The sequence below is a fragment of the Epinephelus fuscoguttatus genome, linkage group LG5 (genome assembly GCF_011397635.1).
Source record: "Epinephelus fuscoguttatus linkage group LG5, E.fuscoguttatus.final_Chr_v1".
Taxonomy (NCBI): domain Eukaryota; kingdom Metazoa; phylum Chordata; class Actinopteri; order Perciformes; family Serranidae; genus Epinephelus; species Epinephelus fuscoguttatus.
Genome location: NC_064756.1, coordinates 26,187,420 through 26,466,934, shown reverse-complemented (window position 1 = coordinate 26,466,934; position 279,515 = coordinate 26,187,420). Strand labels below are relative to the sequence as shown.

Genomic DNA, 279,515 nt, shown 5'->3' with positions numbered 1-279,515 from the left:
GTTACATTTTTATTACTCTCACTCACTTAAATTCTATTAAGGATTAAAGTTACATATCATTAAAGACATGGCCTCTTTGAGAGACAGGCTGTCTGCGAGGTGTCACCACAGTCTAAGTCAAATAAATCCAATCATCCGTCCTTCACTGCTCCACTTTTTTGTCCAAAATGCTTAATTCGAGGCTTCAAAAGGTGATTATATTGATATGTATATATGGATGTATATTGAGTTGTAGAAGTAAAGTAGAGTGTAAAGTTGATAGACTGTTTCACCTTTCAGTAAAACATCTACTTGCCATGTTGGCATATGTAAAGTGAAACACGTTTTCTTTGGAATAACTTTGCAGTTTAATACAAATGTGTATCAGAAGAGCTACTTTATAATGTATGTAACCCAAAATTTCTGTGACAAATATACCAAACTGAACTCACCAAAAGCTCAAATCAGGCCTGAGTATATCCACTAGATGGTAGCATCATACCAACACATTTGGTAAAGCAATACATACCCCCTTCTACATTGTCTGTTTGATGCAGGTTTATTGTTTCTGGTTGGTCTCCATAGTAACTTGGCAGGTATTAGGAATTTAACATTTTTTCTTGAACTGAAGGATATATATATATGTCTTTACTTTTAAAAGTTTCTGTTCTGGGGCTGGCAGCAGAGAGTGCCCAGAGATGGACCGCTAATGGGAATCAAGTGAAAGAAGAGCAGCCCCCCACCGCACCAACGGATGGAGTATTTGGGGGTTGTACTCAATGCACGCAGTCTGCAGGCCACTCTGTTTGAACACAGATGGAAGGATCGGCGGCAAGCAGTTTCTAAACTGCAGCTTAATTAGATGGCGGCGGTGTAGACACTACGGTTCATGGCAGAGGCCACCCCTGGTGGTATCATTTGAGCCTTTGCACATGTAGTACCTGCAGAGGTGGTTTGTCAGCTTTTGCTTAGATGACAAGAAGCACAAGCGACGCTCAATTACCATTGCACCCTCAGTACAGGACAACACAACACACAACAACTGCTGCAGAGATGTGGCTGGGAGGAGTGACCTCCTATGTTACACTGTTCATGGTCACGTCCCTGATGGGTTGTGGAGGGATCTGCCTGGGGAGGGTGGTAGGTGATATGTTAGCTCTGACAGAGGTCCAACACCTAAGCCTCCTCAAACTACAGACAATGTTTCTGGTCCTCCAACATGTCAGGCCCCTGACACAGGGAAAGCATGTGTTGCTGAGGACTGACAACCAAACCCCAGTGGCTTACATCAACAGGCAGGGTGGATTTTAGTCTGCTGCCCTGTTGAGAAATGGCGGAGCCTGTGGCTGTGTGGCTGACCCTTTTACACTGCCAGATTTTCCACGAATATTGGGCTGTTTTATCAGCAAGCTGCGAGTGTTTAGACACACAGAGCCGGACTGGTGAGTTGATCCAAGGTTTTCCGCGAATTTTCCGCCTCGTTGGGTAGTCATATTGGCAGAACCCTTTTAGCTTAAGAAGACCAAGGCGACCTTCCGCAACGGGAGGGGCTGTTGAAGACTTGTGGGAGGAGCTGTTGATGACACTGCACGTGTGACCCACTGGCGGTGGATAAACAGGAAACAGCTGATAGCAGGAATTAGCGAGCAGCTAGTAGCAAGAGGGAAACAAAAAAACCTGACAGACACTGTAAAGATGAGTAACTGTGGAGACAAGGAATTGTGCACCCTCCTTGCCCTCGCAAACGAAGAGGCCATTAACCGTCAGATGACAGGAACAGTGAAGAACGGGCTGACTTATGAGAGAATTGCCGAAGGACTGACTAGCTGGGGCTTCCCTCCACTCCATCACTGTTTACGTCACACGCTGAGCTACACGTTTTGTTACTTGCTCACGCCCCCCATTGCCCCGAAAAAGGCACATTCTGTATAAACAAAAGTAGGCAGCAGTGGCGTATCCAGGACATTTTTACTGGGGTGGCCAAGATGGAACACAAAGCTAGTGTGGGGTGGCCATGGCATTGCGAAGTATAATGCCACGTACGCAGCAACCCCAGTTCAAATCCTGGCCAGAGGACCTTTGCTGCATGTCACATCCCCTCTCTCTCCCATGATTTCCTGTCTTGTAACTGTCAAACAAAGGTGTCTATGCAGGTAAAAAAATATTTGAAAAAAAAAAGTCATTTTTTTTATTCCATTTCCACCTGTATCTGGTTATTTTAACATGTCGATTTTTAATCAGTAATTATGTTCCCCCGCCCCCCCATGAGGGGGAGAGGGAGGCAAAATTGCATCTGCTCTGCCCAGTTCATGTGTTGGCATGTTAATGTTGAATGCACAGCCCCTATCACATGTGTTCAACAGCTGTTTGTGTGCTTTGGTGATGGAATGGCTGTTAAGGCCCTATTGAAGAAACTCCTTGCAAGATGACTTTGTGAGTGCATCTCTCAAGCCTACAGGCAGGTGGGCGGAGACCCTTCCACTGTGGTCCGTGCACACATGTGGAGTGGCAGTGTTGGCAGTCCTGTTCAGTTGGATGAGTGTCGAGAACATATATATGTCAACAGTGTGTTCTACACCCTGCCCATCAATATGGTTCTATCTCTCGGACACGCTGAGTTCCTTTTCGAGGACTGTGCTCACTGGAACAACACAGGACTGGTAAAAGGGATGAGTGTATGCCGGCTATGTTGCACCTGACTCTCTTCTGTGTGTAATACACCAACATGTTTCTGTGCTCCTTGATGACCCAGGAAATGTGGTGTGCTTGTATTTAGACCCCTGCAAGGTTAGGCTAACACTCTACCCAGTTAGGTTGCTTACCACCTGTGTTGGCTGGGCAGTGCTACCTCTCAGAAGAAAAGTAGGCATCTGTCAATGTCAGCTCATGACATTCATTGATTGGGTTCCTCCCACAGTATGCAAAGAGTCCAGTAAAGGGCTCCACCTATACTAAGAGAACTAGGGTTACAATATTGTAACCTTCATTCTATGGCATGGATAATAATCCTAATAACTGTTATCAAGCATTATATTGCTTAAATTAAAAAGACAAAATGACTCTATCCTTTTTATACTTGTAGTGACAGCAAAGCTAGTGATCAATAAAGCAAAAATTCCAAATAGTAGCTCTAGTTCTATGGTGCAGAGCTCACCCCTCTATCTGCTGAAATCACATGAGACACGGACACGACACATCATGTAGGCAGAGCGAGTACCTGCTGTGTGTTTTCAGTTTTGCCATGTGATATTGCATTTGGTCATGGAGGTTTAGAAAAATATGCAATATAAACTGGTACTAAAATTGATTAACTGGTTTGCATTGATTTGATTAATTTGTTTTAATGTGAAATGTAAAAACAAGGTTGCTCTGTCGCTTCACATTGCCTCTTGTAAAAAACTGAATGGCTTCTTGAATTTGGGGGAAACATAAAAACTTGAATAAACTAAATGCATATAATTTAAACGGATGAACCAACAAAGTCTGTGTCATTTATTCAGAGAAAGCAAATCAAGCATATAATAAAGTTTATTGATATTTTATATTAACTTACACCATGAAAAGTGCAATTTCTTTGTATAATTAACTGCATCCTAGGGAATAAATGGAATAATGTGGTATGTTGAAGTATTCTCGCTCGTATTCATTTTTTTGTCATTAGCTATTCTTTCTCAAGAACTGACCATTGATATGACTATAAACTTATTTTCTGCCTGTATTTTTGTACTGTACAGAGACGATTCATTCTGTCTTATGAAACTAACTGCTGGTTTTATGACTCAATGCCACGACCCATGATTGCTTTCTTTGTGTTCCTCTCTGGTCTCAACAGGATAATGTAACATTTGGGTCCAAACAGTGACACCAAGAGGCCAAAACTTGAGGCTAGGATGGCAAATACCTCAACTACATCTGCATATTTGCCTGGTGAACTGACATAAGCAGGGACAAAGGCCACCCACACTGCACAGAAGATCAGCATGCTGAAAGTGATGAGTTTGGCCTCATTGAAAGTATCTGGAAGATTCCTTGCCAGGAATGCTAACAGGAAGCTGAGGATGGCCAGAAAGCCGATATAGCCCAGTAACACTCCAAAACCAATTGTGGACCCAACTACACACTCATAAACTATCTTGTCATTGTGGTATTGAGTGTTTTTATGAGGAACTGGTGAGGCAGAGACAATCCAAGCAGTGCAGATTGCTGCCTGAATAGAAGTAAGAACCAGAACTGTTCCTCTCTGCTGTAAAGGACCAAACCACTTCAGATGGGCTTCACCTCCTGGCTTGGAGGCCTTGAACACAGCCAGAACCACCATGGTTTTCACCAGGATGCATGATACACAAAGCACAAAGCTGATTCCAAATGTTGCATGTCTCAGTTGGCATGTCCACAGCCTGGGACGTCCAATAAAGAGCAGTGAGCAAAGGAAACATAATTTAAGAGACAGCAATAGCTGGAAACTCAGTTCTGAATTGTTTGCACGTACTATAGGGGTGCTACGATGACAGATAAAGATTCCCAACACAACAACACATATAAATGTGCCCAACAATGAGGCAGTTGTCAAACAGATACCCAGAGGCTCATTATAGGAGAGGAACTCTGTTTTCTTAGGAACACAGTGGTCACGCTGAGGGCTGGACCAGAAATCCTCTGGACAACTGGTGCACTCCATGGAGTCTGTGAAAAAAAAAAAAAAAGGGAAAGTGTTGAAATACATAATTTTGTTACCTCTTTAATTTGCAATTTGTAAACTAAATACCAACCAGTTGAATTGCTGATCTTTCCCTCAGAACAAGGGATGCAGTCAAAACAGCACTCAGGTTCTCCCTTCTTTCTGGCCATGTGGGTACCTGGAGGACAGCTGTCACTGCACACTGACCGGGGTGGCTGTAGAAGGAAAAATAAATATGTGTCATTCCACTGTACTTTACACTGCTAGAAGGAGTTATCTATGGGACACCAAATAGGTGACTAAAAATCAGAAGTAACCTGTTTGGATTCAAAGTTCCAGAAGATTTTGTCTTCATCAAGTGTGAGTTCTTCACCTTTGGCTGACTCTTTAACCTCACCTACATTCTGAACTTTAGTTTGTCCATCAGGGAGCCACAACCAGTTCATGATATCATATATTGGTAAGGCATCACCATTCTCATCAAATGACACTTGATCACCAAACGATGTAGTGAAGTTGACCTTTTCCAAGTAATACACAAGCTATGGATATCAGAGTAAGAGACAGGGGAAGACTGAAAATGTAAACATTATTATGACCACTGTGAACACAGTGGAATCCAGTACTCACAAATTAAACTGCATACTACACTTATGAACATATGAAGACATTAACAATTCATGTAAAGCATTTCTTTCATAATGAAATAACATCACTAACAACATTGTGCTTCCAGTACCAAGACACTTTTGTCTCAGACCTTATCATACTATGAAATGCTGTCACCCAGCGGTGACACCCACTGCTATGCAGTTTATGATTAGTAATCTCAAAGCTTTGTATTCAGTCATACACCCTAATGTTATTCTGCAGTAATTACCAAAGCATTGCATTTAGCCAAATGAATGGTGGGGTGGTGGTGGTGATGATGGGGGTGTAAAATGATATCACACCTGCCATGGCTCCAGTCTTTGCAAACTGCCGCAGCTGTGCCCACTGAAAGGTCCTCTCCCTGGCTCACACTGCAGCATGTCATCAAGAGCATATGCCAGGGCATATACAGCCTTGTACACGTTATACTCTGGCCTGAGGTCTGAAATGTCCAACAATTCAGTGTCCACATTCTCTAGATCTTCCTGTCCAGTGCACAGTGATCCCCCAGCTTCCACCCAACCTGCTTGAGGTGGTGCAAATTTACACTGAAATGTGTGTTCCCAAAACTGATTTACCTGAAATATATTCAAAATAGGATTATAATGTTAAACAAAAGTCACATTCATACCCTGCCATGGTTTGATGTAAGTTTGGTAGGTTGAGAATTAAACCCAAATGCATAAGGATTTTTTTCCCCGAACAGGTACATTTTGAATGAGCACTGCACTACTGAAATTGAAAATTGTAAAATAGATTAAAACATATTAAAACGTGTGCATTAGAAAGACATCAACATTACACACAACTCTCTCTCTCTGTCGCTGCTGTCAGGGAACTCTCAGGCTGGTCTTCAATTTCCAGCATTTCATTTGTGCTCAATCTTACAAATACCATATTAAATAGCAAGGATAAACTCTCACCAGGTAATTTTCATAGCTGGTGTTGTGTTGTGGGTCAGGATGTATTTGTAGCACAAAGTCCCTGAACCCTGGTATGTGCCCTCGACGGATAGCAATGCCCAGAGTGCCACCTAGATATGTCATGAGCTGAGGAGTCTGAAGCACAGTAGCTGCAGTCCAGGCTTCACTGGCCATCCACTGCAGGCCTGTCACATTCTGCCTCACCACCTGTGAATTGTATTACATAAATTTATAATGTCATGACACAGTTGGTATCTTGTCGTACTCCCTTTGATAACAGGTGTAATCCTGTGTTTTACACAGTATTATGTATAAAATGATGCATGTCATCAAAACTGGAAGTCAAAGTAATTTGTCTGAGTAGGTGATTTCACTTAAAAACCCTGCAGTGCCTTTAACAAATAAGAGGTGTGATTTATTAAAATAAATCTAATTGTAATGGGACAATGATTCATTGGAACTTAAATCCTTTGGTCAAACTATTAAAACATAAATTTGGAAAATCAATTAAAGTTACAGTTGAGTTGTATTTCAAACCCAACCTCTTTAATGAGGTTGATCATGTGGCTTTCATGTGCAAACACAATGACCACACGAGCTGTGGATTTCTTCATCACTTCAACAATCCTCTTCACTTCAGCTGGGTTGTCACCCCAAGGCAAAACCTCTAAGTAGGCCAGACAGCCTCCACCAGACTGAGCCAGGTCAGATTGGAAGGATCGGGCAGCATGGAGTCCATAATCATCATCACTGATCAGCAGACCTGCCCAAGTCCAACCAAAGCGCCTGAGAATCTGAATCATAGCACGCACCTGAGTAAATACAGAGTGGAGGGATTAGTGCACAGGCTGGAATAATCTTTTAGTGGAGAAGCTGCTTGTTACCTGAAACCAATAGCTCAGGTGGCACAAAGAATGTGAGAGGTTTTACATAAATTGTACACAGATGTAATAAATTGTTCATTGCAGTACAGGGAATTTGACAATTGTTTAACTGCACATGCTGTTTCAAATGCATTTGTATTTTGCTGATAGATGGTCACCTGGAAAGCATCGCTTGGTATCGTCCTAAAAAAGGATGGAAACTTCTGCCGGTCACTCAGGCACGAACATGTGGCAAAATAACTCACCTGTGAAAGACAGACTGTATATCTTAAAACCATTCAAATTCTTTATCAACTCCTTCAACTTTTTAAGCCTGATTAGTTTATGTTTATAAATGACATTAAGTTTGAAATTAAATCAGACTGATGAAAAAAAATTACTGTGGAAAACTTACCATAGGTACTCTGTACAAACCTAAGACAGAGGAGATGGCAATAGAACGTGTAGAGGAAGAATCACCCACAATTCCTAGGACTGGAGGGTTTCCTGCACAGGTTTTGTCTAACATAAACTGCTCCTCTCGACCACTGGCTAACGACAGCGCTGCACGAAATCCAATTCCTACTTTGGCACAGTTGTCATAAAGACTGTATCCCAGAGTCACATTAGGCAGCAGGTCGGAGTTTCTGTTGATCTCATCAATAGCAAAGGCCATGGTCTGGACCCGCCTAAATCCTAAAACATCAAAACTAACATAAAAATACCACTGTTGGAAAATACAACAACTGTTCTGACATGTACATGAACAAATACAGATTTTGTAAACAATTCAGCAGTTGAACAGCAACAATTATTACAATATTTGAATATGAAATGAATAAAGGAGACGATATGAAGTGATAGGTCCAAAATGGCATAAAAACACAATGTAAGGCTGTCAGAGTAATATCTTATTATCAAAAATACATTCATCTAATGGGACTGATTTCGCCCAGTTTCTCCTTTTTGCTGTTTCCCTGACAAACTGACCTGTGGCAGGTAGGATGTTGTGGCTCTGAGGTAAAAGACAAGTCAGGAAAGACAGAAAAGAAGTGGACCTGAAACAGCCCACCCAGAACCACATCTCCAGCCTTGTGCATCCCATTTAGATGAAATTGTCCCAGTAACTGGCAGAAGGTGGAAACAAGAGGAGTGGGCATGACAGAGAAAATGTAGGAATAAAACAATATGAAATACAGGAGGAAGAACAAGTTGATATCTAATAATACAGACATGACTTTCCTCCTGTTTACCCCTCTCTGACCTGGTGTCAACTCCTTTTATTGACTTGTTTAATGTTGCACACCACCCATCAGGGCATAAGCAAAAGTAGGGGCAGGGCTTAATATATTTTCAAATTTGACATTAATTTTGTTTTGAGGCAGAATCAATTTAAACACTTTTAATAACATCACATCAAGGTAATTTTGGCTACTTTTCCAACCCAAATTTAAGTTGTGGATGACCCAACCTATCGCCAAAATAAATGTTAACATTGAATGTTTCATCTTCCACCCTCTCTTCCAACATCCGTCAGTTGTGGCTCCAAAAATCCAAGATCGTGACTGCCAAAATACTGAAATCAAGGCTTCAAAAGGTGAATCCACAAACCAATAGGTGATGTCATGGTGGCTATGTCTATTATTTTTGTACAATCTAGGGTTTTGGCTTAACATACCTGGTTTTGGTGCCAAAATCACCTTTGTAAATGTAGCAATGACTTCCCAAAAAAAATACCTGCTTTTGGTGTCTCAATCCCTGTTGGAAACACAGCTATGCATTGCTTTAAGATATCCACTTTTACTGGCACAATTGATACAGGAAACTTGAGGCTGACCAGTATTGGATCTTTAAAGGCCAATATGGAAATGATAGTTTGCCACAAGAAAAGCCAACAGCCGAATAACTGCTGGTATGATTAATTGGCTGTCGGTAAACAATTACTAGAGATGGGCCACATTTCTGTTACTTGTATTTTAAATATGCATTCTGTTTACTTTTAAGTAATTTGTACAAAGTTCAAATGTAATTCAAATAAAATACTACTGAATGGAGTAGTTTTGTATTTTTGAAATACTTAAAACACTTTCACTGTGACTCATAAAGCATAAAAAAAACCAGACTAAGTCAAAATCTAGTATATGGCTGGACTGTTAGGTAACGCTAAGAGTGCTCTATCACTGGACCAGCTGTTGTGGTTCAGGCAAAACATTAATGTAATTCCATGTAAAATTAGTACAAAACACTTAGATATGGTCACACACCAGGAGGGACCTTCTTTCTGTGGAGCTGTACACACTCTTTTTGCCCGATTTAACACAAGCGTCCCAACTTCAGCTCCAGTCAGACATGTACGTCCTCGCATGACTGGTGCAGGCTGTGCAGCCATTATCAGAGGCAAATTCTGCTGATAACAATCATTTGTAAAGGGTTCTATGAGCACCGATTAATCAGCCAAACCAATAAACTGGTCAACATCTTCTAGAAACGCAATGAAGTCTTACCAAAGTACAACTGGTGTTGTTGTTTGCTGGTCTTGAACAGTTGGCTGCAGAAGTCTGCAGCTTGGAGGCTGTCTCACCTAGGTGTCACATCTCCATCTCCTCTACCTTCCAATGAGATTGTTAGCTCGTACACACGTAGAACTACGTCACCTTAGAAATGTTGATATGATATGTATGATATAGGAAGTGGGGTGTAGGGGATTCATAGCAAGATCAGCTGTCTCGCTCCTGGGGGAACTCGGAGTGCGGGGACAGAGTTTGAGGAAGACAGTGAAGGAAATGTCAGATGAAGCAGCCAGAGCTAGTCAGTGGATTTGGATGAGGAGGAATAATGTCAGTTGGGGGCCAGCAGGGGGAACTACTAAGAAGGGTACATAACTCCTTGAGGTCAGGTGGAGAGATCCACTTCCTTTCAGGAGGAAATCCAGGAAGAGGAAGGTTATTTAAGTGTGGGAGTGGCCTATTTGAATCCCTTTTGTTTGAGACCATGCTGCAAGGTGAGTGTGTTTGCTGATCCTGTGAGTTTATCTTCTCTATCTACTTTAACTTTAGCTTATATTGCAGTTATGCTATGTAACATATGACACAGAGTATGGTGAATGTGCTAGGATAGGTAGTATCGGCACTGTCACTACCTGAAGCTCGCATAAAAAGAGCCTGGGTTTGTTGAAGGTGGCGGTGCTGTTTGGGCTGAGAAAGCCATGTATAAGTAAGGTAAAGGAGGTTGTTGGGTTGGTGTGGGGAGCAGTGAGACCTGGCATTAGGGGAGTGTCTCTGGGATGCCAGAGATCACTGTCTAGCCTCCTGGAGGTGTTGTGGGACCAACTAGATGAAACACTGGTGAAAGGAGGTTCCCACCTGATGACCCCAAAGACATGTTAGTTATCACTGCTCACTGGTCTGTATAGTTAAGCCTTGCCATAATAGCTTATCATAGGGCTTAGGAGGTTATTCACTGAGTGCTGATCCTTTCTCTAGAGCACAAACTTATTGTGTTTATTTGAATGTATGAAATGTACAAATGTACCGTATCTGTGGTTTGCAGACACGTACAACCAATTTCTTCTGGTACCTGGGCTGGGATGACCAATTTGATTGATGTCCTACTGAGATTTGCACAACAGTCATATCATATCATGTGTTCATCATTGGTTTTGTTTGACCCAAGCCCCAGAAAGCATCTTATTCAGGAGCCATGAACACACAAGAACATGTTCACTCCCTTTTACTGAATTACTAGCAAAACCCAAATTTGTAAATATAGTTATTTATACATGAAACCAGAAAAGAGGCTAACTCTTAATATGAATTTGATAATCTCTTGAATAAAATTACTGATGAAAATTACATGGACAGCATTTTAAATAACAACAAACAGATCATACCAGTCTAAATACTGACCTCAATTTCCATGCAGGCTTATCCACATGGGCATAGACTATTACCTTTTTTGTCTTGCCCAGTGATTCTTGTGGGTGTTCAGGGAACATCACCTGGTGATGGTTGCCTCTTCCCTGCAATAGGAAGTGCCATTGGTGAAGGATCCATTCAAGCCCTCAGAGCACACCTCTCTGAAGGTGTTTTCATTTAATACAGCTTTGCTGCTGCTGGTAAGGTTCTGTCCAAGAAATCCTATGAGGGATGCTTTGTGAGTGTATTTCCCCAGCCCACAGACTGTGGTTCCAGTACACTCTACACTTTGTGACAACTTTATTCAGCTGGTTGAGTGCCTAGAACATAAGCACAGTGGTGTTGTGCTCTATGCCCTGCCCATTCATACCTGTCTTATTCCTGGATTTGTCATGCCCTTTCAGGTTCTTTCTTTTCAGCATCTGTGCTCACTGGCAAGAAACAGGACTGGTGAAAAAGGGTTGGGTGTGTGTCTGCTGTGTTGCCCCTGACTCCGTCATGGGCATGATACGCCTCCATGTTCCCTTACTGGCAAGTAAGGGCCCCCCCTTACTTTTCTGCTGCAGTGGTCTAGGTTAAAAAGAAGTAGGGAGGCTGCAATGACTAACCTTTAGCTGGTCAGGATCAGTGTAGCTGGGTCAATGCTATGTTGTTACTGGATGTTCATTCATCAGGCTCCTACCACTGTACTGTATTGTAACCCCTGTTCTATTAGCACAGATGGAGCCCTCTACCTAGGGGCCCTATCACTCCTATGCTGTACGTATTTGGGTAGGCATGTCTCTACTGACCGACTAAATATATACAAATATCAGTTAATAAAATCCCAGTAGTGGGCTCTGCATGTGCCTATACTACTAAGGATACAATATTGTAACCTCCATTAACAGTTATAAAGCTAGTAAGTTATTAATTAATTAAAAGCTAATTCATTGTTAGCTAGGTAACAGTTACAAGTAAATTAATTGCTGTTTAGGTTAGTTAGGTTATAGTTAATAGTAAATAGAATAGAATAGAATAGAATAGTATAGAATAGAATAGAAGAGAATAGAAGAGAAGAGAATAGAATAAAAGATTTTCATAAGGCTAAGGATGACCTTTTAATACCATTCCCACCTACAGAGAGGATGTGATGATGATGGAGCTCATTAAAAGCAGCAGAATGAAAACAAAAAAAGATTCATGTTTTGTTGTTTGTTAGTTTGCTTCAATTCTGAAGGATTTGTAAAAAATAAATAAATTAATTAATACATAAGAGATCAGACATAAACAGAAATAATAATAGTTTTTAAATTAACGTTTTATCTATTGCTTCTTGTTTTATTTGATGAATACAATAATAATACACTTTGATGATAACTATACTTCAAGAGCTGATTTTATGACTTCATGGCTCCCCGACCAATGATAGCTTTCTTTGTGTTTCTCTCTGGTGTGAGCAGGATTGTGTAACATTTGGGTCCAAACAGTGACACCAAGAGACCAAAACTGGAGGCCAGGATGGCAAATACCTCCACTGCATCTGCATATTTTCCTGGAGAGTTGACATAAGCAGGGACAAAGGCCACCCACACTGCACAGAAGATCAACATGCTGAAAGTAATGAGTTTGGCTTCATTAAAGTTATCTGGAAGATTCCTTGCCAGAAAAGCTAGCAGGAAACTGAGGATAGCCAGTAAGCCAATATAGCCCAGTAATACTGCAAAACCAACTGTGGACCCAACTACACACTCATAAACTATCTTGTCATTGTGGTATTGAATGTTTTTATGAGGAGCTGGTGAGGAAGAGACAAGCCAAGCAGTGCAGATTGCTGCCTGAATAGAAGTAAGAACCAGAACTGTTCCTCTCTGCTGCAATGGTCCAAACCACTTCAGATGGGCTCCACCTCCTGGCTTGGAGGCCTTGAACACAGCCAGAACCACCATGGTTTTCACCAGGATGCATGACACACAAAGCACAAAGCTGATTCCAAATGTTGCATGTCTAAGCTGGCATGTCCACAGCCTGGGACGTCCAATAAACAGCAGAGAACACAGGAAACATAGTTTGAGTGACACCAAGAGCAGGAAACTCAGTTCTGAATTGTTGGCGCGTACCAGGGGTGTGCTGCGATGATAGATGAAAATGGCCAGGACGACAGCACAGACAAATGTGCCCAGCAATGAGGCGGTTGTCAAAAAGATACCTAGAGGTTCATGATAGGACAGGAACTCAGTTTTCTTAGGAACACAGTGGTCACGATGGGTGCTGGACCAGAAATCCTCTGGACAACTGCTGCACTCCATGGAGTCTGACAAAAAGAGAAAGATGATGAGGTACTTGTTTGTGTTAAATCTTAAAACTGCAATATTTAAAACAAAATACCAACCAGTCTTATTACTGATCTTTCCTTCAGAACAAGGGATGCAGTCAAAACAGCACTCAGGTTCCCCCTTCTTTCTGGCCATGCGGGTACCTGGAGGACAGCTGTCACTGCACACTGACCGGGGTGGCTGCAGAGAGAAAGATTATTTTGTCTTTCTATGTTATATACACTGCAAAGATCTATAGTACAAAGGACAGTTTAAAAAACAAACAAACAAACAAACAGAAATAACCTCTTTGAATTCAAAGTTCCAGAAAATTTTGTCTTCATTGATTGTGAGTTCTTCACCCTTGAAGGCCAACCTCTTAACCTCACCAACATTCTGAACTTTAGTTCGTCCATCAGGGAGCCACAACCAGTTCATGATATCATATATTGGTAAGGCATCACCATTCTCATCAAATGACACTTGATCACCATATGATGTGGTGAAGTTGACCTTTTGCAAATAATGAACAAGCTGCAAAAAGTAAATGAACAAACAAACAAACAAATAAAAGGAAAAAGTAAAGAAAAATGCTGTGTCAGACTGCATCAAGTTTATCTTACTATTCAAATCATTTTCAACAAAAGCACACATTGTTTTATGTTTTAAAACTGTATCTCTGAAATTCAGGCTTTTGTTTGTTTTTAACTGGTTTTATAGCATTAGTCAAACACCACTGTAACAAAACAAAACTGAAATGTATTTTCTCCTGTGTCTTGTGTTAATTAAATGAATGTCAAATTTATCAATGTAATTATTACAAAAATGTATATTAAATAATATTCTGTATGGAGAAAACGTAATTAAGTCAGTACCTCAAGGTGTAGCAGTTGTTTTCAAAACATAAAGAGGTGAAGTGTAAGCTGATATCACACCTGCCATGGCTCCAGTGTTTGCAAAGTAGCACAGCTGTGCCCACTGAAGGGCCCTCTCCCAGGCACACAGTGCAGCATGTCATTAAGAGCATATGCCAGGGCATACACAGCCTTGTAAACATTGTACTCAGGCCTGAGGTTAGAAACATCCAAAAACTCAGTCTCCACATTTGTAAGATCTTCCTGTCCAGTGCATGGTGCTCCCCCAGCTTCAACCCAACCTGGAAGTGGTGCAAATCTACACTTAAATGTGTGTTCCCAAAATTGCCGCACCTGAAATATATTCATATATTTATATATATACATATATATAAATATAAACTCATTGTTAAATAAAATGACTTCTTGCATTTTTAGATCAATTTCTAAGATTAAACTCCTACCATACTATTTCCAAATGTGTCACTGTCATTCTGGTCAGGGCGTATTTTTAAAAGGAATTCCCTGAGTCCTGGTATTTCTCCCCGACGGATGGCAATTCCAAGTGTGCCATTCAGGTATGGCATGAAGTCAGGTGTCTGAAGCACAGTAGCCGTTGTCAAGGCTTCACTTGCTATCCACTGTTGGCCTGTCACATTCTGCCTCACCACCTATGCATTGCATTATATATATTGAAAAAAATAAATAAATAAAAGAAATACACATATGTGTGTGTGTGTGTGTGTGTGTATTTTTTTTAAAAAAAATTAATGTATAGATACAAATAAACTATATCTTCAGACATCTATTAAAAAATACAGTGTGTTTTGTAGCAAATATCTACTTGTTTTCAGCATTATATGAACATATAAGCAAAAGCACATGACCACATACTTCTTTATATAAGAAATAAAAAAAACTGATATGAACCTCTTCCATCAGTTGAATCATGTGAATCTCATGTGCAAACACCATGACCACACGAGCCGCTGATGTCTTTATCAAATGTACAATCCTCCTGAGTTCACTTTCGTCACTGTCCCAGGGCAAAACCTCTAAGTAGGCCAAACAACCTCCACCAGACTGAGCCAGGTTAGATTGAAAAGATCGGGCAACATGGAGTCCATAATCATCATCACTGACCAGAAGGCCAACCCAAGTCCAGCCGAAGTGTTTCAGAATCTGAATCATAGCACGCACCTGAGTGGATATATTTGTGCAAACGGATTATTGCCAAGGCAAGTTTAATATTTTAAAACAAGATATAAAACTACAGTTATTGCAAATTTAATACATTTTATATACATTTCACAGTGGAATAACATCTCATTTATCACTTTAAGTCATTTGGGACATTTTTCACAAGCTTCCTGCACTGTCTGTGACACATATTCTTGAAGTTTTTTATTTTGCTTATGGAGATTCACCTGGAAAGCATCACTTGGGATTGTTCTAAAGAAGGATGGAAACCGTTGCTGATCACTCAGGCAGGAGCATGTGGCAAAATAACTCACCTGTAAAGAAACATTCAATATAAACTCAAATTACATATCTCATGCAAGTCAGACCCAGCCAATTATTTTTATATTTCAACAATGTATTACGTTAAAAATTACATTGAATCAAATATGGTACACAAACATACAACAGTTCAAAAGACAGAGGACAGGAAACTTACGATGGGCATGGTGTATAAACCCAGCACATTGGAAATGGCAATAGAAAATGTTGAATAGTGGTCACCCACAATGCCCAGGACTGGAGGGGCTCCTAAACAGTTCTCTTTAAGCAGAAACTGTTCCTCTCGACCACTTGCCAGTGACAATGCACCACTGAATCCAACGACAAGTGCACCACAGTTATCATAAAGACTGTATCCCAGAGTCACATTTGGAAGCAGATTAGAGTTCTTATTGATCTCATCAATAGCAAAGGCCATGGTCATGGCATGCCTGAACCCTAGAGTGTCAAAGCTAACACACAAAATGACACTATTAGCCACCAAAAACTAATATGTCACTTTAAGATCTGTAGATATTTACAAAAAATCTAAACCTATTGTTCTGTTGTAATAATAGACTTCATGTATTAAAAGTATCACCCAAAATCTGTAATGAAAAGTCATATTGTTCACCACTTACCATAGATACACACATCTGAACATCTACAGATCCACACAGTCACCTGCACACCTGTGTAACTTACCCTTTGCAGCTGGGCTGCCGCGGCTCTGAAGTAAATGTTCGCTCAGGGAAGACAGAGGTGTAATGGACCTCAAACAGCCCACCCAGAACCACATCCCCAGGCTTGTGCATTTCATTGAGATGAAACTTTCTCCGTATTTTACAAGATGATGGAGGAGAGGAAGACACAGAGCATAAAGAGGAGGAAGAGAAAAAGAACAAGGTAAGGCACAAACACATGAGCAAATACATGTCAAGTGAAGCCCCCATACTGAAACCACCCTCCTCCTTTCACGTCTTTCTATTCTGTGCATGAGGTTACTTAATTTTATATGCGGGATTATGTCATCCCATTGCAGGCTCTCTGTCATTGTTTAGTCTTAAATAACACCCATCAGGGCCATGGAGGCAGGACATAACACACATATTACTTTAATTATGTTGATACCACATATTACACATACTGATAAGCCATATCAGCAAGTACTTCAGTAAATATAAGCCAAAAAAAAAAAAAATAATTTTATGTATTTTACAATCACTTTAATGGGGACATATTATGCAAAACTCACTTTTTTGTTGCTTTAGTATGTATATTTGCATATCCGGAGTGCCTCCCCACCCCTTAAGAGTGATTTCGACCACTAAGTCAATGTTTTGTAAACTTGCTGAGTCAGGAAATGTGTCTCTAGAAGAGCCATTTGGATTTCACCCGGACTGTTACGTAACAGTCCGGGTGTAATCTGAGTGATATGAATACTCCCACCCTCACGCTGGGTATCTCCTCCCATATTACGCCGGCTACCTGAACGAGGATCCGCCATGACAGCCTGACCGCTACCATGTACAACCCGAAAGCCAAGCACTCCTGCTCTGTCGTCGGATGCACGGGTACTCATGTTTCCCTACATTGCCTCCCTGCCAAAGAGGACATCAGAGCGAAGTGGCTAAATTTTATTTTTCATGGAAACGTCCCAGCTTCAGTGAGCAAAAGCGTTTTTGTCTGTGCCAATCACTTCACGCCGGACTGTTTCAGCAACGAGGGTCAGTAAGGCTGGACTGGCAACGAGATTGGATGGATCCATACCCACCGTCCGTGGCAACGCCACAGATGAAGGAACTGTAAAGCTGTGCTCACACCGGGCGCGAGTGAAGCGAATTACACGCGCGTGACGCTAGTAACGCGCCGCCCGTAACGCCCAAGTTTGGACGCCTGACCATTTTGTTCATTTGTGTCATCGCGTCATTCGCGCGAGTAGCAGGGAAGCCGGCTGTGCTAACCGGAGCTAAGCTAGTGCTAACGTTCATAGTACAACCATTCTGCAAACTAATGAAACACACATATTTACAGAACTTACCAAGTAGACCAGTCTCCTCGGCAACTTTCACCCAAGCCTGCTCCTTTTTGTTGTGGTCTCTGCAGAGTACACACGTAGTATCATATAGCTCCGGGTAGCCACACACCGCAATGATAAGTTTCTCCGTCATCTCGGCATCAACAACTGGACGTCGGGGCGTCAAGACGTCACTGACGACCATGGCAAGATAACCACCATCACTGCTTTGTTGTTTACCTCCTCTGGAAGTCTCAGATGCGTCGGAGGGCCAAACGCCGTCGTTTTTGGGTTCACCCTATCCTGCAGAAGCGCATCCAGCTCGGCGAGTTTCACCACCTCCTCCAGGAACTCTGTCTGGATGATAGCCGCTTTCAGCAGTACTTCAGGCTGACTGGGGCCCAGTTTGAGGACCTGTTGGCGAGGGTTGGCGCCAGGATCTCCCGGCAGGACACCAACTACAGCCGCTCCATTTCAGCTGCAGAGTGCCTGTCCATCTGTCTCCGGTGAGTAGCAGTTTATTGTTGTTGACACACACCAGTGACGTCGGGAGAATCTCAACACTGATTGGCTTTCGCAGCACAGCGTCACGCGAATTCGCCTCAAAAGTTCAATATTTTCAACTCGAGCGATGAGGTGTTGGACGCGAATTTCGCGTCTATCACGCTGGACGCCTCTATCGCGTCCATCGTGTCGCGCTAGACGCGTCCATCGCGCCGCCCAGCGCAAATTCGCGTCTAATCGCGTCTTTGCATTGACTTTGTATGTAATCTTGACGCGCGAATTTGCGAATTCGTGTTTGGTGTGAACGCAGCTTAAGTATTAAAAAACAGTGTAGTTTGTGTTACTTTGGCCATTTAGCACATGAGCTAACGCTAACCGTCGATGTAAATATGAGGCTGAACTAACGTTACAACGTTAGGCTTACTGGCCATAGGATTCACGGCAATGTTAATGCTGCCAAACGTTAACTTGTCATATCAGCACTCTTAAAATGAATTAGGATATTGAGATTTGATCGCTTCTAACCGGCTGGTGAACCACTGCTTGACCGTGAACATGCTAGCTAGCGCTAGCTGCTAGCGCTAGCTAGCTCACCGTCCGCGAACAACTTCTCAGTTGTTACTGCTGCTGTTCCGACGTGATCACGCATGGGAGACCGTCTCCTCCACATGCTCACGGCCGAGCAGACTGTATGAAATGGTCTCAGTTGTTCACGGACGGTGAGCTATTGTTCCGCCGTGAACACGCAGACCAAACGTCCTCTTTTGCCCGGACATGTCCACTTTTCACGGCGCGTTCGGGGCGTCCGGGGGGGTTTTTATAAACTGATGATAATGTCCAGTTTTCCGTGTGTTTGTGTGTGTGTGTTAGAGCGCTGCACGGGCAGCATATTTCTGTCCGAACCCGAACCGAGCCCGACATTATTTAATGACCAAAGCAGAGTTTGTGTCACACAGTGGTTACAGGCTATTTAACAGGCTGGGCGTGCGCCGTGGGTGCTCAGCTGCGGAGAGGGAGACCTCCGTGTTTGAGATGGGAGCGGGAGGCGGGAGGCGGGAGGTCCGACGCTTCTAGCGAGAAGAGAGGGAGACATAAAACAAAATAAGATAAAATAGGAAAAACCTGTCTCCCTCTTTTATTTGGAGGTCCGAGACTTCCAGCGAGGAGAGAGGTAGAAACAAACAGCCAATGTGTGCCTGTGTGTGTTATGTTCAGGTGTTGTCACGTAAATAACAGTGCCCACGCAATAAACAGGACAGACAACAGGATTTTATTTATTTTTACACTACATTTTCACTGAAAGCTGACCGAATCCAACCCGAGCCCGAACACAATTTATAGCTACATTTCTGACCAAACCCGGCCGACCCGTCAGGTACCGTCGGGCTCGGATCGCCACACTCTAGTGTGTGTATGTGTCCCCTATTGGGGCCTATCTGAATTTCTGTCTTTGAGAGATATTGTAATATAACTGAATTTTCTATCCATACATATAAATTTTAAATATATTACAATGATAAGGCATCTGTGAGTAAACTGCGAGTATCATTTAAGTAGGCTATGTCGTGGCCGGCCGAGTGTCCTCTTTTTTGGAAATCAAAATATGGTCACCCTACGCAGAGAGGACGGCATGAAATGGTCTGTTATTCACAGCCAGTGAGCTACGTTAATTAATTAGCATGTTGTGCTAAAGGACAGTGTGTTAGATGCCCAGGAGCACCTTGGCAGTTGAACAACTTCCTTTGTGTTGGTATACATGTAACTACGTGTGTAGTGTTAGCTGCTGGCATGAGAGACCCGATCTGAGAGTACCAAAACGTTATCTGCAGTAAAGCAATCACTACTTTGTTTTGGAGCCGGAGACAGGGGTTACCTGCCATATGTCTGCTGTGCTGTGCTACGATTAACGTTAGTTATATGCAGGCATGGACACAAAAAAGTTGCTTCGCAAATGTGTATTGCTCGCTTACTAAATCTAATGTGAAATGAGGGATTTGCATGGGTTTGCTCAGATTATGATTTGCCAGATTTTGCCTTATCAAATTGATTTTTTAATCATCATTTCTGTCTACATAGCTTTGTTTCATGTAACATGAGAAAACAGACACATAACATATTACTTCCTTTTGTGTTTAGCCAAGCACATCTGGGCGGTGCATCATGTCGCCTGCCAGACAGACCAACCAGTGACATGCACAGTTGGCACACAGCTTTCCATGAGAACTCTCCAGCCTCACTTCAGAAGCACAGGTTTGTTTAACAAAAGCATATGATGTAATGTTAGTCACTATGTTACTCTAATATGTAATTTTTGTTTTACTCTGTTATGAATATGGATTGGCTAATGAAAATTCTGTTTTCATCTATCAAAGGCACACAGAAATCAGTGTCCTGTGCTGATGTTGGAGTTGGCACCTCAACCATTGCCTTCTCAACTTCTCAACCATTCTTATCATCAACCCCACTAGACTGGAGCCTTCCTGCCCTGTTCATAAGACACCAACATAGATTGTCTATGAAAAGTGTCTGATGGAGCTGTTTGAGGTGTGCCCTGTCTGTCAGCGTGTTTCAGACGTGCAGACAAGAAGGATAGGCACGTTCCTCTCTGTAGAACAGACATGCCCACATTGTCAGTTCTTCAGAAAATGGAACAGCCAGCCAATTCTGGGAAGCACACCTGCAGGAAACCTCCAGCTTTCAGCTGCAGTATACACCACAGGTGCATCTTTCTTCAAACTTGAAAAGGTAATGGATTAAGACTTCACTATGTAATTTTATTAGTTTTGCATATCATATTGCTAAATGTTGTATAGAGCAGTACTTATGACACATCTTGTCTGTCTGTCCTCAGATCTTCCAGGCAGTGCAGCTGAAGATGTTTCAGTATGACACTTTTCGCCGTCATGCACGGACCTACATAGAGCCTGCCATCATACACACGTGGAAGACTGTGCAGGATGCCATGATGGAGCAGCTTAGTCAGTAGGAGAGTGTTATCCTAGGTGGCGACCTAAGGGCTGACTCACCATGTATACAAGATTCTCTGATACATTTTACTCTAATTTTTTTGTTTAGAAAAGTGGTTACTATGAAGTACAACAAAGTGATATGTAAAATGTATTTTTTGTGAAATGATGCATTTATTTTTGAAGGCCACTCTGCCAAGTTTGGCAGTTACTCAATGATGGACCTGAGGAGCAACACTATTATTGACATACAGCTGGTTCAGGTGAGTTCAAAGGTGTGATCTGTATTCAAGTTAACTAATCTGTTTAACGAGTGCTTTTAAAAATCATTTTGTTTAATAGACTTTTATGTTCTGTTTTTGTGTTTTTCTGATCAGACCAATGAAGTTGGTAGAAGTTATCACATGGAGAAAGAAGGTCTGAGGCATGTGGTGTTGCATTGGACAGCATTGTCACAGACCGTCACCCTCAGATCCAGAAGTTCCTGAGGGAGGCCAAAGTGACACAGTACTACGATGTCTGGCACATGGAAAAAGGTATTCGTTACTGTGTTTGTGTGTTAGAGGGTGAAAATCAGGATAAAATGTCCTTGCTCACAGGTCCACACACTATATTTTCCTAGTATCATAATTACTAATGTGTTACATGGGTTAGGGTTAGGTTTTTGTTTTCAACATATACTGTTTATCTGAACGTGACTGAAATATTGTTTTATTAGGACTGTCCAAGAAACTGGTCAAGATAGCCCAGAACAAAGATTGCGCAAAGCTGAAGAAGTGGCTTCGCAGCATAAAGAACCATGTGTACTGGACAGCAGCCTCCTCTACGTCAGGGCCAGAGAGAGTGGCTAAGTGGACCTCCATTCTTAACCATGTCCAAGACATCCACACACATCAAGATCCTGCTTTCCCCCAGTGCTTGCATCTGCAGCGCACCTCAAGAGACAAGAGCAAATGGTTGACAGCAAGTAGATACACACACAAAATTGTGTGTAAAATGTGTTTTTTTTATATATCTAAAAGATGTTTAAAACATTTGAATTCATGTGTTTTTTTTTTTTTTTCAGGAACACCAGCTTTCTGCAGGCTAGAAAAGGCGTTGACTAATAAGAGAATTCTGAAAGAATTCTATCAGACCTCATCGCTGGAGGCATTTCACAGCGTCATTCTGCGGTTTGCACCCAAGAATGTTGTCTTCCCCTACCTTGGAATGTTATGCAGGTGAATAAAACATCACTATCTGTTTAGTTCATTATAGTTTAGTGTGCTTGCTATGATTTTTAAAGTACTATTTTTCCACCCAAGACTCTACCTGGCTGCCCTGCATTACAATGAAAATACTGGCCGACCACAGGCAACATCTACAAGTGGAGAGCTGCTGTACAGATTCAACTTCCCCAAATCTAAACATGGAGAATGCACCGCAAAGCCTGTGAAAGCAGAGCCAACATTCCGTAAGTTTTAAAATCTTTTATTTGAACCCAACAAATTAAAATAAACATGGACACACAGGCATAACACAAAAGGTTGAAAATAAACACAAACAAATAAAATCTGAATTCTTTTTAGATGGTTTTCAAAATAAATAATAAATAAGGAGAATGTATAAATTAGGAGAAATAAGAAGAGACACTTTACAACACTGCAGCACAAGGCTTTTTGGTTCTAGTGCAATTTTCTTGTAAACATTAATTTTTGTTTATTGCACTGCAGACTACGTTGATGCACTGTTGGACCTGATCTTCGAGAAGGTTTTCCAGGACCCTGCCCCATATGTGAACGAGGTGCTGAAAATTACAATCCCTGAAGACCTCTCTACTCAGTATGAAAGACCTGACAAGCTGGACGTTATAGCCAGTTACGTGTCAAGGTTCAACCAAGGACAGGTCTGAACCCAACATACTGTCCTTCTGCGTTAGGGAACTCTGCACGAATCCTCAGCACCACGCAGGCAGGCAGCACAACTCTCACTCTCTGCCCCAGAAAGCCCCAGCACCAGCTTACAAAGCTTCTGTAGGCTAGGTATCTATATTGGCTGGACACAATTCAATAGAAAGTCAGCACTGAATGTGGCATGGCAACTGGCAAGTTCAACTGTTCCACTTCAGATATTTATTTTGTATGTCTACAAATGTTTCTTGCAATAAAACATCTTTACTAACTGTTCTGTGTGTTTTCATTGTTTGATATGTAGTTGTGTTACCGTGTTACCAAGTAAAAAATAGTAAAGATAAACTATAAGCAATGTAAGATAGGGAAAGCAGTTATGTACTTTTCATCATAACACTTTTGCAATAAATAGTATTTATAGGACTAAAAGCTTACTGCACTATTCCCCTCAGACGTAAAGGTCCATAGTCTGCCCGATAAATATTCAGTGCATTCTGCAGTGAAAATACATTTCAGGCAGACAGGTTCTAGGCCAGGATGATCCACCATGCATGATGGTGGCTCAGGAAGCTGCTGTAGTCTTCATGTAACCTAGAAATTATGAAAGGTAAGTGAGTGACAATGGATAACAGAAAAGAGAGACTGTAAAATGACAACATGTTTGCCCAGTGTTCACACTTACTTGTGGTATCTCTATACAGCAGATATTCCCAGGCTGTGTAGGCATTTGTTCACAATTGCCACAGGGACACCTGTTTTTAAACAGAATTTGAGTTATTCATTGGAAACTACATAGCTAATCAATCACGTCGCGTTGTTTCTTTTGTAATATTTATTTAAAGTTTATAAACTGTTGGAACCGGTTCAAAAACAATACTACTGGTAGAGAGGTGATGGGAGGCAACTGGCTCATTGAAAACTACAGTTGTTGAAAATTGTGGCAATAGGTATTTACAGGCCGTCACTGCAAATAAGAGCAGGTTCTCAACAGACTTACCTGGCTACATAAAGGTAAATTAAAATAAATAAATAATATGGGCTTATGCTTTTCTCTAGTATGGGCGAGTGCTCAATTGCATCCGCGTTACTGCAACTGAACAGCAGTAAACGCCAGCTGAGGTTTGGCGAAGCTTTATGACGTAAACACTCGAGACAGGAGAAGGGGGTTGTGATCTGTAACAACATGGGAAGATGGCCAATAAGCCAGTAAAAATTTCGTTAGTCTATACAGTAACATAAAAGTAATGTTGAGGTAACAAACTTAACTACTAACCACTGAGAAACATCCATGTTCATTCTTGGCTGCTGACTTATTTCTGGAGCGTCTTGTTGTTCGGGGTTGGACTCCGGTTCGAACATGTACGGTCGCACCGCAGTCTGTTGTCCGGCAGCCATTTCTTCCACAAACTCAGCCGTTGCCATGGTCACACGGTGCCGGCCTCATGTCTTCCACAGGCAGGAAAAGGTGGGCGGCACAAATACCGTCTCTGGGCGGCGCACGCAGTAGCACATTAGCATTTAAAGGGAAAGGCACTGAAACCGGCCATCTGGAGCAGGGCTGTGAAACTGGTGTTTCAAGAACCCTGCTGTGCTCAATCCTTCAGCTTTTTCGACCAAAGCACGTTACTAACATACCATTTAGACATCAGGGAACCTTGTCAGGAAGCAGAAATGAGTATAATACGTCACCTTTAATGGAAAATTAAGGCCTATCTTGTAAATATCTGATAATTGTAATTGACAGCATAGCATTAATTTGGAGTCTCTCTTTTTGGTACCCTTTTTTCAGGTGGGAAAGATTTTTTCTTGTCTTTTTTATTGTCTTAGTATAAGTTTGCCAATACAACATAATGTATGTGCCACGTGTTTGTGAGGTGGCGGACCAAGGATTATACTTTACTAAACTGTGTTACAGACATTAAAGGTGTTCTAATAACACTATGGTTATTCCTGTAGCGATGGTATGGTGTAGCAATGGCATTAACATGTGCTCAATCAAAATTGCTTTTATTAATGTTTCAAGTTTCAATCACAAAGTGTAAAACTTAACTTACTTGTCTAAAGAGATAGGATACCCAAATTTAGAGAAATTTAGTGCGTTAGACATGTGTACTCTGCACTAAGGGTGAGGGCTGTTGTGAACAGGAATAAAGATAATATAATAAACCTTTAATTCATTTATTTATTTTTTCCTATGGAGAGAGAACCCATCAAGGTTGTCCCTTTTCTCTATTACTGTTAGCTCCTGCAAATGAGCCACTTGCATGAGCTAGAACTCATGAGGTTATTCAGAGGATACTTCTGGAAACAAAAACACACAAAATCACATTGTATGCAGATGATATTTTATTATTTGTCATATATCCAAAAAAAACTATGCACGATATTGGACAACTGTGCAATGTTTTAGTTGTTTTTGTCTGTCTTCAGGTGGTAATGTAAGAATGTAGAGCAACATTAAAAAAGGTCATGCTACTTCGCTTATACAATGGTGCCTCCTAACATAATTTCTCAATATAGTGTCTTATTTGTATATATAAAGGTTTTCCCCAACTTTGTCAGAGTTGTTTGAATTAAATATAAACACATTCTTAAAAGCATAAACTGCTTTTGTTTGACATCTGCTGTTTTACTTACTTTCAGGAAAGCAGCTTCCACAATATTTAAATAACCCTTTATGACTTGCCTACTAGAACAGCTGCAACAGTCACATTAATAGCTGATTAATCTTTGAGTCTTAGGTGGACACTGAGGAAAAGATTATTTAAGTTTCTCTATACTAGGAAACAGGATGAAGCAAAAATGGCAGTAACAAATAATCTGCTCACATACACTTAATTAATTATAAATGTATTCTTCACAGTAAAAATAGCTTACTTAGTTGTTATATATTTGCCATTTCAAGGTCCACTTACTGTTGAATGAAAGCAAAATACATACTTGGTCAGACTAGCTGATCATTTTACTGTGCCTGCTACTTCTATGACTAAGCAGTTCCTCGGCCCATGATTGCTTTTTTCGTGTTCCTCTCTGGTCTCAGCAGGATTATGTAACATTTGGGTCCAAACAGTGACACCAAGAGGCCAAAACTTGAGGCCAGGATGGCAAATACCTCCACTGCATCTGCATATTTGCCTGGAGAGTTGACATAAGCAGGGACAAAGGCCACCCACACTGCACAGAAGATCAACATGCTGAAAGTGATGAGTTTGGCCTCATTAAAGTTATCTGGAAGATTTCTTGCCAAGAAGGCTAACAGGAAGCTGAGGATGGCCAGTAAGCCAATGTAGCCCAGTAACACTGCAAAACCAACTGTGGAGCCAACTAGACACTCATAAACTATCTTGTCATTGTGGTATTGAGTGTTTTTATGAGGAACTGGTGAGGAAGAGACAAGCCAAGCAGTGCAGATTGCTGCCTGAATGCAGGTCAGAGCCAGAACTGTTCCTCTCTGCTGCACAGCACCAAACCACTTGAGATAGGCTCCACCTCCTGGCTTGGAGGCCTTAAACACAGCCAGAACCACCATGGTTTTCACCAGGATACATGATACACAAAGCACAAAGCTGATCCCAAATGCTACATGTCTCAGCTGGCATGTCCACAGCCTGGGACGTCCGATAAACAGCAGTGAACACAGGAAACATAGTTTGAGTGACACCAAGAGCAGGAAACTCAGTTCTGAGTTGTTGGCGCGTACCATGGGTGTACGCCGATGATAGGTGAAGATTCCCAGGACAACAGCACATATAAATGTACCCAACAATGAGGCAGTTGTCAAACAGACACCCAGAGGCTCATGGTAGGACAGGAACTCAGTTTTCTTAGGAACACAGTGGTCACGCTGGGGACTGGACCAGAAATCCTCTGGACAGCTGGTGCACTCCATGGAGTCTGTAAAAAAGGGGAAGATTCAAATTTTATTTCTGCTCACACAGTATGAATGGATGTCCACATCTGATCAAACTTGCATTAACAGAATTCAATATTTATCATTCATCATCACAGTTGCCATTCAATTCAAATAAACACAAGAAGTTTGTGCTCTAGAGAAAGGATCAGCACTCAGTGAATAACCTCCTAAGCCCTATGATAAACTATTATGGCAAGGCTTAACTATACAGACCAGTGAGCAGTGATAACTAACATGTCTTTGGGGTCATCGGGTGGGAACCTCCTTTCACTGGTGTTCTGTCTAGTTGGTCCCACATCACCTCCAGGAGGCTAGACAATGATCTCTGGTGTCCCAGAGACACTCCCCTAATGCCAGGTCTCACTGCTCCCCACACCAACCCAATAACCTCCTATACCTTACTTACACATGGCTTTCTCAGCCCAAACAGCACTGCCACCTTCAACCAAACCCAGGCTCCATACATGCGAGCTCCAGGTAGAAGCAATGCTGTTACTACCTTACCTAGCACATACCATACTGTATTTCACACGCTACATAGCATAACTACAATATAAGCTAAAGTTAAAGGAGATAAATAAACTTGCAGGATCAGCAAACACACTCACCTTGCAGCATGGTCTCAAACAAAAGGGATTCAAATAGGCCACTACCACACTTAAATAACCTTCCTCTTCCTGGATTTCCTCCTTACTTACACATGGCTTTCTCAGCCCAAACAGCGCTGCCACCTTCAACCAAACCCAGTTTCCATACATGCAAGCTCCAGGTAGAAGTAGTGCTGATACTACCTTTCCTAGCACGTTCACCATACTCTATTTCACATGCTACATAGCATAACTACAATATAAGCTAAAGTTAAAGGAGATAAATAAACTCACAGGATCAGCAAACACACTCACCTTGCCGCATAGTCTCAAACAAAAGGGATTCAAATAGGCCACTCCCACACTTAAATAACCTTCCTCTTCCTAGATTTCCTCCTGAGAGGAAGTGGATCTCTCCATCTGATCTCAAGGAGTTATGTACCCTGCTTAGTAGTTCCCCTTGCTGGCCCCCAGCTGACATTATTCCTCCACATCCAAATCCACTGACTACCTCTGGCTGCTTCATCTGACATTTCCTTCACTGTCTTCCTCAAACTCTGTCCCCGCACTCGGAGTTCACCCAGGAGTGAGACAGCTGATCTTGATATGAATCCCCTACACCCCACTTCCACTGGACAAATCCTAATTTTCCATCCTCGCTGCTCAGCTTCTGCTCCTAAGTCTGCATATCTAAGCTTTTTTTCTTTCATAGGCTTCTTCCACTGAGTCTTCTCAAGGAACTGTCAGCTCAATGAAATAAACTATCCGTTGACTCACTGACCACAACACTATGTCAGGCCTCTGCTTGGTACAAACTATTTCCTGGGGAACAACAAGCTTTCCCCCTAAATCTACTTGCATTTCCCAATCACAAGCACCTTCTAGTCGGCCACACCCTTGCCTCCTTACTAACTTATCCCTTCTGTATTTCTCTCCCTCACGGACAAACTGAATTGCTAAACTCCTATCCTTAACACCTTCTGAATTCACCTGTCTTCGTTTCCCTTCGATTCCTGCAGCTAAACATTTCAACACCTGGTTATGTCGCCATGTATATCGGCCTTGTGACAAGCTAACTTTGCAGCCTGACAAAATATGCTTTAAGGTTGCGGTACATGAACACAGTGGGCATGAGGGATCCTCATTTACCCACAGTTTTAGGTTCTGGGGGGTTGGTAACACATCCTATGTAGCCCCTACCAGGAATCTAATCTGATTCTCCTCAATACTCCACAGGTCCCTCCAACTTCCCTTCAACCACTGTCCCTGTTTAGCCTGGACCACTACCTTTGCACCCCTTACTATCTCCTCCTGTCTATGTATCTGTTCCACAACCAGCTTTCTTTTATCTTTGAGACCTGTTGTATTCCATACCGGTTTACCTGAGCCAAGCCCCAGGCCTCCCCAGCCAAACTGAACATTACCTACAATCTCTGCATGCCTAAGAGCTGCCTCTGCCTCCTGAACTGCTGATCGTGAGTTCCACTTCCTCCCCTTGGTTGGATTTGGAACCACACTCCTAACTACCACGTCCTTACTCCCAGATAACAAGAGCTCTGTCCTGACCTTGGTACATTTAAATTCCTCTGTTAAACTAGATACTGGCAGCTGAAGTATCCCTTTGCCATACAATGCAACACTACTTAGACACCTAGGAGCGCCCAACCATTTCCTAATATAGGAGCTAACTGACCTTTCAATTCTCTCCACAATGGATACTGGAATTTCATAAATTGACAATGGCCACATTAACCTAGGATATAGCCCAAATTGCAAACACCACAACTTCAACTTTCCTGGAAGTTCTGATTTATCTATTTTATCCAATCCTTCAGCCACATCTTTTCTAAATTTCACCACCTGTTCCTTATCATTCAACTCTACATTGTACCACCTACCTAAGCTCTTTACTGACTTTTCCCTAATTGTTGGGATGTCCTCATCATCTATGACAAACTTCCTATCACTTAACTTCTCTCTACATATCGAGATACTTCTAGATTTACTAGGTTTGATCTTCATGCTGGCCCACTTGAGGTTCTTATTTACCTTCTCTAGTAGCCTCTTTGTACATGGCATTGTTGTGGTCACCAGTGTTATGTTGTGGTCACCAGTGTCATGTCATCCATGTAAGCCCTAACTGGTGGAAGATGCAACCCGTTCTGCCGTCTCTCCCCACCTACCACCCACTTAGAATCCCTGATGATTACTTCCATCGCCACAGTAAATGCTAATGGAGAAATTGTACACCCTGTCATGATGCCTATTTCTAGCCTCTGCCAACCTGTTGTGAAGCCTGCCGTACTTAGACACAACCTAATATCCTCAAAGTATGCTTTCACTAAGTTGACAACTACCTGTGGCACTCTGAAATAGTCAAACACACTCCAAATGAGGCTGTGGGGTACTGAACCAAACGCATTTGCAAGATCTAAAAATATTACATGTAGGTCCCTTTTGTTAATCTTCGCTGCCTGAATCTGGTGCCAGATCATGCTAGTATGCTCTAAACACCCTGGTATTCCTGCCTTCTGCACCATAGTATCTATTAAGCTATTCCTTTCTAAGTAGCTAGCTAATCTCTGCGCAACTACACTAAAGAAAATCTTCCCCTCCACATTCGAGAGAGAAATCATCCGGAACTGGCTAAGGTCCACAGACTCCTTCTCCTTAGGAATGAGGACACCCCCTGCCCTACGCCAAAGAAGCTTTTGCACGCCTGACCACCTCCTGAACTTCCTTCCACCTCGGTGGCCTGACATCCATCTCATGCTCTATCCCTCCTAATGGAGGGATATCGGGTGGGAAACCTACTATCCTATTCTTCTCTAAATCTGAATATGTGTTTCTCAAATATTCTTCAGCCTCTGCCCTTTCTGCTTTAAGCTGCCCTCCCTTTTCCTGGCTGAACAATCCTTTAACAAACTTAAAAGGGTCCCTGAAAAAACCTGTCCTAGCATATTCCTTCTTTCTCCTCTTTTTCCTGAGATGCTCTGCCCTTCTAAGAACTGCTAGCCTGCTTCTCAACTCCTCTTGCAACACATTAATTCCCTCCCTTTCTTCTTCTGTAGCCTTTTTCCACTGCTTTCGTAACTGTCTCCTTTCCTTGACTAACTTCTCTATTTCTTTTTGCCGCCTAGACTTACCTGACTGTACCCTCTCACTCCTCTTCCTCTCATGCACCCCAAACCTCTCTACACCATATGAATACATTATATTTCCCATCTTTTCTAATCTTTCTATTGCATTTCCTCTAAGCCTACTCAAGATTACTGGCAAATCTCTATTAACTATCTCCCATTCTTTACTGTCATTTGCCCTAGGCCATCTAACTCTAACCTTTTGTTCCATGGTTCTCTCTCTGACTGGCATACTGGCCTCAGTGTCACCTGCATCCTCTCTTACTACCCCCTCCTCCTCCTCCTCCTCCTCCTCCTCCTCAGTGGCAGTGTTACTGATATCCTGCGAACTGTGGTTTTCTACCTGCCGCTGGACTTCATCCGACTGACTCGACTGACTTCTTAGGAAGTACTGATCAATCCGGCTACTCTGCCCTTTCTTTGCCACACACTTCTTTCCCTGATGAGTTCTGAGGCCAAATGCCAAATGTTATCACAGACAAATTTTATAGTAAGTGCATATTTTCCAACATATAAGAGAGGTAACAATTGCATTGCTATGGAGTTAAATGCTTCATCTGATTCCATAACAAAGAGAAACCTCTACTAACCTATTAGAAGTTTATCCCATGGGCCTTGTGCTCAACAAAGTCATTAACTGGGTCATGCTCATGTCTAAATTTCTGGTTCTGCTCATCTCTATTGAGAGCATAGCCAAGAAATTGACCTCTGTGAAAGGTGGCTGATAATGATGTCCAGGCTGGTGTTGAAAACAATAATTCTGAAATGGTTCTCCCTGTTACGTAGCCTTCAGGGTAACATTACAATGCTCTGAGAGATCAAATGAAATGAATGGATGATGGAATGAAGTCACCATCTCTCAGTACTTTGGCTGAAAAAAGTGTAAAGAGTCCCAACCATATTATTGGCACTTCTGCCAATTTTTTTTATGGAGTAATTTTGTGTCAGATTGAGGTTGTGTGCTACACAGTGTTCTTATGGCAAGCCGTTTTAACATTTAATCACTAAGTTTGTCTATCCGGAATTACCATTATAGATATCTATAATGTCATTTTGACTAGTAGTAATGTCATTGTGACTAGTATGAATTTTAATTTAAGATATCTGTAACGTCATTCTGACTAGTCAAAACTGAATTACAGATATCTGTAACGTCATTTTGACTAGTCAAAACTTAATTACAGATATCTGTAACGTCATTTTGACTAGTCAAAACTGAATGACAGATATCTATAACGTCATTCTGAATAGTCAAAACTGAATTACAGATATCTGTAACGTCATTTTGACTAGTCAAAACTGAATTACAGATATCTATGACGTCATTCTGACTAGTCAAAACTGAATTACAGATATCTATAATGTCATTCTGACTAGTCAAAACTACAGTTACAGATATCTGTAATTCAGTTTTGACTAGTAAGATTCAAACTATTTTTACCATTAATGTGTATGGGGTTTGTCATTATAGATATCTACAATTACATTATGACTATAATTCCAATTTGAGATATCTACAACATCATTTTGACTAGTCATAATTCAGTTGTAGATATCTACAACATCATTTTGACTAGTCATAATTCAGTTGCCGATATCTACAATGTCATTTTCACTAGTCATAATTCAGTTACAGATATCTACAACGTCATTTTGACTAGTCATAATTCAGTTGCGGATATATATAACATCATTTTGACTAGTCATAATTCAGTTACAGATATCTACAACGTCATTTTGACTAGTCATAATTCAGTTGTAGATATCTACAACATCATTTTGACTAGTCATAATTCAGTTGCCGATATCTACAATGTCATTTTCACTAGTCATAATTCAGTTACAGATATCTACAACGTCATTTTGACTAGTCATAATTCAGTTGCGGATATATATAACATCATTTTGACTAGTCATAATTCAGTTACAGATATCTACAACGTCATTTTGACTAGTCATAATTCGAATTCAAGATATCTACAATGTCATTCTGACTATCTGAAACTCAATTCAAGATATCTAGAAAGGACCATGTAGATATCTTCAACTGATGATAATTAAAGATATCTTGAACTTGAATTATGACTAGTCAAAATTAAATTGTAGATATCTCAAACTGGAATTGCAGATATCCGCAACTACATTGGAGATATCTATAATGACAAACCCCATACACATGAATGGCAAAAATAGTTTGAATCTTACTAGTCAAAACTGAATTACAGATATCTGTAATTAGAGTTTTGACTAGGCAAAATCTAATTAGGGATATCTTGAATAAGAGTTTTGACTAGGCAAAATTATGTTGCAGATATCAGTAATGAATATCCAGTCTAGCGATTAAATGTTAAAACGGCTTGCCATAGTGTTCTATGTCCATGATCCTGGCCTGCACACCAATAGAGCCCATTAGCCTTGCAATTTTATGCCTGCCCTGGATACAATGGCATGGCTTAACACCTTCTCCCTTCCCTTTTTTCTCTGGAGAGAGGCCCAGAAGGCCTACATGAACCATCGCTATAATATAGCTCTTGATTTTGACGTTAGGGGGCACAGTACCATTGTAGGACAACAATGTGGATACCTGACCATAGCCCAATGCGACCCAATGGGACCTGATGGGCCAAGCAGTTTCAGACAAATATTACTAAATGACGTTTAGGTTTGGGTCAGGTTCATTCTATTTGACATAATCCTTCAGGCTTTGCTTTTCAGTTAATATCCACTTCCTTGCATTTCGGTTGGTTGTCAAAGTGGCTCAAGAAAACAGAGAAACCATGAAAAGGGATTCACCTGCGTGTTTCAGTAGCAGCACCTGAGCGGAGTCTTTTTCCTAAATTATCTGCATCTGACATGGGTCGGGTGCAGACATGAAAAAAGACAGACCTGTCTGATTAGGATCGGGCTCAGTTACTACTCTCGAGAAAGTAGTCAGGTATGGACAGAAATATGTGGTCTGAGCCACTCTCCGTAGAGTTCCCATCTTTGGGAGCAATCCTTGTAGGACCACCACCAGAAATAGACAAGTTTGACCTCTGAGGCTGTGGTGGCAAGGAAAGCTACTTCTGGCTGGCTGGAGAAGGAGGTTGTGGTTGGGCTGTGGAGCTACATGACATTGGTCAGCAAACATTAACCTCCTGCTGCATTTACATTGCTAGCATTCAATGACACATGAGTGTGAATAAAAAAAATCTAAAGACTAGTTTAGCAGTTCACTCATCCTGTTGTTTTTTGTCATTCCTCTCTTTTGAGTGCCACTTTTTTGTTTTGGCCTCCTGAACATTATGCTGCTGACTTATTGTCCATTTGCTGAAGAATGATTCTTGCTCAAGGGTTGACAAAAAATTGATATCCACACAAGTTATGAAATGACAGAGAGCAAGGTCATTTGATTTTCCAGCATTTGCTTAAAAACTTTCTTCTTATCAAATTTGGGAAGAAAGCAACCACATTTTTAAAAAAGTGTTTGGAAGAAAATATATTTATTTTGAATAAAACATGCAGTTTGTAATATTTCAATAGGGCAAATTAAAATACATAAAAATAAGCAAAACTCTACGTGTTAAACACAAGGTGGGAAGGCTTTATATATAACTAGTTCCAATTCTCAATTTTCAATTATTGTTGAATGGTTTCTTTCGAGAACAGTCATGAGCATGTGTTTTTCCCTCAGCACCAGTGGAGGACCCACAGGGTCATGCATTACTGAGTACAAAGTAATACTACACACCAAATCATAAAATTTTAAATGGTTACCAACCAGTTTCATTGCTGATCTTTCCCTCAGAGCAAGGGATGCAGTCAAAACAGCAAACAGGCATTCTCCTTTTCCTGGCCATGCGGGTACCTGGAGGGCAGCTCTCACTGCAAACTGACCTGGGTGGCTACAGGCAAAGAATAGTGAAATAACTTATTCTATACCATGCGATTCTGTTACTGCATGTAATACTAAAGGAAACACAACAATAAGGAGATTTTACCTTTTTGGATTCAAAGTTCCAGAAGATTTTGTCTTCATCAAGTGTGAGTTCTTCACCTTTGGAGGCCAACTTCTTAACAACCCCCACACTCTGAACTTTAGTTCTTCCATCAGGGAGCCACAGCCAGTTCATGATATCATATATTGGTAGGGCATCACCATTCTCATCAAATGACACTAGTTCACCAAATGGTGTGGTGAAGTTTACCTTTTCCAAGTAATACACAAGCTAAAAATCAGAGAGATAAATTCAATGACACACTCATAATGACGAGTGTTCTTGGCTGGATCCAATGTTCTTGATTGGACTCTGTGTGGAGGGCTTGCTGAATTTCATCCTTGTGTACAAATTAAGGTTATCTGTACTCTTCATTTTATCTTCAGTAACTAGTAAGGCACCCTGAATTTTAGTCCAGTAGTTGCTTAGTTTTTTTCTTTTTATCAAAATATTTCCACAGGTTAATTAGAATTGTCAAAACAAATAATATATTTCTGAGATTCAGTATGTCCTTTTATACTCAAGTGTTAAAATCATTAAGGTAATAGCTGGCATACTGATATCAGTTTCACACAATGTCTTTTTCCATAATAACCTGCTTTCACAAAATTGTATTAGTTACATTTCTCAAGGTGTAGCAGTTGTTTTCAAACATTAAAGGTGGAGTGTAAACTGATATCTCACCTGCCATGGCTCTAGTGTTTGCAAAGTAGCACAGCTGTGCCCACTGAAAGGCCCTCTCCCTGGCACACAGCGCAGCATGTCATCAAGGGCATACGCCAGAGCATACACAGCTTTGTAAATATTGTACTCAGGCCTGAGGTTAGAAACATCCAACATCTCAGTCTCCACATTCTTAAGATCTTCCTGTCCAGTGCACAGTGCTCCCCCAGCCTCCACCCAACCAGCTGGAAGAGGAGCAAATCTACACTGAAATATGTATTCCCAAAACTGCTTCACCTACAACACATAAAAAAACAAACAAAGAAACAAACAAACAAAAAAAAAAACACATGTTCACAGACACAATAAATATTAGGTTTGCAATTTGTCATCAGACTGCAAGGTTAAACTCTCACCATGCTATTTTCATAGCTGTTGTTTTGGTTTAGGTCAGGATTAATTCTTAATAGGAAGTCCTGCAGTCCTGGTATTTTTCCTCGACGGATAGCCATGCCGAGTGTGCCACGCAGGTATGGCATGAAGGAAGGAGTATGGAGCCCGTCAACTAATGTCCAGGCTTCACTGGCAATCCACTGAAGGTCTGTTACGTTCTGTCTCACCACCTGTGCATTGCATTACCTTTTTCAGATTTCTGTGAAACAATTATAGTCTATTTTGTGATATTTAATAAATTAAAACAAAACTACACTATAATTCTCTGGTAAAGTTGTTTCATTTGTTATAAAAGCTTAGATGTTATTACATTGTTCCAGCCAAGTAGATTAAAGTAAACCACTTTTGCTTTTTTGATTTATGTGCAAAAACTGCTGAGAAAAGGAAGTAAAGCATAAATAGCATATAAGATCATGAATATAGAACTCAAGTTTATAGGGGAACATAAATATGTGTATAGATGTTGCAATATTTAATAATGGGCAAGAATACCATACCAATATTTTGACCACTCTTAAGTTTTTAAATCCCAATTCCAAACGAGTCATGTAAGTACTGTTTTCTAATAGAAACTGGGTCAATTCAAAATAAACAAATGATAATTCACAGAATCTGGTGTGAACAGATGAAATTACATTACCAGGAAAATGAAAAGATTTTATGCTCATGCTTTGGATTCATACATATCAATGTTCATCCCCTAACCTCTTCCATTAGTTGAATCATGTGTATTTGATGTGCAAACACAATGACTACATGAGCTGTGGATTTCTTCATCACTTCCACAATCCTCTTGACTTCAGCGGGGTTGTCACCCCAGGGCAAAACCTCTAAGTAGGCCAGACAACCTCCACCAGACTGAGCCAGGTCTGATTGTAAGGATTGGGCAGCATGGAGTCCATAATCATCATCACTGACCAGCAGACCTGCCCAAGTCCAGCCAAAGTGTTTTAGAATCTGAATCATGGCATGCACCTGAGTGAATAGAGAGTGGATGGATTAGTGCATAGGTAGAATATTCCTTTTGCCTCTGCATGTCTCATAATGGAATCATTTTTAATTCATTCCATTAAGCTTTTCACCTAAATACAAACAGTTTCATCAATGGTGCACAGAGGAATTATATTTTGTGAGCACACTATTTGTTTATTGGCAACATTAATTTCAAGTTTTCTAGTCATTACATGAGACATATGTGCAGTTCTTATTTTGCTTATAGTGTTTTACCTGGAAAGCATCACTTGGGATCATTCTAAAGAAGGATGGAAACCTTCTCCGGTCACTCAGGCAGGAACATGTGGCAAAATAACTCACCTATAACAAAACACACATAACGCAAACAGGTTGTGCATCTCCTGCAAGCTCATATAGACATTCAAAATATATTTTACGTATTGGAACAATGTTTAATTCATTTACATATGTCAAAAGCACATAAGAAATTAGAGACAGGAAACTTACAATTGGCAGTTTGAATAAACCTAGAACATTGGAGATAGCAATAGTAAATGTTGAAAAGGGATCGCCCACAATCCCCAGGACTGGAGGGGTCCCTAAACAGTTCTCCTGAAGCAGAAACTGGTCCTCTTGACCGCTGGCCAGTGACAACGCAGCACAGAACCCAATAGCAAGTGTAGCACAGTTATCATAAAGACTGTATCCCAGAGTCACATTTGGTAGCAGGTTGGAGTTTTTGTTGATCTCATCAATAGCAAAGGCCATGGTCATGGCATGCCTGAACCCTGGAGGATCAAAGCTAACAACATAACATCATTATTTACCACTACAAAGTAATAAAGTCTTTGTATTCTTCTGTGAATATTGTGTGAGACTTACCCTTGGCAGCTGGGCTCTTGTGGCTCTGAGGTGAATGTTCGCTCAGGGAAGACAGAGGTGTAGTGGACCTCAAACAGCCCACCCAGAATCACATCACCAGGCTTGTGAATTGCATTAAGATGAAACCTTCTCCGTAATTTACAAGATGATGGAAGAGAAGAAGACAGAGAGCATAAAGAGGAGGAAGAGAAAAAAAACATGATATGATAGATATACAAGATCAAATATATGTCAAGTAAAGCCCCCATAATGGCCCTCCTCCTTTCACACATTTCTATTTTTCAGGGTTACTCAGTTTTATATGAAGTGCTATGTAATCCCAATTGCATGTTTTACATCACTGTTTAATCTTTAAGAACGCCCATCAGGCCTGTGGGGGCAGGGCATAATGCACATGTCAGCTTAATTATGTTAATATGACATTTTAGTCAGAATGTAAATCCTGTGCCACTGGAATAATGTTTCAGCATATGTGATTTGTGTGTGATTTGTGGGTGTTATATATTAATAACATCATGATTATCAATCAATTTTTATCTTTTTTTTTTTTTTTGGGTTTTGTTTTCTTTGCTAATTAAAGCCCATGTTGTTTATCATGTAAATACATTCTGGAATTTTTGGCAATTGTAATGGACTAGCACTGATCTTGAGTCTATTGTTTTAGACCCTTTATCTCAGGTGAGAAAGATTTCTCAATTTTTTCACTTTTGTTTTTAATTATATCTGTATTACACATCCCATAGTTTAATTTTGTCAATACCACTTACCACACTTGTGTGGTAAGTTAACAGTGTTTTTTTGTAATGCATAAGGTCAAGGATCACCATATACTTAACCATGTTAATGGCAGGAATGATGGTCTTTTGACTTTTTAGTAATTCTTGTTGTGATGGTAGGTTGTAGCTCTATGACATTGTCATAAACTCAAATTAAAAAAAAAAATAATGAAATTACTTAATTTATTAATGTTTAAATGTAAAAATCTTCTTAGCTGACTATAGAGGACAGCTGAATTAAGGGGGTTTCATGAATTGCTTCAGGCTTTTGAATTCTGCACCAATAGTGAGCCTCTTGCAGAAGCTAGAAAACACCATGATGGTCAGGAAGTCAATACAGGAACAAATCACATTGTATGCAGATGATATTTTGAATTCTCCCTGAAATGCTGAAGGCTCTGGACATTGTTGGGCAGTCTTGGCTGACACGCATTTTCAGTGTCACATGGAGGTTGGGAACAGTGCCTGTGGAGTGGCAGACCAAGGTGGTGGTCCCCATTTAAAAAAAGAAAACAAAAGGGGAACAGAGGGTGTGCTCCAATTATTGGGGTATCACTCTGCTCAGTCTCCCAGGAAAAGTTCACTCCAGGGTGTTGGAAAGGAGGCTCCATCCGATTGTCGAACCTCTGATTCCGGAGTAGCAATCTGGATTCTGTCCTGGCTGTGGAACAGTGGACCAGGTCTTTACCCTTGCAAGGCTGCTGGAGGGGTTGTAAGAGTTTGCCCATCCAGTCCACATGTGTATAGTGGACTTGGAGAAGGCTTACAACCACATCCCTTGGGGGAGGGGGGGTCTTGTGGGGGATACTACAGGTTTATGGGGTACGGCAGTCGCTGCTACGAGCCATCCAGTCCCTGTTGGACTAAAGTGAAAGCTGCATCTGCATACTCAGTGTCAAGTCAAACGACTTGGGGACGTTGGGGACCTCAGAATTGCATCTCTTGCAGATGATGTGATTCCTTTGGCTTCATCACACGGAGACCTCCAGCATGCACTGGGGCAGTTTGCAGCAGAGTGTGAAGTGGTCGGGATGAGAGTAAATCTGAGTCCATGATTCTCTTCCAGAAACCGGTGGATTGCTCCCTGTGGGTTGGGAGAGAGTTACTGTCTCAAGCGAGGGAGTTCAAGTGTCTCAGGGTCTTGTTCACAAGTGAGGGTAGAATAGAACATGAGTTGGATCAGTGGTTTTGTGCGGTTTCTGCAGTGATGAGGTCACTGTGCTGGACCATTGTGGTAAAGAGGGATCTAAGCCGAAAGGCAAAGGTTGCGATTTATTGGTACATCTATGTCCCAACCCTCACCTTTGGTCATGAACTCTGGGTAGTGACCGAAAGAATGAGATTATGGACACAAGTGGGTGAAATGAGTGTCCTCAGAAGGGTGACTGGGCTCAGCCTTAGAGATAGGGTAGGGAGCTTGGAAATCGGAACTCGGAGTAGAGCTGCTGCTCCTTCACGTTGAAACATTCGGGCATCTGATCAGGATGCCTCCTGGGCACCTCCCATTAGAGGTGTTTAGGGCACATCTCACTGGTAGGAGGCCTTGGGGCAGACCTCGAAGATGCTGGAGGGATTAAATATCTCATCCGGCCTTGGAACGCCTTGGGGTACCCCAGGAGGAGCTGGAAAGCGTTGCAGGGGAGAGGGATGTCTGAGGTGCTTTGCTTGGCCTGCTGCCCTCATGACCCGGCCCTGAATAAGCGGATGAAAATGGGTGGATGGATATTTTGAAGTTTATCTCAAATTCAAACACTATACATGGTATAGGAGGATTGTGCATATTTTAGCTGCTTTTCAGTTGATAATGTTAGAATTTATGAGCAACCTGATAAGGTTGTGCTTCCTTGCTTATACATTGGTGCCTCTGGTCAAATTTTCTCAAATTTGTTTGTTTTATTTGTATAGCCGAACATTTTTCCTGAATGTGTGCAGCATAATGGAATAAGTTCTTACTTTACGAGAAAAGTATAACATTAAACACAAATAAAAAATGTTTAATAAAGCAATAAATTCAGCACATAGTGCCATAATAATAATGATAAATGAAATGAGTACCCTCCTTATGTTCTTGAAGCATAAGAACCCTTCTGGTTGCAAGCCACAAGTTGAGTCCTTCATTTAAGGCAACTAAACTTCATATATTATTTAATATTCTGGTATATCCTTCGATTGGGAAGTGATTATTCCAATCATAGTAATTACAATTACTTAAATGTTAAATCTATGACAATATATAAAGCTATGTCTCTCACTTTTGTCATGAGATGGCTCTTCTCATTGTAGATACATTTCATATTGCACATGATTTTATATCATATGTATACAGATTTTGTACATGAAAATTCACTATATATGCATATATTACATTTCCTTATGGGTAGGGAACAGGATGAAACAAAAAAAAAAGAAAAAAAGAAAGGGCACAACAAAGAATGTGTTTTTTAAAAACATTATTTATTGCTTCCAGTTTTATTTATATGTATTCTTTACAAATAAATACATAATCATAATCATAATCATAATAATAACTTACTAATTTGTTGCATACTGGTTATTTCACATACAAAACACATAGTGGTTCAGACTAGTTAATAATTTTATTGTAACTGCTACTTCTATGACTAAGTGGTTCCACGACCCATGATTGCTTTCTTTGTATTTCTCTCTGGTCTGAGCATGATTATGTAACATTTGGGTCCAAACAGCGTCATCAAGAGGCCAAAACTGGAGGCCAGGATGGCAAATACCTCCACTGCATCTGCATATTTTCCTGGAGAGTTGACATAAGCAGGGACAAAGGCCACCCACACTGCACAGAAGATCAGCATGCTGAAAGTGATGAGTTTGGCCTCATTAAAGTTATCTGGAAGATTCCTTGCCAAGAAAGCTAATAGGAAGCTGAGGATGGCCAGTAAGCCAATATAGCCCAGTAACACTGCAAAACCAACTGTGGAGCCAACTAGACACTCATAAACAATCTTGTCATTGTGATATTGAGCATTTTTATGAGGTACTGGTGACGCAGAGACAAGCCAAGCAGTGCAGATTGCTGCCTGAATGCAGGTCAGAGCCAGAACTGTTCCTCTCTGCTGCACAGCACCAAACCACTTGAGATAGGCTCCACCTCCTGGCTTGGAGGCCTTAAACACAGCCAGAACCACCATGGTTTTCACCAGGATACATGATACACAAAGCACAAAGCTGATCCCAAATGCTGCATGTCTCAGTTGGCATGTCCACAGCCTGGGACGTCCAATAAACAGCAGAGAACACAGGAAACATAGTTTGAGTGACACCAAAAGCAGGAAACTCAGTTCTGAATTGTTGGCGCGTACCATGGGTGTACTGCGGTGATAGGTGAAGACTACCAGGACAACAGTACATATGAATGTGCCCAGCAATGAGGTGGTCGTCAAGCAGATACCAAGAGGCTCATGGTAGGAGAGGAACTCTGTTTCCTTAGGAACACAGTGGTCACGTTGAGGGCTGGACCAGAAATCCTCTGGACAACTGGTGCACTCCATGGAGTCTGTGAAAATAGGTAAAGTGTTGAGGCACATGTTAATATTATATCTATAAACTGCAATGCTTAAAACAGAAAACCAACCAGTCATATTGCTGATTTTTCCCTCAGAACAAGGGATGCAGTCAAAACAGCACTCAGGCTCCCCCTTCTTTCTGGCCATGCGGGTACCTGGAGGACAGCTGTCACTGCACACTGACCGGGGTGGCTGCAAAGAGAAAAATGAATCTATCAATCTGTATTTTGATACACGGTCAAGATTTATCTGCAGAATGGAGAGGTGTCTGAAAATAGCAGAAATAACCTCTCTAGATTCAAAGTTCCAGAAAATTTTGTCTTCATTGATTGTGAGTTCTTCACCCTTGAAGGCCAATCTCTTAACCTCACCAACATTCTGAACTTTCGTTCGTCCATCAGGGAGCCACAACCAGTTCATGATATCATATATTGGTAAAGCATCACCATTCTCATCAAATGACACTTCATCACCAAATGCTGTGGTGAAGTTGACCTTTTGCAAATAATGTACAAGCTGCAAAAAGATGAAACAAAAACTGAAAAGGAGTGACTCCATGCAAACATTTTTTACTTAATTTAGTCTAAGGATTGAGACACCCTGAAACTCAGGCTGTTGTTTTGTCCAACCGGGTTAAATAGCATTAATCAGTCATTACTGTCACAAAACTAAATGAGAACGTGTTTTTTCCTGATATGTCTGTATTAAATATGACAATAATAGTCACTGTACCCAACTCATAATTTACATTGTGTGTTTTTTTTTCCATCGTGTTTTATAAGCCTACTCACAAAACTACATTCAGAAAGTACCTCAAAGTTTAGCAGGTGTTCTCAAAACATAAAGAGGTGAACTGTAAGCTGATATCCCACCTGCCATGGCTCCAGTGTTTGCAAAGTAGCACAGCTGTGCCCACTGAAAGGCCCTCTCCCAGGCACACAGCGCAGCATATCATCAACAGCATATGCCAGGGCATACACAGCTTTGTAAATATTGTACTCAGGCCTGAGGTTAGAAAGATCTAAGATCTCAGACTCCACATTCTCTAGATCTTCTTGTCCAGTGCATGGTGTCCCCCCAGCTTCAGCTGCTGGATCAAATTTACACTGAAAAGTGTATTCCCAAAACTGTCTCACCTTAAAGATAATAAAAAGACAGTATTTATAGAAATAACAATCCATGTTATCAATTAATGAATTAATTTGAAATGAATTCATGAGAATCAACTCTCACTATCTTATTTTCATAGATATCATCATTTTGGTCAGGACGTATTTGCAAGAGGAATTCCCTGAGCCCAGGTATGTCTCCTCGACGGATTGCAATGCCCAGTGTGCCACTCAAGTATGGCATGAAGCGGGGCGTCTGTAGTGCAGCAGATGCTGTCCAGGCTTCACTTGCTATCCACTGCTGGCCTGTCACGTTCTGCCTAGCCACCTGTGTATCACATTATGTAAAACATATGTTCAGACTTCTGTTGAAAAAAATACACTATGCCTTTGTCTGGCTTTATTTGTCATTTGATGATCAAAAGTTATTAATTGCCCACTTTAACATTGAGTCTGCAAATATCAATAAAAGGTACAGTATCTATAAAGCAAGTTAAATAAACAGTTTTTCCATTTTTTAATGCATAATGGGTGGTTTAGGCTTTCTCAAAATGCATTACTGAAGTTAAAAACTACCATTCTAGTTTCCCTTTGTAACCTAAGCCATTATATCTAATTATTCGAATAATTTAGTAATTCATTTCACTGTTAGGTAGTGGTTCTTCCACAGCTGGTGCTTTTTTTTTTGAGCGGAGCTGAATCTTCCACTAGTTGGATTCTTTGACACAGAAAGATGTAACATTATTAAATGTTATGACAGAGTTTGACCTGGTTGTTAGCGTAAACTGATAATAATTGACACAACAGGATTAGTCAGTGAATTTCAAATGAACCATGGAAATATTTCATCATGTTACATTAAAAAAAAAAATGGATTTTAACATTAAATGATATTTTAATTCTAACCTCTTCCATTAGATGAAGCATGTTAAACTCATGTCCAAACACCATGACCACACGAGCCGTTGATGTCTTTATCAAATGTACAATCCTCCTGAGTTCACTCATATCACCATCCCAGGGCAAAACATCTAAGTAGGCCAGACAACCTCCACCAGACTGAGCAAGATCAGATTGAAAGGATCGGGCAACATGGAGTCCATAATCATCATCACTGACCAGAAGGCCAACCCAAGTCCAGCTGAAGTGTTTTAGAATCTGAATCATAGCACGCACCTGAGTGGATATAATTGTGTATAGGGATTAGTGCACAGACTAAAATGAAATTAACAGCTGACTTAATGTATTATACTGTATGTTTACATATGTTTCACACTGAAGTTCCCAACTTGGTTATAATGTTTCACCTGGAAAGCATCACTTGGGATTGTTCTAAAAAAGGATGGAAACTGTTGCCTATCGCTCAGGCAGGAGCATGTGGAAAAATAACTGACCTGTACAAGCAAAACAAAAAGCAAAACAAAATAAAATCTCAACAAAACCTTCTCATGCAAATCAGTCCCTGTCAAAATTATTTCGTATTTCAACAATGTATGAATTTTACAGGTGACATTAATTCAAATACAATGTATTAAAATACAGCTATATGAATGCTAATAGGAAACTTACAATGGGCATTCTGTATAAACCTAATACATTGGAGATGGCAATAGAAGATGTTGAGAAGGAATCACCCACAATCCCCAGGACTGGAGGGGCTCCTAAACATTTATTTTCAAACAGAAACTGCTCCTCTCGACCACTTGCCAGTGACAATGCACCACTGAATCCAATAACGAGTGCACCACAGTTATCATAAAGACTATATCCCAGAGTCACATTTGGAAGCAGATTGGAGTTGTTGTTGATCTCATGAATAGCAAAGGCCATGGTCATGGCTTGCCGGAACCCTAGAGTGTCAAAGCTAACACACAAAATGATACTATTAACCACTTGTTAAACGTAATACAGCTTTGTGAAAACTAAACTCTAAACCTATATTGATAACATTATGCAGGTGTGATAAATTGTTGTTTTACAGCTGTGTCTTGAAAATTCTAAAGTATCACTGAAACTGTGCTGAAAAGTTATATTAATCACCATTTAACATTATTATGAACAGACATTTTAACTTGTACAGATCTTACATGTCTGTGTAACTTACCCTTTGCAGCTGGGCTGCTGCGGCTCTGAGGTAAATGTTTGCTTAGGGAAGACAGAGGTGAAGTGGACCTCAAACAGCCCACCCAGAATCACATCACCAGGCTTGTGCATTTCATTAAGATGAAAAGTTCTACGTAATTCACAAGATGAGGGAGGAGAGGAAGGCAGAGAGCCTAAAGAGGAGGAAGAGAAAAAGAACAAGGTAAGACACAAACACATGAACAAATATGTGTCAAGGTAAAACCCCATAACTACCCTCCTCCCTTCACATCTGTTTTTGGTCTTCATTCAGTGTTACTTATTTTTTATATACACCGCTATGTAATCCCCACTGCAGGCTTTCTGTCAATGTTTATTCTTTAACATCATCCACTAGGGTGACAGGGGCAGGGCACAACACACGTCAGCTTAATTATGTTAATATAATGTAAATGCCATGCCATATTAAAAATGTTTCAGCAAGTATGATTCATGGATATTACATATCTATCACATCATAATTATCTAACAAATTTTAATGTCTTGTTTTGTTTTTTTGACACCTAAAGCCCATTTTGGTTATTATGTAAATACATTTTGGAATTTCTAGCAATTTTAAAGGACTAGCACTGATCTCGAGTCTATTGTTTTGGACCCTTTATCTCAGGTGAGAAAGATTTCTCAATTTTTTCTTTTTTCTTTTTAATTATCTCTGTATTACACATCCCATAGTGTTTGTTTAATTTTGTCAATACAAGTTACACTCTCACTTGTGTGGTAGTCTAACAATCTGTTTTTGTAATGCATTAAGGCAGATCAAGAATCATAGTGTGCTTAACCATGTTAGTCACAGGAAAGGTGGTCTTTCGACACTTCAGGAATTCTGGTAGTGATGGTAGGGTCTAACTCTATGGCATTATCATAGGCTCAATTAAAATGACTCAGTTAATTTTCTCAACTTAATGTCGTTAATTATTAATGTTTAAATGTAAAAATGTACTTAGCTGATGATACCGGAAACCTACAGGATTTCATGAATTGCTTCAGACTTTTGTGTTCTGCACCAATAGTGAGCCTCTTGCAGAAGCTAGGAAACACCATGATAGTCAGGAAATCAATCTGGGAACAAATCACATTGTATGCAGATGATATTTTGCATTCTCCCTGAGATGCTAAAGGACTCTGGACATTGTTGGACTGTCTTGGCTGGCACACTGTAGGGGAAATACCTTTTAGAGAATGTTTGCACTCGTAATAAAATTTTGGGGCACCACCCTCCTAATGAGGGAATGGACTAATCAAATTAATAGCTCCGTAAACCAATTATTAATTCGTCAGCACGCTTTTCAATAAAGAATCAATCTCAATATCTGGGTTATGAATTCTCTTTACAGTGATCTCAGCTCCTGTCCAAAAGATATACACAGACAACGACTTGGCAATAAATAAAGATTTATTTAGCTAAATATGTAACAACTGAATAAATGAATAGCAAATGATAATTATATGACACAACACAAAATCAACAGTATATAAATGGAATGAAATGAGAGGTAACATGTGTGAGTTATTTAATCTGGCGATAGTGAGAGAGTAAGTTACGATAAATTGGGAACGCAGGGATGCGCAAAACCATTCACCTAATGAAACCTCAATTAAAATCAGGATAATTAACTAAGCCTCCTGCTCAACCTCACTCTTCATTGCACAGTGGCTTACTCAAGTTGTGGAAGTTCTTTGCCTACATTTTAGCAGCGGGGATCAATGGCGAAGTGCTGCTGGCAGCCGCTGGTTCTGATGAATATGGAGCAAAGAAGCTGGTTGGCAGTTGCTGGTCTACTTCGTTATGATTACTCGCTTATAATAATGGTGAAAACAATATCGTTGGCCGTTTGATATTGTTGTCAAAGTTATTATTAATGCACAAAAATGTTGAAAACACTGGAGATAAAAGAAAACTGGATAAGCAAAATTTAAAATTTTAAAATAACTTTGATCGTGAGCACAAAAGAGTTATGCAGGAATCAAACGTAACTGGTTAAAAACATAAGATACACAAAAGCAAGTAGATAAACTAAAAAATGAAAGAGCATACTCAAAACATAAAAGCAAGAGGCTAAAATGAAGAAAAGCACAACAAGAGAGTAACAATAAAGGAGAGAGCAAAAGAATACAAAGTGGAGTTCCGTCTAAACTAGGCTACTTCAAATACACACACTCTAGACTAAGCTACAGTTGCAATATATAATGAAAAACAAAATGAAGAAGCACACGTTCATGAAAACAAGTTGATTAATAAACCCCAATTATATCTTAATTCTAACTATGTGGACTTCCTTACGGGAACTCTTCTTAACTCCACCACAAGATGGCAGTATGGCTCCGTATTAGATGAGGGGTTAACAGTTGAAATTGAAATTGAATTTTGCAACTTATCAATCTTTTTTTTTTACAGGGTTAAAGCAAAGTATCATTCAGAGAGAAAACATGGATCATACCCATGTACAAGTTTAGAACATAGGAAAGCAACCAACAAAAAGGAAACAAATGTATAATTTCACCTTCAACAGACATTTCAATTTTGTCACACAGAAACATTTGGTAAGAGAGGGGAGGGCGTGATCCCCCAGGGTGACAGGAAGGGGCAAGATGTGGTTGAGAAAAGAAGCATTGTCTTAAGGTCCTAGCAGGGTTGTTAATCAAGGCGCATTGTCCCAGGGCGGGGAACCCTTTTACAAGTTAATGACTTAAAAAGCATTTGAAGTACCTCAAATGAACCCCTTTCGCCCCCTTTTGGTGCCCGGATGTCTGGAGGACGCATCCCTCCTGACTGGAGTAAAATCAGGGGCAGGGTAATAAACATTTGACCCTCGCTTGTGGCCTTCTCATTGTCTATTTACTTGTAGTCCAGAATCTGGAGAGTTTAGGAAGGCTGTATGCTACTACAACACCTTTTCAGTGTCGCGTGGAGGTTGGATGGTGCCTGCAGAGTGGTAGACAAGGGTGGTGGTCCCCATTTCCAAAAAAGAGGACCAGAGAGTGTGAGAAGGTGTGCTCCAGTTATCAGGTTATCACACTGCTCAGCCTCCCGGGAAAAGTTTACTCCAGAGTGCTGGAAAGGAGGCTCTGACCAATTGTTGAACCTTGGATTCAGGATGAGAAATGCGGATTCTGTCTTGGCCGTGGAACAGTGGACCAGCTCTTAACCCCTGCGAGGCTGCTGTAGAGGTCGTGGGAGATTGCCCATCTGGCCTACATGTGTATTGTGGACTTGGAGAAGTCTTATGGGATTATGAGGAACCGGGGTTGCTGCTATGAGCCATCCGGTCCCTGTATGACCAAAATGAGAGCTGCATCCACATACTCAGCATGAAGTCAAACACATTCTCCGTGGGTGTTGACCTCCACCAGTGTTGTCCCTTGTCACCGATCCTGTTTGTGATATTCATGGACAGGATCTTGATGTGCAGCTGGGAGGAGGAAGGGGTATGGTTTGGGGACCACAGAATTGCATCTCTGCTTTTTGCAGATGATGTGGTTCTGTTGGCTTCATCACACCGTGACCTCCAGCATGCATTAGGGTGGTTTGCAGCCGAGTATGAAGCTGTCGGGATGAGAGTCAGCACCTCCAAATCTGAGGCCATGGTTCTCTCTCAGAAACCAGTGGATTGCTCCCTGGGGGTTGGGAGAGAGTTACTGTCTCAAGCGAGGGAGTTCAATTATCTCTGGGTTTTGTTCATGAGTAAGATTAGAATGGAGTGTGAGATAGATTGGTGGTTTGGTGTGGCTTCTTTGGTCATGGTGAAGAGGGAGCTGAGCTGGAAGGCAAAGCTTTCGATTTACTGGTCCACCTATATCTCAACTCTCACCTGAGGGCCAAAATGAGTTTCCTCCATGGGGTGACCAGGCTCATCCTTTGAAACAGGGTAAGGAGCTCGGACATCCAGAGGGAACTCGGAATACAGCCACTGCTCCTTTGATGTGGTTTTGGGCATCTGATCAGGATGCCTCCTGTTAGGGGTGTTCTGGGTACATCCCACTGGTAGGAGGCCCCGAGGCAGACCCAGAAGATGCTGGAGGGATTATGGCTGTCATCTGGCCTGGGGACACCTACGGGTCCCCAGGAGGAGCTGGAAATTGTTGCTGCTTGATCTGCTGCTCCCACGACTTGTCCCTGGTTAAATGGATGAAAATGGATGGATGGATGGATGGATACTTTGCATTTTATCTCAAATTCAAACTTTTTGCATGATAAAGGAGGATTGTGCATGTTTTAGGTGATTTTCAGGTGACAATGTCAGAACTTATGAGCAACCTGATGAGGTTGTGCTTTTTTGTCGAAATCTTTTGTTTTCTTTGTATAGCCAAACATTGTTCCTTACTGTGTGCAGCATAATGTAATAACTTATATGAAATCAAAGCTCATAATGTAATGTCAGAGCATAATGCAAGAAAACCATGATCCCATAATGTAGTAACAGTTTTGTGCATAATGTAATAAGTTATTACATTACAAGAAAATTATTAAATTATAGACAAATAAAAAATGTTTAATAATGTAATACATTCAAAACATAGTATAATAAGAATAATAATGGTAAATTAAATGAGTACCCTCCTTATGTAAATATAAGAACCCTTCTAGTTTTACAGGTCACAAGTTGAGTCCTTAATTTAACGTAGCTGAACTTGACTGTTTTAAGGACATTTTCATCCATTAGTTCCAAACTAATTAAGCCCCTCAACAGCTTTACAGAGATAATGTTGAAATTAATATTGTGGGTGATTCTTAGCTTCTGACATAATTATTCAATACATGTTTATCCCAGATACTTAAGCGTTAAATGGATAACAAGAGACAAAGCTGTGTCTCTCACTTTGGCCACTACTACTCCATATGTACACAGATTTCGTATACGGAAATGCAATATGTGTACATATGTTACATTTCCTTATGGGTAGGGAACAGGATTAAGCCAACAAAAGGCAATAACAGAGCATGTGTTCTACAAAGACATTTTTTATTGCTTCCAGTGTCTTGTGAATGTAATTGTTACAAATTCATTACTTAATTAATTAATATAAAAAATCTTACTCGTTTGTTACATACTGGTTATTTCACAGGCAGATCACGACTGAACGAACACAAAACACATAGTGGTTCAGACTAGTTAATAATTTTATTGTAACTGCTACTTCAATGACTAAGTGGTTCCACGACCCATGATTGCTTTCTTTGTGTTTCTCTCTGGTCTGAGCAGGATTATGTAACATTTGGGTCCAAACAGTGCCACCAAGAGACCAAAACTGGAGGCCAGGATGGCAAATACCTCCACTGCATCTGCATATTTTCCTGGAGAGTTAACATAAGCAGGGACAAAGGCCACCCACACTGCACAGAAGATCAGCATGCTGAAAGTGATGAGTTTGGCCTCATTGAAGTTATCTGGAAGATTCCTTGCCAAGAAGGCTAACAGGAAGCTGAGGATAGCCAGTAAGCCAATATAGCCCAGTAACACTGCAAAACCAACTGTGGAGCCAACTAGACACTCATAAACTATCTTGTCATTGTGGTACTGAGTGTTTTTATGAGGCATGGGGGAGGCAAAGACAATCCAAGCAGTGCAGATTGCTGCCTGAATGCAGGTCAGAGCTAAAACTGTTCCTCTCTGCTGCACAACACCAAACCACTTGAGATAGGCTCCACCTCCTGGCTTGGAGGCCTTGAACACAGCCAGAACCACCATGGTTTTCATCAGGATACATGATACACAAAGCACAAAGCTGATCCCAAATGCTGCATGTCTCAGCTGGCATGTCCACAGCCTGGGACGTCCAATAAACAGCAGAGAACACAGGAAACATAGTTTGAGTGACACCAAAAGCAGGAAACTCAGTTCTGAATTGTTGGCGCGTACCATGGGTGTACTGTGATTACAGGTGAAGATTCCCAGCACAACAACACATATAAATGTGCCCAGCAATGAGGCAGTTGTCAAACAGATACCCAGAGGCTCGTAGTAGGACAGGAACTCAGTTTCCTTGGGAATACAGTGGTCACCCTGGGGGCTGGACCAGAAATCCTCTGGACAACTGGTGCACTCCATGGAGTCTGAGAATACAGGGAAAATCTTGAGATACATGTTTATATTATTTTTCCAAACTGTGATGTATAAAACTGAATACCAACCAGTCATATTGCTGACCTTCCCCTCAGAACAAGGGATGCAGTCAAAACAGCACTCAGGCTCCCCCTTCTTTCTGGCCATGCGGGTACCTGGAGGACAGCTGTCACTGCACACTGAGCGGGGTGGCTGTAAGGAGACATATTTATCCATCATTGTGTATTTTGATACACTGTCAAGGTTTACCTGCAAAATGTAGAGGTGTCTGAAGATAGCAGAAATAACCTCTCTAGATTCAAAGTTCCAGAAAATTTTGTCTTCATTGATTGTGAGTTCTTCACCCTTGAAGGCCAACCTCTTAACCTCACCAACATTCTGAACTTTAGTTCGTCCATCAGGGAGCCACAGCCAGTTCATGATATCATATATTGGTAAAGCATCACCATTCTCATCAAATGACACTTCATCACCAAATGCTGTGGTGAAGTTGACCTTTTGCAAATAATGTACAAGCTGCAAAAAGACGAAACAAATACTGAAAAGGAGTAATTCCATCCAAACAAAGGTTTATCATACTTTCAAATAATTTGCAACAAAGCCACTTCAACGACAATTTTAAATTTTCAAACATTTTTAACTTTTTTTAATTTAGTCTAAGGATTGAGACACCAGGCTGTTGTTTTGCATTACTTGGTTAAATAACATTAATGACTCATTACTGTCACAAAACTACATGGGAATTTGTTTTTCCTGCTATGTCTAGCATTGAATATATTGAAAGAAAGATTATAACAATCGTAGCCACTGTACCAAACTCATCATTTACATTTTTTGGGGGGGGGGGGGTTCAACATGTTTTATGGGCCTACTCACAAAACTACATTCAGAAAGTACCTCAAGGTTTAGCAGGTGTTCTCAAAACATAAAGAGGTAGAGTGTAAGCTGATATCCCACCTGCCATGGCTCCATTGTTTGCACATTAGCACAGCTGTGCCCACTGAAAGGCCCTCTCCCAGGCACACAGCGCAGCATATCATCAAGAGCATATGCCAGGGCATACACAGCTTTGTAAATATTGTACTCAGGCCTGAGGTTAGAAAGATCTAAGATCTCAGTCTGCACATTCTCTAGATCTTCTTGTCCAGTGCATGGTGTCTCCCTAGCTTCAGCTGCTGGATCAAATTTACACTGAAAAGTGTATTCCCAAAACTGTCTCACCTTAAAGATAATAAAAAGACAGTATTTATAGAAATAATAATCCATGTTATCAATTAATGAATTAATTTGAAATGAATTCACAAGAATCAACTCTCACCATTTTATTTTCATAGTTGTTGTCATTTTGGTCAGGACGTATTTGCAAGAGGAATTCCCTGAGCCCAGGTATGTCTCCTCGACGGATTGCAATGCCCAGTGTGCCACTCAAGTATGGCATGAAGCGGGGCGTCTGGAGCACAGAAACTGCTGTCCAGGCTTCACTTGCTATCCACTGCTGGCCTGTCACATTCTGCTTCACCACCTGTGTATCATATCATATTAAACATATATTTCAGACTTCTGTTGAAAAAAAATACACTATGTTTTGTAGCAAATATAGATTTACCAACAACAGAGCCTCTGTCTGGCTTTGTTTGTCAGACAGAAAATGGAAAATGCCCACTTTAACACTGAGTCTGCAAATTGCAATGAAAGGTAACTATAAAGTTAAATAAACTGTTTTTTCAATGCATAATGGGTGGTTTTCATTGTAATTTTTTCATTCTAACCTCTTCCATTAGATGAATCATGTGAAACTCATGTGCAAACACAATGACTACACGAGACGTTGATGTCTTTATCAAATGTACAATCCTCCTGAGTTCACTTGATTCACTGTCCCAGGGCAAAACCTCTAAGTAGGCCAAACAACCTCCACCAGACTGAGCCAGGTCAGATTGAAAGGATCGGGCAACATGGAGTCCATAATCATCATCACTGACCAGAAGGCCAACCCAAGTCCAGCCAAAGTGTTTCAGAATCTGAATCATGGCACGCACCTGAGTGGATATATTAGTGTTAAGGGAGTGGTGCACAGACTAAAATATCATACATAGCTAACTTTTAAATTTCTTTTAACTTTTATGTGTTATACGGTATGTTTACATATGTTTCACAATCTTAATTAATCCCATAAAGAGAGAAGAAAATGATTTGTTTCATTTAAGGACAATTTCTATGAGCATTCTGTGTAGCCTGAAAGAGAGATTATTTGGAGATCTCATCTTGTAATAGTCTTTCACCTGGAAAGCATCACTTGGGATTGTTCTAAAAAAGGATGGAAACTGTTGCCGATCACTCAGGCAGGTACATGTGGAAAAATAACTCACCTGTAAAATTAAAGAAAACATGCACGTCAGACCCTGTCTGAATATTTCAACAATGTATGAATTTTACAGGTGACATTAATTCAAATACAATGTATTAAAATACAATACAAATGCTAATAGGAAACTTACAGTGGGCATTCTGTATAAACCTAATACATTGGAAGTGGCAATAGAAAATGTTGAGTAGGAATCACCCACAATGCCCAGGACTGGAGGGGCTCCTAAACAGTTCTCTTTAAGCAGAAACTGTTCCTCTTGACCACTTGCCAATGACAATGCACCACTGAATCCAACGACAAGTGCACCACAGTTATCATAAAGACTGTATCCCAGAGTCACATTTGGAAGCAGATTGGAGTTGTTGTTGATCTCATCAATAGCAAAGGCCATGGTCATGGCATGCCTGAACCCTAGAGTGTCAAAGCTAACACACAAAATGACACTTTTAACCACTTAACAGCAATGCAGCTCTGTAAAAACTAAACTCTTAACCTGTATTGATAACATTATGCAGGTGTAATAAATTACTTTTTAGGGCTTTATCCTAAAGAAACTGAAACTCTCATGAAAGTTACATTAATCACCATTTACTATTATTTTGAGCAGACATTTTAACTTGTACAGATCTATACTGTCTCTTACATGTCTTTGTAACTTACCCTTTGCAGCTGGGCTCTTGTGGCTCTGAGGTGAAAGTTCGCTCAGGGAAGACAGAGGTGAAGTGGACCTCAAACAGCCCACCCAGAATCACATCACCAGGCTTTTGCATTTCATTAAGACGAAACTTTCTCCGTATTTTACAAGATGAGGGAGGAGAGGAAGACACAGAGCATAAAGAGGAGGAAGAGAAAAAGAACAAGGTAAGACACAAACACAAGAGGAAATATCTGTCAAGAAAAGGCCCCATAACTGCCCTCCTCCCCTCACATCTGTTTTTGGTCTTTATACAGGGTTACTTAATTTTATATACACCGCTATGTAATCCCCACTGCAGGCTTTCTGTCAATGTTTATTCTTTAACATCATTCACTAGGGTGACAGGGGCAGGGCACAACACACGTCAGCTTAATTATGTTAATATAACATCTTAAACGTAATGTAAATGCTATGCCATATCAGCAAGTGTTTCAGCAAGCATTAGCCATCTACCATCTTAAAGATTTTTTTCAAATTTATTGTTTACCTTTTCTTTTTTTATGTAGAAAATTGAGGCTCATCTTATTTATTTTTTAAATACACTCTGTAAATGTGTCTTGGATTTGTAATCGGCTACACAGTATTGATTAGGTGTCTCTTGTTTGAATCGATTTTTTTGGGAATGATTTTTTTTTCTTTTTCACTGTTTTTTTTTTAACTTTTATTTTTATCCATTTGGTATTACATATCCCATAATTGGATTTTGTTAGTACAACTTAATGTGTACCATATGTTTGGGTGGTACTTTGATGCCTTTTTGTAATGCTTTAAGGCAAAACAATGATATACCTTTTTCATTCATGTTGTGGACAGGAATTATGGTCTTTTGACACTATATTTATTGTTGTAGTGATGATATGGTGTAGCTATATGGTATTATGAGCGCAACTACACTCACTTCAGTTGATATCCAAAGTTTCAGTCACAAAGTGTGAAAATTTATTGACTTGGGTGGAGAGGCAGGATGCCTAAACTTAGAGGATTTGATTAAGTGCTTCACATGTTTGTATTCTGCACCAGTGGGTTGTTGTATAGGGGACTAAATTAAATGTAATAACATTTCTTTTTTCTCCACAGAGACAAGAACCCATTAAGGTTGTTCCATCTGTCTGTTACTGTTCATTTATGCAAATGAATCACTTGCAGAAGCGAGCACTAACAATGGTATTCAGTGAATCAATTCATCAGTTCACACTGTATGGAGATGGACAGTAGCTTCCTCAAAGTTTCAATAATCCTTTGTGGGGGTACTAGAACAAATACAACTGTCACATAAAAGTGGTTTGATTTAATCTTTGAGTCTTACTCTGGTGAAAACTGAAGCAAAGTCTATCAAAGTTATCAGCGTTTCTCAAATAGTAGGGAACATGATGAAGCAAAACGGGCAAAAATAAAGAACTTAAGAAAGAGTTTCACACAAACATCTTTATTGCTTTCAGTTTCTTCACAAGGTTGCTTCAAGGACTTTTATGTGTGGTGGTTCCATGACTCACTGTGTGTGTTCATTTCTGGTGTTGGCAGGATTATGTAACATTTGGGTCAAAACAGTGCCACCAAGAGACCAAAACTGAAGGCCAGAATGGCAAATACCTCCACTTTTTAGTATGGACCCGATGCATTGTTTTATAAGTGAGACCCCGGCAGTGTTCCTTTCTGCTGCACAGCACCAAACCACTTCAGACTGGCTTCACCTTCTGGCTTGAAGGCCTTGAACACAGCCAGAACCAACAGGAGTTTTTATCATACAAAATACGTATATTGGGTGGAATCATCTGATTAACATATGGAAAGACAGAAACAGTATGATTGGTTTGGGAGACACTGTGGCAGAATCTGGTTGGATTAATATAGAGTGACACCTACAGCTGATGGAGTAGAAGCCTGAGAATGCAGCAGAGAGATTTGTGAATGAAATGAGGTGGTGTTGGAACCAGAAGTGTGTTTTAACTGTGCCTGACATGGTGAAAAGTAGGTCCTGTGGAGATGCATGGTAAACTTATCTACAATTTATGTTGTTTTGGATAGATTTGAAAGGACTCAAATACAAATTGAGGCCAAAGAAAAATGTATGGAGTGAAATAAGCCACTCTGGACATTTTTGCTTCATTTAAAGTTGGAAACCTGGGTTCCTGGGATGTGGAAGGACATGTCAAAGGTCTTGATAAGATGGTCATAGGTGGAAGGAGTGGCTGGGAATTTGGAGCATCCCAAGGAATGTTAAAATTAATGAACATGCCAAAATTTAAATAATAATAACAATGAAAGACTCATTTTTATTAGCATTTTTTTATTGCTTCTAATTTCATCGTTTGAATACAAAATACAGAGCGGGTCAGATGACTTGATGAATTTACTTTAAGTGCTGATTTTATGACTTAGTTCCTCGACCCATGATTGCTTTCTTTGTGTTCCTCTCTGGTCTCAACAGGATAATGTAACATTTGGGTCCAAACAGTGACACCAAGAGGCCAAAACTGGAGGCCAGGATGGCAAATACCTCCACTGCATCTGCATATTTTCCTGGAGAGTTAACGTAAGCAGGGACAAAGGCCACCCACACTGCACAGAAGATCAGCATGCTGAAAGTGATGAGTTTGGCCTCATTGAAGTTATCTGGAAGATTCCTTGCCAGGAATGCTAACAGGAAGCTGAGGATAGCCAGTAAGCCAATGTAACCTAGCAACACTGCAAAACCAATTGTGGACCCAACTACACACTCATAAACTATCTTGTCATTGTGGTATTGAGTGTTTTTATGAGGAGCTGGTGAGGAAGAGACAATCCAAGCAGTGCAGATTGCTGCCTGAATGCAGGTCAGAGCCAGAACTGTTCCTCTCTGCTGCACAGCACCAAACCACTTGAGATAGGCTCCACCTCCTGGCTTGGAGGCCTTGAACACAGCCAGAACCACCATGGTTTTCATCAGGATACATGATACACAAAGCACAAAGCTGATTCCAAATGCTGCATGTCTCAGCTGGCATGTCCACAGCCTGGGACGTCCAATAAACAGCAGAGAACACAGGAAACATAGTTTGAGTGACACCAAAAGCAGGAAACTCAGTTCTGAATTGTTGGCACGTACCATGGGTGTACTGTGATTACAGGTGAAGATTCCCAGCACAACAACACATATAAATGTGCCCAGCAATGAGGCAGTTGTCAAACAGATACCCAGAGGCTCATGGTAGGACAGGAACTCAGTTTCCTTGGGAATACAGTGGTCACCCTGGGGGCTGGACCAGAAATCCTCTGGACAGCTGGTGCACTCCACAGAGTCTGAGAATACAGGGAAAATCTTGAGATACATGTTTATATTATTTTTCCAAACTGTGATGTATAAAACTGAATACCAACCAGTCATATTGCTGATCTTCCCCTCAGAACAAGGGATGCAGTCAAAACAGCACTCAGGCTCCCCCTTCTTTCTGGCCATGCGGGTACCTGGAGGACAGCTGTCACTGCACACTGAGCGGGGTGGCTGTAAGGAGACATATGTATCCATCATTGTGTATTTTAATACACGGTCAAGATTTATCTGCAAAATGTAGAGGTGTCTGAAGATAGCAGAAATAACCTCCTTGAATTCAAAGTTCCAGAAAATTTTGTCTTCATTGATTGTGAGTTCTTCACCCTTGAAGGCCAACCTCTTAACCTCACCAACATTCTGAACTTTAGTTCGTCCATCAGGGAGCCACAGCCAGTTCATGATATCATATATTGGTAAAGCATCACCATTCTCATCAAATGACACTTCATCACCAAATGCTGTGGTGAAGTTGACCTTTTGCAAATAATGTACAAGCTGCAAAAAGACGAAACAAATACTGAAAAGGAGTAATTCCATCCAAACAAAGGTTTATCATACTTTCAAATAATTTGCAACAAAGCCACTTCAACGACAATTTTAAATTTTGAAACATTTTTAACTTTGTTAATTTAGTCTAAGGATTGAGACACCCTGAAATTCAGGCTGTTGTTTTATGGGCCTACTCACAAAACTACATTCAGAAAGTACCTCAAGGTTTAGCAGGTGTTCTCAAAACATAAAGAGGTAGAGTGTAAGCTGATATCCCACCTGCCATGGCTCCAGTGTTTGCACATTAGCACAGCTGTGCCCACTGAAAGGCCCTCTCCCAGGCACACAGCGCAGCATATCATCAACAGCATATGCCAGGGCATACACAGCTTTGTAAATATTGTACTCAGGCCTGAGGTTAGAAAGATCTAAAATCTCAGTCTGCACATTCTCTAGATCTTCTTGTCCAGTGCATGGTGCCCCCCCAGCTTCAGCTGCTGGATCAAATTTACACTGAAAAGTGTATTCCCAAAACTGTCTCACCTTAAAGATAATAAAAAGACAGTATTTATAGAAATAACAATCCATGTTATCAATTAATGAATTAATTTGAAATGAATTCACAAGAATCAACTCTCACCATTTTATTTTCATAGTTGTTGTCATTTTGGTCAGGACGTATTTGCAAGAGGAATTCCCTGAGCCCAGGTATGTCTCCTCGACGGATTGCAATGCCCAGTGTGCCACTCAAGTATGGCATGAAGCGGGGCGTCTGTAGTGCAGCAGATGCTGTCCAGGCTTCACTTGCTATCCACTGCTGACCTGTCACATTCTGCTTCACCACCTGTGTGTCATGTTATTAAACATATATTTCAGACTTCTGTTGAAAAAAAATACACTATGTTTTGTAGCAAATATAGATTTGCCAACAACAGAGCCTCTGTCTGGCTTTGTTTGTCATATGAGCACAGATGATCAAAAGTTACTAAGTGGAAAATGCCCACTTTAACACTGAGTCCGCAAATTGCAATGAAAGGTACAGTAACTATAAAGGGAGTTAAATAAACTGTTTTTTCAATGCATAATGGGTGGTTTTCATTGTAATTTTTTAATTCTAACCTCTTCCATCAGTTGAATCATGTGAAACTCATGTGCAAACACAATGACTACACGAGACGTTGATGTCTTTATCAAATGTACAATCCTCCTGAGTTCACTTGATTCGCTGTCCCAGGGCAAAACCTCTAAGTAGGCCAAACAACCTCCACCAGACTGAGCCAGGTCAGACTGAAAGGATCGGGCAACATGGAGTCCATAATCGTCATCACTGACCAGAAGGCCAACCCAAGTCCAGCCGAAGTGTTTCAGAATCTGAATCATGGCACGCACCTGAGTGGATATATTAGTGTTAAGGGAGTGGTGCACAGACTAAAATATCATAAATAGCTAACTTTAAAAAAAAACAACCAAAAAAAATATGTGTTATACGGTATGTTTACATATATTTCACAATCTTAATTAATCCCATAAAGAGAGAAGAAAATGAATTGTTTCATTTAAGGACAATTTCTATGAGCATTCTGTGTAGCCTGAAAGAGACATTATTTGGAGTTCTCAACTTGTAATAGTCTTTCACCTGGAAAGCATCACTTGGGATTGTTCTAAAAAAGGATGGAAACTGTTGCCGATCACTCAGGCAGGTACATGTGGCAAAATAACTCACCTGTAAAATAAAAGAAAACATGCAAGTCAGACCCTGTCTGAATATTTCAACAATGTATGAATTTTACAGGTGACATTAATTCAAATACAGTATATTAAAATACAATACAAATGCTAATAGGAAACTTACAATGGGCATTCTGTATAAACCTAATACATTGGAGGTGGCAATAGAAAATGTTGAGTAGGAATCACCCACAATGCCCAGGACTGGAGGGGCTCCTAAACAGTTCTCTTTTAGCAGAAACTGTTCCTCTCGACCACTTGCCAATGACAATGCACCACTGAATCCAACGACAAGTGCCGCACAGTTATCATAAAGACTGTATCCCAGAGTCACATTTGGAAGCAGATTGGAGTTGTTGTTGATCTCATCAATAGCAAAGGCCATGGTCATGGCATGCCTGAACCCTAGAGTGTCAAAGCTAACACACAAAATGACACTATTAACCACTTAACAGCAATGCAGCTCTGTAAAAACTAAACTCTTAACCTGTATTGATAACATTATGCAGGTGTAATAAATTACTTTTTAGGGCTTTATCCTAAAGAAACTGAAACTCTCATGAAAGTTACATTAATCACCATTTACTATTATTTTGAGCAGACATTTTAACTTGTACAGATCTATACTGTCTCTTACATGTCTTTGTAACTTACCCTTTGCAGCTGGGCTCTTGTGGCTCTGAGGTGAAAGTTCGCTCAGGGAAGACAGAGGTGAAGTGGACCTCAAACAGCTCACCCAGAATCACATCACCAGGCTTTTGCATTTCATTAAGACGAAACTTTCTCCGTATTTTACAAGATGAGGGAGGAGAGGAAGACACAGAGCATAAAGAGGAGGAAGAGAAAAAGAACAAGGTAAGACACAAACACAAGAGGAAATATCTGTCAAGAAAAGGCCCCATAACTGCCCTCCTCCCTTCACATCTGTTTTTGGTCTTTATACAGGGTTACTTAATTTTATATACACCGCTATGTAATCCCCACTGCAGGCTTTCTGTCAATGTTTATTCTTTAACATCATCCACTAGGGTGACAGGGGCAGGGCACAACACACGTCAGCTTAATTATGTTAATATAACATCTTAAACGTAATGTAAATGCTATGCCATATCAGCAAGTGTTTCAGCAAGCATTAGCCATCTACCATCTGAAACATTTTTTTCAAATTTATTGTTTACCTTTTCTTTTTTTATGTAGAAAATTGAGGCTCATCTTATTTATTTTTTAAATACACTCTGTAAATGTGTCTTGGATTTGTAATCGGCTACACAGTATTGATTAGGTGTCTCTTGCTTGAATCGATTTTTTTGGGAATGATTTTTTTTCTTTTTCACTGTTTTTTTTAACTTTTATTTTTATTCATTTGGTATTACATATCCCATAATTAGATTTTGTTAGTACAACTTAATGTGTACCATATGTTTGGGTGGTACTTTGATGCCTTTTTGTAATGCTTTAAGGCAAAACAATGATATACCTTTTTCATTCATGTTGTGGACAGGAATTATGGTCTTTTGACACTATATTTATTGTTGTAGTGATGGTATGGTATAGCTATATGGTATTATGAGCACAACTACACTCACTTCAGTTGATATCCAAAGTTTCAGTCACAAAGTGTGAAAATTTATTGACTTGGGTGGAGAGGCAGGATGCCTAAACTTAGAGGATTTGATTAAGTGCTTCACATGTTTGTATTCTGCACCAGTGGGTTGTTGTATAGGGGACTAAATTAAATGTAATAACATTTCTTTTTTCTCCACAGAGACAAGAACCCATTTAGGTTGTTCCATCTGTCTGTTACTGTTCATTTATGCAAATGAATCACTTGCAGAAGTGAGCACTAACAATGGTATTCAGTGAATCAATTCATCAGTTCACACTGTATGGAGATGGACAGTAGCTTCCTCAAAGTTTCAATAATCCTTTGTGGGGGTACTAGAACAAATACAACTGTCACATAAAAGTGGTTTGATTTAATCTTTGATTTAATCTTTGAGTCTTACTCTGGTGAAAACTGAAGCAAAGTCTATCAAAGTTATCAGCGTTTCTCAAATAAGCAAAACGGGCAAAAATAAAGAACTTAAGAAAGAGTTTCACACAAACATCTTTATTGCTTTCAGTTTCTTCACAAGGTTGCTTCACGGACTTTTATGTGTGGTGGTTCCATGACTCACTGTGTGTGTTCATTTCTGGTGTTGGCAGGATTATGTAACATTTGGGTCAAAACAGTGCCACCAAGAGACCAAAACTGAAGGCCAGAATGGCAAATACCTCCACTTTTTAGTATGGACCCTATGCATTGTTTTATAAGTGAGACCCCGGCAGTGTTCCTTTCTGCTGCACAGCAACAAACCACTTCAGACTGGCTCCACCTTCTGGCTTGAAGGCCTTGAACACAGCCAGAACCAACAGGAGTTTTACTATCATACACAATACGTATATTGGGTGGAATCATCTGATTAACATATGGAAAGACAGAAACAATATGATTGGTTTGGGAGACACTGTGGCAGAATCTGGTTGGATTAATACAGAGTGAAACCTGGGGTCAGTAGTCCTGTACCTGCTATGTCGTCCTGTGCGGAATTTGTGGTTGACATGATTTCTCACTTGGAATAAGTCAAGGGGTCCCTAGACATGAAAAATCACGGAGGTGCTTGTCCGCCACAGTGGGCAAATGGCCGCCGTGGCCAAAACAAAAATGGCTGCCATGGTGAATAGGGTAAAAAAATTAATAAACAGATATCACTATGAAATTTGATAACTCACATTCAGACAAACAAAAAATGTTTTGGAAGTTTTTTGAAATTGTTTGTGTACAAGAGCAAATGGTGCATAATCTAATTAAGTATGTGCTAATTAGCATAAATTCCACAGACCTAAACACTGGATAGAGACAGGTGAAAATGTATTTTCTATCTTGACATATTAGAGTCAAGACTTTTACAATGTGGACCTCCCTCTGCCCACCATACCAACCTCCCTCTGCTATACCAACCTCCCTCTAACCTCATAGATGGCAGCCCTATTTTTGAACAAGATAAAAATGACATACTCACATCACATGCCCATGCCTATGTCATTTGTCAATAAATCAATCAAGATTTTGTTCTGTACTTTCACTTTTATTCACATTTTTCATAACAATTTCTCAGAGACATGAACATGGGAATTATAGGGGCGGCAGTCGCTCAGTCCATAGGGACTTGGGTTGGGAACCGGAGGGTCGCCTGTTCAAGTCCCCATCCGGACCAAAATACGGAGCGTGGACTGGTAGCTGGAGAGGTGCCAGTTCACCTTCTGGGTACTGCCGAGGTGCCCCTGAGCAAGGCACCGAACCCCCCAACCGCTCGGAGAGCCTGTCATGGGCAGCCCACTCTGACATCTCTCCACTTATTGCATGTATAGGTCCAGTTTGTGCATGTGTGTGTAACTGACAACAGAGTGAAAAATTGTCATATTATAATGAGGTGTTGAACTTTGCAAAGAGCATCTCGAGAAAAATGTGATATAAAATTAAATTATGACACAAAATCAAACAAAAGTGTCAATTAAGTGCACTATATTGTAATTGTGTACAAGTTAGTGTGATACATTTTTACAAGATGGACTGTCTATTTTTCTGTGGAAGAATATAGTGCAGCAAACTCCTGCAGCACGGCAGCCACAGTGCCAGGTGTCACACTTGCCTGCACATTTGCATGTTGTGAGTAGACTCGGTGGTAAGGGCTTCATACATTTTGATGGCAGGAGTGTGCCAAAGTCCTCCTCCCATCCATGTTCCAGAGGTTCTTCTTTTTCTCCGTGTTCTTTGGCTGTTGTAAGCAGTTTGCATGCCCTGCACACCAGAAAGACACCTCGTTGGATATGGCCTCCGATAACACTAGTTGTAGGAGGGAGAGCGTCAATCCCAGCAGTGGCACTAGTATAGATCTCTACGCTGAGGTCATCAAACGTCTCAGCAGCCGTACTTGACCTGGCCCCTGCCCAAACTTGTACTAAGTACTTCTCGGCTAGTTCTGTATCCTGCTCTGACAAGGTGTCCGCCTCCCCAAACTTGGTCAGATACTGCACTGGGTCAGAGGCCAATGCTGCATGTTTGGTCCCCACCTTGCTCATGCAGTCATCTCCGGTCAGTATATGTGCCATGATCATGGTCTTGGCCAGTGGTACTCCTAGTCTGGAAACTGCTTGATGCAGCGGAAGCATCCGTCATTTGTCATGTAGGGGAAATACCTCTTTGAGAATATTTGCACTCGTAGTAAATTTTGGGGCACCACCCTCCTAATGAGGGAAGCGACTAATCAAATTAATAACTCTGTAAATCACTTATTAATTTGTCAGCACGCTTATCAATAATGAATCAATCTCAATATCTGGGTTATGAATTCTCTGTGCAGTGATCTCAGCTCCTGTCCAATAGATATATACACAGACGACTTGGTGATAAATAAAGATTTATTTACTAAATAAGTAACAACTGAATAAATGAATAGCAAATGATGATTATATGACACAACACAAAATCAACAGTATATAAATGGAATGAAATGAGAAGTAACACTCGTGTGATTTACTTAGTTTGACGATAGTGGGAGAGTATATTAAAATAGCCTATATTATAAAACGCAGGAATGCACAAAACCATTCACTTAGACCTAATGAAACCTAAATTAAAATCAGGATAATTAACTAAGCCTCCTGCTCAACCTCACTCTTCACAGCAAATGCCCCACACACACACACACACACACACACTTTTTTCAACTCTTTTTAAGTCAAAACGTTGTTGCATAATATTTAATTGAATATTTTCAATATAAAATGTAATTAAAAATTAAATAAATTAATTTTATTTACATCTAAATAATCGTATTTGAATTAATCTGCACCCCATTTTCAATCCAAGTGGCATATTCCAGGCAGTACGAAGCAAGTGCACCATGGTTGCCATGTCCGCTTATTAGGAGGAGTTTGGATTGTTTGTATTTCTGTAAATTTGCTTTCAAATACTGGTAGTTAGCTTGCCTGTCTTAGTTGTGGATGCATTTCACGTTTTCGCCATTGTAGTTTGAGACACATTAATGACAAAAACGGGAAAGACGTGGAGAAGCAGCTTGTCTGATTGCGTGTTTCACTCCGGACATCTGGCGCTGCTCTCTGCACGCGCATACTGCAGCAGAAGCTGTACAGTGTGCCACAGACTGTAGGGTAGGCCTACATGAAAAACCAACCATGAAACGCCAGCTAACTGTCCATAACTTATGGAACAATAAGAAACGTGAGGTGACTGCACAGCATTTCTGTCTCTTTTCACGCGTCACGCAAATTGAGACCATGTCCCGCATGATTGGTTGTCACCCACGCTTGCATTCATGCCAGCCCACGTAGGCTCTCTGTTTATTGTCATAGTAACACCGCATGTGTGTTTAAGCCCTATAGGGCTCGCCTCTCCCGCCCCATATAGCAACTATTTCAACCTCCTTGATCGGTGACACTCGCTAGTGTCAATAGGCTCGTTGGAGATCAACTGCGCGTCGCCTGCAAAGTAGACGAGAGCAGGCAGCCGCAGCGGAGGGGGGTGACAAAAAGCTGCGGTGAAGTCGAACAGTTTCCCGACAGTTTCCAGCAGCCTTCAGTCCGTACAGGAAGTCACAGAAACACTCACATCCTGTCTGGAATGATGTCAATTCATTAAAAAAGTGATCAGACCCATATATCAGTTTGTTTTCAGTCTCCAGTTGTTTTAATTATGATAGATTAGTTTATTAAAATGCTTTACAGGTGATCTGTAGTTTATGTTTATGGTTTATCCTCCATTTGACATGAACTCTCCTGTAAATCAGTATCATATCAGTTTGACCTGTCCCCTCAGCTATACCGGCTAAATAAACTGTGTTTGACTGTAAGGTTCATATTTTCAGGAAAAAAAAAATAGAAGACAACAGCTTTCATTAAGGCTCAGTCAGATACAGTCAGAGCTTCACATCTGTAGGCTACAGATATTATTAAAAGAATCCTCAAATCCCAGTGACCACAAGTCTCTGTGTTGCTAAATATTTCAATAAACAAAACAGTCCAGTGTTAATATACAGCAGACTACGTATAGTTTATGATGAATGTCTTTAGTCTCTGATGACTAAACTTCGCGCTGGGGGCGAGTGTCCCACATTGTCCCTCACAAACCTACTCCTTGTCCCACATTTGGTTTACTGGGACCTAGTCACCCTACCTACAGTTGTGACCAATGCAGCGTTAATGCAGAGCCCTCCAGCGTTATGTTGCTCTGGACAGTTGAAAAAAAATGTGTAACCTCTGCCTTTGTAATGAAATTTGTAAATTGTTACAATGGTATTTGAATGTCTCATTTCTTTAAATTAATTGGTCCTGCGACATAGCATTGAGACTCATAATCAATAAATTTATTGGAATATGTTTTGTTTCTGGTTTTTCGCACATCCTTACTCAGGTCATATTTGGCCCCCCCACTTTTACACATAGTTAGGTGCCCATGAAGTGGCTGGCAGCTGGTTCCGATGAATCTGGAGCGAAGAGGTGGGTCAGCAGGTGCTGGTCTACTTCGTTCTGGTTACTCGCTTATAATAATGATGACAACAACATCGCTGGCTGTTCGATATCGCTGTCAAAGTTATTATTACATGCAAAAATGTTAAAAGTGTAATAAAGGAAATTACGCATGACAAAAAAGTAAAATGCAAATAAACACGGCAGAACTCACAGTACGAATAATAGGGAATAAGTAACAAAAGACATAGGGCAAAAAGAGAAGAGCAGATAACTAAAACGGAAAAAGACACTGCTAGAATGAACTGAAAAGAACAAGGGACGCAAAGAACAAGAGAGGAACAAAACAAGAGAGTGAGCCGCGCTGAGCGCACGGGTATTTGACTGGCCAAAAAGTGGGCGGCCTTGATCAGGGAGGCTTCCCTCGTGATAAAAAATATATCACCATGAGATATATTCAGAGGAAACTTGAATACTTTCCTGATATGAGGTTGTATACTTTGATATGTTACGCACGAGGGACACATACTCTTCCCACTATGGTCAACATTGACTCTTAAAATCCAATTAAACATACAGATTAACATTAAATCAAAATACACTTATTATGCCGTGATATCAGCTAGCCTACGTCAAATACACACACTCTAGATTAACTCAATGACAATATATAATGAAAACAAAATGAAGGAGCACATATTCATGCAACAAGTTGATTAATAAATCCCATAATTATATCTTCATTCAAAATATATAAAGTTGACTTTCTTGCGGTAACTCTTCTTAACTCCACCACAAGCTGGCAGTATGGCTACATGTTAGAGAGTTGAAACTAATATTGCATTCTGCAACTTATCAATCTTTTGTTTTAACAGGGTTGAAGCAAAGTATCATTCAGATAAAAACATGATCGTGTGTGTAAAAGTCAAGACATGTCAAACGGCCAACAAAGAGGAACAAGAAGAATAATCTCACTTGCAACATACATTTCAATTTTATCACACAGAAGCATTTGTTCAGCGAGGGGTAGCGTGCATAAACATAAACATCTGGCCTTGCTGAGGATGGCCTTATCAATATGCCCCTACATTCCCCCACTCGATTCCAATGTTGACCGTCCCAGGAACCTTGGATCGCCCAGGTGGTGCGTATTGAGGGTTAACGCATGTGAGCTGATGCTCAAGTCCTATACAGGGTTCACTACTTAGAAAGCAGGATGGCCGGGGCCATGGGAGTACCAGCTCCACTGTAGTCCCTGTCTTCCTCAACCTCCTGCAGTTCAATTGAGTGATTGTCTTTTCATGACTTTCTGGATTTGGCTAAGGTTTCTAGACCTCTGTGACATTTTTCCAGGTTGCACTGTAGAGCTTGGGAGCATTTAATATAGAAGAAAGCTATCCCGAAGGTCAGGAAGTATCCTAGGGCTATTGTGACGGCAAGTATGGTGTCGGGGGTTGACCATGCATGGTTGATGGGTGGACTAGGGACCTGGCTAGATGAGACAATCTCCTTGAGCACGTCATCAACCGGAGTTACATCAATGCCTTTATAGTGAGTGCCTTTATATTTTACCTGAGTTACTGTGTCTGGATCTAACTCCAAGGTGTGCTGGCTGAAGAACTCGGATACCTCTATCTCACTCTCGTACTGATCAGGGTTCAGATGGTAAAGAGCTAAGTCCTCTATATGCAAAATGGCATTCTCTGGTACAGTGATCCACAGCGTCTGGCTGGGCAGTGTGATGCAGGTAGCGGTGTCATATTGGTCATATGTTAGAACAGCAGTGCTAGCTGGAGTGTTGACTAGCCACCACAATCTCAGCCTGAGTGTCAGTGACCTGAGATTGGGATGTTACCGTTGTTGGGCATCGGGCATCTGGTGCCATAGACTTGAGGCCACATATCCCATCCGTGCTAATGGATTACTGGGACATAGGTAATGGATATCTTTGGTCAGGGTGCACATGCGCAAATTTGGGGCTAGGTACAGGTCCGGGCTGTTATCATGGTAAGCAATAACGGGAGGGGTCTGCACTTTAACGTGCATGTCACCCTGCCAGAATCCGACATTTACTACATCCTTTAGTCGACAGATGTTTTTGGAGGCCACGACTGGCAGATTGATAATAAAAGCCAATTCTCTGCCTTCAGGATTGACGTAGATTGGGACTGCATTACCTAAATTGTAGACCAAATGGGCTTGAAGGAGAGTGTCCAAACCTCGAGTAGCTGCAGTCAGGAGCCTCTGTACCAGAGAAAGAGGGACGAGATATGGAGGGATCCTACCTATAGCTAAGCTGTCCACGGAGGATCCAATATCTCGCAGCATGTCTGACATCAATGCACTAACGTGCTGCGTATGAGCATAATCAACTTGCAAAACAAAAAGGAGAGAGTTAACCTCATGCAGTGTTTCGTTTAATGTCTCACTGTGGGTGTTTACCACTAGGACGGTGCCTTGCACTGTCTGTCCTGTGGTTTGAAGTTGGCTTTGTTGTTGGTTAATTTGTGCTCTGATGTCTGGAATTTCAGCCTGGAGTTCGCCTATGTGGCGCTTAATGGTAGACAGGCTTACTGCATTGACTGAGGAGAGTCCAATGCTGAAAAGAGAACCGACGGCAGCAGCTGCGGTTAGCAGCCCACCAATAAACCATTTGGATCTCTTATTGTGTCCACCTAGTTCTGACTGGGTGATTGTGAACTTCTGTAGCTGCTGCAACATGTGGGTCATGTCTGCCTTAGCGTGGCGTATTATCTCCCTGTTCTGGCTCATGCCAGCCCAACTGGTTAGCTCAGCTGTGACAGGGACGTTCTTTTAACATACCTCCAGGGGGTTCAACCTACCAAACACCATTTGTGTGTGTAGGCGACAGTCAGTGATCAGCAGCCTAAGTTGTTCCTTCAGAACAATCCCAGAGTCAGGTCCTGGTTCTATGATCTCGGGGAGCACCGGTGTGATCCTCAGCCTGATCACCACACCGGTGATCTCGGGGAGCACCGGTGTGGTGATCAGGCTGAGGATCAAGAAGGTGAGCAGCCAAATCATCCTAACGAGGAAAATGTTCATGGTTAGGCAGAAATTTGGACTGTGCTATGTGGGTTGGATTAAAGAATCAGTAGCGGGTGAAATATAGTGTCACCCCCACTTATAACAAAATGATAAGATTGGGTTGGAGAGAGAGAGATAATAACTCATGGGTGAAGCTGTTGGTGGCAGCAAGTATGAGACACCTAACGTTAAGGTAGTTTTGATACCAGTGTTACACAATACTGACACTTTGTTTTATTGTTTAGTAATTCACGATTTGTTTTCCACTAGTAATTGTCACCCCCAAGTGTTTGACTACTCCTTTCAAAAACTAAACAGAGACGTTGGCGTTTTGTGAGGCTTGATCTGGTTACGATGAACCCATTTGAGAGTTGGTTCTTTCTGACCTCTTTTGATTCGGATCTGGTACACGACAGGTGAGAGCTTCTCTGTGATCACGTAAGGACCTTCCCAGCGGGGAAGAAACTTACGAGTGAGTTTTCCTGGGCCCTGGTTGCTTGCTCCAGTCGGTTGGGCAAAGATATAGTACCAGACCTTGTCCCCCACTTGGAGTTCTTCATAGGATGCTTTTTGGTCATAGTAGGCCTTGCGTCCTTCCATGCTGTTTTCTAGATTTTTCTGGGCAAAGGCAAATGTGGTCTTTAGGTGTTTGTTCAAGTCTGGGTCATTTGTCGACCCGTGATCATTTGGAAGAGAGAAACTCCTGTTGTTTGGTGGGGAGTGGCTCTGATAGCCATCAAGACCAAAGGCAGTTTTACATCCCAATCTTTGTGGTTGAATGCCACATACTTCTTTAGTATGTGGACTATCGTTAGGTTTGCTCGCTCTACCTGTCCCGAAGCCTGAGGGTGATGACTGACGTGGAAGTTGGCCTTCACGCCCAACATCTCCCAGAGATGTTGCATGGTTTCAGCGGTGAAGTGTGTGCCCCTGTCTGAGTTGACACGACTGGGCAGACCAAACCAAACCAAGAGAAGATGTGGTTCATCAGTAAGTATGCGGTGGTTTGGGCTGTGTCATTTAGGGCTGGCAGGCCCTCCACCCATTTGGTGAAAGCGCAAGTGACTGTGAGGAATTATTTGTTTTCTCGGGTTGATTTGGTTAGAGGCCCCACCCAGTCAATCTGCAAGTCTGACCATGGGAAAGCCATGCCTCTTCGCTGTAAGGGAGCTCTGTGGAGCGGTCTTGATGGTTGAAACTGGCAGCAGACCAGGCAGCCTCTGATGTAATCTGCCACATCTTTCTGCATGTGTGGCCAATATGCCACCTGCTGGAGAACATTATATGTTGCTTAAGTTCCTCTGTGTCCTGCGCATGGGGAGTCACGGGTATGCATTAGCATCACCCCCCTGTGGCTCTGAGGCACTACAAATGCAGGTGAAGCGAGTGTATTAGAGACATGCACCAGAAGGCTGTTGACAACATGTAGCGCGGGATGCGCATTGTGCAGGTGTTGCAGGCTGGGAATGGATTCGAGATCATTGCTGGAGATGGTATGGACAGCAGGATCCGTCAAGGAAAGTAGCATTTTATTGATGGCAGGATCAAGAGACAGGAGTGAAACCAGATCACAGTCAGAGAAGGCGGGGGTGACTGCGACAGTGCGCACAGGTGTGGCAGTCGGAGTGGGGGCTGCTGCTTGAGCATGAGTAACCACATAAACAGATGGGGTGGGTGGGTTGGGGAAAGCTTCTGGGCAGAGTTGCCAGGGCAACCCATTAATGGCACCTTGTTTAGCCAGAGAGTCAGCTTGGTCATTGAGCTCTTTGTCTTGGCCAGGCTCACAGGAATGGCCTTTGACTTTTTTCCAGTAGATCTGCATTGTCGTGTGGTTCGACCAGGTGATCGCAGGCCATGAAGAGCTCTCTGTGTCTAACCGGTTTCCTGTTTGACGTAATGAAGCCATTGTGTTTCCATGACGGCAAATGGCAGGAAAAACTGACATGCGTGTAGCTGGAGTCAGTACAGATTAAAAGGTTTTGACGTTTTGCACCATGAGAATGCCCGCAATTTCGGCATACTGGGAGGTTTGCTGACCCAATTGGAATTTCTTTGGGCCATACGGTATGTTGTTGACCCATATCACACCAACACCAGTAAGGACCTGAGCCTCGTGATGAAAGGAGCACCCGTCCACGTATGCCGTGATCACGTCTTTGCAGACGTTCTGATCGAAGTAGTGGTGATGTGAGGGTTCAGACGGAGGAGGCTCACAAGTCAGAATGGAAGTTGAAGGCACGTCATCAGCACACCGTTGACAGGCAGTGAGTTTGGTGCCTAAAGAGTTCTTTTGGTTTTTGTTGTAATGCACTTCCATGTCAAAGCTCTGTAAAGCCATCAGCCATGGCGTTGGTCACCACACATTCTCTAATTTGTTGACTGTTAAGGAAAGTTGCAGGTTGGTGGTTGGTCTCAACAATCACTTTCTGGCCACCAAGATAGTTTGAGAAATGCTTAACAGCCCACACTGTGGCAAGCAGTGCTTTTTCGCAGTCTGTGTACTTGAGCTCAAGGGCCATTTTTCCAACACTCATCTATGATTTCCTGTACAGGTTTATAGGATGCCAAAGGAATTTTGTATTGTCGAACATATGTCGGGGGTGCGTTCAGAGGTGTGGGGATCTGCACCGAGTGAATAGCAGTCAGGCCACAGTCAAGAGAGTCTTTGGCAAAGGAAGTTAGATAATTAAGGGGGACATCGCGGAGCTTTTTGCTCTCCTCATCACTGTTGAGAACATCGGCGTCGGCTAAAACTCATTCGACTTGTGATGCAAAGTCCGGTTTGGGCTTGATCGTCGAATTGGAGAAAGGTGACACAGGGCAGGAGTCTGGTGCGGAGTTGACAGACATAACAGTGACAGCTATAACTGTCACTGTTATAGCCATTTCTTTGTCAACCTTGCAGATGACAAAGAGCAAAAGCAAGTAGATAAAGTAAAAATGAAAGAGCATATGCAGAACATAAAAGCAAAAGGCTAAAATGAAGACGAGCGCAACAAGAGAGTAACAGAAAATGAGAGAGCAAGAGAATACAAACGGACTGAAAATACAAGAAGCAAGAGAGCGAGCTGAGTAGAGCGCACTCGTATTTATCTAGCCAAAGTGGGCAGATTTGATAAGGCGGCCTCTCCAGTTGTAGAATAGTCTCATTATGTTATTTTGGAGGAAACTTAATGCTTTTCTTATACGAGGTCGTATACTTTGATATATTACAAACATATTCTTCCCATTATGGTCAAAATTGATTCTTAATATCCAATTAAAAATACAAATTAACATTAAATCAAAATACAATTATTATGCCGTGTATGTAAGTGGAGTACCGTGTAAACTAAGCTACATGTCCATGAAAACAAGTTGATTAATGAACCCCAATTATATCTTAATTCTAACTATGTGGACTTCCTTACGGGAACTCTTCTTAAAGCCTCAGTGTGTAAAAATGGTGAGTAACAGTGACATCAGCGGTCAAATTCCAGATTGCAGCCCGTCCCGTCGGGTAAGTGACAATGGCCTCGTAGGACAGAAAGCCTGACAGAGATGGCATCATCCACAAGTTTTTCAAGTTTTTCAGGAGTAGGCCTATCTAGCGATGAGGTGAATATTTTTTTAGGAATCTAAACCATGTTACAATATTGTAGCGACCCTGCACTAAATGTCCTGTTGTAATGTCAATGTTCTGTGAGTTAATGGCATGTTTGGAATTGAATGAGTATAGGTAGGGGGGGTGGGGTGCGAGTGTGACAGGGATGAGAGCTGTGTGAGTGCGTGTGCTGGTGTGTGTGTATGAGCGAGCTGGAGGAGAGCAGGAGTACACAGTTGGAGTTAAAGCTAAGTTCTTGTTTGTTGGTTGTTTTGGCGTGGTTATGGCCAACAGTAACCTGTACTGTTCAGTAATAAACGGTGGTTTGCCGAATTACTGCGTCATCCTTTCCACACGTCCTAGTGGATGCTACAATATGTTATAGCTTACCAGTGAGATATAGGTTATCTGTGAGATATAACATTATGTTAGGAGTGTTTTATCTCTAATTGTTTTGGTAACACGAGTAAACATTAGCACAGTAATGCTAAAATAACACATTGTTAATCAAAGCGCATTGTCCCAGGGCGGGGAACCCTTTTACAAGTTAATGATATAAAAAGCATTTGAAGTACCTCAAATGAACCCTTTTCGCCCCCTTTTGGTGCCCAGATGTCTGGAGGATGCATCTCTCCTGACTGGAGTAAAATCAGGGGCAGGGTAATAAACATTTGACCCTCGCTTGTGGCCTTCTCATTGTCTATTTACTTTGGTCCCCATTTCCGAAAAAGAACCAGAGAGTGTGAGAAGGTGTGCTCCAGTTATCAGGTTATCACACTTCTCAGCCTCCCGGGAAAAGTTTACTCCAGAGTGCTGGAAAGGAGGCTCTGACCAATTGTCAAACCTTGGATTCAGGATGAGAAATGCGGATTCCGTCCTGGCCGGGGAACAGTGGACCAGCTCTTGACCCTTGCGAGGCTGTTGTAGGGGTTGTGGGAGTTTGCCCATCTGGCCTACATGTGTATTGTGGACTTGGAGAAGTCCTATGGGATTATGGGGTACCAGGGTTGCTGCTATGAGCCATCCGGGCCCTGTATGACCAAAATGAGAGCTGCATCCACATACTCAGCATGAAGTCAAACACATTCTCCGTGGGTGCTGACCTCCGCCAGTGTTGTCCCTTGTCGTCACCGATCCTGTTTGTGATATTCATGGACAGGATCTTGATGTGCAGCTGGGAGGAGGAAGGGGTATGGTTTGGGGACCACAGAATTGCATCTCTCCTTTTTGCAGATGATGTGGTTCTGTTGGCTTCATCACACCGTGACCTCCAGCATGCATTAGGGTGGTTTGCAGCCGAGTATGAAGCTGTTGGGATGAGAGTCAGCACCTCCAAATCTGAGGCCATGGTTCTCTCTCAGAAACCAGTGGATTGCTCCCTGGGGGTTGGGAGAGAGTTACTGTCTCAAGCGAGGGAGTTCAATTATCTCTGGGTTTTGTTCATGAGTGAGATTAGAATGGAGTGTGAGATAGATTTGTGGTTTGGTGTGGCTTCTTTGGTCATGGTGAAGAGGGAGCTGAGCTGGAAGGCAAAGCTTTCGATTTACTGGTCCACCTATATCTCAACCCTCACCTGAGGGCCAAAATGAGTTTCCTCCATGGGGTGACCAGGCTCATCCTTTGAGACAGGGTAAGGAGCTTGGACATCCAGAGGGAACTCGGAATAGAGCCACTGCTCCTTTGCATTGAAAGAAGTCAGTTGATGTGATTTCGGGCATCTGATCAGGATGCCTCCCGTAAGGGGTGTTCTGGGCACATCCCACTGGTAGGAGGCCCCAGGGCAGACCCAGAAGATGCTGGAGGGATTATGGATCTCATCTGGCCTGGGGACACGTACGGGTCCCCCAGGAGGAGCTGGAAATCGTTGCTGGGGAGAGGGATGTATGGGGTGTTTTGCTTGGTCTGCTGCTCCCACGACTTGTCCCTGGTTAAGCTGATGAAAATGGATGGATGGATGGATGGATGGATACTTTGCATTTTATCTCAAATTCAGACTGTTTGCATGATAAAGGAGGATTGTGCATGTTTTAGGTGATTTTCAGTTGACAATGTCAGAATTTATGAGCAACCTGATAAGGTTGTGCTTTTTTGTCGAAATCTTTTATTTGTATAGCCAAACATTGTTCCTTACTGTGTGCAGCATAATGTAATAACTTATATGAAATCAAAGCTCACAATGTAAAGTCAGGGCATAATGCAAGAAAACCATGATCCCATAATGTAGTAATAGTTTTGTGCATAATGTAATAAGTTATTACATTACAAGAAAATTATTAAATTATAGACAAATAAAAAATGTTTAATAATGTAATACATTCAAAACAGTGTAATAATAATAATGGTAAATTAAATGAGTACCCTCCTTATGTTCTTAAAGCATAAGAACCCTTCTAGTTTTACAGGTCACAAGTCCTTAATTTAACGTAACTGAACTTGACTGTTTTAAGGACATTTTCATCAATTAGTTTCAAACTGATTAAGCCTCTCAACACTAAAATATATCCAGTGACCTGGACAAATGAAACCTTGACAGAGATAATGTTGTATTTAATATTGTGGGTGATTCTTAGCTTCTGACATAATTATTCGATACATGTTTATCCCAGATACTTAAGTGTTAAATGGATAACAAGAGACAAAGCTGTGTCTCTCACTTTGGCCACTGGATGGCTTTTATCAGTGGAGATGCATTTCGTCTTGCATTTGGTTTTACTCCATATGTAAACAGATTTTGTATACGGAAATGCGATATGTGTATGTGTAGTAGTTCATTATGGGTAGGGAACAGGATTAAGACATTACAAAGACATTTTTTATTGCTTCCAGTGTCTTGTGAATGTAATTGTTACAAATTCATTACTTAATTAATTAATATAAAAAACCTTACTCGTTTGTTACATACTGGTTATTTCACAGGCAGATCACGACTGAATGAATACAAAACACATTGTGGTTCAGACTAGTTAATTTTATTGTAACTGCTACTTCTATCATTAAGTTGTTCCGCGACCCATGATTGCTTTCTTTGTGTTCCTCTCTGGTCTGAGCAGGATTATGTAACATTTGGGTCCAAACAGTGGCACCAAGAGACCAAAACTGGAGGCCAGGATGGCAAATACCTCCACTGCATCTGCATATTTTCCTGGAGAGTTAACATAAGCAGGGACAAAGGCCACCCACACTGCACAGAAGATCAGCATGCTGAAAGTGATGAGTTTGGCCTCATTAAAGTTATCTGGAAGATTCCTTGCCAAGAAGGCTAACAGGAAGCTGAGGATAGCCAGTAAGCCAATATAGCCCAGTAACACTGCAAAACCAACTGTGGAGCCAACTAGACACTCGTAAACGATTTTGTCATTGTGGTATTGAGTGTTTTTATGAGGCATGGGGGAGGCAAAGACAATCCAAGCAGTGCATATTGCTGCCTGAATGCAGGTCAGAACTAAAACTGTTCCTCTCTGCTGCACAGCACCAAACCACTTGAGATAGGCTCCACCTCCTGGCTTGGAGGCCTTGAACACAGCCAGAACCACCATGGTTTTCATCAGGATACATGATACACAAAGCACAAAGCTGATCCCAAATGCTGCATGTCTCAGTTGGCATGTCCACAGCCTGGGACGTCCGATAAACAACAAAGAACACAGGAAACATAATTTTAGTGACACCAAGAGTAAGAAACTCAGTTCTGAATTGTTGGCGCGTACCATGGGTGTACTTTGATGACAGGTGAAGACTACCAGGACAACAGTACATATAAATGTGCCCAGCAATGAGGCAGTTGTCAAACAGATACCCAGAGGCTCATGGTAGGACAGGAACTCAGTTTCCTTGGGAATACAGTGGTCACCCTGGGGGCTGGACCAGAAATCCTCTGGACAACTGGTGCACTCCATGGAGTCTGAGAATACAGGGAAAATCTTGAGATACATGTTTATATTATTTTTCCAAACTGTGATGTATAAAACTGAATACCAACCAGTCATATTGCTGACCTTCCCCTCAGAACAAGGGATGCAGTCAAAACAGCACTCAGGCTCCCCCTTCTTTCTGGCCATGCGGGTACCTGGAGGACAGCTGTCACTGCACACTGACCGGGGTGGCTGTAAGGAGACATATTTATCCATCATTGTGTATTTTGATACACTGTCAAGATTTACCTGCAAAATGTAGAGGTGTCTGAAGATAGCAGAAATAACCTCCTTGAATTCAAAGTTCCAGAAAATTTTGTCTTCATTGATTGTGAGTTCTTCACCCTTGAAGGCCAACCTCTTAACCTCACCAACATTCTGAACTTTAGTTCGTCCATCAGGGAGCCACAGCCAGTTCATGATATCATATATTGGTAAAGCATCACCATTCTCATCAAATGACACTTCATCACCAAATGCTGTGGTGAAGTTGACCTTTTGCAAATAATGTACAAGCTGTAAAAAGACGAAACAAATACTGAAAATGAGTAATTCCATCCAAACAAAGATTTATCATACTTTCAAATAGTTTGAACAAAGTCACTTCAACGACAATTTTAAATTTTGAAACATTTTTAACTTTTTTAATTTAGTCTAAGGATTGAGACACCAGGCTGTTTTGTCTTCCTGGGTTAAATAGCATTAATCAGTCATTACTGTCACAAAACTACATGGGAATTTATTTCTCCTGCTATGTCTAGTACTGAACACATGTGGGGGGGGGGGGGTACTCACAAAACTACATTCAGAAAGTACCTCAAGGTTTAGCAGGTGTTCTCAAAACATAAAGAGGTAGAGTGTAAGCTGATATCCCACCTGCCATGGCTCCAGTGTTTGCACATTAGCACAGCTGTGCCCACTGAAAGGCCCTCTCCCAGGCACACAGCGCAGCATATCATCAAGAGCATAGGCCAGAGCATACACAGCTTTGTAAATATTGTACTCAGGCCTGAGGTTAGAAAGATCTAAAATCTCAGTCTGCACATTCTCTAGATCTTCTTGTCCAGTGCATGGTGCCCCTTCAGCTTCAGCTGCTGGATCAAATTTACACTGAAAAGTGTATTCCCAAAACTGTCTCACCTTAAAGATAATAAAAAGACAGTATTTATAGAAATAACAATCCATGTTATCAATTAATGAATTAATTTGAAATGAATTCACAAGAATCAACTCTCACCATTTTATTTTCATAGTTGTTGTCATTTTGGTCAGGACGTATTTGCAAGAGGAATTCCCTGAGCCCAGGTATGTCTCCTCGACGGATTGCAATGCCCAGTGTGCCACTCAAGTATGGCATGAAGCGGGGCGTCTGGAGCACAGAAACTGCTGTCCAGGCTTCACTTGCTATCCACTGCTGGCCTGTCACATTCTGCTTCACCACCTGTGTGTCATGTCATTAAACATATATTTCAGACTTCTGTTGAAAAAAAATACACTATGTTTTGTAGCAAATATAGATTTGCCAACAACAGAGCCTCTGTCTGGCTTTGTTTGTCATATGAGCACAGATGATCAAAAGTTACTAAGTGGAAAATGCCCACTTTAACACTGAGTCCGCAAATTGCAATGAAAGGTACAGTAACTATAAAGGGAGTTAAATAAACTGTTTTTTCAATGCATAATGGGTGGTTTTCATTGTAATTTTTTCATTCTAACCTCTTCCATTAGATGAATCATGTGAACCTCATGTGCAAACACAATGACTACACGAGATGTTGATGTCTTTATCAAATGTACAATCCTCCTGAGTTCACTTGATTCACTGTCCCAGGGCAAAACCTCTAAGTAGGCCAAACAACCTCCACCAGACTGAGCCAGGTCAGACTGAAAGGATCGGGCAACATGGAGTCCATAATCATCATCACTGACCAGAAGGCCAACCCAAGTCCAGCCGAAGTGTTTCAGAATCTGAATCATGGCACGCACCTGAGTGGATATATTAGTGTTAAGGGAGTGGTGCACAGACTAAAATATCATACATAGCTAACTTTTAAATTTCTTTTAACTTTTGTGTGTTATACGGTATGTTTACATATGTTTCACAATCTTAATTAATCCCATAAAGAGAGAAGAAAATGATTTGTTTCATTTAAGGACAATTTCTATGAGCATTCTGTGTAGCCTGAAAGAGACATTATTTGGAGTTCTCAACTTGTAATAGTCTTTCACCTGGAAAGCATCACTTGGGATTGTTCTAAAAAAGGATGGAAACTGTTGCCGATCACTCAGGCAGGTACATGTGGCAAAATGACTCACCTGTAAAATTAAAGAAAACATGCAAGTCAGACCCTGTCTGAATATTTCAACAATGTATGAATTTTACAGGTGACATTAATTGAAATACAGTATATTAAAATACAATACAAATGCTAATAGGAAACTTACAATGGGCATTCTGTATAAACCTAATACATTGGAGATGGCAATAGAAAATGTTGAGTAGGAATCACCCACAATGCCCAGGACTGGAGGGGCTCCTAAACAGTTCTCTTTTAGCAGAAACTGTTCCTCTCGACCACTTGCCAGTGACAATGCACCACTGAATCCAATGACAAGTGCCGCACAGTTGTCATAAAGACTGTATCCCAGAGTCACATTTGGAAGCAGATTGGAGTTGTTGTTGATCTCATCAATAGCAAAGGCCATGGTCATGGCATGCCTGAACCCTAGAGTGTCAAAGCTAACACACAAAATGACACTATTAACCACTTAACAGCAATGCAGCTCTGTAAAAACTAAACTCTTAACCTGTATTGATAACATTATGCAGGTGTAATAAATTACTTTTTAGGGCTTTATCCTAAAGAAAATCAAAGTATCACTGAAACTCTCATGAAAGTTACATTAATCACCATTTACTATTATTATGAGCAGACATTTTAACTTGTACAGATCTATACTGTCTCTTACATGTCTTTGTAACTTACCCTTTGCAGCTGGGCTCTTGTGGCTCTGAGGTGAATGTTCGCTCAGGGAAGACAGAGGTGAAGTGGACCTCAAACAGCCCACCCAGAATCACATCACCAGGCTTTTGCATTTCATTAAGACGAAACTTTCTCCGTATTTTACAAGATGAGGGAGGAGAGGAAGACACAGAGCATAAAGAGGAGGAAGAGAAAAAGAACAAGGTAAGACACAAACACAAGAGGAAATATCTGTCAAGAAAAGGCCCCATAACTGCCCTCCTCCCTTCACATCTGTTTTTGGTCTTTATACAGGGTTACTTAATTTTATATACACCGCTATGTAATCCCCACTGCAGGCTTTCTGTCAATGTTTATTCTTTAACATCATCCACTAGGGTGACAGGGGCAGGGCACAACACACGTCAGCTTAATTATGTTAATATAACATCTTAAAGGGAAAATTCGGTTTATTTCAACCTGTCTCCTATCGTCCTAAATTTGTTTCAAGTGACAAGTGACATAAAAATAATAGCATGTTAGCTGTTAGCCTAGATACAGCCGGGGCACATCGTAGCTTCAGACCTGTTAAAACGCAAGTGAACGGGCATACTTCAAGTGCAAAGTTAGTCCACTAAACAAGCTTTTTCTCCACAAATACCGCCTCATATCGTTAGGATAAATGTCAGAGAATATATAGAAAATGACATGTAGATGTGTTGTCTTACCTTACTGGTGTGGTGCCATTTAGCTCTGCTTTCCAAAGCGTGGCCGAAATATCGCGAGAACAAGCAGCAATCTCATACCGTGCCTGAAATCTCGCGAGAACAAGCACCAACAGCTGGAAGGCAGAACCGGACAGTAGCCTGATAAGTTCATTAATTTATTTGATGAAAGATTTATAGAATAATGGCTGACTTTTTGCCAGTCTTCGACTTTGTGGAGGAGGAATTTGATTTTGCAGAGTTTGATGGCTGCCCTTATTCATTTGAGCCAGAATACACTGACAAAGAGCTTCGTGAAATTGAAGAACGGAGGAGGATAGAGAGAGAGGCGCAACAGGTAGAGGACGAGAGAGGAGGAATGGCTGCTGCAAGGCTGCGTAGCTCTGGAGATTGGTGGTGTACCTGTGAATGCTGTGCCCCAGTGCCCACAGAAGAGGAAGGCCTCTGTTGCAAGGAATGGGACCGGTTGCAGCCTTATTTTCAAGGTCTGGATGTGACAGAGGACGAGACACCTCCACCTGGAGTAGTATCCAGCTGGGCTTTATCTAGAGCTCGCGAGATTTCAGGCACTGTATGAGATCGCCGCTTGTTCTCGCGATATTTTGGCTGCGCTTTGGAAAGCAGAGCTAAATGGTAAACAAACATGGCACCGCACCGGTATGAGGCGGTCTTTGTGGACAAAAAGCTTGTTTAGCGGACTAACTTTGCACTTGAAGTATGCCCTTTCACTTATGTTTTAACAGGTCTGACGCTACTATGCACCCCGGCTGTATCTAGGCTAACGGCTAACATGCTAACTATTATTTTTATGTCACTAGTCACTTGAAACAAATTTAGGACGAAAGGAGACAAGTTGAAATCAACCGAAATTTCCCTTTAAACTTAATGTAAATGCTACGCCATATCAGCAAGTTTTTCAGCAAGTATTAGCCATCAACCATCTTAAAGATTTAAATTTATTGTTTACCTTTTCTTTTTTTATGTAGAAAATGAAGGCTCAATCCTATTTATTTTTTAAATACACTCTGTAAATGTCTCTTGGATTTGTAATCAGCTACATAGTATTGATTAGGTGTCTCTTGTTTGAGTCCATTTTTGTTTTATGTTTGTTTTTTGTTTTTTTTTTACTTTTATTTTTATCCATTTGGTATTACATATCCCATAATTGGATTTTGTTAGTACAACTTAATGTGTACCATATGTTTGGGTGGTACTTTGATGCCTTTTTGTAATGCTTTAAGGCAAAACAATGATATACCTTTTTCATTCATGTTGTGGACAGGAATTATGGTCTTTTGACACTATATTAATTCTTGTAGTGATGGTATGGTGTAGCTATATGGTATTATGAGCACAACTACATTCACTGCAGTTGATATCCAAAGTTTCAGTCACAAAGTGTGAAAATTTATTGACTTGGGTGGAGAGGCAGGATGCCTAAACTTAGAGGATTTGATTAAGTGCTTCACATGTTTGTATTCTGCACCAGTGGGTTGTTGTATAGGGGACTAAATTAAATGTAATAACATTTCTTTTTTTTCCACAGAGACAAGAACCCATTAAGGTTGTTCCATCTGTCTGTTACTGTTCATTTATGCAAATGAATCACTTGCAGAAGCGAGCACTAACAGTGGTATTCAGTGAATCAATTCATCAGTTCACACTGTATGGAGATGGACAGTAGCTTCCTCAAAGTTTCAATAATCCTTTGTGGGGGTACTAGAACAAATACAACTGTCACATAAAAGTGGTTTGATTTAATCTTTGATTTAATCTTTGAGTCTTACTCTGGTGAAAACTGAAGCAAAGTCTATCAAAGTTATCAGCGTTTCTCAAATAGTAGGGAACATGATGGAGCAAAACGGGCAAAAATAAAGAACGTAAGAAAGAGTTTCACACAAACATCTTTATTGCTTTCAGTTTCTTCACAAGGTTGCTTCAAGGACTTTTATGTGTGGTGGTTCCATGACTCACTGTGTGTTTATTTCTGGTGTTGGCAGGATTATGTAACATTTGGGTCAAAACAGTGCCACCAAGAGACCAAAACTGAAGGCCAGAATGGCAAATACCTCCACTGCATCTGCAAATTTGCCACCCACACAGCACTGAAAATCAGCATGTTAAAAGTGATAAAGTTAGTCTCACTGAAGGAACAGGAACAGGAAGCTGAGGATAGCCAGTAAGCCAATATAGCCCAGTAACACTGCAAAGCCAACTGTGGATCCAATGACATACTCACCAACAAAAACGTCATCGTAATATTGACTGTTTTTATTTGGAGTTTGTGAGGCAAAGTCCCAAGCAGTGCCGGTTGGTCCCTGAAGAAAAGTAAGAACCAGGGGTCCCATTTATAAACACTGCGTATGCACAAAATGAGGCCTGTATAGGCATATGCCACTTCCCATGCAAAGTTGTGATGTATAAAAAACAGTCTTGATGATAGAAACTTTGACCAATGCTTACAAACATTTTGGAGATGGGAAATTCACAACGTAGATGGTGAAATGGAAGCCTGATAGTACAAACTGTCGAATACTTTTTGGCACACACCGTTTTTGGCTTTTGTTTGTACATACATTTTTAGTATGGACCCTATGCATTGTTTTATAAGTGAGACCCCGGCAGTGTTCCTTTCTGTTGCACAGCACCAAACCACTTCAGACTGGCTTCACCTTCTGGCTTGAAGGCCTTGAACACAGCCAGAACCAACAGGAGTTTTACGATCATACAAAATACGTATATTGGGTGGAATCATCTGATTAACATATAGAAAGACAGAAACAGTATGATTGGTTTGGGAGACATTGTGGCAGAATCTGGTTGGATTAATATAGAGTGACACCTACAGCTGATGGAGTAGAAGCCTGAGAATGCAGCAGAGAGATTTGTGAATGAAATGAGGTGGTGTTGGAACCAGAAGTGTGTTTTAACTGTGCCTGACATGGTGAAAAGTAGGTCCTGTGGAGATGCATGGTAAACTTATCTACAATTTATGTTGTTTTGGATAGATTTGAAAGGACTCAAATACAAATTGAGGCCGAAGAAAAATATATGGGGTGAAATAAGCCACTCTGGACATTTTTGCTTCATTTGAAATTGGAAACCTGGGTTCCTGGGATGTGGAAGGACATGTCAAAGGTCTTGATAAGATGGTCATAGGTGGAAGGAGTGGCTGGGAATTTGGAGCATCCCAAGGAATGTTAAAATTAACGAACATGCCAAAATTTAAATAGTAATACTGTAAGACTCATTTTTATTAGCATTTTTTATTGCTTTTAATTTCATCTTTTGAATACAAAATACAGAGCGGGTCAGATGACTTGATGAATTTACTTTAATTGCTGATTTTATGACTTAGTTCCTCGACCCATGATTGCTTTCTTTGTGTTCCTCTCTGGTCTCAACAGGATAATATAACATTTGGGTCCAAACAGTGACACCAAGAGGCCAAAACTGGAGGCCAGGATGGCAAATACCTCCACTGCATCTGCATATTTTCCTGGAGAGTTAACGTAAGCAGGGACAAAGGCCACCCACACTGCACAGAAGATCAGCATGCTGAATGTGATGAGCTTGGCCTCATTGAAACAATCTGGAAGATTCCTGGCCAGGAATGCTAACAGGAAGCTGAGGATAGCCAGTAAGCCAATGTAACCTAGCAACACTGCAAAACCAATTGTGGACCCAACTACACACTCATAAACTATCTTGTCATTGTGGTATTGAGTGTTTTTATGAGGAGCTGGTGAGGAAGAGACAAGCCAAGCAGTGCAGATTGCTGCCTGAATAGAAGTAAGAACCAGAACTGTTCCTCTCTGCTGCACAGCACCAAACCACTTGAGATAGGCTCCACCTCCTGGCTTGGAGGCCTTGAACACAGCCAGAACCACCATGGTTTTTACCAAAATACAAGAAACAGAAAGCACAAAGCTGATCCCAAATGCTGCATGTCTTAGTTGACATGTCCACAGCCTGGGACGTCCAATAAACAGGAGTGAACACAGGAAACATAGCTTCAGTGACACCAAGAGCAGAAAACTCAGTTCTGAATTGTTGGCGCGTACCATAGGTGTACTGCGATGATAGATGAAGATTACAAGGACAACAGCACAGATAAATGTGCCCAGCAGTGAGGCGGCTGTCAAGCAGATACCCAGAGGCTCATGATAGGACAGGAACTCTGTTTTCTTAGGAACACAGTGGTCTCGCTGGGCACTGGACCAGAAGTCCTCTGGACAACTGGTGCACTCCATGGAGTCTGTGAAAACAGGGGAACAGAGCATTTAAAATAATGCCACTCCCTCCTGTAAATACTGACAGTTATGTTGGATGGGCCATCTATGCCAGAAATTGGAACTGTGATGTCTGCAGTGGTGGGAAGCTGCACCTTTGTCTCCATTGCCTGGGCACCAAAAAGATTCCCAAATATAATTTCATATTCCACGTTATAACATAATTTTATAATGATACCAACCTGTTTCATTACTGATCTTTCCCTCAGAACAAGGGACACAGTCGAAACAGCAGACAGGCTGCCCCTTTTTCCTGGCCATGCGAGTTCCTGGAGGACAGCTCTCACTGCACACTGACTGGGGTGGCTGTAGGGATTGTCAGAGTCATACCACAATTATTCCACACTGTTAAATTCTATTCTTGTGTGTCGTGCAAGGTCAAATAATCAATTTAAATAAGAAACCTGTTTGAATTCAAAGTTCCAGAAGATTTTGTCTTCATCAAGTGTGAGCTCTTCACCTTTGGAGGCCAACTTCTTAACAACACCCACACTCTGAACTTTAGTTTGTCCATCAGGGAGCCACAGCCAGTTCATGATATCATATATTGGTAAGGCATCACCATTCTCATCAAATGACACTTCATCACCAAATGGTGTAGTGAAGTTGACCTTTTGCAAGTAATATGTGAGCTACAAAGGGTTACAATATAGATAAGTATTGTGACAAGGAGACTTGAAAAAAAAAATACTGTTCCTGACTGTGCATATGGTTTCAGATTATCTTTGTGATTGACTGGTGAATTAGTCATTATTCTAAAAACATGAAAATGCGAGCTCTCTAAATGTCATTAACCACTGTTGCCATTAAGTAATCATGTTTTTCACACACAAAATAAAAGGAACTTTATTTTGTCTTGCAACTTAAAGATTCTGCCCTCTACTCAAAGACAAAATATTAAAACTGACCTACTAATGCCATAGTTGAAATTGTCTTCATTTCCCCAAATGAATATATATGTCAGTAAGTACCTTAGGATGTAGCAGCTGTTTTCAAAAACTAAACAGGTGGAGTGTAAACTGATATCACACCTGCCACGGCTCCAATGTTTGCAGAGTGGCACAGCTGTGCCTGCTGAAAGGCCCTCTCCCTGGCTCACACCGCAGCATGTCATCAAGAGCATACGCCAGGGCATACACAGCCTTGTATATATTGTACTCAGGCCTGAGATTAGAAACATCCAGAAACTCAGTCTCCACACTCTCTAGGTCTTCATCACCAGTGCATGGTTCTTCCCCAGCCTCCATCCAACCTGCTGGAGGGGGAGCAAATCTGCACTGGAACGTCTGCTCCCAAAACTGCCTCACCTGAAATGTGTTTAAAACAAAGTCTTAACAAAAATAACAATATTAATTACTCTGATTACAGATGTGATCGTAAGGGTACAATTTTACCATGCTATGGCCAAAATTATTACTGTCATGTAGGTCAGGACGTATTCTTAACAGAAAATCCCTGAGCCCTGGTATTTCTCCTCTGCGGATGGCAATGCCCAGAGTGCCACCCAGGTACGGCATGAGACGGGGAGTCTGGAGAACAGCAGCTGCAGTCCAGGCTTCACTGGCCATCCACTGAAGGCCTGTCACATTCTGCCTCACCACCTGTAAAGTGTATAATTTTAATATAACTAGTCCATACCCATTGAGTGCACAGCTGCCAGCGTACAGTTTCACATGGTGTGTATTTGGGATACAGGTCATAGGAAATTGCAGATTAAATAGTCAACTGAACCCATTAAGAAGAGCAATGTATTCAGACAGAGTTTTTGTGAATTTGATACGATTGCTTTGTTGAAAGTACAGTAGTGCCATTGCCAATAGTGGGATAGTTAGTGGGCTAAAACTGTATATTAGTAGTTGAGGTAGCACGTTGAAAGGCAGATAGTTAAAGTGTTTATGTGTTGTATTGACTTAAAAGTGGGGCACGCTGACAGAATGACACACTGACAGTTTCTGTGATTATGTACAGCATACCATATCATGACTTAGTCATAGCAAAAATGAGAAAAAAAACTCCAACATTCGGCCACAGGGGGAGCCACAGCGATTGGTCGTATTTTAGTGATTTTTAAGCATTTTTCTGTTGTTATAGCGCCACCCAGTTGTCAATTAGAGTTAAATTTCTCCAGTCACCTTGAGGCGTCCTGTTCTACATATCTACCAAGTTCAGTAAAAATGGATATTGCGGTTAGGCCTAGATAAGAAATTAGCTCTCTAGCGCCTCCATTTTGTTTGATCAGGTCAATAATGGAGGGGTCCCCTCAGATTATGTGTGGTCATATGTCTACAAAGTTGCGTGGTGACCGGTGAAACCCTTGAGATGTTATACACCTTTATGTGATGAGCCACGCCCTCCACAATATTCATTGCCTTATAGAAGCTCAGTTTTAGTAAGTTTTCCAACTTTTGCCAAGAGGGAACTTTAGATATTGGTCCCTAGATTGTGTTCACCCAGTTTCATGCAGATCGGTCAAACTTCCTAGGAAGAGATTGATTTTAAGCTTTTTTCAAAAAATTCAAAATGGTGGAAAATCTGTATAACCTCAAGTTATGGGTTCTTGAGGCAAATTTGTTCCTCATGAGGAGAGGCATCTCTGTGCAAAGTGTCATGTCTCTACGACATACGGGGCATGAGATATGCCCTTTCAAAGTTTGCAATTTCAATCGGTTGCTATAGCGCCCCCCTTTGGCCAATTGATGTAATATTGCTTCATTTGCATCCTCCCATGACCCTCTACCACTGTGCCAAATTTCACATGGATTGACCAAGTCAGTGAGGAGAAAAACGTGAAACAGACACACCCACACACACACCCACAGACAGACAGACAGAGTTTTCGTCATTATATAGTAAGATAATAATAATGAAAAAAAATGAAAAACATTCAGACCAATGTGAAACATATAGATTCTACTTTGTAGGGCTGAATCACTACAACATAGATAAATGGATGGATGGATACCTCTTCCATAAGTTGAATCATGTGGATTTGATGTGCAAACACAATGACCACACGAGCTGTGGATGTCTTCATCACTGTAACAATCCTCTTTAGTTCAGCTGGGTTGTCACCCCAGGGTAAAATCTCTGAGTAGGCTAGACAACCTCCACCAGACTGAGCCAGGTCTGATTGAAAGGATCGCGCAACATGGAGTCCATAATCATCATCACTGACCAGCAGACCTGCCCATGTCCAGCCAAAGTGTTTCAGAATCTGAATCATGGCACGCACCTGATTTTATAGAGAGCAGGGGGATTAGTGCACAATTTAGGATAGCCTTTCAGTGAAAACCTAGCCATTTGTGCCACACCATAAAATTACAATTACTGATCCCACTACACTCCTTTTTCTAAATCAGCGATTATACAGAAAGTAAATGCAGCACTTTTCCAGACAAGAAAAACTATTCAGTTTTCACTCACTCTCACTCAAAATCTCTGCAAAACATATTTTGCATTTGTTTTTGTTAGAAGAGAGTTTCACCTGAAAAGCATCACTGGGGATTGTTCTAAAGAAAGATGGAAACCTTTGCCGATCACTCAAGCAGGAACATGTGGCAAAATAACTCACCTATAACACAGTATGCACACAGGTTTTACTTGCAAGTCAGCAGAAACATTTAAAATGTTTCACCAATTTAACATTTCATCATTATGAAATCTTAAACAAAACTATCACCTCAAATCAAATAAATGCTTGTTGGAGAAGCTGTAGCTGAGATTTAATGTATAATGTTCTATCATTTTAACATGTGAAATTTATTCAAATATGGCACATCAAAAACACTGCTGAGACTGGAGGGAGTAAACTTACAATGGGCAGTTTGAATAAACCTATCACATCAGAGGTGGCAATAGAAAATGTTGAGAAGGAATCACCCACAATCCCCAGGACTGGAGGGGTTCCCAAACAAGTCTCCTCGAGCAGAAACTGCTCTTCTCGACCACTGGCCAATGATAATGCACCACTGAATCCAATTACAAGTGTAGCACAGTTGTCATAAAGACTGTATCCCAGAGTCACATTAGGCAGCAGGTTGGAGTTGTTGTTGATCTCATCAATAGCAAAGGCCATGGTCATGGCATGCCTGAACCCTGGAGGGTCAAAGCTAGCACAAAGAATGTTGCTATCAACCACAAAATATTATGCAAAAAGTACATTATCAATTATCCATTATGCACATTGTGTGCTTTGTGTGTGAAGTATAATGTCACAATCAAATACTAAAGAGTAAAACATTATCTATCCACTATCTTTTGTCTGCTGTGTGTGTGTGTGTGTGTGTGTGTGTGTGTGTGTGTGTGTGTGTGTGTGTGTGTGTGTGTGTGTGTGTCTGTGTGAAACTTACCCTTGGCAGATGAGCTGATGTGGTTCTGAGGTGAACGTCAGCTCAGGTAAGACTGAGGTATAGTGGACCTCAAACAGCCCACCCAGGATCACATCACCTGGCTTGTGCATCCCATTAAAATAAAACTGTCTCCTTAATTTACAAGATGAGAAAAGAGAGGAAGCCTCTGTCAAGAAAATGGAAGAAGAGGACAAAATCAAGATCAGGTCGACATATAATAACAAAAATGTGTTGAGAACTGCCCCCATAACCGCCCTCATCTCTACACCCCTGTTACTGAGCTTCAAATATGGTTGCTTAATTTTATAGCCTATGTCATCTCCTTTGGTGCTTTTTGTCATAATTTAACACCACCCATCAGGGCTCATGTAGAGGCAGGGCATATACATCTTAAATTAGCTCAACAGACACTGAATACCATAATTACATCATTATGTTTTGTATTTTCTATTAATTAATTTGAGGTCTTAAATCATTTTTTATTGGCAAAGCTGGAGCTCACCTTGAGTTTCTGTCTGTGAAATGTAAAGAATTATGCTGAGCAGAGTGACAGATAAATTCTGTTTTTACCAAAAATTCACATATAAATGGGAAAATTCTGAAAGTACAGTTGAGATAAACAAGAACAAAGAAATACAGCAAAGACAATGATTATGTTCACACTATGATTATCATTTCTAAAAGGACACAATAACATTAGTTTTAAATGTTTATATTATTGTGTGTGCAGTGTTGTGTGGAATTTTTTTTATTTACAATTATAAATCTAATTTGAGAGTGGGGAATAGAATCTAAAGGTCTAAATCCTTTAAATCATAATGGCCATCTTTTATTTTCTTGTGTAAACTTCAGAACAGGTGAAGCTGCATATATTGTGCCTAATTATAGGCTGTCACCTCTGTCATGATAGATCACAGAAGCCAAAGTACCACCATGGTTTTCCTTTGAGTTTCAAGGGCAGGGCTGGACCCTTTATAAAAGTCTGTGAAGTATCAGTATGGTTGCTGCAAACATATTAATGCTGATGTGACATTTGGCTATTGCCAGTAAAGTAAGAACCATTGATCAGGAGGTTCATCAACATTTATGAGGTGCTTTGCATTGACCATTTATGAAAATGTTGATTGCTCCAATCTCGAGCTAGTGTTTGGTTTGTCTATTCTGGACTACTATAGAAACATGGTCGTTTCAAAATCGTGGACTATGTAGATATAAAGGGCTCATTCTAAGGTTACAAAAACACAACAATTGTTATATTCAGGACATTATACATTAAGGAAAACATATTCCATTTTTGCAAATATATACCTGTAAATCCCACACACTGGACTTTTAACTGGAACAATGAAAATATGCTTTTGTCCTTTGTCCATTTGACTTGGTGACTATGAATTAAACTCATCAAACTTCTTGACTATCTTAAGAATACAGCCTGTCCTCCCCCAAAATATGACCTCACAGACTGGTTGTATAAGCAGCCACAGTTAAACTACTTGGACAGATACCGGTTACTATACATTAAATGACACTTTACTACGCTGACCCTACCCACTAGAGAAGCTAAGCTACAGCATGGCAAAAGCTTTTTTTTAGTTTTGTTTTACAGACCTTCATGTATAACCTCATTATCATGGCCAGGTCAAGGAACAGGAACTGGCTATGTTCCACACAGTGCAGTAGCACTAACCAAGTTTTTGTTCCCAATCAACTGGAAGAAGAGCAGCCCCCTAACACACTAACGAGTGGAGTGTCTGTGCAGGTTGTGCAGACCATCCAGGCAGCAAGAGTGGGGTCCACCACTGCTTGTTACAAGGCAAAGTGGTTGGGGTTTAAATGCTGGTACGAGGAAAGAAAGCTAGATCCCCTGTCATGTGCAGTTGTCTCTGTTCTTTCCATTTTGTAGTGTTTGATGGATAGAGGGCTGTCACTTGCCACTATTACTGCATGGTTAACCTCAGCTAGAGAATGTATGAACTAACAGCCCTTTCGGTGCACCAGAATGTCTTTCTGCTTTGTGGTGACTGCAATGGGGCTTCTCTCAGTCCCTCCATTGTTCCTATAAGATGTTCTCAAGAACATAAGGAGTTCGTTCAGGTCAAGAGCAATACAGTTAGATGCTTTTTGTCCTCCACCCCATGAGGGGGACAGGGAGGCAAAATTGCATCTGTTCTGCCAAGTTCTTGTGTTGGCATGTAATGTTGAACACACGGCCCCTTTCAGACACACTGAAGAGCTGTTTGTGTGCTTTGGTGATGGTATGGCCAGTCACGACCTATTCAAGAAATGTCTTGGAAGATGGCTTTGTGAGTGCATCTCCCAAGCCTACAGGTGGGTGGGCCCTCCCACTATGGTCACTCTGTGACTCTGTGGACATTGTTGGGAGCCTTGTTCAGCAGGGTGAGTGTTGAGGACATAGATAAGATAAGATCAGAGAAGATAAGATAAGATACACCTTTATTGATCCCACAATTGAGAAATTCCAGGGTTACAGCTGTCAAGGAGAAAAAACTAGGCATTCAATGAAATTATGAAAATACAAGAAACTGCAATTAATAATCATAATAATAATAATAATAATAATAATGAGCAGTGGATAAAAATTAGCGATGGATTAAAGAGAGCATATTTAGTGCAAAATATATATGGCAACATCATGGTCTATGCCCTATCCACGTGTACGATTCTACTTCTTGGACATGTTAGGCTCCTTTTCAGGGTCTGTGTTCACTGGAACTTGCACCTGACTCCCTTCTGGGCACAATACCATCATGTTTCCATGCACTTTAATGACCTGGTAAATGTGGAGTGCAGGGTGTCTTTTGCCTTACTTTAAAGTCTTGCAAGGTTAGGCCAAAGCTCCAGCCACTGCTTACCACTTGGGTTGGCTGGGGTCCCCTACTTGTACTTACTACTAAAACAACTAGTCTTTAGCCGGTCAGGATCTGTGTGGCTGGGTCGATGTTATGTTGTAACAGGGCGTTTGTTCATCAAGCTCCCACTATACCCAGAAAATCCAGTAGAGAGTGGACACTGTGTGAGATAGGACAAGGGTTCCGATATTGTAACCCTACTTCTATTAGCACAGGTAGAGCCCTCTAATTAGGGGCCCTGTCGCTATATATACTGTGGGGTCTGCACATAGTCGGGTAAGCACATCCTGATTGGTGGGCTACCTTAATGCTTTTCTCAGTGTGCAAATGCTTGCTTGTGATTGGAGGAGTGAGTGAATAGTAGTGAAAAATACATGAAATTGTGTCAAATTTAAATGTTCCCTCCATAAAATTGAAAAGGAAAATGATCCTGAAAAACACTGAATATTTATGAAAGCTTGAAAAATATGATAAAAGTATTAGCAATAGTGTTCTAATTGAGATTAACATTTTGAATGAAGACTGAAGAAAAATATGGAAGGATTTAAGTTGAATAAAAGTAAAAATAAAGCAGCAATAATAATAGGTTTTTAAGAAGATCCTAGGTTGTGAATGCTTCTAGAATTCACACCCACTAAAAAGGTGAGTGAGATAGTGGTGCCAAGCCTCTGTCATTTGGAATAAAAGTATGTGATGTTTTGAGTTAACAGAAAGTAATACAACTACCTCACAGCTAGATATTGACAGATATTTTGTACTTTTCTCAAACACCAGGAAACAGTACATAACACGATAAAGAAAGGCAGAATTGGTGGATTCAGTTATTTATTTATAGCTTTATTTATTTCCATTTTGTTTTGATTTTTTATTCCTATAAAGAAACTTTAAAGGTCAAAAGAAAGCTATTGTTTTAGGCTTGTAAAGGACTGTAAAATACAGACAGCATCACAATTCATCATTATGTCTTGGGGGTTCCACGACCCATGATTGCTTTCTTTGTGTTCCTCTCTGGTCTCACCAGGATTATGTAACATTTGGGTCCAAACAGAGCAACCAGCAGGCCAAAACTGGAGGCCAGGATGGCAAATACCTCAACTGCATCTGCATATTTGCCTGGTGAACTGACATAAGCAGGGACAAAGGCCACCCACACTGCACAGAAGATCAGCATGCTGAAAGTAATGAGCTTGGCCTCATTGAAGTTATCTGGAAGATTCCTTGCCAGGAATGCTAACAGGAAGCTGAGGATAGCCAATAAGCCAATATAGCCCAGTAACACTACAAACCCAACGGTGGACCCAACTACACACTCATAAACAATCTTGTCATTGTGGTATTGAGTGTTTTTATGAGGAGCTGGTGAGGAAGAGACAAGCCAAGCAGTACAGATTGCTGCCTGAATAGATGTAAGAACCAGAACTGTTCCTCTCTGCTGCAAAGGACCAAACCATTTCAGGCTGGCCCCACCTCCTGGCTTGGAGGCCTTGAACACAGCCAGAACCACCACAGTTTTTACCAAAATACAAGAAACAGAAGATGATCCCAAATCCTGCATGTCTCAGTTGGCATGTCCACAGCCTGGGACGGCCAATAAAGAGCAGTGAGCAAAGGAAACATAATTTAAGTGACACCAAGAGCAGAAAACTCAGTTCTGAATTGTTGGCATGTACCATAGGTGTACTGCGATGATAGATGAAGATGGCCAAGACAACAACACAGATAAATGTGCCCAGCAACGAGGCGGCTGTCAGGCAGATACCCAGAGGCTCATGATAGGAGAGGAACTCTGTTTCCTTAGGAACACAGTGGTCTCGCTGGGGGCTGGACCAGAAATCATCTGGACAGCTGGTACACTCCATGGAGTCTAAGAAGAGAAGAACAAGAAGAGATTCTCTTTGTTTCTGCAATATTTTACAATGGTTACCTCCTGTCACAACTTAGCATGACCAATTTTATACATTTGTTGTGGTCCCTGTCACTACACATCTATCATTGGCCTGTGTAGAATGTAGATGGAAATATACACACAAAGGTTTTATCTCACACAGGCTCCACCCTCTAATGGACTCTATGGGTAATACTTTCCTCCAAGTTTTTGCACAATATGATAAAAAAAAAAAAAAAAAAATTCCTGTGACTGTTTATCCTGTTAGGGGTCACAGGGGGCTCGAGCCTATCTCAGTTGACACTGGACGAGAGGCAGGGTACACCCTGGACAGGTCACCAGACTTACCACACTTACACCTATGGCCAATCTCGAGTCACCAGTTCACCTAGCCTTCATGTCTTTGGGGCCAGAGTACTCGGAGAAAACCCACGCTGACAGGGGGAGAATGATGAGATGAATTGTGTCTTCTGACATCATAATGCCAGATGGTCATACAGTGTTCATGAATGGACTTAATTTTGTCTCGTCACCTGTATGGATTGTAGGGGAAAATAGACATCATGCCTGGGGAGTAGATGTGTATGTGATAAGGTGAGCCCCTCACCAACTTATCCTTTGCTATGCCCTGGGCAGGTATGAATCTTCCTTGCCACCCATGCTGACACAGGGACAACATGCAACTTCTGCACAGAAGGGTTCGAATCCTCACCCCAGGTTCCTTTGCTGTGAGGTGATAAGGCTAACCACTGGACCACAGTAATGTTCAGATGCATTGACAGTCTATATTATAACTTCTTTTTTCACTGTAAAATTTTATATGATATGATTTTTGCTTGGGTCTCTACCAAACAAGCATATTCCCATACATTTGAAATATGGCTCCCATCAGACGAACTGAACAGCTGTTTGCGTGCTTTGGTGATGGTGTTGCCGGCAAGATCATGTCCAAGAAATGCCTTGCGAGATGGCTTTATGAGTGCATTTCCCAAGTCTACAGGCAGCCAGGGACTCTTCCACTGTGGTCTGCGCGTGCTCCACATGTGGTATGGCAGTGTCTGCATTCTTTTTCAACAGGGTGACGGCCTATTTCCACCAGATGCGTGTTGGTTGCGTCTCTGCTCCGGCACGGCAGCGGAGCCGATAGGATTCAATACTAGTCAATGTGTGTGTTTCCACCGGCTGCGGCTGTGCTGCGTTCCGGCTCCGTCACAGCTCCGGCAGTCCGGAGCCTTCCGCAACAGATACGCAGGACTTCTATTTTTGCCGGACGCTGGAGCACAACGCAACAAATAGCAGAGAGCAGGTTGTGCGGGGCAGGAAGTCATGCACAGAAACACAATAAAACATCCAGTTAATTTTCAGAACAAAATACTCAGTGTTCACGCGGATCACATTTCCCTGCACTACACCTTGAAAACTGAATAATGGGCAGAGGCAGGCCTGAAGTCAACAGGTCAGAGGTTTTCAGACGTCATTTCACCCCGTTAACACCATGGAAGAGGAGATATTAATCACGACAGTGCACCGAGATGTCTTCCAACGGAGCTGCACCTCTCCGCACAGCAAACGCAGCCAGTGGGTATTGACGGATGGCGGAGCACGCAGCGGATAACCAGTGCTGCCATTCTGCAACAGACATGCATCCAGTAGAAATCCGGCGTAAGTGTCGAGGATATATGTACGGCAGTGTTATGGTCAGGATGTTTACTGCCTGTCTTTTGAACCCTGTAAAGCTAAGCTGAGGCCCCACCCACTTTTCTTACTTACTTACCACTTCTCTATTGTGGCAGCCTAGGTTATAAAGAAGTAGGCGGGCTATGGGGAGTTTCCCTTAGCTGGCCAGGTTTTAGCGTGGCTCGTTCGATGCTATGTTGCGACAGAGCATTCGATATTGTAACCCTAGTTCTATTAGCCAGGTGGAGCCCTGTATCTTTGGACCCTGTGGCTCCTAAGCCGCTGGTTAAATATGGTGTAGGATGTTTGACAGCGGGAATCTGCCTCCTTATATACTGTGGGTTCTAGACATATTTGGATAAGTATGTCCTGATTGGCGGGCTACTTTTAGGCTTGTCAGTTTGTGAATGTGTGCTTGTGATTAGACTCATAGAGACTCGTGGAGGGGTCTGCCTGAGTTAACAGAACGAGAGTTACAATATCATAACCTTCATTATGTCAGATGGACCACCAATGCCAGGAGGTAAACTGTGATTCTGCAGTGCAGTAGGAATGTGTTTTTTTGGTCTACATTACCAAGGCACCAAGAAGAGGAGTATGTCTGAATTGGATTCAATTTCCACTTCATAACATGTAGATTTCTAATATTATACATTACATTTTATAATATACCAACCTCTTTCATTGCTGAACTTTCCCTCAGAACAAGGGACACAGTCAAAACAACACACAGGCTGCCCCTTCTTTCTGGCCATGCGGGTACCTGGAGGACAGCTCTCACTGCACACTGACTGGGGTGGCTGTAGGGATTGTAAATGTTAAGTCACAGTTATTCTACACAGTTTGTTTCTCTTTTTTTGTGACATGAACTAATAACGCAAAATAAACAATAAAATATTTTTTAAATAGTAACCTGTTTGGATTCAAAGTTCCAGAAGATTTTGTCTTCATCAAGTGTGAGTCCTTCACCTTTGGAGGCCAACTTCTTAACAACCCCCACACTCTGAACTTTAGTTCGTCCATCAGGGAGCCACAGCCAGTTCATGATATCATATATTGGTAAGGCATCACCATTCTCATCAAATGACACTTGATCACCAAATGGTGTGGTGAAGTTGACCTTTTCCAAGTAATACACAAGCTAAAGGGATGAAATATAGATAATGTGAGACAAGGGGACGCAATAAAAAACAAAACAAAGCAAATAAACAACAACAAAGAATTTATATATATTGTTGACTGTGAATATGCTTTCAGATGTTCTGTGTGATAGATTGAGGATTGAATCATACTAGTTTTCAAATGTTCTGCACTTCACACATGCAAATGTGACCTTTCTAAATTTCGTTAACCATTGTTGCAATAAAGTAATTAAATCTGTCACAAAAAATAAGGGAAATTTTAATTTGTTTTGATTTTATCCTCAAGACAGTCAGGGGATTCAAATTGACCAAACACAGCCATAGTCATTTATTTTCTATTTTTCCACAATCTACTTCAGTATTACCTCTGGATGCAACAGCTTTTTTTTTTTTAACTGAACAGGTGGAGTGATACTGATATCACACCTGCCACGGCTCCAATGTTTGCTGTGCCTGCTGAAAGGCCCTCTCCCTGGCTCACACTGCAGCATGTCATCAAGAGCATACGCCAGGGCATACACAGCTTTGTAAATATTGTACTCAGGCCTGAGATTAGAAACATCTAAAACCTCAGCCACACTCTCTAGGTCTTCATCACCAGTGCATAGGTCTCCCCCAGCCTCTACCCAATCTGCTGGCTGCAGAGCAAATTTACACTGGAATGTCTGCTCCCAAAACTGCCTCACCGGAAATGTATTTAAAACAAAGTCTTAACAGAAATAACAATATTAATTATTCTGATTACAGATGCGATTTTAAGGCTACAACTTTACCAAAATTATTACTGTCATGTAGGTCAGGATGTATTCTTAACAGAACATTGCATAATTATATATACATATATATATATATATATATATATATACATATATATGTATATATATATATATATATATATATATATATACATACAGTACAGGCCAAAAGTTTGGACACACCTTCTCATTCAATGCGTTTTCTTTATTTTCATGACTATTTACATTGTAGATTCTCACTGAAGGCATCAAAACTATGAATGAACACATGTGGAGTTACGTACTTAACAAAAAAAGGTGAAATAACTGAAAACATGTTTTATATTCTAGTTTCTTCAAAATAGCCACCCTTTGCTCTGATTACTGCTTTGCACACTCTTGGCATTCTCTCCATGAGCTTCAAGAGGTAGTCACCTGAAATGGTTTCCACTTCACAGGTGTGCCTCATCAGGGTTAATTAGTGGAATTTCTTGCTTTATCAATGGGGTTGGGACCATCAGTTGTGTTGTGCAGAAGTCAGGTTAATACACAGCCGAAGGCCCTATTGGACAACTGTTAAAATTCATATTATGGCAAGAACCAATCAGCTAACTAAAGAAAAACGAGTGGCCATCATTACTTTAAGAAATGAAGGTCAGTCAGTCCGGAAAATTGCAAAAACTTTAAATGTGTCCCCAAGTGGAGTCGCAAAAACCATCAAGCGCTACAACGAAACTGGCACACATGAGGACCGACCAGGAAAGGAAGACCAAGAGTCACCTCTGCTTCTGAGGATAAGTTCATCCGAGTCACCAGCCTCAGAAATCGCAAGTTAACAGCAGCTCAGATCAGAGACCAGATGAATGCCACACAGAGTTCTAGCAGCAGACCCATCTCTAGAACAACTGTTAAGAGGAGACTGCGCGAATCAGTCCTTCATGGTCAAATAGCTGCTAGGAAACCACTGCTAAGGAGAGGCAACAAGCAGAAGAGATTTGTTTGGGCCAAGAAACACAAGGAATGGACATTAGACCAGTGGAAATCTGTGCTTTGGTCTGATGAGTCCAAATTTGAGATCTTTGGTTCCAACCGCTGTGTCTTTGTGAGACGCAGAAAAGGTGAATGGATGGATTCCACATGCCTGGTTCCCACTGTGAAGCATGGAGGAGGAGGTGTGATGGTGTGGGGGTGTTTTGCTGTTGACACTGTTGGGGATTTATTCAAAATTGAAGGCACACTGAACCAGCATGGCTACCACAGCATCCTGCAGCAACATGCCATCCCATCCGGTTTGCGTTTAGTTGGACGATCATTTATTTTTCAACAGGACAATGACCCCAAACACACCTCCAGGCTGTGTAAGGGCTATTTGACCAAGAAGGAGAGTGATGGAGTGCTGCGGCAGATGACCTGGCCTCCACAGTCACCGGACCTGAACCCAATCGAGATGGTTTGGGGTGAGCTGGACCGCAGAGTGAAGGCAAAGGGGCCAACAAGTGCTAAACACCTCTGGGAACTCCTTCAAGACTGTTGGAAAACCATTTCAGGTGACTACCTCTTGAAGCTCATGGAGAGAATGCCAAGAGTGTGCAAAGCAGTAATCAGAGCAAAGGCTATTTGGCTATTTTGGTGGCTATTTTGAAGAAACTAGAATATAAAACATGTTTTCAGTTATTTCACCTTTTTTTGTTAAGTACATAACTCCACATGTGTTCATTCATAGTTTTGATGCCTTCAGTGAGAATCTACAATGTAAATAGTCATGAAAATAAAGAAAACGCATTGAATGAGAAGGTGTGTCCAAACTTTTGGCCTGTACTGTATATATGTATATATATCTACTTTGTAGGACTGAATCACAAAACATAGAACAAAATATGTAAATATTACAAAAACATGAAATAGAAAGACACCTCTTCTATAAGTTGAATCATGTGGATCCGATGTGCAAACACAATGACCACACGAGCTGTGGATGTCTTCATCACTTCCACAATCCTTTTTATTTCAGCTGGGTTGTCACCCCAGGGTAAAATCTCTGAGTAGGCTAGACAACCTCCATCAGACTGAGCCAGGTCTGACTGAAAGGATTGGGCAACATGGAGTCCATAATCATCATCACTGACCAGCAGACCTGCCCAAGTCCAGCCAAAGTGTTTCAGAATCTGAATCATGGCACGCACCTGATTTAATAGAGAGCAGAGGGATCAGTGGATAGTTTAGAATAATTTTTCACTTGAAACCAACATATTCATATCTCACAGTACAATTAAACCATTCCACAAAACTCCTTCTCCTAAATGCATGTAGTTTCATCAATTGTTCACAAAGAAAATACAGAAAGCTACTTTACAGGCAAAGTATTTCTTTCTGTGTAAAATATTTTGTTTCTTCAGAGTTTCACCTGGAAAGCATCGTCTCAAGAACGATGGAAACCTTCCCCTATCACTTAGACAGGAGCATGTGGCAAAGTAACTCACCTGAAACATACAGTATACAGTATGAGGTTTTACTTCTCATGCACATCAGTACAAACATTCAAATGATCTCACCAATGCAAACATTTCAATCATCTAAAATAAAAACTCAACTTGAAAACAAATTAAAGCTTGATGGAGAAACAGGACGAAAGATTTTATGTGTATGTTCTATCCTGTTATTTTAAAATTTGAACTAGCCTACATTCAAATACGGCACATCAAAAACAAAGCTAAGACCGATGAAAGCAAACTTACAATGGGCAGTTTGAATAAACCTATCACATCAGAGCTGGCAATAGAAGATGTTGAGATGGAATCACCCACAATCCCCAGGACTGGAGGGGCTCCTAAACAGTTCTCTTTAAGCAGAAACTGTTCCTCTCGACCACTTGCCAATGACAATGCACCACTGAATCCAACGACAAGTGCACCACAGTTATCATAAAGACTGTATCTCAGAGTCACATTTGGAAGCAGATTGGAGTTGTTGTTGATCTCATCAATAGCAAAGGCCATGGTCATGGCATGCCTGAACCCTAGAGTGTCAAAACTAACACACAAAATGACACTTTTAACCACTTAACAGCAATGCAGCTCTGTAAAAACTAAACTCTCAACCTGTATTGATAACATTATCCAGGTGTAATAAATTAGTTTTTACGGCTTTATCCTAAAGAAATCAAAGTATCACTGAAACTCTCATGAAAGTTATATTAATCACCATTTACTATTATTATGAGCAGACATTTTAACTTGTACAGATCTATACTGTCTCTTACATGTCTTTGTAACTTATCCTTTGCAGCTGGGCTCTTGTGGCTCTGAGGTGAATGTTCGCTCAGGGAAGACATAGGTGAAGTGGACCTCAAACAGCTCACCCAGAATCACATCACCAGGCTTTTGCATTTCATTAAGACGAAACTTTCTCCGTATTTTACAAGATGAGGAAGGAGAGGAAGACACAGAGCATAAAGAGGAGGAAGAGAAAAAGAACAAGGTAAGACACAAACACAAGAGGAATTAAAGCTGCAAGCAGCTGTGATCGGGCCCTCGCTCCCCCATGCAACTGCGGGGGCCTGAGGCATGCGGGGGCTGTGGCACAGAGCGGGTAGGGAGAAAAACCTTGGCAGGAGAGAAAAACGCAATGTTTCGTTCATCCACCAGGTGGTGCTGCGAGCATAACCAGATGCGGGCAGGTGCATTCAGGGGTGGACCGTCATCACCCATGTGAAGTTTCAAGCACATTGGACAATGTCAATGTATAATAGGGCATATCCTGTTTCCACAAGGGGGCAGCATGAGCAAGATTGCCTCCGAGCATATAGAGGTGTTGAGGGCGGGGCTCTTATCATGTGCAGAAATTTTTAAGCAGTTTGGATGAAGTATGTGGGAGAGAGAGGTGCTTCAATATGCATGGCGATGCATCAAATATGGTGGTGCCATGGAGACCACGCCCCTTTGCATAGAGAAAATCTTTTAATAACTTTTGATGATCTGTAAGAAATTTGAAGTTGATTGGTTGAAATCCCTAGGACTAGTTCGTTAAAATACAACATGTGAAAATCACGCCAAAATGACAAGTCAAAATAAAAATGGCCGACTTCCTGTTTGGAGTAGACCATTGGTGCCAGAGACTTTTATGTGTGTCTGGACAACATACACATGTGTACCAATTTTCATGTTCCAACTCCAAAAAAAACCCTGTGGGGAGGGGTTTTTGAAAATTTCAAGGGGGCGCTACAGAGGCATTTTGTCCCCCCCATGGGCGACGCCCCTATCAGATGTAAGAGCTTGCTATTCTTGACCTGTGTCTCAATTTTCATGAGGATATGAGGTCGCTGAAGCCATCAAAAAGCCAAACGTATTTGTTGGCGAGGGAGGCGCCATCGCGGCCATGCCCCTTGACATAGAGAAAAGCTTTTAATAACTTTTGATCAGCATGGTCTCTGGATGATCTGCAAAAAATTTGAAGTCGATTGGATGAAATCCCTAGGACTAGTTCGTTAAAATACAACATTTGGAAATCACGCCAAAATGACAAGTCAAAATCAAAATGGCCGACTTCCTGTTTGGAGTAGACCATTGGTGCCAAAGACTTTTATGTGCGTCTGGAAAACATACACATGTGTTCCAATTTTCATGTTCCAACTCCAAAAAAAACCCTATGGGGAGGGGTTTTTGAAAATTTCAAGGGGGCGCTACAGAGGCATTTTGTCCCCCCCATGGGCGACGCCCCTATCAGATGTAAGAGCTCGCTATTCTTGACCTGTGTATCAATTTTTGTGAGGAGATGAGGTCGTTGAAGCCATCAAAATGCCAAAGGTATTTAGTGGCGAGGGATCGATAGTCGCCACGCCGCCACATGGACACCATTAGACATAGCTTCACAGCGTTCATAAAGTCGCTTCACCAACTTGTTCTGCATACATTAGAAGTGGAATGAAGTTGATGCGGTCAAGTTTGTGGCATCAGTACATGTTAAAGTAAAAACTGGTCACTTCCTGTTACCACTGGAAGTGCTATGAGTAAGGTGGGATATTAACATATTGGGGCATTTGGGGCAGAGCCATCATCATGTCCAGCAAGTTTGAAACTGCTGAGATCAAGTATGTGGGCGGGAGAGCTGTTTGAAATTCGATGGCAAGAAAACAAAAAGTTGCCAAAAGTTGTCACGTCCTAGCGGCCACGACCCTTGACATAGAGAAAAGCTTTTAATAACTTTTGATCAGCATGTTCTCAGGATGATCTGTACCAACTTTGAAGTCGATAGGACAAAATCCCTAGGACAAGTTCGTTCAAATGTAAGTTGTGGAAATCGCCATAACAAAAAAATTCGAAACAAAATGGCTGACTTCCTGTTGGGATTTCACCATGACGTTAAGAGACTTTTTTGTGCGTCTCGGTATGATACATGTGTGTACCAAATTTCCTTTACCTACGACAAACTAACCCCAACGGGGAGGGTATTTTGAAAATTTGTAGGGGGCGCTATTTCGGCATTTCGCACCGACCATGTGCAACCACCCAAAAATATCAAATTTCGGATGTGGCTGGATGAATGTGGAGAGTTAGAAGCATTTTCAAATTTGGGAAAGGGCCGAAAGTGGGACATGAAATGTCGCAAGAATAAGAATAATAATAAACAGTGCGATTTCAATAGGGTCCTCACGGACAACTTCGTCGACGCTCGGGCCCTAATAATAATAATCGGCGCAATTACAATAGGGTCCTACGTGGATGACTTTGTCATCGCTCGGGCCCTAAATATCTGTCAAGAAAAGGCCCCATAACTGCCCTCCTCCCTTCACATCTGTTTTTGGTCTTTATACAGGGTTACTCAATTTTATATACACCGCTATGTAATCCCCACTGCAGGCTTTCTGTCAGTGTTTATTAACATCATCCACTAGGGTGACAGGGGCAGGGCACAACACACGTCAGCTTAATTATTTTAATATAACATCTTAAAAGGAAATTTCAGTTGATTTCAACTTGTCTCCTATCGTCCTAAATTTGTTTCAAGTGACTAGTGACATAAAAATAATAGTTAGCATGTTAGCTGTTAGCCTAGATACAGCCGGGGCGCATAGTAGCTTCAGACCTGTTAAAACATAAGTGAACGGGCAACCTTCAAGTGCAAAGTTAGTCCACTGAACAAGCTTTTTTTCCACAAAGACCACCTCATATCTTTAGGATAAATGTCAGAGAACATATAGAAAACAACATGTAAACGTGTTGTCTTACCTTACCGGTGTGGTGCCATGTTTGTTTACCATTTAGCTCTGCTTTCCAAAGTGTGGTTGAAATATCGCGAGAACAAGCAACGATCTCATACCGTGCCCGAAATCTCGCGAGAACAAACATCAACAGCTGGAAGGCAGAACCGGACAGTAGCCTGAAAACTTCATTCATTTATTTTATGAAAGATTTATAGAATAATGGCTGACTTTTTGCCACACTTTTCTTTTTTTGTGTAGAAAATGAAGGCTCATCTTATTTATTATTTAAATACACTCTGTAAATGTCTCTTGGATTTGTAATCGGCTACACAGTATTGATTAGGTGTTTCTTGTTTGAGAAAGATTTTTTTTTCTTTTTCACTGTTTTTTTTTCAACCTGATCTCACAGAAATATGTGAAATGACCACGACCTCTTAACACCGCATTCCGTGGTGGCAGCACGTAATGGGTTGAAATTACGTGCTGCCACCACGAAAACAATGCCAATGTAAAGTCGATTAGGATTCTCTCCTACAATCTGGACAGGAGACTTGTGTTAAAGGCAGGTGTAAAAAGGGGCAAAAATTCTGTCTCGTAATACTTGCACAACACGAAGCATTCCATTCATCTGCCCTTGCCAAAACCTTGCAAGCATTTATACAAAATGTCTCAATCCAACATACAAATTATCGTCAACTGTGTATGTGTCAAGTGATGTGTGGTCCAACTCATCTCCAGGTTTGAGCAAAATCCAATCACTGTCTACTTTTACACGATATGCATGAAAATGTGAGTCAAAGAACAATGGAAGCAACATTTTACTGCAAAGCACCCACATGGTATCAATGTTAATAATGTATTTGATCTGCCCAAACACAGGAATTTTTCAACATGTAAAAGGTCCAATGTCAACACATCTCTAACAGCATACTTGATATTGTCTACAGTCATTTCAGAGACACGCTGAATTATTTTTCCTCTAATTCTACATCTCTGAAGTTGACACTTGCTTTTAGAGCAGTCTGAAGGTCAATGGGTAGAGACAATAATGGTGTGCTGACACTTCTACCAGGCACCTTTTCAAAATCACCCAAGATATTCATAGGGGAAAATTCCCAACATTGTTTGAGCTGGTGACGATTACTAAGGGTCACTGTTATGTTTATAAAATTTCGACAGTTATTAGTCAGATTCTTAAAATACTGATGCTTTCCTTCGAATCTCATACACCAAAGAGAACGAAGAGGACCATACAATGACATAAGTCTTGGATAATGTATAAGATAATGACATTTAGGTGTTAAACGGTTCCAAATACCTCTGTCATCTCAGAGAGGAATGCAGTTACAAGTAATCCTAGACATGCCAATTCATCTTTCCTCACTTTAGCTGCCATGACAATATCTGCAATATCTCTACATAATAATAACACGTGCCAGTATCTGCTGCCAGGAGGAATACGGTGCCCCATTATAAAAGGCAACAATCTAAAAAGACACCATTTTTGAGTAGCTGTTCCTGCAATCCCTGAAGTTTGGAGAAGTCGTTCAGACAACAGCACAGGCTTATTGGCCTTGTCATTCTGACCTATGCAGAATTTTTGAAGCTCTTCATTTAGCTCAGTTATAGTTATATGCTTTTGTCTGTGTGCTTCGCAAATAACATGCTTCATTGTCAGTGGAACAACTCCCTCCAACATATCGTGCATGATGTCTGGAGGCAAAGACTTGGTCACATCAAAATAACCTAAAGCATCAAATGAATTAGGCCATGTACACCATACAAAGCAGCATTTTCCTTGTTATGCTGGACACACTGGAGATGATATTCGTGGACTTCAGTGGTTCTCAGAACAAAATTATCTTCCAGGAATTTGTGTTTAACTTCTAAATGAGTTGCCATACAGTAACGACAAATTCGACCCGAGTTAAAACACTGGCGGAAGCCACCGATCATATGAGCTGACAGATTGTCAGCTGAAAAGTTGCTAAAGCAGCATAAACTTTGTGCTCTGTTCCACAGACACTTATAATTAAGCCTTCAGTAGAAAGCCATTTCAAGTCATCTATCATTGGTTTCAATATGACGTCCATACCAAATTGTTTCACATGTGAATAACGAACCAGCAGAGCTAAGTGAATGTGCTTAAGTTGAGATCGATACTTTCCACTCAAATTTCCAATAGTGTAGTAAAATGCACACAACTTATATTTAGTTCTCTTGGAGCCTAAAGGGTTAACTATTTCAAATTCATCTTCATATAAATGAAGCCTTAAAGCATCTGGATGCTCTCTGAAAAACAAATGTTCCTTAAAATAAATACCATCTCTGTAATCCGTCAGAAGCTCTTCATCTTTGACCTCGTTATTTTCAGATATTATTTGATCCCAGACATCTTCATGAGAACAGTATTTCTTTAGAACTTCAGAGATGGGAACATAGGAATAGGTTCCTATTTTTTGCCCTGAAGAGCCTCTCAGTGTGTAGTGTAGAGGTTCTGTATAGTCCATCTTGGTCTTACAGTGTTCTTTAATCATGTGTGAGAACGAACCACCTCATAAGCTTTATCAAAGAAATCAGATGAGTGCAAAACTTGCTGAAGTTCAGGGCACTTTGAAATATCAAAACCACTTTTTTCAAGATGGTGAGAAATAAATGAATCATAGTTTTCTTTGAAGAAACCAAAGAGAAATTTCACATCATCAGTAATGTCTTGTTGGACTGACAAATGTAGAAGGTTTTTCTCTCTGCATTTAAGAATGAATCCAAACAGATTATCTCTGAAATCTTCTAATAGTTTATCTAAATTTGGCTCAACTGTTTGGGGATCAGAAGCACTTGGATCAGTCTCAGAATTTTGCTGATCCAGGTTCAAGCTATGTTGCTGTACTGTGGACTCAATGGGACAATCATTTCTATTATCAGAAGGCCTAAACACAAAGCATCTGTGCTTCCTGTACACATGTTTTCTAAAAGAATGGAAGCGGAAAAAGTTGACAGGCAATCACCTACCCCACAGGTGATACTAAAATTTGGTTCATGTGCATGAACAAGTCCAACATGTTGGAGCAGCTTCCCTAGAGTAAATGTCCTTCGAGTGCACTTTGGGCACTGGTGCAGTTGAGGCATGATCTAACACAGAAGGTTAATCAGTCGGAGTACAGTTACTGGCAGGGGCTTGTCTCCCTCTTCCACAATACTGACAATGCGCCTGAAGGAAGGTCAGTGTGTTTTCAGGTGCAGTGGGTAGGTAATGTTGAAAGCAAAATACATACTGAAGGCTGTTATGAAGGCTTCATCAAGGCCTGTGCACTGGCACACATCTACTCCATCTACTTTCACCACACTAAGCCCTCTTCCTGTGATCGCCATTTTCCAGTCATTGTCCATCAGTTGTATGGTTGGATAGGGTGTAGCAGGGTCCCCCTAGGTAAGAAAAACATGTACAATATATCAACAATTATGTTAAATAATCTGACATGGGTTTAATCGGTACATAACCCATTTAAGTCTATGCCAGACTTTTCACATAATATATAATGTATTTCTATTCACATATTAAATAATTCTACAACTGAATCAACAAAATTTCAAATGCAATTAATCTTTCAGTTTAGCCATATTTTTTTCTGTATAAATGCAGCAAATTTACGTTGAAAATTTCCTGTAAACAGAGAGGTGGGCTTAAGGGCTTTACACTAACCTTATATTTTTCATACTACAAACAAACACAATATTAATACAGATGAAGACTGTGTTAGTTTTAAAAGTTAATGTTTAAATCAAGCATATCTACATGAGGCAGTTAATTCCTGTATTCAAGCAATCTTTTCCTGAGCATGTATTTGCATGAGGTCTACCAGTACAGTAGGACAATCCAGATGCCTACCTCTCCCATTGTGATGTAGTGTTCAGTCTTTTCTCTGAAGATGGATGGCAAGAGGATAAGCCCGGCCCTTAAGTCGATTTCTGCAATGCAGAAAATATCCTACATTCACGATCACACATTTTCAAGTGTGCAATGTGGTAATTACAGCAGATCTACTGTCAGGTTCATTAACAAGGTGACTGTCACTACCTGGTAGATCCTCAGCTAATGCATCCCGTCTGCATCAGTGTACTGTTTTGCGAGGAGATTTTCCTCGGCAAGTTTCAGCACATTTGGCAAAACTCGAGCAAAGCCCTCTTTGAAGCGATGACAGAAGCTACTTGTTGAAGGATGGATTCGATCAACCTCGTCAAAAACTGTAGAATATACATGAAGACATTATTATTAACATTAAGTACATCATTTAAAGTAATTGTAAGTCATACAATTGCTGTTAAGCCTCAATACTATGGCTTTTACAGACTGTAACTGACTGTAACAGACTTTTAATTTATTTATTTTCAGTGACTGCAAATGTTACAATATTCTAAATTATTACACATATTGATAATGGTCCCCTGTAACATGCAAGTTTTTTCACTGTACATACTCCAGCAGGCGTCCTTAAGTATGGGTATTTGTTGAGTACATCCCCCACAGACATCCCTTCCATGATTTCGCGACGTCGCCAGGAAAATGTTCGCGCCATGCGGTCTTTGACAGTTGAGATGTCTGGATGCGTCTTCCGATACTCACTTTGTAGCACGTTCACATGGGCCTCAACAGATGCGGAATCCTCCCAACACAAATGTCCTTTGGAAAAAGGACAGAGACAGATAATGCTCAGATAGCGACAGATAATGACAGAGATATATCCTAAAAGTCTGCACACTCATTCTACATTAAGGAGCTTTGGATAAAAAATATCCACTGAACTGCATGAAATATTTGAGACATACAGTAGTGTCCAGTCAGAGGAAGGATGGGAGTAGAGTATATACAAAAAATATTTAAATGTCTATAATATCAGCCTCATATTGTCTTGCACTAAGTGTTAAAGTAAAAGTGATTAAAAATGTGAGTATAAGTTATGCATATGGCAATGGACTTACAAATGTTACATTAGCTGGCTTTCGCACAAACTCATTGATGCACTGGTGGCTTTGGACTGTCTTGTGTGGCCAAACTTCTCTTTCAGCTTTCTGACTTCACTGTCGCTGAGAAGTGGTGCACGTTCTGCTTTAAATTTCCGCTTTAGGGACATGTGCCAGGTGTGCTAGTAAAAATAAAACACATTTGATTATTTGCCATAATTCAGCAGGTAAGGATTAAGTAACAATACCTTATGCAAATATATACATACAGATAAGTCAATGATTTAAAAACAAAACAAGAATGCAACTTACATAGCCATTCCCCTCCATATCTCTCAGGAAAGGGTATTTCATAATCAGTGCTTTGGCAACTTGAATATATTCTGCGTTGGTTGGATACCTAGTTCAAAGGTAGCCATAAACTTTAAAACAACCTCTTAGTTTTGTCTAAAGATAATTTCACAATCTATGAGGATCACAAGTAGTTAAGTTGTAGTAGCAGAGGTTACAGTTATACTTACAGGGTGTATTCTGCCATCATTTCATACAGCACTCTGATTATTTTGTTGCGTAGTTTTGGTACTTTGTGACATGGTTCCTTGGCATCAAGCCTCATCTGGACATCTCTGGGAAAGGTTGGAAGGACAATCACAATGGGTAGTCTCTGTAGCTGGTCCACCACTGCAATGCAACAAGATTACAGTGTTTCCCAATTATGGACCATTGACCAGCAGACAGCCACAATATGTGCAAGTCTGTGACAAACTATAAGCTGAACCAAATTCAAGAAGACTGAGAAAACACCATATAATAGAAATTCTTCACCCAGAAAGCTCTTGCTCAGACCTGTTCTCGCTGCTCACATGGAAACTTAGAGTTTGGCATTATTGACAAAATCAAACCTCTTTCTTAAATACCAAAACTTCTAGCATTGACAAAGCTCTTCAAGCTCATTTTCCTGTTCACATTTGTATGGACAACTCCAGAAAAATATGATAGGTGGGTCTTATTAGCTCCCATTTTTCTACAATAGATACAAGCCTTCTTTCAGGCTTTGATTTGGATTTATTTGGGTTAAACAATAGAACATACATGATAAAACATGTGGATTTGAACCCAGAGGATAGCATAATGAAGTACTAAAGCAGTTCCATTGTGGTCCTTGCTGGAAAACAGATAAAACATTCAGCTGTTTTTTTTTTTTGTTTTTTTTTTTAAGAAAGCCTAGGAATGAGGTTTAAAAAACATGCGGCAAAGATGTGACATTATTTTGGGATGACTACTCTATTAGTGGTTTTATAAAAGTATTTTCACACAAGAAAATGTTTTTAAAGAATCACTAGTAATGTGGATATAATGAATAAACAGGTAAAGCCATTCAATATTCATTTCACTCAAGATACAACTGTCTAATAAGTTGATGAAATTTAAACATTTTACTGTAAAGCTGCCTTTTAAGACCAGGAAAAGCCAGGATTAAGCTTAAAAAAAAATAAAATAATCCCACAATTTCTAGTTTCATTTCACAATGTCTCACTATATACCGTTATCAAAAAACAGAACCACACACCATGCAAATGAGCAGACAACAACCATCATTAAAAATATTGATTAATTTTTACGTTAGGCATATTAACCCCTTGAACACTTATTTTCCTAAAATCCCCTTAGGTAGCTTCAGTTAGAGAAACACAAAATGTGTTTCCATATTGTAAGACAGTGGCACATCTATATTGTGTTGAAGAAATTAACCACAACTGCCTTTTAAAAGTTTCATGTACTTACTTTGGATCAGCTGAAGGCTGAGGCTGGAGCTCTGCTGTAGACTGAACTGGTACTGGCTCCAATGTAATGATGGTCTCACCCTCCTTGTATTGGTGCACAAACTGTTGAAATTTTATTTGCTTTTTGAAGGAACCATCAAACAGGTATCCAACCATGGCTTCAGTGAGTCCACAATCCACCGTTTCTCCATCCACGTCATTTTCTGAGACAGACATAGACACGCGCGCGCACACAAACACACACACACACACACACACACACACACTCGCAAAATTACAACACAGTTATGGGCCAATAAGTGTTGAACACATGTATACACTTAGGTGCAACCAAATGTATGGGAGAGATGAGGAGAGCCATCGGCAAATGGCATTTTAACGTTAGCTTAACTGTATGAATGCTTGCTAGTTAAACCATGAGCTAACGTTAACGTTAGCGCACGATTCGCCGTGTTGCATCCAAATCCCAAGCGAAGCTTAAACACACCAAGCTCGTTTCAACTCGTGGACATTTCAAGGCAATTTGGCATTAACGTTACATAAAAACTACAAGCTACACGCCAAAATGTAATTTAAAACTTACATGACAGAAGCACAGGCCGGATCGAGCGCACGGTAAAGTCACTGTCGGAGGACGAGAGCAGAACGTTACTATGTCACGAGCACATGCCACAGCAAACTGCGGGAGGCAAACGGGTTGCCACACCAAGTCTGCAGGGCCTCCATAAGGGAGTGACAATGAATAACTTACAGGAAAAACAAGTCCCTACCTTATTTATACAGTCTATGGTCCCTACAGAGCTCAACGAAACCGTGTAAATACTTGTAATAACGTTACTTATAAAAAATAAAAAATATATTAAAATAGGGAGTAATAGTGATGGCAAGTGGAAGCATTTCAATCTGCTATACTGACAGTTTATTAACTAAATGAACAAAATTGCTCAAAAAAGTATCCTGTCACAAAGTTAAACAGTTTACATTCTGAAATAGCTAATAAGAATGGAACTTAGCTGATCTGGAAACAAACCTATAATGTGGTTAATCTAGTAGTTAGGCTTGTTAAGTTAGCTAACGTTAACGTTAGCTCAGCATAAGTAGCATGAACAGAAATGAAAGGTCCAGTTAACTTACTTACCCTGAATTTCCTTGCTTCTTCTTCATTAATTTGTATTCCAGCTTCAATTATTCTTTTGATTAAATCATCAGTGGACAAGCTCGACAAAGCAGGAAAGCTAATGGACATTTTGGTCTCAGCAGCCTTGTCTCAGGTTTTAGGAGCTTTTTCATGCCCGGGAAGGGATGCAGTGGAGCAGGGGTGGGGGCGGGGCGGTTGGTGAACCCAGATCACTGACCCCTGGTGGTCTTTCAAAGTAATGACATGAGGGTGATAGCCTCTTGGAATACACAACCATCATGGTACACTTTTACAGTCAATGATCCTACAACATTATATTCTAAAACTATTAAATTATCATTTGCATATCCACAATGCAATGTAAAGATTAGCTGAACTCACTAAAATACACACCCAGCTATTAATAATATATTAATGAAGCTCATAAAATTATCCCCAAGCCACACAGACCAAGAATTTGATGGAGTAGTAGTCTGTTTTATTTCAATAAACCCAACCCTCTGTTTAAATCAAGATTTTGTGATTGAGTTGCTGCATAATTGTCTGTACCTTACAAGTACAATTATGTACCCTTTGCTGTCAGCAATGATTTTGTACCTTTAAAATTAAACAAAGGTCCACAATTATCAACTTAGGGACCTTTTCTGTACCTTACAGGGTACTTTTCTGACAAATGTACCTTTAGGTACAGAACTGATACCCCTATTTCTCTGTGTGTACATATCTACCAAGTGTAGTAAAAATGGATTTTGCGATTGGGCCTAGATAAGAAATTAGCTCTCTAGGGCCTCCATTTTGTCATCAGGTCAATAATGGAGGGGTCCCCTCAGATTATGTGTGGTCATATGTCGACAAAGTTGCGTGGTGATCAGTGAAACCCTTGAGATGTTAAACACCTTTATGTGATGAGCCACGCCCTCCACAATATTCATTGCCTTATAGAAGCTCAGTTTTAGTAAGTTTTCCAACTTTTGCCAAGAGGGAACTTTAGATATTGGTCCCTAGATTATGTTCACCGAGTTTCATGCAGATCGGTCAAACTTCCTAGGAAGAGATTGATTTTAAGCTTTTTTCAAAAAATTCAAAATGGCGGAAAATGTATATAACCGGAAGTTATGAATTTGTTCCTTATGAGGAGAGGCATCTCTGTGCAAAGTGTCATGTCTCTATGACATACGGGGCATGAGATATGCCCGTTCAAAGTTTGCAATTTCAATCGGTTGCTATAGCACCCTCCTTTGGCCAATTGATGTAATATTGCTTCATTCGCATCCTCCCATGACCCTCTACCACTGTACCAAATTTCACATGGATTGACAGAGTCAGTGAGGGGAAAAACGTGAAACAGACACACCCACACACACACCCACAGACAGACAGACAGAGTTTTCGTCATTATATAGTAAGATAATAATAAAAAAAAATTAAAAACGTTCAGACCAATGTGAAACATATAGAGTCTACTTTGTAGGGCTGCATCACTACAACATAGATAAATGGATGGATGGATACCTCTTCCATAAGTTGAATCATGTGGATTTGATGTGCAAACACAATGACCACACGAGCTGTGGATGTCTTCATCACTGTAACAATCCTCTTTAGTTCAGCTGAGTTGTCACCCCAGGGTAAAATCTCTGAGTAGGCTAGACAACCTCCACCAGACTGAGCCAGGTCTGATTGGAAGGATCGCGCAACATGGAGTCCATAATCATCATCACTGACCAGCAGACCTGCCCATGTCCAGCCAAAGTGTTTCAGAATCTGAATCATGGCACGCACCTGATTTTATAGAGAGCAGGGGGATTAGTGCACAATTTAGAATAGCCTTTCAGTGAAAACCTAGCCATTTGTGTCACACCATAAAATTACAATTACTGATCCCACTACACTCCTTTTTCTAAATCAGCGATTATACAGAAAGTAAATACAGCACTTTTCCAGACAAGAAAAACTATTCAGTTTTCACTCACTCTCACTCAAAATCTCTGCAAAACATATTTTGCATTTGTTTTTGTGAGAAGAGAGTTTCACCTGAAAAGCATCACTGGGGATTGTTCTAAAGAAAGATGGAAACCTTTGCCGATCACTCAAGCAGGAACATGTGGCAAAATAACTCACCTATAACACAGTATGCACACAGGTTTTACTTGCAAGTCAGCAGAAACATTTAAAATGTCTCACCAATTTAACATTTCATCATTATGAAATCTTAAACCAAAGTATCACCTCAAATCAAATAAATGCTTGTTGGAGAAGCTGTAGCTGAGATTTAATGTATAATGTTCTATCATTTTAACATGTGAAATTCATTCAAATATGGCACATCAAAAACACTGCTGAGACTGGAGGGAGTAAACTTACAATGGGCAGTTTGAATAAACCTATCACATCAGAGGTGGCAATAGAAAATGTTGAGAAGGAATCACCCACAATCCCCAGGACTGGAGGGGTTCCCAAACAAGTCTCCTCGAGCAGAAACTGCTCTTCTCGACCACTGGCCAATGATAATGCACCACTGAATCCAATTACAAGTGTAGCACAGTTGTCATAAAGACTGTATCCCAGAGTCACATTAGGCAGCAGGTTGGAGTTGTTGTTGATCTCATCAATAGCAAAGGCCATGGTCATGGCATGCCTGAACCCTGGAGGGTCAAAGCTAACACAAAGAATGTTGCTATCAACCACAAAATATTATACAAAAAGTACATTATCAATTATCCATTATGCACATTGTGTGCTTTGTGTGTGAAGTATAATGTCACAATCAAATACTAAAGAGTAAAACATTATCTATCCACTATCTTTTGTCTGCTGTGTGTGTGTGTGTGTGTGTGTGTGTGTGTGTGTGTGTGTGTGTGTGTGTGTGTGTGAAACTTACCCTTGGCAGATGAGCTGATGTGGTTCTGAGATGAACGTCAGCTCAGGTAAGACTGAGGTATAGTGGACCTGAAACAGCCCACCCAGGATCACATCACCTGGCTTGTGCACCCCATTAAAATAAAACTGTCTCCTTAATTTACAAGATGAGAAACGAGAGGAAGCCTTTGTTGAGAAAATGGAAGAAGAGGACAAAATCAAGATCAGGTCGACATATAATAACAAAAATGTGTTGAGAACTGCCCCCATAACCGCCCTCATCTCTACACCCCTGTTACTGAGCTTCAAATATGGTTGCTTAATTTTATAGCCTATGTCATCTCCTTTGGTGCTTTTTGTCATAATTTAACACCACCCATCAGGGCTCATGTAGAGGCAGGGCATATACATCTTAAATTAGCTCAACAGACACTGAATACCATAATTACATCATTATGTTTTGTATTTTCTATTAATTAATTTGAGGTCTTAAATAATTTTTTATTGGCAAAGCTGGAGCTCACCTTGAGTTTCTGTCTGTGAAATGTAAAGAATTATGCTGAACAGAGTGACAGATAAATTCTGTTTTTACCAAAAATTCACATATAAATGGGAAAATTCTGAAAGTACAGTTGAGATAAACAAGAACAAAGAAATACAGCAAAGACAATGATTATGTTCACACTATGATTATCATTTCTAAAAGGACACAATAACATTAGTTTTAAATGTTTATATTATTGTGTGTGCAGTGTTGTGTGGAATTTTTTTTATTTACAATTATAAATCTAATTTGAGAGTGGGGAATAGAATCTAAAGGTCTAAATCCTTTAAATCATAATGGCCATCTTTTATTTTCTTGTGTGAACTTCAGAACAGGTGAAGCTGCATATATTGTGCCTAATTATAGGCTGTCACCTCTGTCATGATAGATCACAGAAGCCAAAGTACCACCATGGTTTTCCTTTGAGTTTCAAGGGCAGGTCTGGACCCTTTATAAAAGTCTGTGAAGTATCAGTATGGTTGCTGCAAACATATTAATGCTGATGTGACATTTGGCTATTGCCAGTAAAGTAAGAACCATTGATCAGGAGGTTCATCAACATTTATGAGGTGCTTTGCATTGACCATTTATGAAAATGTGATTGCTCCAATCTCGAGCCAGTGTTTGGTTTGTCTATTCTGGACTACTATAGAAACATGGTCGTTTCAAAATCGTGGACTATGTAGATATAAAGGGCTCATTCTAAGGTTACAAAAACACAACAATTGTTATATTCAGGACATTATACATTAAGGAAAACATATTCCATTTTTGCAAATATATACCTGTAAATCCCACACTGGACTTTTAACTGGAACAATGAAAATATGCTTTTGTCCTTTGTCCATTTGACTTGGTGACTATGAATTAAACTCATCAAACTTCTTGACTATCTTAAGAATACAGCCTGTCCTCCCCCAAAATATGACCTCACAGACTGGTTGTATAAGCAGCCACAGTTAAACTACTTGGACAGATACCGGTTACTATACATTAAATGACACTTTACTACGCTGACCCTACCCACTAGAGAAGCTAAGCTACAGCATGGCAAAAGCTTTTTTTTAGTTTTGTTTTTACAGACCTTCATGTATAACCTCATTATCATGGCCAGGTCCAAGGAACAGGAACTGGCTATGTTCCACACAGTGCAGTAGCACTAACCAAGTTTTTGTTCCCAATCAACTGGAAGAAGAGCAGCCCCCTAACACACTAACGAGTGGAGTGTCTGTGCAGGTTGTGCAGACCATCCAGGCAGCAAGAGTCCACCACTGCTTGTTACAAGGCAAAGTGGTTGGGGTTTAAATGCTGGTACGAGGAAAGAAAGCTAGATCCCCTGTCATGTGCAGTTGTCTCTGTTCTTTCCATTTTGTAATGTTTGATGGATAGAGGGCTGTCACTTGCCACTATTACTGCATGGTTAACCTCAGCTAGAGAATGTGTGAACTAACAGCCCTTTCGGTGCACCAGAATGTCTTTCTGCTTTGTGGTGACTGCAATGGGGCTTCTCTCAGTCCCTCCATTGTTCCTATAAGATGTTCTCAAGAACATAAGGAGTTCGTTCAGGTCAAGAGCAATACAGTTAGATGCTTTTTGTCCTCCACCCCATGAGGGGGACAGGGAGGCAAAATTGCATCTGTTCTGCCAAGTTCTTGTGTTGGCATGTAATGTTGAATACACGGCCCCTTTCAGACACACTGAAGAGCTGTTTGTGTGTTTTGGTGATGGTATGGCCAGTCACGACCTATTCAAGAAATGTCTTGGAAGATGGCTTTGTGAGTGCATCTCCCAAGCCTACAGGTGGGTGGGCCCTCCCACTATGGTCACTCTGTGAATCTGTGGACATTGTTGGGAGCCTTGTTCAGCAGGGTGAGTGTTGAGGACATAGATAAGATAAGATCAGAGAAGATAAGATAAGATACACCTTTATTGATCCCACAATTGAGAAATTCCAGGGTTACAGCTGTCAAGGAGAAAAAACTAGGCATTCAATGAAATTATGAAAATACAAGAAACTGCAATTAATAATCATAATAATAATAATAATAATAATAATAATAATAATGAGCAGTGGATAAAAATGAGCGATGGATTAAAGAGAGCATATTTAGTGCAAAATATATATGGCAACATCATGGTCTATGCCCTATCCACGTGTACGATTCTACTTCTTGGACATGTTAGGCTCCTTTTCAGGGTCTGTGTTCACTGGAACTTGCACCTGACTCCCTTCTGGGCACAATACCATCATGTTTCCATGCACTTTAATGACCTGGTAAATGTGGAGTGCAGGGTGTCTTTTGCCTTACTTTAAAGTCTTGCAAGGTTAGGCCAAAGCTCCAGCCACTACTTACCACTTGGGTTGGCTGGGGTCCCCTATTTGTACTTACTACTAAAACAACTAGTCTTTAGCCGGTCAGGATCTGTGTGGCTGGGTCGATGTTATGTTGTAACAGGGCGTTTGTTCATCGAGCTCCCACTATACCCAGAAAATCCAGTAGAGAGTGGACACTGTGTGAGATAGGACAAGGGTTCCGATATTGTAACCCTACTTCTATTAGCACAGGTAGAGCCCTCTAATTAGGGGCCCTGTTGCTATATATACTGTGGGGTCTGCACATAGTTGGGTAAGCACATCCTGATTGGTGGGCTACCTTAATGCTTTTCTCAGTGTGCAAATGCTTGCTTGTGATTGGAGGAGTGAGTGAATAGTAGTGAAAAATACATGAAATTGTGTCAAATTTAAATGTTCCCTCCATAAAATTGAAAAGGAAAATGATCCTGAAAAACACTGAATATTTATGAAAGCTTGAAAAATATGATAAAAGTATTAGCAATAATGTTCTAATTGAGATTAACATTTTGAATGAAGACTCTGTTGAAAAATATGGAAGGATTTAAGTTGGAAAAAAGGAAAAAGTAAAGCAGCAATAATAATAATAATAATAATAATAATAATAATAATAAAGGTTTTTAAGAAGATCCTAGGTTGTGAATGCTCCTAGAATTCACACCCACTAAAAAGGTGAGTGAGATAGTGATGCCAAGCCTCTGTCATTTGGAATAAAAGTATGATGTTTTGAGTCAACAGAAAGTAATACAACTACCTCACAGCTAGACATTGACAGATATTTTGTACTTTTCTCAAACACCAGGAAACAGTACATGACACGATAAAGAAAGGCAGAACTGGTGGACTCACTTATTTATTTATAGCTTTATTTATTTCCATTTTGTTTTGATTTTTTATTCATATAAAGAAACTTTAAAGGTCAAAAGAAAGCTATTGTTTTAGGCTTGTAAAGGACTGTAAAATACAGACAGCATCACAATTCATCATTATGTCTTGGGGGTTCCTCGACCCATGATTGCTTTCTTTGTGTTCCTCTCTGGTCTCACCAGGATTATGTAACATTTGGGTCCAAACAGAGCAACCAGCAGGCCAAAACTTGAGGCCAAGATGGCAAATACCTCCACTGCATCTGCATATTTGCCCGGGGTGTTGATATAAGCAGGGACAAAGGCCACCCACACTGCACAGAAGATCAGCATGCTGAAAGTAATGAGCTTGGCCTCATTGAAGTTATCTGGAAGATTCCTTGCCAGGAATGCTAACAGGAAGCTGAGGATAGCCAATAAGCCAATATAGCCCAGTAACACTACAAACCCAACGGTGGACCCAACTACACACTCATAAACTATCTTGTCATTGTGGTATTGAGTGTTTTTATGAGGAGCTGGTGAGGAAGAGACAAGCCAAGCAGTACAGATTGCACCCTGAATAGATGTAAGAACCAGAACTGTTCCTCTCTGCTGCAAAGGACCAAACCATTTCAGGCTGGCCCCACCTCCTGGCTTGGAGGCCTTGAACACAGCCAGAACCACCACAGTTTTTACCAAAATACAAGAAACAGAAAGCACAAAGCTGATCCCAAATGCTGCATGTCTCAGTTGGCATGTCCACAGCCTGGGACGTCCAATAAACAGGAGTGAACACAGGAAACATAGCTTCAGTGACACCAAGAGCAGAAAACTCAGTTCTGAATTGTTGGCGCGTACCATAGGTGTACTGCGATGATAGATGAAGATTACAAGGACAACAGCACAGATAAATGTGCCCAGCAGTGAGGCTGCTGTCAAGCAGATACCCAGAGGCTCATGATAGGACAGGAACTCTGTTTTCTTAGGAACACAGTGGTCTCGCTGGGCACTGGACCAGAAGTCCTCTGGACAACTGGTACACTCCATGGAGTCTAAGAAGAGAAGAACAAGAAGAGATTCTCTTTGTTTCTGCAATATTTTACAATTGTTACCTTCTGTCACAATTTAGCATGACCAATTTTATACATTTGTTGTGGTCCCTGTCACTACACATCTATCATTAGCCTGTGTAGATGGAAGGTTTTATCTCACACAGGCTCCACACTATACTGGACTCTATGGGTAATACTTTCCTCCAATTTTTTTGCACAATATGAAAGAAAAAAAAAATTCCTGTGACCGCTTATCCTGTTAGGGGTCGCAGGGGGCTCGAGCCTATCTCAGCTAACACTGGGTGAGAGGCAGGGTACACCCTGGACATGTCGCCAGACTTTCATAGGGCTATCACATAGAGACATTCATGCTCACACTTAAACCTACAGCCAATCTCGAGTCACCAGTTCACCTAGCCTTCATGTCTTTGGAGCCGGAGTACTCGGAGAAAACCCACGCTGACAGGGGGAGAATGATGAGATGAATTGTGTCTTCTGACATCATAATGCCAGATGGTCATACAGTGTTCATGAATGGACTTAATTTTGTCTAGTCACCTGTATGGATTGTAGGGGAAAATAGACATCATGCCTGGGGAGTAGATGTGTATGTGATAAGGTGAGCCCCTCACCAACTTATCCTTTGCTATGCCCTGGGCAGGTATGAATCTTCCTTGCCACCCATGCTGACAAGGGGACAACATGCAACTTCTGTATAGAAGGGTTCGAATCCTCACCCCAGGTTCCTTTGCTGTGAGGTGATAAGGCTAACCACTGGACCACAGTAAAGTTCAGATGCATTGACAGTCTATATTATAACTTCTTTTTTCACTGTAAAATTTTATATGATATGATTTTTGCTTGGGTCTCTACCAAACAAGCATATTCCCATACATTTGAAATATGGCTCCCATCAGACGAACTGAACAGCTGTTTGCGTGCTTTGGTGATGGTGTTGCCGGCAAGATCATGTCCAAGAAATGCCTTGCGAGATGGCTTTATGAGTGCATTTCCCAAGTCTACAGGCAGCCAGGGACTCTTCCACTGTGGTCTGCGCGTGCTCCACATGTGGTATGGCAGTGTCTGTGTTGTTTTTCAACAGGGTGAGTGTCGAGGATATATGTACGACAGTGTTATGGTCAGGATGTCTACTGCCTGTCTTTTGACCCCTGTAAAGCTAAGCTGAGGCCCCACCCACTTTCGTTACTTACTTACCACTTCTCTATTGTGGCAGCCTAGGTTATAAAGAAGTAGGCGGGCTATGGGGAGTTTCCCTTAGCTGGCCAGGTTTAAGTGTGGCTCGTTCGATGCTATGTTGCGACAGAGCATTTGATATTGTAACCCTAGTTCTATTAGCCAGATGGAGCCCTGTATCTTTGGACCCTGTGGCTCCTAAGCCGCTGGTTAAATATGGTGTCGGATGTTTGACAGTGGGAATCTGCCTCCTTATATACTGTGGGTTCTGGACATATTTGGATAAGTATGTCCTGATTGGCGGGCTACTTTTAGGCTTGTCAGTTTGTGAATGTGTGCTCGTGATTAGACTCATAGAGACTCGTGGAGGGGTCTGCCTGAATTAACAGAACGAGAGTTACAATATCATAACCTTCATTATGTCAGATGGACCACCAATGCCAGGAGGTAAACTGTGATTCTGCAGTGCAGTAGGAATATGTTTTTTTGGTCTACATTACCAAGGCACCAAGAAGAGGAGTATGTCTGAATTGGATTCAATTTCCACTTCATAACATGTAGATTTCTAATATTATACATTACATTTTATAATATACCAACCTCTTTCATTGCTGAACTTTCCCTCAGAACAAGGGACACAGTCGAAACAACACACAGGCTGCCCCTTCTTTCTGGCCATGCGGGTACCTGGAGGACAGCTCTCACTGCACACTGACTGGGGTGGCTGTAGGGGTTGTAAGCGTTAAGTCACAGTTATTCTGCACAGTTTGTTTCTCTTTTTTTGTGACATAAACTAATAACGCAAAATAAAAAATAAAATATTTTTTAAATAGTAACCTGTTTGGATTCAAAGTTCCAGAAGATTTTGTCTTCATCAAGTGTGAGTCCTTCACCTTTGGAGGCCAACTTCTTAACAACCCCCACACTCTGAACTTTAGTTCGTCCATCAGGGAGCCACAGCCAGTTCATGATATCATATATTGGTAAGGCATCACCATTCTCATCAAATGACACTTGATCACCAAATGGTGTGGTGAAGTTGACCTTTTCCAAGTAATACACAAGCTAAAGGGATGAAATATAGATAATGTGAGACAAGGGGATGCAATAAAAAACAAAACAAAACAAATGAACAACAAAGAATTTATATATATTGTTGACTGTGAATATGCTTTCAGATGTTCTGTGTGATAGATTGAGGATTGAATCATACTAGTTTTCAAATGTTCTGCACTTCAAACATGCAAATGTGACCTTTCTAAATTTCGTTAACCATTGTTGCAATAAAGTAATTAAATCTGTCACAAAAAATAAGGGAAATTTTAATTTGTTTTGATTTTATCCTCAAGACAGTCAGGGGATTCAAATTGACCAAACACAGCCATAGTCATTTATTTTCTATTTTTCCACAATCTACTTCAGTATTACCTCTGGATGCAACAGCTTTTTTTTTTTTTTTTTCAAAAACTAAACAGGTGGAGAGTAAACTGATATCACACCTGCCACGGCTCCAATGTTTGCAAAGTGGCACAGCTGTGCCTGCTGAAAGGCCCTCTCCCTGGCTCACACCGCAGCATGTCATCAAGAGCATACGCCAGGGCATACACAGCCTTGTAAATATTGTACTCAGGCCTGAGATTAGAAACATCCAGAAACTCAGTCTCCACACTCTCTAGGTCTTCATCACCAGTGCATGGTTCTTCCCCAGCCTCCATCCAACCTGCTGGAGGGGGAGCAAATTTACACTGGAATGTGTATTCCCAAAACTGCCTCACCTGAAATGTGTTTAAAACAAAGTCTTAACAGAAATAACAATACTAATTATTCTGATTACAGATGTGATTTTAAGGCTACAACTTTACCATGCTATGGCCAAAATCGTTATTGCCATGTAGGTCAGGACGTATTCTTAACAGAAAATCCCTGAGCCCTGGTATTTCTCCTCTGCGGATGGCAATGCCCAGAGTGCCACCCAGGTACGGCATGAGACGGGGAGTCTGGAGAACAGGAGATGCAGTCCAGGCTTCACTGGCCATCCACTGAAGGCCTGTCACATTCTGCCTCACCACCTGTGCATTGCATAATTATATATATATATATATATATATATTGTTCAGACTGATAGAAAGACACCTCTTCCATAAGTTGAATCATGTGGATCCGATGTGCAAACACAATGACCACACGAGCTGTGGATGTCTTCATCACTTCCACAATCCTTTTTAGTTCAGCTGGGTTGTCACCCCAGGGTAAAATCTCTGAGTAGGCTAGACAACCTCCACCAGACTGAGCCAGGTCTGATTGGAAGGATCGGGCAACATGGAGTCCATAATCATCATCACTGACCAGCAGACCTGCCCAAGTCCAGCCAAAGTGTTTCAGAATCTGAATCATGGCACGCACCTGATTTTATAGAGAGCAGAGAGATCAGTGGATAGTTTAGAATAGTTGTTCACTTGAAACCAACATATTCATATCTCACAGTACAATTAAACCATTCCACAAAACTCCTTCTCCTAAATGCATGTAGTTTCATCAATTGTTCACAAAGAAAATACAGAAAGCTACTTTACAGGCAAAGTATTTCTTTCTGTGTAAAATATTTTGTTTCTTCAGAGTTTCACCTGGAAAGCATCACTTGGGATTGTTCTAAAGAACGATGGAAACCTTCCCCTATCACTTAGGCAGGAGCATGTGGCAAAGTAACTCACCTGAAACATACAGTATGCACAGAGGTTTTACTTCTCATGCAAATCAGTACAAACATTCAAATGATCTCACCAATGAAAACATTTAAATCATCTAAAATAAAAACTCAACTTGAAAACAAATCAAAGCTGGATGGAGAAACAGGATGAAAGATTTTATGTGTATGTTCTATGCTGTTATTTTAAAATTTGAACTAGCCTAAATTCAAATACGGCACATCAAAAACAAAGCTAAGACCGATGAAAGCAAACTTACAATGGGCAGTTTGAATAAACCTATCACATCAGAGCTGGCAATAGAAGATGTTGAGATGGAATCACCCACAATCCCCAGGACTGGAGGGGTTCCCAAACAAGTCTCCTCGAGCAGTAACTGCTCTTCTCGACCACTGGCCAATGATAACGCAGCATTGAATCCAATTACAAGTGTAGCACAGTTGTCATAAAGACTGTATCCCAGAGTCACATTAGGCAGCAGGTTGGAGTTGTTGTTGATCTCATCAATAGCAAAGGCCATGGTCATGGCATGCCTGAACCCTGGAGGGTCAAAGCTAACACAAAAAATGTTGCTATCAACCACAAAATATTATGAAAAAAGTACATTATCAATTATCCATTGTGCACATTGTGTGCTTTGTGTGTGAAACTTACCCTTGGCAGATGAGCTGATGTGGTTCTGAGGTGAACGTCAGCTCAGGTAAGACTGAGGTATAGTGGACCTCAAACAGCCCACCTAGAATCACATCACCTGGCTTGTGCACCCCATTAAAATAAAACTGTCTCCTTAATTTACAAGATGAGAAAAGAGAGGAAGCCTTTGTTGAGAAAATGGAGGAAGAGGACAAAATCAAGATCAGGTCGACATATAATAACAAAAATGTGTTGAGAACTGCCCCCATAACTGCCCTCATCTCTACACCCCTGTTACTGAGCTTCAAACATGGTTGCTTAATTTTATAGCCTATGTCATCTCCTTTGGTGCTTTCCGTCATAATTTAACACCACCCATCAGGGCTCATGTAGAGGCAGGGCATATACATCTTAAATTAGCTTGACAGACAGGGAATGTCATAATTACATTTATTTTCTATTAATTACTCATATGTTTGAGGTCTTAAATCATTTTTTATTGGCGAAGCTGGAGCTCACCTTGAGTTTCTGTCTGTCAAATGTAAAGAATTATGCTGAGCAGAGTGACAGATAAATCATGTTTTTACCTCAAATATGCAAAGTAAAGGGAAAACTCTGTAAACACAGTTGAGATAATAGACGAACAAGAGCAAAGCAATACAGCAATGGCAACAATTATGTTCACACTATGAGTACCATTTCTAAATTTATGACAAAATAACATTCGTTTTTAGTATACATTTTGTTGAGTGTGTGCATTGTTGTGTGGGAAATATTTTTATCTAGCATTATAAATATGATTTATTTTCTTGTGTAAACTTAAGAGAAGGTGGCTAGTGGAAGGCTAGTGGTTAGCACTTTCGCCTCAAAGCAAAGGGGTTCCTGGTTCAAATCCAGGGTGGGGGAGCCCCTCTTTGTGGAGTTTGTATGTTCTTCCTGTGTCAGTGTGGGGGTTTTTCTGGGTACTCTGGCTTCCTTCCACAGTCCAAAGACATGCAGGTTAGGTTAACTGGTGACTCTAAATTGCCCGTAGATGTGGATGTGAGTGTGAGTGGTTTTCTGTCTCTATGTGTCAGCCCCCCCACAACCCCCAAGATGAAAGAATGAACTTCAGAGAAGGCAAAGCTGCATTTATGTTGCCTTACTATACAATGTCTGGTCTGGCATGAGAGATCACAGCAGCCCAACTACCACCACGTTTTTCATGGGACAGGTCAATCACATGAGACGCAAGGGCAAGGCTGGCCCCTTTATGAAAGTCTGCATTCCTAAACACAACATTGTTGCTTTCTTTATGCATATCACTAGCAAGAACTGCAGTATGCTAATAAGGACATGCGCCAAACTCTCCAAGTCCAACTGACTGGCATTCAGATAAAATTATTTGGTTTTACAGCTGGTGACATTACCTTCCCTAATGCATTTAGTCCTCAGTGTGAGTTCTTCACAAGCATGTCGCTATAAGTCCATGACTAGGGTTCATGGTGTTGGTCCTCTCAGTTTTGATGCATTATTGGCTTCAGAAATATGCAATTTAGGATTGGGTCATATCTCCCATTGTGAAGTACTGAGGGAGGTTTCAAAGAGAACATTTGCTCACCAGGGTAGCCGTAGTTCTCTGAGTCAGGTATCTCACCACACTGAACTTTTTGCCATGTTTAGGGTTGTTAGAGACTGGCCTGCTTGCGCAATTCAAGTGATTGGTCTGTCACCTGACAGATGTGGAAGTAGTGGAGCTTCCGGGATTGGTCATGCCAGAGGGCACTTGCCTTACAGAGATACATCATCCAAACCTCAGAGAACTGGGATTTATCTGGTAACCTAAAAAATGTCAGTACCCCAAAAGATTTGATTGTAGTGTAATCTAATTATTAGCAGGTGCTAGGCCACTGGCCACTGGTCTCTTTCTTTCCAGACAAACGGACCAGGAGTCTCATTTATAACAATTGTGTATGCACATAACAAGGCCTGTAGGAGGCGTACGCTACTTCCCATGCAAAAGTTATGATCTATAAAAACAAACTGGACAGGAGAATGTTTAGCTGGTCAGGATCAGTGTGGCTGGGATTATGTTATTCATCAGGCTCCCACTGTACCCAAAAAGTCCTGTAGAGGGCTGAGACTGTGTGAGATAGAACAAAGTTTATGATATTGTGACATTAGTTGCATTAGCACAGGTGGAGCCCTGTACCTATGGGCCCTGTTGCTCCTACGCCACTCATTGAAGAGGATGTAGGATGTCTGGTGCAGGAAATCCACTTCCATATATACTGTGGGATCTGCATGTTGTTAGGTAAGCACATCCTGATTGGCGGGCTACTTTTATGCTTTCTTCAGTGTGTGACTGCATGCTCATGATTGGAGGACTAATATTACCCACAGAGTCCAGTCGAGGGCTTTGCCCGTGCTAACAGAACTAGGGTTACAATATTGTAACCTTCATTTTCTAGTGTACAGTATATTGTAGTTTTATCTAAAACTAGGTGACACTATAGGTAATGCTTTCCACAAATCACAAGCACGCATTCACCCCCTGAGATTTGCACAAGGTCAATCAAGGTATGCATACCTGAATATATGTGGACCCCACACAATATAAGGTAGTGCACATGACTGTCACTTTCAGATTCACAGTGCCAAGTGTAGGTGTGTTTGAGTCCATAATTACACATTTGTGACCAGCAAAAATTTTCAACATCTTGACCGAAATGATGTATGAATACTGAAAATTGTGGGAACAAGAGCAAGTTTAACATTTCTTTTTTCACAAGATTTTAAAACTTCAAAGTCTGTCACATACACACTGTACAAAATACAATGAATCAAACAAAAATCTGAGGTTGTTTTTACTAAGCTTCAAAGAGGGTTGAATATTTAAAATGTTTTAATGGGATTTGACAGTTGAATAACACCCCGAATGTATAAAAGATGTGGAACAGTTTAATAACTGAATAGAGTTTCTTTGTACATGTATGAGTGTGTGGATAGTGGAAAAAATGCAAATTTGTGTGTAATTTGGAAATCCCCTCTATTAATTAGAATAGGAAAAAAAATCCTGAAAAATGCTGAATATTTCTGAAAGCTTGAATGGTATGATAAATGCAACAGCAATAATGTTCTAATTGAAATCAACATTTTGATGTTTGAATGAGGACTCTAGGTTGAAAAATATAGAGGGAGTTAAGTTGAAAAAAAAAGAAAAAAAAAAGGAAAATGTAAAGCAGTACAGAATAATAATAATGAAAGTTTAGAAAGAAAATCCTAGTTTCTGAATGCATCCAGAATTCACACCCAATAAAAGGGTGAGTGAGATAGTGATGCCAAGCCTCTGTCATTTGCAATAAAAGTATGTGATGTTTTGAGTCAACAGAAAGTAATACAACTACCTCACAGCTAGACATTGACAGATATTTTGTACTTCTCTCAAATACCAGGAAACAGTTACGATAAAGAAAGGCAGAATTGGTGGATTCAGTTATTTATTTATAGCTTTATTTATTTCCATTTTGTTTTGATTTTTTATTCATATAAAGAAACTTTAAAGGTCAAAAGAAAGCTATTGTTTTAGGCTTGTAAAGGACTGTAAAATACAGACAGCATCACAATTCATCATTATGTCTTGGGGGTTCCTCGACCCATGATTGCTTTCTTTGTGTTCCTCTCTGGTCTCACCAGGATTATGTAACATTTGGGTCCAAACAGAGCAACCAGCAGGCCAAAACTGGAGGCCAGGATGGCAAATACCTCAACTGCATCTGCATATTTGCCCGGGGTGTTGATATAAGCAGGGACAAAGGCCACCCACACTGCACAGAAGATCAGCATGCTGAAAGTAATGAGCTTGGCCTCATTAAAGTTATCTGGAAGATTCCTTGCCAAAAAGGCTAACAGGAAGCTGAGGGTAGCCAGTAAGCCAATATAGCCCAGTAACACTGCAAAACCAATTGTGGACCCAACTACACACTCATAAACTATCTTGTCATTGTGGTATTGAGTGTTTTTATGAGGAGCTGGTGAGGAAGAGACAAGCCAAGCAGTGCAGATTGCGGCCTGAAGAGATGTAAGAACCAGAACTGTTCCTCTCTGCTGCAAAGGACCAAACCATTTCAGGCTGGCTCCACCTCCTGGCTTGGAGGCCTTGAACACAGCCAGAACCACCACAGTTTTTACCAAAATACAAGAAACAGAAAGCACAAAGCTGATCCCAAATCCTGCATGTCTCAGTTGGCATGTCCAAAGCCTGGGACGGCCAATAAACAGCAGTGAGCAAAGGAAACATAATTTAAGTGACACCAAGAGCAGGAAACTTAGTTCTGAATTGTTGGCACGTACTATAGGTGTACTGCGATGATAGATGAAGATGGCCAGGACAACAGCACAGACAAATGTGCCCAGCAACGAGGCGGTTGTCAGGCAGATACCCAGAGGCTCATGATAGGAGAGGAACTGTGTTTCCTTAGGAACACAGTGGTCACCCTGTGGGCTGGACCAGAAATCCTCTGGACAACTGGTGCACTCCATGGAGTCTAAGAAGAGAAGAACAAGAAGAGATTCTCTTTGTTTCTGCAATATTTTACAGTTGTTACCTTCTTTTGCAACGTAGCATGACTGATTTTACACATTTGTGTCCCTGTCACTACACATCTATCATTAGCCTGTGTAGAATGTAAATTGGAATACACACACAAAGGTTTTATCTCACACAGGCTTCACCCTTTAATACTTTCCTCCAATTCATCATTTTTTGTATGGGGTAACAGGGAAGGCCAGGGTCTGTCCCAGCTGACACTGGGCGAGAGGCGGGGTACACCCTGGACAGATCGCCAGACTATCACAGGACTAACACATAGAGACAGACACCCATTCATGCTCATATTCATCCTACGGCCAGTTGAAAGTCACTAATTGACCTAGCCTGCATGTCTTTGGACTGTGGGAGGAAGCCAGAGTACCTAGACAAAACCCTTGCTGACACAGGGAGAACATGCAATCAAGGATGCTATGTGTCAGATAATGTTTGTCTTCTGACATTATCATGTCTTAATTTCCTATTTTCTCCTGTATGGAGATTGTAGGGGGAAATAGACACCATGCCTAGAGAGTAGATATATGCACTGAGATTTGGTGGCCACAATGGGCATTAAATATGTTAACCAAAACGGCCATAGCAGGTGATGCACGCTTTTTTGACATCATCACACCAATTATTGTGTTCATGAATGGAGACAGTGCTGTGTGCCACTGGCTAAGACCACTTTCTCTAAGGTGAGGCCCTCACCCACTTCTCCTTTACTGGTGATTTGTAGGGGTTGATAGGTGTGTGTGTGCTATGCACTAGGCAGGTATGAAACTTCCTTGCCAAGCTTGGCAAGATGGATCATAACAAAGACGAGTTACTCACTTCAGAAAAGCTTGAGATAGGGGTAGTTTTATAGTATTATATACATTACATTTTATAATATAATGATACCAACCTGTTTCATTGCTGATCTTTCCCTCAGAACAAGGGACACAGTCGAAGCAACACACAGGCTGCCCCTTTTTTCTAGCCATGCGGGTACCTGGAGGACAGCTCTCACTGCACACTGACTGGGGTGGCTGTAGGGGTTGTAAACGTTAAGTCATAGTTATGCTGCATTGTTTGTTTCTGTTTTTATGTGTCACAGTAAAAAGGCAAAAAATAGTAACCTGTTTGGATTCAAAGTTCCAGAAGATTTTGTCTTCATCAAGTGTGAGTTCTTCACCTTTGGAGGCCAACTTCTTAACAACCCCCACACTCTGAACTTTAGTTCGTCCATCAGGGAGCCACAGCCAGTTCATGATGTCATATATTGGTAAGGCATCACCATTCTCATCAAATGACACTTGATCACCAAATGGTGTGGTGAAGTTGACCTTTTCCAAGTAATACTTAAGCTACAAAGGGGTAAAATACAGATACATACTGTGACAAGGGGACGCAATTTAAAAACAAACAAACAAACAAACAATGAATAAACAACAATTATATATGTGATAGCAAACAGGAAAAGAATCCAGGCACTCCAAAACAAAAATGAGAACGAGGAAGGAAAGATTAGATTAAAAAGCCTTTATTATAATGGCCAACTCATTAAAAAGCCGACATGTTTTGATCACTGCTGGTCTTCATCAGGGCTTTTTTTTTTCTCCAGCCCTGATGAAGACCAACAGTGACCGAAACATGTCGGCTTTTTAATGAGTTGGCCATTATAATAAAGGCTTTTTAATCTAATCTTTCCTTCCTCATTCTCATTTTTGTTTTGGAGTGCCTGGATTCTTTTCCTGTTTGCAGTATTTTGGATTTCCCTCCTTTTTTTCCAAGAGCACCCGATACATTTTTTAATCTACACTCTACAACACAGAGCAACCAGTTATCTGTTTTTCTATATATGTGATAGATTGAAGGTTGAGTCATACTAGTGTTCAGATGTTCTGCACTTCAAACATGTAAATGTAAACTTTCCAAATTTCTTTAAAGTAAGTAAAGTAATTAAATTTGTCACAAGAAATGGGAATTTTACTTTGACTTGATTTTAACCTCAAGACAATCAGGGACTCAAATCCACCAACTACTGCCATCAAAAACTAAACAGGTGGAGTGTAAACTGATATCACACCTGCCACGGCTCCAATGTTTGCAGAGTGGCACAGCTGTGCCTGCTGAAAGGCCCTCTCCCTGGCTCACACCGCAGCATGTCATCAAGGGCATATGCCAGAGCATACACAGCCTTGTAAATATTGTACTCAGGCCTGAGATTAGAAACATCCAGAAACTCAGTCTCCACACTCTCTAGGTCTTCATCACCAGTGCACGGTTCTTCCCCAGCCTCCATCCAACCTGCTGGAGGGGGAGCAAATCTGCACTGGAACGTCTGCTCCCAAAACTGCCTCACCTGAAATGTGTTTAAAACAAAGTCTTAACAGAAATAACAATATTAATTACTCTGATTACAGATGTGATTTTAAGGCTACAACTTTACCATGCTACGGCCAAAATTATTACTGTCATGTAGGTCAGGACGTATTCTTAACAGAAAATCCCTGAGCCCTGGTATTTCTCCTCTGCGGATGGCAATGCCCAGAGTGCCACCCAGGTACGGCATGAGACGGGGAGTCTGGAGAACAGTAGTTGCAGTCCAGGCTTCACTGGCCATCCACTGAAGGCCTGTCACATTCTGCCTCACCACCTGTAAAGTGTATAATTTTATATATATATATATGTATGTATGTATGTATGTATCTATGTATATATATATATATATATATATATATACACTTTGTAGGACTGAATCACAAAACATAGAACAAAATATGTAAATATTACAAAAACATGACACAGATAGATACCTCTTCCATAAGTTGAATCATGTGGATCCGATGTGCAAACACAATGACCACACGAGCTGTGGATGTCTTCATCACTTCCACAATCCTTTTTAGTTCAGCTGGGTTGTCACCCCAGGGTAAAATCTCTGAGTAGGCTAGACAACCTCCACCAGACTGAGCCAGGTCTGATTGGAAGGATCGGGCAACATGGAGTCCATAATCATCATCACTGACCAGCAGACCTGCCCAAGTCCAGCCAAAGTGTTTCAGAATCTGAATCATGGCACGCACCTGATTTAATAGAGAGCAGAGGGATCAGTGGATAGTTTAGAATAATTTTTCACTTGAAACCAACATATTCATATCTCACAGTACAATTAAACCATTCCACAAAACTCCTTCTCCTAAATGCATGTAGTTTCATCAATTGTTCACAAAGAAAATACAGAAAGCTACTTTACAGGCAAAGTATTTCTTTCTGTGTAAAATATTTTGTTTCTTCAGAGTTTCACCTGGAAAGCATCACTTGGGATTGTTCTAAAGAACGATGGAAACCTTCCCCTATCACTTAGGCAGGAGCATGTGGCAAAGTAACTCACCTGAAACATACAGTATGCACAGAGGTTTTACTTCTCATGCAAATCATTACAAACATTCAAATGATTTAACCATTTTCAAAAAATAACAATTGGAAGAAGGGTTTATGCAAATGTTCTATCCTATCATTTTAGAATTCATTATAGCCTACATTAAAATACAGTGCATCAAAAACACAGCTAAGACTGAAGAAGGCATACTTACAATGGGCAATCTAAATAAACCTATCACATCAGAGGTGGCAATAGAAAATGTTGACATGGAATCACCCACAATCCCCAGGACTGGAGGGGTTCCCAAACAGGTCTCTTGAGACAGAAACTGCTCTTCTCGACCACTGGCCAATGATAATGCAGCACTGAATCCAATTACAAGTGTGGCACAGTTGTCATAAAGACTGTATCCCAGAGTCACATTAGGCAGCAGGTTGGAGTTTTTGTTGATCTCATCAATAGCAAAGGCCATGGTCATGGCATGCCTGAACCCTGGAGTGTCAAAGCTGGCACATAAAATGTCTCAATCAATCAATAAAAAGTAATACACTACTAAAAATCATCCGTGCATGTTGTCTGCTACATGTGAATGAAACTTACCCTTGGCAGCTGAGCTGATGTGGTTCTGAGGTGAACGTCTCTTCAGGGAAGACCGATGTGTAGTGGACCTCAAACAGCCCACCTAGAATCACATCACCTGGCTTGTGCACCCCATTAAAATAAAACTGCCTCCGCAATTTACAGGATGGGAAAGGAGAGGAAGCCTCTGAAAAGAAAAAGAAGGAAGGGAACAAAATCAAGATCAGGTCAACATACAGGAACAAAACTGTGTCCAGAAATTCCCCCATAACTGCTGTACTCCCTATACCCCTGAAACAATTCAAACACAGTTACTTAGTTTTATAGTTTATAGTTTTTACACACAGGGATATGTCAACTCCTTGGTGGTTTTCATCATAGTTTCGCACCACCCATCGGGCACAGACAGTCATGTAGGGGCAAGGCATACACATACCAAATTAGCTCCATAGACTCAAAATGTCAAGAGTAAATTAATGTTCATCACTTTTATTTTTGAGTTCCTAATTATTTTGTTACTGGAGCTCATCTTGAGTTTTTCTCTTAACCTCAAATACACATCAAGGGGAAAACATAACTGTGAAACTCTAAAAGTCTAAATATAAAGTTTTTAAAACTGCAATATGAATAACAGTACAGCTCAGTACAGTTCAGTACAGTTCCACTGTATATAGAATTAGTAAAAGAAGGTCGATGAACAATGCAGTGCGTTGGCTAATTCCAACAAGGCCTTTTTAGAACAAACCAATGTGATGATGAAATGTAAATAGATTCTGTTACTGTGTTGCCTATTTCTTCACTAAGATGTTTTCAGAAACTTTTTAGCGTACTGTTGAACTGTAATACAAGATTGTTACCAGCTGCCACCATACTGTTTTCAGATGGGCAGCTTGCATTATGTCATCCATCAGCGGGAGTGTTTATTGGTCTGGTGCTGTGCAGTGCATTCTGGTAGTTGTAGGTTTCCCAGCTCTTGAGCAAAAGCAAATGCCACAGCCTTTAACTTCTGTTTTCTCTGGTTATGTGCAACAGTAGAAGGCAGCCTATTACTGCATAGACAGCTCAGGTTTATGAAAAGGCCATCTCTCCAGCAGTGAAACACTTCTTCATGTAGTCTTTGCAGGTTTCCCTAAATTGTCCAGTTTTAAATGTAACCTAGCCTAAAAGGATTGGGCAATATGAAGACCATGGGGCTCATCACTGACCAGAGGGTCAAATCAAGTCTGGATGAAACATTTTAGAATTTGAATTGTAGCATGTACCTAATTAGATATTCAGCATTGTTATCTCAATGTTTTTTCATTAATTATGCCCAAAGCATGCACTTCCTCATGCCCCAAACAGGAGTTTTCATTGAGGAGACTTATTTTTAAGTTTGCTATTCTTCCTGTAAAACTGTTTTTTCGCCAATAGTTTCACCTGGAAAAAGACAGATGGAAACTGTTGCTGGTCACTTTGACAGGAATGTTTGGCCAAATGACTGTAAGGTAGTGAGATACGGGGGAGAGTGGGGACAGGACCGACAATGCCATCTGGGGAATTACACCCCAGGAAACACTTTCTCAGGAACCTTAAATCGTGTTGAAAATTGAGGATAGGCCACACAGACTCATTACTGAAACAAGGAGAGAGATGTGATTTCAAAATAAACCAAATTTTTATTGAATTTTTTTAATTAATCAAAATAAGCAAATAGGCAAGGACTTGAGCTGCTGGGAGAAAATAAAATATATAATAGTCAAATCAACACAGATACCAGTAAGTGGAATTGAAATTGTATTTTATTACAGTTAGTTTAAAAAGGCCATAATGCAAAATATTTTTAATTTAATTTTAATTTTATTTAATTAATTTTAATTTTTAATTTATATACTTTATTAATTTTATATACTTGGCAAAATCACTATAGTATAAAAAGAAAAGCACAAATAAATATTCAGTCCAACATAAACATAGGTCTTTTTCAGGTCTATCCCCAGGGTCCACACATGACTTCTCTGTGCTCATAGAACTAACGTAGTTTGTGAAATGTGTAAATGTGCCTTCATTTTCCATTTCCTTTTAAATCATTTGATTCTGTTATGATTTATGTGACCATATGCTTTGTTGATTTTAGAATATTGTTATGAAGAGTTTTACACATTATATCAGTCACATCCATTTAAACTAACCACAGAGCTGTGTATAATCTCTGATTGATTCAACGTGCTGTCATATATTTTCTGAGTTTGACTAAAATGTCCACTAGGTGGTAGCAGAGTAAGCCATTAAGTGGGTATCTGTATTTACCTGGGTGGCACTTTGCATCGGTGAATTCGACAGATAGCAAATATGCTCAAAAGCATGAATGAAAGACAGTTAACTTCATCAATCTTTTTGTTGCTCAGTTAATCCCTTACCCAAAACCAAAATCAATGCAAACAAAATACATTTTACTGACATGAAATCGAAGACAACAGAAAGAAGAAAATAAAAGTTGGGTCACTATAACCACAAAATATTCAGTGGATATATTGACCATTTCAGGATACCTTAGTTTGTCAGAGGCAGTTCTGCTTGGTGGCTTTAGATTAGGGTTTATTGTTATTCTTAACCAAATGACTTTGTTATAAATTTGTGTATCCCATATCAGAGTATGTTACTGTACTTAGAACTGAAATTCAGATACATACAAAAAATGTGGTGCTTCCTCCAAAGTTTGGAGTACTAAATCTAACCTTTCAGATGATAACCTCTGATTATTTGCAGCTAAATCAGATTATAGATGTTGTTTTCAAATATACCAAGTAAACCTTGTGACCAACAGGTAAGAGCATCCTCTTTCTGGTGTACAATAAGCTGACACACATTAGGAGGAGGGAAGCTTTTGTCTGAAAATCTATATAAACCGGTATAAACACATACAGTATCCCCACATGCAGACAGTCAAGAGATGGAGATCTCACTTCTTGTGATTGGCCTGATCCTGTCTCTGCGTTTGCATGAGCTGAGCTCAGCTCTTGCTTTAAATGGTTCTGGGGATGAAATCAAACAAAGGGCTGGGTTTACAGAGGATAACACTGGTACTAAAGTCAAAACTGAGGCTTCATCTTTGAAATGTAAGCTCCAGGGTACAACTCGTCTACCTGTCTTTTCAGTGGGTGGTGACTATGTTATTGGTGGTGTTTTCTCCATACACTACTACATGCACACAGTGAAGCATAACTACACCACCATGCCTGAGCCACTAAGGTGCACAGGGAGGTGAGTAAGAGGGGGGAGCGAAGGATAAGCGGATGTTAGACTGTGCTGTATAATGTGCTTAAAAGAGTAGGAAAATTTTTGTTTAGCATTGCAAAAATAAAAACAAGTTTGTATTCTGCCATATAATTTGCAGGAACGAATAATTTTCTTTTTAAGTGATAATTTTGATGTACTCAACAACTGTAATATGCATATTTAAGACTACAGATTTAATTTAAATATATATTTGGTTCAAAGATGCAGTGAAGCTATCGGTGATGGTCAATAACTATGAGCTGCAGTTCTCTTGTAATTGATACCAGTTTTTGAAACCCATATCGCTTTGAGATGGTATAAAGTCCCCCAGATATCCTAACTCAGATACGGTAGATAGTTTCTTTGGTAAATTAAAGAATACTTGTATAGTTTTCCAAATTTTTAATGTCATTTTTGTCCACACACCCATCTGGATACTCTTCAAGGGTAGATCTAAAAAGAGAACAGTCTTTATTGGTACTGAGCATAAGCTCTTTTCGATATTAATCCACCTGGTATGTACCTGATCCTCCAACCAAGAGATCACTGGTCTCACTTGGGCAGCCCAGTAATAATATTGTAAATTTGGGAGTCCCAGTCCCCCCCTGGATTTAGATAATTGTATAATTTTAAATCGGATTCTAGGACGTTTCCCCTGCCATATGAATTTTGATATTAATTTATTTAATCTATCAAACGCTAATTTTGGGACCTCTACAGGCAGCATTTGGAACAGGTAAAGTAGTCTAGGTAAGACGTTCATACGTACTGATTCGATGCGACCAAGCATAGTCAGTGGTAATGTTGTCCATCGTTCCAGGTCCTCGCTTATACTTTTAATAATTTTGGGGTAATTTGCCTCATATAATAGTTCTAGGGAATGGGGTAGAGTGATGCCTAAATACACCATACTTTTATTCCATTTAAACCCGCTTTTATTTTTAATATGATCTGGTATTTGACCATTAAGGTCGATAGCTTCGGTTTTTTCAATATTAACTTTATATCCTGAGATGAAGCCATAATGCGAGATCAATTTTTTAAGGTGTGGAATTGTTGTTTCTGGTTCTGCCAAAAGAGCAACACGTCATCAGCATATAGTGACAATTTATGTTCTTCCTTATTGATTTTAATGCCTTTAACTAATAAGTCGTCCCTAATGAGCTGAGCCAGTGGTTCGATACTTAACGCGAACAATAATGGAGATAACGAACATCCTTGTCGACACCCTCGTTCCAATGCGAAATTTTGTGATCTAAATCCATTGACTTTAATGGCGGCGAGTGGAGTTGAATATAATGTTCGAACCCACTTTATGAACTCAGGACCAAATTTAAACCGTTCCAATGTCTGAAATAAGTATTGCCAAGAGACACGATCAAATGCTTTATATGCATCCAGTGATAATAACATAGCTTTCTCCCTATTAAGGTTTACATGACTCATTATATTTACTGCCCTTCGGAGGTTGTCCCCATAGAACCTCCCTGCTATAAAACCGGTTTGATCTGGGTGGATTACGTGATTAATGATTTTATTTACTCTTTTAGAAAGTATGGTGGTAAGTATACGAAGGTCACTGTTCAGTAGGGACACTGGACGATAAGACTGACATTTTACTGGGTCTTTACCTTCCTTATGCAATACCACTATGGTCGCTTCTCTCCATGATGGTGCCATCTCCCCAGATTCTAATGCGTGATGATAAGCTCTTAAAAGGAGTGGTGATATAATTTCATTTAGTTTTTTATAGAATTCATTGATGTAGCCATCAGGGCCGGGACTTTTATTATTCTTCAACATTTTAATTGCTTCCATTATCTCCTGCTGCCTAATTGGTTCATCCAATTCCTTTCTCATTGAATCTGTTAGTTCAGTCAATTTTATATTTCTCAAAAAGGCAGATATGACTGTATCATTTACACAGGTATCTGAATTTTTGTAAAGAGATTTATAAAATTCTGCAAAAGCCTCTGCAATTTCATCAGGTTTAGTTAGTACTCGAGGAATTCTCAGGTATTATTTTCAATATAGTATTTGAGGCTCGCTGTTTTCTTAACCTAATTGCCAAAAGTCGACTTGCCCTGTCCCCATACTCATAATATTTCTGTCTAAGAAATCTCATATTATATTCAATCTTATCATTGATTAGGCTATTATATTCTCTTCTAACGTCTTTTAATTTGTTTAGTATTGTAGGGTTTTGGGTTTGTTTATGTTGTGATTCCAAATTCTGAATAGCTTGTTCCAATTCTATTTGTCTTGCTTCCCTTTCTTTCTTTCTATTTGCTGTATAGGCAATGATTCTTCCTCTGAGATAAGCCTTTGCACAATCCCACAATATGAGCGGTGAAATATCTAAGGTATCATTTGTCTCTAAATAAAATTTCAATTCCGCTGTAATAAAGAAACAAATTCTTTGTCATCTAAGAGAGAAGCATTCAATCGCCACTGTTTAGAAGTTGACCTATTCCCTATATCCCATAATACCTCGATAGGCGAATGATCTGAAAATGTCATTGGTAAAATTTTTATATCCGTTATTCTGTATATTTCTGCCTTGGAAGTAAAAAAATAATCTATCCTGGAATAAGAAGCATGCCTATGAGAATAGAAAGTAAAATCCCTGCTATTTGGATATTTACTCCTCCATACGTCTACCATGCCCATTTCCGAAATTTGGTATTTCAGCATTTTGCTCATCCTGGAGAGTGGGGTGTTGGAGAGTGGTTTTCTATCCACATATTGTGATACAATACAATTAAAGTCCCCATAAGTAATATCCCAACACTATGTCGTACCACCGTATTGAACACCATTCTAATAAATCCTGGCTCATCCTCATTAGGGGCATATACATTCATAAGCGAGACCTCTATGCCATCAATTTTACCATTTAATAAAACAAATCTCCCCTCTGAATCTTTATGAATTGACGTTAAAGTGAAGTTTACTTGTCTATGAATTAAAATTGCAACTCCCTTTTTCCTTCCAGATGGGTGAGAGGAGTAGTAGACCTTGTCAGCCCAAGATTTCCTAAGCTTCTCATGCTCAGAGTCTGACAGATGCGTTTCTTGTAGATAGGCTATTTCACATTTAATCTGTCGTACCTGTCGCAATATCTTTTTCTTCTTCATGGGGTTGTGAAGACCCTTCACATTATAACTTAATACTTTTATGAATCCCATAACCTAAGATTAGATGTATATAATATGAGATATACTAAATGAAGAAGTAAAGGATAAATGAACAAAAAACAAACATGGCCTATGGGGCTTTAAGATGACATCTGTGGCATATGGTGTAATGAACATAAAAAGCCCAAGCTGAACCCCAGGGCAACCATAAACAGTTATAGAGGGCTTCCTCATAACTTCAGAACAAGAAAGAGTCCAAGTCTCTGTGGGACCTAGTCCCTGAAAGCATAAGAAATAGGCAATGCACAAAACGGACCAACATGTATCACCTGATAGTATGCACATGCCAATAATAACTTATGCTTAAAAACAAGACAAGAGCAGGTGTAATGTATCTCTACACAGGCTCCAGCAGAGCTACTATTATAACTGTAACGAATTTTGAAGAACCCATAACAGCATAATCGTTAATGTAACTAAATATAAGAATATTACTTATCACTCAACCTCCCCTCTCTCCGACTCAGGATGTGTGTTTCCACTGTCCAACTACATCTCCTCGGTGAATTTCTTTTTTACATAGTCCATTGCTTCTGGTGCGTTCAGGAACTCCTTTTCTTCCCCATTATATGAGATCCGGACGTTGGCAGGATAAATCAATCCATATCGGATCCCCTGTCTTCCTCGGAGCATTTTCCTAACATCCGAGAATGCCGCTCTGGCCCTGGCGACACTGGTGGTATAGTCGGGGAATATGGCGATGCGGTTCCCATTGTGTGTGAGCGGAGCCCGATCCCTGGCTCTCCTCAGGATCTCTGCACAATCCCCGTCGTAGTGTAACTTTGCAATAATGACTCTGGGTCTGTCACCTGGCTTTCGCGACCCAATGCTGCGGTGTGACCGATCCACTTTCACTTCTTTGTTCAACTGCAGCACATCTTTCAGGAGTTTGGATACCTCCACAGGTGAGCTCGTCCCGGGATGTTCAGGCACTCCGACAATACGGATGTTCCCTCTTCTCATTCGACCTTCCATGTCTTCACATTTGTCTTGCAATAGTTCCACTTGTTTCGTTAATGAAGCAACCGTGGCTTGCAATGCTGTTGTTTCGTCTGACCATGCTGAGACCCCCCCCTCCACGTCCTTAAGACAATGTTTAATTGACTCAATCTCCGTGCGGGTAGCGGTAGCATTGTTAGCAATTTCAGCCCGTATAGCCTGTAGCTCACTTTTTATCCCAGCAAAAGTTTCTGCTAGGGCACTTTTTAACTCTTCTTTTATCGCCAATGAGATGTCCGCTCTCAGAGAAGAAACAATGTCCATTTTTAATGCGTCGGTGTCCATGTTTTTGTCCTCGGGCATTGTTTGTCTCGCAGTTGTAGTAGCAGCTCGATTAGCATTACCCGAACCACTCTGCTCCGGGGCTTCCGGCCTTGTTCCAGATGGTCCGGTGTACTTGTATTTGCGAAGATTTGTTGCCATCCGGAATAAAGCCACTCGTTTTATTTAGTGCTGTAGTTTTTCTTATATCCTTGGGAGGTGGATTCTTGTTATTTTCTTCTGCAATATGCTGTTTACGGGTTATTTTAACAAAAGCTCTGCCGGAGCTCTGTGAAAACACGTCTTATCCCATGTCTTGCTCAGCAGCGCCCCCGCATTTTCCTGACTTTAATACCATTTTGTGAATGTGCTTTTAATATGTTAAAGTCTTATTTTACAAATATTATTTTATCATGGTCTGAAAATATAAAATGAAGCGAAGAAATAAAATCAAAGTCATAAGATAAATGCATGGTTTTGAGTTTTGTTTCAACACTTTTCAAAAATCATTGCTTTTTCAATAATATTTCTGTATTTTCAATTATTCAAGATGGAATAAAACAACACAAACAACTAAAGGTGTGCATTTGTGAGGTTATACAGTACTGTAATAGGGGTAGATCACAACTGATAAGATATATGGTGCATATAATGATAACTTAACAAGAGTAAAAAAGTGACATAGTCACTTAATGCAGGTATATTGTACATGCAGCCCACTGAGAAGAAGTAAACAAGAGTTAAATCAAAGACCACTGGGTGAGAGTGTTTTCTGTGTGCTGAACAGTAAGCTGACGTACAGTAGAAGGAGGGAAGCTTTTCTCCACCTATGTATAGTATAAACACACACAGTATCCCCATGTGCAGACAGTTGAGGGATGGAGATCTCAGCTCTCTTCATTGGCCTGATGCTGTCTCTGGGTTTGCATGAGCTGAACTCAGCTTTTGCTTTGAATGGTTCTGGGTATCGTATGAAACAAAGTGCTAGGTTTAAAGAGGATAGGACTGTTGCTGGGTCCAGCTCTGAGGCTTCATCTTTAAAATGTACACTTCAGGGTACCACTCGTCTACCTGCCTTCTCAATGGATGGTGACTATGTTATTGGTGGGGTTTTGTCCATACACCACTACATGCATACAGTGAAGCACAACTACACCACCATGCCTGAGCCACTAAGGTGCACAGGGAGGTGAGTAAGAGGATGTCACACTGTGTGGAGATGAAACTGTGTTGATTTGTATAATGTGCTTATAATCATGTTGCAAAATTTTTGGTGTCACCAAAAATTTTTAAACACGGTTTCTTTGTTCCATTAAGTGCCAAATGAAGTGTGGCCATATAAACTGCAGGTATTATAAAGGCATGACTGTATCAAAAAGATGTTTTGAATTTCTGAACTCAAAACATACTGAAGGATAAAAACAAATTAAGACAATTGATTTAGTTGACAATTTTGCTTTGATTATTTGCTTTGAGATTCTTGTGAATTCTGGACTGATATTTAATCCTGTGTTTTGAATTTTGGTGTTTAGGTAACTCTTTGATATATATGAAGTTCACAAATGCAATGCAGAAATCAGTTATTATTTATAACTGTAACATTCACGTTTTCTTTATTATGCATTTTTGTTAAAATTTTGAATTTTCCTCATGTACTGTAAGTCTGAACAATGACACTAGTGTCTGTGTGCAGCATGGACTCCCGTGAGCTGCGCTTCTCACGTGCGATGATCTTTGCCATTGAAGAGATTAACAACAGCACAGAGCTGCTTCCTGGCATCAAGCTTGGTTATCAGATCTGTGACTCATGTGCCTCAGTGCCTGTGGCTGTGCATGTGGCATTCCAGCTTTCAAGTGGTGTTGACCCGGTGTTTTACACTGGCAACAATTGCTCACAGTCTGGTATGGTGATGGCTGTTGTTGGTGAGTCTGGGTCCACACCATCCATCAGCATGTCGCGCATCATTGGGTCCTTTAAGATTCCTCAAGTAAATATTTTGTATTTCTGGCAAAGTTTTTGTATGGACATGTGCTGATGTTTTGTCTGTCCGGTTAAATAATTACACTGTTTTCATTTAGGTGAGCCACTTTGCCACTTGTGCATGTCTGTCAGATAAGCAGCAGTACCCAACTTTCTTCAGAACAATCCCTAGTGACCAGTTTCAGGCTGATGCTCTGGCCAAGCTGGTAAAACACTTTGGCTGGACTTGGATAGGTGCTGTCCGGTCAGATTCAGACTATGGCAATAATGGCATGGCATCTTTCCTGGCTGCAGCACACAAAGAGGGAATCTGTGTGGAATACTCTGAATCTTTCTATCGGACCCACCCACGCAGCAGGATCCAGAGAGTGGCTGATGTTATCCGCAGGTTTCTACATCACTAACTGTGCTTTTGTTCCTGGTGGTGACACTGGCCTACTACACACAACACCACAAAAAATGTTCAAGAAAATATAAGATGGAAGATTATTTTATTGTGTCAGTGGCAAATAAGAGATTCATTTTCATCATGTTAATTTATTTCGTATTAGTCACTGACATTGTTATAAAAATAGAATTAGTGAGACCAATACTGTGCATTCAGGACACAAAAAAGTAGAGTATGTCATGTTTGTTGGTACTAACTATGTTGATACATATTTAAAATGGAAATTTTATATAATATATTGATATTATATCATATATATTAATGTCTCTCCAGGTCGACAGCTATGGTTGTTTTAGCATTTACGTCCTCTGGAGACCTGAGGATTCTGCTGGAGGAGCTGTCACTCAAGCCTTCGCCACCACGCCAGTGGATAGGCAGTGAGTCCTGGGTAACAGACCCTGACATGCTGAGGTTCAGCTTCTGTGCTGGAGCCATCGGCGTTGGCATTGAGAAATCTGTCATCCCAGGTCTGAGAGACTTCCTGCTGGATCTCTCTCCCTCTAAAGTGGCTGCCTCTCCAGTGCTTACTGAGTTCTGGGAGGATGCATTCAACTGCAGGCTGAGAAAAAGTGAGAAAGTTGTGCTAATTTTTAACATAGGAAACATTCACAGTTGGGTCCTTGTGTCAATGCTGTGTTGGCTTTTGATTATCTGTCTGAAGTGGAGCTTCCTGTCTTAAAATATGCACAACTGCTTGTGGGCAAATCCTCAGATTAAGAGGCAGATCTAGTGAACTAAGACGTTTGAAGGATTTTAGGTGCATTTCTTTGAATAATCTCACTTCATGAGATGAATTTTGTTGATTGTATTAACTTGGCTGCAGTAGTATATGAAGTCTCCAGGCCTCCTAGTTAAGAAATACATTAGAAATTGTACTTACTAACTATATTTTTAATTGCGTAGGTAGTAATGTCTTTTGTACTGACAGGGATTTCAGATTATTTATTCATTTTAAACACATAAACATAGATCATGTCAGCATGCAATGGAAAGGAGATGTTTTTGCTCTTTATAAAGTAAGTTATCATCTGAAGACTGATTCAAGATAACGTGACCTGGTAAACATAAAAGCAAAATTAAAAAAGGGACAATTACAAACAGAAATAATCAGTTTATCTGTGAAACAGCGCAAAGTAATGTGATGAAAAATACATTTTTTACTTATAACTACAACCAATACAGATTTATTAGCTTCTTGTATGGCGTGTTTGGCAGGTTAAATCAAACAAAAAAAGAATATTAAAGACATACGAATGAATGACAATATCTTATCTCATCAACACCTGTCATTGTCTCTGTGTGTTTTTAGGTGCAGCCACAGATGAGAATGTGTGTGATGGAACTGAAGACATACTGACAATCCAGACCCCGTACACTGACACATCTCAGCTGCGAATCACTAACATGGTGTACAAGGCTGTTTATGCAATAGCTCATGCCATTCATAATGCAGTGTGTCAGGAAGCTAATTCTACAACTAAATGCAATAAATTCAACAGGATGAAGTCAAAAGAGGTCAGTTGAAACAAATACGTGAACACCCTAATGCCCAACTTCTTGCTATAAAACAAAATATAATATTCATTCATGTTACATTATTTCATTGCTCTCCCTCAATGTCTAACTTTACTTCATTCTGACAGGTTCTTACTCAACTGAGGAAAGTAAATTTTTCCAAAAATGGTTATGATGTGTCATTTGATGCCAACGGGGATCCTGTGGCCAAATACGAGCTGGTTAACTGGCAAAAAACTGAGAGTGGCAGAATTGAGTTGGTGACAGTAGGACACTATGATGCATCACTGCCAGCGGGCCAGGAGTTCAGTATCAACAGGAAGCTGACCTGGGTGGAAGGCGGCACACAAGTAAGGAGCCCAAAAGCAATATTTTGACATATTAAAATGCCTGTGGATATTCTCATTCATCCAGGTCATAGTTATCTCAAGGCAATTGAATCGAACGCAACTGGACTTGGTTTTGTCTTAGAAGACGTTTCACCTCTTATCCAAGAGGCTTCTTCAGTTCATGCTTGTCTGAGTAGGCTGGAACTAGTCTGACAAACTGGTGTGGAAGCACCCAGGTATTTAACCTCTGGGGAGGTCTTTACAAGGCCAATGATGTCACTGGTTCGTTAGTGCTCCAATGGTGTGTCAACGACAGTCGTTGAGTTTTCTGTTGCTGTGTTGCAACTGAGACATAGTGACAAAAAGAGACTGGTGAGGTCTCATTTTAGCTCCAGCTGAACTGATAAAAATATTTTTACACAAAAATGTATTTTATCCCCTAGCAGCTACATTGAATTGGCTCTCAGACAAGATTTCTTCACAGCCAGTATGAATGGGATGAATGATTATGGAGACCAATAACACTTTTAGTACACATATTAAAATGTGAGGATTGTTTTAATACAGACTTGAAAAAAATGTGAACCTATCGTTTAATTCTCAGTGCTTTGTAGCACACCTGAGTATGTGTCAGTCTATTTGTATCTATGTGTCAGGTGCCTGTGTCAGTGTGCACTGACAGCTGTCCTCCAGGAACTCGTAAAGTGCTGCAGAAAGGAAAACCCATCTGCTGTTATGATTGTGTACCATGTCCCGAAGGAGAGATTAGCAATGTTACAGGTAACTTATTCTTTGCTAACGTGTATCTAAAACATTAAACATACAACTACTAAAAGCCATTTATATTTTCAGATTCCCCTGATTGTTTCCCTTGTCCCAAGGAGTTCTGGCCTAATGCAGAGAGAGACACTTGTCTCCCCAAGCCTGTAGAGTTTCTTTCCTTCAGCGAGATCCTAGGAATCATCCTGGTTGTGTTCTCAGTTGGTGGTGCCTGTCTTACCATTATAACAGCAGCTGTGTTCTATCGTCACAGGAAATCCCCGATTGTCAGGGCCAACAACTCTGAGCTGAGCTTCCTGCTGCTCCTCTCCCTGACTCTATGTTTCTTATGTTCATTAACCTTCATTGGACCACCCTCTGAGTGGTCCTGCATGCTGCGCCACACAGCATTTGGGATCACCTTTGTCCTCTGTATGTCTTGTGTTCTCGGAAAAACAATAGTAGTGTTAATGGCCTTCAAAGCCACACTCCCAGGCAATAATGTGATGAAATGGTTTGGTCCTCCACAGCAAAGAATGACTGTGGTATTCTTCACATTCATTCAAGTTTTAATATGTACTATATGGTTGGTTCTTAGTCCCCCTTTTCCAATGACAAACCTCACCACATACAAAGAAAGAATCATCCTGCAGTGTGCATTAGGCTCAGCTATAGGGTTCTGGGCTGTGCTTGGATACATAGGCCTACTGGCTGTCTTTTGCTTTGTGTTAGCTGTCCTAGCCCGGAAACTACCTGATAATTTTAATGAAGCCAAACTTATCACCTTCAGCATGTTGATATTCTGTGCAGTCTGGATCACCTTTATCCCAGCATATGTCAGCTCTCCTGGGAAGTTTACTGTGGCTGTGGAGATATTTGCTATTCTGGCCTCCAGTTTTGGACTAATACTGTGTATATTTGCTCCAAAGTGTTTCATCATATTGTTTCAGCCAGAGAAGAACACCAAGAAACATTTAATGAATAAAAATTAGACATTTAGGGTTTGGAAATCACCTTAGATGTTCAGATGTTTTTTTTACATTAAATATTTTCATTCATTCATTCATCTACCAACTGCTTCATCCTCTTGAGGGTCGCAGGGGGGCTGGAGCCTATCCCAGCTGACATTGGGCGAGAGGCAGGGTACACTCTAGACAGGTCGCCAGACTATCGCAGGGCTGACACATAGAGACAAACAACCATTCACGCTCACATTCACACCTACGGACAATTTAGAGCAATCAGTTAACCTAGTCCCCAGTCTGCATGTCTTTGGACTGTGGGAGGAAGCCAGAGTGCCCGGAGAGAACCCACGCTGACACGGGGAGAACATGCAAACTCCGCACAGAAGGGCTCCCCGAGATCGAACCGGCAACCCTCTTGCTGTGAGGCAACAGTGCTAACCACCACACCACCATGCCGCCCATTAATTATTTTCCATATTTCAAAACCATTCTGTCACTGTCTTCTTTATAAATGTTTTTTTGTCATGTCATGTCATGTCATGTCATGTCATGTCCAGAGAATGTAAGATAAAGTAAATAAATTTAAAATGCACAACAACAATGTGTCTTAACATTTTGAAATCAACAAATCATTGCTATTTGAATAATCTTCTGTAGAATTAATTTAAATCATGCAAATTAAAGGCTGATGCAGAATGAAACTGCAGCAACTGTAAAATACGATGATTTAAAGTATAACACTTAAAATTTGCACTGAGCCTTTTGTATCTATCCAAAGGCTGGAAGATATGATGGCCCCTTTGTTGAAATGGCAGCCTTTTTGTTTCACCTTCTTGCGGTGGTGGCATACTAGCAAGGTAAAGACATGGCTGTTTTTAGTAACTAGGGGGTTCTGCTTGGGATGTTTCAGTAGAGCATTTTTAATACGCCTCAAAGTCTCACAAGGCCTTCTTCAACTGCAGGACTGATTTTGAAGAGTGGACTGCTTTTGTGCAGGGTTTTGCAATAAGTGAGGGCAGAGAATTCCACTGGGAAAGCTTATTTTTTGACTGCATTTATGATGATGTCCTTAGCTTGAGAATGCTTGTCAAGAGTGCAGGGTTGTTTGCACCGATGCCACCCTCCAAATCCTTTTACACAGTCTGTGGACTTGTGAGATCAAGGTGAAAGGATGAGGAAGGTAATGGCTCTCAGTAGTAAGTCCCATGCAGAGAAGTGTTTGAATTGTTCCTTAGTGAGATTTTGCCTTTGAACTTGGGTGTGGAAATTTGACACCTTAGGCTACATACACTGATGTTAAATTCAGGACTGATGATTTCAAAGGGCACAGGTTTCTCCTGCATGCCCTGGTATGGTCTATAAAGATAAGCTGGTCTGCTTAGTCATGTTGTTTTTACAAGGTTAGATCCAGGGACAGCCCTGAACAAATGATCAGCTGGATTGTGCCCTCTCTGTATAAAGAACCACTACTCTGGCTTGGTTGACTGACCTGCCTGCTAGATTCTGTTGCAAGGACTACCTTGCTATCACAATAAAACTTTACCATCTTGAGGTCCACCTCACTAAGGATGAACCCTGAACTTGAGGAGCTAGCTTGGCTTTTCCTAGGATGAAGCCAACATTGCTTTTTCCATCTTTGTTGATGGCCCTGAGGTAAGCCACAACACCAATAGCCTTGGTAAAGGCATCAGAAAACCCACACATTTTCAAGAGTCTTGTCTTAGAGGAGGGAATCTGGTGTGTAGGTTGTACATCATCTTCAGCCCCTGAGTCATGCCAGAGTACCCATTTACTCCGTTACTCCTCTGGGAGTGGGGGATCCCAATTAGATGTGTCACATCCTAATTAGATGTGCCTTCTGGGTGCCCAGTAAACCACCTCAACTGGCTCCTTTCAACACAAAAAAACCTGCAGCTTTACTTCGAGCTCTCTCTGGATGTCTGAGCTCCTTACTCTATCTCTAAGGTTGAGCCCAGCCACCCTCTGAAAGGAAACTCATTTCGGCCACTTGTATCCACAATCTCATTCTTTCAGTCACTACCCAAAGCTCATGACCACAGGTGAAGGTTGGGATGTATATGGACCAGTAAATCCAAAGTTTTGCCTTCTGGGTCAGCTCGTGCTTCACCACAACAATATGGCTAAGCATCTGCATTACTACTGATGCCGTGCCAAGCTGACTATCCATCTCACACTCCATTCCACCGTCACTCATGAATAATACCCCGAGATACTTGAACTCCTTAGCTTGGGGCAGTAACTCTTTCCCAACCTGGAAGAGGCAGTCTACCATTTGCTGGCTGAAAACCATTGCCTCAGATTCGGTGGTGCTGACTCTCATCCCGACCACTTCACACTCAGCTGAAAACCCTAGTGCATGCTGGAGGTAACGGTGGGATAAAGTCAACAGAATTACATCATCTGCAAAGAGCAGAGTTGCAGTTCTGAGGTCCCCAAACAGGACCCCTTCCTCTCTCTGGCTGAGCCTTTCAAAGCTTTGAAATCCATGACTAGCACAGAAGTCCAATATCATAACACCACTCAAGTTCAGATCAGGCAGGCTGTTCCTCCCAGTCAATCCCCTTCAGTTTTCCCCATCATTGCCAACATGAGTGTTAGAGTCCCCCAGGAGAACTACAGAATCCCTGGTTGGTACCCCTTCCAGGACACCCCCAGAGACTCTAAAAAGGCTGGGTACTCCAAACTGCTGTTTGGTGCATAAGCACAAACAACAATTAGAGATCTCCCCCCAGGAACTTGTGGTCGCATTGAAACAACCCTTTCATTTACCAGAAAGAACTCCAACACAGCGGCACTCAGCCAGGGGCTCGAAAGTATCCTCACACTTGCTCGGTGCCTCTCACCCTGGAACACTCTGGAAAAGGTGAGGGTCCAGGCCTTTTCCAGGAGTTTGGTTCTAGAACCGGTGCTGTGAGTAAAGGTAAGCCCTTTTATGTCTAGTGGGTAACACTCCACCTCCTGCACCAGCTCTGGTTTCTTCCCTGTCACAGAGGTGACATTCCACATCTCTAGAGTCAGTCTGTGATGCCAGGGATTAGCACACCCGGATCTCTGCCCCTGCCTGCCGCCCAGCAGACAATGCACCTGGCCCACAATGCAATGGTGGGCCCACAGGGCGGTGGCTTCAAGGTACCCTTTCTCCGAACAGTTACCTTGGAAGGGGATTCCAAGAATAGCCAAGGAAACTGTAACGTTGCAATTTGTGTTGAAAGCGAGAAAAGATGAAATAGAAACATATAACCATAACCTCAATTTTAGCAATATTTACACTCACATTTCTTTTTCTTTTTCATTAAGTTCTAAACCAGAAGTCACTGGTGCTTTCCCCTTGAGGTTTAGAGATACTGCGAGTACAGCCACTATCAGGAAACCTAGACCTCATCCATCAGCCCTGATGTTTGCCTTCCTCTTAGAAATCATGAAATTTGGAATTGTTGGAAAATATCTTGCAAGATGAGAATAGCCACCTAATTTTATACGTATTATTATTACTACGTACCTAATAGCTTCTAGTAGGGACAACCAGCCAGATGTAATCACTGAAGTGCACTGTTAGTTTGGGGAGCAATGGGACCTTACTGTGCAGACCCCAGGCTACAAAAACTGGTTCTAAGGACATGGAGCATCACCTCTCTGGTTGAGGAGCTGGAGTTGGTGGAGCAGTACCAACTAGATATAGCTGGGTTCACCTCAATACATAGTTCTGGCTTTGGAACCAAAGTCCTGCATGGTATGGACTCTTTCTGGGAGGGTCTTGAAAGGTATGCCACTTGGGGATGCCATAGTTCTACCAGGGGATCTCAACAATCACATCAGAGAAATCTTAAGGGGTGTGACTGGGAAGAACAGTGTGCCTTATTGATTGTTCATAATAAACACCAAGAACAAGCAAAAGGTGGTTCATTTGTTTACCTGGTACCAGAACACCCTAGGCCACAGGTTACTGATGACTTCATCAGCTCTGTGGTCATATGTCTTATATCAGGTGGACTCCTGAAGCAACAAACAACAGATAAATAATGTAACATATTCCATTCAAATATACATCACATTAGTTATAGCTATAAAGTATTCTATTGTTGTAAAGTATAATTTGTTCTTTGCTAGAATTATCATTATTAATATGTGACCAGGCAGTAAAACAGTGTTTTGCTGCCCTCTGCGGTTGAAGGTTTCTGTCTGTTCATCTCTGACCACACCTGGAATCACTGATATAGATGACTGTGGTCATAAGTGTGCTCTGAAACTGTAACCACACAACAGTGAGGTCACCCAGTCCTTAAGTCAACCTGTAATTCATTGCAAGCCAGGTGAAAAGTTTCACCACTGGAGGTCAGCAAAGACAAGATATTCAGGGGGCGTCCAGTTACAATATAGTAGAAAACGGAATAAATTAACCTCTCAAATTATAACATAATTTTTGAGAAACTATGAATTCTGGATGTTTTGGTTAATTGCTTAATTACTATGGTTTATTATCACTGTCACATAGCATAATGGTGATTCTGTTTAGGAGGCTTGCTTATTAATGTCATTGTGAGATACTGTGTTTTATGTGTGTGTGTGTGTGTGTGTGTGTGTGTGTGTGTGTGTGTGTGTGTGTGTGAAGGTAAATAGCTGTATTTCACTTCCATTAGACTCAGCTTATGTTCTTTCCAAATTCCTCTGTAGTTTAGGGTAATACATGTTGTCAGCCCATGGTTTCATTGGAATGTTTAGCACATATGACTGTATATTGTACATACAGCTCATAGAAAAGACTTGGACACAAGTTAATCAAAGACTACTGGGTGAGAGCATTTATTCTCTCATGAACAGTGAGCTGACGTACAGTAGATGGAGGGAAACTTTTGTCTGACAGTCTATATAAACCAGTGATAAAACACAAAATGAATCATAATATGCAGCCAATTGAATGATGGAGATCTCGGCTCTCTTGATTGGCCTGATGCTGTCTCTTGGTCTGTGTGAGCTGAACTCAGCTCTTGCTTTGAGTGGTTCTGGGGATGGTATGAAACAAAGGGCTGGGTTTAAAGAGGATAGGACTGGGGCTGGGTTCAGCACGGAGACTTCATTTGTGAAATGTAAACTCATGGGTACCATTCGTCTACCTGCCTTCTCAATGGATGGTGACTATGTTATTGGCAGTGTTTTGTCCATACACCACTACATGCACACAGTGAAGCATAACTACACCACCATGCCTGAGCCACTAAGGTGCACAGGGAGGTGAGTAAGAGGGAGAAGTGGGGGATAAGATTATGTTAGATGTGCTTATAATCATGTTGTAAAGCATTTGTGTTGTAATAAAAATGTTAAAAGAAATAATTCCTAATAATTCACATCAAGTAAATATCATTACCTGGCCATATAAAATGTAGTTACTATATATTGACAGAAAAAGTTGTGTGTGACCATGAAAAAAATGCAGTATAGACATGCTTATAAATTGATTTAAACATATTAAAAAGGATAAAAACACTTAGACTACTGTCAATGTGAGCATTAAAAATTCTTGAAGAATTTTGGAATGACATCTAATGCTGTGTTTTAAATATTGTTGTTCAGACACATCCTGGAAGTTTGATGGTTCAAAGATACCTGTGCAGCTATCAGTTATTTTCCAAAACTAAGAACTGCATATTTCAATTGTTATGTATTTTTGTAAAAATTCTGAATCGTAAATTTGAACAGTAACATAAGTGTCTGTGTGCAGCATTGACTCCCGTGAACTGCGCTTCTCACGTGCAATGATTTTTGCCATTGAAGAGATTAACAACAGCACGGAGCTGCTTCCTGGCATCAAGCTCGGTTATCAGATCTATGACTCATGTGCCTCAGTGCCTGTGACTGTGCATGTGGCATTCCAGCTTTCAAGTGGCATGGACCCGGTGTTTTACACCGGGGACAAATGCTCACAGTCTGGTATGGTGATGGCTGTCATTGGTGAGTCTGGGTCCACACCATCCATCAGCATGTCACGCATCATTGGGTCCTTTAACATTCCTCAAGTAAATATTTAAATTTTCTGGTGAATGGTGTATTTAATCTTTTTTGTCTATCCGGTTAAATAATTACACTGTTGTTGTCATTTAGGTGAGCCACTTTGCCACTTGTGCATGTCTGTCAGATAAGCAGCAGTACCCGACTTTCTTCAGAACAATCCCGAGTGACCAGTTTCAGGCTGACGCTCTGGCCAAGCTGGTAAAACACTTTGGCTGGACATGGATAGGTGCTGTCAGGTCAGATTCAGACTATGGCAATAATGGCATGGCGTCTTTCCTGGCCGCAGCACACAAAGAGGGAATTTGTGTGGAATACTCTGAAGCTTTCTATCGAACCCACCCACGCAGCAGGATCCAGAGAGTGGCTGATGTTATCCGCAGGTTTCTATATCACTTTTTGTGATTTTTTTCTCAATTTCACTGACTTTCTGAACACAAATTTGTAAAATTGAAGATTTCTTACGACCTCAGGGGCAAATCGGAAATGTGTTTCTTTTCATCATCACATTTATTTCTTTCATGTTTGTTACTAATATTGTTATAAAAATAGACTTAGTGAGATCAATACTGTACATTCAACTCACCAAAAAAACAATAATCTTATGTTTCTTTGTGTTAACTACCTTTGTACATCTTCAGAAATGCTATGTTTATATTTGATATAATTTATATAATATAATGCAGTATAATTTCTCTCCAGGTCGACAGCAATGGTTGTTGTGGCGTTTGCACCCTCGGGTGACATGAGGATTCTGCTGGAGGAGCTGTCACTCAAGCCTTCTCCACCTCGCCAGTGGATAGGCAGTGAGTCTTGGGTAACCGACCCAGACATGCTGAGGTTCAGCTTCTGTGCTGGAGCCATTGGATTTGCCATTGAGAAATCTGTCATCCCAGGTCTGAGAGACTTCCTGCTGGATCTCTCTCCCTCTAAAGTGGCTGCTTCTCCAGTGCTTACTGAGTTCTGGGAGGATGCATTCAACTGCAGACTGGGAAAAAGTGAGGAAGCTGAATAGTCTGTTTGCCACCACCCTAAATAAAGATACAAAAACAAAAAATAACCAATTAATAGTATCAAATACATTACATATAGGTTTAATTAGGCTTTTATATTGAGAATGATTTCAGATCATTTTAACCACACCAAAATGTGACTAATTAATAACTGAATTGTGTTAACCTGAGCGGGAACACAAAAAAAAGGGCCGACAAACACTGAAATTGCAACAATTACAAACAAAAAAAACAAAAAAATGTCTACAAACCAGAACGATATAGATATGTGAGGTCTGATATAATGTACATTTGGTGGGTTAAATATAACAAAAATAATAATAAACTCGAAGAAAAGAATGATGACATTATTGCAAATGCTCGTTGATACGTGTCTCTGTCTCTGTGTGTTTTTAGGTACAGCCATAGACAAGAGTGTATGTGATGGAACTGAAGACATACAAATGCTTCAAAGCCCGTACACTGACACATCTCAGCTGCGAATCACTAACATGGTGTACAAGGCCGTTTATGCAATAGCTCATGCCATTCATAATGCAGTGTGTCAGGAAACTAATTCTACAACTCAGTGTGACAAATTCACCGAGATAGAGTCCAAAGAGGTCGGTTGAAACAAATATGTGAACGCCCCGATGCCCATCTTCTGTTACAACATATACATTTTCTTAATTTCTGTCCTTCACTGTCACTTTACTTCATCCTCGCAGGTTCTCACACAGCTGAAGGAAGTAAATTTTTCCCAAAATGGTTATGATGTGTCATTTGATGCCAACGGGGATCCTGTGGCCAAATACGAGCTGGTTAACTGGCAAAAAACTGAGAGTGGCAGCATTGAGTTGGTGACAGTAGGACACTATGATACATCACTGCCAGCGGGCCAGGAGTTCAGTATCAACAGGAAGCTGACCTGGGTGGAAGGCGGCACACAAGTAAGGAGCCCAAAAGCAAACATTTTAAATTTGGTCATTTTAAAGGGTACAATATGTGTACATTTACCAAGTTTTTCTTCACTGTAATTGTTCATTCTGTCCATATAGGCTATGAAAAGATCTATCCCTAATACAATTACATGTAAGAGATGGGGCAAAATCCATCATCCCCATTCCATGTATAGCCTCTAGCCTAAAGTGTCATCCAGAATTCAGCCAAAGTTAATGTGTAACTTTAGCAGTCCAAGAAATACAAATAAGGAGGGTATCTTCCAAAATTAAAGTATTTTTAGTGTGAAATTCCTCAAATATATTTTCAAAAGAGGTACTAATTTGCTGAGCAATGGCAGGTGGTTGGCAACAAAAAAAGAGAGTTTGTGCTAGTACAAGTACTTTGTACTAGACTGTAACTTTGGAACATAACAACTTGATATGCCCAAGTCAGACTGCTGAGGCGTCATTTTAGCCTCAGCTGGATTGTGTTTCTTTACAGCCAGCATGAACAAGAAAACAAGTTACAGGGACCAAGAAAACTTTTTACTCTGTATCTATGTGTCAGGTGCCTGTGTCAGTGTGCACTGACAGCTGTCCTCCAGGAACTCGTAAAGTGCTGCAGAAAGGAAAACCCATCTGCTGTTATGATTGTAAACCGTGTCCCGAAGGAGAGATTAGCAATGCTACAGGTAATTCTGTTTTTCTTTTTTTTGCATCACATATCTGCAATATCAAATATCTGACTGCTAAAAGCCATTTATATTTTCAGATTCCCCTGATTGTTTCCCTTGTCCCAAGGAGTTCTGGCCTAATGCAGAGAGAGACACTTGTCTCCCCAAGCCTGTAGAGTTTCTTTCCTTCAACGAGGTCCTAGGAATCATCCTGGCTGTGTTCTCAGTTGGTGGCGCCTGTCTTACCATTATAACAGCAGCTGTGTTCTATCATCACAGGACATCCCCGATTGTCAGGGCCAACAACTCTGAGCTGAGCTTCCTGCTGCTCTTCTCTCTGACTCTGTGTTTCCTATGTTCAATAACATTCATTGGACCACCCTCTGAGTGGTCCTGCATGCTGCGCCACACAGCATTTGGGATCACCTTTGTCCTCTGTATGTCTTGTGTTCTCGGAAAAACAATAGTAGTGTTAATGGCCTTCAAAGCTACACTCCCAGGCAGTAATGTGATGAAATGGTTTGGTCCTCCACAGCAAAGAATGACTGTGGTATTCTTCACATTCATTCAAGTTTTAATATGTACTATATGGTTGGTTCTTAGTCCCCCTTTTCCAATGACAAACCTCACCACATACAAAGAAAGAATCATCCTGGAGTGTGCATTAGGCTCAGCTATAGGGTTCTGGGCTGTGCTTGGATACATAGGCCTACTGGCTGTCTTTTGCTTTGTGTTAGCTGTCCTAGCCCGGAAACTACCTGATAATTTTAATGAAGCCAAACTTATCACCTTCAGCATGTTGATATTCTGTGCAGTCTGGATCACCTTTATCCCAGCATATGTCAGCTCTCCTGGGAAGTTTACTGTGGCTGTGGAGATATTTGCTATTCTGGCCTCCAGTTTTGGACTAATACTGTGTATATTTGCTCCAAAGTGTTTCATCATATTGTTTCAGCCAGAGAAGAACACCAAGAAACATTTAATGAATAAAAATCAATCCTAATACATTTGGGGTTTGGAAACAGGACAGTGTAAACATCATGATGTGCAAATTCAACACAGACTTTATCTTTTTGATTTTAATATATATAAGTTATTTTTATTCAACATTTTAAATTTATTACTGTCCTTTGTGCTGCGTTATCATGTTATATTCCAAATATTCAAAGTCCTGACAATATAAAATACATTAATAAAATGAAATTAAATTAATAAAGACAAAAATCATAACATAAATGTGTGGTGCTGGGTTCTTTCTCAAAATTTTAATACCATTATTATTATTTCCATCATATTTCTGTACCAGCTTTATTGAAGACAGCATTAAACCACACAAACAACCCATTCAAGGTGTGCATTTGTTAGGTTTCACTGTGAAATGAGCTAAAACAAAACAGAAACAATTGTAAGTGAAGAACAATCTTAGGATACATCTGGTGTACACAATTATACTGTAACTTTTTAACTTTTCTCTTTGCAAGAGAAGTAAAGACACTAAGTACAGATTATTGTAGTTTTTTAACATAGAGCCCATAGAAAAGACTTGGCCAAGAGCTCATCAGTGACCATTGGGTAAGAGCATCCTCTCTGCTGTATTGTAAGATGACGTAAAGTAGGATGAGGGAAGCTTTTGTCTGAAAATCTATATCAACCAATGTCAACACACAGTATGATCACATGCAGAGAGTTGAGGGATGGAGATCTCGGCTCTCTTTATTGGCCTGATGCTGTCTCTTGGTCTGTGTGAGCTGAACTCAGCTCTTGCTTTGAATGGTTATGGGTATCATATGAAACAAAAGGTTGGCTTTACAGAGGTTAGGACTGGGGCTGGGTTCAACACTGAGGCTTCATCTGTGAAGTGTAAGCTTCAGGGCACCACTCGCCTTCCTGCCTTCTCAATGGATGGTGACTATGTTATTGGTGGGGTTTTTGCCATACACCAGTACATGCACACAGTGAAGCATAACTACACCACCATGCCTGAGCCACTAAGGTGCACAGGGAGGTGAGTAACAGTGAGAAGTGGAGGATAAGTGAATGTTAAACAGTGTGGCGATGGGAATGTTTGATTTGTATGATGAGCTGACAATCATGTTGCAAAGTTATTGTTGGTACTGAAAACTAAATCTATTATTTCACAATCAGTGCCAATTCAGTATTTGGCCATAAACATTGCAGGTATCACATCACAAAAACGTATGAAAATAAGCATTCTGTGTTTTTAAACTGAAAATATGAATGTGTTTAAAATCTGATTTACAAATATTTAAGATAATAAAAACAAATTAAGAATTTTGATTTACTTGACTATTGTTAGTTTGTGCATTACGGTCCATGCAATCATTGTATCACTTCCAGTCCATAACTACAGTTATTCTTTAGTGTGCTTTTCTAGGACTATTTCTCTTACGATTGTGACTTGTCCTTCTGTTAGTTTGAATCGTTACTCAAGTATCTGTGTGCAGCATTGTCTCCCGTGGACTGCGCTTCTCACGTGCAATGGTCTTTGCCATCGAAGAGATTAATAATAGCACAGAGCTGCTTCCTGGCATCAAGCTCGGTTATCAGACCTATGACTCGTGTGCCTCAGTGCCTGTGGCTGTGCATGTGGCATTCCAGCTTTCAAGTGGTCTGGACCCAACATTTTACACAAGCAACAACTGCTCACAGTCTGGTATGGTGATGGCTGTCATTGGTGACTCTGGGTCTACGCCATCCATCGGCATATCACGCATTGTCGGGTCCTTTAACATTCCTCAAGTAAATATTCTTTTTCTAGAAAATTGTACGTTTAATATACAGCACAGATTTTTTTTGTCTGTCCTGTTCAATAATTACACTGTTATCATTTAGGTGAGCTACTTTGCCACTTGTGCATGTCTGTCAGATAAGCAGCAGTACCCAACTTTCTTCAGAACAATCCCTAGTGACCAGTTTCAGGCTGACGCTCTGGCCAAGCTGGTAAAACACTTTGGCTGGACATGGATAGGTGCTGTCAGGTCAGATTCAGACTATGGCAATAATGGCATGGCATCTTTCCTGGCCGCAGCACACAAAGAGGGAATCTGTGTGGAATACTCTGAATCTTTTTATCGGACCCACCCACACAGCAGGATCCAGAGAGTGGCTGATGTTATCCGCAGGTTTCTACATCACTGATTTTGCTTTTGTTCCTAGTGGTGACACTGGCCTACTGCACACAACACCTAATAATATGTTCTATAAAATATACAATGGATTCTTTTTTTTTCCATTATCGCGGAGTATTTCTGTTTTTCAACATGATTATGTCTCATATTTATCACTGCTTCAGGTCGACAGCTACAGTTATTGTGGCATTTGCATCCTCTGGAGACATGAGGATTCTGCTGGAGGAGCTGTCACTCAAGCCTTCTCCACCTCGCCAGTGGATCGGCAGTGAGTCTTGGGTAACCAACGCAGACATGCGGAGGTTCAGCTTCTGTGCTGGAGCCATTGGATTTGCCATTGAGAAATCTGTCATCCCAGGTCTGAGAGACTTCTTGTTGAATCTCTCTCCCTCTAAAGTGGCTGCCTCTCCAGTGCTTGTTAAGTTTTGGGAGGATGCATTCAACTGCAGGCTGGGAAAAAGTGAGGAAGCAGTGCTGATTATTGACAGACTGACAGGGTAATTGCTGAAGTTGAACAAAGATATGATATAAGATGAAGATATTAATAGCATGTATCAGTTACACTGTATGTAGGTCTTATTCAGCTATTCTGTTAGCAACAATTTCAGATCATTTATTAATTTAAATATGGGATCATGTCAGTAGTTAATTCAAGAAAAAAGCCTTTGATAAATATGATTAATGTGTTATGTTGAGCTGATATCTGCAAACATTGCTTTGAAGTGTGTGAGGATGTTTTATAAATAAATTAGAACAATATACAGTATGTGGTTTTCCATGAGTCACATGTGGCAGTTTAATAATAATGAAAATAAAGAAAAAAAATGATGATAAACACAGATTAATGAATAACAATGTAATGTCACTGTCAAGGCTGATATACACTTGTCACTGTCTCTGTGTGTTTTTAGGTGCAGCCAAAGACGAGACTGTGTGTGATGGAACTGAAGACATACAAATGCTTCAAAGCCCGTACACTGACACATCTCAGCTGCGAATCACTAACATGGTGTACAAGGCTGTTTATGCAATAGCTCATGCCATTCATAATGCAGTGTGTCAGGAAACTAATTCTACAACTCAGTGTGACAAATTCACCAAGACAGAGCCCAAAGAGGTCAGTCAAAACAAATATTTGAACACCCCAATGCCCATCTTCTGCTACAGCATATTATTAATTTCTTTTTTCTTTTACTTTTACATTTTCTTAATTTCTGTCCTTCACTGTTACTTTAATTCATCCTCACAGGTTCTCACACAGCTGAAGGAAGTAAATTTTTCCCAAAATGGTTATGATGTGTCATTTGATGCCAACGGGGATCCTGTGGCCAAATACGAGCTGGTTAACTGGCAAAAAACTGAGAGTGGCAGAATTGAGTTGGTGACAGTAGGACACTATGATGCATCACTGCCAGCGGGCCAGGAGTTCAGTATCAACAGGAAGCTCACCTGGGTGGAAGGTGGCACACAAGTAAGGAGCCCAAAAGCAATGATTTAACATATCCCCTTTACTGCTTTCCATACTAGCTGTAAAGAGATCTGTTCCAAACTCCCTTCCAAATTTTCTATGATCACTCTTCACACAGATTAAAACTCACTGACTTTATGCTGCAGCTCAGATATGTTCGTTCTGTTATTGTTTATAAGGGTCAGTCACACATGTCATATGAAAGAAAATTATATATCTAATGATGTGCCATAGCAGCGTGCATGTGTTCCTGAGTGCCTATTTTTCAGGGTGCGACAGCTGCGCTCTGAAATAAACAGTATCAGTCTGTGATAAGTATGGAAAAGTTGGTCATTTTGGTGCAGGGCTGCTAGAGCTTTACATCTGTCTCACGAATGATATGCTCACACACAGTGCCTGAAAGAAGATCATCTCTGCGCTCAGGATTTCAGGTAAATAGGCTATATGGTGCTTGTTAAGGTTGCTTAGCAACCTCAGACACAACCTGCCGCAAGGCTCTTGAAAGTTGGCACAAACAAGGCAAAAGGGTAGCGGCCAGTGCCAACTGGGCACTACCGACTGGAAAAATGTGGCATGTGTACGGCCCGTAACTTCTCCTCCCCCCTTTTTGTTAAAATGTTTCGGGTCTTTTAACATCCGATCCCCTCACCAAAGTGACCCATCCAGGGTTGATCGTGTCACTGACTTCATGCGAGCAGCAGCAATCCACAGGCTCACCCTCTTTATCCAAAGCCACCAAGTGGCTTTCTGCGCTTCAGTATGGTACATATGGCCCTCCTCATATGGCCCTCCTCAGATTGAGCACAGCCAATCCCAGGCAGCGCACTTCAGTTGGCTTGCAGAGAGCCTGCCAGCCTTGGCTTCTGCACTGTTCCACCAGCTCTTGGTATTTAGCCAGTAGGGTTGGGTGATAATACGGTAATGAGGTATCCCACGGTATCAAAAAATAGCAACAGTATCAGTTTCATTACCGCCATTTAAAAAAAATCTTCTGCACATATAGGCCTATAGGGGCCTGATATAGGCTAATACTAAATATAATTTATTTAATGCCTAAATAATGAGTGCTTGTCCAGCACCTATGTAGCCTATGTGTGGATGAATTTTCAATTTAATACTACCACAATTTAAAACTAATAGTAGGCTATAATGTTTCTCTTATAACTGCCCTTAACTGTTGTCGGGAGATGACATTTGATCAATTTTTTGGATGTGATGTCATCACGTGACAGCTCAGACGTGAGAAAGAGAAGAAAAGATGGCAAGCTGCTCATCAAGCGACTTCGTCCCAAAAAACCCCACAACTTCACAACTTCTGCAAGCAGCAGCAGCAGGTCCAGTGGCCATCGGAGTGGAGGAGGCAGAATCGCAACCAGAACCAACAGATGACTGTGCAGTCTCCTTCAAAGAAAAGCCGATGTGGTGGCATGTCCGGTTGGCACCACACAGGATCGAGTAGGAGCAGAGATAACGGCCTGTTGTCGCGAGCCTGTTATTCATGGAGACGAAGACCCCCTTCTCTGGTGGAAAGGTGATGGAGCCAGGCATTTTCCTCTGATGTCAAGGGTTGAACGAAAGTACCTGTACGTTTGTGCCACAAGTTCTCCATCAGAGCGTTGTTGTCAAACCAATACATGCCCTGCTCCAGCTGGAAAAAGTAAACATGCTGTTTTTTTCTGGCGAAAAATCTTACATAGTTTTGAAGCATATGATGCTGCTATAGTTATCACGACCTATACTTTGTTTTTATGTCATTTTCAATGACGAGTAGCCTGTTCTGACAGCCAAAAAAGTTCAGACTTGGAGAGGATGAACTTTTCAAATTAAAGGTGGGCTCTAAAAATAAACCAACAAACAGTATTTCCCGTTGCATTCTCAGGATAGGATTATATATGCCCATTTTCGGTTATGCCTTGTATTTATTGTTCTGTTTTTCCTATTTGATAAGCCCTAGTACTGGACGCTGTAGAGCTGGTCTTTTAATTTAGGCTATTTGATTTATATTGATAGGTTCTTTTTTGGAAGTGGACTGTAGCCCACAGACAATTTGTTGTTATTTCATTGTTTGGTTGACTGCTACATTTGCACTTTTTTTTAAATATTTGTTCATAAAAGTTGTTCATGTTGTACATGTTTTGTTGTTATTTTTTCAGTATTAGGCCTATGTAATGGTTGTTATTCTGTTTCTAAATGGTATAGGCACAAGCCGACATTTTGGCGACTCCCTCTGAGCCCTTCAAAGTGATTTTTAATTAGTCATGGTAATACAGTATACACCGGGAAAATGTGGGGAAGGTTTTACGGTAACAAAATTTAAATACCGCCCAACTCTATTAGCCAGTTTTCTCTCATGAGCTTCCTTCATGTGCTCCTCCCAGGCCACAGACAGCTTCCACACAATCACCTACTTAGTGGAATCTGAGAAGATGATCTAGTCTCGGTGGAGTCTTGTGAGCATGATGTGATCAGAGAACTTGAGTTGTTTTCCTCTCAGCTTCCAGTCTGGAGCTGTGGACAATCGGTGCGGTCTTGTCTGTGTTTGGGTACGGGGCTCCCCTCGTCGGAGATGGTTCTCTTCCTGTTGTGGTGTTTATTGCACTTAATGGCTGTAGTGACTTATTCCGCAATTGCCTTGAGCACCTGGTCGTGGCGTCAGAAGTAATGCCCATCGGCCAAGGCTTTGGGGCAGCTGCTAATAGGGTTGGAGGATCCTCCCAGCAAACAGGGGGCAAGATGGTGTCTGAGCCTTGTCCCAAGTGTGAAGGTTTGCTGGACTTGGTAAGGTGTTGCAGACAGTTTGGACCATAAATCTGATGCAGAGGATCTTGCCAGAAATCCAACCAAGTGATCTTCCCCTGCAGAGTGTTTTCCCACCTTGTCCAGGCTCCCTGATGACCTGAGTCCCACCATCTTAGAGACTTATACCTCTACCTCCTCAGCCCTCAGATATTGTCACTCCTTTTTTGTTGCTTTGCCGATCTGACAGCCTCGAAGTAGCCCAGACCTGATTGTCTTGTCGCCACTGTCCCAACAAGGGTCTTCTGCCTTAGCTGTGCCTTCACTACCTGTAACTCTCTGGCAGCAGTCCACTTTCTGCCTTTTTGTGGACCTCAACACCAGCTGCTGCAGGGTGTTGGTGGAACCATACAGAGCAGTGTTGCTTAAGATCCTTGGCAAGCCAAGCCACCTTCACAGATAGCCGCTGTTCTTCTTCTCCAGAGTTTCCTCAGCAGACAACTGGACACCATATAGCTGCAGGGGCCACAAAACCCTGGGCAGAATGGCATGTTGGTATATCCAGCATAGCCTTGACATGACCACGCAACCCAGACTTGTCAGTCTTGGTAAGCCAGTCTTCAAGGTCACTGCAAGTTTTGCGAATGGCAGCTGTGTTCTTCAGGCTGCTGTTGAAGAGTTTCCCCAGGCTCTTGACTGGCTTTTCTGACAGCGCTGGAATAATGGTCTCAGAAAACTTGAAGCAAAAACTATCCACATGAGATGAGTCTCTCAAGTCCTTGTATGGTCCACCTGCTGTTGGAGACTGACAATGTTGTAACAGTCAGATCGTCCATGTAGGCTCTGATCAGTGCTGGGAACATGTTGTCTACAGAGAGTTTCCTCAACTAGCTTGTGTGATATGGACCCAGAAGCACTGGTGAGGTCCAACCACAGGACCATCAGATCACGCTTTTCCTTCTTTGCTTCTCTCAGAAGCTGAGTGACAGCTCCTGTATGCTCCAAGCAACCAGGTGTTCCAGAGATCCTGCCTTTGTGTACTGACGTGTGGACATAAGCGTTCTTTAGGAGAAACTTTGACAGCTGCTGGGACAAGATGCTATAAAATATCTTGCCTTCCATGCTAAACTGAGAGATGGCTCTGAACTGGTCAATATCTCTGGAGTTCTCCTCCTTGGGGATCCGATGTCCTCCGCAAATCTCCACTGGTCAGTGACTCTTTCTCTCTGCCAGATCACTCTAAGGATCTTTCACAGTTGCTGGAGGAGTCTCAGACAGCGCTTGTACACGCTGTACAATACCTCACTAGGCAAAGGGGCAGCAGGCTGCCTGAACAACTTCCTGGACCTCTCTCCAGCTTGGTTCCTTGATGTAAAACTCAGTTGTTGGGGGAACTGGGCTAATCAGGGCTTTGTTGTGGGCAAGTTTCTGCTCTCTTGCTGGATTGCTTAAGATGTTACAAAGGAAAGTGTTAACAACATCCACAGAGCACTCCAGGTGGCCACTCCACTTATCACCAAGCAATTTTCTGGAAGAGCGGTAGGGGTTGACTATGAAGGATGTTCTCTTCTTGGGCCTTTCCTTCCCTCGTTTACCGTGCCACTCTGTTCTGCGAATTGTCATAGGCTTTTTCCTGAGAATTTCTCGCAACTCCGCTAGTGGCTGGCGTTCCGTTTGATCCACTGTTGAACTACTGGTGCTGGGCTCTGTGAGGTGAGTACTAGTCATGCTCCTCCCACGTCTCACCAGGAACTGGTCATGTGCGTTGTACCTGTTTCTCCATGTCCAAACATTTCATTCTTGCCTGATGGATTGTAAGGCTACACAGATTTTTGCACTCTTTGCCACAGACGCATCTTGTATTTATCATCATCTGGCCGTTCACATGGGTTGAAATTCTTAGGTCCGTTCAATTGGTGATCTCATCCTGCCTCCCTCTTGGGATCCCCTGGGGGTATGTCTCAGAGGGTTCGCTTGTCGCTTTGATAGGTCTCCTCCTGACGGAAAACACAAGCTGGGGTACAAGCCCAAATTGCACAGGTTGCCGTCTGTCTGTGCTGTCATCTGACTCTCCAGTAGTCATTACTCTGTTTTTGGTTGTCCTGTGGTCTGTTCCCAGACATCACTGGTTGACCCAGAGAAATAAAGGTTTCAAAATACAACTCTGGGATGTGCTGGGATGCAACGTCAGTGATGTTCCTGGGGTCATAGGGGGTTTTGGGTCTCTCACCATCAGACCCCCTTACCCAGGTGACCCATCTGAGATTGATCAAGTCCCTGATTGCATCCCAGCAGCAGCAATCCACAGGCTTGTCCTTGAAGCTTGAAGCACACATTTACTGTGGATTGTGTCCCCCAAAACTGACAATACACACAATACGGAAATTAATATGTGATTATTGTTTTAAGACAGATTTGTAAAATGTGAGCCTATGCTTTAATCCTCACAGCTTTATAGCACACCTTAATATGTGTAAGTCTGTTTGTATGTACTTGTTAGGTGCCTGTGTCAGTGTGCACTGACAGCTGTCCTCCAGGATCACGTAAAGTGCTGCAGAAAGGAAAACCCATGTGCTGTTATGATTGTATACCATGTCCCGAGGGAGAGATTAGCAATGCTACAGGTAATTTTTAAACGTAATTATTTATTTTTTGTAGTGCACATATACAACATAAAATATATGAATGCTAAAAGCCATTTATATTTTCAGATTCCCCTGATTGTTTCCCTTGTCCCAAGGAGTTCTGGCCTAATGCAGAGAGAGACACTTGTCTCCCCAAGCCTGTAGAGTTTCTTTCCTTCAACGAGGTCCTAGGAAACATCCTGGTTGTGTTCTCAGTTGGTGGCGCCTGTCTTACCATTATAACAGCAGCTGTGTTCTATCATCACAGGACATCCCCGATTGTCAGGGCCAACAACTCTGAGCTGAGCTTCCTGCTGCTCTTCTCTCTGACTCTCTGTTTCTTATGTCCATTAACTTTCATTGGACCACCCTCTGAGTGGTCCTGCATGCTGCGCCACACAGCATTTGGGATCACCTTTGTCCTCTGTATGTCTTGTGTTCTCGGAAAAACAATAGTAGTGTTAATGGCCTTCAAAGCTACACTCCCAGGCAGTAATGTGATGAAATGGTTTGGTCCTCCACAGCAAAGAATGACTGTAGTATTTCTCACATTCATTCAAGTTTTAATATGTACTATATGGTTGGTTCTTAGTCCCCTTTTCCAATGAAAAACCTCACCACATACAAAGAAAGAATCATCCTGGAGTGTGCATTAGGCTCAGCTATAGGGTTCTGGGCTGTGCTTGGATACATAGGCCTACTGGCTGTCTTTTGCTTTGTGTTAGCTGTCCTAGCCCGGAAACTACCTGATAATTTTAATGAAGCCAAACTTATCACCTTCAGCATGTTGATATTCTGTGCAGTCTGGATCACCTTTATCCCAGCATATGTCAGCTCTCCTGGGAAGTTTACTGTGGCTGTGGAGATATTTGCTATTCTGGCCTCCAGTTTTGGACTAATACTGTGTATATTTGCTCCAAAGTGTTTCATCATATTGTTTCAGCCAGAGAAGAACACCAAGAAACATTTAATGAATAAAAATTAGTCATAGGACAATTGAGGGTTGAAACTGTTAGGACTGCAACAGTATGAAGCTCATAATGTGCATATTTACAGTCTTCATCTTTTTGATATAAATATGTAGATCTACAAGTTATTTTTATTCAACATTTTAATTTAATATTTGTCATTTGTGGTGTGTTATGGTGTTGTTTTTAGAAATGTATTTCATGTGCTGACAATATGAATTCAGTTTCATTCAATTAAGTTCAATTCAATTAATAAAGACAAAAATCATAACATAAATGTGTGGCGCTGAATTCTTTCTCAAAATTTTGATAGTTATTGCTTTTTCCACAATATTTCGAAACCTGCTTTATTAAAGGCTGCATTAAACCACACAAACAACCCATTAAAGGTGTGCGTATGTTAGGCTCAACTGGAATATGAGCTAAAACAAACAAACAAACCCTACAACTTAAGGAAGACATCTGATGTTCACAGAAAAGACTTGGACAAGAGCTAATCAGTGACCATTGGGTAAGCGCATCCTCTCTCTGTGGTATCGTAAGCTGACGTAAAGTTGGATGAGGGAAGCATTTGTCTCTATTTAAACCAATGTCAACACACAATATCATCACATGTATACAATTGAGGGATGGAGATATCGGCTCTCTTTACTGGCCTGATGCTGTGTCTTCATTTGGGGGAGCTGAACTCAGCTCTTGCTTTGAATGGTTCTGGGAATCATATGAAACAAAGGGCTGGGTTTAAAGAGGATAGAGCTGGGGCTGGGTTCAACACTGAGGCTTCATCTGTGCGGTGTAAGCCTCAGGGTACCACTCGTCTTCCTGCCTTCTCAATGGATGGTGACTACATTATTGGGGGCATTTTCTCCATTCATGTCTATATGCATGCAGTGAAACATAACTACACCACCATGCCTGAGCCACGAAGGTGCACCGGGAGGTGAGTGAGAGGAAAAAATGGATGATAAGGGGATCTTCGTCTGTGTGGAGATGAAAACGTTTTGTAGTTGCATGATGAGCTGACAATTGTTCCACAAACCTTTTGTACCAAACACTTTAAAAGAAGCTAAATATATGCTTTCACAATCAGTGACAATTCAATATTTTCTGTATGAACTGCGGGTATTATATTCACAAAAATAGTAAAGACTAGTAGATTATATGCAGAAATGAATGATTTTTGTGTTTATTATAAAAGTTTAGGTGTGTTAAGTGATATATATGTATATATATATATATATATATATATATATATATATATATATATATATACATTATTGAGATAATAATTGAAATACATAAATAATTACATAAGACTATAGCTTCATTTGACTATTATTAATCCATACTTTACAATTTATGCATTTTTGACTGATATTTATTCTTGTGTTTTAATCTTTGTTGTTCAGGCATCTCTTTAATGTAGGTCTGTATTTGTTTGAAAGAGGCACATGCAGCAATAAGTTATTGCTCATAACCATGAATTGTTTTTCTCCCTTATGTATTTCTGTCTTAATTATGAAGTGTCCTTTTCAAGTTTGAACAATGACAAGAGTGTTTGTGCAGCATTGTCTCCCGTGAACTGCGCTTTGCACGTACAATGGTATTTGCCATCGAAGAGATTAACAACAGCACGGAGCTGCTTCCTGGCATCAAGCTTGGGTATCAGATCTACGACTCATGTGCCTCAGTGCCTGTGGCTGTGCATGTGGCATTCCAGCTTTCAAGCAGCCTGGACACAGTGTTTTACACCAGTGACAATTGCTCACAGTCTGGTATGGTGATGGCTGTCGTTGCTGAGTCTGGGTCCACACCATCCATCAGCATCTCCCGCATCATTGGGTCCTTTAACATTCCTCAAGTAAATATTCTGATTTCTGGAAAATTGTGTGTTAAAAATACAGTACTGATTTTGTTTGTTTGTATTGTTTGCTTTTGTCTGTGCTGTTAAATAATTACACTGTTATCATTTAGGTGAGCCACTTTGCCACTTGTGCATGTCTGTCAGATAAGCAGCAGTACCCAACTTTCTTCAGAACAATCCCTAGTGACCAGTTTCAGGCTGACGCTCTGGCCAAGCTGGTAAAACACTTTGGCTGGACATGGATAGGTGCTGTCAGGTCAGATTCAGACTATGGCAATAATGGCATGGCGTCTTTCCTGGCCGCAGCACACAAAGAGGGAATCTGTGTGGAATACTCTGAATCTTTCTATCGAACCCACCCACGCAGCAGGATCCAGAGAGTGGCTGATGTTATCCGCAGGTTTCTATATCACTGATTATGCTTTTCATCCCTGTGCTGACACTGGCCTACTGCACACAAAACAACATACAAATTGACCATTTATCGTTTTCATTATTTAGTCAGTGAGACCAAATTCTAAAGCAACTCTCATGTCTGTTTGTGTTAACTAACTTTTTGCATATGAAGAAATGTTAATTTTATATTTATGTTAAAACAAAATAATGCACCATCATGTCTCTCTAGGTCGACAGCTTTGGTTGTTGTGGCATTTACTGCCTCGGGTGACATGAGGATCCTGCTGGAGGAGCTGTCACGCAAGCCTTCTCCACCTCGCCAGTGGATCGGCAGTGAGGACTGGGTAACTGATCCTTACATGCTGAGGTTCAGCTTCTGTTCTGGAGCCATCGGATTTGCCATTGAGCAATCTGTCATCCCAGGTCTGAGAGACTTCTTGCTGGATTTCTCTCCCTCTAAAGTGGCTGCCTCTCCAGTGCTTACTGAATTCTGGGAGGATGCATTCAACTGCAGGCTGGGAAAAAGTGAGGAAGTTGTATATAGACAGTTTCAAGGCCACCAAGCTGAATAAAGATAGAAAACAAAGAAGTCAGGTACCTGAAGGTAGAAAAAAATAAATATAAAGCTGACACAACTAAAATTCCAACCATTGCAAAAAAAATAAAAAAAAAGTTGCGACATATGCAAAACAATTCCTTGACATGTAACTTAAAATAAGCATGTTCAATGTGATATTACTCCATAAATTTAGATACAAGTCATGCTTGTCAGGTAAAAAACAAACAAACAAAAAAAAACACATAAGATGGAATAATATTGTAATTTTTAAGGCTAAAAAACATATCTCTGTGTGTTTTCAGGTGCAGCCACAGATAAACGTGTATGTGATGGAACTGAAGACATACAGATGATCCAAAGCCCGTACACTGACACATCTCAGCTCCGAATCACTAACATGGTGTACAAGGCCGTTTATGCAATAGCTCATGCCATTCATAATGCAGTGTGTCAGGAAACTAATTCTACAACTCAGTGTGACAAATTCACCAAGACAGAGCCCAAAGAGGTCAGTCAAAACAAAACAAATAGCCTAAGTTAATAACCAAATGTTATTTTTCAGCTATAACGTACCTTTTATCAAATAAAATATTAATTTGACTTAATAGTATTCGATTTCTTTTTTCTTTACTTCATTCTGACAGGTTCTCACACAGCTGAAGAAAGTTAATTTTTCCCAAAATGGTTATGATGTGTCATTTGATGCCAACGGGGATCCTGTGGCCAAATACGAGCTGGTTAACTGGCAAAAAAGTGAGAGTGGCAGCATTGAGTCGGTGACAGTAGGACACTATGATGCATCACTGCCAGCGGGCCAGGAGTTCAGTATCAAGAGGAAGCTCACCTGGGTGGAAGGTGGCACACAAGTAAGGAGCCCAAAAGCAACAGTTTAACATATCTACATGTCAACTTGGGTGATCCTATGTGTTTCTGTTTCCTGTTCCTCCTGTCCATTCTGGCTGTGAAGAGATCCCTACCAGAGTCACAGTGTTTTTATCATGGAATTCACTGTTTGTCTTTTTTGAGCAAGTGCTCACAGTGAAGCAATTTGTCCTAAAAAATGGTAACCTTGAGATCACCACAACCAACACGAAGAGGAAAATGGTTATAGTGACCAAAAACATTTTCAGTGCACATATTGGCTTGTGAGAATTTTTTAAGAAAAACTTGAAAAAATGTAAATGTGTCCTAGAGCTTCGTAGCACACCTGATTATTTGTAAGTTTGTATCTATGTGTCAGGTGCCTGTGTCAGTGTGCACTGACAGCTGTCCTCCAGGAACTCGTAAAGTGCTGCAGAAAGGAAAACCCATCTGCTGTTATGACTGTATACTGTGTCCCGAAGGAGAGATTAGCAATGTTACAGGTATTCTTTTTTTTCTGATGCATATCCACTGTACAACATCATAGTATGACACTGCTTAAAATCTCATTTATATTTATTCTTTTTCAGATTCCCCTGATTGTTTCCCTTGCCCCATGGAGTTCTGGCCTAATGCAGAGAGAGACACTTGTCTCCCCAAGCCTGTAGAGTTTCTTTCCTTCAGCGAGGTCCTTGGAATCATCCTGGTTGTGTTCTCAGTTGTTGGTGCCTGTCTTACCATTATAACAGCAGCTGTGTTTTGTCGGCACAGGGCATCTCCGATTGTCAGGGCCAACAACTCTGAGCTGAGCTTCCTGCTGCTCTTCTCTCTGACTCTATGTTTCTTATGTCCATTAACCTTCATTGGACCACCCTCTGAGTGGTCCTGCATGCTGCGCCACACAGCATTTGGGATCACCTTTGTCCTCTGTATGTCTTGTGTTCTCGGAAAAACAATTGTAGTGTTAATGGCCTTCAAAGCTACACTCCCAGGCAGTAATGTGATGAAATGGTTTGGTCCTCCACAGCAAAGAATGACTGTGGTATTCTTCACATTCATTCAAGTTTTAATATGTACTATATGGTTGGTTCTTAGTCCCCCTTTTCCAATGAAAAACCTCACCACATACAAGAAGAGAATCATCCTGGAGTGTGCATTAGGTTCAGCTATAGGGTTCTGGGCTGTGCTTGGATACATAGGCCTACTGGCTGTCTTTTGCTTTGTGTTAGCTGTCCTAGCCCGGAAACTACCTGATAATTTTAATGAAGCCAAACTTATCACCTTCAGCATGTTGATATTCTGTGCAGTCTGGATCACCTTTATCCCAGCATATGTCAGCTCTCCTGGGAAGTTTACTGTGGCTGTGGAGATATTTGCTATTCTGGCCTCCAGTTTTGGACTAATGCTGTGTATATTTGCTCCAAAGTGTTTCATCATATTGTTTAAGCCAGAGAAGAACACCAAGAAACATTTAATGAATAAAAATCAATCTTCAGACATTTGAGAGTTAGAAACAGTTAAGATGGCAACAAACAGTATAAAGCTCATAATGTGCAAATTCAACTTAGTCTCCATCTTGTTGGCATGAATATGAAGATCTAAAAATTATTTTCAATTCAAGATTTTAATTTTTCAACTATCTTTTGTGGTTTGTTATTGTGTTATTTTTAGAAATATTTTTCATGTGCTGACAATATAAATTCTGTTCAATTCAATTCAATTAATAAAGACAGAAATCATAACATAAATGTGTGGCGCTGACTTCTTTCTTTAATTTTTAATACCATTATTGCTATTTCCATAATATTTCTGTACTGGCTTTATTTAAGACAGCATTAAGCCACACATACACCCCATTAAAGGTGTCCATTTGTTAGGCTTATCTGGAATATGAGCTAAAACAAAGCAAGCAAAAACAAAAAACTAGACCAAAAAAAATACAACTTGAGGAAGATATCTGGTGTTCACAATGATAACATTGCAAGAGGAGTAAAAAGACATGGACTAGTAGAGATTACTGTATTCTGTACATACAGCCCATAGAAAACACTTGGACAAGAGCTCATCAACTATTGGGTAAGAGCATTATCTCTCTGCTGTATTGTAAACTGACGTAAAGTAGGATGAGGGAAGATTTTGTCTGAAAATCTATATCAACCAATGTCAACACACAGTATGATCACATGCAGAGAGTTGAGGGATGGAGATCTCGGCTCTCTTTATTGGCCTGATGCTGTCTCTTCATTTGGGTGAGCTGAACTCAACTCTTTCTTTGAATGTTACTGGGTATCATATGAAACAAAAGGTTGGGTTTACAGAGGTTAGGACTGGGGCTGGGTTCAACACTGAGGCTTCATCTGTGAAGTGTAAGCTTCAGGGTACCACTCGTCTACCTGCCTTCTCAGTGGATGGTGACTATGTTATTGGGGGTGTTTTCTCCATACATGACTACATGCAAACAGTGAAACATAACTACACCACCATGCCTGAGCCACTAAGGTGCACAGGGAGGTGAGTAAGAGTGAGAAGTGGGGGGATAAGAGGATGTTAGTGTGTGTGGGGATGAAAATACTTTGATTTGCATGCTGAGCTGACAATTGTGCCACAGAGCTTTTGTACTAAAATTACATGCATTCACAGTCATTGACAATGCAATATTTTCATTGTGAACTTAAGGCATTATATTCACAAAAATAGCAAAGAATAGTAGACTATATGCAAAATTGAATGTTATTAGTGTTTTCTGAAAGTTTAGGTGTGTTTAATAAGTGATGTACCTATTAAAAGGATATAAATTTAAATAAGTAAATAATTACGAAAGACATAAGATTAACTTGATGATTTTTAATCCACAATTTTTGTGAATTTTTGACTGATATATATCTATAGTTTTAATCTTTGGTGTCCAGGCAACTCTTTGATGTAGGTCTGTATTTGTTTCAAAGCTGCAAGTGCAGCAGTCAGATACTGACTTGAAGCTCTCCTTTATTATGAATGTCTGTTAAAATTATGAAGTGTCCTTTTCAAGTTTAAACAATGTCAAGAGTGTTTGTGCAGCATTATCTCCCGTGAACTGCGCTTTGCACGTGCAATGGTTTTCGCCACTGAGGAGATTAACAACAGCACGGAGCTGCTTCCTGGCATCAAGCTCGGTTATCAGATCTACGACTCGTGTGCCTCAGTGCCTGTGGCTGTGCATGTGGCATTCCAGCTTTCAAGCAGCCTGGACACAGTGTTTTACACCAGTGACAATTGCTCACAGTCTGGTATGGTGATGGCTGTCGTTGCTGAGTCTGGGTCTACACCATCCATCAGCATCTCCCGCATCATTGGGTCCTTTAACATTCCTCAAGTAAATATTCTGATTTCTGGAAAATTGTGTGTCTAATATACAGTACTGATTTTTTTGTCTGTCCTGTTAAATAAGTACACTGTTGTTATCATTTAGGTGAGCCACTTTGCCACTTGTGCATGTCTGTCAGATAAGCAGCAGTACCCGACTTTCTTCAGAACAATCCCTAGTGACCAGTTTCAGGCTGACGCTCTGGCCAAGCTGGTAAAACACTTTGGCTGGACATGGATAGGTGCTGTCAGGTCAGATTCAGACTATGGCAATAATGGCATGGCGTCTTTCCTGGACGCAGCACACAGAGAGGGAATCTGTGTGGAATACTCAGAATCTTTCTATCGGACCCACCCACGCAGCAGGATCCAGAGAGTGGCTGATGTTATCCGCAGGTTTCTACATCACTGACTGTGCTTTTGTTCCTGGTGGTGACACTGGCCTACTGCACACAACACCACATGAAATGTTCTTTTTAGTATATGATGGAGGATTGTTTTATTAGTTTCAAATTGACCATTTATCATTTTTATCATTTATTTCTGTCATATGTATTGCTGATATCGTCAAAAACATACAGTCAGTGGGACCAAATATTAAAACAACTCTCATGTCTGTCTTCATGTTGAAAAAAAAAATCATTATAATGTCTCTCCAGGTCAACAGCTATGGTTGTTGTGGCATTTACAGCCACTGGAGACATGAGGATCCTGCTGGAGGAGCTGTCACTCAAGCCTTCTCCACCTCGCCAGTGGATCGGCAGTGAGGCCTGGGTAACCAACCCTGACATGCTGAGGTTCAGCTTCTGTGCTGGAGCCATTGGATTTGCCATTGAGAAATCTGTCATCCCAGGTCTGAGAGACTTCTTGCTGGATCTCTCTCCCTCTAAAGTGGCTGCCTCTCCAGTGCTTACTGAGTTCTGGGAGGATGCATTCAACTGCAGGCTCAAGAAAAGTGAGAAAATTGCATATAGACAGTTTCTATGCCACAATGCTTAGTAGAGATGCAAACTCGTACTTTACTTGGGATGATTCATCATTCATTCAATTTAAATGCATTAAAACAGGTGAACATTTATAAGTGTCACGTATTGTCTAATGGCGTATGGTTGTAAGCTCAAGATGGAATACATGAAGGTAAAAAAAAACAACAAATAGGGTTGACAAAACTAAAATTACAATGATTTCAAAAAAGAAAAAGTAGAAACTGAGATGTGTGCAAAATGATTCATTGACATATACTGTAGAGTAAGCATGTTTTATGCAATACTGATGCATAAAATGAGATATAACCCACGTTTGTGTTCTTTCAGGTGCAGCCACAGATAAAAGTGTATGTGATGGAACTGAAGACATACAGACAATCCAAAGCCTGTACACTGACACATCTCAGCTGCGAATCACTAACATGGTGTACAAGGCTGTTTATGCAATAGCTCATGCCATTCACAATGCAGTGTGTCAGGAAACTAATTCTACAGCTCAGTGTGACAAATTCACAAAGACAGAGCCCAAAGAGGTCAGTCAAAACAAGACAAATAAGTTAACACCCAAATGTTATTGTTTTAGCCATTACTGATCTTTTGTCACATAAAATATAAAACTTAATAACATTTAATTTCTTATTTCTTTACTTCATCCTCACAGGTTCTTATGCAGCTAAAGAAAGTAAATTTTTCCCAAAATGGTTATGATGTGTCATTTGATGCCAACGGGGATCCTGTGGCCAAATACGAGCTGGTTAACTGGCAAAAAACTGAGAGTGGCAGTATTGAGTCGGTGACAGTAGGACACTATGATGCATCACTGCCAGCGGGCCAGGAGTTCAGTATCAACAGGAAGCTCACCTGGGTGGAAGGCGGCACACAAGTAAGGAGCCCAAAAGTAATGAATTAACATATCTACATTTCAAAGGGTAGATTTGTTTCTGTTTCCTGTTCCTCCTGTCCATCCTGGCTGTGAAGACATCCCTACCAAAGTCATAGTGTTTCTATCATGAAATTCCATGTTTTTGTTTTCCAAATAAGTGTTCACAACAAGGTGATTAGTGCTAAAATGACTGTAACCTTGAAAAATAACCACAGCCAATACCAACAGGAGAAATGGTCACAGTGATCAAATACACTTTCAGTACACATAGGGCCGGATCTACTAAGATCCCAATTTGTGTGTACTAATTTGCTTGCGCAATCTAGAATTTTGCGTGTGGGGCTGAACCGTGGTTTGCGGGTGATTTACTAAGAGTGATTGCGTAAATGACAACAGGTGCAAACGTGTTGGAGACACCCTATTTAAATGAGGGTTTTGCGTGTTTTATGGTTTGCAGCATGGCGAGTTTGGAGAGAAAGCGCAAAGTGAAATTCGACCCTATGGAATTAGAGGTGTTGGTAGATGACCTGACTGTCTCACAAAGGAACACTATATCACTAGGACCGCCAGGATTACAGCTCCCCTCCAAGCGCAGCAATGTCTGCCAGACCGTTATGCAACTTCATTGTTTATGCTGCCTGTGTGCTCAGAAGCACACAAAAATGCATTTTTGAGTAGGCCTAATTTCCGAGAAGTTATGAAAAAATAAAAAAAATATGACAGATAGGACTGACAACCTCTCCAATGTCTCATGTCAATTAATTAGGCCTAACACTAGCTATTTGTCTTTTTTTTTTTTTTTTTGTTTGGTTTTTTGCTGCTGCGCTGCTGCTCCTGCGCCGTGTCTCCAGTTGAAAGTGGCTTTGCTAAATACATTCTACAATAATAAATTAGATAAATTTTTGGTCTTTAATATTGTTCGATATATTACGCATTTTAATAAAAAAAACTTAAGGATAAAATAAATAAACACCGAAATAATTAGTGGAAACGTTTTTTTTTTTATTGATACTCCTCCTCTCTGACACACACACACACACACATTGAACTTGCGACTGAATGAATGAATGAACATTGGAAGCAGTTCAGCCACAGTCCCGCCGGCTGGCGCGATCACTGTTGAGATTACATTCGTTTTTTATTATCAACAAAATGGTTTTTTATTGACCGTATGAATGGTTTTGTTTTCAAATAAATATTTGGAAACAAAAATGTATGCTTTGGTGTACTTTTACAGAGTTTTGCAATATGCGTACTATAGCCTACCTGTATGTATCAAAATGTATAATTTTCAGCAGTGGTCTGTGACCGCTGCCGCGGTCGGAGGTAACTTATAGGCTTCAGAAAACATACAAGACACATTTTTAGGATTGTTTCCTCATTCATTCCAAAAATATTCACACGAGGGTAAAACATAGGTTCTCTGCATCTTCTTTCATCGTTTCGATGTCTCCTTCTTGCAACAATAACTGCAGCCATGTGTGCGCAATTACGCATACAAACCGTTTGCACCTCCCTTTGACATGTGTTAAATATAGATACAGTTTCTATGAGCAAAATTACTTTCAGGTTTGATAAATCACGCTGCGTGTGCTAAATTAATATATTTACATTTTCTCCTCCCAGCACACGCACAATTGCGTGTAAACGCCCCATACTGCATATTCATTGCAGCAAAAGTACTAACTGGATGCAGACAAGCTATTTTGCGCATTTGAAAGACGCAACCCTTAGTGTGCACTGTTAGTAAATCAGTTTGTACATTTTTTTGCGCGTGCAATGAGTTTGCACACGTTTTTATACACGCAAACCTTTAGTCGATACGGCCCATAGTGGCATGTGAGTACTTTATCTAACAGACATAATAACGTTAAACCTATCCTTTAATCCTCTGAGCTTTGTAGCACACATGATTATTTGTGGGTCTATTTTTATCTATGTGTCAGGTGCCTGTGTCAGTGTGCACTGACAGCTGTCCTCCAGGAACTCGTAAAGTGCTGCAGAAAGGAAAACCCATCTGCTGTTATGATTGTAAACCGTGTCCTGAAGGAGAGATAAGCACTGCTACAGGTACTTTGTTCCCCGATGCATATCCACTGTACAACATCAAATACATTGTATGACACTGCTTAAAATCTCATTTTCATTTATTCTTTTTCAGATTCCCCTGATTGTTTCCCTTGTCCCAAGGAGTTCTGGCCTAATGCAGAGAGAGACACTTGTCTCCCCAAGCCTGTAGAGTTTCTTTCCTTCAGCGAAATCCTAGGAATCATCCTGGCTGCATTCTCAGTTGGTGGCGCCTGTCTTACCATTATAACAGCAGCTGTGTTCTATCATCACAGGACATCCCCGATTGTCAGGGCCAACAACTCTGAGCTGAGCTTCCTGCTGCTCCTCTCCCTGACTCTATGTTTCTTATGTCCATTAACTTTCATTGGACCACCCTCTGAGTGGTCCTGCATGCTGCGCCACACAGCATTTGGGATCACCTTTGTCCTCTGTATGTCTTGTGTTCTCGGAAAAACAATTGTAGTGTTAATGGCCTTCAAAGCCACACTCCCAGGCAGTAATGTGATGAAATGGTTTGGTCCTCCACAGCAAAGAATGACTGTGGTATTCTTCACATTCATTCAAGTTTTAATATGTACTATATGGTTGGTTCTTAGTCCCCCTTTTCCAATGAAAAATCTCACCACATACAAAGAAAGAATCATCCTGGAGTGTGCATTAGGCTCAGCTATAGGGTTCTGGGCTGTGCTTGGATACATAGGCCTACTGGCTGTCTTTTGCTTTGTGTTAGCTGTCCTAGCCCGGAAACTACCTGACAATTTTAATGAAGCCAAACTTATCACCTTCAGCATGTTGATATTCTGTGCAGTCTGGATCACCTTTATCCCAGCATATGTCAGCTCTCCTGGGAAGTTTACTGTGGCTGTGGAGATATTTGCTATTCTGGCCTCCAGTTTTGGACTAATACTGTGTATATTTGCTCCAAAGTGTTTCATCATATTGTTTAAGCCAGAGAAGAACACCAAGAAACATTTAATGAATAAAACTCAATCGACATTTGAGGGTTAGAAACAGTTAAGATGGCAGCAGTATAAAGCTTATGATGTGCACATTCAACACAGTCTTCACCTAGCTGATTCACATAGTAACACATGCATTACATTAAATATTTCATATTTATAGTACCATTTTGTGAATATCCTTTCTAACATTATTGTCTTCTTAACAAATTTTTTTTTTCATCATCTGCATACATACAGAACAACATACAGTACACACACACACACACACACACACACACAAAAACACAAACTCAAATTTGTCAAAGTTGTATGTATTAGCAGTGTTTATTTTTGGTGTATTTGACTTTGTAATGTTGTCAATAAATGTTTGCTGTCTGTTGCATGTATTTGCTGCGTTTTATGAGATTTCATTCACAAGCTATAATTTTTCACGTCTTGGGATTGATGCCACACAAGGCGATTTATTGTAAATTAACTCACATATTTAACATAATCAAAAATGATTATTCATATTCACTAATTATTTCTGATAGCCATTTTGATCTTTTGAACCACAAGTTCCTGGCAATTGGTGACCTGTTGCGAGGTCTGGTCCCACCAGCATCTCTGAGTTGAGAGAGAGGGTAACTGCCCAATCAATGGAGATTAAGTATCTTGGGGTCTTTTTAAAAAGACAGGCGGTTTGGTGCAATGTTAACAGTGATGTGGGCATTGCACTGTCTGTCGTAGTCAAGAGGGAGCTAAGGTTGAAGGCAAAGCTCTCAATTTCCCAGTCCTTCTGCGTTCTGAGCCTCACCTATGGTCATGAACTTTGGGTAGTGACCAAAACAAAGCCATTGTGTATACAAGCGGCCAAGATGAGCTTCCTCTGTAGGTTGTCTGGGCTCAGCCTTAGAGAAAGGGTTAGGAGCTCAGACATCTAGTGGAAGCTTAGAGTAGAGACACTGCTCCTTCGTATTGAAAAGGGCCAATTAATATGGTTCGGGCATCTGATCAGGATGCCTCCTTTGTGCCTCCTCTAACAGGTTTCCTGGGCACGTCCAACTGGTAGGAGGCCTCAGGGGGTAGACCCAGAGCACACTGGAGAGATAAAATATCTCACAGCTCCAGCTGCAAAGCGTTGCTGGGGAGAGGGACATTGGAGTACCTTGCTTAGCCTGCCGCCCCATGCAACCTGGCCTCAGGGGACCTGATAAAAATGTACAAAATATTTTTTCATGGGCCGAAAAAAAGAAAAAAGAAAAAAAATCAAAATTATTCGAATAATATTCTCATGTCTTCATTATTTAAAACAGGATTAAACCAATATGTGCATTACGGTCCATGGGAATTGTCGACTGACATCCAGTCCTGTGTTTTGAATTTGGTATTCAGACATCTGTTTGATGTGTATTTGGTCCACAGATGCAGTGCAGTCTATGTATCAGTGCCGGTCCACAACTTTGAATTAACCCTATGGGCCGAACGACGCATTGTGCGTCCAAATTCACACCTTCTCCGCGACCGTGCGTCATAGCGAGAAGCCACGCATATCACGTGAAACAGCGAAATTGTAGCTTTCCGACAAGACCAAGCACTTGTCGGTAGTCCAATGTTTTCATAGTGAAAAAAAATGATAAAGTTACACTAAAATGATGAATAACAGAGCTTTCATACAACTCTGCACACACATTACTCTTGGATGGATTACTCGTGAATGCAGGCTCGCACAGAAATGCTACGCATATCACATGAAAGCGCAGGAGCAGAGCTTTCCAGTGATGCCACACACATCATTGTGCTGTCATCCCATCATGCTATAAATACAGATGTATTGTCTACAAAATAAAAACCTGACGAATTTCTTCAAAATCCATTATACAGATCTTGTTATCAGTCACTTCATATAGTGAGGAATATCGTATCTTACCACGTCTTAGGCTTGCGTGTGTTTCTCCCTGTCTATCCACATTTGTAGTCCAGCTTTCAAGATGCAAATATCTCCATACTGTCCAGCTGACACTCCATGAAACTTTGTATGACAAGGACAACTGCAGCCTAATTATGCATGCTGACAGGGCCGTAGTCACCATATACATTGAGGGGGACATGAGTGTCCCCCAATGCCCAAAATGTCACCCCAATATATAACTGAAACTGAAAAACAACAACAAACTTTGTTTACTGCAAACAAAGTGGCAAATATTATCTTGGAGGACATCACTGCACTTGGTTGACTATTTTTCTATGATCTTAGATGTAAATATTGCATGTTTCTTTCAGATAAAACACATTTTTGACTTGTGAATGAGTCAATGGAATTTCTTGCAATAATAAAAAAATACTGGCAATCATGTCCGCCTGGCACAAACCACATGTTTTGGACAGCTGTGAAGTGACAGAATGTTCCAGCATCATGGTTCTTATATTGCCAGATTCCAGAGAGTCTCACCTCTTCATATATGGCAGAATATGTCTTCTTCCAACTTGCTATGCTGAGATACATGTAAAAATGTAAGAATTTAGTCACACTGATTTGTTTTTTTTCATTGATATAAAAATTAATATAAAATGCAGGCATATAGAAGGACATGAAATGACAAATGGCAAATCTGGATAGCCCTGATTGACCTGAAAAAAACAAGATATAGCATGTGTATCTAGCCTTTATAATGACTGTGATATGAGCTTAAAAGTAAAGGCAGTAAAAATACCCCAAAAACGCCTATGGCACATAGGGTTAAAGTATTTGTATGCATTTCTAGGGGTATTTCTTTTACGATTGTGACTTGTACTTATTAATTTGAGCATTGTCTGTGCAGCATGGTCCTCCATGAGCTGCGTTTCACACGTGCAATGGTTTTTACCATCAAACAGACAAACAAAAGCACGGAGCTGCTTCCTGGCATCAAACTCGGTTATCAGATCCACGACACGTGCTTCAGTACCCATGGCTGTGTATGTGGAATTCCACCTTTCAAGTAGCCTGGACCCAGTGTTTCACACGGGCAACAATTGCTCACAATCTGATATGGTTATGGCTATTTTTGGTGAGTTTGGGTCAACAACTTCCATCAGCATATTGTGCGTTGTCTGCTCCTTGTCTGCTCCATCTCATATTGATCGCAGGCCTCTGAAACACATCAAATCAAAACTGTATCATGGCAGACTGTGTAAAATTGGCAAATATCAAACCTTTTTTCAAAGAATCAACATAATATTGTATCATGATGAAACTGATGATTTACATTCCTACTTTATGGTTGGTTCTTAGTCCCCCTTTTCCAATGAAAAACCTAACTACATACAATGAGAAAATCATCCTGGAGTATGCATCAGGCTCAGCTTTCGGAATCTGGGCTATGCTCAGATACATAGGCCTACTGGCTGTCTTTTGCTTTGTGTTAGCTGTCCTAGCCTGGAAACTACATGATAATTTTAATGAAGCCAAACTTATCACCTCCAGCATGTTGATATTCTGTGCAGTCCCAATCACCTTTATCCCATGTAATGTCAATATGCCAGTAGAGGATGGCCCTGACAACTGTGAGTTATGTTTGGGAACTGAACATGCATTGGCCGTTCTTGATAATCTTCTTCTTGAAATTCATGCTTGAACTACCTCTGCATGTCTGCAAGGCAAAGGGAAGCCTATTGCCATTCATTTGACAGCCCCTTGTCAGGGCCTGTAGCCAGCTAAGCGCCCTAGGTTGGTGACCCTTCTTCTCCCCTATTACAGTATCAGTAGGGGATGAGCAGATTGTGTCAAATGGGAACTTCCTTGCTCCTCGGCCCTCTGCTGAGTTGGATAGGAGCCAGTCCTCCCACGGGTCAGAGGCAGAGGTAGACATTTTTAAACTTGGGCTGCAAGAGGATGATGAGTTTACCTCAGAGGGGCAGCAGGTGCCTGTAAAGGAGCATGACCAGCAGTGCCTCTTCTTCTGTAAATTATTGGCCAGGGGCTTTGGCTCTGGGACTCGACCTGCCAGCTGGTAATGGTCCTGCCGCTTCTCGTTTCGATGATGAAACTGGACCCCCATGGATCAGGCTTGGCTGTCTTGGTGGCTCAGTCAAAGTCCCTCTTGGGCAAGGCGAATTGCCCAAGTAGAAACTGCAAAGTAATGGATGGCTTGTTGGGAAAACCATGGGAACCATGGCAGTCCAGACACAGCTTGCAAACACAAGTGCCATACTGTCCCAGTAGCAGTGCCACCAGGTTGGCCAGCTGTTGTACAGATCTAATAGCCGAACCACAACGCATCTCCTCACTTCTTACTATGCTCATGAGGGAGCAGGGTGAAGCGGCTGGCAGTGCTGTGGCAGGTTTTTGGGTGGCCAGGAGACATCTGTCATGGTCTATGCTGCAGGATGGGGCGTATCTACTTAAACTGCCTGTTGAGCCATCTGTCTTATTTGGGCCTGACACATCCATGATGATTCAACAGGGCCAGGAAGCCCATCACTGTGCCAAGGAAGTGTGGGGTGCCTTGAAGCAAGGTCAGGGCTGGCAGCGGCCTCAGCCACAGCAGCCGAAGCAACCTAAGTCTGCTTGGGATCAGGAAGATCTGCATGGCTGGATGGATGCAGCATGGTGTGGAAAGTCTAAATGGGGCAGAGGATGTGGCAGTGGCCAGGGGCACAAGCCCACACCTCAGTTGTGACGCAACATCACCCCCAGCCTTCCCCTTGCCTTCAGGCAACAGGGGAGGCTCTGGGAGCAGACCCCTGGGTTGTTTCAACAACGACCCAGGGGTATCAAATTTTTTTTTTCAATTTTATTAAGCCCAATATCACAAATCACAGTTTGCCTCACAGGGCTTTACAGCATACGACATCCCTCTGTCCTTAGGACCCTCACAGTGGATAAGGAAAAACTAACCCCAAAAAAACCCTTAACGGGGGAAAAAAACGGTACAAACGTCAGGAAGAGCAACTGAGGAGGGATCCCTCTTCCAGGACAGATAGGCATGCAATAGATGTCGTACAGAACAGATCAACATGATAAATTAACAGTAATCCGTATGTCACAATGAGACAGAAAGAGAGAGACAGAGAGAGATGCAGGACAGACAGTAATGACAGTAGCTTACAACATTAATGAAAGTAATAATATTATAATTATAATTCTGGCTGTTGTGGTACAATATGTTGAAAGTATATATTAATATTTGATAGTGTACATATGTGACAATGATCCTATGTGTATAATAACAGTAGAAGTATGACTAATGATAACAGCAGCAGCAGGAGGCATCTGGCAGGACCACGGCAGCAGCGCAACCACACACGTCACACCATCCAGGCGCCGCTGCAATATGAGTTAATCTGAGAGACAGTGGAGCACAAAGACTCCGGAGAAGAAGCCGAGTTAGTGACATGCAGTATAGCCAAGTTAGCAAGATGCAGTAACAGGACACGAGAGAGAAAGAGAAGGAGAGAAGGTGCCCGGTGTATTATAAGGGGTCCCCTGGCAGACTAGGCCTAAGTCAGCCTAACTAGGGGCTGGTACAAGCCAAGCCTGAGCCAGCCCTAACTATAAGCTTTATCAAAGAGGAAAGTCTTAAGTCTAGTCTTAAATGTGGAGACGGTGTCTACCTCCCGGACCGCAACAGGAAAATGATTCCACAGGAGAGGAGCCTGATAGCTGAAGGCTCTGGCTCCTGATCTACTTTTGGAGACTTTAGGGACCACGAGTAACCCTGCGTTCTCAGAGCGCAGTGTTCTGGTGGGATATTATGGCACTATGAGCTCTTTAAGATATGACGGAGCCTCGTAAACAGTTCCAAAGCACTCCTGTTTTGCTGAGGGTGGCTGCATTTTCTATCATGGTAGACCATCAGCACAGGGAGGTTTTGTGCTGGTCGGCCATCAGGGAAGTGAATGGAGAATATCTAGAGTTTTATTCCCACTATTTTCTTGTTCCGAAGCGGGATGGGACACTCAGGCCTGTCTTAGATTTTGGGGGGCTGACCAAGTTCCTCAGACCCTTGAAGTGCAAAATGTTGACTGTGCCCAGGGTTCAGCAGGACGTCTGGGTAGGAGACTGGTTCGGAACCGTCAACCTCAAGGACCCCTATTTTCAAATTCCAATCTGGGAGGAACACAGGAGGTTTCTCAGGTTTGCCTTTGAGGGAAAAAAACTTTGAGTTCTGTGTCCTCCGTTTTGGCATCTCACTGGCACCCCGTACCTTCATGGATGCAGTCTTGGGGCCTCTGTGGTGCTAGGGTCTCAGGATACTGAATTATTTGGACAACTGGCTAATATGTGCACCGACAGAGGAGCAGTGTCTGTGCTGTTGGATCACATTCAGGGTCTTGAGCTGTGCATCAGCGAGAAAAAGTGCAGTCTCCAGCCTGCACAGGCAACCCAGTTTCTAGGCATGTGGCTGGATGCCAGACCTGGGTTGGTGATGCTGTCACAGGAGAGACAAGTTTCAATCAGGACCTGCCTCTCTCAGTTTCAGCTTTCCAGCTGGTGCTGTGTCACTGCCTCTTGTGTCTTATGGCAGCCTCAGTGCAGGTGGTGCCATTGGCTCTTCTACACATGCGTCCAGTCCAGAAGCATCTCTTCATTTTTGGGCTCTGTCTGCAAAGACAACTGCAGGCAGCGGTGCACGTCACCGTGCAGCTTTGTACAGACCTCAGGTGGTGGCAAGACACAGCCAACATTTGAGAATGCTTTGTTTGGTATTGAGTTGCCAGGTGATCTGTATGGATGCACACTCCACAAGGGCAGGGGCACCAGTGGGGTCTGGTGTGCCCGCTGGAAGGGCCAGCATATCAAAGCTCTTGAACTGAGAGACATTCACCTGGCCCTCCAGCATTTTTTCCTGAGTCTGCGAGGTCATCACCTGCTAGTAAGAACTGATAGCACAGTGGTTGCAACATATGTCAACAGGCAAGGGGGCTTGGGCTCCTCAAACCTTTGCAGAATAGCACACAGGCTGTGGACCTGGGCATGGACACGGGTCCTGTCCCTCAGGGCCATGCACGGATTGGTGAACCAGGGGACTGGGGGCTACACCAGGAGGTGGTAGGAGAGATCTGGTACTGCTTCAGCAGAACAGTGGCTGACCTGTTCACAACTTGACGACAATGCCCATTTCCCACTGTTCTTTTCTATGGGGTGGGACACTCCCGCCCTGGGCATTGATGCCATGGTGCACCAGTGGCCTCAAGGCCTGCTGTATGCGCTTTTCCCAGTCACTCTTCTCCTGAATCTGCTGCAAAGAGTTCAGGGGGAGGAAGTGCAGCTGATACTGGTGGCCTCAACCTGGCCCCACATTACATGGTCTCTCCTGGCCGGGAGGCCATGGGAGCTCCTGGTCCAGCAGGACCTTCTTAGTCAGACGCAGGGGGCCCTGCTCCATCTTTTCCGCAGGCCATCAAGCTTTGGGCCTGGCCCCTGAGAGGGCGCCATCTATGAGAGCTGCATACTCTTACTGCTGGGAGCTCTTTACATCATGGTGCACAACTAATCAGATCAATGCAGTGACGTGCAGCCCCAGAGGTCTTCCAGTACCTGCAGGGGCTGCTCCAGGCAGGAAAATCACCTTCGACCCTGAGAGGTATGATGGCAGCTATCAAGGCTGCTTGTACAAGAGATACCTGCCTTGCAGATGATTCACTGATTTCCACCTGTCAGAGTCGACATGAGAGCAGAAAGAAAAAGAGAGATGACTTTACTGTTTTGGTCTTGGCAGCATGCTGCGTCCCTCTAGGAAGTAGTTTCTGGCTCAAACCCAGCTGGGTCCAGGGGCAGCTCATGTCTCTGGAGTCAGTGAGCATTAAGTGGCTGTCACTTAAAGTGACTTTTCTCTTGGCAGTGACATCGGCTAAAGTTGTAGGGGAAATGCACACTCGGTCAGTGGATGAGAGCTGTTGTCCGCTGGTGTCATGTTGCGTCCAAACCCCACTTTCCTGCGAAAAGTAATCACAGACTTTCATTTGAATCAGTTAGTGGAGTTGCAACCCTACAGGCCCCCCAAGGAGGGTGGTGGGGGTCAAGAAGACTCAAATTTCTGTCCTGTTAGAGCCCTGAAGGTATATGTGGGGTGCACTGCAGTGTTTAGAAAGACAGACCAACTCTTTGTCTGCTTTAAGGCCCAGTGCCAGGCCACCTGGTGTTGAAGGCTAGGCTGTCTCAGTGGGTTGTGGAGACAATGCAGCATCTCATTCGAATGCCGGAGGTGGGCCTGTGGACCTGCATCTGTCCTGTCTCCTGGGGCACCTTGTTCCCCCCTTGGTCCTCTGAGTGAGCCTCAAGGCCGCTCGGTATCCGTTCCAATTAATGTTGGTCATTTGGTGCATGCGCATGAATGCGGGCCACATAAAGTGGTGTGTCTTAAAGATTATTAATTTTCCACGTTGATTACCCCAGGTGGGGATAATTCCCATAGTTATGATATACCTACTGGGGAGATAATCTCCTACAGCAGAGTACCAAGGTTACAATGTAACTGAACGGTATATTTGCGCCAATGTGTTTCATCATATTGTTTAAGCCAGAGAGCACGAACAAACATTTATCAATTTAAATTCAATCCTAAGACACCCAAGGTCTGTAAACAAAAAGGTTAAATTCAACATTTTGCTTTCTTTTGTGGTGAGTTATCATGTGATTTTACAAATATTTTTTATGTGCTGATAAATTACATTAAATTAAAATAACAAAGACAAAAATCCTAACATACCTGTAGTGCTGAGTTCTTTCTGAAAATAATTCTAATTATAATATAATAATTAATACCATTATTGCTTAATCTATAATATTTCTGTATCTGCTTTATTTAAGACCACATTAAAAGAAAAGTGTAGGACAATCTTAGGAAGACATCTTGTGTTCACAATAACTTTGCAAGAGGACTGATCACAGACTCTCTGGCAAACACAAGGTTTTGCAACTATCTTTCCAGCAACAAGGAACTAAGTGAGTTAGCACCCAGCATCTAACTCTGCAAGGACCCCGAGCGACCAGCTTCCTCGGATCAGAACCTTTGGAACAAAGGACTCAACCAAGACTGCACCTGGAACCATCTTCCCAGTCTTCTTCTGCCAGCTAACAACGCAGCACACCACCAAGTGACTCTTTCTTCCATCCATTCAAGGATCGGTAATGTAACAACTGGGCATAGTTTATCACAGCTTTACAGGCTAAGCAAGACTGTTTAACTTGTTGTATGTGATTTATTGCTGTTTACTGAGTTATTGTTGTGATAGATTGCAGTTAGGTCATTGATTAGTTGGCTTCGCCACAGCTAAGTGTTTAGTTTGCTAATACTGTTCACAAACAGATTCTTGCATGCAACTAAACGATCTCTGCACTAATCCAGACCATTTGCAACACACGTCACATTGACACAGACTCATTAACAAACAGGCTTTCAACAGAGCTACACCCAAACAGGCATTTCAAAGTTCCCGCTTCTTTTCCTTTGTCTTTGTCCTGACCACACAGTCAGACAAACACCTCCCCCGAAACTGAAGACAGCATGGATTCGGCCGTTTTGGTAGTTCTCTGTTGTCAGCCATTTTGTTTTGTAGGCCAAACGGCTCCTTGATCACCACACCCGCCTTTGTCTTTCTCTTCTTTCTCTCTCTCTCTCTCTCTCACACACACGCACACACACACACACACACACACACATATACACACCAAGCTTGTATATAGGTAGTTAGAATTTGTGTGTTTTGGTTTGCTTTGCTAATTTGTGAATAAATATAATTCTTTGGAATCATGCCTGCTGTCTGTTTAATGTTGTACAAGAGTGAATGAATAGTCAACCTCTGCTGCGTCAAGAACTCTGAAATCCTTCAGGCATTACCGTTAATTTTGGTTGTTGTCATCAATTTAATTATTAATCAAACTCCAAATTAATAGTTTAGCGTATTTTATGAGACTGATATCTTTAACTGGCTATCATTTTTCCATTTACGGGAATGGTGCCCCATAAGGTGATTTAATGTTAATTAAGTCACATTATTTAACATAATTATTAATTATTAATAATAATTATTAATTATTTCCGATAGCCAATTAAACCCCAACATATTTGGTGCCTCCGTGTGAAACCTAGAGTGTTGACCCCAACATTTATAGTGTCGCCGTGTGAGGTAAATATATGTTGATTCCCAACACAGCCCGTAGAAAAGACTTGGACAAGAGCAAATTAATGACTATCGGGTAAGAACCAGAGGTGGGAGTAAGTCACACATGTGCAAGTCATAAGCAAGCCCCAAGTCACTGTGGTGAAAATCAAGCTTGAAAGTCAAGTTGAGCCCTTGCCATAAGTCAAACAAGTCGAGTCATATCATTGATGGGGTCAAGCAAGTTACAGTCAAGTCATACTCACAAATTCATTAAGATAATATGAGATAAACTGCACCCAGTGGTCGAATGTAACTAAATACATTTACTCGGGCACTGCCAGTACACATCTGAGTCTGTTTTTCTCATGCCACCATCTACTCCTACTCCACCACATTTGTTGGGAACATAAATTCTTCACACGGCGGCACCAAATATGTTGGGATCAATATATTAGGTTTCACCAAGACGCACCAAATATGTAGGGATTTAATTGGCTATCAGATCACATAATCATATAATCAATAATCATTATTATTTATAATTAATAATCATGTTAAATAATGTGACTTAATTAACATTAAATCACCTTGTGGGGCACCATTCCTGTAAAAGGAAAAATGATAGCCAGTTAAAGATATTAGTCTCATAAAATAGGTTAAACTATTAATTTGGAGTTTGATTAATAATTAAATTAATGACAACAACCAAAATTAACGGTAATGTCTGAAGGATTTCAGAGTTCTTCACGCAGCAGAGGTTGACTATTCATTCACTCTTGTGCAACATTAAACAGACAGCAGGTATGGAAGCAAAGAATTGTATTTATTCACAAACTAGCAAAGCAAACCAAAACACACAAATTCTAACTAACTATATACAATCTTGGTGTGTATATGTGTGTGTATGTGTGTGTGTGTGTGTGTGTGTACTGTATGTTGTTCTGTACGTACAGTACAGGCCAAAAGTTTGGACACACCTTCTCATTCAATGTGTTTTCTTTATTTTCATGACTATTTACATTGTAGATTCTCACTGAAGGCATCAAAACTATGAATGAACACATGTGGAGTTATGTACTTAACAAAAAAAGGTGAAATAACTGAAAATATGTTTTATATTCTAGTTTCTTCAAAATAGCCACCCTTTGCTCTGATTACTGCTTTGCACACACTTGGCATTCTCTCGATGAGCTTCAAGAGGTAGTCACCTGAAATGGTTTTCCAACAGTCTTGAAGGAGTTCCCAGAGGTGTTTAGCACTTGTTGGCCCCTTTGCCTTCACTCTGCGGTCCAGCTCACCCCAAACCATCTGGATTGGGTTCAGGTCCGGTGACTGTGGAGGCCAGGTCATCTGCCGCAGCACTCCATCACTCTCCTTCTTGGTCAAATAGCCCTTACACAGCCTGGAGGTGTGTTTGGGGTCATTGTCCTGTTGAAAAATAAATGATCGTCCAACTAAACGCAAACCGGATGGGATGGCATGTCGCTGCAGGATGCTGTGGTAGCCATGCTGGTTCAGTGTGCCTTCAATTTTGAATAAATCCCCAACAGTGTCACCAGCAGAACACCCCCACACCATCACACCTCCTCCTCCATGCTTCACAGTGGGAACCAGGCATGTGGAATCCATCCGTTCACCTTTTCTGCGTCTCACAAAGACACGGCGGTTGGAACCAAAGATCTCAAATTTGGACTCATCAGACCAAAGCACAGATTTCCACTGGTCTAATGTCCATTCCTTGTGTTTCTTGGCCCAAACAAATCTCTTCTGCTTGTTGCCTCTCCTTAGCAGTGGTTTCCTAGCAGCTATTTGACCATGAAGGCCTGATTCACGCAGTCTCCTCTTAACAGTTGTTCTAGAGATGGGTCTGCTGCTAGAACTCTGTGTGGCATTCATCTGGTCTCTGATCTGAGCTGCTGTTAACTTGCGATTTCTGAGGCTGGTGACTCGGATGAACTTATCCTCAGAAGCAGAGGTGACTCTTGGTCTTCCTTTCCTGGGTCGGTCCTCATGTGTGCCAGTTTCGTTGTAGCGCTTGATGGTTTTTGCGACTCCACTTGGGGACACATTTAAAGTTTTTGCAATTTTCCAGACTGACTGACCTTCATTTCTTAAAGTAATGATGGCCACTCGTTTTTCTTTAGTCAGCTGATTGGTTCTTGCCATAATATGAATTTTAACAGTTGTCCAATAGGGCTGTCGGCTGTGTATTAACCTGACTTCTGCACAACACAACTGATGGTCCCAACCCCATTGATAAAGCAAGAAATTCCACTAATTAACCCTGATAAGGCACACCTGTGAAGTGGAAACCATTTCAGGTGACTACCTCTTGAAGCTCATGGAGAGAATGCCAAGAGTGTGCAAAGCAGTAATCAGAGCAAAGGGTGGCTATTTTGAAGAAACTAGAATATAAAACATGTTTTCAGTTATTTCACCTTTTTTTGTTAAGTACATAACTCCACATGTGTTCATTCATAGTTTTGATGCCTTCAGTGAGAATCTACAATGTAAATAGTCATGAAAATAAAGAAAACGCATTGAATGAGAAGGTATGTCCAAACTTTTGGCCTGTACTGTATGCAGATGATGAAAAAAAAAATTGTTAAGAAGACAATAATGTTAGAAAGGATATTCACAAAATGGTACTATAAATATGAAATATTTAACGTAAAGCATGTGTTACTATGTGAATCAGCTAGGTGAAGACTGTGTTGAATGTGCACATCATAAGCTTTATACTGCTGCCATCCTAACTGTTTCTAACCCTCAAATGTCGATTGAGTTTTATTCATTAAATGTTTCTTGGTGTTCTTTTCTGGCTGAAACAATATAATGAAACACTTTGGAGCAAATATACATAGTATTAGTCCAAAACTGGAGGCCAGAATAGCAAATATCTCCACAGCCACAGTAAACTTCCCAGGAGAGCTGACATATGCTGGGATAAAGGTGATCCAGACTGCACAGAATATCAACATGCTGAAGGTGATAAGTTTGGCTTCATTAAAATTGTCAGGTAGTTTCCGGGCTAGGACAGCTAACACAAAGCAAAAGACAGCCAGTAGGCCTATGTATCCAAGCACAGCCCAGAACCCTATAGCTGAGCCTAATGCACACTCCAGGATGATTCTTTCTTTGTATGTGGTGAGGTTTTTCATTGGAAAAGGGGGACTAAGAACCAACCATATAGTACATATTAAAACTTGAATGAATGTGAAGAATACCACAGTCATTCTTTGCTGTGGAGGACCAAACCATTTCATCACATTACTGCCTGGGAGTGTAGCTTTGAAGGCCATTAATACTACTATTGTTTTTCCGAGAACACAAGACATACAGAGGACAAAAGTGATCCCAAATGCTGTGTGGCGCAGCATGCAGGACCACTCAGAGGGTGGTCCAATGAAGGTTAATGGACATAAGAAACATAGAGTCAGGGAAAAGAGCAGCAGGAAGCTCAGCTCAGAGTTGTTGGCCCTGACAATCGGGGATGTCCTGTGATGATAGAACACAGCTGTTGTTATAATGGTAAGACAGGCACCACCAACTGAGAACACAACCAGGATGATTCCTAGGACCTCGCTGAAGGAAAGAAACTCGACAGGCTTGGGGAGACAAGTGTCTCTCTCTGCATTAGGCCAGAACTCCTTGGGACAAGGGAAACAGTCAGGGGAATCTGAAAATGAATAAATGAAAGTGAGATTTTAAGCAGCGTCATACAATGTATTTGATGTTGTACAGTGGATATGCATCAGAAAAAAAATACCTGTGACATTGCTTATCTCTCCTTCAGGACAGGGTTTACAATCATAACAGCAGATGGGTTTTCCTTTCTGCAGCACTTTACGAGTTCCTGGAGGACAGCTGTCAGTGCACACTGACACAGGCACCTGACACAAAAAAAAATAGATCCACAAATAATCAGGTGTGCTACAAAGCTCAGAGGATTAAAGGATAGGTTAAATGTTTTTATGTCTGTTAGATAAAGTACTCACATGCCACTATGTGTACTGAAATGTATTTGATCACTGTGACCATTTCTCCTGTTCGTACTGGCTGTGGTTATTTTTCAAGGTTAGTCTTTGAAGTACTAATCGCCTTATTGTGAACACTTTCTTGGAAAACAAAAAGAGGGAATTTCATGATAGAAACACTATGACTTTGGTAGGGATCTCTTCACAGCCAGAATGGACAGGAGGAATAGGAAACAGAAACAAATATACACTTTAAGATCACCAAATGTGAATATGTGAATATGTTAATTCATTACATTTGGGCTCCTTACTTGTGCGCCACCTTCCACCCAGGTGAGCTTCCTGTTGATACTAAACTCCCAGCCCGCTGGCAGTGATGCATCATAGTGTCCTACTGTCACCGACTCAATGCTGCCACTCTCAGTTTTTTGCCAGTTAACCAGCTCATATTTGGCCACAGGATCCCCGTTGGTATCAAATGACACATTATAACCATTTTGAGAAAAATTGACTTTCTTCAGCTGTGTGAGAACCTGTGAGGATGAATTAAAGAAAAAAGAAATCGAATACTATTAAGTCAAATTAATATTTTATTTGATAAAAGGTACGTTATAGCTAAACAATAACAGTTGGGTGTTAACGTATTTGTTTTGTTTTGACTGACCTCTTTAGACTCTGTCTTGGTGAATTTGTCACACTGAGCTGTAGAATTAGTTTCCTGACACACTGCATTATGAATGGCATGAGCTATTGCATAAACAGCCTTGTACACCATGTTAGTGATTCGCAGCTGAGATGTGTCAGTGTACGGGCTTTGGATTGTCTGTATGTCTTCATTTCCATCACATACACTTTTATCTGTGGCTGCACCTGAAAGAACACAGACAGATTTTCTTTGAAAGTCTTTGAAAATTACATTATCATTCCTTCTCATGTTTTTTTTTCTGTTTTTCTTTTTAATCATTGGAACTTGAGTTTTGTCAGCCCTTATGGGGTTTTTTACCTTCATGTATTCCATCTTGAGCTTACAACCTTAAGCCATTAGACAATAAGTAACATTTATAAATGTTCACCTGTTTTAATGCATTTACAATGAATCATTCTTAGTAAAGTAAAGTACAAGTTTGTATCATTACTGAGCATCATGGTATAGAAACTGTCTGTATACAATTTCCTCACTTTTTCCTAGCCTGCAGTTGAATGTATCCTCCCAGAACTCAGTAAGCACTGGAGAAGCAGCCACTTTAGAGGGAGAGAGATCCAGCAGGAAGTCTCTCAGACCTGGAATGACAGATTGCTCAATGGCAAATCCAATGGCTCCAGCACAGAAGCTGAACCTCAGCATGTCTGGGTCGGTTACCCAGGCCTCACTGCCGATCCACTGTCGAGGTGGAGAAGGCTTTAGTGACAGCTCCTCTAGCAGAATCTTCAGGTCTCCAGGGGCTGTAAATGCCACAACAACCAAAGCTGTCGAACTGAAGAGACAAAATAATGCATTATCAGATTTTTTTCAACATGAATACAGACATGAGAGTTGATTTAATATTTGGTCCCACTGACTGTATGTTTGTAACAATATCAGTAATACGTATGACAGAAATAACCTGGAAAATGATAAATGGTCAATTTGAAACTGAGAGAATAAAACAATCCTCTATCATATACTGAAAAGAACACTTTATGTGGTGTTGTGTGCAGTAGGCCAGTGTCACCACCAGGAACAAAAGCACAGTCAGTGATGTAGAAACCTGCGGATAACATCAGCCACTCTCTGGATCCTGCTGCGTGGGTGGGTCCGATAGAAAGATTCAGAGTATTCCACACAGATTCCCTCTTTGTGTGCTGCGGCCAGGAAAGATGCCATGCCATTATTGCCATAGTCTGAATCTGACCTAACAGCACCTATCCATGTCCAGCCAAAGTGTTTTACCAGCTTGGCCAGAGCGTCAGCCTGAAACTGGTCACTAGGGATTGTCCTGAAGAAAGTTGGGTACTGCTGCTTATCTGACAGGCATGCACAAGTGGCAAAGTGGCTCACCTAAATGACAACAGTGTAATTATTGAACAGGACATAAAAAATCAGTACTGTATATTAAACACAAAATTTTCCAGAAATCAGAATATTTACTTGAGGAATGTTAAAGGACCCAATGGTGCGGGAGATGCTGATGGATGGTGTGGACCCAGACTCACCAATGACACCCATCACCATACCAGACTGTGAGCAATTGTCACTGGTGTAAAACACTGTGTCCAGGCTGCTTGAAACCTGGAATGCCACATGCACAGTCACAGGCACTGAGGCACACGAGTCGTAGATCTGATACCCAAGCTTGATGCCAGGAAGCAGCTCCGTGCTGTAGTTAATCTCCTCAATGGCAAAAATCATTGCACGTGCAAAGCGCAGTTCACGGGAGTCAGTGCTGCAAACACTCTTGTCATTGTTCAAACTTGAAAAGGACACTTCACAATTAAGACAGAAATACATAATATAGGAGAACTGCAATGCATAGTTATGAGCAATAACTTATTGCTGCATGTGCCTCTTTGAAAAAAAATACAGACCTACATTATTACCTTGTTAATATTTCTATCAGTTTTTAAACACACCAAAACATTCAGAGAATAAACACAAAAAAGTTTTTTTGTTCATATAATCTCCTAATCTTTCCTATTTTTGTGAATATAATACCTGAAGTTCATACAGAAAATATTGAATTGTGAAAGCATATGAATTCTTTCCTTTAACATTTTCAGTACAAAAAATTTGTATTTTCAGGTCATCATGCAAAACATTTTCATCTCCACAGTCTAACATACTCTTGTCCTCCACTTCTCATTCTTACTCACCTCCCTGTGCACCTTAGTGGCTCAGGCATGGTGGTGTAGTTGTGCTTCACTGAATGCATGTAGGCATGCATGGAGAAAACACCCCCAATAACATAGTCACCATCCATTGAGAAGGCAGGTAGACGAGTGGTACCCTGAAGCTTACACTTCACAGATGAAGCCTCAGTGTTGAACCCAGCCCCAGTCCTAACCTCTGTAAACCCAACCTTTTGTTTCATACGATACCCAGAACCATTCAAAGCAAGAGCTGAGTTCAGCTCACACAGACCACGAGACAGCATCAGGCCAATAAAGAGAGCCGATATCTCCATCCCTCAACAGTCTGCATGTGATCGTACTGTGTGTGTTGACATTAGCTTATATAGATTTTCAGACAAATAATTCCCTCATCCTACTTTACGTCATCTTACAGTACAGCAGAGAGAGGATTCTCTTACCAGAGGTGGGGGACTCATGTCACACGACTTGACTCGAGTCAAGTCCCACACTACCACAGCTCTGTCCCCCTGCCCAGAGCTCTCCTTGGAGGAGTGGCAGTATGTAGCGACATCATGGACCTCACCATGTGCTTTTATTCGGTTCTAACTGCGTGATACATGTGAGTTCAGTATTGAACATGCTTTACGACCTACGGCACACTGTCAGCTCTGTGCTGTTATGCACACACAGTCACCCCTGTGAGAGCCGATACATGAGGCAGGCACTCATTTGTATGAGGTTTTGATACTGCCACAGTGTGTAACGACTGTTCCTGCCTGCTGACCTAACATAAGTTCACTGTGAGTGTGTGTGCGTTTGCTGTGCGCATCCGTGTGTCACGACAGTTTCTCCAGTGACTTTTTTCGGCCTTGCATTTGTGGATTTTAACAGTGTATTATTATATCGCCTGCTCTCTCACAGCAGCAGGTACTTTATGTGAGTGGAGTCTTTCACCCTCAGAGGGCTCGGAGCAGGAGAGGCAATATTTACATCCCATACTCTGATAAAAGTAACTAATACCACCCTGTAAAAATACTCTGTTATAAGTAAAAATCCGGCATTTAACATGTTACTTAAGTAAGTATTATCAGGAAAATGTACTTAGAGTATCACAAGTAACAGGACTGTAAAACAGTAACAGTCACAGTACTGTAAAGATATGATCTTGTTACATGATTCTGACTTATGCAATAATTTGAAGCAGCATTTGACCGTTGTAGCTAGTTGAGGTGAAACTGATTTTGAACTATTGAATATGATTATTTTTATTATGGGTTAATCTGTTGATTATTTACCATTAATCTATTGGTTTGTAAAAAATTATACTTCTACTTCTAATAAAAAAGGAAAAACAGCAAAAAGAAAAAAAAATCCTCACATTTGTGAAGCTGGAACAATGTTTGGTTTTTTTTTTTGGCAAATTAATTTTGGCAAAGTGATTTTTTTGTCAAGTCAATAACTGACTTATAGTTCCAGCTGTATTTGTACATTTTTGTGTGTTTGGAGTGCAAAATCTTAATTTTAAAAGTAGCTAGTAATTAAATGTGTCAGATAAATGTGGTTTCAATCAGGAGAGACATGTTTTTGGTTAGGAAAGAAAATATTTAATTACAAGTGCACATGAGAATGGAATGTTAAAATATGAAAAGTCTTTGGCGATCAGACCCCTTCGAGATGGTGAGCTATAAGGAGGGTGATGGATCCGAAGCCAATTTGGGAACCCCCCCCCTCCCGGGGTCTAGACGCTGGTGGTGGTAGAGGAAGTGGAGAAGAGATGAGAATCAGATGGATGGGTGCTGATGATCCGGATGAGAAGAGGAATGAGTCTTTGGGTTTATCTTTGACCTTGGATGTGACAGCTGGAGGTGAACGGGGTGGAGGAGGGGCTGCGATTCTGTGTAGAATGACAGCTGAAAGCGGCAGTGGAGAGAACAGATTTAAAATCTCGTAGTGACAACCTGATTGGCTGATGGAGGCCGTGGCTAATTACGACAGGACAGCAAGAAGAGTGCACGCCTGGTGGCAGCTGATTGGAGGAAGCAGTGGGAGTGAGAGAGGGAGAATTGTGAATGAATGACCACAGAAAGGTCTTCCTTGAACTTACGCTGAGCTTCATTTAACAGACGTAAAAACGTTTAACCTATCCGTTTATCCTCTGAGCTTTGTAGCACACCTGATTATTTGAGGATGTATTTTTATCTGTGTCAGGTGCCTGTGTCAGTGTGCACTGACAGCTGTCCTCCAGGAACTCGTAAAGTGCTGCAGAAAGGAAAACCCATCTGCTGTTATGATTGTAAACCCTGTCCTGAAGGAGAGATAAGCAATGTTACAGGTATGTTTTTTTTTATGATGCATATCTACTGTACAACATCAAATACATTGTATGACGCTGCTTAAAATCTCATTTTGATTTATTCATTTTCAGATTCCCCCGATTGTTTCCCTTGTCCCAAGGAGTTCTGGCCTAATGCAGTGAGAGACACTTGTCTCCCCAAGCCTGTAGAGTTTCTTTCCTTCAACGAGGTCCTAGGAATCATCCTGGCTGCATTCTCAGTTGGTGGTGCCTGTCTTACCATTATAACAACAACTGTATTCTATCATCACAGGACATCCCCGATTGTCAGGGCCAACAACTCTGAGCTGAGCTTCCTGCTGCTCTTTTCCCTGACTCTGTGTTTCTTATGTCCATTAACCTTCATTGGACCACCCTCTGAGTGGTCCTGCATGCTGCGCCACACAGCATTTGGGATCACCTTTGTCCTCTGTATGTCTTGTGTTCTCGGAAAAACAATAGTAGTATTAATGGCCTTCAAAGCTACACTCCCAGGCAGTAATGTGATGAAATGGTTTGGTCCTCCACAGCAAAGAATGACTGTGGTATTCTTCACATTCATTCAAGTTTTAATATGTACTATATGGTTGGTTCTTAGTCCCCCTTTTCCAGTGAAAAACCTCACCACATACAAAGAAAGAATCATCCTGGAGTGTGCATTAGGCTCAGCTATAGGGTTCTGGGCTGTGCTTGGATACATAGGCCTACTGGCTGTCTTTTGCTTTGTGTTAGCTGTCCTAGCCCGGAAACTACCTGATAATTTTAATGAAGCCAAACTTATCACCTTCAGCATGTTGATATTCTGTGCAGTCTGGATCACCTTTATCCCAGCATATGTCAGCTCTCCTGGGAAGTTTACTGTGGCTGTGGAGATATTTGCTATTCTGGCCTCCAGTTTTGGACTAATACTGTGTATATTTGCTCCAAAGTGTTTCATCATATTGTTTAAGCCAGAGAAGAACACCAAGAAACATTTAATGAATAAAACTCAATCCTAATACATTTGAGGGTTAGAAACAGTTAGGATGGCAGCAGTATAAAGCTTATGATGTGCACATTCAACACAGTCTTCACCTAGCTGATTCATATACTAACACATGCATTACATTAAATACAGTGGTGGAAAAAAGTTTTCGGACACACTTAAAATTTTACACAATCTCAAATATTATCATGAAATATTTGTGGAAAAATCTTTTTTGTGTTTCAAAAGGTGTGGCTGCATTAGACAGATACAAACAAATACAAATTATATTTTTTTGTTTATTGTTTACAAGAAAAACTAACAAAACTAAATTCTTGACAGTTTCAATATGTCAGTTCTCAACATTGTAGGTATCAAAGTCAACAAATAACAGAGAATGTGTTCAAAACTGAACAAAAAATAAATAAACCATCACATCATCAAATTAATATTTAGTAGTCCTGCCACTGGCACGTAGTAGAGCTCTAATCCTGGCTAGCATGTTCCCCACGAGCCTTTCACACTGTTGAGAGGTAATCTTGTCCCATTCTTCTTGAATTACTGCTTTTAATTCTTCTAAATTCTTTGGTTTATGCTTTGAAACAGACCTTTTGATAATCCACCACAGATTTTCAGTGGGGCTCATGTCCGGGGATTGAGCTGGCCACTCTAAGACCGGTTGGTTACTGTGTAACCTTGGTTCTCTGAGTGAAGAGACTATCTCTCCACTCCGTTACATATTCCATATGTACGGGATATGACCCCCGCTGCTTGTCAGGGTACTTGGATAATTCTTTAAGACACACCGGCTTGCCCGGCCACGCCCTGTTGCGTAGCTATAAAGCGCCAGCGCAGGCGTGCGATCACTGATAGTTTGATCGAAATGTGTCTCCGAGCGGCCTAAGGACTGGAGAGATAGTCTCTTCACTCAGAGAACCAAGGTTACACAGTAACCAACCGTTCTCTATCGTCTCAAGACTATCTCTCCACTCCGTTACATATCCCATATGTACGGGGTAGACCTTTAAGACACCCCGAGAGGAGACAGTGCAGCCCACAATCCCACACCACAACGTGCAACAAACGAACTATATACAAATATACAATATATACAAGACACAGGAGTAGGCCCCGCCAGGTGCTAGGGCCCATCCTGAGAGGGAAAGGGGCGCCATGGAAGCCCGCAAGACGCAAGGCAACCAAAGCGAACCAGCCAGGGGCCCCGCAAGACGCAGGGGCTAGGCTGGCCACAGGGAAGCCGCTCACTCGGCCCGCAAGACGCAAGGCCGAGGGGAGACAACGTGTCTACCGTTGGGCCGAGCCCAGCACCCGCTCCCCAAGGGAGGGGCTGGCAGTGACGTTAAGACGGTAGAACCTGGTAAAGGTCGACGGCGATGACCACGTGGCGGCAGAGCAAATGGAGGCAAGGGAGGCCCCCCGCCACAAGGCCCAGGAGGCAGCCACACCCCGAGTGGAGTGCGCCCTGACCCCTGATGGAACAGACACACCTGACAGGATGTAAGCCTGACGGATAGCGTCCACCACCCAGTGTGACAGTCTGGACTTAGACAAAGGTCTTCCCAGACATCCAGGGTCGTAACAGACAAAGAGCTGATCGGACCTCCGGATAGCCTGCGTCCGCCGAATGTACTCTGTCAAGGCCCTCACAGGGCACAGAGCGGACCGACCCTGCTCAGCGTCCTCACCAGCATCAGGAGAGGAGAGAGACCTAAGCTCAACCGATTGAGACAGGTGGAACTCAGTCAGGACCTTAGGCAGGAAGGCTGGGTTGGGTCTCAGAACGACACTAGAACCATCCGAGGAGAACCGGCAGCAGTCGCCATGCACCGACAATGCATGAAGTTCACTCACCCTCCTGGCTGAGGTAATAGCAAGCAGAAAGGCGGTCTTAATGGAAAGCCACTTCAAATCAGCACCCCCAAGGGGTGCAAAAGGGGGACTCTGAAGAGCCCCAAGGACGACATCCAAGTCCCACGAGGGAACTGCGGGACCAGCAGCTCGCACCGTAAGCCTCTGGGCCCCCCGGAGAAACCGAGAAATGAGGGCACAGTCCTCATCATCCAGTGCAACCTCACCGATTCGCACTGCTTTGATTGCCACCACCAATCCTCGCAGTGTTACCGCAGCCTTCCGGGTCTCCAGCTGAGACTGCAAAAACTGCAGGATCTGCTGAGCTGAGGCTAAGTAGGGGTCCACCTGGTTAGACCCACACCAGGCAGCAAACAATTGCCAACGGTACGAATAAGCCGCCCTTGTGGATGGAGCCCGGGCCTGCTGAATCGTAGCCACGACAGGCCCTGGTAACCCTAAGGCCAGGAGCCTGTCCCTCTCAGGGGCCAAGCCACCATCCTGAGCCCCGCTGGAAAGGGGTGGAACAGGGCTCCGTTCGCCTGGGAGAGAAGGTCCCTCCGGCGCGGGAGCTCCCATGGTGGCCCGTCCAGCAGAGGCGGAATGGCTGAGTCCCACGCCATGTGGGGCCACAGAGGCGCCACCAATATCACCCGCACATGCTCCACCAGAACTCTTCGAAGAAGAGGCTGGAGAAGAGCGAAGGGGGGAAAGGCGTAGAGCAGAACCCTGGGCCATGGATGAGCCAGAGCATCCCAGCCCAAGGGGGGATCGTCGTTCCGCAGGGAGAAAAAGAGCGGGCAATGGGACGACTCCCTTGACGCGAACAGGTCGACCTCTGCCCTGCCGAGGCGAAGCCATATCTCGGAAACCACTTCCGGATGGAGCCTCCATTCCCCCGGCTGGGGGCCCCCTCTTGACATGATGTCCGCCGCGGAGTTCAGTACCCCCGGCACATGCACGGCTCTGAGTGAGAGGAAGAGGGGGTGAGCCCACTGCCAGAGAACTGTAGCCAGCTTGCACAGGACCGGGGAGCCCAGCCCCCCCTGCCTGTTGATGTAAGCGGCCGCCACTGTGCTGTCGGTGCGGACAATCACATGGTGACCCCTCAGTCTCGGCAAGAAATGACGCAGAGCGAGAAGAGCCGCCCTCAGCTCCAGGACATTTATGTGCTGACCCTGCCACCGGCCGGTCCAGACACCGTTGACCCCACAGCCTTCGTGTACCCTGCCGGGGATGCGTCGGTGTACACCAGCTGGCGATAGATCACTGGACCCAGATCGCGGCCCGCCCTGATGTTCGCGGGGACCTTCCACCACCGTAGGGCTCTGTGGAGCCTCCGAGAGACCAGTACTTTGGTCTTGTGGGACCTCTGAGGGCACAGACCCAAGCTCAGCAGACACCTCTGTACAGGCCGCATGTGCAAGAGAGCGAGAGGGACTACCTGCACCATGGCTGCCATTAGGCCCATGAGGCGAAGGCAGAGACCCCAGTCGACCAGAGCGCGCAGCCGAACAGGGCAACACAGGACCTGAAGGCCAGCTGCCTCTCCTGGGTCAAAGCAACTGTACCGCTCTTCGAGTCCAGGACCATACCCAAGAAGGAGGTCACCTGGGCCGGTTCGACCCTGCTCTTCTTGTAGTTTAGGCGCAGGCCTAAACTCCCAACGTGGTCCAACAGCAGGGCTACGTGTTGGCGGCATTGCTCCTCTGAGACTGCGCAAACCAGCCAGTCGTCGAGGTAGTTCAAATTCTGATGCCCTTGCGCCTCAGGGGGGAGAGAACCGCATCCATACATTGAGTGAAGGTGCGTGGTGCCAGAGAAATACCGAACGGCAGCACCTGAAACTCGTATACCCTGCCGGCAAAGCCGAACCGCAGGAAGCGCCAGTGACCCCTCCAGATGGGTATCTGGAAGTAGGCATCCTTCAGGTCTATAGTGGCGAACCAATCTCCTGCAGAGATTGCCTGTCGCACCCTGGGGACCGTCAATATCCGGCATCGCAGGGGCCGGAGATACTGATTCAGCCCTCTGAGGTCCAGAATTGGGCGAAGCCCTCCGTCCCTCTTCAGGGCCAGAAAGTAGCGGGAGAAAAACCCAGCCCGCTGATCCCCTGAGGCCACCTCCCTTATGGCCCCTTTTTCCAGGAGAGCGGACAGCTCTGCCTGCAGAACCGCCTCCTGGTGAGGATCGGCCACTGTTGTAAACATGGGTGTTCTTGTAACTGGCGGTCGGCGCAAAAACTGAATGCGGTACCCGTGGGTCATGGTAGAAACCACCCACGGGTCGGCCTCCAGGGCCAACCAGGCCCTCCTGTGAGCAGCAGACGGGGGAACCTGGTTGGCCCGAGTCCGGTGATTGTCAGGAGGGTTGAGGGCGCTTAGAGGACCCCTCTGCCTTAGCAGTCAGTCCTCTGCCCCTGCCCTGGCGGCGGCGCTTATGCTGCCGGGAGGCCTCTAGCTGGAGTCTGAGGTCCCCTTGACCCCATGACGAGGCCTCAGGAGTTGGTGCTGGCCGAGAGCGAGGCTGTCTAGGCCCGGAGCCTGCGACACGCTTGACAAGGCCCACCGAAACCTCCTTAGCACAGCGGCGGCTCTCCTGCGCCTGCTGCAATAAGGCAGCGGCGTGAGGGCCAAACATGGCTGTGGGTTCCACCGGCACTTTAAGCAGGCAGTCTCTATCACCCTGTTGCAGCTGGGATTGAGACAGCCACAAGTGGCGCCTAGCTACCCAAAAGGAAGCTAAGGCACTGCCTGCCGCCTCAGCCTGATCCCTCATCACAGAGGAGAGGCATGAGGAGGCCATCTGCAGCTCCTCACCGACGCTGGTGTCAACCTGAACCTGCCGAGACAAATCACGGAGGTAAAGGGACAATATAGCGCCTGTATTTGCCAGCCGAGTCTGCACCGACATGGCTTTATGTAGCCTGGCGAGCAGGCTATCCATGACCCTGCAATTCTTACTAGAGCAGGTGGCATTGCCAAGTATGGAGCTGGAGGGGGACACCAATGGAGTGAGGGCCCGGTCCACTGGGGGAAGTGTCCCACAAGCAATCTGGTCCCTGTCGTGCATGTTGGAAAACCGGCGACACGCTGCAGACCACTTGTGGGCAGTGGCTGGAGTGTGGAACTGCTGGCACAGCAGCTCCTTGAAATCAGGTGGGAGCAGCACCTGGGTAGAGGCAGGACGCACCTCCGTACCCTCTTCAAACCGAGAGGATGTAGCCCTGGGGTTCTCGGGAAGGGCAACACCCAGAGCCCTAGAGGCCCTGCTAATTACCTCCTCAAAACGATGGGCTACCTCTCCCCTAGTTACCTCACTCACAGATGGCTGTGCGCAAGAGAGAACATTATCCTCGGAGGAAGAGATGGTCTCCACATCTACGTCCTCCTCCTCCGCCCCCTCTTCCTCCTCCCCCAAGGGAGGAAAAGAGCTCAGCGGAGGCCGAACCATGATAGGCTGAAGAGGAGGTAATGGAGCCTGCCAGGCACCAGAACACTCCCCCCTCCCCTCCGAAGCCACAACCGCTCTCCTAGTTTTAAGCTGTGGTCCCTCATAAACCTGAGCACCCATACGCTTTGGACCAAAAAATCGGCAACGGGCCTCTCTGGTACATGCAGGCAGAATAAAACAATCCATGCACGACTGAGGGTTCTCTCTTGAAACTAAAGCATGTTCATGCCCTAAACATAAAACGCAGCTATCATGCCCATCCTCTAGGGGCATCGCCACCCCACAGCCCACACAACAATGGCCCTCCTGAGCCGCCATATTGACCTGGAAGTACTCAATTACTTCCTGTTAGCTGTAGCACCGAAGCTAACTACTTATTTTTTCCTTTTTTTTGCGTGTGTGTTTGTTTCTTGTAATGAACTGTGCGTGCCGGCCGCCGTGGGAGCCGTACGCTATGGTGGGGTGGACAAGGGAGTGCTTGAACTATTGGAGGGGGAGACTGTTGGAGAGGGAAGACCGGCGTTTGCCGCCAAGCGCGTTAGCCCGCGAGCCGCAAGCAATACGCCGGCAGAGGACACCGCCAGAGCCGGGAGCCGGAGCTTCAGCTCTGGCCCGCCCCTCAGACGACCAACACTGCAGCTGACCCAGTCAGTACCTAACCACCGAACGTGTCAACTCACGAGCCGTGAACAATACGTTGGGGAGAGAGCACCGTACCAACACAGTCAGCACCAGGCGTGTATCCACCAAGCGCGTTAGCTCACGAGCCGCGAGCAATACGCTAGGAGGAACACAGCCACCACCGCCGGGAGCCGGAGGACCTCCGGCTCAACCAGACAGGATGACTTCGCTACAGAAAACAGACAGGAAGAGCACCAAGATACAGTAATCCAGGGAGGCTGCCAAAGACAGACGCCCCGACTTACAACAGGTAAGCGGATTCAACAACTGCACCCTAGTTCCTTCTCTTACGTGGATTGAGAGACACTGCACCCTGACGCACACGTGGAGATCAAACAATCAGTGATCGCACGCCTGCGCTGGCGCTTTATAGCTACGCAATAGGGTGTGGCCGGGCAAGCCGGTGTGTCTTAAAGAATTATCCAAGTACCCTGACAAGCAGCGGGGGTCATATCCCATACATATGGAATATGTAACGGAGTGGAGAGATAGTCTCTTCACTCAGAGAACCAAGGTTACACAGTAACCAACCGGTCTTAGAGTGGCCAGCTCAATCCCCGGACATGAGCCCCACTGAAAATCTGTGGTGGATTATCAAAAGGTCTGTTTCAAAGCATAAACCAAAGAATTTAGAAGAATTAAAAGCAGTAATTCAAGAAGAATGGGACAAGATTACCTCTCAACAGTGTGAAAGGCTCGTGGGGAACATGCTATACGATAGAGAACTGGATACTGTGCTCCTACAGCCAAGTTCTACTGGCCTTGGATGTGTGGCAAGGGGCATTATCTTGTTGAAACATCCAGTTTTTACCTCGACGGAACAGTGCACGCGCAGAAGGGAGCATGTGGGTTTCGAGAATGGTACAATACTTGGTAGAGTTCAATGTGCCATCACAGACAGTGAGATGACCAATACCAGCAGCACTCATGCATCCCCAAACCATGATACTGCCTCCACCATGCTTGACAGTAGGTACTGTACATGCTGGAGATAATGCTTCGCCTGGCCTTCTGCGTACCCTCACATTAGTAGGAGGAAGACAAAGCTGGAAACTGGACTCATCTGACCACAAAATCTTCTTCCAATTCCTGGCTGTCCAGTTCTTGTGTGCCTGGGCCCAACGACGCCGGGCTAACCTCTGTCTCTCATTGATCAGGGGCTTCTTGATAGTCTTGTAGGACCTTAAGCCATGATCTAAAAGTCGGCCACGTACAGTGCAGATGGAACACTGGACACCAGTTTGGTTTGACCACTGCTGCTGAAGCTCCTGTGATGTCATTCGGCGGTTTTGCCTGCACGTGCTGATCAGGATGCAGTCATTTCTTGCTGAAGAAACCCTTGGACGCCCAGATCTTGGTTTGTCTTCCAAGCTGTTGGTTCGTTTGTATTTCTGCAGAGTGTATCCAACTGCTGAAGGACTGCATCTGCACTTCCTGGCTACAGAAATTGTGTCTTTTAATAAAAAGAACAAACTTCATCACTGGTACCAAAATGACCCAATACTCAAAATTTCTTATGTATTATGTAGTTTTTAATGGCTTTTTTAGGATTTATTTAGTATTTTGGCTGTGACTGTACTAAAAGAAATTGAACTTGAAGACCTAAGAGTGATTCTTAATGCAATATTTCACAAATGCATGGGGCGTCCGAAAACCTTTTTCCACCACTGTATTTCCTTACCATTTTGTGAATATCCTTTCTAACATTATTGTCTTATTAACAATTTTTTTTCATCATCTGCATACATACAGAACAACATACAGTACACACACACACACACACACACACACACACACACACACACACAAACACAAACTCAAACTTGTGAAAGTTGTTTATATTAGCAGTGTTTATTTTTAGGGTTATTTGACTTTGTAATGTTGTGAATAAATGTTTTTGGTATTATACTTGCTGTCTGTTGCATATTTGCCACACAAGGTGATTTATTGTAAATTAACTCACATATTTAACATAATCAAAAATGATTATTAATATTTACTAATTATTTCTGATAGCCATTTTGATCTTTTGAACCACAAGTTCCTGGCAATTGGTGACCTGTTGCGAGGTCTGGTCCCACCAGCATCTCTGAGTTGAGAGAGAGGGTAACTGACCAAGCAAAGGAGATGAAGTATCTTGGGGTCTTTTTAAAAAGACAGGCGGTTTGGTGCAATGTTATCAGTGATGTGGGCATTGCACTGTCTGTCGTGGTCAAGAGGGAGCTAAGGTTGAAGGCACAGGCGTTTCCAGCCCATTTTTGGGGGTGCTGAAGCACCCCTAAATTGAATCCCAGCACCCCTAAATTTTGAGAGATTTTTTATTTTATTTTGTTTTTTACTGTATGTCCTTTTTTAACAAGCTAGAAAAGTGTCAAAACCATACAGTACTTGGTTGAAACGTAATATTTTAACAACAAAAATATGCTGCCTTCTAGAGTGGGTGATATGCAGTAGTGGTGTAAGTACCTGGCTTAAACCAGGATATGTGGCACATTTCTTAACTTCTACCACTCAATACCAACACATTATTATTACCAGTCCTCATTTTTGCTGCATTTAACCCTAGGTAACTGTTTATGTTGTTAGGTAGGAGTTAGCTGACGTTTTTTCTTGCTAGGAAACGTTACAGGTGGTCAGTAACACTGTCCTCTGTTTGAATTGGAATGAGAGAAGCTAGCTGTTGTGTCATGTGTATGTGTTAATATTAAAGCCAAGGTGCTTCACACTAGCTAACTGACTGGATGCCCATCAACATTATAACTCCTATTGTGTGTATTTATTATTATTTTTTTGTAGATTTCAAGCACTTTTATTTTTTTGAAGTGTATTTTCATTTATGTATTTGTATTATATAATATAGACAAGAAGGAAAAAGGCAGAGACAAACATTGAAAAAGTCAATTACTGTTAATGTGTTAATGTTACATGTTGTGCATTGCATTTCAAATAAAAGTCCAAAAAATAAGTCTCAGGTCCATTTTTGGTATTTTTGGGACTCACTATAGGGGGCTGGTTTACTCCAGAAACATACATACTGTTTATGTGTATGTTGTGGAGCTGCTGAGTAATCCTCCCCCAGAAATTAGAATTACGATATGTTTCTTTTATGATTCCAGTCCATTCCTCTTTTGCTGTGGCTCAGCATTTAAATAACCTTTATCAAATTTGATGGTTTAGTCACAGACTGTCAAAAAAGTGTTGTGCTTTTCTTTCACAAATGTGGGAATGAAATTGAGTTAAAATGTACAAAACAGTGAAATTTATCTGGCCGGGCAGCTCTCTGGGTGCTCAGCACCCCTAAACCTCTGATCCTAGAATCGCCCCTGGTTGAAGGCAAAGCTCTCAATTTCCCAGTCCTTCTGCGTTCTGAGCTTCACCTATGGTCATGAGCTTTGGGTAGTGACCAAAACAAAGCCACTGTGTATACAAGCGGCTGAGATGAGCTTCCTCCGTAGGGTGTCTGGGCTCAGCCTTAGAGAAAGGGTAAGGAGCTCAGACATCTAGTGGAAGCTTAGAGTAGAGACACTGCTCCTTTGTATTCAAAGGGGCCAATTAAGATGGTTGGCATCTGATCAGGATGCCTCCTTTGTGCCTCCTCTAACAGGTTTCCTGGGCACGTCCAACTGGTAGAAGGCCTGGGGGGGTAGACCCAGAGCACACTGGAGAGATAAAATATCTCATCTGACACAGGAAAACCTAACAGTTCCAGCTTTCAAGTAGCCTGGACCCAGTGTTTCACACGGGCAATAACTGCTCACGATCTGATAAGGTGATGGCTATTTTTGGTGAGTTTGGGTCAACAACTTCCATCAGCATATTGTGCTATGGCAGGTTTTTGGGTGGCCAGGAGACATCTCTGGCTGTCATGGTCTATGTTGCAGGATGGGGCGTGTCTACTTAAACTGCCTGTTGACACATCCGTGATGATTCAGCAGCCCATCACTGTGCACACACAGTGTTGGGTGCCTTGAAGCAAGGTCAGGGCTGGCAGCGGCCTCAGCCACAGGAGCCCAAGCAACCTAAGTCTGCTTGGGATCAAGAAGATCTGCATGGCTGGATGGATGCAGCACGGTGTGGCAAGTCTAAATGGGGGAGAGGATGTGGCAGTGGCCAGGGGCCACCCAAGCCCATGCCTCAGTTGTGACGCAACATCATCCCCAGCCTTCCCTTGCCTTCAGGCGACAGGGTGAGGCACATCGTACACGGTTCCAAAGCACTCCTGTTTTGCTGAGGGTGGCTGCATTTTCCATCATGGCAGACCATCAGCACAGGGAGGTTTTGTGCTGGTTGGCCATCAGGGAAGTGAAAGGAGAATATCTGCAGGCAGGGTTTTATTCCTACTATTTTCTTGTTCTGAAGCGGGATGGGACACTCAGGCCTGTCTTAGATTTCGGGGGGCTGACCAAGTTCCTCAGACCCTTGAAGTGCAAAATGTTGACTGTGCCCAGGGTTCAGCAGGCCGTCTGGGTAGGAGACTGGTTCGGAAACTTCAACCTCAAGGACGCCTTCCAATCTGGGAGGAACACAGGAGGTTTCTCAGGTTTGCCTTTGAGGGAAAAAACTTTGAGTTCTGTGTCCTCCCTTTTGGCATCTCACTGGCACCCCGCACCTTCATGGATGCAGTCTTGGGGCCTCTGTGGTGCTAGGGTCTCAGGATACTGAATTATTTGGACAACTGGCTAATATGTGCACCGACAGAGGAGCAGTGTCTGTGCTGTTGGATCACATTCAGGGTCTTGAGCTGTGCATCAGCGAGAAAAAGTGCAGTCTCCAGCCTGCACAGGCAACCCAGTTTCTAGGCATGTGGCTGGATGCCAGACCTGGGTTGGTGATGCTGTCACAGGAGAGGCAAGTTTCAATCAGGACCTGCCTCTCTCAGTTTCAGCTTTCCAGCTGGTGCTGTGTCACTGCCTCTTGTGTCTTATGGCAGCCTCAGTGCAGGTGGTGCCAATGGCTCTTCTACTCATGCGTCCAGTCCAGAAGAATCTCTTCATTTTTGGGCTCTGTCTGTAAAGACAACTGCAGGCAGCGGTGCACGTCACCGTGCAGCTTTGTACAGACCTCAGGTGGTGGCAGGACACAGCCAACATCTGAGAATGCTTTGTTTGGTATTGAGTTGCCAGGTGATCTGTATGGATGCACACTCCACAAGGGCAGGGGCATCAGTGGGGTCTGGTGTGCCCACTGGAAGGTCCAGCATATCAGCGCTCTTGAACTAAGAGACATTCACCTGGCCCTCCAGCATTTTTTCCTGAGTCTGCGAGGTCGTCACCTGCTAGTAAGAACTGATAGCACAGTGGTTGCAACATATGTCAACAGGCAAGGGGGCTTGGGCTCCTCAAACCTTTGCAGAATAGCACACAGGCTGTGGACCTCAGCATGGACACGGTTCATGTCCTTCAGGGCCATGCACGGATTGGTGAACCAGGAAGTAGACCTACTCTCCATGGGAGACCCAAGTCCAGGGCTGCACCAGGAGGTGGTCGGAGAGATCTGACACTGCTCCAGCAGAACAGTGGCTGACCTGTTCACAACTTGAGACAATGCTCATTGCCCACTGTTCTTTTCTATGGGGTGGGACACTCCCCCCTGGGCATTGATGCCATGGTGCACGAGTGGCCTCAAGGCCTGCTGTATGTGCTTTTCCCAGTCACTCTTCTCCTGAATCTGCTGCAAAGAGTTCAGGGGGGAGGAAGTGCAGCTGATCCTGGTGGCCCCAACCTGGCCCCACATTACATGGTCTCTCCTGGCCGGGAGGCCATGGGAGTTCCTGGTCCGGTAGGACCCTCTTAGTCAGGCACAGGGGGCCCTGATCCATCTTTTCCACAGGCCATCAAGCTTTGGGCCTGGCCCCTGAGAGGGCGCCGTCTATGAGAACTGCATACTCTTACCGCTGGGAGCTCTTTACATCATGGTGCACAACTAATTGGATCAATGCAGTGACGTGCAGCCCCAGAGGTTTTCCAGTACCTGCAGGGGCTGCTCCAGGCAGGAAAATCACCTTCGACCCTGAGAGGTATGGTGGCAGCTATCAAGGCTGCTTGTACAGGAGATAATTGTCTTGCAGATGATTCATTGATTTCCACCTGTCAGAGTCAACATGAGACCAGAAAGGAAAAAGAGAGATGACTTTAGTGTTCTGGCCTTGGCAGCGTGCTGCGTCCCTCTAGGATGTAGTTGCTGGCTCAAACCCAGCCGGGTCCAGGGGCAGCTCGTGTCGTTGAGCCTCTGGAGTCAGTGAGCATTAAGTGGTTGTCACTTAAAGTGGCTTTTCTCTTGGCAGTGACATCAGCCAAAGTTGTGGGGGAAATGCATGCTCGAACAGTGGATGAGAGCTGACATCGGTTCCTGCCGGATGACGCTGGTGTCATGTTGCGTCCAAACCCCGCTTTCCTGTGAAAAGTAATCACAGACTTTCATTTGAATCAGTTAGTGGAGTTGCAACCCTACAGCCCCCCCAAGGAGGGTGGTGGGGGTCAAGAAGACTCAAATTTCTGTCCTGTTAGAGCCCTGAAGGTATATGTGGGGTACAATGCAGTGTTTAGAAAGACAGACCAACTCTTTGTGTGCTTTAAGGCCCAGTGCCAGGCCACCTGGTGTTGAAGACTAGGCTGTCTCAGTGGGTTGTGGAGACAATGCAGCATCTCATTCGAATGCTGGGGGTGGGCCTGTGAACCTGCATCAGCCCTGTCTCCTGGGGCCCCTTGTTCCCCCTTGCTTCTCTGAGTGAGCCTCAAGGCTGCTCGGTATCCGTTCCAATTAATGTCAGTCAATTGGTGCATGTGCATGCATGCGGGCCACGTAAAGTAGTGTGTCTTAAAGATTATTAATTTTCCACGTTGATTACCCCAGGTGGGGATAATTCCCATAGTTATGATATAACTACTGGGGAGATAATCTCCTAAATCAGAGAACATACACGTGGAGTGCTGAGTTCTTTCTGAAAATAATTCTAATTATAATATAATATAAAAATTAATACCATTATTGATTAATCTATAATATTTTTGTATCTGCCTTATTTAAGACCACATTAAAAAGTGTAGAACAATCTTAGGAAGACAATAACTTTGCAAGAGGAGTAAAGAGACATAGACACTGAGTACAGATTACTGTATTTTGTACATACAGCCCATAGAAAAGACTTGGACAAGAGCAAATTAATGACCATCGGGTAAGATCCAGAGGTGGGAGTAAGTCACACGTGCAAGTCATAAACAAGCCCCAAGTCACTGTGGTGAAAATCAAGCTTGAAAGTCAAGTTGAGCCCTTGCCATAAGTCGAACAAGTTGAGTCAAGTCATTGGTGGGGTCAAGCAAGTCACAGTCAAGTCATACTCACAAATTCATTAAGATAATATGAGATAACCTGCACCCAGTGGTCGAATACTGCTCGTTACCTGGTTGCACCCAGAAACACGGCGTAAAGCATATACATACTTAAGGCACTGGAGGCAATATGATGTGTGCAATACTTCTGTTATGTGTCGCTAGCCAACTCTATACTGCAACAATAAGACTGATATGTGTTTTAATGTATCTAATACTGTAATTGTATATTTTATGTGTACTGTATTGATTTTATACTACCTTTTAGGAACTATGCTGATAAACATCTGGCAGGGGGACTACCAATGTAAATCAGCTCCTGGCTGCAATTGGTTGCATCTGCATTTTCTTTTTTCTTTTCTTTAAAAGGAATGTTTATTGATGTACACTGTCCCTTCTTAAACAAATAAACGTCATTGTATTGTATTGTATTGAATGTCACTGAATACATTTACTCGGGCACTGCCAGTACACATCTGAGTCTGTTCTTCTCATGCCACCTTCTACTCCTACTCCACCACATTTATCTGACAGATTTAATTACTAGTTACTTTTAAAAGTAAGATTTTGCACTCAAAACATATGAAAATGTACAAATACAGCTGCAACTATAAGTGACTTGACAAAAAAAATCAGAATTAGAATTTTTACAAACCAATGGATTAATGGTAAATAATCAGCAGATTAACCCATAATAAAAATAAAATACCAGCACAGAGCTACTTTCTGCTGTGAGAGAGCAGGCAATATAATAACATACTATTAACATCCCCAAATGCAAACCGAGCAGGAACAGGAGGCCGAAAAAAGTCACTGGAGGAACTGTCATGACGCACGGATGCACACAGCAAACGTACACTCACTCACAGTAAACTTCGCTATACATAGTGCCACTCCTCCAAAGAGAGTTCTGGGCAGGGGGACAGATCAGTGGTAGCGTGGGCACGCATATGCATTATCATATTTTTTAAACAAAATGTATCTTGTAACCCAGAAAAACACAAATGTTGAATTAAAAGTCAAGTCCTTTCAAGGCATCTGTCTCAAGTCAATAAAAGTCTCAATTCATGAATGCCAAGTCAAAGTTAAGTCGACTCTTTAATCAGTGTTAGTCAAGCAAGTCTCAAGTCCTTAAAGTCGCGACTTCAGTTTGACTCAAGTCAAGTCGTGTGACATGAGTCCCCTACCTCTGGTAAGAGAATCCTCTCTCTGCTGTATTGTAAACTGACGTAAAGTAGGATGAGGGAATTATTTGTCTGAAAATCTATATAAACTAATGTCAGCAGACACAGTATGATCACATGCTTTCAGCTGAGGGATGGAGATCTCAGCTCTCTTTATTGGCCTGATGCTGTCTCGTGGTCTGTGTGAGCTGAATTCAGCTCTTGCTTTGAATGTTACTGGGTATCGTATAAAACAAAAGGTTGGGTTTAAAGAGGTTAGGACTGGGGCTGCGTTCAACACTGAGGCTTCATCTGTGAAGTGTAAGCTTCAGGGTATCACTCGTCTACCTGCCTTCTCAATTGATGGTGACTATGTTATTGGGGGTGTTTTCTCCATGCATGCCTACATGCATTCAGTGAAGCACAACTACACCACCATGCCTGAGCCACTAAGGTGCACAGGGAGGTGAGTAAGAGTGAGAAGTGGAGGACAAGAGTATGTTAGACTGTGGTGATGAAAATGTTTTGCATGATGACCTGAAAATTGTGCCACAAAGTTTTTGTACTGAAAATGTTAAAGCAAAGAATTTATATGCTTTCACAATTCAATATTTTCTGTATGAACTTCAGGTATTATATTCACAAAAATAGGAAAGATTAGGAGATTATATGAACAAAAAAAACTTTTTTGTGTTTATTCTCTGAATGTTTTGGTGTGTTTAACTGAAATATTAACAAGGTAATAATTGACATGAATGAATGAATGAATGAATGAATGAATGAATGAATGAATACATAAGACGATAGACTATTGGTAATCCATACTTCACAATTCATGTGGAGTTTTGACTGATATCTATCCTTGTGTTTTAATCTTTGTTGTTCAGGCAACTCTTTAATGTAGGTCTGTATTTGTTTTAAAGAGGCACATGCAGCAATAAGTTATTGCTCATAACTATGCATTGCAGTTCTCCTATATTATGTATTTCTGTCTTAATTGTCGAGTGTCCTTTTCAAGTTTGAACAATGACAAGAGTGTTTGCAGCATTTTCTCCCGTGAACTGCGCTTTGCACGTGCAATGGTATTTGCCATCGAGGAGATTAACAACAGCACGGAGCTGCTTCCTGGCATCAAGCTTGGGTATCAGATCTACGACTCGTGTGCCTCAGTGCCTGTGGCTGTGCATGTGGCATTCCAGCTTTCAAGCAGCCTGGACACAGTGTTTTACACCAGTGACAATTGCTCACAGTCTGGTATGGTGATGGGTGTCGTTGGTGAGTCTGGGTCCACACCATCCATCAGCATCTCCCGCATCACTGGGTCCTTTAACATTCCTCAAGTAAATATTCTGATTTCTGGAAAATTGTGTGTTAAATATACAGTACTGATTTTTTATGTCCTGTTACATAATTACACTGTTATTATTTAGGTGAGCCACTTTGCCACTTGTGCATGTCTGTCAGATAAGCAGCAGTACCCAACTTTCTTCAGGACAATCCCTAGTGACCAGTTTCAGGCTGATGCTCTGGCCAAGCTGGTAAAACACTTTGGCTGGACATGGATAGGTGCTGTCAGGTCAGATTCAGACTATGGCAATAATGGCATGGCGTCTTTCCTGGCTGCAGCACACAAAGAGGGAATCTGTGTGGAATACTCTGAATCTTTTTATCGGACCCACCCACGCAGCAGGATCCAGAGAGTGGCTGATGTTATCCGCAGGTTTCTACATCACTGATTTTGCTTTTGTTCCTGGTGGTGACACTGGCCTACTGCACACAACACCACATAAAGTGTTCTTTTCAGTATATGATAGAGGATCGTTTTATTAGTTTCAAATTGACCATTTATCATTTTCCAGGTTATTTCTGTCATACGTATTACTGATATTGTTACAAACATACAGTCAATGGGACCAAATATTAAATCAACTCTCATGTCTGTATTCATGTTGAAAAAAATCTGATAATGCATTATTTTGTCTCTTCAGTTCGACAGCAATGGTTGTTGTGGCATTTACAGCCTCTGGAGACCTGAAGATTCTGCTGGAGGAGCTGTCACTCAAGCCTTCTCCACCTCGCCAGTGGATAGGCAGTGAGTCCTGGGTAACCGACCCTGACATGCAGAGGTTCAGCTTCTGTGCTGGAGCCATTGGATTTGCCATTGAGCAATCTGTCATCCCAGGTCTGAGAGACTTCCTGCTGGATCTCTCTCCCTCTAAAGTGGCTGCCTCTCCAGTGCTTACTGAGTTCTGGGAGGATGCATTCAACTGCAGGCTGAGAAAAAGTGAGGAAATTGTGTACAGGCAGTTTCTATGCCACAATGCTCAGTAATGATACAAACTTGTACTTTACTTTACTAAGAATGATTCATTTTAAATGCATTAAAACAGGTGAACATTTATAAATGTTGCTTATTGTCTAATGGCTTATGGTTGTAAGCTCAAGATGGAATACATGAAGGTAAAAAAAACAACAAATAGGGCTGACAAAACTCAAGTTCCAATGATTAAAAAGAAAAAAGAAAAAAGAAAAAAGAAAAGAAAAATTAGAAATGGAGACGTGTTAAAAATAATTCATTGACATGTACTGTAAAATAAGCATGTTTTATGCAATAGCGACACATAAAATTAGATATAACCCAAAAACCAACCAAACAAAAAAACATGAGAAGGAATGATAATGTAATTTTCAAAGATTTTCAAAGAAAATCTGTCTGTGTTCTTTCAGGTGCAGCCACAGATAAAAGTGTATGTGATGGAACTGAAGACATACAGATGATCCAGAGCCCGTACACTGACACATCTCAGCTCCGAATCACTAACATGGTGTACAAGGCTGTTTATGCAATAGCTCATGCCATTCATAATGCAGTGTGTCAGGAAACTAATTCTACAACTCAGTGTGACAAATTCACCAAGACAGAGCCCAAAGAGGTCAGTCAAAACAAGACAAATAAGTTAACACCCAAATGTCATTGTTCAGCTATAATGTACCTTTTATCAAATAAAATATTAATTTGACTTAATAGTATTAATAGATTTCTTATTTCTTTACATCATCCTCACAGGTTCTCACACAGCTGAAGAAAGTTAATTTTTCCCAAAATGGTTATGATGTGTCATTTGATGCCAACGGGGATCCTGTGGCCAAATACGAGCTGGTTAACTGGCAAAAAACTGAGAGTGGCAGCATTGAGTTGGTGACAGTAGGACACTATGATGCATCACTGCCAGCGGGCCAGGAGTTCAGTATCAACAGGAAGCTCACCTGGGTGGAAGGTGGCACACAAGTAAGGAGCCCAAAACCAACAGTTTAATATATCTACATGTCAACTTTGGTGATCTATATGTTTCTGTTTCCTGTTCCTCCTGTCCATTCTGGCTGTGAAGAGATACCTACCAGAGTCACAGTGTTTTTATCATGGAATTCACTGTTTGTCTTTTTTAAGCAAGTGCTCACAGTGAAGCAATTTGTCCTAAAAAATGGTAACCTTGAGATCACCACAACCAACACGAAGAGGAAAATGGTTATAGTGACGAAAAACATTTTCAGTACACATATTGGCTTGTGAGAATTTTTTAAGAAAAACTTGAAAAAATGTAAATGTGTCCTAGAGCTTCGTAGCACACCTGATTATTTGTAAGTTTGTATCTATGTGTCAGGTGCCTGTGTCAGTGTGCACTGACAGCTGTCCTCCAGGAACTCGTAAAGTGCTACAGAAAGGAAAACCCATCTGCTGTTATGACTGTATACTGTGTCCCGAAGGAGAGATTAGCAATGTTACAGGTATTTTTTTTCTGATGCATATCCACTGTACAACATCAAATACATTGTATGACGCTGCTTAAAATCTCATTTTGATTTATTCATTTTCAGATTCCCCCGATTGTTTCCCTTGTCCCAAGGAGTTCTGGCCTAATGCAGTGAGAGACACTTGTCTCCCCAAGCCTGTAGAGTTTCTCTCCTTCAGCGAGGTCCTAGGAATCATCCTGGCTGCATTCTCAGTTGGTGGTGCCTGTCTTACCGTTATAACAACAACTGTATTCTATCATCACAGGACATCCCCGATTGTCAGGGCCAACAACTCTGAGCTGAGCTTCCTGCTGCTCTTTTCCCTGACTCTATGTTTCTTATGTCCATTAACCTTCATTGGACCACCCTCTGAGTGGTCCTGCATGCTGCGCCACACAGCATTTGGGATCACCTTTGTCCTCTGTATGTCTTGTGTTCTCGGAAAAACAATTGTAGTGTTAATGGCCTACAAAGCTACACTGCCAGGCAGTAATGTGATTAAATGGTTTGGTCCTCCACATCAAAGAATGACTGTGGTATTCTTCACATTCATTCAAGTTTTAATATGTACTATATGGTTGGTTCTTAGTCCCCTTTTCCAATGAAAACCTCACCACATACAAAGAAAGAATCATCCTGGAGTGTGCATTAGGCTCAGCTATAGGGTTCTGGGCTGTGCTTGGATACATAGGCCTACTGGCTGTCTTTTGCTTTGTGTTAGCTGTCCTAGCCCGGAAACTACCTGATAATTTTAATGAAGCCAAACTTATCACCTTCAGCATGTTGATATTCTGTGCAGTCTGGATCACCTTTATCCCAGCATATGTCAGCTCTCCTGGGAAGTTTACTGTGGCTGTGGAGATATTTGCTATTCTGGCCTCCAGTTTTGGACTAATACTGTGTATATTTGCTCCAAAGTGTTTCATCATATTGTTTAAGCCAGAGAAGAACACCAAGAAACATTTAATGAATAAAACTCAATCTTAATACATTTGAGGGTTAGAAACATTTAGGATGACACCAGTATAAAGCTTATTATGTGCACATTCAACACAGTCTTCACGTAGCTGATTCACATAGTAACACATGGTTTACATTAAATATTTCATATTTAAAGTACCATTTTGTGAATATCTTACGTTATTGTCTTCTCAACACATATTTTTTTCATCATCTGCATATAGAACAACATACAGTACACACAAACACAAACTTGTCAAAGTTGTAGCAATGTTTATTTTTGTGTTTATTTGACTTTGTAATGTTGTGAATAAATGTTTTTGGTATTATACTTGCTGTCTGTTGCATATTTACTGTATTTTATGAGACTGATTTCATTCACAAGCTATCATTTTTCCCTTCTTGGGAATGATGCCACACGAGGCGATTCATTGTAAATGAACTCACATATTTAACATAATCAAAAATGATTATTAATATTCACTACTAATAATTATTTCTGACAGCCATTTTGTTTTTTTGAACCACAAGTTCCTGGCAATTGGTGACCTGTTGCGAGGTCTGGTCCCAGCAGCCTCTCTGAGTTGAGAGAGAGGGTAACTGACCAAGCAAAGGAGATGAAGTATCTTGGGGTCTTTTTGTTCGAAAAACCATGGGAACCATGGCAGTCCAGACACAGCTTGCAAACACAAGTGCCATACTGTCCCTTTACCAGCGCCATCAGGTTGGCCAGCTGGAGAAGGATTGTTGTACAGATCTAATAGCCGAACTACAACCCATCTCCTCACTTCTTCCTAAGCTCATGAGGGAGCAGGGTGAAACGGCTGGCAGTGCTATGACAGGTTTTTTGGTGGCCAGGAGACATCTCTGGCTGCCATGGTCTATGCTGCAGGATGGGGCGTGTCTACTTAAACTGCCTTATTTGGGCCTGACACATCCATGATGATTCAGCAGGGCCAGGAAGCCCATCACTGTGCTAAGGAAGTGTTGGGTGCCTTGAAGCAAGGTCAGGGCTGGCAGCGGCCTCAGCCACAGGAGCCCAAGCAACCTAAGTCTGCTTGGGATCAGGAAGATCTGCATGGCTGGATGGATGCAGCACAGTGTGGCAAGTCTAAATGGGGCAGAGGATATGGCAGTGGCCACGGGCCATCCAAGCCCATGCCTCAGTTGTGACGCAACATCACCTCCAGCCGACTTCCATCCGGCCGCCGATTCAGGGCCCCAAGGGCGAGCTGGAACATATATTATAAAATATTTCATTCCATATGCCATACAAGCACCGAATGCAAAATAACAGCACCAGGAAAAGCAAATAATTTTAAGAGTTTTATCTGGTTTATACTGTCACCTGCTATACCATTCATCTGCTGGTATTTCTTGTCTATTTGCACAATTGTTTGTGATGTATGGTGGGAAGTGTCTTGTGACCTTCTTTGTCTCGTCTCGTCTCGTCGTCCTCCGCTTATCCGGGTCCGGGTCACGGGGTCAGCAGCCTCAGCAAAGAAGCCCAGACAGTCCTCTCCCGAGCCACCTCCGTCAGCTCTTCCGAGGGAACCCCGAGGCATTCCCAGGCCAGCCGGGCGATGTAATCCCTCCAGCGTTTCCTGGGGCGGCCCCGAGGTCTCCTCCCGGTTGGACATGCCCGAAATACCTCCCAAGGGAGGCGTCCGGGAGGCATCTTTACCAGATGCCCGAACCACCTGAACTGGCTCCTCTCGATGTGGAGGAGCAGCGGCTCTACTCCGAGTCCCTCCCAGATGTCCGAGCTCCTCACCCTATCTCTAAGGCTGAGCCCAGCCATCCTGCGGAGGAAACTCATTTCGGCCGCTTGTACTCGCGATCTCGTTCTTTTGGTGGTAACACTTTACAATAAGGTACACAAAATTCAAGTAGTTACTGAGGAACTAATGAGGAACTAATGAGGAACTAATGAGTAGTTACTGATGAACTAATGGAGAACGAATGAGTAACTAATGAGGAACTAATGAGTAGTTACTGAGGAACTACGGTACACAAAATTAGAGTAGTTACTGATGAACTAATGAGGAACTAATGAGTAGTTACTGAGGAACTAAGCTACACAAAATTAGAGTAGTTACTGAGGAACTAATGAGGAATGAATGAGTAACTAATGAGGAACGAATGAGTAACTAATGAGGAACTTATGAGGAACAAAAGAGTAGTTACTGAGGAACTAAGCTACACAAAATAAGAGTAGTTACTGAGGAACTAATGATGAACTAACTATTAGTTAATGGTCAGTTCTTCAGTAACCCCTGATCAAATTTCAGAGGAGTAGTTAATGAGGAACTAACTATGAGTTAATGGTCAGTTCTTCAGTAACCCCTGATCAAATTTCAGAGGAGTAGCTACTGAGGAACTAATGAGGAACTAACTATTGGTTAATGGTCAGTTCTTCATTAACTCATGATCAAATTTCACAGAGGGGTTAATCACGACTTAATAATTAGTGAACTAGTTACTAACCCGTCCATTAGTTAACCTTTTTATGTCGTAAAGTAAAGTGACACATAATAAGTAGTCTTTCATTACTTCATCATCATCTTTACAATTAGTTCCTTAACAAATAAAATCACAGACAGCAGGATTCTTGAGAAGAGTTTAATTAATTATTTTCAGACCACATACACATTAATATGACCATCCATGTTATTCTGTACAAGGTGCTGACGCACCAAACCGACATCAAAGAACTAGCGGCAACGAAAGCCAACTGTTGCATCGTCTACGTCGCCTCACGTCACCCTGTGTCAGTTGCATTTGAACACACCACAAAGACTACACCCAACGCTTGAAACTGTTACTCATTTATTTTGGCACTGCCCCATTGTCAAAAGACTCTGGAGTGATATTTGTAATTTTACTGCGAACAATATTAAAAAATAATTTAAGCTGTTTTGGAGGGATGTGCTGTTTGGACTTTTTGACTTTAACAGAAATATGGCAAAACCCACTGAAAGATTTATTATAAATCTCATCGTACTTTTGGCAAGATTTCACATTCACAAATGTAAGTTTACACATAGAAAACATTTTATATTTTTAATATTTTCTTGTAAACTCTTATTCCCCCTGGCATATGTGATATATGACATATATGTGTAATGTTGAAGATCTGCATTCTGTAAACTTCCTGTCTTAAATAAAGTTGTGGGGGAAAAAAAGAAGACTACATCCGACGGCCAAGTAGCACGTACGTTCTGCGCCTGCGTGAAAGGAAATAACGCAAAAAGGGAAACCAGAAGTCCGTTGAATGCATGAGATCAACAAAGTAGCGCGGAGTGACAGAGTGATACATCCTGTCAGCCGAGGGGTTTCCTATCTGTGCAGCCCAGCACCGCAGCACCTCCACGGACTATTACATCCAGACGGTCCCGGTGTTTCCTCCGCAGGCTCCACTTCACTCAGCTGCCCGATAAACCCGCTGCTTCTTCCCACTTTAACCTGAATAACAGGTTGGATCCAAAAGGAGAGCCAGGGCTAATGTTAGCTGGGAAGCTAGCGGAGGCTAACTGGCTGCTTCCCTCCGGTCATGCTGCGGCTAACGCTCTGCTAGCCGCTCCCAGCTAGCTCTGGTTTCTTATTCAGGTTAAAGTGGGAAGAAGCAGTGGATCTGTCGGGCAGCTGAGTGAAGTGGAGCCTGAGGGCAGTTAGCCCCGGTTTCACGACAGGCAGATTCACTCGCTACAGGGAAGAGGATATAACACCTGAACAGCAAATCAGAGTGATCTCTCTCACCAACAAGCTCCGCTGCCGACTCAGTGTGCTCAATCAGCCGAAAATTTGGAATGAATGATGAACTAACTATTAGTTCTTCAGTAAGTCCTGATCAAATTTCAGAGGAGTAGTTACTGAGGAACTAATGAGGAACTAACTGTTACTTAATCATTACCTACCTTTTTGTGTACCCTAAAGTAAAGTGAGACATCAAAATAATTAGGTAATGAAATCATTACCTAATCATTTTGATGTCTCACTTTACTTTAGAGTACACAAAAAGAGTAACTAATGATTAGGTAATGATTCAGTAATCATTACCTCATCATTTTGATGTCTCACTTTACTTTAGAGTACACAAAAAGAATAACTAATGATTAGGTAATGATTCAGTAATCATTACCTACTCATTTTGATGTCTCACTTTACTTTAGGGTACACAAAAAGAGTAACTAATGAGTAGGTAATGATTAAGTAATAGTTAGTTCCTCATTAGTTCCTCAGTAACTACTACTCTGAACTTTGATTAGGAGTTAATGAAGAACTTGCCATTAACTAATAGTTAGTTCCTCATTCATTCCAAATTTGTTTCAATTTAGTGCACCTCAAACACCTGTACTGTGAACAACGGTGTGATCAGTATACAGTACTTTACACGCAGCCCCCATGATAAATTCCTTAAGCTTAGCCTACCTAAAATGTGACACACTATCATATTTATTTCTAAGGCATCATCGTACAGAATAACATGGATGGTCATATTAATGTGTATGTGGTCTGAAAATAATGAATAAAACTCTTCTCAAGAATCCTGCCGTCTGTGATTTTTTTTGTTAAGGAACTAATTGTAAAGATGATGATGAAGTAATGAAAGACTACTCATTATGTGTCACTTTACTTTACGACATAAAAAGGTTAACTAATGGACAGGTTATTGAGTAATGATTCTGCACTGATGAAGTAACTAGTTTACTAATTATTAAGTCGTGATGAACTCCTCTATGAAATTTGATCATGAGTTAATTAAGAACTGACCATTAACTAATAGTTAGTTCCTCATTAGTTCCTCAGTAACTACTCCTCTGAAATTTGATCAGGGGTTACTGAAGAACTGACCATTATCTAATAATTAGTTCCTCATTAGTTCCTCAGTAACTACTCTAATTTTGTGTAGCTTAGTTCCTCAGTAACTACTCATTAGTTCCTCATTAGTTCCTTATTAACTACTCTAATTTTGTGTATCTTAGTTCCTCATTAACTACTCATTAGTTCCTCAGTAACTACTCATTAGTTCCTCGTTAGTTCCTCAATAACTACTCTAATTTTGTGTAGCTTAGTTCCTCAGTAACTACTCTAAATTTCTGCTCATTAGTTCCTCAGTAACTACTCATTAGTTCCTCATTAGTTCCTCAGTAACTACTCTAATTTTGTGTAGCTTAGTTCCTCAGTAACTACTCATTAGTTCCTCATAGTTCCTCATTCGTTCCTCATTAGTTCCTCAGTAACTACTCTAATTTTGTGTACCTTATTGTAAAGTGTTACCCTTTCGGTCACTACCGCTATCGCTTTCTGGCTAAGCTCCCTTTTCACCACAATGGACCGGTTAAGCGTCTGCATCACTGCTGATGCCGCCCCAATCCACCTGTCAATCTCCCGCTCCATCCTACCCTCACTCGTGAACAAGATCCCGAGATACTTAAACTCCTCCACCTGAGGCAGGACCTCCCCCCCGACCTGGAGTGGGCAATCCACCCTTTTCCGGCTGAGGACCATGGCCTCAGACTTGGAGGTGCTGATTCTCATCCCAGCCACTTCACACTCGGCTGCGAACCGTCCCAGCAAGAGCTGGAGGTCACTGTTCAATGGAGCTAGGAGGACCACGTCATTCGCAAATAGCAGGGACGAGATCCTCCCGTCACCAAACCTGACACCCTCCGCCCCTCGGCTGCGCCTAGAAATTCTGTCCATGAAAGTTATGAACAGAACCGGTGACAAAGAGCAGCCCTGGCGGAGTCCAACCCTCACCGGGAACAGGTCCAACTTACTGCCGGCCACGCAAACCAGACTCATGCTCCTTTGGTACAGGGACTGGATGGCCCTTAGCAGAGGGCAACCAACCCCATACTCCTGGAGCACCCACCACAGGATGCCCCTGGGGACACGGTCGTAAGCCTTCTCCAAATCCACAAAACACATGTGGACTGGTTGGGCGAACTCCCATGCCCCCTCCAGCACCCCAGCGAGGGTAAAGAGCTGGTCCATGGTTCCGCATCCGGGACGAAAACCACATTGCTCCTCCTCAATCCGAGGTTCAACTATCGACTGGACCCTCTTCTCCAGCACCCTGGCGTAGACCTTACCGGGTAGGCTGAGGAGTGTGATCCCCCTGTAGTTGGAACACACCCTCTGGTCCCCTTTCTTGAAGATGGGGACCACCACCCCGGTCTGCCACTCCAGAGGCACTGCCCCTGATGTCCACGCAATGTTGCAGAGGCGTGTCAGCCAGGACAGCCCTCAGCGACTTCTGCCCCGAAATTGGATGACCCACCCCCGAGACCCCCGGCTCTGTTTCCTCACTGGAATACATGTTGGTGGGATCGAGGAGCTCCTCAAAGTATTCCTTCCACCACCTGACAATGTCCCCAGTTGACATCAGCAGCTCCCCGCCCCCACTGTAAACAGTGTGAGCAAGTTGCCGCCCCCCCCGATCAATACTTTTTCTCCATGGCCTCACCGAACTCCTCCCACACCCACAAGTTTTTGCCTCCGTGACTGCCGCTGCTGCGCTCCGCTTGGCCTGCCGGTACCCGTCAGCTGCTTCTGGAGACCCACAGACCAACCATGCCCTGTAGGCCTCCTTCTTCAGCCTGACGCTGCGACTGGCCCCAGCGGCCTTGCAGCCACAGCTCGCAACAGCCGCCTCAACAGTGGCAGAGCGGAACAAGGCCCATTCGGACTCAATGTCCCCTTCCGCCTTCGGGACGCGGTCAAAGCTCTCCCGGAGGTGGGAGTTGAAGATCATCTTGACAGGTTCTTCTGCCAGGCGTTCCCAGCAGACCCTCACTGCTCGTTTGGGCCTGCCAGGTCTGCGCAGCATCTTCCCCTGCCACCTGATCCAACTCACCACCAGGTGGTGATCACTTGACAGCTCTGCTCCTCTCTTCACCCGAGTGTCCAGAACATATGGTCGCAGGTCAAATGACACGACTACAAATTCAATCATTGACCTGCGACCTAGGTTGTCCTGGTGCCACGTGCACTGATGGACATCGTTATGCTCGAACATGGTGTTAGTTATGGCCAAACTGCGACCCGCACAGAAGTCCAATAACTGCACACCACTCGGGTTGAGATCGGGCAGGCCATTCCTCCCAATCACGCCCCTCCAGGTCCTGCTATCATTGCCCACGTGAGCGTTGAAGTACCCCAGCAGAACAACAGAGTCCCCGGTTGGGGCACTGTCCAGCACCCGTCCCAGGGACTCCAAAAAGGGCGGGTACTCTGAACTGCTGTTCGGGACATAAGCGCAGACAACAGTCAGGACCCATTCCCTGACCCGAAGGCGCAGGGAAGCAACTCTTTCATCCACTGGGGTGAACCCCAACTTACAGGCAGAGAGTCTGGGGGCTATCAGAAAGCCCACCCCGGCCCTCTGCCTCTCACCCGGAGCCTCTCCAGCATAGGAGAGAGTCCAACCCCTCTCAAGGACTTGGGTTCCAGAGCCGGAACAATGTGTCGCGGTGAGGCCGACTATATCTAGCCGGTAGCGCTCAACCTCTTCCACAAGCTCTGGCTCCTTCCCCGCCAGAGAGGTGACATTCCATGTCCCAAGAGCCAACTTCCGTAGCCGGGGATCGGACAGCCACGGCCCCTGCCTTGGTCTGCTGCCCAATCCACACTGCACCAAACCCTTCTGGATCCCTCTGCGGGTGGTGGGCCTGCAGGGGGACGAGCCCATGTAGCCGGTTCAGGCTGGGCCCCATGGGTGAAGGCCCGGCCACCAGGCGCTCGCCCACGAGCCCCAGCCTCAGGCCTGGCTCCAGGGCGGGGCCCTGGTAACCCTCCGGGCCAGGTACACCAACTCTTGTTATCTTCCATCATGAAGGGTCTTCTGAAAAAAGAAATTTTGTTTGTAATGTAACTTAATGTTGGAGGAGCCAAAGACAATTTTCCACTAAGGTGGACAATAAAGTTAATCTAATCTAATCTAATCTTCCCTTGCCTTCAGGCGACAGGGGAGGCTCTGGGGGCAGACCCCTGGGTTGTTTCAACAATGACCCAGGGGTATTGTAAACAGTTCCGAAGCACTCCTGTTTTTCTGAGGGTGGCTGCATTTTCCATCATGGCAGACCATCAGCACAGGGAGGTTTTGTGCTGGTCGGCCATCAGGGAAGTGAAAGGAGAATATCTGCAGGCAGGGTTTTCTTCATGCTATTTTCTTGTTCCGAAGCGGGATGGGACACTCAGGCCTGTCTTAGATTTCAGGGGGCTGACCAAGTTCCTCAGACCTTTGAAGTGCAAAATGTTGACTGTGCCCAGGGTTCAGCAGGCCATCTGGGTAGGAGACTGGTTCGGAAACTTCAACCTCAAGGACGCCTTCCAATCTGGGAGGAACACAGGAGGTTTCTCAGGTTTGCCCTTGAGGGAAAAAACTTTGAGTTCTGTGTCTGGCACCCCGCACCTTCATGGATGCAGTCTTGGGGCCTCTGTGGTGCTAGGGTCTCAAGATACTGAATTATTTGGACAACTGGCTAATATGTGCACTGACAGAGGAGCAGTGTCTGCACAGGCAACCCAGTTTCTAGGCATGTGGCTGGATGCCAGACCTGGGTTGGTGACATTTTCACAGGAGAGGCAAGTTTCAATCAGCACCTGCCTCTCTCATTTTCAGCTTTCCAGCTGGTGCTGTGTCACTGCCTCTTGTGTCTTATGGCAGCCTCAGTGCAGGTGGTGCCATTGGCTCTTCTACACATGCGTCCAGTCCAGAAGCATCTCTTCATTTTTGGGCTCTGTCTGCAAAGACAACTGCAGGCAGCGGTGCACGTCACTGCGCAGCTTTGTACAGACCTCAGGTGGTGGCAGGACACAGCCAACATCTGAGAATGCTTTGTTTGGTACTGAGTTGCCAGGTGATCTGTGTGGATGCACACTCCACAAGGGCAGGGGCACCAGTGGGGTCTGGTGTGCCTGCTGGAAGGTCCAGCATATCAATGGTCTAGCACTGAGAGATATTCACCTGGCCCTCCAGCATTTTTTCCTGAGTCTGCGAGGTCGTCACCTGCTAGTAAGAACCAATAGCACAGTGGCAGCAGCATATGTCAACAGGCAAGGGGGCTTGGGCTCCTCAAACCTTTGCAGAAAAGCACACAGGCTGTGGACCTCGGCATGGACACGGTTCCTGTCCTTCAGGGCCATGCACGGATTGGTGAACCAGGGGGTGGACCTATTCTCCATGGGAGGCCCAAGTCCAGGGGACTGGGGGCTGCACCAGGAGGTGGTTGGAGAGATTTGGCATCGCTCCAGCAGAGCAGTGGCTGACCTGTTCACAAATTGGGACAATGCTCATTGTCCACTGTTCTTTTCTATGGGGTGGGACACTCTCCCCCTGGGCATTGATGCCATGGTGCACGAGTGACCTCAAGGCCTGCTGTATGCACTTTTCCCAGTCACTCTTCTCCCGAATCTGCTGCAAAGAGTTCAGGGGGAGGAAGTGCAGCTGATCCTGATGGCCCCAACCTGGCCCAACATTACATGGTCTCTCCTGGCCGGCAGGGCCTTCTTAGTCAGGCACAGGGGGCCCTGCTCCATCTTTTCCGCATGCCTTCAAGCTTTGGGCCTGGCCTCTGAGAGGGTACCATCTCAGAGCTGCATACTCTTACCGCTGGGAGCTCTTTACATCATGGTGCACAACTAATCGGATCAATGCAGTGATGTGCAGCCCCAGAGGTGTTCCAATACCTGCAGGGGCTGCTCAAGGCAGGAAAATCACCTTCGACCCTGACAGGTATGGTGGCAGCTATCAAGGCTGCTTGTACAGGAGATAATTGCCTTGCAGATGATTAATTGATTTCCACCTGTCAGAGTCAACATGAGAGCAGAAAGAAAAATAGAGATGACTTCAGTGTTTTATCCTTGGCAGTGTGCTGTGTCCCTCTAGGAGGTAGTTGCTGGCTCAAACCCAGCCGGGTCCAGGGGCAGCTCGTGTCGTTGAGTCTCTGGAGTCAGTGAGCATTAAGTGGCTGTCACTTAAAGTGGCTTTTCTCTTGGCAGTGACATCAGCCAAAGTTGTGGGGGAAATGCATGCTCAATCAGTGGATGAGAGCTGTCGGTTCCTGCCGGATGACGCTGGTGTCATGTTGCGTCCAAACCCCGCTTTCCTGCGAAAAGTAATCACAGACTTTCATTTGAATCAGTTAGTGGAGTTGCAACCCTGCAGCCCCCCCAAGGAGGGTGGTGGGGGTCAAGAAGACTCAAATTTCTGTCCTGTTAGAGCCCTGAAGGTCTATGTGGGGTGCAATGCAGTGTTTAGAAAGAGGACAATAACTTTGCAAGAGGAGTAAAGAGACATGGACACTGAGTACAGATTACTGTATTTTGTACATACAGCCCATAGAAAAGACTTGGACAAGAGCAAATTAATGACCATCGGGTAAGATCCAGAGGTGGGAGTAAGTCACATATCTGCAAGTCATAAGCAAGCCCCAAGTCACTGTGGTGAAAATCAAGCTTGTAAGTCAAGTTGAGTCCTTGCCATAAGTCAAACGAATCAAGTCATTGGTGGGGCCAAACAAGTCACAGTCAAGTCATACTCACAAATTCATTAAGATAATATGAGATAAACTGCACCCAGTGGTTGAACGTAACTAAAGACATTTACTCGGGTACTGCCAGAACAAATCTGAGTCTGTTCTCCTCATGACAGATTTAGTTACCAGTTACTTTTAAAATTAAGATTTTGCACTCAAAACAAATGAAAATGTACAAATACAACTGCAACTAGAAGTCAAGTATTGAAAAATAAAGACTGAAAAAAAAAAAATCATGGTTGAGTTCTTTCACAAATAATTCTAATTATAATAAAAAAAAAAAAGCGGGCATTATTGCTGAGTCCATAATATTTCTGTCGGGATATTAAGTCATACATGAGATATTAAGTCACGTGAGATATTAAGTCATAGGAGATACAATGCCAATTATTTTTTCACTTTGCCTTTCACAATAACTTATTTTGGAGGAAAAAGAGGAGTAAAGAGACATGGACACTGAGTACAGATTACTGTATTTTGTACATACAGCCCATAAAAAGACTTGGACAGAGCAAATTAATTTCCATCGGGTAAGATCCAGAGGTGGGAGTAAGTCACATATATAGCAAGTCATAAGCAAGCCCCAAGTATATGACATAATTCTATGACAGAGAGATTTAAGTCAAAAATATTTATATGACATAATGGTGGGGCCATAAGTCAATTATGTCATACTCACAAATTCATTTTATGGAGAAATCTCTCTGTCCCAGTGGTTGGTTTAACTAAAGACATTTAGTCAAAGGTAACTGAGAACAAATCTCGTTTCATTTTCTCCTCCAAAATAGTTGGGCCAGTTACTTTTAAAATTAAAGTGAAAAAATAATGAAATGTACAAATACAACTGCAATATCTCGTATATGACTTAATATCTATGACTTAATATCGAAAAAATCATGGTACCAGCTCACAAATTGATTTTTTCACCTGGCCTTTCAGGGCTTCACAAATGTGAGGATTTTTTTTTTTTTTTTTTTTTTTTTTGCTGTTTTTGTTTTTTTATTCGAATTAGAATTAGAATTTTTACAAACCAATAGATTAATGGTAAATAATCAGCAGATTAACCCATAATAAAAATAAAATACCAGCACGGAGCTGCTTCCTGCTGTGAGAGAGCAGGCGATATAATAATCCACTGTTAAAATCCCCAAATGCAAACTGAGCAGGAACGGGAGGCCGAAAAAGTCACTGGCCGAAAAAGTCACATGGATGCGCACAACAAGCGCACATACACACACTCACAGTGAACTTATGTTCGGTCAGCAGGCAGGAACAGTCGTTACACACTGTGGCAGTATCAAAACCTCATACAAATGAGAGCCTGCCACATGTATCAGCTCTCACGGTGGTGACTGTGCCACTCCTCCAAGGAGAGCTCTGGGCAGGGGGACAGATCAGTGGTAGCGTGGGCACGCATATGCATTATCACATTTTTTAAACAAAATGTATCTTGTAACCCAGAAAAACACAAATGTTGAATAAAAGGTCAAGTCCTTTCAAGGCATCTGTCTCAAGTCAAAATCAAGTCTCAATTCATGAATACCAAGTCAAAGTTAGGTCGGCTCTTTAATCAGTGTTAGTCAAGCAAGTCTCAAGTCCTTAAATTTGCAACTTCAGTTTGACTCGAGTCAAGTCATGTGACATGAGTCTCCTACCTCTGGTAAGATAATCCTCTCCCTGCTGTATTGTAAACTGACGTAAAGTAGGATGAGGGAATGATTTGTCTGAAAATCTATATAAACTAATGTCAACACACAGTATGATCACATGCAGACTGTTGAGGGATGGAGATCTCAGCTCTCTTTATTGGCCTGATGCTGTCTCGTGGTCTGTGTGAGCTGAACTCAGCTCTTGCTTTGAATGTTACTGGGTATCGTATGAAACAAAAGGTTGGGTTTAAAGAGGTTAGGACTGGGGCTGGGTTCAACACTGAGGCTTCATCTGTGAAGTGTAAGCTTCAGGGTACCACTCGTCTACCTGCCTTCTCAGTGGATGGTGACTATGTTATTGGGGGTGTTTTCTCCATGCATGCCTACATGCATACAGTGAAGCACAACTACACCACCATGCCTGAGCCACTAAGGTGCACAGGGAGGTGAGTAAGAGTGAGAAGTGGAGGACAAGAGTATGTTAGACTGTGGTGATGAAAATGTTTTGCATGATGACTTGAAAATTGTGCCACAAAGTTTTTGTACTGAAAATGTTAAAGCAAAGAATTTATATGCTTTCACAATTCAATATTTTCCGTATGAACTTCAGATATTATATTCACAAAAATAGGAAAGATTAGGAGATTATATGAACAAAAAACTTTTTTGTGTTTATTCTCTGAATGTTTTGGTGTGTTTAACAACTGATAGAAATACTAACAAGGAAATAATTAATATGAATGAATGAATGAATACATAAGACTATAGACTATTGGTAATCCATACTTTACAATTCATGTGGAGTTTTGACTGATGTCTATCCTTGTGTTTTAATCTTTGTTGCTCAGGCAACTCTTTAATGTAGGTCTGTATTTGTTTTAAAGAGGCACATGCAGCAATAAGTTATTACCCAAAACAATGACTTACAGTTCTCCTTTATTATGTATTTCTGTTAAAATTGTGAAATGTCCTTTTCATATTTAAGTTTGAACAATGTCAAGAGTGTTTGTGCAGCATCGTCTCCAGTGAACTGCGCTCCTCACGTGCAATGATTTTTGCCATCGAGGAGATTAACAACAGCACGGAGCTGCTTCCTGGCATCAAGCTCGGTTATCAGATCTATGACACGTGTGCCTCAGTGCCTGTGGCTGTGCATGTGGCATTCCAGGTTTCAAGCAGCCTGGACACAGTGTTTTACACCAGTGACAATTGCTCACAGTCTGGTATGGTGATGGCTGTCGTTGGTGAGTCTGGGTCCACACCATCCATCAGCATCTCCCGCATCATTGGGTCCTTTAACATTCCTCAAGTAAATATTCTGAGTTCTGGAAAACTGTGTGTTAAATATACAGTACTGATTTTTTTTTATGTCCTGTTACATAATTACACTGTTGTTTTCATTTAGGTGAGCCACTTTGCCACTTGTGCATGTCTGTCAGATAAGCAGCAGTACCCAACTTTCTTCAGGACAATCCCTAGTGACCAGTTTCAGGCTGACGCTCTAGCCAAGCTGGTAAAACACTTTGGCTGGACATGGATAGGTGCTGTCAGGTCAGATTCAGACTATGGCAATAATGGCATGGCATCTTTCCTGGACGCAGCACACAAAGAGGGAATCTGTGTGGAATACTCTGAATCTTTCTATCGGACCCACCCACGCAGCAGGATCCAGAGAGTGGCTGATGTTATCCGCAGGTTTCTACATCACAGATTTTGCTTTTGTTCCTGGTGGTGACACTGGCCTACTGCACACAACACCACATAAAGTGTTCTTTTCAGTATATGATGGGGGATTGTTTATTAGTTTCAAATTGACCATTTATCATTTTCCAGGTTATTTCTGTCATACGTATTACTGATATTGTTACAAACATACAGTCAGTGGGACCAAATATTAAATCAACTCTCATGTCTGTATTCATGTTGAAAAAAATATGATAATGCTTTATTATGTCTCTTCAGTTCGACAGCTATGGTTGTTGTGGCATTTACAGCCTCTGGAGACCTGAAGATTCTGCTAGAGGAGCTGTCACTAAAGCCTTCTCCACCTCGACAGTGGATAGGCAGTGAGTCTTGGGTAACCGACCCTGACATGCTGAGGTTCAGCTTCTGTGCTGGAGCCATTGGATTTGCCATTGAGAAATCTGTCATCCCAGGTCTGAGAGACTTCCTGCTGGATCTCTCTCCCTCTAAAGTGGCTGCTTCTCCAGTGCTTACTGAGTTCTGGGAGGATGCATTCAACTGCAGGCTGAGAAAAAGTGAGGAAATTGTGTACAGACAGTTTCTATGCCACGATGCTCAGTAATGATACAAACTTGTACTTTACTTTACTAAAAATGATTCAGTTTAAATGCATTAAAACAAGTGAACATTTATAAATGTTACTTATTGTCTAATGGCTTATGGTTGTAAGTTCAAGATGGAATACATGAAGGTAAAAAACCCCAAAACTCAAGTTCCAATGATTAAAAAGAAAAAAAGAAAAGAAAAATTAGAAATTGAGATGTGTGCAAAATAATTCATTGACATGTACTGTGAAATAAGCATGTTGTATGCAATATCGACACATAAAATTAGATATAACCCAAGTTTGTCAGGTCAAAAAAAAAAAAAAAAAAAATCATAAGAAGGAATGATAATGTAATTTTCAAAGATTTTCAAAGAAAATCTGTCTGTGTTCTTTCAGGTGCAGCCACAGATAAAAGTGTATGTGATGGAACTGAAGACATACAGATGATCCAAAGCCCGTACACTGACACATCTCAGCTCCGAATCACTAACATGGTGTACAAGGCTGTTTATGCAATAGCTCATGCCATTCATAATGCAGTGTGTCAGGAAACTAATTCTACAGCTCAGTGTGACAAATTCACAAAGACAGAGCCCAAAGAGGTCAGTCAAAACAAGACAAATAAGTGATCACCCAAATGTCATTGTTCAGCTATAATGTACCTTTTATCAAATAAAATATTAATTTGACTTAATAGTATTCGATTTCTTATTTTTTTAATTCATCCTCACAGGTTCTCACACAGCTGAAGAAAGTCAATTTTTCTCAAAATGGTTATGATGTATCATTTGATGCCAGCGGAGATCCTGTGGCCAAATATGAGCTGGTTAACTGGCAAAAAACTGAGAGTGGCAGCATTGAGTCGGTGACAGTAGGACACTATGATGCATCACTGCCAGCGGGCCAGGAGTTCAGTATCAACAGGAAGCTCACCTGGGTGGAAGGTGGCACACAAGTAAGGAGCCCAAATGTTATGAATTAACATGTCGACATATTCACATTTGGAGATCTTAAAGGGTATATTTCTTTGTTTCCTGTTCCTCCTGTCCATTCTGGCTGTGAAGAGATCCCTACCAAAGTCATAGTGTTTCTGTCATGAAATTCCCTCTTTTTGTTTTGTTCACAATAAGGCGATAAGTGCTAAAAAGACTAACCTTGAAAAATAACCACAGCCAGTACAAACAAGAGAAATGGTCACAGTAATCACATACATTTTCAGTACACATATTGGTATGTGAGTACTTTATTTAACAGACATAAAAATGTTAAACCTATCCTTTAATCCTCTGAGCTTTGTAGCACACCTGATTATTTGTGGGTCTATTTTTATCTATGTGTCAGGTGCCTGTGTCAGTGTGCACTGACAGCTGTCCTCCAGGATCTCGTAAAGTGCTGCAGAAAGGAAAACCCATCTGCTGTTACGATTGTAAACCGTGTCCTGAAGGAGAGATTAGCAATGTTACAGGTATGCTTTATTTTCTGATGCATATCCACTGTACAACATCAAATACATTGTATGACACTGCTTAAAGGGATAGTGCACCCAAAAATGAAAATCCAGCCATTATCTACTCACCCATATGCCGAAAGAGGCCCTGGTGAAGTTTTAGAGTCCTCATATCCCTTGCGGAGATCGGCGGGGGGAGCGGCCAGCACACCTAATGGCAGACGGCGCCCCAGACTAACATCCAAGAACACAAAATTGAATCCACAAAGTATCTTCATACTGCTCATCTGGAGTGATCCAAGTGTGCTGCAGCCCCGACATAAAAAGTTGTTTCGAAAAACGTCATCAACTCTGTTTTTAGCTTCACTGTAGCCTGTAGCTCTGACTGCTTCTCTGTGCTCCACGCTCACACGTGCGGGCCTGCGCATGACCAGCGAAAGCATGAGCTTTGCTCACCCGTGTCTACATCACGTGACACGTGCACCGCACGGGGAGACAACAGTAACCACAGCAGCTAAAAGATCATTTGCACTACGGTCTTTCAGCAAAGGACAGCCCAACATGTCTGAAGACTTTAAAATTGAGGAGGAACAGCATTTCTTTGTTGAGCCGTATTTGTTTGAGCCCGAGTATACGGACACGGAACTCAGGCTACTGGACGAAGCAGCCGCCGCAGCTCATGAGCCTAACCCTCAGCCAACCGCAGAATACCAGAGTCGAGCACTGGAAACCTGGTGGTGTAGTTGTTTCAAATGCAAAGCAGTGCCAACGGATGAGGAAAGTCTTTGCTGCTCAGACTGGGAATTGGCGATGCCAGCACTTGAGAATCTGGACATCAGTACTGATGAGACTGTTGCTCTTCAGAGACCATGCATCACCGATCACCCTAAACGCGCACACGTGAGCACGGAGCACAGAGAAGCAGTCAGAGCTACAGGCTACAGTGAGGCTAAAAACAGAGTTTACATGATGTTTTTCAAAACAACTTTTTACGTTGCGGCTTTTACGTTGGATCACTATGGATGTTGGAGATACTTTGTGGATTCAATTTTGTGTTCTTGGACGTTAGTCTGGGGCGCCATCTGCCATTAGGTGTGCTGGCCGCTCCCCCCGCCGATCTCTGCAAGGGATGTGAGGACTCTAAAACTTCACCAGGGCCTCCGTCGGCATATGGGTGAGTAGATAATGGCTGAATTTTCATTTTTGGGTGCACTATCCCTTTAAAAGCTCATTTTTATTTGTTGTTTTTCAGATTCCCCTGATTGTTTCCCTTGCCCCAAGGAGTTCTGGCCTAATGCAGAGAGAGACACTTGTCTCCCCAAGCCTGTAGAGTTTCTCTCCTTCAGCGAGGTCCTAGGAATCATCCTGGCTGCATTCTCAGTTGGTGGCGCCTGTCTTACCATTATAACAACAGCTGTATTCTATCATCACAGGACATCCCCGATTGTCAGGGCCAACAACTCTGAGCTGAGCTTCCTGCTGCTCCTCTCCCTGACTCTATGTTTCTTATGTCCATTAACCTTCATTGGACCACCCTCTGAGTGGTCCTGCATGCTGCGCCACACAGCATTTGGGATCACCTTTGTCCTCTGTATGTCTTGTGTTCTCGGAAAAACATTTGTAGTATTAATGGCCTTCAAAGCTACACTCCCAGGCAGTAATGTGATGAAATGGTTTGGTCCTCCACAGCAAAGAATGACTGTGGTATTCTTCACATTCATTCAAGTTTTAATATGTACTATATGGTTGGTTCTTAGTCCCCCTTTTCCAATGAAAAACCTCACCACATACAAAGAAAGAATCATCCTGGAGTGTGCATTAGGCTCAGCTATAGGGTTCTGGGCTGTGCTTGGATACATAGGCCTACTGGCTGTCTTTTGCTTTGTGTTAGCTGTCCTAGCCCGGAAACTACCTGATAATTTTAATGAAGCCAAACTTATCACCTTCAGCATGTTGATATTCTGTGCAGTCTGGATCACCTTTATCCCAGCATATGTCAGCTCTCCTGGGAAGTTTACTGTGGCTGTGGAGATATTTGCTATTCTGGCCTCCAGTTTTGGACTAATACTGTGTATATTTGCTCCAAAGTGTTTCATCATATTGTTTAAGCCAGAAAAGAACACCAAGAAACATTTGATGAAAAAAAATCAGTCATAAGACATTTGGAAACAGTTAAGATTGCAACAGCATAAAGCTCATGATGTGCACATTATATACAGTCTTCATCTAGTTGATTTACATAATAACACATGCTTAACATTAAATATTTTGTAATTTTAATACAATTTTTTGCAATATCCTTTCTAAAGTTATTGTCTTCTTGACAAATATTTTTTTTTTATCGTCTGCATACAAAACAACATACAGTATAAAGAGACGTGCAAATCCAACACAATCTTCATCTTACTGACTTAAATATTTACATTTACTAATTGATTTACATTAAATACTTTTCATTCTCTGAATGTCTCTTTAATATTGTAATGTATTATTTTAGGCCTTTTGGAAATGGCACACCCAGAAAAACAATGTAAAACTATCACTCTGTGGGCCCACCACTCGCAGGGATAAGCATCAGGATCAGGTGCATTGCAAGCCTAGCGCCAGGAAGGGCCGGGGACCTAGTCATGCTGAAAACTGGCTCTTGGGATGCATAGCAATGGCTCTTGAACCAAACTCCTGAAGAGGGCCTAGACACCTTTTTTGGAGTTGCCTGAGGTGAGAAGTTCCAGGTGGGTGTTGGGATACTCATCAGCCCACAGATGAGCACTGCTGTCTCGCTGATGGCCACTTTGTTGCAAGTGCTAGTTGCTGATACCAGGTCTTCAACTCTGATTGTTGTTTGTACCTATGCAATAAACGGCAGTTTGGAGTACCATGGAATGAAATCTCTGGGGGCTGTCCTGGAAGGATTGCCGACCGGGGACTCTATAGTTCACCTGGGGAACTTCAGTGCTCATGTTGGCATCGATGGAGAAACCTGAAGGGGGGTGAATGGGAAAAACAGTCTGCCTGATCTAAATCTGATCCGAGTGGTGTTATGTGATTGGAATCTCTGCTTGACATGGATTGGCCAAAATGAACACCATGATCGAGCATAGGGAGGTTCATAAGCATTGATGGCACCAGAACACCCTAGGCCAAAGATCAGTTATCGACTTTGTAATTATATCATCATATCTGCGGCCGTATGTCTTGGACATTTAGCTAAAGAGAGGAGCAGATCTGTCAACTTATCAGCACCTGGTGGTTTATTGGATCAGATGGCGTGGGTGGCTGTTGGATAGACCTGGAAAACCAATACACGTAGTGAGGGTGAACTGGGAATGTCTGGCTGAAGCCTCGAAGCACCTGTGGTCAGAGGGATTGGACCTTGTCCTGGCGGAAACTTGAAAACTGACCGGTGGCCACCAGCGATAAAGGAGGCCATCAGGCTGAAGAATGAAGCCCTTCAGTTTTTGTTGGCCCGTGGTTGCCTGAAGCAAATACCTGGGTGTGGGAGGAGATGGGTGGGGACTTTTGGTTGGCCTCAAGAAAGTTTTGGCTAGTTCTGCCAAGGGACTTCAATGCTTACATGGCCAATGATGGAGAAACCGGGATGGGGGTGATTGGGAGGAACAGCCTGCCTGATCTGAACCTTAGCAGTGGTGTTACTGGACTCCTGTGCTAGTCATGGTTTGACCATAATGAAGACCATGTCCGACCATGGGGTGGTTCATGATTGTACTTGGCACTAGAACATCCTCGTCTAAAGATCAATGAAAAAACTCATGGTTGCAACATCAGATCTGCAGCTATACAAACTGAAGAAACAGGTATGGAGAGGAGCAGAGCTAAAAAAAATTATCACAACCTGGTAGTGAGCTGAATCAGATCAGGCTTGGTCATGAAAAACAAAGGTCATTCGCATTCAACTTCCAAGGGTCCCTCAAGTCATATCTTAATGAGACATCGTGCCCATGGACCCAGCTTAAAACGTGATTGGGCACTATTGTGATATGTGACAACCTGACCCCAATCTGGTGGTGAGCTGAATCAGGGATATTGTGTGAAGTGTGAAGACTCAGTGGTAAACCTCACCCATTTCCCTGACAGAGGTTACAGACAAGTTAAAAACTCTTCAATGGCATTTTCCCCAAAACATGGAGACCTGAGTATGTGCTCCCATTACTGGGTTATCGCACGGCTCACGGGGAACGTTTATAACAGGGTGCCTGAAAGGAGGATCCAACTGAATGTCAGACCTCGGATTCATGAGGAGCTGGGCAAGTTCCGTCCTGGCCTTGGAACAGTGGACTTGTAGAAGGCTCATGACCATGTCCCCTGGGGAGTCTTGTGGGGGGTACTATGGGAAAACAGGGCACCACGGTCATTGCTACAAGCTATCCGGTCATTGTATACCCAAAGTCAGAACTGTGTACATATACTCGGCAGAAAGTCAAACTACTTTTCAGTGTTTGCTTCTGCCAGGGTTGTCCCTTGTCACCAGTTCTGTTTGAGATCTTCATGGACAGGATTTCAAGGTGCAGCTAGGGGGAAGGATAGGATCCAGTATGGCACCTCAGAATTGCATTTCTGCTCTTTGCAGATGATTTGGTTATATTAGCTTTATCACACTATGGCCTCCAGCACACACTAGAGTAGGTTGTAGTGGAGGGTGAAGCAGCCATGAGAGTCCGTACCTCCAAGTCTGAGTACAGGTTCTCTGCTGGTAAATGGTGGTTTGCCTTGTTGGGATTTACTGAATTCAGAAATAATTTGTTCATTTGTACAGGTTTAAACCAGACATCTGAAGACATCTCCTGTAAGGGAATCGGAATGGCAGATGTTGGGAATGGCAGATGTTGCCTCTTTTGTTGATTCAACAAAGAAAGGTCATTTGAATTCAACTTCCAAGGGTCCCTAAAGTCATACCTCAGTGTGACATCCTGCCTATGGTCCCATCTTAAAACGTGATTGGCACTACTATAACAAGTGACACCCTGGAATGTCACCAAGCCAACTTAGATAAAAGCTTCTGCACTCCATTGGGTCTTCTCCTTTGAACTCTACAGAGCAGGGTTGTGGTTGTTAGTTGCACTTGCTACACCATTGCCCCACCCTGTGTCAACTTACACAGCAGAAGCTACAAACAAAGCTCTCTGATCTAGTTGCAGCCTGCTCAAGCAGCTAGACTGAAGACCTGTTTTTAATCAGTGGTACCTGTCTTAACGTTAAAAGAGCAGTTGTGTTCTGTCTTAAAAGGACATCCCCGATTGTCAGGGCCAACAACTCTGAGCTGAGCTTCCTGCTGCTCTTCTTCCTGACTTTATGTTTCTTATGTCCGTTAACTTTCATTGGACCACCCTCTGAGTGGTCCTGCAAACTGCGCCACACAGCACTTGGGAACACCTTCATGGCACCTCTGTCCTCTGTATGTCTTGTGTTCTCTGAAAAACAATAGCAGTGTTAATGGCCTTCAAAGCTACACTCCCAGGCAGTAATGCAATGAAATGGTTTGGTCCTCCACAGCAAAGAATGACTGTGGTATTTTTCACATTCAGTCATGTTTTCATATGTATTTTTTGATCGGGGTGTAACAATTCGTCGAGATGGATCGATATATTGATTCAGTGATCAGCAATCCAATATTATCAATGCAAAACAAAAATATTTATCCATTTTATCATCTTTAGGTTCGGTCTATATTTTGAAGTATTGCATCACTGTCAAACAGCAGGAGGTAGTCGACAAGTAACCGAGAGGAAGACAAAAAGGATAATGTTATTTACTCTGGAATATATCAGTAGTGTGGAAATATTTTCGATTTCTGAGAAAAAAGGGGTCAAAACACAAAGCACATAAACAATAATGTAACAACAAAAAACACAATGCACCTGCCTGGATGGGCATCCTACTCTGCTAACTTCTCACTAAAGCAACATTAGGTGCTCTGTTTCAACAATGTTTGACTGAAAAGACATGCATGCATGCTGAAATTCAAATGTGCTGTCCTGTCAGGAGATGCAGTGACTTAAAACAACAGTGAGCAAGAAATATAATAACATTACATGTAAACTGTTAAGCTATGAGTATAGGAAAAAAGTTCGCTATCCACTAACCTGATATATGCAATGTAAACATTCTGAAGCTAATAATGTGTGACTAGCAAAAAGCAAATATTTTGTCTATGAACCTTGACAGTTACTGAGCTGAATTTTGTACTTTTGTTAGGTAAACTATGTTGTTAGTCCATGTTTTATGGCTGTTGGGAGAAGTTTGCCTTTAGGGCTTTGAGCCAGATTGTTCTGAAGTTTTAGGAAAAATATCATGGTTTGAGTTAAAATGAAAACATTCTTCCAGAAAGGACTGTCTGGTTAATCCTGAAAGTTAAGTTATCTCATGTGCTGTTTTATGTGTGTTAGTGGAGTAAGTTTAAAGTAAACTTTACTGTGCTTATTATTTATGTCTTGTTTTATCCTGTATGGCTAAAAGAATTCTTTCATGTGCTGACAATAAAAATTAAAATAAATTAAATTAATAAAGACAAATATGATACCAAACATGTGGTGCTGAGTTCTTTCTTAAAATGTTAATACCATTACTGCCATTTCTATAATATTTCTGTACCTGCTTTATTTAAGACAGCATTAAACCACACAAACAACTGATGAAAGGTGTGCATTTGTTAGGCTTACCTGGAATGAGCTTAAACACAGTAAAAGAAAAAAAAAACTGTCGAACAACCTTAGAAAGACATCTGGTGTTCAAAATGATAACTTTGCAAGAGGAGTAAGAGCATCCTCTGTCTGCTGTATAGTAAGCTGACGTACAGTAGAAGGAGGGAAGCTTTTGTCTGAAAATCTATATAAACCAGTGTCAACAAACAGTATGATCACATGCAGACAGTTGAGGGATGGAGATCTCAGCTCTCTTTATTGGCCTGATGCTGTCTCTTCATTTGGGTGATCTTAATTCAACTCTTGCTTTAAATTCTGGGGATGTTCTCAAACAAAGCGCTTGGTGTACAGAAGATAAGACTATTGCTGGGTTCAACACTGAGGCTTCATCTGTGAAGTGTAAGCTTCAGGGTACCACTCGTCTACCTGCCTTCTCAGTGGATGGTGACTATGTTATTGGGGGTGTTTTCTCCATACACTCCTACATGCATACAGTGAAGCACAACTACACCACCATGCCTGAGCCACTAAGGTGCACAGGGAGGTGAGTAAGAGTGAGAAGCGGAGGATAAGAGTATGTTTGCATGTGTGGGGATGAAAATGGTTTGATCTGCTTGATGAGCTGACAATTGTGCCACAAAGCAAAGAACGTATATACTTTCACAATCTGTGACAAGTCAGTATTTTCAGTATGAACTTTAGGTATTATATTGACAAAAATAGTAAAATATAGTATAGACTATATTACAAAAAAAGTTTTTTGGTGTTTATTGTCTGAAAGTTTAAGTGTGTTTAAGATCTGATACAAATATTAACAAGATAATGATTAAAATACATAAATAAGATTACAGATTGCCTTGACTATTGTTAATCCATTCTTCACAATTCATGTGAATTTTTGACTGATATCTATTCTTGTGTTTTAATCTTTGGTGTTCAGGCAACCTGTTGATGTAGGTCTGTATTTGTTTCAAAGCAGCACGTGCAGAAATCAGTTAATGCTCATAATTATGACTTGCAGTTTTCCTTTATAATGTTTTTTGTTTTGAATTGTGAAGTGTCCTTTTCCTACATAAGTTCAAACAATGACAGGAGTGTTTGTGCAGCATTGGCTTCCGTGAACTGCGCTTTGCACGTGCAATGATTTTCGCCATCGAACAGATTAACAACAGCACAGAGCTGCTTCCTGGCATCAAGCTCGGTTATCAGATCTATGACTCATGTGGCTCAGTACCTGTGGCTGTGCATGTGGCATTTCAACTTTCAAGCAGCCTGGACCCAGTGTTTTACACCAGTGACAATTGCTCACAGTCTGGTATGGTGATGGCTGTCGTTGGTGAGTCTGGGTCCACACCATCCATCAGCATCTCACGCATCATTGGGTCCTTTAACATTCCTCAAGTAAATATTTAGAGTTTCTGACAATTGTGTGTTAAATATATAGTACTGATTTTATGTTTTGTTTGGGTTTTTTTGTCTGTCCTGTTGAATAATTAGAATGTTGTTTTCTGTTAGGTGAGCCACTTTGCCACTTGTGCATGTCTGTCAGATAAGCAGCAGTACCCGACTTTCTTCAGAACAATCCCTAGTGACCAGTTTCAGGCTGACGCTCTGGCCAAGCTGGTAAAACACTTTGGCTGGACATGGATAGGTGCTGTCAGGTCAGATTCAGACTATGGCAATAATGGCATGGCGTCTTTCCTGGCCGCAGCACACAGAGAGGGAATCTGTGTGGAATACTCCGAATCTTTCTTCCGGACCAACCCACGCAGCAGGATCCAGAGAGTGGCTGATGTTATCCGCAGGTTTCTACATCACTGACTGTGCTTTTGTCCACTGAGCTGACACTGATCTTCTTCACACAAAACTGCATAAAATGTTTTGTTAAGTATATGATGGAGGGTTGTATCTTTCTCTCAGTTTCAAATTGACCATTTATCGTTTATTCCTGTCATTACACTCATGTCTGTTTGTGTAATCTACCTTTTTATATTTTGAAAAATGGTATTTGTATATTCATGCTGAAATAGAATGTCTTTCCAGGTCGACAGCTATGGTTGTTGTGGCATTTACAGCCTCTGGAGACATGAGGATCCTGCTGGAGGAGCTGTCACTCAAGCCTTCTCCACCTCGCCAGTGGATCGGCAGTGAGGCCTGGGTAACCAACCCTGACATGATGAGGTTCAGCTTCTGTGCTGGAGCCATCGGATTTGCCATTGAGCAATCTGTCATCCCAGGTCTGAGAGACTTCCTGCTGGATCTCTCTCCCTCTGAAGTGGCTGCCTCTCCAGTGCTTACTGAGTTCTGGGAGGATGCATTCAACTGCAGACTGGAGAAAAGTAAGAAAATTGTTTACAGAGTTTCCAGGCCACCAAGCTAAATAAAGATACAAAACTTGAACTTAACTGTACTCAGAATGATTCATCATCATTCATTTACTTTAAATGCATTAAAACAGGTGAACATTGATAGATGTTACTTATTGTCTAATGGCTGAGGATTGTAAGCCCAAGATGGAATACATGAAGGTGAAAAAAAAGGGGTTGACGCAACTAAAACTTGAGCAATTAAGAAAAAATAATAACAATAAAAACTGTGACATGTGCAAAACAATTCCTTGACATGTAATGTAAAATAAGCATGTTTCATGCGATTGTGATACATAAATTTAGATAAAAGGCATGTAATTTTCAAAGACAATAAAAATCTGTCTGTGTTCTTTCAGATGCAACCACAGAAAAAAGTGTATGTGCTGGAAATGAAGACATACAGACGATCCAAAGCCCATATACTGACACATCTCAGCTCCGAATCACTAACATGGTGTACAAGGCTATTTATGCAATAGCTCATGCCATTCATAATGCAGTGTGTCAGGAAACTAATTCTACAACTCAGTGTGACAAATTCACCAAGACAGAGCCCAAAGAGGTCAGTTGAAACAAATATGTGAACACCCCAATGCCGCCCAATGTATATATATATATATATATATATATATATATATTGACACTGTCTTCATTTCTGTCCTTCACTTTACTTCATCCTCACAGGTTTTAACACGGCTGAAGAAAGTAAATTTTTCCCAAAATGGTTATGATGTATCATTTGATGCCAACGGGGATCCTGTGGCCAAATACGAGCTGGTTAACTGGCAAAAAACTGAGAGCGGCAGTATTGAGTTGGTGACAGTAGGACACTATGATGCATCACTGCCAGCGGGCCAGGAGTTCAGTATCAACAGGAAGCTCACCTGGGTTGAGGGCGACACACAAGTGAGGAGCTCAAAAGTAATAATTTGACATTTTCAGATTTGGTGATCTGAAAGGATACGAAATGTGATTTCCCTGTTAGTCCTGCCCATTTTGGCCGGGGAGAGATCCCTACCAAAGTCACAGAATTTTTAGCATAAAATTCACTGTTTTTTTTTTTCCAAGTAAGTGTTCTCAATAAGGCGATTTGTTCTAAAAAGACTGTAACCTTGAAAGATAACCACAGCCAATAGGAATTGGAAAATGAATAATGATCAAATACACTTTCAGTGCACACATTGGCATGTGTACTTTTTTAGATGGACTTAAAAACTTTAAACCTATCCTTTAATCTTTACAGCTTTGTTGCACGCCTGATCATTTGTGAGTTTGTATCTACTTGTTAGGTGCCTGTGTCAGTGTGCACTGACAGCTGTCCTCCAGGATCTCGTAAAGTACTGCAGAGAGGAAAACCCATCTGCTGTTATGATTGTGTACCATGTCCTGAAGGAGAGATAAGCAAGGCTACAGGTATCTTTTAATGCACTACTGTGCAATATCAAAGATATAGTATGATGTTGCTTATAAGCTCTTTTTCATTTATTGTTTTTCAGATTCCCCTGATTGTTTCCCTTGCCCCAAGGAGTTCTGGCCTAATGCAGAGAGAGACACTTGTCTCCCCAAGCCTGTAGAGTTTCTTTCTTTCAGCGAGGTCCTAGGAATCATCCTGGCTGTGTTCTCAGTTGGTAGCGCCTGTCTGACCATTATAACAGCAGCTATATTCTATCGTCATAGGGCATCCCCGATTGTCAGGGCCAACAACTCTGAGCTGAGCTTCCTGCTGCTCTTTTCCTTGACTCTGTGTTTCTTATGTCCATTAACCTTCATTGGACCACCCTCTGAGTGGTCCTGCATGCTGCGCCACACAGCATTTGGGATCACCTTTGTCCTCTGTATGTCTTGTGTTCTCGGAAAAACAATTGTAGTGTTAATGGCCTTCAAAGCTACACTCCCAGGCAGTAATGTGATGAAATGGTTTGGTCCTCCACAGCAAAGAATGACTGTGGTATTCTTCACATTCATTCAAGTTTTAATATGTACTATATGGTTGGTTCTTAGTCCCCCTTTTCCAATGAAAAACCTCACCACATATAAGAAGAGAATCATTCTGGAGTGTGCATTAGGCTCAGCTTTTGGTTTCTGGGCTGTGCTTGGATACATAGGCCTACTGGCTATCTTTTGCTTTGTGTTAGCTGTCCTAGCCCGGAAACTACCTGACAATTTTAATGAAGCCAAACTTATCACCTTCAGCATGTTGATATTCTGTGCAGTCTGGATCACCTTTATCCCAGCATATGTCAGCTCTCCTGGGAAGTTTACTGTGGCTGTGGAGATATTTGCTATTCTGGCCTCCAGTTTTGGACTACTACTATGCATATTTGCTCCAAAGTGTTTCATCATATTGTTTAAGCCAGAGAAGAACACCAAGAAACATATAATGAACAAAAATCAGTCGTAAGACACCCAAAACAGCAAAGATGGCAACATACAGTACAAAGTTGAGATGTGCAAATCCAACACAGTCTTCATTTTGTTGATTCAAATATTTACACTTGGGGGTTATATTACATTCAAAATTTTAATTTTTTTAAAATGATCATTAAATATGTTAATGTATTATTTTAGGTCTTTAGCACATGGGGCAAGGTGGAGCATAGCCTCCACATTGATAGGCATTAGGATCGGGTGCATTGTGAGCCAGGCAGCAGGCAGGACCTAGTCGTGTTGACCCCTGGCATCGCAGATTGGCTCAAGGGACTTGGAATGTTGTCTCTCTGGAACCAGAGCTGGAGCAGGAGATGGAGTGGTACCAGCTAAATGGTGTTGGGCTTGATTCTACACATAGTACTTGTTCTGGAACCAACCTCCTAGAGAGAGGCTGGACTCTCACCTGTTTTAGAGTTGTCCTGGGAGAGAGGTGATATTTAGGTGTACGGATACTCACGAACCCCCAGCTGAGCGCTTTAATGCGATTGCAAGTCTGACAGGAGGTCTCTGAATGTTGTTTGAGCCTATTCACCGAACGGCATTTTGGAGTACCTGGCCCTCTTTGAGTCTCTAAAGGGTGTCGTGGAAGGGGTGCTGTCCTGGGACTCTATATTTCTCCTGGGGGACTTCAACACTCACATTGTCATTGATGGGAAAACCTGGAGGGGGGTGACTGGGAGGAACGGCCTGCTTGATCTGAACCCGAATGGTGTTATGTTATTGGACTTCTGTGCTTGTCATATATTGGACATAATTAAGACCATCTTTGATCACTGGGACGCTCACATGTGTACCTGGTACCAGAACACCTAATGTCAAAGATTGATGATCAACTTTGTGGCTGTATCATCAGATCTGCAGCCCTATGTCTCTGACACAAACACTGAAGAGAGTCAACGTATCACCACCTGGTGGTGAGTTGGATCAAATGGCGGGAGAGCCTGTCGAACAGACTGGGTAAAACCAATCGCATAATGAGGGTGAACTGGAAAGTTTGGCTGAGGCCTGGAGGCAGCTGTGAAAAGCTATGGTCAGCAGGTCATTGGTACCTGTCCTGGCAGCAACTTGAGAACCCAGGGTGGACACCTGTGGTGAAGGAGGCCATCAGGCTGAAGAAGGAGGCCTTTGAGGCTTTATTGGCCCAGTGGTCTCCTGAGACAGTTGACGGGTACCGGATGGCCAGAAGGACTGCAGCTGTGGTGGTTGTGGAAGCAAATATCCGGGAGTGGGAGGAGATGGGGGAGGACTTTTGGTTGACCTCAAGAAAGCTCTGGGTATTTCTGCTGGGGGACTTCAGCACTCACATGGCCAATAATAGAGAAACCTGGATGGGGGTGATTGGGAGGAACAGCCTGTCTGATCTGAACCTTAGTTGTGGTTTGTTATTGAACTTATCTGCCAGTCATGGATTGGCCGTAATGAAAACCATGTTCGAGCATAGGGTGGGTCATACTGTAAGTGTACTTGGTAGCAGAACACCCTCGGCTAAAGACTGATGATTGGCCTTGTGGGTGCAACATCAGATCTGCTTGTTTTGAAGAAACAGGTAAAGAGAGGAGCAGAACCAAAAAATGATCACAACTTGGTGGTGAGCTGAATCAGATCAGGCTTGTTCATGAAACAAAGAAAGGTCATTTGCATTCAACTTCCAAGGGTCCATCAAGTCATACCTTAATGTGACATCCTGCCCATGGACCTAGCTTAAAACGTGATTGGGCACCACTGGGATATGTGACACTCTGAAATGTCATTATGCCAACTCTCCTTTGATCTCCATAGAGGAGGGTTGTGGGTGTTGGCTGGACCTGCTACACCCTTCCCCCACCCTGTCTCGACTTAGCTCCCAGCAAGAGCTACAAACAAAGCTCTCTGATCTAAACACAGCCTGCTGAAGTAGCCAGACTGAAGACACAAAACCCGAAGAGACTGAAGCCCCTTTTACACTGCCAGATTTTCCGTGAATGTTGGGCTGTTTTGCCGGCAAGCTGCGAGCGTTTAGACACACAGAGCCAGATTGGCGAGTTGATCCGAGGTGCCCAATTTTGCACCTCGTAGGGTAGTCATATTGGCAGAACCCTTAGTTTAAACAGACCGAGGCGGCCTTCCGCAATGGGAGGGGCTGTTGAAGACTTGTGGGAGGAGCTGTTGATGAAGTTGCACGTGCGACCCACTGGCGGTGGATAAACAGGAAACAGCTGATAGCAGGAATTAGCGAGCAGCTAGTAGGGAGAGGGACAGACAAACCTGACGGACACTGTAAAGATGAGCAACTGGGGAGACAAGGAATTGCGCCCCCTCCTTGCCCTCACAAACGAAGGGGCCGTTAACCGTCAGATGACGGGGATGGTGAAGAACGGGCCGACTTACGAGAGAATCGCCAAAGGACTGACTAGCCGTGGCTTCCCTCCCACGTCACTGTTTACGCCACACGCTGAGCTACACATTTTGCTACTTGCTCACGCCCCCCATTGCCCCGAAAAAGGCACATTCTGTATCAACAAAAGTAGGAAGGCGGCATTTTGCTGCACTCCCCGATTTTGTTTTTATATTGCCAATGCTGAAAAAAGACTGATTGGTCTTTCCTGCAAATTTGCACAATTCCTATCAAAAAGGGCTTGAGAAAGACAACAAAATTTATTTAGTACTGAACTTCTAACTCTGTAAGGTGAATGAGCGACTTGTTTCCTTGGATCAGCACCACCGAAACACGGCACAGTGGAGACTGCAATGAACCCCCGTCTTCTAAGCCAGGTTTATCCATAACGGACAGCCCCTGGCTAACAAAAGCAGCATGTCACAGCACCAGTCCTCCCCAAATCCATTGACTGGTAAAGTAACAACTGGACATAGCATGATTACAAGAGTACAAGTGAAGCAAGACTGTTAAACTCTGTCAACTGTGACTGATTTAATGCTGTTTCTGAACTCAAAGTTCCCGCTTCTTCTCCTCTGTCCCGACTGACCACATGTGGTGAGCCTCCCCCACACACTGTCATTTTTTTGTTTGCCAATTTCTGTTTTGTTTCACATACAGACCTCCTTGTCTAATTATTTGTCACTTACATGCACACGCACGCACGCACACGCACGCACACACACACACACACACACACACACACACACACTCCACAAGCTCCTTACAACTGCTGACCTGTTGTGAAGTCTTGTCCCAACAGCCTCTCTGAGCTGAGAGAAAGCAACTACCCCAAGCAAAGGAGTTTAAGAATCTCAGAGTCTTGTTCTCAAGTATTTATATATTTTTTCATGGGCTGCAAAAAATTAAAAGAATAAAGTTAACTAATAAAGTCAAACCATAAGAAAGAGTGTTATTGAGTTCTTTCATTTTTATAAAATTATTCTTGTTTTAAAAAATATTTCCATGTCTGCATTATTCAAAACACAATTAAAGCATAAAAACAACCCATATAAGGTATGCTTTTGTTAGGCTGTAACACAGGCTAAAACAAAGCAAAAAAGGTCTGAGGATATGTCAAAATTAGGAAGGTATCTGGGGCCAGATTCATAAAACTCTGTGTAGATTCATCACTAAAACTGTGGATACACACAAAGGCATAAATGTGCATAGATATTCTTTTTGTCAGAATTATAAAGCCATGTGTACGTCTGACTCTGTAGGCTATTTAAATCTTGATCACTGTGGTCTTGGGTGCACAGACATAAGCCTCCTCTTCACACCCACAGATTGCCATAAATGGATGCAGAAATGCCCTTAAGCATCCATTTGCATATCAATACTTGGGCCTCTCCACCATTTTTTTTTAGACCTGTCAATTAGAAATACGGTAAGGAAAGTGCAGTTTCTCCCATTGTGTCGCATCAGCGAGGTTCTCCAACAGTGCCAGTGCAACTATAATCATTGCTGTGGCAATTTGTGGCATGTCTACCACTAATTCATCGTGTTTCTGCAAACCACTGTCCTGGTAAAATCTCAATCCTCATGATTATTACATGTCAGACGGAGGACCACTTCATATAGTGCTCATGTTCAAACAGGGTTTACAAAGTGCCTCACAGGATATTTTTAATACACCTTTGACTGAATTTTTCAGAGCACTGTGTAACCTGCAAAATGTATAAAACAATCAGTGAAAATGGCAACAAACTAAAAACAATATTATCTGTCTCTCAACTATTTTTTAATATCCTTCTTATCATCACAACTGCAGCCATCTCAACCAAAACTGTATCTATGCCTGGTCTACGCATCGTTTTTCTGTGTATGCATCGTTTATGCATCTGGCACCTGATGTTTACAATGATAACTTTACAAGAGGACAAGAGATACATGGACACTTACAGTAGTAAAGATTATTATACATGCAGCCAAAAGAAATGACCTAGAAAGCGTGAATCAAAGACCACTGGTTAAGAGCATCCTCTCTACCCTACAATCCCTACAGTAAACTGGGTCCATGTCGTTGGTCCAACAGCCCACTGGTCCAACATCCCATTAGTCCGATGTCCCATTGTTCCGATATGTGATTATACTAGGCTATACTGTTTTTGTGTACCATAGAGGATCAGCAAATGCAACAAAAGTAGGCTACAGGTCGAGATACATGTGTCTTAGAGAGAAGAGAGTGAAACACCATTACCTCCTGTTATTAACTCCGGGGTCGGGGTTGTGTGGGGAGCTCTCGCGGTGCTGATCGGCTCCCGGCGGGTGTATTTCTGATGGTGTGCTGCGACCGGCTCTGGGTCAGCTGGGAAAGGTTTGAGGCGGAGCAGGCTCACAGCTTATGTGTTTGCCACTTTCTTTTTCATTTTAACCCACACCATGATCTTTCCTGACCCTTACCAAGTGGTTTTTGTGCCTAAACCTAACCAGACCTTAACCGTAGGGCATCATGATGATTTCGGAACAACGGGACTTCGGAACAATGGGTTTAATATGGTCAGAACAATGGGATGTCGGACCAATGGGCTGTCGGACCAATTAGCAGTTCCCCAGTAAGCTGATGGTAGGAGGAGTGAAGCTCTGTCTGAAAATCTATATAAACCCATGAAAACACATTCACAGCATGATCACATGCAGATAGTTGAAGGATGGAGATCTCAGCTCTCTTTATTGGCCTGATGCTGTCTCTGGGTTTTCTGGAGCTGATCTCAGCTTTTGCTTTGAATGGTTCTGGGGATGGCATGAAACATTGGGCTGGGTTTCCAGAGGATACGAGTGGTGCTGGGGTTGTAACTGATGCTTCGTCTGTAAAATGTACACTTCAGGGTACCACTCGTGTACCTGCATTCTCAGCGGATGGTGACTATATTATTGGTGGGGTTTTTGCATTACATCATTACATGCACACATTAAAGCATAACTACACCACCATGCCTAAGCCACTAAGGTGCACAGGGAGGTGAGTAGAAGGGAGAAGTGGGGGATAAGAGGATGTTAAACTGTGTAGAGATAGAAAGGTTTGATTTGTATGATGAGCTTACGATCATGTTGCAAAAATTTTGGTGATACAGAAAACCTGAGAAAAATCTATTATTTCACAATCAGTGCCAATTTAATATTTGGCTATATAAATTGCAGGTATTATACTCACAAAAACAGTAGAGTGTGAAAATATGCATTCTGTGTTTTTAAACTGAAAATATAGGTGTGTCTCACAACTGTTTTCTAAATATTTAACTGAATAAAAACAAATTACGAATTTTGATTTACTTGACTATTGATAATTTGTGCATTACGGCCCATGTGAATTTTGGACTGATATCTAATCCTCTGTTTTGAACTCGGTGTTCAGGCAATTCATTGATGTGTATTTGGTCCACAGATGCAGTGCAGCCACTGTATCTATTTCCAGTGCATAATTTCAAATTGCAGTTATTCTTAAGTGTGCATTTCTAGGACAATTTCTTTAACAAAAGTGTCTGTGTGCAGCATGGTCCTCCATGAACTGCGCTCCTCACGTGCAATGGTGTTTGCCATCGAGGAGATTAACAACAGCACAGAGCTGCTGCCTGGCATCAAGCTCGGTTATCAGATCTATGACTCGTGTGCCTCAGTGCCTGTGGCTGTGCATGTGGCATTCCAGCTTTCAAGTGGTCTGGACCCAGTGTTTTACACAGGCAACAGCTGCTCACAGTCTGGTATGGTGATGGCTGTCATTGGTGATTCAGGGTCTACGCCATCCATCGGCATGTCGCGCATTGTTGGGTCTTTCAACATTCCTCAAGTAATTGTTTTTAATTTCTGGCAAATAATTAATATACAGGAATGGTTTTTTTGTCTGCTCTGTTAAAACAAACACTGTTGTTGTCATTTAGGTGAGCCACTTTGCCACTTGTGCATGTCTGTCAGATAAGCAGCAGTACCCGACTTTCTTCAGAACAATCCCGAGTGACCAGTTTCAGGCTGACGCTCTGGCCAAGCTGGTGAAACACTTTGGCTGGACTTGGATAGGTGCTGTCAGGTCAGATTCAGACTATGGCAATAATGGCATGGCATCTTTCCTGGACGCAGCACACAAAGAGGGAATCTGTGTGGAATACTCAGAATCTTTCTATTGGACCCACCCACGCAGCAGGATCCAGAGAGTGGCTGATGTTATCCGCAGGTTTCTACATCACTGACTGTGCTTATGTTACCTTTGTTGACACTAATCTTCTCCACACAAAACTATATAAAATGTTCTGTGAAATATAAGACAGATTTTTTTATTATCTTGGCATGTTTCTGTTTTTCATCATGATTGTTTCTCTGATATTTATTACTGATATTTTCTAAACAAATAGTCGGTGAGATCAAATATTATCTCTCTCCAGGTCGACAGCTATGGTTGTTGTGGCATTTACATCCCCTGCAGACATGATGATCTTACTGGAGGAGCTGTCACTCAAGCCTTTTCCACCTCGCCAGTGGATAGGCAGTGAGTCTTGGGTAACCGACCCAGACATGCTGAGGTTCAGCTTCTGTGCTGGAGCCATTGGATTTGCCATTGAGCAATCTGTCATCCCAGGTCTGAGAGACTTCCTGCTGGATCTCTCTCCCTCTAAAGTGGCTGCCTCTCCAGTGCTTACTGAGTTCTGGGAGGATGCATTCAACTGCAGACTGGGAAAAAGTGAGGAAGCTGTGCTGATTTTAAGCATTGGTAAAACAGTTGGATTGTGCAGTGTTTTAATGTGAGCTGGAAAACGTAAGGACTAAAAAATAGGATTGACAAACTAGAACAGCAAATATTAGAAAATAGATTAAGTCATATCTGTAAACATTGCTTCGAAATGTGTGAGCATGTTTGCAGCACAATATACAGTATATATGTGGTTTTCTACAAGGCGCATTTAGCAGTTTAAAAATAATGACGATAAAAAAAAAAAAAAAAAGGATAATAAACACAGATTAATGAATAATAATGTTATATCACTGCCAGGGCTAATAGACAGGTGTCGCTGTCTCTGTGTGTTTTTAGGTGCAGCCACAGACAAGAGTGTATGTGATGGAAATGAAGACATACAGATGATCCAGACCCCGTACACTGACACATCCCAGCTGCGAATCACTAACATGGTGTACAAGGCTGTTTATGCAATAGCTCATGCCATTCATAATGCAGTGTGTCAGGAAACTAATTCTACAACTCAGTGTGACAAATTCACCAAGACAGAGCCCAAAGAGGTCAGTTGAAATGAATAGCTATGTGAACACCCCGATGCCCATATTTTGCTACAACATATATTTTTATTAAATAATATTTTATTTTACATTGTCTTCATTTCTGTCCCTCATTGTTTAACATTACTTCATTCTCACAGGTTCTTACGCAGCTGAGGAAAGTAAATTTTTCCCAAAATGGTTATGATGTATCATTTGATGCCAACGGGGATCCTGTGGCCAAATACGAGCTGGTTAACTGGCAAAAAAGTGAGAGTGGCAGCATTGAGTCGGTGACAGTAGGACACTATGATGCATCACTGCCAGCGGGCCAGGAGTTCAGTATCAACAGGAAGCTCACCTGGGTGGAAGGTGGCACACAAGTAAGGAGCCCAAAAGCAATCATTTAACATATTCATATTTGATGAACTGAAAGGAAATGATATGTATTTTTGGTCCCCACCACTCCTGTCCATACTCGCTCTGTAAAGAGATCTGTTCCAAACTTACAGTATATTTAGTATGAAAGTTTCCCTTTTTACTTTCACTTGCTGAGCTACTGCAGAGGGTTAATAACAAATAAAGGAATCCATAGATGGCACGATGGCATCAGCTATACTCAGGTTGTTTGTTTAGTTATTGTTTATGAAGATCAGTCATACATCTCATTTGACAAAAAAAAACAGGATGCATCTGAAGGTTGTGGCTGGTAGACAGATGATCTCAAACCTGGACTTTATAACCTTTTTTATTTTACCTACACATAAAAGACATGGTTCATAGCAAGTTGAAAATGAAAATTATCGTAGCTTTTTCCACCACAAGGACTATCAAGCAGACATCAGGTTTACACATGATACAAAACAAAACAAAAATCAAATAAACCGCAATATGAGTGTAGGCCGGGCGGCACGGTGGTGTGGTGGTTAGCACTCTCGCCTCACAGCAAGAGGGTTGCCGGTTCGATCCCAGGCGTGGGAGCCCTTCTGTGTGGAGTTTGCATGTTCTCCCCATGTCAGCGTGGGTTCTCTCCGGGCACTCCGGCTTCCTCCCACGGTCCACGGTGGGGACTAGGTTAATTGGTGACTCTAAATTGTCCATAGGTGTGAATGTGAGCGTGAATGGTTGTTTGTCTCTATGTGTCAGCCCTGTGATAGTCTGGCGACCTGTCCAGGGTGTACCCCGCCTCTTGCCCGATGTAGCTGGGATAGGCTCCAGCCCCCCCGCGACCCTCAAGAGGAGAAGAAGATTCATTCATTCATCTTAGAAGATGAATGAATGAATGAATGAGTGTAGGCCACTGTAAGAACAGTCTACACTGGTTGGTACTAAAATAGAACAATTACAAATTAAATCATAACAAGAGCATTCACAAATAATATTTAGCCTCTGAATTTTGAAATAACAATAACAAATATAGCCGCAAGTGACAATTGCAGGGTTTAAGCCAGTGCTGACCTTTGAAACTTGAAAGCTAGTAGGATCAAGACCTTTTACAGTGTAGGACACCTGCCTTAAAGATAAACAACAGGTTTAATGACAAACAGATGCTCTTTGGTTTATGTCAAAATCTGTACTGGGCCACGCTCTTCTCTGTAAACACTTTCGCTGCCTATTGATCAACTACAGAAACATTTTGGGGACATGATTTAGTGGCTTAGGTAAAATGATGTGTGAACAAACCTTAAATTTTACAAAAGGAACAGGTGCCCCCTATTGGTCAATTTAGATGAAACTTTCAGAATATGTTCCTGGTCCCTGATAAGATATTTCTTGCAAGGTTTGTGATTACTGACCCAAAGGTTGTGCAGTAAGGTCCATTTATGTGCTGCGAAGTTCATTTAAGCAATATCACACTCGAGCTCGTGATGTTGTACTGTGATATTGTCACGGCTGCGATTCGGTCGTAGGCACGAGGCCTATACAACAGTTCAACAGTTAAATAAGCAAGGCTGATTAAGAAATGTTGAAAAATGAGGACAAAATAGATCATTTAAGCATTTTATTTGTCTTCCGCCAACAAAAATAGTTCCCTCAGGACTCCGCTGTCACCGTTGCTATGTAACGCAAACATGGTGCGCCAGGCACTTACTTTTTATACACATTTATCTGCACGTTTCCATTAATTGTGCAGCCGGTGAAATAAGTCTGTGGTGACTGCATGGTGGACTGTCGCTTCACAGGCACAGCCGACTCTGCCTTCTGATCTGACAGTATGTTGCTTTTCTCCAAGTCATTGAGCTCCACTGATGAAACACTGACAAACCTGGATGTGTGCTCAGATGGATTCAGCTTCTCCTCTCCCTCATCTTCCTCTGATGACCATTCATAGCTCAATTCAAAACTTATTTTAGGAAATAAATCCATATTTTTGGCTGTTTGACAGTGGATGAATTAATTAGCCTACAACGCAACTGCTGAGCTAACTGACACTAACCGTCAGTTTTGATTTGATTGTTGATTGCAATCAGCTGTGAGGCGGAGTGATACATACACAGTGAAATAACCGTGATGTTGTACTCCAATATCATCACGGTTTTACTGTCTCTCGACCAATCAGATTGCAGGGCCGGAACTAACTGTTGTATAATGGTCAACAGCTTCAAAACGCATTTTGATATCATTAACAGTAAAGGGTTGTTGACAAAAATTCTCATTGAATTCTCCTCAGGAAGGGATGGCAGAAACATGTTTTTCAAATAATTCAAAATGGCATAATTTTTTCCAGGAGGACCTTAATGGTTCTTGAGGCCTTTTTGTAGAGCACATTGAGCTGCACTTGTGTGTCAAGATTCAAATCAGTCCGTGTTACAGTGTGGTGTTCAAATGTTGACCCTAAATTATAGCGCCCCCATCTGGCTGATTATTGTCATATTTCTTGAGCAGCATTTGCACACAGCTTTCAATGACTGGTGCAAATGCCATGTCTCTATGAAAAAAAAAATAAATAAATAAAAAATATTAATGCACCTGTAATGGCTACTTCCAAACATGGCCTACAGAGTTAAATCACTCAGTAGGTAGTGATATGCAGAACAACCAATCGCTGACTTCACCTAGCTCACTAGAAAACATCACAGACTTGGGTGGGCAGGAAGAAAACAAAACAGCCATCCAAATAAGTTATAAACTAATAATAAGAATAATTCCGTGCAGTAGTGTAAAGCCAACAACCCAAATACACACACACACACACACACACACACACACTGGTGAAGGTGGTTTGGCTGCAAATTTGCTGTATACCTAATGACTCAGTTTGAATATATAGTGATATGGTAACTTTAATGTTTGGTAGTTGTAGACTGTCCTCCAAAAATCTTATTTTTGTTAAACATAAATTAAAAAAGAAAAAAAAAATCAAAGCTAATTATGGGAAAGCTAAGCTTCCCCTACCCTCTTAATGGCATCAACTATTAAGGAATCTAAATGAAAGTCGGTGACTCTGAATGAAAACTGCTTGATTTGTCTAACTCCGACTCCTGAAGCCTCATTGTAGCTTCGGCTGCATTTCAGAACTCATGTTTACACAAAACAGGTACTGTGGATTTCGTCCCTGAAAACTGACAATACACATACACATAATGCACATACTGAATATTATTTACATATTCATATATGTAAAAATTGTTTTACGACAGACTTGCAAAATGTGAGCCTATCCTTTAATCTTTACAGCTTTGTAGCACACCTGAATATGTGTGAGTCTGTTTGTATCTATGTGTCAGGTGCCTGTGTCAGTGTGCACTGACAGCTGTCCTCCAGGAACTCGTAAAGTGCTGCTGAAAGGAAAACCCATCTGCTGTTATGATTGTAAACCGTGTCCCGCAGGAGAGATTAGCAATGTAACAGGTATGTTTTTTGTATTTATTTGTTTTTGGAATGCATATCTACAACATGAAATATATGATTGTTAAAAGCCCTTTTTTCAGATTCCCCTGACTGTTTCCCTTGCCCCAAGGAGTTCTGGCCTAATGCAAGGAGAGACATTTGTCTCCCCAAGCCTGTAGAGTTTCTTTCCTTCAACGAGATCCTCGGAAACATCCTGGCTGCATTTTCAGTTGGTGGTGCCTGTCTTACCATTATAACAGCAGCTATATTCTATCGTCATAGGACATCCCCGATTGTCAGGGCCAACAACTCTGAGCTGAGCTTCCTGCTGCTCTTTTCCCTGACTCTATGTTTCTTATGTCCATTAACCTTCATTGGACCACCCTCTGAGTGGTCCTGCATGCTGCGCCACACAGCATTTGGGATCACCTTTGTCCTCTGTATGTCTTGTGTTCTCGGAAAAACAATTGTAGTGTTAATGGCCTTCAAAGCTACACTCCCAGGCAGTAATGTGATGAAATGGTTTGGTCCTCCACAGCAAAGAATGACTGTGGTATTCTTCACATTTATTCAAGTTTTAATATGTTCTATATGGTTGGTTCTTAGTCCCCCTTTTCCAATGAAAAACCTCACCACATACAAGAAGAGAGTCATCCTGCAGTGTGCATTAGGCTCAGCTATAGGGTTCTGGGCTGTGCTTGGATACATAGGCCTACTGGCTGTCTTTTGCTTTGTGTTAGCTGTCCTAGCCCGGAAACTACCTGATAATTTTAATGAAGCCAAACTTATCACCTTCAGCATGTTGATATTCTGTGCAGTCTGGATCACCTTTATCCCAGCATATGTCAGCTCTCCTGGGAAATTTACTGTGGCTGTGGAGATATTCGCCATTCTGGCCTCCAGTTTTGGACTAATATTGTGTATATTTGCTCCAAAGTGTTTCATCATATTGTTTAAGCCAGAGAAGAACACCAAGAAACATTTAATGAACAAAAATCAATTATAAGTCACTCAAGGTTTGGAAACAGTTAAGATGGAAACAGCATAAAGCCTATTATCTACAAATTCAACAGTCTTCATCTTGGTGATTTTAATTTAGATTTTATTTAAATTCAATATTTTTATTTTATGATGTTATTTGTGCTCTGTTATTGTGTTGTTTTCATGTGCTGACAATATAAATGAAATTAAACTGAATGAAATGAAATTGAACTTAAAAAAGTAATATTTTCAAACGTGTGGAGTTCTTTCTCAGAATTTTAATACCATTTATTGCCATTTCCATACAATTCTGCTTTACTTAAGACAGCATTGAACCGTACAAACAACTCATTACATGTTTGCAATTGTTAGTATTCACTCTAATATCAGCTAAAACCAATGAAAAAGTGTAGGACAACTTTAGGAAGAGGTGTTCACAATGATAACTTTGCAAGACGAGCAAAAAGACCTGGACACCGAGTACAGATTACTGTATTTTGTACATACAGCCCACAGAAAAGACTTTGACAAGAAATAATCGATGACCATTGGGTAAGAGTCTGCTGTATTGTAAGCTGACATAAAGTAGGATGAGGGAATCTTTTGTCCAAAAATCTATATAAACTAATGTCAACACACACAGTATGATCACATGCAGACTGTTGAGGGATGGAGATCTCAGCTCTCTTTATTGGCCTGATGCTGTGTCTGGGTTTGTGTGAGGTGAACTCAGCTGGTTTTGGGTATCGTATGAAACAAAAGGTTGGGTTTAAAGAGGTTAGGACTGGGGCTGGGTTCAACACTGAGGCTTCATCTGTGAAGTGTAAGCATCTAGGAACCACTCGCCTACCTGCCTTCTCAATGGATGGTGACTATGTTATTGGAGGCGTTTTCTCCATACACTCCTACATGCATACAGTGAAGCATGACTACACCACTTTACCTAAGCCACTAAGGTGCACAGGGAGGTGAGTAAGAGGGAGAAGTGGGGGGATAAGAGGATGTTAGTCTGTGTGGGGATGAAAATGTTTTGATTAGCATGATGAGCTGACAGTTGTGCCACAAAGCTTTTGTACTGAAAACTTCAAAACAAAGAATTTATATGCTTTCACAATCAGTGGCAATTCAATATTTTCTGTATGAACTTCAGGTATTATATTCACGAAAATAGTAAAAAAAATAGTAGACTATATGCAAAAAATATATAAATAAAAAAACATGTATACAATAAGGTAATCATTTAATGAATACATATAAATAAATAAATGGCTGAGATTTAGTTGACTACTGTTAATCCATACTATAGTCCATGTGAATTTTTGACCAATATCTATTCTTGTGTTTTATCAATCAATCAATCAATCAATCAATCAATCAATCAATTTTATTTATAAAGCCCAATATCACAAATCACAATTTGCCTCACAGGGCTTTACAGTATACAACATCCCTCTGTCTTTTGGACCCTCACAGTGGATAAGGAAAAACTCCCCCAAAAAACCCTTTATCGGGGGAAAAAAAACAGTAGAAACCTCAGGAAGAGCAACTGAGGAGGGATCCCTCTTCCAGGACAGACAGACATGCAATAGATGTCGTACAGAACAGATCAGCATAATAAATTAACAGTAATCCGTATGACACAGTGAGACAGAAAGAGAGAGAGAGAGAGAGAGAGAGAGAGAAAGAGATGCAGGACAGACGGTAATGACAGTAGCTTACAACAACATTAATGAAAGTAATATCGCTATAGTTCTTGCTGCTGTGATACAATATGTTGAACGTATGTATTAATATCTGGCAGTATACAAGTGTGACAATAGTCATATGTGTATAATAACAGTAGAAGTATGACTAATGACTAATGATGGCAGCAGCAGTAGGAGGCATCTGGCAGGACCACGGCAGCAGCACAACCACACACGTCACGCTATCCAGGCACCGCTGCGATATGAGTTTAGGACTTTATAAGTTAACAGTAGGATTTTAAATTCAATTCTGGATTTTACAGGGAGCCAGTGCAGAGAAGCTAAAACAGGAGAGATATGATCTTGTTTCTTAGTTCCTGTTAGTACACGTGCTGCTGCATTCTGAATTAGCTGGAGAGTTTTTAAGGACTTACTAGAGCTACCTGATAATAGAGAGTTACAGTAATCCAGCCTTGAGGTAACAAAAGCGTGGACCAATTTTTCTGCATCTTTTCGGGTCAGGATAGGCCTAATTTTTGCAATATTACGCAGATGAAAAACTGCAGTTTGTGAGGTTTGTTTTAAATGACAATTAAAAGACAAATCTTGATAAAATGTTACTCCGAGGTTTCTTATAGTAGTGGTTGAGGCCAGAGCAATGCCATCTAGAGAAACTACATCATCAGATAAAGAGTCTCTGAGTTGTTTGGGGCCAAGAACAATAATTTCAGTTTTGTCTGAATTTAACATCAGGAAATTTGGTGTTCAGGCAACTCTTTGATGTAGACCTGTATTTGTTTCAAAGAGGCACATGTAGCAGTTACTGCTCATAACTATGACTTGCAGTTCTCCTTTATTATGTATTTCTGTTCAAACTGTGAACTGTTCTTTCATTTATAAGTTCAAACAATGACAAGAGTGTTTGTGCAGCATTGTCTCATTGTGTCATCATTCTGTCCCATTTAAAGGGGATACACACTTTATTTCTTTGACTGTATTTCTCAAGCACTGTAGGAAGCCGGCTTTAGATAGGCAGGGACTGTGAATTTCTGTTTTATAATTCTGTACAATACATCTTTTAATTAATTTAATTGTGTGGTTCCAGTCACTTTATTGTGTGGTCCCTTTCTCTGCTGACATTTACTTCTTAAGGCTCTGTAGTCATACCTGGAACCTTCTGATATTAGCCCAGAGTCAATTTATAGCTATCAGAACTATTTATCAATCATACTAACCTGTAATAAGTGTTACAAGTGGCGAGCCAGCCAGGAGCCTGGTTACACTGTCAGCAGTGAAATGGTGAAACATCCTAAATTGTGTGAAACAGTCTTCAAGTCTTAGCTACACTTTGCTAAAGATGGAGGTCATACTGAGCTCAAGTATCAAAGTCCCCAATGCAGTAATTGTGAGTGGGTTGCTTGAATCGCCAGAAGATGAAGAGATTGTAGACTTCCTTAAGAAGTATGGCTCTGTGAGGATTGTCGAGTATCAAAATGGTACCACTACTGAAACCTTAGCTCCTCTTTTGCCCTACATCCATGAACTTAAAGACAATCCATGTGTAAGGTACTACGTTCAAGCTCTCTCGAGTGTTTACACTACTAAAGTGGGTTACAGTATTACCAAAACTTACGTTGATGAAATAAACAGCAAAACTAAGTGGGAGAGATTTTGAAGAAGTGTTGAAAGACATGATGTCAGAGATCAGTGAGACAATTGAGACTGGTGGCAGTGGTGATAATGAATTCCCCAAACATACTGAGAACTCAGATGAAGCCAAACACAACACATCTCTTCACACATTTGAAACTCCACAACCTCAGCTGCTCACAGGTCCTTCTCAGGTAGGTCCCACTCATGGTGGGTTGAGCCACACTCAACTGCTGACCTGAAGCAACTTCCATCCATTGGGGAGAGCGACCTGAATCCACCTGAAATTCAAAAGGTCATTGTTGAGCACATCGTAAGGAAAGATGAACTAAATATACATTCACACTTTCCCATCAAGCTTCGTTCATTTTCGGGTAAAACCCCCAGACCCAACAGTGAGACAGACTACGACACATGGTGTTCACATGTGGAACTTCTCAGGAAAGACCCTGCCATGTCCAGCCTTCAGAAATCACGGAAAATCTTTGAAAGCTTGCTCTCTCCCGCAGCAGATATTGTCAAGAGACTAAGTCCTGAAGCTATCCCTGAAGCTTACCTCCAACTGCTGGATGCAGCTTTTGGAACAGTTGAGGATGGCGAAGAACTTTTCGCCCAGTTCATGAATACTCTTCAAGACCCTGGTGAAAAGGTCTCTACTTACCTCTTTCGCCTCCAAGCTGCCCTGAACCTGGCTGTTAGGAGAGGGAGAGTTGCTGCTGGGGAAGCAGATAAACACATTTTCAAGCAGTTTTGTTGACAACACTTTGCCCTCTGACTTCAACCTCGAGGACAAGAAAAGTCATCCCCCAGCATTTTCAGAGCTCCTGTTACTAATCTGCAAAGAAGAGGATTGGCAGGCAGCTAAAGCTACACGTATGAAGAAGCATCCACATCCACATGATGTAGAAACTGTTCGCAAACATCTTCAAGAGCTTCTCGATGCTGGGGTGATTCATGAAAGTGAGTCTCCATTCTCTTCCCCAGTCGTTGTAGTCAGGAAGAAGAACGGCCAAGTACGTCTCTGTATTGACTACAGGAAGTTGAACCTGCAGACAGTGAAAGACGCATATGCACTCCCTAGGATGGACAATACCTTCACGGCAGTCTCTGGTTCCAAGTGGTTCAGCTTTCTCGATCTGAAATCTGGTTACTACCAGATTGAAGTCAATGAGGCTGACAAGCCCAAGACTGCCTTCATGTGCCCGCTTGGTTTCTGGGAGTTTAACCAGATACCCCAGGGAGCGACAAACGCTCCAAGTACCTTCCAGAGACTTATGGAAAAGTGCATGGGAGACATGAACCTGAAGGAAGTTGTTGTTTTCCTGGACGATTTGATAGTCTTCTTGAAAACTCTGGAAGAACATTAAGCCAGACTCACAACAGTCCTCGATCGCCAAAAGAGTATGGGCTAAAGCTGTCCCCAGAAAAATGCAAATTCTTTCAGTCTTCAGCGTTAAAGACCTGGCCAGTTCCTCAGCATCTAAGAGAACTGAAAGCCTTCCTCGGATTCTGTGGGTATTACAGGAAGTTAATCAAAGGCTATTCAAGTATAGTGAAACCTCTGAACAACCTAACATCCGGCCACCCGTCTCCAGGGAAGCACTCTAAGTCAAAGGAAAGGAGTGGCCAGTATTACCACCCCAAAGAGCCGTTTCTAAATCGTTGGATCCCTGCCTGCCAACAGGTATTCGAAACGATTATAGACAAGCTGACGACATTCCCGGTCCTGGCCTTTGCAGATCCCGTGCTACCTTACATCCTTCACACGGATGCAAGTACCACCGGCCTCGGAGCGGCCTTTTATCAGGAGCAGGAGGGGCAGCTGCATGTCATTGCCTATGCAAGCAGAGGGTTATCACGTAGTGAATCCTGCTATCCAGCTCACAAGCTTGAGTTTTTGTGCTAAAGTGGTCTGTAACAGAGAAGTTCAGTGACTACCTCTATAGCAACCAGTTCACAGTAATCACTGACAGCAACCCGCTCACCTACATACTCACCTCGGCTAAACTCAATGCAACCAGTTACAGGTGGTTAGCAGCTCTGTCTACCTTCTCCTTTAAGCTCCAGTACAGCCCTGGGAAGCAGAACGGAGATGCCGACGCGCTATCATGACGTCCCCATGGCAATCTGCATGATAACCCATCATCTCAGAAAGAGTGGGACAGGATATGTCAGTTCACACAATACCATCTGTCAGATCCAGATAACATTGAAGCTGTGGATCAGGGGGTCGTTCATGCCATCTGTGAGAGACAACTTGTCTATTGTGCCAATGATGGAATGGTCAGTGATGGAAGTATCTCCCTCATCGAAAGTCTTGCCATTTCTGGAGATGCTGTACCTGACAGCTTTGAGCAGGAAGATGAGCTCGGAGGACTACCCATTATCCCTCACCTGTCAGAGGTGGATCTTGGCGATAAGCAGAGAGCCAACCAGTGCATTAAACATGTCATCTTCTTGATTGAGCATGGAGAGGAACCACCACCCACGTTGAGAACAGAGCTTCCAGACCTACCCCTGTTGTTGAGAGAATTGAACAAGCTTGAACTGCGAAACAGCATCCTCTATAGAACACGCCAAGAAGAGGGAAATACACAGTACTAGCTGGTCTTACCTGAAGAACTTCGTGACATGGTCTTGACAAGCCTGCATGACAACATGGGTCATATGGGAAAAGAACGCACGCTGCATCTGGTCAGAGCCAGATTCTATTGGCAGAGAATGGCCTCAGAAATTGAGAAGAAAGTCAAAACATGTAACAGGTGTGTGCGCAGGAAGACATTACCTGAGAGGGCCGCACTTTTAGTGAATATAATGACAACACGACCACTCAAACTGGTCTGTATGGACTTCCTGTCCATCGAACCGGACAGAAGTAACACAAAGGACATCCTCGTGATCATGAATCACTTCACAAAATATGCAGTGGCTATCCCAACATCAAACCAAAAGGCTCGAACGGTTGTGAAGTGCTTGTGGGACAATTTCAGTGTCCATTATGGTATTCCAGAGAAACTGTACAGCGACCAAGGTCCCAATTTTGAGTCACGGCTAATCAAAGAACTGTGTGAAGTTGCGGGCATACAGAAAATTCGAATAACACCGTACCACCCCATGGGCAACCCGGTGGAACGTTTTAACTGCACTCTGTTAGACATGCTCGGCACTCTGGAAAACCAAGATAAGTCACACTGGAAGGACTTTGTGAAGCCTTTGGTCCACGCGTACATTTGTACCAAAAATGAAGTGTCTGGGTTCACACCATACAAGCTAATGTTCGGACGCCAGCCACGGTTGCCGGTCGACCTTGCATTTGGCTTACCAGTGAAAGAGCTTACCAGTGAAAGAGCAACAACATAAATCACACTCCCAATACGTACAGAATCTCAAATCCCACCTCAAGGAGAGCTATAAAATAGCTACTCGGGAGTGCTGCCAAGGCAGCCGAAAAGAACAAAACATTCTGGACATTGGAGATCGAGTGCTCGTCAGGAATGTACGCCTTCGTGGAAAACACAAACTCGCTGACAAATGGGAGCCCACTGTCCATGTGGTAGAGAAAAAAGCTGGAGACCTCCCCGTCTACACAGTTAAATCAGAGAATGAAGAGGGCCCTTGGCGCACCCTGCATCAAGATCTCTTGCTCCCATGTGGGTTTCTCCCTGTAAGAACAGAAGAGCATGCACAACGAAAACCAGTTTAAAGGCGTAGGACACGTCAGAATACTCGCAAAGACACTGGAGAAGTTGATCAATCCTCAGATGACCAGGATATCATTCCTGTCACCTGGTTCCAAGAGAAACCAGTACCTGAGGTAACTCAGTGCACTGCCACGCGATATGTACCAAGGAACCATAGTCCAAGCCTTGCTAAAGAGAATGTGACTACAAACCTCAATGAGTTGGCTGATGATGTTCCAGTTGGTGCGGATAGCCTAGCTGATGTTACTCCAGCTAGCCAAACAACACTGAACTAATGTAATGAAGACCAGACTGCAGTTGATTGTCGAAACCTCATGTGAAGATAACTCACAAAGACAACCCTGCTGGACGATGACAGTTTTGTGGAAAAGAGGGAGTTGACTAATGAAGACCCTGTGAAAGACTTGCTGGATGAGGACTATCCTGAACAGCTCTCAGTTCTCTCAGACATGTCGGAGAGTGATGAGATGAATGGCACTGACAATGAAGGACAGGAGGAGAAAAGTAAGGAGGAGACAGTTGCAATGGAGACAAGTGCAGAGGAGACAGAGGAACAAGCAGACACCGATGACCCTGTGAGGAGATCTGAGAGGAACCGTCAGCCACCAAGACGACTTGACTATACCGAACTGGGAAATCCCTTAATCACTGTGGTCACTCTTTCAAAGACTGACAACTGCTTGGGAAAATATAAGCGAGAGTGAGGGGCCTGTTTGTTTTCCTGCCCTATCCCCTCAAGCAATAACCATTTGAACATTGCAATGCACAGGGACGTGCATGACTTCAGGAGGGGAGAGTGTAACCCACATGAAATATGTGACTATTAAACCCAAGTATGTTGTTTAGATGTGTGGTCCCCTGCCCGCCAGAGGGTGGCACACATGCTCTACCACAGTGTAAAGATTCTCCTGTCTTTTCGGCTCCTCCTTCTTTTCTGGAGGAGATGTTGACCTGAAAAGCACGCAAGAGGAAGACAGAAGAATTCCCGGTATGAAAATATGCCATAAAAGTTAGAAACCCATGATTAAGCCCCTCATACCAACTATTAAGTGCACTTCTCCTTTAAGGGAAGGAGATAAAAGTTCCTTGATGTGTGTGCATTCCTTTGAGGTGTGTGTGTTCACTGTTTCTAACATTACCTGGGCAGATTTAAAGTGTCAGTCTTATCTGTGTCTTGAATGAATGGGATCAGTTGATGATCTTGATGTTCTCCGAGGACGGATCCCACAGCTGGCCACACCGTGGTTCCAGTCCATCCACAGGCTCTTAGGTTAGCTCGCCACTGAACCCACAGGGGTCCAGATCTCAACTGATCCAATCCTGATCAAAAAATCTATGCACACAGTGCAGAGTGCATAAGTTACTATTGTCTCTTTCTATTTATCTCATTAACTTATTTCCATCATTCAAAAATGTTTCCCATGTACAACCAATTGCTCGGGATATATAGTATTTATGTCACTGTGAAATGAATTAATATGCATTACACAAGGTATTTTAGTGTAAATAATCAGTCCATCATGAATTTCTAAATCACAATGAACATTTTAAAATAAACTTTCATATCATGAAGTATCTCTTGTCATCATTATTTATCTTTTAACAACTTATCTCTATATTTATATTTTTTAAACACGTTTTTAAATGTAACATATTCTTCAAACATACATTCTTTTTAATAGCCTATATTCCCATTTTAAACAATTTAGATGAACTGAATCACCGACATGGTGGTGTGGTGGTTAGCACTCTCGCCTCACAGCAAGAGGGTTGCCGGTTCGATCCCGGGCGTGGGAGCCCTTCTGTGCGGAGTTTGCATGTTCTCCCCGTGTCAGCGTGGGTTCTCTCCGGGCACTCCGGCTTCCTCCCACAGTCCAAAGACATGCAGGTTGGGGACTAGGTTAATTGGTGACTCTAAATTGTCCGTAGGTGTGAATGTGAGCGTGAATGGTTGTTTGTCTCTATTTGTCAGCCCTGCGATAGTCTGGCGACCTGTCCAGGGTGTACCCTGCCTCCCGCCCAATGTCAGCTGGGATAGGCTCCAGCCCCCCCGTGACCCTCAAGAGGATGAAGCGGTTAGAAGATGAATGAATGAATCACCGCTCATTTTTTTCAACATATGCATTTCAGCAATCAAAATCAAATAATTTAATGGCATCTGAGTCATAAACATCAAAATGAGTGAATACTTCTACAATAAAATGACTTTTAACGCTAGGGCCACACTGCCCGCGGAAGCGCAGCGCACCGAAATTCTCGTGCGCGCCGGAGCACCTCCGTTCACATCAGACGCGCATTTCTCCACGCCGTCGACAAGCGATTCTGCTCCCAGCTCTTGTTTTTCACTGCCTGGCTTGTCAGATTCGCTCGCGGCACGCGCAAAAAATAGACCAGACGCCGAACTGATCGCTGCAAATCGTGAGCCTGCCGCGGAGCTTCCCGGCGCGGCGCGGCCAGTGGGGACGACACAGTCGGTTAACATGGGCGCCGAAAGGAAACTGCCTTCTCTTGTCGGCGCTTCGAGGCTATTCGCGGCGCTTCCACGGGCGGTGTGGCCCTAGCGTTAAGTCAACAGAACTGAATGTAATGCATCTTTAATGCTGCACCATGCTATCACTGCTTCACTGCTGTACTAGGGCGATAGCTAGCTTAGCTGAGTTAGCTGCAGTGTTAGCATCCACACTAAATAACATTGGAACTTTAGCTGTTAGCTTAGTGCTAACGTCAAGCGATTTTGACCCCTGAACGAATAAATGTATTAACATGACTTTGTTTCTGTCTCCTATGTCCGAATTTCATGTTCATTGGTCAGTCTGAACTGGAAATAATGGCCGAGCCCTCCGCCCCAAACATTTGGTCGACTGTCCCTTTTTTTTCACAAATCCAAGGTGGCAACCCTATTAACTATACTACGTTGACTACTAAGTTATCTAGGCTATACTAAGTTGTAGGACTCCCTGTTGCCTCTTATATTGTACCTTTGTTTTCTTCTTGACACAGGTTGTCTCTCTGACACAGATGTTCTTGATCCTGTTGCATTGATTCTGGATGGACTCCTTGGTCTGCTGCTGCTACTCCGTTCTGCATTAATTGATTAAAAAATACAGATGAAAACATCATTAGTGATTAGATATGCAGATATACTAAGTGAACTGTGAGGACTTCCCACAGCTCCTCTTACCTCTTTGTTGTGACATAGGTTGTCTCTCTGACACAGATGTTCTTGAGCCTGTTGCACTGATTCTGGATGGACTCCTTGGCCTGCTGCTGCCATCTTCTACATTAAATATAAATGGAATAAATACAGATTAAAACATGATTGGATGTGCAAATATACTAAGTGAACTGTTAGGACTTCCCACAGCTCCTCTTACCTCTCTGTTGTGACACAGGTTGTCTCTCTGACAACTCTCTCTCTAACTAGTATATCGTTTTTTTCGTGGTGGTGGCTTGCATGTATTTGCTCCATCTCCTTCCTCGTCAGTCGTCTCTCCTCCCATTTCAGATGAAGACGCCAAAACTTGGTGAAAAGACCTCAGTGTGGACGTCAGTCAATTCAGCTAGCTCTCAAGTTTCCCTCCCTGCTTGAGCCGCTTTGAGCGCTGGAATGGGGGCACGTGCGTATGATGTACGCATAGACGAGAAGAAAACGGAGACACAGAAGCACGGGAACCTTTCTAGACTACAGAACGAAGCAAATCAAATGAGGTTTTTGCATTTTCCCCAAAAAATGCGACAAATTGTATCCCGGGAGAGATTTTATTTTTCCCGGGACAGCTGATGAAAAAAGAGAACAATTCTGGGAAAAACGGGACAGGTGGCAACCCAAGTAACAAGCAAACATGGCGCTTAGACCTACTAGCAACTACCAGTTACCGGAGCCCGTAACGAGAGGGCTCGCTAAACAGATGCAGGTCCTCACGCGTAATTTCACACAGGATTCAGGTCCTGATAAACAACTGAAGGGATTAATCATGAGTTTCTAACTTTTATGGCATATTTTCATACTAGGAGTTCTTCTGTCTTCCTCGTGCGTGTTTTTCAGGTCAACATCTCCGCCGGGAAAAAAAAGGACGAGCCGAAAAGACAGGAGAATCTTTACACTGTGATAGAGCATGTGCACCACCCTCTGGCGGACAGGGGACCATACATCCAAACTACATACTTGGGTTTAGTAGTTACATATTTCATGTGGGTTACACTAGCGTGCTTGGTTGAAACGAAAAAAAAACAAAACATTGCTTTGAGATAATTGTCACAGATGGCAGAGGTATGATCACATAATCCTGTTTGAGCTACAACACATGGTTAGTTCCACGTTTTATTTCCCAATTGCTCTTGGAAAGAAGAATAGAGTACTGTAAACAAACTGTTACCATTGCAAATCGCTGGTTTCAGTTCAATGCTGGAAGTCGTGCACATAATTCAACGGGGGATCATGGGGGCTAGGAATAAGGGGGATAAATCCCAATTTGTGCTTAGACAGTGGCACACGCTCATTTCAAGTCCCTTTTTTGGTGCATGTGCAATGGTGTTTACAATGATAACTTTGTTAGAGGAGAAGAGATACATGAAAAAAAAAATAAATAGAAAACTTGATGAGCCTTATTCAAAGACCACTGGATAAGAGTATCCTCTCTACCCCATCTTCTCTAAGCTGATATAGGGTCTACAGTAGAAAGGGGAAGCTCTGTCTGAAAATCTATATAAACCAGTGTCAACACACAGTAGGATCACATGCAGACAGCTGAGGGATGGAGATCTCAGCTCTCTTTATTGGCCTGATGCTGCCTCTGGGTTTTTGTGAGCTCAACTCAGCTCTTGCTTTGAATGGTTCTGGGGATCGTATGAAAAATTGGGCTGGGTTTCCAGAGGATACGAGTGGTGCTGGGGTTGTAACTGATGCCTCGTCTGTAAAATGTACACTTCAGGGTACCACTCGTGTACCTGCGTTCTCAATGGGTGGTGACTATGTTATTGGTGGGGTTTTCGCCATACACTACTACATGCACACATTAAAGCACAACTACACCACCATGCCTGAGCCACTAAGGTGCACAGGGAGGTGAGTAAAAGGGAGGAAGGAGGAATAAGAGGATGTTAAACTGTCTGTTCATAGAAATGTTTTTTGGAAATGTTTGCAGGTATTATGTTCACAAAAACAGTAGTGTGAAAATAAGCATCCTGTGTTTTCTTTATGTTAAAATATAGGTATGTTTCACAACTGTTTTCTAAATATTTAACATGATAACAACAAAATAAGAATTTTGATTGACTTGACTATTGATAATTTGTACATTACGGTCCATGTGAATTTTGGACTGATATCAAATCCTGTGTTTTGAACTCATTCACTGATGTGTATTTGGTCTACAGATGCAGTGCAGCCACTGTATCAATTCAAGTCCTTAATTTCAAATTGCAGTTAATCTTTAGTGTGCATTTCTAGGAGTATTTCTTTATAGAAAAGTGTCTGTGTGCAGCATGATCCTCCAGGAACTGCGCTCCTCACGTGCAATGATTTTTGCCATTGAGGAGATTAACAACAGCACGGAGCTGCTGCCTGGCATCAAGCTCGGTTATCAGATCTACGACTCGTGCGCTTCAGTGCCTGTGGCTGTGCATGTGGCATTCCAGCTTTCAAGTGGTCTGGACCAAGTGTTTTACACAGGCAACAGCTGCTCACAGTCTGGTATGGTGATGGCTGTCATTGGTGATTCAGGGTCTACGCCATCCATCGGCATGTCGCGCATTGTTGGGTCTTTCAATATTCCTCAAGTAATTGTTTTTAATTTCTGGCAAACTGTGTTTAATATACAGCACTGAATTTTTTGTCTGTGCTGTTAAATAATTACACTGTTATCATTTAGGTGAGCCACTTTGCCACTTGTGCATGTCTGTCAGATAAGCAGCAGTACCCGACTTTCTTCAGAACAATCCCTAGTGACCAGTTTCAGGCTGACGCTCTGGCCAAGCTGGTGAAACACTTTGGCTGGACTTGGATAGGTGCTGTCAGGTCAGATTCAGACTATGGCAATAATGGCATGGCGTCTTTCCTGGAAGCAGCACACAAAGAGGGAATCTGTGTGGAATACTCTGAATCTTTCTATTGGACCCACCCACGCAGCAGGATCCAGAGAGTGGCTGATGTTATCCGCAGGTTTCTACATCACTGACTGTGCTTTTGTTCCTGGTGGTGACACTGGCCTTTTTTTAAAATGATCTTGCCATGTTTGTGTTTTCCATCATGATTATTCCTCTCATATTTATTACTCATATTTTCTGAACATAGTCGGTGGGACCAAATATTATCTCTCACTCCAGGTCAACAGCTATGGTTGTTGTGGCATTTACATCCCCTGGAGACATGAGGATCTTACTGGAAGAGCTGTCACTCAAGCCTTTTCCACCTCGCCAGTGGATCGGCAGTGAGTCCTGGGTAACCAACCCAGACATGCTGAGATTCAGCTTCTGTTCTGGAGCTATCGGATTTGCCATTGAGCAATCTGTCATCCCAGGTCTGAGAGACTTCTTGCTGGATCTCTCTTCCTCTAAAGTGGCTGCTTCTCCAGTGCTTACTGAGTTCTGGGAGGATGCATTCAACTGCAGTCTGGGAAAAAGTGAGGAAGCAGTGCTGATTATTGACACGTCACATTCACAGTCCTTGTGGTCATGTTATGGTGTTTTGTTTGTTTGGTTTTGTCTGTCTGAGTGGAGCAGTAGCTGCTTCAAGACCAAACCCGAAATTGACAGGGAAATTACAGATATTAGACAAAGATATAAGGTGCACAGAAATTAAAAGTATATTAATAATTTCAGTTGATATGACAATTTTCCCTGTCACATTTAGACACTCTGATGTCTTGAACACAAGCACACATGGACCCATAGCATGCATCAGTTGTACTATATGTTTAAGTATGCATGTACTTCTTATGAGGCTAATATAGTGAAAGTATTTAAGTCAAGAAAATACAAACATTTTCTAGCATTTAATAAATGTGACTAATGCAGATGAATAATAATGTAAAATCACTGTCAAGGTTAAGAAACACCTGTCACTGTCTCTGTGTGTTTTTAGGTGCAGCCACAGATAAAAGCATATGTGATGGAACTGAAGACATACAGATGATCCAGAGCCCGTACACTGACACATCCCAGTTGCGAATCACTAACATGGTGTACAAGGCTGTTTATGCAATAGCTCATGCCATTCATAATGCAGTGTGTCAGGAAACTAATTCTACAACTCAGTGTGACAAATTCACCAAGACAGAGCCCAAAGAGGTCAGTCAAAACAAATATGTAAAAGAACAAGTGAATGCCCATTTGTTTTTGTTTTTTTGTTTGTTTGTTTGTTTTTTGCTACAACACACATTTTGTTGAATATTACTATTATTTTACTCTTTTTCATTTCTGTCCCTCATTGTTTAACATTACTTCATTCTGACAGGTTCTCACACAGCTGAAGGAAGTAAATTTTTCCCAAAATGGTTTTGATGTGTCATTTGATGCCAACGGGGATCCTGTGGCCAAATACGAGCTGGTTAACTGGCAAAAAAGTGAGAGTGGCAGCATTGAGTTGGTGACAGTAGGACACTATGATGCATCACTGCCAGCGGGCCAGGAGTTCAGTATCAACAGGAAGCTCACCTGGGTGGAAGGCGGCACACAAGTAAGGAGCCCAAAAGTAATGAATTAACATATTCAACTTTGGTGATCTTAAAGTGTACGATATGTGTTTTTTGGACCCTGATACTCATATTTCTACCAGCTGTGAAGAGATCTGATCCAAATTTACAGTATATTTAGTGTGAAAGTTTCCCAAGTAAGTGTTCATGTGCTGAGCTGTGGCAAAGGGAGAGTAACATAGAAAGGAATCCATAGGTGGCTACAGGGCATAGCGTATTCATTACTTTATCCATTGTCTGTAACCACTTATCTTGGTGCAGGGTCACAGGGGCATCAGGTATAAGGAAGCTAAATTAGAAGGGAAGATCAGGAGTGATGCCAGTGCACAATCAAAGTCCAGAACAACTGGTGCTCCCAATGGCCAGTCCGACCAACCCAGCTGTGAGCATTTGATCAAGAATTTCAAACACATTTCATTTCTATTATAAACATGGATTTGCATTCATTGTCTGTATGCTACCACTCAGATATGTTTGTTTTGTTACTGTTTATGAAGACCAGTCATACATGTCATATGAAAGAAAAGAATGCATCTAAAAGTTGTGGCTGGTAGACAGATGACCTCAAACCTGGACTTTCTAACCTTTTTCATTTTACCAATAAATAATAGATATATTTCAAAGTTGAAAATGAAAATGATCATAGCTTTTTCCACCACAGCAACTAGCAGACACTAGATTTTCTCCAGATGCTGACAAAACAAATATGAAATCAACAGCAGAGAGAATGTAGGCCCCTACTAGGACAGTGTATGCTGGTTGGCACTGAAATGAATGCACGGAAATAAAATCATAGCAAGGACATTAAAACAAAAAAACAGAAAAAAGAAAAAAGTTTAGCCTCTGAATTTTGGAAGAACAATAACAACAATGAACCTGTAATGGTTACTTCCCAACACAGCCCACAGTGTTTAATGCTCAGTAGTGATATGTGGAACAACCAGTGGGTGGGTTTGGGTAAGCTTACTGGAAATATCACAGATTTGGGCCAGTGGCTCACCTCCTCTCACTCACTTTCTCTTCCAAACACATACATTCACATATACATGTCATTTTAGCTTCAGCTGAATTTCAGAATGAATGTTTACACAAAACAGGTACTGTGGATTTTGTCCCTGAAAACTGACAATACACATACACGTAATGCACATATTGAATATTATTTACATATTCATATATGTAAAAAATGTTTTACGACAGACTTGCAAAATGTGAGCCTATCCTTTAATCCTCACAGCTTTGTAGCACACCTGAATATGTGTGAGTCTGTTTGTATCTGTGTGTCAGGTGCCTGTGTCAGTGTGCACTGACAGCTGTCCTCCAGGAACTCGTAAAGTGCTGCAGAAAGGAAAACCCATCTGCTGTTATGACTGTATACTGTGTCCCGAGGGAGAAATTAGCAATGCTACAGGTACTTTATTATTTTGTAATGCACATTCACAATACAAATATACAACTGCTAAAAGCCATTTATTTTTTCAGATTCCCCTGATTGTTTCCCTTGTCCCAAGGAGTTCTGGCCTAATGCAGTGAGAGACACTTGTCTCCCCAAGCCTGTAGAGTTTCTTTCCTTCAGTGAGATCCTTGGAATCATCCTGGCTGCATTTTCAGTTGTTGGTGCCTGTCTTACCATTATAACAGCAGCTGTGTTCTATCGTCACAGGACATCCCCGATTGTCAGGGCCAACAACTCTGAGCTGAGCTTCCTGCTGCTCCTCTCCCTGACTCTGTGTTTCTTATGTCCATTAACTTTCATTGGACCACCCTCTGAGTGGTCCTGCATGCTGCGCCACACAGCATTTGGGATCATCTTTGTCCTCTGTGTGTCTTGTGTTCTCGGAAAAACAATAGTAGTGTTAATGGCCTTCAAAGCTACACTCCCAGGCAGTAATGTGATGAAATGGTTTGGTCCTCCACAGCAAAGAATGACTGTGGTATTTCTTACATTCATTCAAGTTTTAATATGTACTATATGGTTGGTTCTTAGTCCCCCTTTTCCAATGACAAACCTCACCACATACAAAGAAAGAATTATCCTGGAGTGTGCATTAGGCTCAGCTATAGGGTTCTGGGCTGTGCTTGGATACATAGGCCTACTGGCTGTCTTTTGCTTTGTGTTAGCTGTCCTAGCCCGGAAACTACCTGACAATTTTAATGAAGCCAAACTTATCACCTTCAGCATGTTGATATTCTGTGCAGTCTGGATCACCTTTATCCCAGCATATGTCAGCTCTCCTGGGAAGTTTACTGTGGCTGTGGAGATATTTGCTATTCTGGCCTCCAGTTTTGGACTAATACTGTGTATATTTGCTCCAAAGTGTTTCATCATATTGTTTCAGCCAGAGAAGAACACCAAGAAACATTTAATGAATAAAAATCAACCTTAAGACATTTGAGGGTTAGAAACAGTTAGGATGGCAGCAGTATAAAGCTTATGATGTGCACATTCAACACAGTCTTCACCTAGCTGATTCACATAGTAACACATGCTTTACGTTAAATATTTCATATTTAAAGTACCATTTTTTGAATATCCTTCCTAACGTTATTGTCTTTACAATTTGTTTTTCATCATCTGCATACAAAACAACATGCAGTACACACACACACACACACACACACACACACACAAAAACACCAACTTCTAAAAGTTGTTTATATTAGCAATGTTTATTTTTGTGTTTATTTGACTTTGCAATATTGTGAATAAATGTTTTTTGTATTATACTTGCTGTCCGTTGCATATTTACTGTATTTTATGAGATTGATTTCATTCACAAGCTATCATTTTTCCCTTCGTGGGAATGATGCCACACGATGCAATTTATTGTAAATTAACTCACATATTTAACATAATTAAAAATGATTATTAATATTTATTAAAACAGTAAGTCATCAGAAATCAGAAATCATCTTAACAATGAGAAACGTTTTACCGTAAGCTTGCTTGGGCCATGTTAAGGTTAACAATATTTTAACAGAGCAAGGAAAGCTAATTGCTAGCGTGCTTGGTTGAAACGAAAAAAAAAAAAAACATTGCTTTGAGATAATTGTCACAGATGGCAGAGGTATGATCACATAATCCTGTTTGAGCTACAACACATGGTTAGTTCCACGTTTTATTTCCCAATTGCTCTTGGAAAGAAGAATACAGTACTGTAAACAAACTGTTACCATTGCAAATCGCTGGTTTCAGTTCAACGCTGGAAGTCGCGCACTTTATTCGACGGGGGAACATGGGGGCTAGGAATAAGGTGGATAAATCCCAATTTGTGCTTAGACAGTGGCACACGCTCATTTCAAGTCCCTTTTTTTGTGCATGTGCAATGGTGTTTACAATGATAACTTTGTTAGAGGAGAAGAGATACATGAAAAAACTTGACAAGCCTTATTCAAAGACCACTGGATAAGAGTATCCTCTCTACCCCATCTTCTCTAAGCTGATATAGGGTCTACAGTAGAAAGGGGAAGCTCTGTCTGAAAATCTATATAAACCAGTGTCAACACACAGTATGATCACATGCAGACAGTTGAGGGATGGAGATCTCAGCTCTCTTTATTGGCCTGATGCTGCCTCTGGGTTTTTGTGAGCTCAACTCAGCTCTTGCTTTGAATGGTTCTGGGGATCGTATGAAAAATTGGGCTGGGTTTCCAGAGGATACGAGTGGTGCTGGGGTTGTAACTGATGCCTCGTCTGTAAAATGTACACTTCAGGGTACCACTAGTGTACCTGCGTTCTCAATGGGTGGTGACTATGTTATTGGTGGGGTTTTCGCCATACACTACTACATGCACACATTAAAACACAACTACACCACCATGCCTGAGCCACTAAGGTGCACAGGGAGGTGAGTAAAAGGGAGGAAGGAGGAATAAGAGGATGTTAAACTGTCTGTTCATAGAAATGTTTTTTGGAAATGTTTGCAGGTATTATGTTCACAAAAACAGTAGTGTGAAAATAAGCATCCTGTGTTTTCTTTATGTTAAAATATAGGTATGTTTCACAACTGTTTTCTAAATTTTTAACATGATAACAACAAAATAAGAATTTTGATTTACTTGACTATTGATAATTTGTACATTACGGCCCATGTGAATTTTGGACTGATATCTAATCCTGTGTTTTGAACTCGGTGTTCAGGCAATTCATTGATGTGTATTTGGTCTACAGATGTAGTGCAGCCACTGTATCAATTCAAGTCCTTAATTTCAAATTGCAGTTAATCCTTAGTGCGCATTTCTAGGAGTATTTCTTTAGAAAAAAGTGTCTGTGTGCAGCATTTTCTCCCGTGAACTGCGCTTTGCACGTGCAATGATTTTTGCCATCGAGGAGATTAACAACAGCACAGAGCTGCTGCCTGGCATCAAGCTCGGTTATCAGATCTACGACTCGTGCGCTTCAGTGCCCATGGCTGTGCATGTGGCATTCCAGCTTTCAAGTGGTCCGGACCCAGTGTTTTACACCAGTGACAATTGCTCACAGTCTGGTATGGTGATGGCTGTCATTGGTGATTCAGGGTCTACGCCATCCATCGGCATGTCGCGCATTGTTGGGTCTTTCAACATTCCTCAAGTAATTGTTTTTAATTTCTGGCAAACTTACTATTACTTACTATTATACAGTACTGAATTTTTTGTCTGTCCCCTTAAATAAATACACTGTTGTTTTCATTTAGGTGAGCCACTATGCCACTTGTGCATGTCTGTCAGATAAGCAGCAGTATCCGACTTTCTTCAGGACAATCCCTAGTGACCAGTTTCAGGCTGATGCTCTGGCCAAGCTGGTAAAACACTTTGGCTGGACATGGATAGGTGCTGTCAGGTCAGATTCAGACTATGGCAATAATGGCATGGCGTCTTTCCTGGACGCAGCACACAAAGAGGGAATCTGTGTGGAATACTCTGAATCTTTCTATCGGACCCACCCACGCAGCAGGATCCAGAGAGTGGCTGATGTTATCCGCAGGTTTCTACATCACTGACTGTGCTTTTGTTCCTGGTGGTGACACTGGCCTTTTTTTTTAAATGATCTTGCCATGTTTGTGTTTTCCATCATGATTATTCCTCTCATATTTATTACTCATATTTTCTGAACATAGTCGGTGGGACCAAATATTATCTCTCACTCCAGGTCAACAGCTATGGTTGTTGTGGCATTTACATCCCCTGGAGACATGAGGATCTTACTGGAGGAGCTGTCACTCAAGCCTTCTCCACCTCGCCAGTGGATCGGCAGTGAGTCCTGGGTAACAGACCCAGACATGCTGAGATTCAGCTTCTGTTCTGGAGCCATCGGATTTGCCATTGAGCAATCTGTCATCCCAGGTCTGAGAGACTTCTTGCTGGATCTCTCTCCCTCTAAAGTGGCTGCTTCTCCAGTGCTTGCTGAGTTCTGGGAGGATGCATTCAACTGCAGTCTGGGAAAAAGTGAGGAAGCAGTGCTGATTATTGACACGTCACATTCACAGTCCTTGTGGTCATGTTATGGTGTTTTGTTTGTTTGGTTTTGTCTGTCTGAGTGGAGCAGTAGCTGCTTCAAGACCAAACCCGAAATTGACAGGGAAATTACAGATATTAGACAAAGATATAAGGTGCACAGAAATTAAAAGTATATTAATAATTTCAGTTGATATGACAATTTTCCCTGTCACATTTAGACACTCTGTTGTCTTGAACACAAGCACACATGGACCCATAGGCCAGCAGGCTAAACAAAGTACTAATAAAGCTCTGCAACTGTACTCATTAGCATGCATCAGTTGTACTATATGTTTAAGTATGCATGTACTTCTTATGAGGCTAATATAGTGAAAGTATTTAAGTCAAGAAAATACAAACATTTTCTAGCATTTAATAAATGTGACTAATGCAGATGAATAATAATGTAAAATCACTGTCAAGGTTAAGAAACACCTGTCACTGTCTCTGTGTGTTTTTAGGTGCAGCCACAGATAAAAGCATATGTGATGGAACTGAAGACATACAGATGATCCAGAGCCCGTACACTGACACATCCCAGTTGCGAATCACTAACATGGTGTACAAGGCTGTTTATGCAATAGCTCATGCCATTCATAATGCAGTGTGTCAGGAAACTAATTCTACAACTCAGTGTGACAAATTCACCAAGACAGAGCCCAAAGAGGTCAGTCAAAACAAATATGTAAAAGAACAAGTGAATGCCCATTTGTTTTTGTTTTTTTGTTTGTTTGTTTGTTTTTTGCTACAACACACATTTTGTTGAATATTACTATTATTTTACTCTTTTTCATTTCTGTCCCTCATTGTTTAACATTACTTCATCCTGACAGGTTCTCACACAGCTGAAGGAAGTAAATTTTTCCCAAAATGGTTTTGATGTGTCATTTGATGCCAACGGGGATCCTGTGGCCAAATACGAGCTGGTTAACTGGCAAAAAAGTGAGAGTGGCAGCATTGAGTTGGTGACAGTAGGACACTATGATGCATCACTGCCAGCGGGCCAGGAGTTCAGTATCAACAGGAAGCTCACCTGGGTGGAAGGTGGCACACAAGTAAGGAGCCCAAAAGTAATGAATTAACATATTCAACTTTGGTGATCTTAAAGTGTACGATATGTGTTTTTTGGACCCTGATACTCATATTTCTACCAGCTGTGAAGAGATCTGATCCAAATTTACAGTATATTTAGTGTGAAAGTTTCCCAAGTAAGTGTTCATGTGCTGAGCTGTGGCAAAGGGAGAGTAACATAGAAAGGAATCCATAGGTGGCTACAGGGCATAGCGTATTCATTACTTTATCCATTGTCTGTAACCACTTATCTTGGTGCAGGGTCACAGGGGCATCAGGTATAAGGAAGCTAAATTAGAAGGGAAGATCAGGAGTGATGCCAGTGCACAATCAAAGTCCAGAACAACTGGTGCTCCCAATGGCCAGTCCGACCAACCCAGCTGTGAGCATTTGATCAAGAATTTCAAACACATTTCATTTCTATTATAAACATGGATTTGCATTCATTGTCTGTATGCTACCACTCAGATATGTTTGTTTTGTTACTGTTTATGAAGACCAGTCATACATGTCATATGAAAGAAAAGAATGCATCTAAAAGTTGTGGCTGGTAGACAGATGACCTCAAACCTGGACTTTCTAACCCTTTTCATTTTACCAATACATAATAGACATATTCCAAAGTTGAAAATGAAAATGATCATAGCTTTTTCCACCACAGCAACTAGCAGACACTAAATTTTCACCAGATGCTGACAAAACGAAAAAAATCAACAGCAGAGAGAATGTAGGCCCCTACTAGGACAGTGTATGCTGGTTGGCACTGAAATGAACGCACGGAAATAAAATCATAGCAAGGACATTAAAACAAAAAAACAAAAAAACAGAAAAAAGAAAAAAGTTTAGCCTCTGAATTTTGGAAGAACAATAACAACAATGAACCTGTAATGGTTACTTCCCAACACAGCCCACAGTGTTTAATGCTCAGTAGTGATATGTGGAACAACCAGTGGGTGGGTTTGGGTAAGCTTACTGCAAATATCACAGATTTGGGCCAGTGGCTCACCTCCTCTCACTCACTTTCTCTTCCAAACACATACATTCACATATACATGTCATTTTAGCTTCAGCTGAATTTCAGAATGAATGTTTACACAAAACAGGTACTGTGGATTTTGTCCCTGAAAACTGACAATACACATACACGTAATGCACATATTGAATATTATTTACATATTCATATATGTAAAAAAATGTTTTGCAAAATGTGAGCCTATCCTTTAATCCTCACAGCTTTGTAGCACACCTGAATATGTGTGAGTCTGTTTGTATCTATGTGTCAGGTGCCTGTGTCAGTGTGCACTGACAGCTGTCCTCCAGGAACTCGTAAAGTGCTGCAGAAAGGAAAACCCATCTGCTGTTATGACTGTATACTGTGTCCCGAAGGAGAGATTAGCAATGTTACAGGTACTTTATTATTTTGTAATGCACATTCACAATACAAATATACAACTGCTAAAAGCCATTTATTTTTTCAGA

General features: G+C 41.9%; 22 protein-coding genes, 2 long non-coding RNA genes and 4 pseudogenes across 24 annotated transcripts in view; 14 read left to right on the top strand and 14 right to left on the bottom strand.

Annotated features, from left to right (window-relative positions):
* Window positions 1–3,751: 3,751 nt before the first annotated feature.
* Window positions 3,752–8,058, bottom strand: LOC125888287 (extracellular calcium-sensing receptor-like). Its single transcript, XM_049575554.1, has 8 exons — window positions 7,510–8,058; window positions 7,274–7,360; window positions 6,774–7,043; window positions 6,232–6,438; window positions 5,611–5,886; window positions 4,975–5,199; window positions 4,749–4,872; window positions 3,752–4,662 (listed from the first exon to the last, which is right to left on the bottom strand). Exons 1-8 carry the CDS (start codon window positions 7,768–7,770, stop codon window positions 3,752–3,754), a joined length of 2,361 nt encoding a protein of 786 aa, XP_049431511.1. The 5' UTR covers window positions 7,771–8,058.
* A 4,329-nt stretch (window positions 8,059–12,387) lies between these two features.
* LOC125888282 (extracellular calcium-sensing receptor-like) lies at window positions 12,388–17,002 on the bottom strand. The gene is made up of 9 exons (XM_049575550.1): window positions 16,362–17,002; window positions 15,835–16,129; window positions 15,584–15,670; window positions 15,087–15,356; window positions 14,621–14,827; window positions 14,238–14,510; window positions 13,609–13,836; window positions 13,380–13,503; window positions 12,388–13,301 (listed from the first exon to the last, which is right to left on the bottom strand). The coding sequence occupies exons 1-9, from the start codon at window positions 16,607–16,609 to the stop codon at window positions 12,388–12,390; spliced, it is 2,646 nt and encodes an 881-aa protein (XP_049431507.1). The 5' UTR covers window positions 16,610–17,002.
* Window positions 17,003–19,847: 2,845 nt separating this feature from the next.
* Window positions 19,848–21,193, top strand: LOC125888298 (uncharacterized). The gene is made up of 3 exons (XR_007449314.1): window positions 19,848–20,427; window positions 20,550–20,922; window positions 21,029–21,193. It is a non-coding gene; the product is annotated as an uncharacterized LOC125888298 (long non-coding RNA).
* Window positions 21,194–21,361: 168 nt separating this feature from the next.
* On the top strand, window positions 21,362–23,126 carry LOC125889002 (uncharacterized). The gene is made up of 7 exons (XM_049576660.1): window positions 21,362–21,406; window positions 21,521–21,529; window positions 21,616–21,679; window positions 21,862–22,110; window positions 22,210–22,363; window positions 22,448–22,596; window positions 22,856–23,126. The coding sequence occupies exons 1-7, from the start codon at window positions 21,362–21,364 to the stop codon at window positions 23,032–23,034; spliced, it is 849 nt and encodes a 282-aa protein (XP_049432617.1). The 3' UTR covers window positions 23,035–23,126.
* Window positions 23,127–26,018: 2,892 nt separating this feature from the next.
* LOC125888292 (extracellular calcium-sensing receptor-like) lies at window positions 26,019–37,762 on the bottom strand. Its single transcript, XM_049575558.1, has 9 exons — window positions 37,602–37,762; window positions 37,227–37,521; window positions 36,993–37,079; window positions 36,471–36,740; window positions 35,723–35,935; window positions 35,334–35,603; window positions 34,653–34,880; window positions 34,433–34,556; window positions 26,019–26,926 (listed from the first exon to the last, which is right to left on the bottom strand). Exons 2-9 carry the CDS (start codon window positions 37,491–37,493, stop codon window positions 26,019–26,021), a joined length of 2,367 nt encoding a protein of 788 aa, XP_049431515.1. The 5' UTR covers window positions 37,494–37,521; window positions 37,602–37,762.
* Window positions 37,763–40,998: 3,236 nt separating this feature from the next.
* On the bottom strand, window positions 40,999–49,048 carry LOC125889001 (extracellular calcium-sensing receptor-like). The gene is made up of 10 exons (XM_049576659.1): window positions 48,977–49,048; window positions 45,130–45,301; window positions 44,595–44,889; window positions 44,333–44,419; window positions 43,932–44,201; window positions 43,150–43,353; window positions 42,789–43,052; window positions 42,205–42,432; window positions 41,985–42,108; window positions 40,999–41,906 (listed from the first exon to the last, which is right to left on the bottom strand). Exons 2-10 carry the CDS (start codon window positions 45,237–45,239, stop codon window positions 40,999–41,001), a joined length of 2,490 nt encoding a protein of 829 aa, XP_049432616.1. The 5' UTR covers window positions 45,240–45,301; window positions 48,977–49,048.
* A 1,263-nt stretch (window positions 49,049–50,311) lies between these two features.
* On the bottom strand, window positions 50,312–54,424 carry LOC125889000 (extracellular calcium-sensing receptor-like; the record flags this gene model as incomplete). Its single annotated transcript, XM_049576658.1, has 9 exons — window positions 50,312–51,219; window positions 51,298–51,421; window positions 51,518–51,745; window positions 52,187–52,450; window positions 52,542–52,751; window positions 52,999–53,268; window positions 53,512–53,598; window positions 53,728–54,022; window positions 54,258–54,424. Coding segments are annotated over 9 exons (2,553 nt in total), but the record flags the coding sequence as incomplete, so codon positions are not given.
* A 2,238-nt stretch (window positions 54,425–56,662) lies between these two features.
* On the bottom strand, window positions 56,663–60,600 carry LOC125888293 (extracellular calcium-sensing receptor-like). The gene is made up of 9 exons (XM_049575559.1): window positions 60,476–60,600; window positions 59,946–60,240; window positions 59,730–59,816; window positions 59,213–59,482; window positions 58,734–58,937; window positions 58,373–58,636; window positions 57,872–58,099; window positions 57,652–57,775; window positions 56,663–57,573 (listed from the first exon to the last, which is right to left on the bottom strand). The coding sequence occupies exons 1-9, from the start codon at window positions 60,583–60,585 to the stop codon at window positions 56,663–56,665; spliced, it is 2,493 nt and encodes an 830-aa protein (XP_049431516.1). The 5' UTR covers window positions 60,586–60,600.
* Window positions 60,601–75,973: 15,373 nt separating this feature from the next.
* On the bottom strand, window positions 75,974–80,003 carry LOC125888999 (extracellular calcium-sensing receptor-like). The gene is made up of 9 exons (XM_049576657.1): window positions 79,879–80,003; window positions 79,337–79,631; window positions 79,121–79,207; window positions 78,608–78,877; window positions 78,129–78,332; window positions 77,768–78,031; window positions 77,180–77,407; window positions 76,960–77,083; window positions 75,974–76,881 (listed from the first exon to the last, which is right to left on the bottom strand). The coding sequence occupies exons 1-9, from the start codon at window positions 79,986–79,988 to the stop codon at window positions 75,974–75,976; spliced, it is 2,490 nt and encodes an 829-aa protein (XP_049432614.1). The 5' UTR covers window positions 79,989–80,003.
* Window positions 80,004–83,926: 3,923 nt separating this feature from the next.
* On the bottom strand, window positions 83,927–89,438 carry LOC125888289 (extracellular calcium-sensing receptor-like). Its single transcript, XM_049575556.1, has 9 exons — window positions 89,221–89,438; window positions 88,686–88,980; window positions 88,356–88,442; window positions 87,834–88,103; window positions 86,266–86,472; window positions 85,903–86,178; window positions 85,276–85,503; window positions 85,054–85,177; window positions 83,927–84,837 (listed from the first exon to the last, which is right to left on the bottom strand). Exons 1-9 carry the CDS (start codon window positions 89,328–89,330, stop codon window positions 83,927–83,929), a joined length of 2,508 nt encoding a protein of 835 aa, XP_049431513.1. The 5' UTR covers window positions 89,331–89,438.
* A 3,610-nt stretch (window positions 89,439–93,048) lies between these two features.
* LOC125888998 (extracellular calcium-sensing receptor-like) lies at window positions 93,049–114,740 on the bottom strand (annotated as a pseudogene).
* On the bottom strand, window positions 108,731–109,318 carry LOC125888297 (uncharacterized). The gene is made up of 3 exons (XR_007449313.1): window positions 109,211–109,318; window positions 109,002–109,089; window positions 108,731–108,871 (listed from the first exon to the last, which is right to left on the bottom strand). It is a non-coding gene; the product is annotated as an uncharacterized LOC125888297 (long non-coding RNA).
* A 3,613-nt stretch (window positions 114,741–118,353) lies between the features above and the next one.
* Window positions 118,354–123,707, bottom strand: LOC125888290 (extracellular calcium-sensing receptor-like). Its single transcript, XM_049575557.1, has 8 exons — window positions 123,426–123,707; window positions 123,086–123,172; window positions 122,595–122,864; window positions 122,324–122,530; window positions 121,961–122,236; window positions 121,299–121,526; window positions 121,062–121,185; window positions 118,354–119,267 (listed from the first exon to the last, which is right to left on the bottom strand). Exons 1-8 carry the CDS (start codon window positions 123,690–123,692, stop codon window positions 118,354–118,356), a joined length of 2,373 nt encoding a protein of 790 aa, XP_049431514.1. The 5' UTR covers window positions 123,693–123,707.
* Window positions 123,708–127,397: 3,690 nt separating this feature from the next.
* LOC125888288 (extracellular calcium-sensing receptor-like) lies at window positions 127,398–139,191 on the bottom strand. Its single transcript, XM_049575555.1, has 10 exons — window positions 139,152–139,191; window positions 132,337–132,481; window positions 131,948–132,242; window positions 131,659–131,745; window positions 131,168–131,437; window positions 130,801–131,007; window positions 130,438–130,713; window positions 129,488–129,715; window positions 129,274–129,397; window positions 127,398–128,325 (listed from the first exon to the last, which is right to left on the bottom strand). The coding sequence occupies exons 1-10, from the start codon at window positions 139,162–139,164 to the stop codon at window positions 127,412–127,414; spliced, it is 2,559 nt and encodes an 852-aa protein (XP_049431512.1). The 5' UTR covers window positions 139,165–139,191; the 3' UTR covers window positions 127,398–127,411.
* Window positions 139,192–141,190: 1,999 nt separating this feature from the next.
* LOC125888997 (extracellular calcium-sensing receptor-like) lies at window positions 141,191–146,054 on the top strand. Its single transcript, XM_049576655.1, has 8 exons — window positions 141,191–141,219; window positions 141,724–142,018; window positions 142,110–142,399; window positions 142,733–143,028; window positions 143,769–143,974; window positions 144,103–144,324; window positions 144,960–145,083; window positions 145,156–146,054. Exons 1-8 carry the CDS (start codon window positions 141,191–141,193, stop codon window positions 146,052–146,054), a joined length of 2,361 nt encoding a protein of 786 aa, XP_049432612.1.
* Window positions 146,055–151,131: 5,077 nt separating this feature from the next.
* On the top strand, window positions 151,132–155,661 carry LOC125888996 (extracellular calcium-sensing receptor-like). The gene is made up of 8 exons (XM_049576654.1): window positions 151,132–151,277; window positions 151,765–152,059; window positions 152,145–152,434; window positions 152,754–153,049; window positions 153,461–153,666; window positions 153,772–153,993; window positions 154,553–154,676; window positions 154,757–155,661. The coding sequence occupies exons 1-8, from the start codon at window positions 151,141–151,143 to the stop codon at window positions 155,659–155,661; spliced, it is 2,475 nt and encodes an 824-aa protein (XP_049432611.1). The 5' UTR covers window positions 151,132–151,140.
* Window positions 155,662–156,514: 853 nt separating this feature from the next.
* On the top strand, window positions 156,515–165,620 carry LOC125888994 (extracellular calcium-sensing receptor-like; annotated as a pseudogene).
* A 774-nt stretch (window positions 165,621–166,394) lies between these two features.
* Window positions 166,395–170,787, top strand: LOC125888878 (extracellular calcium-sensing receptor-like). The gene is made up of 8 exons (XM_049576511.1): window positions 166,395–166,543; window positions 167,170–167,464; window positions 167,578–167,867; window positions 168,093–168,388; window positions 168,725–168,930; window positions 169,067–169,288; window positions 169,663–169,786; window positions 169,874–170,787. Exons 1-8 carry the CDS (start codon window positions 166,437–166,439, stop codon window positions 170,785–170,787), a joined length of 2,454 nt encoding a protein of 817 aa, XP_049432468.1. The 5' UTR covers window positions 166,395–166,436.
* A 909-nt stretch (window positions 170,788–171,696) lies between these two features.
* Window positions 171,697–181,501, top strand: LOC125888993 (extracellular calcium-sensing receptor-like). The gene is made up of 9 exons (XM_049576653.1): window positions 171,697–171,794; window positions 172,341–172,635; window positions 172,732–173,021; window positions 173,285–173,580; window positions 173,939–174,144; window positions 174,273–174,494; window positions 176,441–176,564; window positions 176,656–177,567; window positions 181,245–181,501. Exons 1-9 carry the CDS (start codon window positions 171,736–171,738, stop codon window positions 181,499–181,501), a joined length of 2,661 nt encoding a protein of 886 aa, XP_049432610.1. The 5' UTR covers window positions 171,697–171,735.
* Window positions 181,502–190,356: 8,855 nt separating this feature from the next.
* LOC125888992 (extracellular calcium-sensing receptor-like) lies at window positions 190,357–194,519 on the bottom strand. Its single transcript, XM_049576652.1, has 8 exons — window positions 194,422–194,519; window positions 193,700–193,994; window positions 193,320–193,609; window positions 192,751–193,046; window positions 192,236–192,441; window positions 191,883–192,104; window positions 191,364–191,487; window positions 190,357–191,273 (listed from the first exon to the last, which is right to left on the bottom strand). Exons 1-8 carry the CDS (start codon window positions 194,490–194,492, stop codon window positions 190,357–190,359), a joined length of 2,421 nt encoding a protein of 806 aa, XP_049432609.1. The 5' UTR covers window positions 194,493–194,519.
* Window positions 194,520–194,874: 355 nt separating this feature from the next.
* On the top strand, window positions 194,875–197,730 carry LOC125888991 (extracellular calcium-sensing receptor-like). Its single transcript, XM_049576651.1, has 3 exons — window positions 194,875–194,961; window positions 196,609–196,732; window positions 196,826–197,730. The coding sequence occupies exons 1-3, from the start codon at window positions 194,875–194,877 to the stop codon at window positions 197,728–197,730; spliced, it is 1,116 nt and encodes a 371-aa protein (XP_049432608.1).
* Window positions 197,731–199,001: 1,271 nt separating this feature from the next.
* LOC125888990 (uncharacterized) lies at window positions 199,002–203,018 on the bottom strand (annotated as a pseudogene).
* Window positions 203,019–212,558: 9,540 nt separating this feature from the next.
* LOC125888989 (extracellular calcium-sensing receptor-like) lies at window positions 212,559–216,969 on the top strand (annotated as a pseudogene).
* Window positions 216,970–229,483: 12,514 nt separating this feature from the next.
* LOC125888988 (extracellular calcium-sensing receptor-like) lies at window positions 229,484–235,029 on the top strand. Its single transcript, XM_049576650.1, has 8 exons — window positions 229,484–229,581; window positions 230,150–230,444; window positions 230,541–230,830; window positions 231,098–231,393; window positions 231,822–232,027; window positions 232,159–232,380; window positions 232,767–232,890; window positions 234,125–235,029. The coding sequence occupies exons 1-8, from the start codon at window positions 229,511–229,513 to the stop codon at window positions 235,027–235,029; spliced, it is 2,409 nt and encodes an 802-aa protein (XP_049432607.1). The 5' UTR covers window positions 229,484–229,510.
* A 4,897-nt stretch (window positions 235,030–239,926) lies between these two features.
* On the top strand, window positions 239,927–244,301 carry LOC125888987 (extracellular calcium-sensing receptor-like). Its single transcript, XM_049576648.1, has 8 exons — window positions 239,927–240,075; window positions 240,638–240,932; window positions 241,047–241,336; window positions 241,575–241,870; window positions 242,257–242,462; window positions 242,585–242,806; window positions 243,190–243,313; window positions 243,397–244,301. Exons 1-8 carry the CDS (start codon window positions 240,017–240,019, stop codon window positions 244,299–244,301), a joined length of 2,397 nt encoding a protein of 798 aa, XP_049432605.1. The 5' UTR covers window positions 239,927–240,016.
* Window positions 244,302–249,607: 5,306 nt separating this feature from the next.
* On the top strand, window positions 249,608–256,785 carry LOC125888986 (extracellular calcium-sensing receptor-like). The gene is made up of 8 exons (XM_049576647.1): window positions 249,608–249,708; window positions 250,239–250,533; window positions 250,625–250,914; window positions 251,123–251,418; window positions 251,767–251,972; window positions 252,110–252,331; window positions 255,677–255,800; window positions 255,881–256,785. The coding sequence occupies exons 1-8, from the start codon at window positions 249,650–249,652 to the stop codon at window positions 256,783–256,785; spliced, it is 2,397 nt and encodes a 798-aa protein (XP_049432604.1). The 5' UTR covers window positions 249,608–249,649.
* Window positions 256,786–268,766: 11,981 nt separating this feature from the next.
* On the top strand, window positions 268,767–273,874 carry LOC125888985 (extracellular calcium-sensing receptor-like). The gene is made up of 8 exons (XM_049576646.1): window positions 268,767–268,861; window positions 269,280–269,574; window positions 269,667–269,956; window positions 270,121–270,416; window positions 270,878–271,083; window positions 271,250–271,471; window positions 272,775–272,898; window positions 272,970–273,874. Exons 1-8 carry the CDS (start codon window positions 268,803–268,805, stop codon window positions 273,872–273,874), a joined length of 2,397 nt encoding a protein of 798 aa, XP_049432603.1. The 5' UTR covers window positions 268,767–268,802.
* Window positions 273,875–275,240: 1,366 nt separating this feature from the next.
* LOC125888813 (extracellular calcium-sensing receptor-like) overlaps window positions 275,241–279,515 on the top strand; it is a 5,188-nt gene continuing 913 nt past the window's right edge. Inside the window, exons 1-8 of the mRNA XM_049576429.1 lie at window positions 275,241–275,335; window positions 275,766–276,060; window positions 276,164–276,453; window positions 276,619–276,914; window positions 277,427–277,632; window positions 277,799–278,020; window positions 279,320–279,443; window position 279,515. The exon at window position 279,515 is cut by the window's right edge and continues 913 nt beyond it. Of these exons, the coding sequence (XP_049432386.1) occupies window positions 275,277–275,335; window positions 275,766–276,060; window positions 276,164–276,453; window positions 276,619–276,914; window positions 277,427–277,632; window positions 277,799–278,020; window positions 279,320–279,443; window position 279,515 (1,493 nt within the window). The 5' untranslated portion in view covers window positions 275,241–275,276. The remainder of the gene's footprint in view (window positions 275,336–275,765; window positions 276,061–276,163; window positions 276,454–276,618; window positions 276,915–277,426; window positions 277,633–277,798; window positions 278,021–279,319; window positions 279,444–279,514) is intronic.

Bases quoted from the DNA above. Each gene is read 5' to 3' on its own strand.
- LOC125888287 (XM_049575554.1), bottom strand. From the start codon at position 7,770: ATGGCCTTTGCTATTGATGAGATCAACAGAAACTCCGACCTGCTGCCT. The intron at 7,044-7,273 runs GTGACCATCTAT...GTATTTACTCAG, and splicing joins TACCAAGCGATGCTTTCCAG to GTGCGTGCTATGATTCAGAT. The intron at 6,439-6,773 runs GTTGGGTTTGAA...TACAATTCACAG, and splicing joins TGATCAACCTCATTAAAGAG to GTGGTGAGGCAGAATGTGAC.
- LOC125888282 (XM_049575550.1), bottom strand. From the start codon at position 16,609: ATGGGGGCTTCACTTGACATGTATTTGCTCATGTGTTTGTGCCTTACC. The intron at 14,828-15,086 runs GTTCATATCAGT...TGCAATGCATAG, and splicing joins TGATTCAACTGATGGAAGAG to GTGGTGAGGCAGAATGTGAC. The intron at 14,511-14,620 runs GTAGGAGTTTAA...AATATATTTCAG, and splicing joins ACACATTTGGAAATAGTATG to GTGCGGCAATTTTGGGAACA.
- LOC125889002 (XM_049576660.1), top strand. From the start codon at position 21,362: ATGGACCTGAGGAGCAACACTATTATTGACATACAGCTGGTTCAG. The intron at 21,680-21,861 runs GTATTCGTTACT...TTGTTTTATTAG, and splicing joins TGTCTGGCACATGGAAAAAG to GACTGTCCAAGAAACTGGTC. The intron at 22,597-22,855 runs GTAAGTTTTAAA...ATTGCACTGCAG, and splicing joins GAAAGCAGAGCCAACATTCC to ACTACGTTGATGCACTGTTG.
- LOC125888292 (XM_049575558.1), bottom strand. From the start codon at position 37,493: ATGACCATGGCCTTTGCTATTGATGAGATCAACAAAAACTCCAACCTG. The intron at 35,604-35,722 runs GTTTAACCTTGC...TTGTAGGTGAAG, and splicing joins ATGAAAATAGCATGGTGAGA to CAGTTTTGGGAATACATATT. The intron at 26,927-34,432 runs GTTGGTAACCAT...CCTTTTTTACAG, and splicing joins AAAGATCAGCAATGAAACTG to ACTCCATGGAGTGCACCAGC.
- LOC125889001 (XM_049576659.1), bottom strand. From the start codon at position 45,239: ATGCACAAGCCTGGTGATGTGATTCTGGGTGGGCTGTTTGAGGTCCAC. The intron at 43,354-43,931 runs GTTAGAATTAAA...TGTGATACACAG, and splicing joins TGCTTCATCTAATGGAAGAG to GTGGCTAGGCAGAACGTGAC. The intron at 42,109-42,204 runs GTTATTTCTGCT...TTCTCTTTGCAG, and splicing joins GGAACTTTGAATCTAGAGAG to CCACCCCGGTCAGTGTGCAG.
- LOC125888293 (XM_049575559.1), bottom strand. From the start codon at position 60,585: ATGCAAAAGCCTGGTGATGTGATTCTGGGTGAGCTGTTTGAGGTCCAC. The intron at 59,817-59,945 runs GTAAGTTTCCTA...TTTATTTTACAG, and splicing joins GTTTATACAGAATGCCCATT to GTGAGTTATTTTGCCACATG. The intron at 57,574-57,651 runs GTTGGTATTCAG...CTGTATTCTCAG, and splicing joins GAAGATCAGCAATATGACTG to ACTCTGTGGAGTGCACCAGC.
- LOC125888999 (XM_049576657.1), bottom strand. From the start codon at position 79,988: ATGCAAAAGCCTGGTGATGTGATTCTGGGTGGGCTGTTTGAGGTCCAC. The intron at 78,032-78,128 runs GTGAGAGTTGAT...ATTATCTTTAAG, and splicing joins ACAACTATGAAAATAAAATG to GTGAGACAGTTTTGGGAATA. The intron at 77,408-77,767 runs GTGGGATATCAG...GTCTTTTTACAG, and splicing joins AAACACTGGAGCCATGGCAG to CTTGTACATTATTTGCAAAA.
- LOC125888289 (XM_049575556.1), bottom strand. From the start codon at position 89,330: ATGCACAAGCCAGGTGATGTGATCCTGGGTGGGCTGTTTGAGGTCCAC. The intron at 88,443-88,685 runs GTAAGTTTACTC...ACTGTGTTATAG, and splicing joins GTTTATTCAAACTGCCCATT to GTGAGTTATTTTGCCACATG. The intron at 88,104-88,355 runs GTGAAACTCTCT...CTATAAAATCAG, and splicing joins TCCCCAGTGATGCTTTTCAG to GTGCGTGCCATGATTCAGAT.
- LOC125888290 (XM_049575557.1), bottom strand. From the start codon at position 123,692: ATGACCATGGCCTTTGCTATTGATGAGATCAACAACAACTCCAACCTG. The intron at 122,237-122,323 runs GTAAAGTTGTAG...AACACATTTCAG, and splicing joins ACGATTTTGGCCATAGCATG to GTGAGGCAGTTTTGGGAATA. The intron at 119,268-121,061 runs GTTGGTATATTA...TTCTCTTCTTAG, and splicing joins AAAGTTCAGCAATGAAAGAG to ACTCCATGGAGTGTACCAGT.
- LOC125888288 (XM_049575555.1), bottom strand. The intron at 131,746-131,947 runs GTAAGTATGCCT...TGTATGTTTCAG, and splicing joins GTTTATTTAGATTGCCCATT to GTGAGTTACTTTGCCACATG. The intron at 131,438-131,658 runs GTGAAACTCTGA...CTATTAAATCAG, and splicing joins TCCCAAGTGATGCTTTCCAG to GTGCGTGCCATGATTCAGAT.
- LOC125888997 (XM_049576655.1), top strand. From the start codon at position 141,191: ATGCCTGAGCCACTAAGGTGCACAGGGAG. The intron at 141,220-141,723 runs GTGAGTAAGAGG...GTCTGTGTGCAG, and splicing joins CCACTAAGGTGCACAGGGAG to CATGGACTCCCGTGAGCTGC. The intron at 144,325-144,959 runs GTAAGGAGCCCA...TCTATGTGTCAG, and splicing joins GGGTGGAAGGCGGCACACAA to GTGCCTGTGTCAGTGTGCAC.
- LOC125888996 (XM_049576654.1), top strand. From the start codon at position 151,141: ATGGGTACCATTCGTCTACCTGCCTTCTCAATGGATGGTGACTATGTT. The intron at 151,278-151,764 runs GTGAGTAAGAGG...GTCTGTGTGCAG, and splicing joins CCACTAAGGTGCACAGGGAG to CATTGACTCCCGTGAACTGC. The intron at 153,050-153,460 runs GTGAGGAAGCTG...GTGTGTTTTTAG, and splicing joins CAACTGCAGACTGGGAAAAA to GTACAGCCATAGACAAGAGT.
- LOC125888878 (XM_049576511.1), top strand. From the start codon at position 166,437: ATGGATGGTGACTACATTATTGGGGGCATTTTCTCCATTCATGTCTAT. The intron at 167,465-167,577 runs GTAAATATTCTG...GTTATCATTTAG, and splicing joins GGTCCTTTAACATTCCTCAA to GTGAGCCACTTTGCCACTTG. The intron at 169,787-169,873 runs GTATTCTTTTTT...ATTCTTTTTCAG, and splicing joins AGAGATTAGCAATGTTACAG to ATTCCCCTGATTGTTTCCCT.
- LOC125888993 (XM_049576653.1), top strand. From the start codon at position 171,736: ATGCAAACAGTGAAACATAACTACACCACCATGCCTGAGCCACTAAGG. The intron at 173,022-173,284 runs GTTTCTACATCA...ATGTCTCTCCAG, and splicing joins GTGGCTGATGTTATCCGCAG to GTCAACAGCTATGGTTGTTG. The intron at 174,145-174,272 runs GTCAGTCAAAAC...TCATCCTCACAG, and splicing joins CAAAGACAGAGCCCAAAGAG to GTTCTTATGCAGCTAAAGAA.
- LOC125888992 (XM_049576652.1), bottom strand. From the start codon at position 194,492: ATGCATGCCTACATGCATTCAGTGAAGCACAACTACACCACCATGCCT. The intron at 192,442-192,750 runs GTGAGGAAATTG...GTGTTCTTTCAG, and splicing joins CAACTGCAGGCTAGGAAAAA to GTGCAGCCACAGATAAAAGT. The intron at 192,105-192,235 runs GTCAGTCAAAAC...TCATCCTCACAG, and splicing joins CCAAGACAGAGTCTAAAGAG to GTTCTCACACAGCTGAAGAA.
- LOC125888991 (XM_049576651.1), top strand. From the start codon at position 194,875: ATGTCACACGACTTGACTCGAGTCAAGTCCCACACTACCACAGCTCTG. The intron at 194,962-196,608 runs GTAGCGACATCA...TATCTGTGTCAG, and splicing joins CCTTGGAGGAGTGGCAGTAT to GTGCCTGTGTCAGTGTGCAC. The intron at 196,733-196,825 runs GTATGTTTTTTT...ATTCATTTTCAG, and splicing joins AGAGATAAGCAATGTTACAG to ATTCCCCCGATTGTTTCCCT.
- LOC125888988 (XM_049576650.1), top strand. From the start codon at position 229,511: ATGCATGCCTACATGCATACAGTGAAGCACAACTACACCACCATGCCT. The intron at 232,028-232,158 runs GTCAGTCAAAAC...TCATCCTCACAG, and splicing joins CAAAGACAGAGCCCAAAGAG to GTTCTCACACAGCTGAAGAA. The intron at 232,381-232,766 runs GTAAGGAGCCCA...TCTATGTGTCAG, and splicing joins GGGTGGAAGGTGGCACACAA to GTGCCTGTGTCAGTGTGCAC.
- LOC125888987 (XM_049576648.1), top strand. From the start codon at position 240,017: ATGCATACAGTGAAGCACAACTACACCACCATGCCTGAGCCACTAAGG. The intron at 240,076-240,637 runs GTGAGTAAGAGT...GTGTTTGTGCAG, and splicing joins CCACTAAGGTGCACAGGGAG to CATTGGCTTCCGTGAACTGC. The intron at 242,463-242,584 runs GTCAGTTGAAAC...TCATCCTCACAG, and splicing joins CCAAGACAGAGCCCAAAGAG to GTTTTAACACGGCTGAAGAA.
- LOC125888986 (XM_049576647.1), top strand. From the start codon at position 249,650: ATGCACACATTAAAGCATAACTACACCACCATGCCTAAGCCACTAAGG. The intron at 249,709-250,238 runs GTGAGTAGAAGG...GTCTGTGTGCAG, and splicing joins CCACTAAGGTGCACAGGGAG to CATGGTCCTCCATGAACTGC. The intron at 251,973-252,109 runs GTCAGTTGAAAT...TCATTCTCACAG, and splicing joins CCAAGACAGAGCCCAAAGAG to GTTCTTACGCAGCTGAGGAA.
- LOC125888985 (XM_049576646.1), top strand. From the start codon at position 268,803: ATGCACACATTAAAGCACAACTACACCACCATGCCTGAGCCACTAAGG. The intron at 269,575-269,666 runs GTAATTGTTTTT...GTTATCATTTAG, and splicing joins GGTCTTTCAATATTCCTCAA to GTGAGCCACTTTGCCACTTG. The intron at 269,957-270,120 runs GTTTCTACATCA...CTCTCACTCCAG, and splicing joins GTGGCTGATGTTATCCGCAG to GTCAACAGCTATGGTTGTTG.